Below are 251,981 nucleotides of genomic sequence, written 5' to 3'. Positions count from 1 at the left end.
CATGCGGTTAAAAGTCTCTTGTTAAGAAGTAGTCTTAATTTAATTGTTCTTCCGACGACGAACTAAGAAGACACCATTGTTTAACTAGTCACCCTCTAAAAATAATTATTGGCAAAGCCGTAACGGCTTAAGTATTTATTAAGACGACTGGTAAATTACATGTTTTGATTGGTAAATTAAAAAGATACTTCTGTTGCCTTATATAGTGCTAATGTAATCAATGGAACCTTGCAATTTTGTCTTCGATCTATAGCAATTTATCTTTATGAAATTATTATTATTTTGATTTATATATGATAAAATTTCACTGTACTTTGTAATCTAGATCTTGTATTGTACATACTTGTCTTAGTAATCTGTCTGAATTCTTTTTTTGGTTGTGCAGGAAGCAATCTCTTAATATATGAGCATGCCTTTTATACTAAATTATCATTCGTTTTTCTCTGTAGCATATATTAAAATGTTAAATAAATAGGTACCTATTATATAATGAAACATAATAAATAAATTTTGGTGCGGTTGCGGCATATTAATATTATTTTTTTAAGCTCACTTGTCCAAGCCCGTTTGGGTAGGTACCACAAATTCATCACTTATCCTGTAGTGTCCTGGTTTAAAGGATGAATGAGCCAAAATTAACAGACACAAAGTACATAACATTATATTTCATTAGTGATGTAAGGAATGGTTATTATATCTTACAGCGTCAATTTCTATAGGCGGTGGTGATTACTTACCATCAGGTGGACCATCTGTCTGTCCTACCTACCTATATAAATAAATATATACACATTTATTTTGCCTACAACGTACCATTAACTTTTCTTATTGTAAAGCAATTTGGTAAAATTTTAATACACTGGCATTTTATTATTATTATTAGTTGAATTATGAATTATTTATTTGGTGTCATTAAAGATTTTACTTACATTTAATAAGCGTTTTATGCAAATACATAAATATGTACAGGTCATTTTAGGAGGTGAGAAGACAAAAAGGCGATAAGTAGAGTATTTCAGTGGCGGAAGGCGATGAGTTGAGTTTATATGGTAAAATTGTTTTTGGATGTCAATATAGTATATATCTTTTTTTAAATAAATAACTGCTTGATTAAAAATTTTATATTAAATTATAATAATAAAATATTAAATATAATGTTAAAAAACTATTTAAATTAAATTAAATTTTAAAATTGTTATTGATAAATATTATTATCTAAAAAAAATGTAATTATTTTTTATTATTGTTTTGTATTTTAAAATTTGTAAAGTTAAAAAATATGTTTTACTAACACTATATGGGCTAGTCCTGAAATAAAAAGTTTTATTTTTATTATTATATATATAATATGTGTTCATTTTGTTATATATATATATAACAAAATGAACCACATATTGGAAAGTAAACTGGAAGCGGTATGAATCCATTTATTAAGACTTGAAGAGAATAAAATTTTACACAATTTCTGTTTTAACTTTTGTTTTAAGTAAAGATGACTTGTTAACAAAATCGTCAAATTAGTTTTTTTTGGTCAATTTCGAAAGAATAAATAACATAATATAATTTTTACTACTTTTCTACACCAAAATAAGATTATATGGCGAAATGTATTCCAAACTGAAATGGCTATTATTATTAACAATATGATATTCAGCATGAACTTTTCAGTTATTGTTCGATGGGTTATGTGTAAATGTTTTCAAAAGCAGGTATACCGGCGGGTATGCCTGCCAGTATGCCTACACGTCGGTATACTTGCTGTATATAAAGTTTTGATTATGAAGAGAGCAATTTTTTTCTGCTCTACATAAGACGACGATATGTAAAGCGCGCGATGTCGCGCTGTTGCCTATTATTAGCATTGAGTTATTTGCAGCGAACGCACGTATGTGAGAGACGCACGGCGCTCCCTGGTAACGACCTGGTAAACTTCTGACTGTATTCGTTTGTAATATATTTTGTTAGGTTAGGATAGTAGCTTACTTAAAAAAAAGCTGTACATATCACGGATTAAAAAAATAACGTAACAATATATGTAATATAATATATACGTTATATATATATATATAATATATATATTATATAATATATAATATATATATAACGTAACAATATATGTAATATACATATATTGTGTTTTTCGATACTATATATTTAACTAGTTAATGCCCGCGGTTTCGCCCGTGCCTAAGTTTAGATAAAGGATAAATGGTATGAAAGTATGAAAGTCTGTGATTTTAAAGTAAGAAGCATAAAATGTTTTTCTTTTTTTTTATCAGTGGACCATGTATGAAATAAATTTTTTTTCAACGCATTTAAGACACTATAAAATATATTAAGTGAAACTATATGGATTCACAGTAACTTCACTGATGATTATTAAAAGAACAACCATCAATCTGAAATAAAAAAAAAAGCGCAAGCGAAGCCGCGGGCAACAGCTAGTTTATGATACATACGTTTTATTAATTAAATTTTAGTTATTGTGACTGTTATAATTTGTTCATTAGAATGCATGTACTTATTGTATATCATACGGTGTAAAGCGTTCTTTTCATTTACCTTTAGGTTGCCCGCAAGAGAAGTCTTAGCAATAAGACCGCCATTGTATATTTTCCTGTTAATTATTTTTTAAATTTTTTTTTATAGAATAGGAAGGCGGACGAGCATATGGGCCACCAAATGGTAAGTGGTCACCAACGCCCATAGACATTGGCATTGTAAGAAATGTTAATCATCGCTTACATCACCAATGCGCCACCAACCTTGAGAACTAAGATTTTATGTCCCTTGTGCCTGTAATTACACTGCTCACTCACCCTTCAAACTGGAACACAACAATACCAAGTACTGCTGTTTTGCGGTGGAATATCTGATGAGTGGGTGGTACATACCTAGACGAGCTTGCACAAAGCTCTATCATCAGTAAAATTATATAGGTTACAGTTAAAATTAAATATTAAATAAAAAGAAACTTATTTTTTATAAAACTAATAGGACTGTATGAATTGTGGAATTAAAATTAATTCAATTGAGTCAAAGGGTCGTAGATGTGCACAAAAGTATTATAAAAGTATGAGTTAAAAAAAAAGTATGAGTAAAAGTATTATAAAAGTTGAAAGACATTATTTTATATGGTAATATTATTATGCTGGAATCACGGGAGAGACATAGTTGTAAAGCAGGTAAAACCACGGGGAAAGGTATCAAGTACATATACAAATATGTACATAAAAATGTTAATTAAGCCCTTAATAATTGTATCACTTGGTATTAACTTCACGCGAAACTTGTTGATAATTTATACAAACAAAAAAATATCTCGTTGGTCAATACTATCAAATTAGAAGTAAATTATTTATCAAGGCTGTAGAACCTTCTGATATTAAGCAACAATTTCTGTTAAGAACTTTGAAGGTGTTCCCTCATTACGAAACGTAATGATTGGAAATTTTTAAGAATGTAAAAAAAAATACAACTCGAAGTGAGTTTGTAATTATAAATGTTTTATGAATGAACTGAAAGTAATCTTAGATTGGAGATTGTCAGAAATAATGATAAGGTTTGGTGTGTAGAACGAATGCGTTCTCACGTGCGAGCTTGCCTGCCTTGGACGGCCTTGCCGATTTACTTTTGCTTGCTGCAATGCGTTCGCTTGTTTAATGCGCGTTCCTCGACAAATAAAGGTTACTTGCATCGAATTCTTTGTTTATTACATACATAAACCTAACTGTCTAAACAGGTTATAAGTCCGACTCTACCTCGTTGATCTAGTGGCTGTATGTCTGAAGATCACGCTCTGTAAAATATATTTTTGTCGATAAATTCATAGTAATAACCAAAAGTTTCGGAGTTAGCAGCGATAACATTACCGTGCTTCAAAAAGCACGTAATGCCGTTGGTCCTGATTTCAAGAGAGAGTACACAAGTTTTTGTCCACAGTTTTGAGCACAATAATATCTCTTAAGCACCTCTTTACCATATTGGTCAGGAGGACATAATCATTATAATAAGAATATAATATACGTAAAGTCGACATTAATAGCCAAAGAAATATAAGCTCTATTGTTCATAAGATCCTATGTAAAGATACAAATTGTAGCAATTATTATAGATCAGCTGACGATTAGGATTGCTGTTTTTGGCCCTTAAGTATATTTGTCTAGTTGTTTATTATTGTTGTTTGAACTAATTATATTTGTTTCAAAGGAACCGAAGTATTGCGATTAATCTTTCTTTTACTTTTATAGTTTTAAATTGATTCGAGTTAATTTAATTATTTTCATCGAAGAATATTATGAAAATTTTTATTTAATGTATCATACTCGTATAAACCGTCGTTTCTTAATATGGGTTCCGAGGAACTGTATAATTCCATGGAAGGACAATATCGTTTGGCCAATTAGGGCGTTACTTTTAATAATGACAAAATTTATTTATTCATGATTAATTATCAAATGAAATGCGAAATATTATAAAACTTCCCGGATGCATAAAATTCACGATTATCTTTGTTTTATTTATTATGTCTATATACTTAATCGATTTTATTTTTGTTTCATAATGCAGAACACTTTTATTAATTATCGTTTCTTTTAGGGATCCATACAATTGTTTAAGGAGAGCGGTTTAAATGAAAACTAAGAGAAGCAAAAAAAAAAAAAAAACATTATTGAAAAGTATTTTACCCGAAATACCTTAGCTTATTTTTCTATAAAATCATAAAGAAAAAAAAATGCATTCTTTTTCATTGAACGTTATGCATCTGTTGGTAGCATTGGACACTGAGTGTTGCGAGTTGCGACCCCGTTTCTTACTTTATAACGTTTTTTAATCTCATTTCGTATGAACACAGCGCCGCCTGTCATTGTCTAATAAATACCAACATAATCATTCACCGTCCTTGCAGTTGTTTTGATCTTATTAATTAAGTTACTTGAAAGTTTCAATGGCCTTGCGATTGGAGCCAGTTTCTATGTCTTGTAAATTATATGATGAATATAATTGTATTGTTCGTATAATGGTTAATATTTAAATTATAGCGATGGGCAATATCGGGACAAGGGACGAGACTCCTGAGTCTGACTTCTACTAACAAATTGTCAAATTATCGCAATCGAATCGAACCGTGATATTTGCCATTTATCCAATTTCTTATTCTTTAATTTAACTATCGACTATTGGCATAAACGTTGACAATTAAGTTTGGTTTTGATGTAACGTAACTAAGATTCGGTTCCGATTGGAATAAATATAGAATAGTCAAAGTTGGATCGAAATTGAATATGAAAAAGATGAAATTGTAGAATTCGGCTCCTGTTAAGGAAAAAACATTACACACATGTACACAAACAGAAAGCGAACATTCCAATGAACAATTCTATCATAGTTAACTTTATAAGTTATTTTATTTAGTTAGTTATAAAAAATAAAACTGACGTTATACTATGCTAAGCTCTTGTGATAAATAATTTTATTGTCAATAATAAAATTACAAGATATTTATCAATTATTGTTAAACCCTTTTATTAAGCTTTGAAGTGCGTTACTTGTTAGTAATAACAAAATAACTTTGGAAAAATAAAATGTAGGTCATAAGAAAGGAGACATAAAATACAATATGTATATATACGATATAATATATAATAGGATGTGTATATAATATGTATTGTATATTTCTCTATTTATACAATAAAAATAATATATTAGCGTAAATTATATAACGTATAATTATTTTTATAACAACTGAAAGGATCACTTAACAATTTTTTGTCTTATAAACCAAAAAGGTACCTTCGTTTCTTCGTAATATATTTCTATTAATTTAATACATTCACATTGCTGAGGGTCCTTGCATGAATAAGGTCCAACGTATTCATTGTCAGTGGAGAATTGAAATTGCCTTTATATAAGCGCTTTAAGTACTGTAGAAACATACTTTTGCTTACATAGCTTGTTGGAACGACCAAATCCAAAATGTGCTAACTGACGGTAAATACCAGAACAAAATTATCACAACCTACTCATATTAGCATGCCTCACTTTGCCATGTGCCAGCATATTAACTTATTTCATTTGTTAGATGTCTTAATTTTGTATTGCAAGACAATTGATAAGAAATATTATTCGAAATTTGAAATTAATAATTATCGATTAAAATGAGAATAACATTTTAGGTATTGCAATTGCATGTTTCGAATATTTTCTCCTACTCTTTTTTGTCTCTTATCAATAAAAAATTCCTCAATAAGTATAACAAAATAAAAATAAAATAAAATTAGTTGTCAGAGGAGAACATTGTATCAAACTGTTTTGTCTTTAAATATTTAGCTATGGATAATCTTAAGTATTGACAATTTTTTTTTAATATTATCTGAAAAGTGAGGACGTCCGTGTGTGTGTGATTTAGATTAATATCGCTGGCGTGTATGCGCCAGAGATATAAATCACATCCAATGGGATAAAAATCCACTCACCAGAAGCACTGCCACCTAAAAACCGTTGGATGATGAAAGAGAGAAAAACCAAATAATCTATTATTTGCCTGACCTTCGATTTGAACCTAGGACATCAAGATCTGAAGCTTTATAAGCTAGCTACTTAACCAATAAGATCCAAAAAGTACTGAATAATTTGTAGTATATTGTATGCGGTGAGGCTCAGATTAAAATAATTGTAATTGCGGTTTTTTGAGTTGTAATTGAGAATTAAGGTAATCTTATCTGTTTAATTAGATATTAAACATGAGTTCTATATATGTATTATATATTATTTAAACAAATTATATACGTAGCTGATTGTGTACATGGCGGTATGGCGTAGTCTTAGTACCTACAGATTACCAACGATTCTATCGGCAAACATGAGCATATTGTAGTGCTGTGATTTGAAGTGACTGTACTAATGTAATTACACCTATCCTCCATGACATATTAATACCTTGGTTATGTAATGTCCTTCTAATATTTGTTTTCCTGGACTCCCTACGTAGGTTTATCTCAAAGACAAGACTGCAGGCGTGCGGGTAGAAACGTAGATGCTTTCTATATTCTTTCACACGACCAGCGAGAATAAAAACGCGGAAGCCATTAATTCTATATGCTATTTGAGGACTGATTCAACTCTGATAGTTACACATATTTATCGAAATTTAATTTACAGAATACCTTTATATTTTTTTAACTTGGATCTGCAGTCGTAAAGCTAGCCTCTTGTACATAGATAATATCTTGTAAATATTAATTACAACTAACAGCTTCACTCGAGTTGCGAGTTTGTGAAAAAAATAAATGTTGTTAATAAGTCATGGTATTATTATACAAGTATTTTTAAATAACTTAGGTTAAACTCCCCCATTAATAGATTAGACAGTATAACTCATTATACAATAAATCAGATGTCGATATATTTTCAAATAAGCTTGTAAAATTTAAGACTATAGAAATTTAAGACTTCTGACCCTGATGTTGAACTATTTAAGGTGTTCGTTGTTGGCTCATGACAACTAATCTCTGTTTTATTTGTCTTTATTTTGTTATTATATAATTTATAGAAGTATTGTGTACTTCCAAATTGCGTTAATTTTATTTTTATTTTATTGTCATTTTTGCATGTCGTGGTTAGACCTATTAGTTTGTATACTTTTAATTTGTTATTATTGCTGTATGTTATGTTGGTGATCTTAAATAAATAAATACTACCACTTAAAATATCAAAGACCGTTCTAATGTGTCCATATTTTTATATATTTTATACAAACCAACATATAGTAATTTAAATGTAGAATTTGAAAGTAAACTTAAATCTATCATGTCATATCTCTTTATGTGTGGATTGAAACTTTACCTAATTGACTAAATAAGGCATAGCGGAGAGGGTTGCCTCTTTATAGTTTTTTTTTTGATAATTGCAACATAGGTAATATATAGATCAAGTACTTTGTTTTTTTTTTTTATTTTATTTTCGCTGTTTATTATTATTTTACGCTTTATATATAATTAAGACGTTTTTCATGACGTAAGACTTTAACCAATTAAAAAAATACTCATTCAAGCGCAAGCATAACATAACATCTTAGTTCCCAAGGTTGGTGGCGCATTGGCTATGTAAGCGATGGTTGAAATTTCTTACAACGCCATTGTCTAAGGGCGTTTGGTGACCACTTACCATCAGGTTGCTCATATGCTCGTCCGCCTTCCTATTCTATAAAAAAAAGCAATATCCCTCTGTATTTACCAATATCGCTGTCACTTTCGTCCATAGAATTTGGTAATTTGAAAAGTATAATATTAATTCTTACATCGTCATTGCAATGGGATTTAATTATGTCCCTTGTGCCTATAATTACATTGAGTCCCTCACCCTTCAAATTTAATATTACTATTTAGCGGTAGAATATCTGATGAGGTGGTGGTGGCTGGCACAAATAACTACCCTGAAACCGAAATACAAGAATAGAAAATATTTTTGTACGTTAAAATAAGTGATGAATGAGTTTCTCTAAATTTTAAGATGGCATTCATTATCAGTAGAAAATATTAAATTTTATATTAAACGTTATTAATTATTAAGTATATATAACCTAAATATAATTTGGTATGTAATATAGTATAGGCGGCAACCTTACAGACAGACTTTCTAATATTTTGTACACTGAATGGTGTCAGGTCGACGCCCTTCACCCATTTAGCGAGTGTAACGTTACACATGACTGACGCAATATGTGTAGTCTAAGTACAGATCAACGTCTAGGTTTTGTCTTAGTTGGTGAATTTAGTTAGGACGCATTTTGATTATATTTTGTAAATTTTTGCTTGATGGACTTAAAAGAGTTATAATCGTAACATAATTATGATAATGTAACGTAGTAAAATCTTACTTAGAAGTGTTATTTTTAATGAGTTTAATAAATTTTTATATTTTTTTTTATTAGACTAAATGCTTAATTTTCCATGTAAGATATTCGCAAGCTTCCACGTCAAGCAAGTATTGACGGTTTATTAACATACTGTTTTTTATTTGTATTTTTTTTTTAAATTGTCAGGATAATATTTTGTAACAGCTTCAAATAAAATTAAACAATTCTTTATTCGAGTAGAATTTAAGGGCACTTTTGAATCGTCATGTTACACTATTGAATTAATTGTACAGCTCGATTATAAAATAGTGTTACCATTAACTAATCAAAGTTGCCAGTTAAAAAAGAAAATTTAAGATTATGTTTATTTATCTTTTAAAGCTTGCTTTTAGTTGTTGCTTATGAAATATAGTTCATCGGTCAACACAATATCTATTAATTGCTGCATTGAACCCATTTTCATTAAACTTTGCATAGTCATTCGAGAAATGATTACTTCATGACGTATACTACTATTGTAAATAATAAAGTAGATCTGTCTGTCTGTTTTATACATAATTATACATATAAAGAACCGATCGTAATGAAATTTGACATAGCCAAGAATCTGGATAAGAGGTACAATAGTGTACAAAATCAGGGATTCACGGTATACTGTACAAAATTTTCTCGCGTATTTGATTTTTTAAATTATCTTTTAAAATATGCAACGAAAAATCAAACTGTAAAAATGAATTTTATCGAAATAAAATTTCCTTGGTAATAAAGCAATTTATTTTTAAATGGATTGACGTGTTGTATATGAAAAAAACCGTCTAATATTGCGACACGGTTGCGGTTCCATAACTATGTCGTATTATCTCTTTAATCATTGGTTCAAATTAAATGCACTAAAGAGAAAAGTCTTTTGTTTTAAATACTTGAGACGATAGGTTTACTTATTTTGATAATAATTCATAATTGTTAATAATATGAGCAATGAACATGACCTAACGATTTAAATTATTTTTCTAATATAAAAAAATACTTTTTGTGACTTAAATACAAAAGTTAGACATATGCTGTCGCTAACTTTTTTGTAGGCATTGTCAAGCTCTACAACGTTTCTCTAGAACTCAATCATATATCTCTCATCGTTAAGGCAGCGATCGTAAGAAACGTTTTCGTTCGACCGTTTTTTCTCCGACTTAATTTTCAAATCACTACCAAGAAAACGTCTTTTAATTTTCGGGTTAATATATAGCCTATGTCACTCATAAATGATGTGGCTTTCTATTGGTAAAAGAATTTTCAAAATCGGTTCAGTAGATCCAGAGATTACCCCCTACAACCTCACAAACCTCTTATACCTCTTTATAATATTGGTATAGATTAGTTTAATTTGTTTTAATTAATTCCATTTTTTCAGAGGAATGGAGAAATATTTGTCTATATGCTATTGAAGAGGAAAATAAATTTCAAGGGAGAGGAGACTTTATATGCAATGTTACAACGCATTATTATTAACATCAATGATTTATCGGACGAGAGCGCCGATGACGATGACTACGTATGTCTTTAGTTGAAGAAATTAATTATTAATATTAACTTTAATGGTATAATATTAAGTAGCTATTTATAAAAAATAGAAAAGTGTTTGTTTGTTTATTTATCTGCTGAACGTTCACTACTTCAAACGCAAAGACATCTTGAAGCTTGTATGGCCGTATCTGTATGTACGTAGTAAAAGTACTTAATTAATCAAGAAAAACCGATTGAAAGGTTTCCTTCTAATTCAGACAGAATCTCTAGTTACGAATTTCATTTTATTTTGTGTGTCGTATTTCATCTTACAGTTCTCAAGGTACGCTCATGTTTCAGATAATACTTTATCTGTCACAATCTTTTCCATGTAGCAACGTGAAAATACGAGTAACCAAGCTCTATTCTGTCTACTTCATAAGAGCTGAAGTCAATGCCAGTTGTACATTTGTAATCATTTCGATGTATTTTAAACTAAATATTAAATTCGAACTAGTAGTTTTTTATTTACTAGTTCTTACACAAATAGAATAGTTTTTTTGCAATATTAGATTAGATGAAGATTAGCGATAGAAATAAATTATAATCTTTATATGTAAAATAATAACTGATTGACTGACTGATTTATGCACAGCCCAAAGTACAAGGGCTAGCGCCATGAAAATTAGCACTACGTTAGGTTAGCACTACGGAGGGATTTTTGAAAATTTAACTCCTAAGGCAGTTATAAAAGGTGTGAAACTTTATATGAAGATCGTTTATTTTTGAAGAAGAAGCTGTGAAGAAGATAATTGGTCGGTCTAATGAGCAGATTCTGAATTATTTGAGCGAAGCCCCGGGTAAAGTGCAGTATAAAGCGTTAAGCCCTTTTTTGTTTCGTTTCCTGATGCATATTAATCAAATCTACTATATCTAATACATTGCGTAAAAACAGTTTACAATACCGACTGCGTTATTTATACAGTTGTCGAATACAATGGTTAATAGTAGAGACGGTGTCATATATAAAGAAGTAACTGTAAACTATAATATCCTGGGACATTATTCACACACAGCCATCTGTTCCCAAACTAAGCAGAGCTTGTACTATGGAAACCAGACAACTGATATACTACATATACTACTTCTGTTTTGTAAATACATACTTATATAGATAATTAAACCCACTCGGAACAAACAGACATATACATGCACACAAATGTCTGTCCTGGGTGGGAATCGAACCCACAACCTTTCGGCGTGAAAGGCAAGTATCTATCAACAACGCCAACCGGCCCATCAATTATTTTACATTTTCAATTTGGATCAATCGTTTTGGACATGTTATGTTATGTATATTTTTTTAATAAACGCATGAAATAATAAATTTTCATAAAGATGCATTTGCTGAATTTGATATTTATTCTTGTTATTTATATTGCGATGTAATTATAAATCCTAAATTTAGCCTGAGCGAATCAGAAATAGTTACTTGTTCAATGTAAATAAGCTTATAAATACGTGTCAAGTTTTATTACTTTCTGAGTAAACAATATTGAAATGAAGAGTGAAGAGAACGGAAACCGCGCGTGGGCGTATATTTATAACTTTTTCAATTTACGACCAAGGATACCGATACCGATGACCTTATATACCTTAAAGAACTGACTTTTCTTAAACCTACTTAGACCTAGATCACTTCAGCAAAACTGACGTTTAAGAAAAGGGTTATTGATATAATTAATTATCATCAATTAAAAATTATTAGTATGTACAGTAAGTATAGTGACAGCCTGTTAATGTCCCACTGCTGGGCTAAGGCCTCCTCTCCCTTTTGAGGAGAAGGTTTGGAGCTTATTCCACCACGCTGCTCCAATGCGGGTACATGTGGCATAATTTCAATGAAATTCGACACAGGCAGGTTTCCTCACGATGTTTTCCTTCACCGTCAAGCACGAGATAAATTATAAACACAAATTAAGCACATGAAAACTCAATGGTGCTTGCCCGGGTTTGACCCACGATCATCGGTTAAGATTCACGCGTTCTAACCACTAGGCCATCTCGACGGCGGCAGTAGTATGATTCTGCAAGAACTCACTTCATTATACACCCGTGAAATGTTGACAACCAACTATGTTGATATACAATGTTGATGCGGATATTCTTTAAATGTTATAAAAATTATGGCAATAATTATGTCACATATCACTCTCCGACATTTAACGACCAATTCCTGCGGTGAGTTTCGAATTTGTTCTTACAGAGTTCTTAAGTTCAGATTAAAGTAAGTAACAGCCTGTGAATGTCCCACTGCTTGGCTAAGGCTTCCTCCCTTTTTTTCAGGAGAAGATTTGGAGCTTATACCACCATGCTCCAATGCGGGTTGATGGAATACACATGTGGCAGAACTTCAGTATATAGTAGTGTTAGACACATGCAAGTTTCCTCACGATGATTTCCTTCACTTAACGGTGGCACGAGATGAATTATAAACACAAAAATGGATCAGATTAAAATATAAAATAAATTAAATTAATATTTAAATCAAGATCTTCATAATGACCACTTCGTCTTGTTCTTCATAACTGAATTCATATTTGTATGTATATGACAAAGATATTTCACATTAATTTAATTCAATTAGACATGATGGATTCTGGACACGATAAAAGTTTTGACCTACATTTTAAGCTAATTCCTTATATAATTATAACCTTTCATCTTTAAAATAATTAAAAATATAACTTGTAATAATAATAATTTACAAAAAAAAAAATTATTACAACTTTTAAACATATTGTTAGTAGCTTGCTATATTGCCTACAAAACAACAGAATTTAGAATTTTCTTGTGGGTAGGGATTTGTGCAAGCCCGTCTGGTTAGGCAACATACAACGATACTTATTATTGTTGTGTTCCGGTCGGAGGATCAGTGAGCCAGTGAAATTTCAGGACATAACATCTTATTTCACAAGTTGGTGGCATATCACCAATGTAAGGATTGATTAATATTTTTTACACTACCAATATAAATGAGCAAATCAAAAGATAGAAATTTCATTTTGCTATATAAATAATGATAAAACTATTTTATACCCTATATTTGAAAAAAATATAAATATTATATTCATGCGTTAAATTTTAATCTAGAGAAGGTTTCGTTCAATAAATATTCTAGTAAACGATGACCTAAGTGTGTGATTCTATAATAATTACATCCACGGGTCTCAAGAGATCAAGTTTCAGTCAATGCACTTTTATTTTGTTATTGCATATACGTTAACATCGCAAGCACGATACGTTACTGTATACGTACGCTCTTATGTATAACGCAATAAGACTCAAAATGTTATAATTTTTAAGAAATGTTTATCATAGCCGCGTGTTATTTTATTAGTGTAAATAATCTATTGATTATTTCCTGTCAAAAGGTCGATTCGAGTGTTGTATGAAATAATGCGTTTATTTATGTTGTTATAATATCGCTTATTATTCTCTCTAAACGAGAAACACTATCAGAATATCTGTTTCAAAGAGATTAAGCGATATTTATTAGAATCGAGAACGGATTTACCGTGGCACTGCTCGTGATATTGTTTTAACTTTAAATATGAAGATAAATTAATTATTTATTACTATATAAATTGATATTCATTTCCTAAAATTAGCCGCAGATGATGTTTTCCCTAAAATTGCTTTTTAGAAAAATAAACAATTTTTTATACAATCAGTATGTATCTAACTAAAAAATTCAAAATGTTATGGTCCATATGCTTGTAATTACACATTCCATGAAAGCCTATTTTAAAAGGAATAAGTGGTTGTTTTCATATAAATACCAATATTAATATTTACTTTTCAAGTCATTTTTTTTTTTTTTATAGTATAGGAAGGCGGACGAGCATATGGGCCACCTGATGGTAAGTGGTCACCAACGCTCTTAGACATTAGCATTGTAAGAAATGTCAACCATCGCTTACATATCCAATGCGCCACCAACCTTGGGAACTAAGATTTTATGTCCCTTGTGCCTGTAATTACACTGGCTCACTCACCCTTCAAACCGGAACACAACAATACCAAGTATTGCTGTTTTGCGGTAGAATATCTGATGAGTGGGTGGTACCTACCCAGACGAGCTTGCGCAAAGCCCTACCACCAGTTAGTCAGTATAAATATCAGGCTATTAATAAGTACGATTATAATATAAAGGATCAAGATTGAGCGAGTTTTACAAATCTACATTTATTTTTTTAATGATTATAAATATCACGTCAAAGAGATCGTGAGTAGTGATAAATGTCGCATGAAATTCTACACCATGTGTAATACACTATCTCCCGCTGGACCTGCTGGAATAACCTCTAACCCTTGTCCTTGAGAAGCGAGGAGGTATTTAGCCAGCGGTATATATACTCGTAAGATTTTTGGTAACTACATAAAATTCATAAGAGAATTTGATACATTTATCTATATTAAGACAAATGTATTAAGTCACTTCCGTAACCGTAACAGCCTGTGAATGTCCCACTGCTGGGCTAAAGGCCTCCTCTCCTCTTTTTTGAGGAGAAGGTTTGGAGCTTATTCCACCACGCTGCTCCAATGCGGGTTGGTAGAATTCACATGTGGCAGAATTTCAGTGAAATTAGACACATGCAGGTTTCCTCACGATGTTTTCCTTCACCGTAAAGCACGAGATGAATTATAATCACAAATTAAGCACATGAAAATTGAATTGCACATTGAAATGTTATAATTATTATAGTCAATGTCGCATCATACTTTCTGTCATTTCTTTTTCACACGACCGTTTTCTGCGGTGAGTTTCTAGTTTATTCTTGAGTACCTACTGATTGGAATTAGGGCTACCTACTGATTGGAATTGAGTTTCACAAACATAACTTTAATAATCATTTCAATGCATATTATAAATAAAGATTTATTACATAATATAATAAATAAATCGTATATTTATAAATGCATTACAAACCTTTTCATTTTATTAAGATTAAGTTTATAATTCTGAAGTTACTTTGAAAGCGAACATTGATCCTGAACTAAAAAAAATATGTATTATTAATATATGTATTTCGTTGTCCACTTTTAAATAATACATACGATCATTGTAAGGCCTGGACTACAATGGAAAGAATATCAAAAATAATAATATCATATATATAAACAGGTAAAAGCAAAAGAGGTCAGTGTTCTCTGTTTATCGAGATATATTTTTTTTATTTCGCATTGAGATTTACGTACTATTAATAAAAAATTTAGTGTAACGGTGGTGATGTGTCGCCTCTTACACGCGTAAGATTGCCATCCAATCTGTTCCCCAAGGTAAGCCTAGCTCATCATATAAACAACCGTGAGGCCCTGAATGGACCCGGGTGATGATCGGCAAAGGGGTGATTCTGAGTGGTCACCGCCGCCACATAGATATTAGTGCTGTAAGAAATAATAACTATTTCTTACATGGACAATGCTCCACTAACCTTAAGAAGTTTTGCACCCTGCACTTATTGCTGCAATTATATATGTATAACACAACAATTCTTTCTAATAATATAACTGCGAAAGTAATTTTGTTAATTTCTTTATTTGTACGCCTTCACGTCTTTTACAAACACACATGTGGCAGAATTTAAATGAAATTAGACACATGCAGGTTTCTCACGAAGTTTTCCTTCAATGACAAGCACGAGTTGAATTATAAACACATACTAAGCACATGAAAATTCAGTGGTGCTTGCTTGGGTTTGAACCCACGATCATCGGTTAAGATTCACGCGTTCTAACCACTAGGCCATCTCGGCTATATATAAATGAAATGATTAATACAATTTTAAATTACATATAACAACTAAATATCTATAAAATAAGTTTATATAAGAAAAAATAAACGTAAAACCACAATCAATGTTCTTATTAAAACACTTATTTAATGGCATGGAAACAAGGAATGATATCAGAGGGTAATTAAATGATAATTTAATGTTTTTTTTTATTTCTTTTCTTTAGTAGATAATGATAAATATTAATATTTGTGAAGTAAACTGAAATTGCTGCTATTGAGACTCACGCGACCGTATATATTATTCAAAAGGAAATTGCAAGGAAAAGTCAGTTGAGCAAATAGTTTTTAAGCATTAAATGTTCTAGCATTCTTTATTTACATGTATTTTTCTATGTTGCCTTGTAGTCTCCGCAGACGTGTTGTATCTTCCTATCGGCTTATAAGTTTAGTACTATTATGGATCGCCATTCTAAGGTCATAGCGAAGAATCTCTTTTTTAGTCGCCGTAGTTGTATTTATGTGTGTTAGGACTGTTCTTAATACGTAACCGACCAATAAAATATCAAAATTAATAGAATAAATAATTTGTATTACTACGACTGTGTTTTATTGTCTTTTTAAAGAGTGACTTAGCCAGCTACAAGGAAGTCTTATTTGTCATAGTTTGTAGCTTATTAGTAACATATGATTAACATTTCTTACATCACTAATGTAATAGACATTAGACAAGGTCACTTTGGAAGAGAAGGAACATATAAAACCTAACACATGCCCCCCCCCCCCTACCCGCACGCGGACGGAAATATTTCATTTATAAATTTAATTATTTTAAGCAGTTATAATTTTATGTAAATTTTAAAAATACAATAACTGAAACACCTGTATAAATTAATTTTATCCATCCGTATACAATATAGTATAAGCAATAATGTTGTTTAAAGAGAATTTTACCGGAGATGTTTTTGTCTGTTAAATAGCTAGGCAGACTGGCAAATGGGCTAGCTAAGTGATCTCCACTGTCAATTTTATTGGGACTGTAAGGAATATTCACCCTTGCACTGTCAATTTCGAATGAGGATTTCTCCAAGAAAAAACGAAGTAACCGACCTGGGTACACAAAACCTATTGATGTTTTTGACATTCAATATATTTACTAATAACATCTTACTTTGTGGTTTAGCTTACGGCTCGGTCATTTTATTCAATTTAAATATTTCCACAAGAGGAAAATTACTGATTCGTCTGTTTTCAAACACACGTGTTGGTTTTGTTGTGGTTTTGGTTACATAAGTTGATATAATTTACCTTAAGTTTCTAACAAAAATCTTACAATGTTGTTAAATAGTAGGTGACTTTTAGAGAGACGCAAGCACCAGCATTGAAAATTTTTGTTTATTATTAAACCAGCAGCCTACCCTGACTTACTTGTAATATAGACACAAAGTTACCCATTCTACATCCCTCCTTAAAGTTGAAAATTCCAAAAATACTTCCTTAGCGGATGCTATGATGATTACAAACTAAATCTATGTTCAAAATTTCAGTTTGTCAGTCAGGACGAGCGGTTCTATAAGTATAGATGAGCCAGAAATACTAGCAACAACAGATTAAATTAATCTGTAGCATCAACTAAGTGGGTAGAAGTCAATCTTTACTGCTATATCATCATTTCGCTATAATCTTCTGTCTTCAGACTTCGTGGAATGACGTATAGACCGCTTCATATCATTATCAATTGTCTGATCCATATAATATATCCTAAATTTTGAATATTTATGTATGTAATTATTTTGATATAATGGTATTACTTAGACACTGGAAATGTTCCAAAAATACTAAAATGTTAAAATGAAATGTCCAGTCCAGTCCAAGCTTTAACTTATGTGTGCGTAGTGTCGCAATCGTTGCATGATTGTATTTAGAGCGACCGTTAGATTAAATGTATATTAAACGCCTTCGCCATAGGCAGGACCTGACGTCAGTGACATTTCAACTCGGGCTCCTTATAACGCAATACATGCTCATTCCTTTAAATGTCAAGCTATTCGTTCATTTGTAAATTTTGATTGAATATAAACTGTTATTTATATTATAGTTAATTTCTAAAGTGACGTAACGTAATAATAAAGTCTTAGAGACACGTGTATACGACAGACCTCTGTCACGGGTTAAAACCAGGTCATCATGCTGGGTTTTCAAATGAAATCATTTGGTTTTTAATCTACGATATCACAATCGTGTCATTCATGTATGTGATTTTAAAGAAATCTTCTACACACGAGTCTAACAATTCAAAGTGAAGTTACCTGATTTTAATAAAGGATTATATTCATCATAACAAGTATAGACGTCACCGAATTTTACATACATATATAATTATGTTATTTAACATTAAAATAAATGTTATTGTTCAGAATGGAGTTTAATAAAATTTGATTCATTATTCAAAACATAATACATTACAGTTTGTATTCAAATCCGAACCTGGGGTCAAACGTTTAACAAATACCCAAAAAAATGTTAATTTACATAGTGAAACTTTTGTTAATACTATTATTAGATTGTAGGTATATCACGCAAGCTGAAACTTGGCTGAACTCGATCAAACCTGAACTACAAATACACGAACCGAATTGATACTTCGGTCTTCTCACAAATTGTTTCAATCTTCCAAAATTTCAAAAATCGAACTTTTCGGAGGCATAAGGACCCACGCCCGACAGCACGAGGGTTATGGATATTCTGATTTAGTTCGGGCTCTTAAGAGTTCTTGATGATAATTTATTGCTTGTGATTTTAAATCTAACTATGATATGCAATTGACTAATTCAATACCTACATTGAATACGATATATTTTAAAAATAAACAAAATCTCTCATGATTTGTAATGCTTTGTCTTTGTACACAATAATATAATTTTATATAGATAATTAGTATTATCTTAATGTTTTGTAAGTATGAATATTTACAGTGTTTTATCTTAGGAGTACCACAAGAGTCCCATTTAGGTCACCTTTTTTATCACGGCGCTTTTTATAAGTAATTTGTTATTATAAAAATAAAAAAGTCCATACCGTTCGTATTAATCATGACATTTCGAAATAAAGTTTTTGTTTAAATATTATATAAAATATGATGATAAAATCTTGTTAAATTTTCATATTATGTTGTGAATAAATACAAGTCTTGTGGAGAGACATGACGTATAATAAAGCTGAGTATAGGGGTGACTATCTCTATCTGAATTTTCGTGTGTTTTAAGATGATTAAGGGATTTTTGTGGCTAACGTATATTTGTTTGGAATGTAGAAGGGATATGAAATGATACACAAAAGTCACTGTTTATCACTTTTTTATAATTTATTTTCACAACATTTTTTTTATTTAGTTTTCTGTAAAATTTACAATAGCTTAAAACTCTTCACAAATATATAGTAATCATTATGTAACCCAACAACAGCGTTGTCACGCTTCTCGTTACACGAAACAGGCAACTTGGAAGAGAAAAATAATAACTACAAATGTAAATATATTTGATAAAACTAATTAATAAGCTTATACAACGTAAGGCTTTATGTACTAGCGTCCCCTTAACTAGAGAGTCCGTTTGTCGCGAGATCGCTTTTAACATATGAGCGAGGATCGCAACATGGCGCTGTGGCACGTGTACTGCCAGCAACAAAAATCAACTTTTTTTTTCCATTGGTATTTTAATTAAAACATCATTATTCGTAAATTGAAATGATTTTTGCCGCTGATCGTACACTAAATATATCATGAGCCAAATAAAAAAATTTATTAATATTCTTAAAAATAAAAAATTTGAAATCTAAAATTTAAGCCATTTCGTGTTTTTCAATATAATATTCGACTCACGTATAATATACCAAAAATTACGTGAAATCAACAAGTTGTGTGATATTAAATAGATAAGTAGCCGATATGTTTTAACGTCTTTACGCAAATGCTCTTTCAATAAACATTTTTTTGTTCTTTACACTATAAAAGACTTTTTGTTCTGTAAACGTGATCGGTATTCATTTACGTAATATCGACGTCACTAGTTACATAGGTTTGACGTATGCTATGAGAATGTAGAATGAAATTCATTTTAATCTTGTTATTATTTCTTTAATAGGCATTGTTGAAATAATACCTTAATACTTTTGAAATAAGTTTTATAGCTTCAAGTGACAAAGGAAAAATAGTTTATCTAAATATGAACTGACAAATTTGAATATGAATTATCTGATTGTTCGAGTTTACAAATGTACATAAATAAATTAGAATTATCGTTATTTAATATCCCATTATTGTTGAATTCAAGTAATTTATAACAACGCTTATAATGTAAGACGCTTGTGTGATTATTTCTGTTTAAGCTCCAGTTCTTATCAAATAACAAAAGAATTTCATAATTCATAAACTTTTCATGCATTACATTTAAACATTATTTTTCAAAGAATACTAACGCTTAGCTAAATAATTACCAGTTCCTGTTTCTGAAACGTTGATCAAAGACTTAAATCTGAAAGCTCATTGGTCGATTATAGCGTCATCGAATGCCATCAACCAATGATCGTGCCGTAAATAATTTGACCTTGATCGGCGTTTCAGAAACTTGAGGTTGGTTTATGTTCCTGATACCGATGAATTAAATTTATTTTAAACGACTAAATAAGAACAAATTATACATAATTTTCGTCGTTTAAAAATAACTTTCGAGATGAACACACAAGCGTCAACGACCAATTCATAGAAATTATTAAAATATATTACTTTAAGGCTAGCTGAAAACTGTTGGTAACTACGGAAAAATAAAAACCTATTCTATATTGCAATGTCTCTCAATGAAATACATAAACATTAGACCGTCAGTGGAAACTATAAATCACAAAACGTTTACTGGTAAACATAACATGAATATGACCTCCGCATACAATCGGTTATATTTCGAAGTAATTAATGTTATTTTAAATTAACATACAAAATTATTAACCGACAAATTAATTTCTAGGTTTTATATTTCGTTATGTAAGTACAATTTTAAGATTTATAATTACACAAATGTATACTAAGGAAGCTTCATCGTTCATATAAGGAGGTAGTTAATAGTTAATGCCAATAACTGATCTTCTTTATAATCACAGGTTAACGAATTTAATTTCACAAGTTATATAGATGAAATCAAATGGTAGCCCGCTGCGGTAAAAAACGCGTAGTTTTATAAGATCTGCGGTTTGATTTAGATGCTGTGCGGATTAAAACAGCTTAACACAACTGAGTATTCCTTGTGAAATTAAACCTTCGTAAGTAGACAATAAAAATGATTTTAAAAACATGTCGAATTACAACTTGACGCCTGTCTCGATACGTATAACGAGCGACAATAAACATACGATCACTCTGAATAATGGAATATAGATTAATTTTCATATAATATTATGTACTTCATTTATATATAAGTACAACTTTCGAAAATATAAGTGAGTTTCATATAAAAAATGGATTTGATGACGTCCATACTTTTCTAGTGATGAAAATAATATTTGTATTTTTTTTCAGTAAATCGATTCTTAAGTTTTGTTTACCATAAGTATGGATAGATTTTGTTTTTATATGGTAAATGGATTGATATACAAATGCGACTTCGATGAAAAACATTTTTCGACAATAATTTCGAAGGCTAATAAAAATGAGATCTTAAATTTTGGTTCGTTAGTGAGCAAGTCTGAAATTCGTTCATTCATATTATTGTTCCGAAGTTATAAGACGATAAAACTACAAGCAGATTGTACTTGATTATTCCGGATACGTACAGCTTACACGAAAAACGTTTGTTTTAACATACACTTTGTTATATAATATAATACGCATTGGCAACTATATACGACATGGAACGGACACTTTCATTCGTATAACTATATATAATTAAAATACAATAATATAATATATCTCTATTGAATTAAACTATATAATAATGTTTATGTAATATTTATATAATGATCGACAACATTACATAAATTCTAAAACAATTAAATCACATTTTCTTCATACAATCTACTATTGTATTGAGACGCAATCAAAAAATTATTCTATGTACTCTGTTAGCTAAACTCTACTACATGTAAATGTTCTTAAAATATTTATATGGTGTATTAATATTAAGAGTGGACTTTAATATTGTACACACCTTAGTTATATATTTTTTTTGTTTTTTTTTTTTAATATTTTTTTTTTATATATTGTTTTAAATTATCTTACTTTGTTACTTCGTACGCCAAGCCGTATACAATACTAGAGCAATCATGAAACAGTATACATACAATTTTTCTGATTAATAAATTTAATAGTAAAATAGGTATATTTTAGTTATATCGTACCGAGGAACGGAACCTTCTGACCTATGTAGCGATTTCGTCGCTCGAAGCGGGTGCGAATACGAGTACGTAACACCGCGTCCGATTATAATTTACTTTCAAGATTTCTACAACATCATATCTTATGATTTTTTCCTAAAGTCCATTTCATAGGACCGAATTTATTTAGGTCTTAGTCTAAATTACTTTCTTTAATGCGCTCTTCTCTTGATTCTTTATCTTTTTCAGTCTATTTCCGCGGTTCTGTTTGAGAGAGACATGCCACTACAATGGAAACATCTTTACATACGAAGCTTAAAAATGAGTAACTAATCTTTTAAAAGGCAGACCACCGACTTGGCTTTACATCCTAACGTCGCGTACACCGTCGCGTGAAAATAATTTTCGTACTGCTAACATATTAATGTATCAACACGAAAGGAGTACGACTAGAAATTACCTCACGTATTGACTCTACATCGAGCGCTGATAATATGTATGTAGTTAGGTTTTGTAGCTCGATACTTTATGATTGGCAAACACGAATGTTGTCATTGTCCAGGAAATAAGACACGTGACATCACTAGAGGCGAACGATTACAAAACGACCATGCCTGTTTGCCGCATCACGAATTGACGAAAATTGATCAAAGTAGAGTGAGCAACATCAAATTGACGCAGAGCGAGTCGTCTCCACCGCTCGAGAGCGCTCCGACCACGCTCGCTTCTCACTAAATAATACCTCGGTCGCCCAGATCGAAAGGATACGAAGCGCTAAATCTCACATTATATACAATCGTACGCGCATACATAGCGTCGAATCATATATATACATATACCTTTATATTATATACATTTGGCACTAAATTCATCGTGGTTCGACTGCGAAGGAGAGGTCAGGCGGGCGCGGGGTCGGCGGTCACGCCGGGCACAGCGCGGGCCGGTAGCACTCGCAGCACGCGGCGCTGGCGCACGCGGCGCACGCGGCGCAGGCGGCGCACGCGGCGCACACGCACACGTAGTAGCCGGCCGGCGGCAGCGCGGCCATGGCGGGCAGCAGCAGCGGCGCGCGCGCGCACAGCTCGCGGCACGCCATTGCCTCGATCAGCGCCAGCGTCTGCCGCCGCTCGTGGCCCATCAGGCAGACGGTCGACTCCCGCACCACGCTGTGCAGCAACGTCAGGTACCTGTTGCGGGCAAATAATTTGTTTAAAACGTGTTCTTTTGGCTGGTTGTCTTTTGTATGGTAAACTCTATATTGACTATGTATTATTAATAGTATTATTGATTTTTTTTCAGGTTGATTGACATTACATTAAATTATTTATATTTTACCTGTGCTTTAGCGCCTCCTCATCTCGACCCACGAAGTGGTTCCGTAAGTAAGCCTCCAACTTCGCACGTTGCTGTCCGAGTTCCGGAAAGTCTATAAAGAATCTTGAGCACATATAGCGTTCAAGGGTTTTGATCTTGTCCGGTCGAGCCGGCCGGTATCCTTTGGCCAAAAGTGCACAGTACTTTAAGAGACCACCTCCGCGTATCTCTTCGGGTTGCCGCGTGGCGATCAACTTCTCTGATAAATGCATGAGTGCCTCACTGAAGTCGCCAAATACAGATTCACCGACGACGGTCGGATAGAAGTTTTCTCCAATAGGAAGCTGAGCGCATTCATGGAATGCGAGTAGAGAATCCAAAGCAATTTGGAACGAATCGACTGAGAATTCAAACTGTCGACGCATTGTATCAACAAACTTCAGTTCTACTGATTTGTGACCGCGCGAATTACCCAGTGAAATTAGTGACCAACGGTCACCGTCTGAGTTGACTCGGACCATTTTGGAAACGTAGGCTTCTTTTAACCCAGCCGGAGCGACGCGTCGACGAGGGTTCGTGGCCGGGAGAAGAGTCGAAAGATGTCCAAGAACTGCGGCCTTGACACGATCACAGTGACGTGCCGTCGGCAGCTCCGCAGTGAAAATGAGGTCGATATCGGAATAAGGTTGCGGGCGATCGGCTAGAACGTGACTAGCGGCGCCACCATTAAGACGCACGTCCCGGACAGCGACACCTGCCCCGCCTTCAGTCTGAGCGGCTTCGAGACGAGCCCTTACGCCCGCCACCAGCTCGCGCAGTCGGATGTGCAGAGTGGGGAAGTTGCCTCGGCCGTGTATAGAGACCACTTCGTCCATAACATCGTTAAGCCTTCGTACTTGTTCATAACTGAGCACAGCGTGGCGCTCACCGCCGCCGCAGCCTTCTTCTGAAGAGGTATAACTCGACTCGCTCTGTAACAAAAAAAATATAATATTATAAGTCGGCAATTAGTGTATGTATAGCAGTGAACATTTACGAATATTTAAAATTTTAATATTCGTTGTTGCGGTTTTAACTAAGTGTATAATAACTGGTACTGGTAAATTTGTGAGTCCAAAAAAGGTATCACTTCAATTTATTCTCACGTTCTTTAAGTGTTCTTCTACTAGAAAAAAAATATTAATAGAATTGTGACGTCATTGAGTTGTAAACAAAATGATAATTATTATCAGTGTCTTTTAATAAAACGGTACTGTTTCACATTCCAAATAAATATGTACTCATATTTTACTACATGAATTCTAACATACATCTGTTTTTTATGTTTTTTGCATTTTTTTATAGATCGTCATAAAATATTATTAAAATAATGAGTGCTCTCTTTTGTGTTATCTGTGATTACTTACCAACCTTGCTCGATATTACGGATAGTGCTCAATAAATTCATTATGCAACCTTGTAAATAATAAATTAATTAAATAAGTAAGATAGATATTTTAAAATCACGTTCGTTAAATAAATAATACTCTGCACACCTCTTTCGTGTTTTACACGATGATTTAAAAGCAGTCAAATAATAATTGATGATTGCTTCTCAAATTGCTTTGAGGAAAATATTCAAAACACTATTTTTTTTTAATCAACCATTGGCCTGTAACGGGCCGTTGTTTTTAGCGGGTATAAATTTCCTGTTTCCTTCTTATCGTTTAAAATCAGTCGTTTGGAGGTCGATTTCGAGCTTTGATTATGCAATCCAAGAATAAGTTTAATGGGTGAATTTCTTTTCAATGTCAGAATATGTAATATTGTAAACCTTGGCCTCTAATTTAATCGAGTTATTTACATTTTAAAATATTTGCAGCATAATCTTGATAATCTGATTATTATACTTTTAGATTTGTAGTTATTAGTCTCTTCTGATAATAGACAATGGCACTGTTTAAAGTAAGAACTATAATTCACTTTACCAATGCTTTCGACCATGGAATTTAAAAATTACATGGGTTTGAATGGTGAGCGAGCCAGTGTAATTACAGGCACAAGGGGCATAACATCTTATTCCCCAAGGTTGGTGGTGCATTAGCGATGTAGGCGATGGTTAACATTTCTTACAATGCCAATGTCTATGGACGTTGTGACCACTGACCATCATGTGGCCCATGTGCTCGTCAACCTACCTATACTATAAAAAAAAACCTTATGTCTGGCATTAAGTGTAATTACAGAGATAAGTAAAGAACATTCAAATGTCGAATATTATAGTTTGTACTTAAATAGTTTATGCATCTTATAACCTTTAAATATTAGAAAATTATAATATATTAGGTAGTGTTCTGAATATAATCATATTTATTACGGCAAAGGGTCATATTTGTAAAGTCGTCTTTACATTAATCAGGACCTATTTGACTAAATAAGTGCAAAGGTTCACAAGGTTGTGCGCATCTGCTGCAAGGAGGTTGCATGAATCATTCGTGAAACTAAAACTACTCACTTCAAAACATTTGTTGCCGTTTGAGTCAAAATAATTTGAATAAAAGATAGCAGCCACATTTCAATTTAAATTTAGAATTTCTAAGTGGAATAGTGTTAAGTAAAAGGGTTGGTTTTTTGAGATGGAACAATAAGAGCCGCGAGTATTATTGTTTCAGTCAAAACCGTCTTGGGAGAATGGTACATTTTTAGGGCAAACTATATTATGATGATGGACAGTGCTTTTCTTGATTCAGGCCAAGTAATTATAAAGTATAAAAAATCTCTTTTATTGTTTGTTGTAAAATCTATTCTCAGAAATGATAATCAAAGAGAAGTGAACAATGTAGGTCACTCGAGTGGCCTTTGATAAAAATGACATTCAAGACAAAATGTACTATATGCCAGTTTTTTTAATTATATGCAAAGTTAGACTTGATATTCTGACTGTAATATTGAACGCTCATTAGTCGAGCAATTGCCGTTCAGATTATCTTCAAGCTAAGTTACATTCTGTTTGGGTAATACTTGATAATATTGAAGTAATAATGTATGTATATGTATAACATCTTATATCCTCAGTTTAACTATTATATCGATATGTAGACACGAATTGAATCGCAGGTATGGCTTGTCATGTATAAAAATCATGTTCTAAAAATAGTTTCATTTATCACGCACATTGAATTGGGTAAAGGAGCGTTAGCACTGTTAGCGTTTATATATGTCACACACGAGTCACTCTTGTACGTAAAATATGGTATATTCAGTTCTACATCTACCACTAGTGTTCTAGTTGATTTATCATTATTAAAAAGATTAAAAATATCAATTTATGTTAATGTATTTTTAGTTTAAGTGGAGGCATAGATTTTTTAAATTTTTTTTATTGCATAGGTAGGCTGACGAGAATATGGGCCACCTGATGGTAAGTGGTCACCAACGCTCATAGACATTGGCATCGTAAGAAATATTAACCATCTATTACATCGCCAATGCGCCATCAACCTTGGGAATTAAGATGTTATATCCCTTGTGCCTGTAATTACACTGGCTCGCTCATCCTTCAAACCGGAACCCAACCATACCAAGTACTGCTGTTTTGCGGTAGAATATCTGATGAATAGATGGCATTTACCCAGACGAGCTTGCACAAAGCCCTACCACTTGTAAAAATGAAATGTCAAAGCTATGTTATGTTAACGTTTCAAAATTCAATGAAAGACAATATGCACGCGTTGATAGGCCAGCTCATGTTAATGCAGCATAACTAAAAATTGGCGCACTAAAATTTTTGAAATATTTTCATTTTCTTTAGCTACGTAACAATAAGTATGTAAAAATGTCGTAATTTCAGTTATTTTTCTTGATACTAATGACTATTTTCTAGTGTCATGACGTAAATATAATGCAAGTGGAGATTTAGAGACTGACGTCTAAGAATGGACAAGCGAAATGAAGCCGGACGACTGATAAGTACGTGTAGAAATACCAAGAGATTTATTAACATACATATATATACAAGCTGAATGATGTTATGGACATGTCTTATATACATAGGTATGTTGTTATTACGATGGAACTAACTAATTAACCTGTTTGCACATCTTAGTCCTATCATATCTTAACCCACGAAATACACATCATTCATAAGAATATGGTAAAAGCGGGACACTGACGAGAATTATGCACTTAATTATGTACGGCTAACATTAAACTTCTGGAATATGTAGCGTGTACTAGTAAGTGGTGTACTTAGATTTAGTTTGGCAACTAAATGAACCAAATGTTTCGTTGGTCAAGAAGCTTGAAGAAACTAGATTTCGAGTTCCACTTTCAAACCCTGGGATGGGTCGTGAAAAGCTTTTTCAGCGGCAGTTCCGATTTCAACAGTTGGAACTGCTACATATCCGTGCCTCGGAAAGCATATAAAGCGTTGATTCTGCCATGTCTATATCCGGTCGTATAGCAGTCTCATGGGACTATAAGATTGAGGCAATAATGTGCAATTTTCTATACGAAAACTTTTGTGAACAAATAATTCGTTTCAGTCGTTTTTTTTATAGAATAGGTACAATACAATACAAAGTACTGCTTTTTTGCGGTAGAATACCTGATGAGTGGGTGGTACCTACCCAGACGAGCTTGCACAAAGCACTACCAACTATTTACGTATTTACTCTTTATTTATTTTAAATTGTAAAGCAAAATTAATGATGATTTTTTTGTCACTGAGGAGTAAGGCAGTTAGCTTGTATGTTATACATATCGCTTAGTTATATAACTGGTGGTAGGGCTTTGTGAAATACGACATAAGAACGACAACATAACGACGGATCATCATTAATTTGGAAAATGGGCATTAATTACGTAAATAATTTACATTTTCAATACCACACATAACAATTATCAATCATTTAAAGCGATTCATCACAATTATCTTATTAGTAAATAAGGCCACTTTATACGGGATCTATTTTGCCAAACGAAGTTTATTTGTTTATTATCTCCATTGAACATTAAATTAAATAGTCTGAATTATATTTTTTTATTTTCGCCGGAATTCAGTGACATAACGATTTATTTATTTAAAGTTTTAGCACCTAGCGGTATCAGTTATCGCTTATATTGACACCGTAACTTTACCGATCATGAACTTCGTGTTTTGCGTGCGAACAGTAAAGTGCGAGCGCGGAACAACAATGTGATATATTTCCAAACAATGCTTACACCAGCTCGCAGGTTAATGCCCTGTGTAGTAACATTTAATGAAAGCGAACGTTGATATATTATAACGTGAAATATATCGATATTAAAAATAATTCAATTCTTATAATTCAATTTTGAATTAACAACACCATAACCTTTTTTAATATTAAAAAAAAATTATGTTATAGATAGGCGGTCGGGCAAATGGGTTACATGATGGTATGTGATCACTACCGTCCATAGAAATTGACGATGTAAGAAATATTAACTATTCCAGACATTACCAATGCGCCACTTTTGGTTGAGTTTATTTTTATTTAAGCAAACTTAATTTCCACGCAGCATTTATCATATACGAAATATTTCGTCATTTATTTGAAATGAATTCTTTGCATGAAATAATCATTTAAATTCTTTCAAGTGTAAGTATATGTTATAAATATATAATAATGATAAAAAACACAGAAACTTGAAAACTCTTATGGTATTTGTAAGTTTAGTTAGTAAACTAACTAAAACGCTTGCGTTAGGAAGTTAGGTAAACTTACTTGCCTAGTTCAGACCTTCTCGGTTTTGCAAGTCTGGAGGAGGTTGCAACATATGAGGGTAGGCAGAAGTTTATATATACGTTATAATTATGTATGTAGTATAAAACAAATATAATATCCACGTGACGAGACCATCGCGTAGTTGTTCGTTTTTTTTTATTATTTTCTTTTTTGTATCTCCTCAGAGGTGTTGTCCAACCGTCTCTTTATTATATCTTGTCTATATATTGATTTCAAGCCGAGATGGCCTAGTGGTAAGAACGCGTGAATCTTAACCGATCGTGGGTTCAAGCCCGGGCAAGCACCACTGAATTTTCATGTGCTTAATTTGTGTTTATAATTCATCTCGTGCTTAACGGTGAAGGAAAACATCGTGAGGAAACCTGCATGTGTCTAATTTCATTGAAATTCTGCCACATGTGTATTCTACCAACCTGCATTGGAGCAGCGTGGTGGAATAAGCTCCAAACCTTCTCCTCAAAAGGGAGACGAGGCCTTAGCCCAGCAGTGGGACATTAACAGGCTGTTACTGTTTTATATTGATTTTAATTTGTTTTATTTCCATGCAGCATCATAATTTAGATGTTAGAATTTAAGTATGGATTTGTTACTTTAAAAAGTGTAAATATCTTTATTCAGTATAGAAACTTTGATTTATAAGCGTCAAGAAGTCTAGCAGAAGAACCGAAATATTTCTTACTTTGTGAACATTCTACATTGATAATGATAATATCCTACTTACCGATTAAGCTTCAGAGGTCGTTATCAACGGATACTATCAAATGTACGAGAATTTGCGCAAATAGCTGCATTATCTATTTCCTAACCCTCACAGTCCAATGGGACCGCAACCTAATACGATCTAAGAAGCAGTGCTTTTCTGTACTCTACAGGAACTCTTTTCATTATTCACCCGTGAAATGTTGATAACCGACTTATAGTGATGTACTATTTTGATTCGTGTATTCCTTGAAATTTTATAATTAATATGGTGAATGTCGCATATAACTCTCTGACGTTTCACAACCATTTTCTGCGGTAACATTCAGGTTTGTTTTTACGCTCTACTGGCGTAGAATTAATTACTAAGTTATTTCGAGAATCGCGATACAATTTGTAGCCGCTTATTTCTAACTGCAAACTGATTTTCAGTATGCGTTTGACAATAAAATCCGCTAACTTTTATTTGTCGGAACAAATATTCCGAAAAAGTTAGCTACACCACTACACGATCGAGGCAGTACAGACCTCATATTTAAAATAAATATAATAAAACATTTGGTATGAATCAAAATGGCAACGATGAAGAGTCACCTCTGTGTCATAGAGATTAGATATACAATGAATGTTTGTAATAATAATAATAAAATATAGTCTTAATTAGGTTTCCAGATTATTTATGTATTTTCCTTAAAACATGTCTATTGCTTAATGTAAATGACGTTCTTCTGGCCAGAAATCTGCCACGTTATTATTCTAAGACTAGCCATCTGCGCAGGAGGCATCAAACTGTGCAAGGGAGCGAGCAAGCATAGGTGCGCACTTTATTGCCTCAGTCACATAGCCCGCCATCAGACACGAACGGAGAGGAACTGGGGAAGATAGACAGCTTGAAGAGCTTGGCCAGACACGAGGGTGTAACAGAGCTAACATTTCGTTAACATTTCATCGAGGTACCTCGTGCCTACTTTTAAATTTAGAAAATAAAACGTACGTCATAACATTTATATTCGCCGGGATGGCAAATGACTCTACTCCATCTGATGGTAAGTGGTAGTAGAGTCCAAACGCGACGACGGCCAGTACAGTCAGGAAGAATGTTCTGTACTAGCCGTATACGGGCCTTGCCGACCCGCAAGATGCCTCTTCACGCCTCGTTTGAAGGAACCCGGGTTGTAAGAGGAATGGAACACGTGAGCTGGTAAGGAATTCCATTTTTTGGTAGTGCGACAAAGAAAGGAGTTACCAAATTTCTTTGTGCGGGATGGAATTGATGTCACAGTTAGGCGGTGACATCGAGAACCAGCTCTTAGACTTAAGAAGGAAGGGGGAAGCAGGAATTAGAGAGAATAATTCCTCAGAGCACTCGCCGTGATACAGTCGATAGAAAGCGCTCAGTGCTGCTATCTCACGACGCAATTGTAAAGGTTCAAGGGTGTTTGTGACCTTTACGTTGCCAATAATTCGTACTGCAATTCGCTGCAACCGGTCCAAGGCCTCCAGTAGGTACTTAGCGGAGCCATCCCAAAGGTGCGAGCAATATTCAACGCAAGACCGTACCTATGTTTTGTATAACAGGCACAGTTGTTGTAGCGTGAAAAAACGCCGCACCTTGTTCAGAACTCCGAGTTTCCGTGAAGCTGTTTTTATAATAGCCACGATGTAATCCCTTGGACTAAGGTCGCAGCGAACGTCCATCCCCAGCATGGCGATTTTGCTTTGTATCATCAGCGGTGTGCCACAGAGGGAAGGATGAGGGTATAATGGTGACTTTTTCGATGACTATGAGAGCGCATACCTGTGTTTTCTTGGCATTAAACTCAACAAGATTATCAGAACCCTATTTGGCGATGAGCTATAACGTCCTATCGAGTTCAATGACAAGATTCTCCCGCCTCTCCTCAGTTTCCGCCCGCCCAGCCACTGCGCGTCCGTGGTATCCACCATGCACTGTACTATCATCTGCATAGCAATGTATGTTCCCAAGAGAAAGCATATCATTGATATCCAAAAGAAAGAGTATGGGAGATAGCACAGATCCCTGCGCTAATTAAGGCTGAGACAATAACATAACATCAGCGATTTACATATACAAGCTAACTGACTTACTCCTGAGTGACAAAAAATCCTCATTACTTTTGCTTTATAATTTAAAATAAATAAAGAGCAAATACGTAAATAGTTGGTAGGGCTTTGTGCAAGCTCGTCTGGGTAGGTACCACCCACTCATCAGATATTCTACCGCAAAACAGCAGTACCTGGTATTGTTATGTTAAGGTTGGTAAGCGATGGTTAATATTTCTTAGAATGCCAATGTCTAAGGGCGTTGGTGGCCCATATGCTCATTCGCCTTACTATTCTATGAAAAAAAAAAAAACATATGCTTATTTTATAGATATGAAAGAAAGTGTTCACTGCGCAATTCGTTGATAAGATATACTTTATTATTGAGATTATAAAACTAATACATGATAATGGAAATAATAAAATATTTACTTTTGAAAGTATAAAAATAATAATAATATTAAGAGGTTCGAAATTTCGATTCAAAGGGGAAATGCTGCTAGCATTCTACGCGGTCACGATTTGATGATTCTTATATTTTATTTGTGTATATTTAAGTCAGCGAAACGAAAACACATGGAAAATTAATCCGTATATTTTCAACGTGCTATTATCAATACAAACAATTGATATCTATATATGTTAAGTATCATACAGGTTGTAAACAACACGCGTTAACAATAGATACCACCATCAAGCGTTTAAAGCGCTGTCACGATTTTGATTATTGTCAAAACAAGATCTCTTGGCCTTATAAGATCGAACCATTGTCTAAATAATGTAGATACAGATGATGTAAAGTTGTTCTTATTCAAATACAATATATATTATATTTTTTTCGTTTAGGTATTTTAACCATTTATAAAGCCTAAAGTTAAAAGGTTTTAAACTTAAATATTTAAGGAAATGTACAAAACTTATAATACCTATTTTAAATGTCAAAATATCTTTCCCTACATAAAAATGATTTCATTTATCTTTTTAATAGTTCTTATCGATATAGTTAAATAATAACTGAAGTTTCTATACAAATGTCCAACGAAAACCGATAAAAAATATTATCAACAACCATAAAAGTCAATTACCGACGTTGATTTTTTTTCTACATAATTCAATTACCAACTCGATACGTACCTACTGCGTACATATGTACAATTTGTCGCGAAATCAATAGAACGAACGGAAAACCTTCAATAGCTTAGATTGCATTTGTTGAATATTTATGTTAAACGATGTTTTTACTAGACGGAGTGTCGTGTGATCATTTCACGCTTTACGCACCCGAATATCACCTATTACTTATTATATTCGTATTGTAAATTCCGATTTCGACAAAATGGCGGCATCTGTCAAAATTCGCGCTGACCTTGACGATCGCGTGATCGTGCTCTCGCGCTAAAAACAAAAGATAAGAAACAAAAGTATCAATATTATGTAACTTTATGCTTCTCGGATATCCGTAATCGAGGCCGATACGCGAATGCTTTACCGAGTTAATTTAAAACAATAATTTAATTTGGAACGATGCTTTCGATTTCGACAGACTCAATTTGCGTTCAAATGTTACTGACGCCGTCTGGAATGCAGACGATAAAGGTCATCGTTACAAGTCATTCAAGAATCCGATTTAAAAAAAACAAACGATAGAAGTGATTCGAAATTTAAAATAAACATAATTGTGTTAACAAAGGAACAATCCAATCGGTATGTCATAAAATCGAAGTCGGTAAGTTACGGCTTACGTTTCTTTACACGTTATTCACAACCCACATCTAGACGAACGTACTTTCGATTTCGTGAGGCCGATAATTAGCATGGCCTCGGCGTACGTGCGCTGCGTAACACGGAACGGAACTAGCTCGAGTCGCGGGATTCGTCGCCGTCGCGTACGAACGCAGTCGCGGGAAGGAATCCATTTTCACTTTCTTTTAAATTATTTGAACAACGTTCTAAATTCGAATAGTAGACTGATTAATATTGCAAAGGAATGTACTTGCAACATTGTAGTTTTAAAACAGTAAGCGCTGATGTACATACATAAACAAAAAATATATATTTAATAGCATTAAAAATTGCGTTACATCAAATTTTGTTCGTTTCAAAATTAGAAACAATGTACTTAATTTCATTAAATTAATATACTGAAAAGTGCTTCATTACGTATAGTTAAGTAAATTTAATTGATTGCTGTAGTTATAAAGCATTGCCGTAAATCTTCTATCTGCGTAAATTGCAATTTTGTTATAAATTTATTATTCTTATTCGGCTCATAAATATAATTAGAAATTACAGAGTCAAAAGTAATGTAAGTCCGTTTGAATAATAATAGTTTGATTAAGTTATTTATAATATATGCCTAATTAAGCTGAGAGAAAGCACCTATTATTTACATTCTAAAATAAAACGTAAATTCAAACAAAACTGATGTGTTAAATGAAAAAAAAATACATTATCATATAAATTACAATGCGATTTCATCTTAATTAATTAATTATTTCCACGCGTGTACGTGTCAGTAACCTATGACTTTTAGTATATAATACATTTGACCGTAAACTATAGTTCATACAACACAATAACACTGGTCATTTATAAAAGAATATATAAAAAAAAAACAATAATATAAATGTTATATTATTCAAATGATTCAACGTTCTTTTCGGATATTACATCATATAATTTCCATACAAGTTTTTATAATCATCGCTGACGAGTTCGTCACGCGAATATAGCGTATATTATGATTGACTTTACGTTCATATTTAAGTAACATCAAGAATTAAATTGAATTAGCGAATCTGATTAACATATAGTAATAATAGCAGCGAAGCTTTGTAAATAAAAATGACCGTTGTCCTGTTAGAAATTAGGTTCTAAATCATTTATTTGATAGCAAAGAAAGACACAAATAAAGAGTGAGTAGCTGAAGTTATATTTGGTGACGATCACAAGGACACGTGAAGGACAGTAATATTTTACGTTACTTTTAAAAAACAGACTAACAAACCGTTTTAGAATATTATATTTGGTTCATAAAATATATGATATGCGATAACATTCATAAAAATAAAAAAGAGGTTTTATTTTTATTAATTGTTTTATCGATTATTAATTTAAAAAAAAAATCATTTGAATTTAAACGAGTTTTAAACTTAAAGGACGTTTAGTAATCAAAGGTAAATCGCTATTATGTGGATCAAGTTCATGCAATTTGAATATTAGATACATTGATAATGTTGCAACGGAATGCCCTTACTGTATCAAGGGCTTTATCGAGGAAAATCGACGAATCGCGCGGGACGCATACTAACTCCGTCCTACAGTTCCCCGTGAGGCAACAGCTGTTTTACGTAAATCTTATTGACATTTCAAGTATGAACGTAGCTCGATGATTATGATTTTTATAAGTAAATTTACTACAACAACAAGACGACATTTATCGTCTATAAGGCTAAATAACATTAGTATGTCCCAGTTTAAAGGGTGAGTAAGCCAGTGTAATTATAGACACAAGACAAAACTCCTTAGTTAATCACCTCTCATTAAAATAAAAAATATTTAAAACGCTTCTTATGTAAGCACAACGCCATCTATGTTAAGATATTTTGTTGTTTACGCATTAATCACAGCAATACCCAAATACAATGAACGATACAGTTTTTAATAGGGAAGCTATTAAAGAGATTGTATTAATTATGAAATATGGTCAAGGCGAAGTTGTATTTTAATATGCGGAAAACATTATTAACATACTCAATCAGTAATAAAAAATTAATAGCAGCTAGGTACTTACGTTTAAATGTATTTACTAAAAAAGACAACTAAATTGAAACAATGGTTCGACATTTAATTAATAAATATAGAAAAGTAAATACTATTGTTAAGTAATTACTTTAAAATACAATCCTTTATATTTATCCATAAAGCCTGCAACATACAGGAAACAATGAACAAACATAAGAATTTGTAATCTTTCGATAATATTTTAATTACTACAGTTATTGTTTCGTTAAAAGCACGACTTATTTAAAAATTTTATATTAGGTAATATAGTTGTATTAATTTAAAGCTTTACTTATATAAAATGATATTATTTACAGTCGTTAAGGCGAAACGTGTAACATGTAACACACGCGACATTGAGTTACAAAACGACCCACATACCAAGCTCATCCTGTATATTAGAAAATGCTACACTTGCCGTCAAGGATGCCGCGATCACGACTCGACTTTAGAATTAATAATTTTCGTTACAACCTCAAATTCTTTAGACAGCTGCAAGTAGAGGTCAACTTTGTTGCTATTTTTTTGCCGCTCTTTGTTCAATTATAAACTAGTTGTAATATTTATTATTGCGTTGCAAGGCCGATGTAATTTTCGTTATAATAATCTGCGTATTTTATTGCGCAAAGTTTTTTTAATCTCAAACTAAATGATATAGTTTATAATACGTTTAATATACATTAAAATGAAAAAAAAAAACAGAGTAGATTATTAATTGGTTGAATGGAAAGTTTACGTGATTATCCTTTAACGATACATTTTCGATTTTCTTGTAGATGTGTCAGGAGTATATATATATTATAAATTATATACATTGTTAAGATATATCTATAGTCTCGTTATAGAAAACGTTGAATTTATGCATGCGTTTGAGTAAATTAAACCAAATTAATACAAAGAATCCTTTGTCGATCGGAGCATGCGCGGTGCGCGTGCGTCTAGCTGAGTCCGGCGAAAACATTGCGTGAGCGACTCGATTGGCATTTAGTCGTCGAGGAATTCGCACTACTCTGCGAATTCTAATACAATGCCTAAATTGGTGTTAAAATCTCGATTTACTCTGAAATTGAATCACATGTACAATTATATATATGTGATGTTTTTCAATTGTTTCAGTTTTTTTTAACTTGTTTAAAAGGCAAAGATATCTTAAACTTTGTTTATTTTTAAACGGTAAAGAATGAAACAGAATAAAAGATAACTTCTAATAAATATTATGTATAAATAACAACTTTGTAAGTAGAGAAATTATGTATTTAATTAATAAAATCATATAAATGAAAAGTAGGTGCCAACCCTACCATTCCAGCATACAGGATGCCCTAATTATCATTGAATCGAAATCATATAACAAATGTCATGATCATTACGAAACTCGCGCAATAAAAGAAGCATATCTACATATTATATATTTCTCGTTCTATTATTCAAATTTTATTATTCTATTGATAGTTTTATTGTTTACGTTCAATAATAAAAATTAGCTTTTTAATTTATAATATTTTGATTAAATTGGCTTATATATTAATGTATGAGGCCTTTTTAAAGCTATAGTGTATTCTTTGTGAATAATATGTCGATATAAAGCCGTGAATAACACAATACTTATTTATGATCGCAATTTCAATTAAATAGTTAATTACTATTTAATTGAATTTATACTATATTAAAAAGTTCTAGAATTTACTTATTCCGAACCATTTACACAGCGATTATCTAGGTGATAACAGCAATTAGATCAGACATTGTATGGACGTAGTTGAAAAAAAAAACTATTTGTCTTATAAATATTCTAAAAATAATTATATTTATTTCATAGTTTATTTCGTGATGCAACTTAAAACAATAAAAAAATTTAAGCAATTATTTAAATTTTTGTTGCAACAAGAAAAAGAATAAAATAAGCAATAAATTCAAAGCGAGGCATGATTATTTGCAAAAAACGGCAACTACATCAATAAATATTTCAATAAATAACGTAAAAAAATAAATTAAATATAACGTAACGGCTAAATAAAATGTAAAAAATACTCTTAATAAATTAGTAAATCACATTTATTAAATAAAAAAAATAATTGATAGCAACACTGATAGCATGCATCGTTGCGGTATTTGCGGGTTCTCACGTACCAATTCTTGTCTATAGCAATCGTATCACAAACAACTGATAAGGGTAACGCTTCCGTCGCCGAGCGGTTGAAAATTTCACCGTGTGAATAGAAATTGTTCCGAATACAAATTGAATGACAATCGTCATTGTAATCAATTAATAGGTCCACCCATATCGACTTTGGTGCCGATTTTTATATCTGCAGCAGATTTACTGCGAGATAATTGTACAGTACAGTAACAGCCTGTTAATGTCCCACTGCTGGGCTAAGGCCTCCTCTTATTTTTGAGGAGAAGGTTTGGAGCTTATTCCACCACGCTGCTCCAATGCGGGTTGGTAGAATACAAATGGTGCAGAATTTCAATGAAATTAGACATATGCAGGTTTCCTCACGATGTTTTCCTTCACCGTCAAGCACGAGATGAATTATAAACACAAATTAAGCACATGAAAATTCAGTGGTGCTTGCTCGGGTTTGAACCCACGATCATCGGTTAAGATTCACGCGTTCTAACCACTAGGCCATCTCGGCTCGGAGATAATTGTACCTGATCATTTATTATTTTTAATATATTACTTATTTTATTAACCCATATCTGCCCAATGGGCTGTTTTCGACTCAATGAAAAAAAAAAACATTCGAGAACTAAGAAACTTGTGTCAATTATTAAAATCGTTGTTAAATAAATTCTGATTACCATACTCATATTTACCATTTTACGATTTGACTCACTAATTGTCATCTACCTTCATAAAAATATATAATAGAAATGTATATCACTATTTTTTTACATTTATATTTTCGTTATATCGTTAAACGTTGATCAGGAACATATGAAAGAAGTTAAAAGTTGAATAAATTTTGTAATATCATTTTTTAATAAGAACAACAATTCCTGTAACACGACTTTACATTATATATTAGGTAAAAAACATATCGTGGCAAACATACATAAACCGTTATAAATCGCTAATCAATTGTATTCGAATTGTGAAGGAAACATTTTTTTTATTTAATCGAATTAATGCGCGTTAATTGAAATAAAAAAAAAACGATCAATCAATTCAAAGAAACAAGCAATATTAAATACAATGGCTATCACTAGAGTATTACGAATACCGTTTTAAAATCAGTAAAATTAAAAAGAAATAGTTATTTAGACATTAGCGTCGCGTTAGCGAACGAAATATTTCATTAATAAGATAAATATTCATGAATGCTTTATGTAAAGAGTAGAAATCAATTCCATTCCGAAATCATCATAGATATTACATATAACATCGCGATCCGAACAGCGTATCGTAAAAGCGCATATTTTCAATTTACGCGAGATCCCGTGACGAGTCATCGGTCTACCCACGCACGCTAAATAAAGCGAGAATTTTTCTTTAGCACGACACCGCCGCTGGACCCAAGCCATACCCTGACATCACATGATTTACCTTCATATCGTCGAGCATATCACAGGCAGAGATGAGGGACGCGGTGTCCGGAGTCACTTTTATAACGCCCATCGTGGCTGATATCACTTCGGGAGTTAACACACGGAGGACCGAATGGACCGTTTACGTGCGATGGTAACGTCCCGTACGATAGTTCAACAGTTAGTTATTTTACTCTAAGAGTTACGCGGGGTCTGTTTTAGGAACACAGTGCGCGAGACGTACTCACGCAGTGACCGAGCCGCGTGGACTAAAGCGAACGCCGGCTTCAATGCGACTTGCGGCTCACGAGTGAAAGGGTCGTGACGTCACTAGCGATAACGCGTTTCCCCCACAACTTGTTGCTATAATTTCTGTCTCATTCTTTCTAATATCAATCGACATATTTCTATTTCTCTCGAGACTTGACAGTTCGTTTAGTTCTACGTATTTGTCGACTCTAGTACTCGGCGTGTAGTTATCATTTTACAAATACATTTAACACGATTTTAAAATGAGAATAAAACTAAAACTGAAGGTCAATAAAAACGAATAGTAAAAAAATTTTGATTTCTATATAATACTACGTGTAAGCTTAGGTCTACGGGCACGTAGCCCTATAGGATATTACGTAGGCAGTGACGTAGCCGTTGCTACGCAACAGGATGCTAATAGGCTATAAATTAGACGGTTCTTTCGTTACTATGTAGTTAAAATGTACTAAAGTTAGCTTATTGGATAGAATAAAATGATTATCATATCAAATATATGAAATATTCTAATCTATGAAGCTAGATAAAGCTAGACTACTTTATATTATGGGGATTTCCCTTACAAAAAGTAAAATTGAATATAAGAAAAACATTTTATTTTAAATATAATATAATATGGTTGGTTACAAGAAAAGTTTTTATTTATTACTCTTAAATCATACCCAGCCTACAATTAACACAAAACTTTACATCGTATTTTTGTATATTGTGTATATGCTTGAAAGTGCAAAATGAAAGGACTTGGATCGGATCCTTTTATTGCACTGAGTGACCTCCGGGTATTCTGATTGTTGTAAGTGTAACCGGTTCTAAGTGATCCGGTTTTGATAAAACTCCTGACACAGTATAAGCTGTGATTATAACCAGATCGTGCGACATTAAAAATAATTAAAAGTGCAACTATAAAAATGTATTTCTGGCTTTCGGAAACCTTGGCCAAGCTATCGAGCTATCAAACCAAAGTATCAAAAAATTTCCTATAAAATATTTATTAAGATAGATACCGAATGATTGTTCAAACCAGACGAAGTCGGGGCGGACGGTAGTGATATAAAATAAATAATACCTACTAAGTAAGTGAAAAGCACAATTGTAATTATTATATCAAGGCACTGTGCAAACGTTAAAGACCTGTTTCACACTTGTAATGATAATTTCAGTTCATTACAGTTATGTACATTGAAAATGGTCTTTATATGTACTTTTGAATATTAATACCATTGTTTTATAATAAAAGATGAATTTTATGTGTTATTTATTTCTTTTATTTTGTATTTCAATCATACAATAATTAAAAAAGAACATTTTTTATTGCAAATCCATGATATTGAATGCAACGTTGACTACGATAAAATAATAGCCATACATTCAGATCTCAAACCAAAAAAACAATACTCCAACATATTAAACCCAGACTCATTGCTGTATCTGGGACTTGCTTATCGTTTGCAGATCTGTTTGCCTATTGGCAACGGTCTCCTCAAACCTTTTCCATTCTGACCTTTCTTGTGCCACTCTGTTCCACGTAACTCCTGCTACCTGTCTAATATCCTCATCCCATCTTTTTAGTGGTCTACCTTTCTTCCTTTTACCTTCTCTGGGGTACCATCTTGTAACTTTTCTTGTCCATTTATCGTGACCTCTTACCATATGTCCTGCCCATCTCCATTTAAGTCTTCTGATTTTCAGTCTGACATCTATAGTTTTTGTTTTATTTCTGATAACACAGTTTTACAGTCTATCGGATTTCTTAACGTTCAGAATACTCCTTTCCATTGCATACTGGCATGTTGCAAGTTTGTTTGTCAATCCCTGGGTTGAGGCCAAAGTTGGCAACCATACATAAGAACAGGTAGTATGCAGGTGTTAAATAGATTGTTTTTTAGTTTTATATGAAGTTTTTTGTCTTTCATAGTCTCTCTCAAGCTCCAATATCTCCTCCATCCGTTTGTGATTCTCCTCTCAATTTCTTGGCGCATAGAATCTTTTTGAGTAATTATCTGTCCCAGATAGATTTACTCATCGGTATACTCTAAGCGTTTTTGTTTCCATTTGTCACTACTCTAGTTTTATCCGGATTTAGTTTTAACTACTATAGTGTAGACTACGAAAGTGTAGCTATATAATTACTGATTGTAAGAGTAATAAGACTTCTTTTTTTATAGTATAGGTAGGCGGACGAGCATATGGGCCACCTGATGGTAAGTGGTCATTAACATCCATAGACATTGACATTGTAAGAAATGTTAACCATCGTTCACATCGCCAATGCGCCACCAACCTTGGGAACTAAGATACTATGTCCCTTGTGCATGGAATTACACTGGCTCACTCACCCTTCAAACCGGAACACAACAATATCAAGTATTGCGGTTTTGCGGTAGAATATCTGATAAGTGGGTGGTACCTACCCAGACGAGCTTGCACAAAGCCCTACCACCAGTTAAAACTTCAAACGTTGCTATATGTAACGTTTGAGTAAAGCATTTCTAACGCAAAAAGTTATTCTTCAACTGAGTTGTTAACTCTTATTAATTTATTTATATATAATTATTTATTCATTATTATTGAGAGTAGGATAGATAAGTCAACTAATAGCAGATTTGTGATGGTCACTGGCTCATTGGCATTGAAAGCGGCTTCATTGCCAAGGCACTGCCAAACCAAACAGTTAGGTATGTCTCCCTTATCTATTATTACGTTAGATTACTACTACACTACAGAGCGTTACTTGGCACATAAATATCTGGTTAGTAAAATAATCTTTAGCAAATATCAAAATTTTAACGTTATGAATTCGACTTTAGGCTTTTATAAATAAATGTTGGACCTTCTTATCGAAATTATTTAATTCTTTGCTGAAGGCACTAACTCTTGCATAGATTATATTAATAAGTATAGTAATAAGTGTGTATTTTAGTTATTAAATAAACGGTGACTAATGTCCTTAACCTTTATGCGCGTGCGACGGTTATTTTAGACTTACACAACACGACCATCACAGTGTAGTGTTTAGAACTGAGGGTCGAGCGTACAAATCCTGGACATTTTTATATTTTTATTTAATGGAATGTAAAGAGTAATTTATATTTTAGTATTGAGATAAAAAATAGTATTATATAAACCGTTATTATACCGTTGTTTTATATAAATCATTTTTTTTCCTCAGTGTTATAAAGAATATTTAACGACTTCAAATAATGGGATCAGGGCTAGAGAACGATGATTGTTAAAAACCTTCAGTTAATATTAGGTAATCAGGGTAGATTCCACCTGTCAAACTGCAATACTTCGTGTTATGTTCCGGTTTGAAAGTGAGCCAGTGTAATTTAAGACAAAAGAGACATAACATCTTTTGTGTTGTATTGATGATGTTAGGAACGGTAAATATTTCTTATGTTCAACTGCCCTAAGTGATCCATTTGACTAATTGTCTTCTTATTTTAAATTAAAATACAATATTTATATATTTTTTTAATTAAGATAATTAGTGTATTTTGTCATTCATCATTTATGCGAATCAATAAAGTTTCATGGCAGTGATGACAAATCTACTCGTGATTTAACAAAAAATAAATGTTTAAAAGTCAAATTTGTTTACGTGCGTATGTTATTTAAGTAATTATTTTTGTAAAGCGGTTGACGATATGATTGATGCGTACAAATTTTAAGTAATTGTTATGCTAAACATATATTTTATACTTTGAATTGTAACGTTAATTTCAATACATATTCATAATTATGCTAGAAAGAATATTCGAGGAAATGATACAATCAACTAGGATGTTGATTTGAGCAATCATTCATTTTATTTATCGTATGGTGATCATCTCTTCCTGACTGATTTTGGCCACGATTTTCATTCTTAAGAAATTACACAAATGCGCAGATATTAATTATTTTATAGTAATCAAGTCAATGCATGTGTCTAATTTCATCGAAATTCTGCCACATGTGTATTCCACCAACCCGCATTGGAGCAGCGTGGCGGAATTAGCTCCAAACCTTCTCCTCTAAAAGGGAGAGGAGGCCTTAGCCCAGCAGTGGGACATTTACAGGCTGTTACTGTTACTGTATAGGAACGTTAGGAATTCCTCAAAAACTATTAAATGATTTAAAAAAAAACGGTCGTAAGACTGTTTTTTTTTATCGTTTGAGGTTTATTTCATATTGAAAAATTTAAGCATATTAATTCAACCCTGCACGTTACTATTGAAGGGAAGAGATCCCTTTTGGGATAAGTCCGCTTTTGAACACGATTAATTTAAAATAGCATTAAGTATCTTTTCTATTTAATTTTTCCGTGTACATATATGTATATATACATGTACGTACATACACTACAGTGTAAAAAAGCCGAAATGGTCTAGTGGTAAGAACGCGTGAATCTGAACCGATGATCAAGGTTTTAAACTCGGGCAAGCACCACTGAATTTGTATGTGCTATTATTCGTCTCGTGCTTAATGGTGAAGGAAAACATGTGACCTGCATGTGTCGAATTTCACTGAAATTCTTCCACATGTGTATTTCACCAACCCGCATTGGAGCAGTGTGGTGGAATGAGCTCCAAACTTTCTCCTCAAAAGGGAGATGAGGCCTTAGCCCAGCAATGGGACATTCACAGGCTGTTACTATGTGTACAGTCAGAAGAAATATAAACAATTAATTCGTTTTATTGTTTCTTTGTTCTCGTTTGTCATTTTTAAATGAATAATGAATAATGTTTTAAAAGAAGAACAAAATGAATTATGAATGTTCAGTTAATAACTTTTTGTCAGTTAACAATCCCGCTAGATTTATTATTATAAAGTAATTATGCTTAAAATATTATCCGGTGACTTATATAAGAATAATTTACATAAAGGATTTACTGTATACAAAATTATATTTCAAAAAGCCTCGTAAAAATAACTAAAAATTAAATTTCATGATCAGCGTTTGATAATTTATTTAGCTATTTGAAATCACTACCAATTTTTTTGTTTTTGTTTGTCCATGAATTTGTCTTCTGCAATTGCTTTTTTTTTTTAATTTATATATTACCGGTTATTGTTTAGAAAAAATGGTTTGTTAATTTTGCGAAATGTCCGAAGTAAATGGACCAGCTTTCCAGCTTTGTACCAGGACTGTGTTTCGACTTGAGCTATTCCAAGACTCCTTTTGGATATCAAATAGCATTTAACATAAAATTGTTTCATTAATAATAATAGTTCATTATTTGATTATTTTTGTACTCTGTGGCAATAAAGGTATTTCTTTGTTTCTTTCGAAGATGATACTGTGCTAATATATATGTCTTTTAAAGTCCATAAAACAAATACTTTCAGGTAGCATAATTGCTAAGGCATGTAACTGTAAAACACGGAAGTATGGATATAATCTAATATACAAAATATATAAAAAAATATGCATATTATTATTTTATATAAGTTATAAATAAATTTTAACCAGCTTCCTGTTTTTTATTGCATTCCGAGAGTTTTGTTGATCTTTTTCAACATGCTAACATATTTTAACTACACATTCGTTTTTAATAATAATTATATATTTTTAAATTACAATGTCTATTATCTTCATCAATACTTGGACGTAACAGAATATTATTTATAATATCATTGTATATAAGTAAATAAATTATTAGTAGAACTAGTTAGTGTCGGCATATATATACATATATTTTTAATTAAATAAAAAAAAACCGTTTTTTTAATAATTTTTAAATCTTTGGTGTACAAAAAGACGGTATAAAATAAATTTCAGATACATGGCTTACATATATGAATTTACATAATATATTTCAATACTCAATTATTATTATTATTACAAAAGATAACTATGTAAATTTGATTAATGACTTTTTATTTTAAATCAAATTTAAAACAGTCCCTCCCGACCCCCACCCGACGCCAAGCTGCCCATAACGCAGGCCGCATTTCCACGCTGTGAAATTTAATTTAATAGTTAAGTACCACAAGAAACTTTAATGATTCACCAACGATGTGAGATAATATCCTTTTTATGAAATTTATCCTTATATTAAATTATTTTTAACTATGCGTTAAACGAATGGGATGACAGTTATACCTGGTTTACTGACGCATGTAGGTAACGTTGGCTCTGTCTCCTGTCAAAAAATGCGTGTCAGCCGCATTGGAAAATGCGAAAGCGGGTACGCGGCGAAAATATTCGTCGCTAATTTCATATTGTATGAGCCTTACGAAATCGAATATAATATAATAATTACCTGGCTTATTGCCATTACTGGTAACAGAAAGTACTACAGTTTTCGCGTTGTCGCTGGCAGCAAAGCAATCAACACCCTATAAGATGGTCAATTTTTACTTTTATTTATCTTAAGTTTAATAATTAATTAACTCGACGTTGATGATGGCATGATTATTTTTTTATTAAAATAAGTAGATATACTGGATAATATAAAAACTCTATAGATAATAAATGGTTGTCACCGCTCCTAGAAAATAACACTATAACAAATTTTAAGCATCCCTTTCATCCACCATTGGGAACTAAGATGGTATGAGACTGTAACTACCTTACTCACATTTCAAACCAGAAAATAATAATACCAAGTATTGCTGTTTAGTGGTGTAATATGATATGAGTCGATGGTACTCAGATGGGCTTGAACAAAGCCAACTAGTGACTATGTTAATATAGTTTTTAATTTAACGTTTAAAAGGGTGTGTTGTCGGATATGACCTACGATAAGGCCGTGGCCCGTGTCGAAAACGAAAGTAGAATCGGATTGAAAAGTGGGTCACTGTTGAGTCAAGGTGAATTATGTTGTTGTGAATAGATTTAGTGTTATTTGTTATTTTCTTTGATTGATTTTACAGATGTAGCGTGACGTTAATGATTGACCGCGGTGAAGTTTATTGAAATAAAATTTGATGTTTTTATTTGCGTTATTAAAATGTTTTAATGAATATAAATTAAAAATAAAACAAAACAATTACTCTTTATGTAAGTAAGCTCTTACGAGTACAGGCACTTTTGAATGTCATCTTAGAAGATAATTTAATTCTAAGCTCCTACCGCTTTAGAAATGAGTTATTCCAGTAGAAAAATTTAAGAATTTTCTCACTAATAAAACATGGGTAAAACATAGGGCTTTGTCCAGACCTACTAGAATGAGAACGAGTTGGTCGTTAGTTATCTGTTGCATTTGGAAGGATAATGAGCTAGTGTAATTACAGGCACTGAAGACGTTATAGCTTCTCAAATCCCAAGGTTGGCGACGCATTGATGGTGAAAGGAATTGTATACATTTTATACAGTACCAATGTCAATTGGCGCTGGTGACCAATTACCATGGTTATTTGATGTTTGGTCTGCCTATTTTATAAACAGTCTAAATAAAGTGCTTGAAAAATGTATATATTGATTTTGGTTATTTTATCGTGTAACAAGTATGTATGAAAATTAATTAATTATAATAAACATCACAGTTCATTTTATTTCATCATGCTTTTTATATTTCACAAGAAACGCGTACATTTCAATATAGATAACGCATTGCTTTGTATTCAAGTTCCTTCTTACGACAGACGGACTTTATCGTTATAAATTGCTATGCATGCTTTTATGGGAAAATGCTTATAAATATGCTTGGCAACAGTTGATAAACGACTCATAATAAAATTACATTTGTATATTAAAAAATGGTATAAATTTTTTTAATCATTTCATAATTCTGACAGCCTTATCGAATTTATTTTATGCAGTGTACTAATTTTGTTTCATTTTTAATCAACCAAAACCTTGACTGAAAATTAAATCTTAATTATTATACATATCTTAACTGTTGTGTTGTTCAACATCGCATGTTTTATTATCTATGATCCTTGTCAATTTCGTTTGACATTACAAGTTTGAAAAGGTATTATTTATTGATATTAAATGTTATTAACATATATTTATATGGATAATACCTTTAATATTATAACTTTAATTGAGTGAATATATCAATTTTGTATTAAAACAGCGAAGTATAATGGTAATAATGTGAGTTTTTTAAATCATAGTCCTATTATAACCTCAGAAGAAGGGACTAACGCTAGATACCATCATCGCCTCCTGCAAATTAAGTGATCACATTAATGGCTTATATATTTATATCGACCAAATTGTTGTGTCCTTTCCAAAATTACGAAGAAATTTCAATCAGAAGAAACCCGTGTTCGTGTATTTCTGATGTCTATTTTCCGAGCTTTGACGCTAATAAGGAAATAGATGTGAAAAAATAGAAACATCACATACTCAAGAGGAATGTCACGATCGACTAAAAAGTTGTCAGAGCTTTATAAAAATTGATAAAGATGACGGTCTAATAATAAATAACTGATTTAAATTAGAATATACAGCTAAGCTTTATATAGCTAGCTAATGGGGAATCATTCTTACCCAATGTTTATGATGTTATTGATGACCACGTAATATCAGGTGGCCCGTTTGCAACTCTAGACTAACCATGCTAATATTATAAATGTCTTTTATGATTTCAGGACTAAACCACTGAACGAATTTTCCTTAAATTTGGTATGTAGCAAAATTGAAACGCCCAGACCCCACGCAGGTGAAGCTGCGGAAAAAATATTCAGAAATAAATAAATAATTGTATCATATATATGATCATGTCAGGTCAATAAGTTTTTTAAAGGATATAACTTGGGTTACCATCCATTGGGTTGTAAGAATGAAAATAGGGTGCCACTGTGTTTGAACATATTTGTGCATTTTAATATTTCTCACGCAATTTGGATTGTTGAAATTATTCGTCGTGGTTGCTATCCGGTCAGGACACCAAAATTAGATCGCGCTAATCTAGGACACTACCTTTACAATTTAAAAATATTACTATATACACAAAGAGCAATACAGTAAGAATAAACGTCAAACAAATTGTCAAACTGTGAGTTAGTGCATATTATCAAGTGTGGCAACAGGTATTTTATAATACAAACATAACGCGAGCAAAACCACTAACACAGCGTTTAATATAATCTAAAGCCAGTTTTCGGCCTTTGAATATCCGGGAACAAAGCACTATCAAGCTCTATCAAAGTACAAACCAAGGAGAAAACACTCGTAAACTACAAATAAATTAGCACTACTATTCAAAAAATGACAGAGTATTTTCAATCTTTTGAAAACAACGTAAGGATGAAATTCCTTTGTACGTACGAGTTATTTAGTCTAGTGTGATTGTTATAGGATGTTGATACAGAATTATAACATTTATTGTTTTGTTTTTAAGGACGAATTTCTTATAATGTTGTAACACGTCCTTGATAGGGCCTAGCCGTTCAATTCGAGTCCAACGCGGATACGCTTGGAGCCCGATTAAGGAAAGCTATGATTAATTATTTTTTCTTAACTGCTTTAATAAAGCAGAAATATTTTCGAAATATCTTAACGACTTTTTTGCCAATTAATAAATTAATATGTTGCATGAAAATGAACGAATGGAATGAATGAAAGAGTTTGATCTCACATACATATATAAGAAAACGTTTAATTAAAAAATTGAACCAGTTCATTGTTGTAACATATTAGTAATATACATTAAGCGTTCACTTCAATCAGTTTTTATCAATTTAAATGTATATTTATATAATTATTTATTGATAATAATCAAACATTATCGAAATTCACACAATATCGATTAAAAAATAAAAATACACTTTTCGCACAAATCAAAACAACGATTAGATCTATAAAATATTTTTATTTTAAATATATTGCTTAAAAAGTGTTTCATATAATATAAGTAGTGAAACTCGTGAAATGTTGAAAATTCTGCGTAATAACTATTACAGTTAATGATGCGTCCAAAGACATAGGTTTTAGTATATCATTTTGAGTATGCGTCAACTGTTTGGAATCCACAATATGCAAAATATGTCAACTTAATTGAAAATATACAAAACAAATTTATCAGGAGGTTGCGATACAAATTTACTTTTCCTGACTCTGTTTTTATGCCACTTGAAGAACGTAGAGAACAAAGAGACCAAATGTTTCTTTACAAAATATTAAATAATTTAATTGATTCTCCATATCTGCTCAGTGAGATTTTATTTAAGTGTCCTCGTTTTAACGCTCGCTCTCAGGATACTTTTTCAATACCCATTTATAAAACTAATTATTTCAAAAATTCTTTTATTCTAAGATCTTGTAATAGTCATAATAGAAAATACAACCACATTGATCTGTTTAAAAATAGTTTAAGTAAATTTTATAATCTTGTGAAAAATACTTATTAGTAATTAACCATAACCATATTTACGTTAAAATTTTACTTTGTCATAAATAGTTATATTTTATGTAACATCAAAATTAGTCCACTTCCCTGTTAAAACAGTAGTGGAAACTTAACTGGCATAAGTGTTAAAATATGATTATTATATTAAGTTGTAATATACGATATGCTGTATGTTTCCCTAATAAATAAATAAAAAAATAAATAAATATTTGTCTTTTATATAAGAAATATATAACCTAAATTTTAGAAAACGTAAGTATCTCATTTTTTACATGAAATTTGAATTTGAAGTTTTTCTTGCATCTGTTTATTCATAGTTTTCATTGCGAGTTTGCTTATCATTCTTCGAAAATTTTTCTAAGAATATTATAGATTGCAGGAAAAATTATTGCTGCATATTTTTTCTACAACTAGTATCACCAATTTGTTTTTTTTTTTTTTACAAAATTGCTTCTCATAAGAGCGGCCATTAGCTTTGTTTTCTTCTATTATAATCGGTTATGAAGATGCTATTATTAAAAATGCATTAAAGTTATTTGCTATATAAATATTTTTATATTCATACAAAACAACGGCAAGAAAGGATAAACTGTCTAATTTCTAACGAAATGTAATTAGTACAAGTTTTCAATTACAGTTGTCACATAGAAACTATCGTTTTTTTTTTTAAATTATCGTAAAGCAATGAAAACCTGCACACATTTTATTGTGTTATATATATAGAAAAGGAGGTTGCTTATAGTCAAACTCCTTTCAGAAATATCATTTGTGCTGACAATTAAGCTAAGTTAATTCGAATAAAGAAAGTTACGATAATACATACATTAGAATGAAGATCGCACGATATTCCTTTATTTAACAGTAATCTTCGTTGGCGAAGACGGTGTGTATTATTTATGTAACCTTCGACGGTAACTCAATAGCCGTTTTGCCAACAGCTGGATAACTTTATCCGGCACTTGCATTAAAAAATTGTCAAAGCGATTTTAAATTTCGTTGTCGTTCGAATTAAGCGTCTGTTAATTGGGCATATGGACATTGGTCCATGACATTGATCGTTTAAAAATAAGCGATTGTCGATGTCATTTCCCAAATAAAATCATCAATCGCTAAAGATTTATGTTTGGGCCAGCAATATTATCTATATCGAAACGTCATTTTGACTGTAAGTAGTAAGTAGACTGTAAGACAGTAGAATTTGCTTGCATCTTTGACATTTGACAAAAAAAAAAAACAGTTTAAGAGAAGAGTACAGGTTGAACTAAATTCCTATTATTAAATTGGACACCTCTGTTCGAAGTTATACCTTGAATATTAGCCAGTGTATCGTGTTTCAAGGTCTGTAACGAACTAGGCCAAACCCGAAACTGGCTTTAGTATTGAGTTACATGAAAAATAAAACTTCATTTTAGATCTTTAATTTTGCAAATAATGTGGTTTTATTTATTTTTTAATTTTAAAGGTTGTGTTTAGTTTACAAATAGCAAACATATTCTGTCGCTAAACAGCAATACTTATTATTGTTGCGTTCTGATTTGAAGGGTAAGTGAGCCAGTGTAACTACAACCACAAGGGACATAATATCTTAGTTAGATTGGTGGCGCATTGTCAATGAAAAGAAGGGTTACTATTTCTTACATCACTGTCTGGGCAGCGGTAACCATTAGGTGGCCCGTTTGCCCGTCTGCCTACCAAACGATAGATTTTTGATACCTCTCTCATAATCATAAGCATCTTTATCCACGGGTAAATTCCAGTCACTGAACACTAGTAAGGCTACTTCCTCAATTATATTACGATAGACCGATTTCTGTTGTACGTAATATAAGAAATACGTCCAATGTGTGAAGATACTTCCTTTATTTTTTTATTCTCGTGATGATGATTTTCATCATAATAAAGTTAAAATAAATTTTCGGTTAATTACGCAGAATATAGAGCATATAATGTTACTAAATCGTGGAATGACTTCATTTTTATCTAGGTTATTTTTATTTCAAAATCTTATCTTGGCTTTTTTAAATATGTAAATAAAATTCAAATTTTGATCGGCAACAAAAACCAATGTTGGCAGTAGTTTGACTATAAAGCAACCTCCTACACTACAATATTGAAGGCTTTTTATCTGCATCAATGTTAAAAAATTTGTATCAAGTTGTCTTGATTGCATTTATGGTCTAAATATAAGGCCGCATCTATGGTTCAAGCATCAAGTCGGGCCGATAAAAAAATATTGAGTGTTTCTGTCAAAACATTCTCAATTTTAGCCCGTAGTCTGGAAGTTTGAAATCTTTCCGGTCGTGTCGGATTGCCGTCCCATCAGGTTTTATGAGAGGGGATAAAGTGGATCTATGTTTTCGCTACACTATAATATGTCCTGCGTAGCTCCTTTGAGATTGCCACCGTGACCGAAATTGATAAGGAGGACATCATTATCTAGTCGTCTTAAAAAATATACGCGTAAAAAATCTAACAATTGCCTCTTTTTGTCTTTAATTAAAAGGTACTAGTTCTTACCATGGGGAACAATTATATAAAGAATGAATTGGCTCTAAAACAATTAATGTGTGTTCTGTGCCTTTGCCGTTTATGTGATTTATTTTAGAAGGTTCTTCTACAAGTACAAATCATTGGTTAATATTCATTTTAAAGTTTTCCTGTAAGAATAAGCGCTTACATATCAATTATCTAATGCTATTTTTTTGCAATAAGTGAAATGTATTTTGCTTTTTATATTTTTGTCCTTGATAAATTGAATTGAAAGCCGATAGACATTAAAGACACATAATATATTATGCACATATTTGTGTTGCTTAAAAACACTTAGACTATAAGCAGAAATGTGAACAGCATTTTTTTCTATTTCTACAAATTGCTTAATATTTTATTACTAAAGTTGGTGTTCAGAATATATTATTAATTTGTAATCCGATTTCACTTAAGTGATTTATCGAGAAATTCTCAACGTCACTGACTGTGACGTGAATTAGACGAGGATACTCCGTGATCATGGAAACCGAAATCTTCCCAAAAGATATTAAAAATTCCTATTAAATACATTGAAACATTACATACATATTAAATAAATAAATAAATAAATAAATAAATAAATAAATACATACACAACGCAAGTGGATTATATAATAAAAATAATTATTTAATGTATTTTAATTTCTTCGTGTAATTACAATCCCTATAGTCATAATGGGTGTGTCATGTAAGTATGAACGACCTCTTTATACGAGTATTAAGCAAAAGTATGCAATCGCGATTTAAAAAAAAAAACAGCTGATATCGGTTAGCAAATATGAGACATAATAAGTAATTAACGGAGAAAGCCAGCAACAGTTTCTAATATTATAGGACTAGATTATACATAATTTCGTTTGATTTTATCATGTACATTAAGTTTTATATCATTTATTTAGATATTAGGGTATTTTAATGATTAATGAATTCATTTATCGATAAGATAAATACTTTCGAAGGTATTGGGGAAAGTCGTAAAAAGATTATGATATTCAAATTATTAAATTAAATAATTGCGTGTAAATTATCGTCGAAAAATAAAATAAATATCTATTTAAATAAATAATAACTAGTAAGATTTTTAAGGGCGTAATGAGTTTATTAAGTGCTTCAACAAGACATAGTTGATTCGTTTATCCGTCCAGAGTGATGGATTTGCTTTTGTGTATGTGTATAGTTATTAGTTCGAAATTTGATATGTATATATTATATTTGATCAAATATTAATGTAAATAATTGGCAGGTATTATCCTTGTCTTCACAACTAAAGTTAACGTCAATCAATATGGACGTGTTTTATTCCATGACATGTTTTTTTATGTATTAAGGTGGACTTATTCCAAAAAAATCTTAATAGACAGCCTGTAAATGTCCCAAGGCTAAGCAAAAGCCTCCTTTCTTGAGGAGAAGGTTGTTGTTTGACATTTGGACAGAATTTTAATGAAATTCAATACATGCAGATTTCCTCAAAATGTTTTACTTCACATTACATATAGCGGTTTTAACCCACAAGCTATAGCTAAGATTCTCATGTTCCACTATATGCCACCTCGGCTCTAACAAATATATACAAATAGTAATACGTAGTATATATAGCTCAGATCAACGACCTATGATTTCTGTTACAATGACTACTTTTTAATCCGGTTAAATGCCAACACTCACATCGTCCGGCCATGACTTCTATACATGTTAGATAAACAAAACAATTTGATAACACGTAATACCGATAAGATGCTGATAACAGGTTGATAGCAAAACGGTAAACAAATGTGTTTCGTTACATCAAGGTCGTTGGAATATTTTCTATTCGTGTTATATTTTGAAATAAATTCCTCCTTTTAATTATTTGATTTAGCAACGTTTGCAATTTGAATTTCATTTCACATTTAGCAATTCAATTAAAATTTACATCGCCAAAAATATTGTATAATAATTGAAAATTTCACTCGAAAAATCGCAATCAGCATTCCGATAATAATAAAAATCATTAACAATTCGATAAACATCGACTAATAAGTAATCACTATTTGTTATTTTTATTTAATCATTTAAATGTTTATAAATATAACTGCGTGGTTTCCGACAGAATATGATGTACCAGTTAACACCATCAAAATATAGGGGTCATCAGGTGTTAGATATAAACAGTAGCCATGTCCTTCCTGGTGATAGCTTCATGCAAATTTTGACTTTGACTAAATGAGCATGTTCAATGTTACCTTGGACTATTGTCGTACTCATCCAGAACAAACTTTACAATTAATAGGAGGAATTAATAAGAAGATTAGTAATAAAAATTGAAATAAATGTGACAAAGAAAGGGAATAATCATAAAATATGTAATGTAAATGTAACAGCCTGTTAATATCCCACTGCTGGGCTAAGGCCTCCTCTCCCTTTTGAGGAGAAGGTTTGGAGCTTATTCCACCACGCTGCTCCAATGCGGGTTGGTAGAATTCACATGTGGCAGAATTTCAATGAAATTAGACACATGCAGGTTTCCTCACGATGTTTTCCTTCACCGTTAAGCACGAGATGAATTATAAACACAAATTAAGCACATGAAAATTCAGTGGTGCTTGCCCGGGTTTGAACCCACGATCATCGGTTAAGATTCACGCGTTCTCACCACTAGGCCATCTCGGCTCATCATAAAATATAATAGGTATTAACTAATTAGGGCTTAAAATATTAGGTATAAAACTATTATAAATTGGACAATGTGACTGACGCATTACATTGAGGTATAAAAAGGTCGCGGTTAGCGACAGAAATCTAAGCATGTGTGTCACGTAATTTAAGATATAAATGGTTAGTTAAAAACACTGCTAATGCAATTTCACTTGATTTTCCGTGCTTAAATTTGAAAAATAAAATGTGTATTTTTTTTTAAATTAACGTTAATCTTTCATAGGTTGTGTGAAAAGGTGTGTTTTCGAATGTTTTGGCTTTATCTTATGGATAATAATAAATAATATATTCAGAATTAATTCTTATCTAAAATTTATATATAAACATAAACAAAAATAAATAAATACTCAGTTTGAGTACTCATTTATTTTGAATGATATTTTTATTGAACATCCTTGTGTCTCTTACGTTATTTATTGAGGAATGTTCAATAATGACACGATTCGGGAAGACAATGGTACGTGTCGGATATCACGATTGCTTGAAAATACGAAAATGTATCATTGCAAACTAAGTAGGCCTAAAAATTTATAAGAAAAACTTTAACAAAGATATTGGCTTTGTAAGAAATATTAACCATCGCCAATGCACCACCAACCTTGGGAATTAAGATGTAATGTCCCTTGAGCCTGTAATTACACTGGCTCACTTCAAACCGGAACAAATTAATACCTAGTACTGTTGTTTTACTGTTGAATATCTGATGAGTAGGTGGTACCTACTCAGACGAGCTCGCACGAAGCCCTACCACCAGCCACATGACTGACGTAGTGACTATCAATTTTAATAATTAATTGATTAAGCTTACAGTGTATAACAAAAGATGAACACGGTTTCATATTCAACATTAAAAAAATTGTTGTCATCATCGTCATATTTCGCGTGTACTTATACTTAACTACGTGCATTTATTTTGTCAAAATATGGAATAATGTTGCCATATCGCATGGATAATTTAGCAGAATTTTACGGCCGGTCGCCTGACGTCAGCCGTTGGACACACTTTCCGGCTGGTTGGTAGTAAAATATCAAGCAGTCAGTTAATTCCCAAGTACTAAGCCAAAAGTTCTGATAACTACACTGGCTGGCTTTTATATGCCATAAACGCAAATAATCGGCGTAATATTATAATAGATAAGCATATGAGCTTATGGGCCACCGATGGTAAGTGTTCACCAACGCCCATAGACATTGGCATTGTAAGAAATGTTAACCATCGCTTACATCGCCAATGCGTCACCAATCTTGGGACCTTTAATTAGAGTATTCATAATACATATATCAAAAAGACTAATATACAAAAAAAAATTATTGTTTTTAGCCAGAAACCTTCGCAGGCGTAAGCTGGACATTTTGACAAAGTTTCATAACAATCTGATGAATGATTTAAGAACGCATAGAGGACAAACCTTATAGATATAAGATATATTTTGATTATCTTTTACTTATTATATCTGAGCCTTAATGCATGATTATGTCAAGTGATAACAAATGCAATATAAGCAAGACACCAGCATTATCAGATAATATTGTTTTACAAACAACTGTCTATTGACCATCATTATTTTAATGCATACGTCATATTAAAATTACGGAATGTTGATTGAGTAGATTTTTAATTGAAAATGTTGAGGTTATTGTGCATTTATGAATCTCACAACGGCCAAGGTTTTCATTTACTGTTACGATATTATGACTGTAATTTGGAGAGTCGAATCAAATACAAATATGAAATAGGATATAATATGCATTTTTAAATTATTTTTCTATTCATAGTTTAATTTATACCTCAGGTACTTAAGATTAACGGCCCTGTAAATGTCACATTGCTGGACTAAGGATTTTTGAGTGGTATGTTCGGTTTTTCCAATACGGTACTCATAAGCAGGTTTGGCAGGTCTCACGATGTTTCCCATCAGGGATGAGCACGTAATAAATTATAAACACAAACAAATGATATGAAACTTAATGGTGCTTGCTCGGGTATTTATAATCGTGCATTTCATTATTTTTGTGATGGTTTAAGAGGCGCCTAGTAAAGAGCTAAACGGTTACAGCTGGGAGAAATGCCAGACACGAGGATGAGTTAGTTATAAATGATGAACTGACTCAGAATACAATAGTGGGTTATTAAATACAGTTCTTAAGTGAAGGTAAAAATATTTAACAAAATGATATTTCTGTTATCAGTGTAATTCTGTAAGAAATAACTGCATTGCTTACCCTCGAAATGGTGACAACCGACTAATGTTGATATACTATTTTGATGCGTGTATTCTTGAAATGTTATGATTATAATAGTCAATGTCGCCTATTACTTTCTGCTATTTGACGACAGTTTTCTGCTGTGAACTTCGAGTTTGTTGTTATATATATATAAAATATATATAATAAAATATTATACAATAAACAAATATTACAATGTGACTAATTATATCGTTAACTGTTGCTATTAAAAGCGAAAAGCTTCAAGGTTTCAAGCGAGGTTCAACTTTTATGTAAATAATAAAACAAAATATTCGAAGGGAAATTGTCTTGACGAAACCAGAACCGGCATATCGACGATGCGAATAATTGTTTATAATTACGTTAATTTAAATATGTAGACTAACAATAACGTAATTGCAATTTTAATATTTTTTACTGAAATCAACACAAATACGCATTTGAAAAGGGTGATGGAATAAACTCTAAACTTTCTCGTGTGCAGTGCCCAGTAGTGGGACACACAATAAAAATTCTGCATAAAAGCTACAATATAATTTGATGTTAATAGAACTAATATGATGAAAAGAAATTAGTTAGTCTAAGCACTTTTACGTTTCAAAATTATATCCAAATAAGGAGTTATTTTTCTTACATCTCCAATGTATATGAGCATTGGTGACCACTTAACCTTCAAGTGGCATATTTTTTCGACCGCTTTCCAATATTATAGAAAAATAAATATAAGGAGACTAATAAGCTATGTCGAATAAACAAGTAGTAGAGTACAAGGGTCATAAAAACCACTTGTCGGCAAGACCAGGGGGAGCAGGAACGGAACACTTGTCTATTTGTGGGTTGACCAGCTATAAAGATAGACTATTCATAATGCAATTACATGTTAGATTAAATTGCTTTATAATTGATATAATTTGTCTTCAAGAATAATAACGAAGGTGGCTTTGTGGAAAAACATTGGCTAGTCTTTAATGAATATTGCAGGTTCAAACAGGGCACACGAATTCACTGAGGGTTCGATGATGAAGAAAAATATCGTGTGCAAGCCAACCATCAAGCCCAATTGTAGCAGCGTAGTGGATTAAGATTACTGTAGTTTTATTCTATGCTATTACTTCTATCTTTTGGAACTCAAAACATATTCAATATTATAAATTTAAAAAGTGCAACCACACTTCACATACTGTCGCAAGCTCAGTCGGGGATATTGGTGAAAAGGGCACAAATGCGACTACTAATACGATTCTGGATTTAACCCATAATAGATATGACCCGATTATTATCACTGGGTGAATACCATCAGACTGACTAAGGAACCTAGAATCCCACGAAGACATATAGCACCCCTTAAGAAAGTCAATTATCACATTCATGCCATCTGGACTCTACGTCTAATGCAAACCAAAAATTATATTGCACATAAATTCATCATTTTTAAAGATAAAACTTAAATTGTGTCGGTCTAGTAATAAACAAGTAGGCGCATTAAAATAACATTAAAACTATTTAATGATAAGATAAGACGACGTGTCTGTGGAGATACAGATTAAATAAAAAAAATTGTAACATTTTTAATAACGACGTATTATTGAACTTAGAATTAAATTCTGACGGATTTATTTTTAAATAAGATTCAATAAATACGATAACGTGTTCGTTTTCTGATTTGTGTTTAGATGTCAATATATATCTCAGTATAACGATCAACGGAGAGAGTTAATTTAAATATTATTACTGAACAATATATGATATTGATTATAATTTAATATATTGAATTAATAAAAGAATATTTCACATAAGGTATTTGAAATAAATTGCTTTCGCCCATACCTAACAGTTACCCTCCTGGGAGTCGCGAATCCGAGCTTGGGAAACGATGTTGAATTAAATGTATATGAAATCTTTCGATTAATTTGGTATATTATTTTAGATTAAATTTTTTTTTTCAGCCTTTTTTTAGATTAGATTACAATTATTGAATTGTCTGCATTCAACTAAAATAGTATTGCTATATGGAATATGAGTAGAGCCATAATCTAGTGGCTACAAAACGTGGATCTCAAACGATGATCGCAGATTCAAATCCGGCCAATTGCCAATGAACTTTCATGTGCTTTATTTGTATTTTTAATATTTGCTCACTGACTATGGAGAACAACGTGGAACCTGTTCGTTTCTAGTGTAACTCCACAAGTGTTACCATCAACTCACACCTGAGCAGCATAGTAAAAGCTCTAAACCTTATTTTTAAGATAGAGTAGCCATTTGCTTACAGTTTACTTTATATGAAAATTATATTCTAAATTCACAAGTAATTAATAATCATTGTGTTGGTCAATTTGAATGTATGAGGAACTTTATCGAAATCGAAGTTGGCGTAATCAAATAAAAACCTAATTAACAATGATTTTAATAATCATATAAGTAAGTTGAATAATTTTTTTTTAATATAACACGATTTGAATATTTGCATAAAAACAACAAATTAATATTCAAAATGGACTCAATTAAAAATACTTTATACAGTCCTTTGTGGGTAATTGTATGCGATCGGAAATTTTGTAATTTGAAATATTAATTGAATGCATAGCAAATAATTGTTTCTGTGAAACAACAGTTAGACATACTCGAACTCCCAAATGAATCGTCGGCCTACAAGATTGTGTTTTGGGGTTAAATATGGTTTAAAAAGTGTTTAGGATCAAAACACAAAACTGCGCGGTAAGATGCGAATTCGAAATGGTAAGAGATACGCGCAAAGCGCTATAAAGCGTCTAACTGTCGTGATTTGTAAACATAACATCGCAAGTTTTCGTATTTTTGTGTTTCATATATAAGGACTCACTGATAATAAAAAGAGTCATTAAAAAAATAAATAAACATTATCGAACAAAATTATTAATCGAATTGAAACCAAAAAAAAATGTTAATTTTTACTACACAGCACTTAATGTCACACCCGTTTGTTTAACAGTAAATATTTCTCAAGTTATATTTCTAAGTAACTTAAGTGGTTAAAAGTAACATGAATTATTTGAATTTTAATTCCTATTCAAAATCTAAAAAAAGAAATAATAAAAAATGAATTGAGCGATTATTTATTTTATTAAACAGATAAAGTGCAATTTGTACTATTAAAATTGTATTACATTCTCCTCCACGCGAGGTCACACTTGTTACTAGGTATTACTTGATATCGTAGAAAAAAAAACACGCTTAATTGGTTGACAATTGACTTTGGCTATTAAACTTTGAACTTCGTAGTATCTTTTCTATATGTATAAAAACATTTGTCAATGGTCGTTTGTGTGTACTTTAAAAATCCTGCCTGTTGATATAATTTCATATTTATATATACGAACCTCTGCGAGTAGCATTCACTCTTACGAACGTTTTATAAAATAAATGAATTTTATTAAAATTCAAAAACAAATAGCCTTTGTTTTGATTAAATCCAAAAAAAAAAACTTCATCACCGACTTCAAACAATTATTAGTTTTATAGTGAACTTAATGCAGTTCTTTTTTGTAATTTTTAATATAACAAATAACTCTTACAAGGCAGACCATATATTATCATTAAGCGTAAATAATGCGATGGTTTACGGGCCGCCAAGCAACATAAAAATCGTGGGTTCGATTTTGACCCATTGGGCTATTATCGTCCCCAATTCTAACACAAGCTGTCTTAATTGGAGGGATGTAGTATATATATTTGTAATTCCTTAAAAACGGGCAGTACAACACCAATAATGATATTACATATCGTTAATAATTATTTGAAATATATTAAACGTACAGGATATTTTACACTAATATAATTTGTAAATAATTAAAAAATATGCACCACATTATATTTTTGTTAACTAAAAATAAATTTAAGAGCGTAAATTGACCGTCAATGTACTCTTATCAATATCGTTAATTTTACTCGTTCGTGTAATCAATGCAATGTATAATAATATGGTTATTCTGTAAGAACAAACTCAAAACTCACCGCAGAAAACGGTCGTGAAATGTCAGGGAGTGATATGCAACATTGACCATAATAATTATAACATTTCAAGAATACAAGCATCAAAATAGTATATCATCATAAGTCGGTTGTCAACATTTAAGGAGCGAATGAAGTAAATTCTTACAGAATTCATTTGTTTGTATGTATTCGATCGAATTGTTTGACTACGTGACATTAAAGTCTTAGGAATACAATTTATGTAAAATAAGGTTCCAATCAAAACGTAAAATAAATCATAAGTTATGTGTTATTAATTAGCCAATTAAACTTTGATAATTAATAAATTAAATATTTAATTTGTTAACAAGTGCAGTTTAAAAATAACAATTTAGTATAACAGTAATCGTTTTATTGCTATCAGAATCAAACCTGAGAATTTCATCTCATCGTTAGATGAGACTAAAAAGGCTATTTGGACTAAAATAAATTAAAAAGGAGTTTATTATTTATATAAATACATGTACAAATATTATGCATTGTTTTAGCAATAACATCAATTTTTATCACAAACATAAAAAATATTGTTTAACAATTTAGCTTTATTAAGATAAATATATGTTAACATAAATTTCATTAATCTTGAAATGTCCTTCGGAATTACAAATGTTACAGTAACAGTAACAGCCTGTTAATGTCCCACTGCTGGGCTAAGGCCTCCTCTCCCTTTTGAGAAGAAGTTTTGGAGCTTATTCCACCACGCTGCTCCAATGCGGATTGGTAGAATACACATGTGCCAGAATTTTAATGAAATTAGACATATGCAGGTTTCCTCACGATGTTTTCCTTCACCGTTAAGCACGAGATGAATTATAAACACAAATTAAGCACATAAACATTCAGTGGTGCTTGCCCGGGTTTGAACCTACGATCATCGGTTAAGATTCACGCGTTCTCACCACTAGGCCATCTTGGCTTTTTCAATTGTTACAATTGATTTTTATTTATTTTATTTAAGTCAAGATTTTTAAATAAGATATGATTGTATAGACTTCTAAGCTATCTTCAATTGCTTGTGATATCAGGCAACGGAGTCGTACCACAGAGTATGTAGTACCAACACTTTGGTCTCATAACAACCGACTATTTACTAACATAAGATCTAGCCATGCTAATTAGATCTATTAAGCGTATCACCCACTAGTAAGGTGGTGGGGACCACCAGCAGAATGACTAGCAGGAGTGTTATAAATGCGATAGTACCTCTGCCTGTCTGTTACGCTTTACTGCTAAGCCGCTGAAGCGATTCTGATGAAATTTGGTATTAAGCAAGTTTGAACCTCGAGGTAGGACATACACTACTTTTGATACCTAACAGTTGACACCTCCCTCCCCCCTTTCCCCAGCTGAAAGCGATAACTAGTAACAAATGTTTCTTTATTATATAATGCAAACGGGAAGGAGACTCACTTGATGGAAAGTGACTATCACCACCCATGGTCACCCGCAACACCGGAGGGTTTGCGATACGTTGCGAGCCTTTAAGGAACACTCTCGCTCAGAATTTAAATTTAATAACTTCGATAAGAATACCTCTAGTTAAGTTTTTACTTAAAGGCCATCTAATAGTCAGATATCTGAGACGAGTGGTCACTTTCTTACTAGCATCGCGAAATATAATCCACTACTTATACCTTCAATGTTCCGCCAACCATATAATCTAAGATGTTATCACTCTCTAATTTGTAATTACACCGGCTCACCACTCAAACCGGAACACAGGGATACGAATTATTATATTTTTTTTTTTCATTATTAGATATTATTTATTTATTTATTTAACACTTTTTGCACAACATATACATAAAATGAGAGAAGTAGGAAACAATCAAAGAATAAGAAAATAAAAAATGGTGCGCAAAGGCGGTCTCATCGCTTATAGCGATCTCTAACAGACAACCTTTAGATATTAATTATTTTATGGAAAAAATCCTAATGACGTATAATCTGATCTGAAAATAATCTTATGCCAAGTTAAATAAAAATCGTTTAATAATTAAATCAGGACATAAAAAATATACTCATACGAATATTATCTGTATGCAAAATAAGATATTTTTATGTATCACCTTTTTTTATTACTAGTTGCCAATGTCGATTAAATTTAATATCTTTTACAGCGTTTTTTTTTTGTAAATATTCTATTTTTGGGTTCCTTATAAAGTAAGTAAAGTAACAGCCTCTGAATGTCCAACTGCTGGGCTCAGGCCTCATCTCCTTTTATGAAGAGAAGGTTTGGAGCTTATTCCACAACGCTGATCCAATGCGGGTTGGTGGAATACACATGTGGCAGAATCACAGTGAAATTAGACACACGCAGGTTACCTCAAGATGTTTTCCTTTACCGTCAAGAACGAGATGAATTATCAACACAAATTAAGCATCTCGTCTCATCTCATCTCGGCTTCCACTAGGCCATCCCTCATGAAAACCAAGAACATAAGATGCACCTCAAGGCTTTTTTATTTGAGTGGTTACGGCTCTGTAAGTACAAACTTCGTATCTCACTCGTGAAATGTTGCAAGCCGACTTACGGTGATACGCTATATTTATGTATCCTTTAAATGTCATAATTAATATAATAATAGTCGCGATTCTCTTCCTGACATTAACATTTCACGATCATGATTTGATTCTTACAAAATAATTCTACGGATATCGTAATATATATTTAAGTATGTTTAAATCGATATTGGAAAACTTAAATCACATTTGACAAAATGAAAAAAAAAAAACTTTTCAAATGCGATAATGGAATGACCGATAGAATTATTTTTTTAACACATACGTAAAAAATACTAAGGGACCCTCAAAAAGACAGCCTTATTCAGACTTGGCTGTTTTGCTTATTCAAAACCTTTAAAAGCTGCTTAAATAAATGGTGTTTAAAAATGTGCAACTTTATCTGTCAGTGCATAATTGTTTGCGCCATAAAAATGTCTTTTGTCGACTTTAAGATTGACATTTAAAAAGAATTTATAAAGATCACTCAAAACCGACTATAAGTACTTATCATATATTATATATATAATATATTTATATATATTATATATATATATATATAATTAAGACGTAAGGCGAAATGATTTGTTTGTCCTTGATAAGTGAAAAATATAACTTAACTGTCACGCACGTTATTCACAAATTGCCAATTAAAAGTAAAAAGTAACAGCCTATTTTCCACTGCTGGAAAAGTCTTGTCCTCAAGAGGAGATGGAGAATCAAAGTTTGAATTCACATGTGATAAATTTTCATGTAAGGCTTATAGGTTTTCTCACAATATTTTTTTTAACGAGACGAAAAACACAGATTGAGTACATGAAAATTCTATAGTGCTTACATAGGTGTGAACCCTTACATAATCCTCGGTTATTTACTACTAGAGTACCTCGGTTGGAATAAATAAAATAAAACGTAATATATTTCCCCGTGGTCGTATCCTGTGGGCATAGCTCGTCTTACATTATAATCGATTGTCCCAGCTCAAGGATACAATCACCGTCCATGTATCCCCACTTCCTGTGACAACGTTATCCAACACTCACTCCCCAATACAGGTTTCATTGTATCCACAAGGATATATCAGTGTGGAGCGTACAACGTGATACGAAAGAACGACTTTCAAACAAAGAACGGACGACAATGAGTAACCGATACTTTTTTTTTTGCTTTTGCAAATTCTGTCTTTAATTTCGCGAAATTTTCCACGAACATTAAAAACTTAAACGTATAAACTCGCAAAGCATTACTCAAACTCAACTCAAAATTAAAATCTTTTATTAAATACTTATTTCATTTATATACGGGGTTCAGGGTATTACGTTTAAAAAACCATAAAAACCCTTTCTTGGAGTCACGGCTCATACCTAATTTCAACAAAATTAGTTACTGTCGCATTTATAATATTATAATACTTATTGAATGTAAAATTGTGAACTAATAAAAATGTTCAAAAATATGTTTTTAGGAATAATGTAATGATCAATTGTATTGAAATTGAAGGTAACGTAAAGCTTGTACTATAAAAAGACAAATGAAAAACAATAATGATCCACGGGGTTAGTTCGAACCTGCGTCTTTCGCATGGCTATGGCGAGGCACTAGCTAGGCGTTATAGCGTCAACGATAAAAAGGGTATATAATATTTATCTATACCTTTAAAGCTCAATGACCCAATACACGATCAATCAGTGTTAAGTATTTAGTCAGATTGAGTGTAATTTCAAACCAGTCGTTTACTTAAACTGTCACGATGAATATTCAATTATGAAAGCGAGTGTGTTCGACAACCATCTAACGTCAGTGTGAAAAATTAAAATGTCAATAAATATAATATATTTATTATATTAAATAAACAAACTATTTCCTGCTCTATTTATTACTTGACTGCGCAATTAAGGAGGATAATGTATGGATTCAATCTGCAAGCTTGAATATAAACGTCTTAAGACGTTTAAGCTGAACCTTTACGATGTCCGATTATGATTTCAAAGGAAAAAAAATATTAACTGGTGGTAGAGCTTTGTGCAAGCTCGTCTGGGTAGGTACCACCCGTCATCAGTATATTGTTGTGTTCCGGTTTGAAGGGTGACTGAGCCAGTGTAATTACAGGCACAAGGGACATAACATCTTAGTTCCCAAGGTTGGTGGTGCATTGGTGATGTAAGCGATGGTTAACATTTCTTACATGCCAATATCTATGGGCGTTGGTGACCACTTACCATCAGGTGGCCCATATGCTCGTCCGCCTTCCTAATATATAAAAAAAAAAAAATGTACCAGGCAACGGTATCTTTATCTGATTATAAAAAGATTTGGAGTCACACATCACAAGTTGATTAATACACGTTTTTCAGAATTTTATTTAACACATTTAGGTTTCCTCACGATGTTTTCTTTCGTTGAGCATGATAAGAATTATAAATATAAATAACTATCATTAAAATTCACAAGTTCTATCTACTGAGCCATCCTTTGTCTTATATTTTGATATAACTATTAAAATATTTAGACTTTAATAATACAATAAAACAATTCAAACAGCAATTATCTTAAATTAATGACGGTCATTCAGTTTATATGATAACAACAATGTAATTTCTATGTTTTTATTTTATTGTTTAAAAATAAAGATAACTTACCGTAAAACAAAACTTAATCTGTAAAGAGACAAGAATAACCTCTCACATTTAACGGCCCCTACTACACGGAGCAACTTCGGGGCTTTGGAAACAAACATAATCCGAACATAAACACACATGCACAAAGATCTGACCAATATCGTTAAACGTATTAATTTCAAATAAGCATATTAAATGTGTATGCATTTTTCATTCTATTTTATATTCAACTACGAAACCTGGCAGAAGGTTTCATGCCTCTGTATACACCTATTGTGATGTTGTTTGGTTGAACTATATAGATGTATCATCTAGCAATTTAGATTCTAGCTGTATGAAAAAATACATGTATGTATTTTATGGTGATCAGTCGAAACAGTGTCGAAGTCGATTAATCTCAAGTCATTATTATTATATAAAATTATACCTAAAATTTTATATAAAAATGTATATTAACATTAGTATTTAAGTATATTAAGTATGTAGGGTTTTTCAATAGTGATGCTCGAATGATTTGATATTTCATATTTCATATTTGATATTTCATATATGACATTTGATATTTCAGTGACAGCTTTCAAATTTGACAAGTCTCTTTAGTCTTGACATTTCACTATGGAACATGGGATGTGTGTTTATGTTTCAACAACGCGATAAAATCCTTAAAATATATTATCAAAATCTCAAATTCTGGGAGTTGCATCCAAGTTATTCTTATTTAAGTACACATTTAGATTAGATAACAAGGTGGTTGATGAAGCAGTGCCTGAACGCAAAGAAACGTAAAACTGTTGGAGAATCGTTCGAAATAAACATTTGACGAGCCGGTTGGCGTGGTTGGTGGATACTTTCCTTTCACGCCGAAGGTTGTGGGTTCGATTCCCACCCTGGATAGATATTTGTGTGCATGAACATGTCGGTTTGTCCTGAGTCTGAGTGTAATTATCTGTATAAGTGTATATTAACAAAAGTAAAATGTTATATGTAGTATATCAGTTCTCTGGTTTCTATAGTACAAGCTCTATACAAGCTTAATTTGGGATCTGATGGCCGTGTGTCTTCCAGGATATTATTAATAAATATACATATGTATGTTTCAGCATATCCATTAACATGTTGGACACGACCCAAAGAGCAATATTTATACTTGTAGAACAATATCAGATGTTTCAAAAAAGTATGATAAATCAATAGACATGCTAAAATATTAGGTTTTCGAATAGTGTATAATGGCATGTGTTACTATTCGGAACCGATAGATGGCGGTAATAAAATTTCCTGCATCACGTTGTCTAGATTCGCTACTAAATATATATAATTTGATAGTGGTTTCGTTAAAATGATCAGACAAAATAAATTATGTGTGAATAGTGGAAAGCTTTTCCTTAGTTTCATTTACCGTTTGATCCCCCGATATTAGTTCGGCGTAAACAAACAGTCACTAATGAAATTGAAATCAACAAAAGGACTATGACAAATTAAATATACGCGGGATATGCCCCAAGCACTGTGATGTCCTCTGGCCGGTAGTTTGAGATTATCGCGTTCACACAGAGAGACAGACGTGGCGTGGGGACTTTGTTTTATTATATGTAGTGATATTTAAAAAAATGTTGCTTATATAAGATTAGATAAAGATTGAACTATTGAGTTGCATATTATACTTTAGTCGGATAACTATAGCACAATATTAATCAATATGTTGATTGTGATAAAATTTATGATTATAAAAAATACCATACGTTTTCCATAAATTTTAAGCATATATTACCGATTGGTTTGTGCAAATATTTCTTTGTCCATTTACCTGAAACAAAAGGAAAAAATATATAAGTATTACAATTTAAAATATTTTCATATTTGAATTCAGCTTTTAAAATAATATAATACTACTTAATGAATAAATGTCTCGAAAAGGAAAAGGCCAGGAAACGGAGGTTGGGAATCATCTCAAACGAAAGGAGAGTCAGTAAACAGAAAACAACCGTTCTTTTGATGGAGAAGTTTGTTAGCGTGTTATAAATTGAATGTAAAAACTTATTATGATGACAAAAAATTAAAAATGGTGTGAGTGCCAAGGTACTCGCGATAATTTATGTGTAAGCATGTGAGCTCATGTACCGATTTTGCGCACAGATTAACAAATCAAATAAAAATTACAATATCAAATCTTACGCTACCGTCATCTGACGCTCGAAACTCTACGCTGAGATCGTCTGACGCTCAGACTCTTAGTTAGCCCCTAACGCATACCGAGCGCTAAGATTGCTATCAAACATACAACTAAAAATTGCCAAAAAACGGACTATAATGTAGTAAAAAATATAACCAGTCTCATCCGGGATGGAAGGATTCCAATCATAGCTTTTACATCAAAATTTGTTCAGGTCCAGTTATGGTGGAATTAAAAAACTCACATACATACATGTGTAAAAACACGCTGTATATAAAACATAAATGTATATCTTATAAGTTGAGTATCCAAAATTTGAACTTTAACCTTTATATTATGAACCTCCTTTCCTTTTAAATCTAGTCTCTGCTGTAGTATATGAAAATATGTATATTTTGCTATAAACTGAAGTAACAATTCAAGTAGCTCTACTGCAGACATGAATCCCGTCACACATGAAGAAAATACTATTACGTATTATCTTAAGATAAAATATTTCTCACAATTTATTTATAATTTATTGTACACCACAACTAAATATTACAAATAAATGCTTAGAAATTATTATTATTGTGTAGTACAAAGTGCGGTTTTATTGATAATATCATGTTTTCTACAGTTTTTTATTTTATTTTTATTCGGACTACCAGAAAATTATATACAATAACACATTCGATCGTGATTTACATAATGTTAACGCATTAATAGTGCTTCATTTACGGGCAATCACTTCATGCTTAACTAAATTAACAGCATGTTATGTTTACTTTTGATAGGGCTTTGTGCAAGCTCGTCTGGGTAGGTAAATAGCAGTACTTGATATTGTTGTGATCCGGTTTGAAATGCGAGTGAGCTAGTGTAATTACAGGCATAACGGACATAAAATCTTAGTTCCCAAGGTTGGTGGCGCATTGGCTATGTAACCGATGGTTGACAATGTCAAAATGTCAATGTCTAAGGGCGTTGGTGACCACTTACCATCAGGTGGTCCATACGCTCGTCCGCTATCCTATTCTATAAAAAAATGTAAATGTAGTGGTACATTAGCGGTGGAGCTGGGCTAAGGCCTCTCCTTTTTTCCACCACGCTACTCCAATGCGGGTTAGTGGATGCACGTGACAGATTTTCATCCTCGACATGAAAGTGCCTCACGATGTTTTCATGTTTCAATTATAAACATAAATTAAGCACATGAAAATTCAGTGGTGCTTGCTCGGTTTTGAACTCGAAATCATCGGTTACGATTTTCGTCTTCTAGCCATCACGTTTCAAGATACTTAGTAATATTAATTTGTTTTGATTATATTAGGCTACTTTTATTACTCTTACGATCCGTAACAGCCTGTGAATGTCCCACTGCTGGGCTAAAGGCCTCCTCTTCCTATTTAAGGAGAAAGTTTGGAGCTTATTCCACCACGCTGCTCCAGTGCGGGTTGGTGATACACACATGTGACCGAATTTCAGTGAAATTACACATGCAAGTTTCCTCACGATGTTTTCCTTCACCGTAAAGCACGAGATGAATTATAACCACAAATTAAGCACATGAGAATATGTTACGATATAAACAAAATATTTTCATCGTCTGTACCGCGCTTGACGTAGACAAATAAGTACGCGTAAGCCGTATTTAATACACCAAGACATTGCCACAAGTATCTAGTAGTTTATTTATTTATTTAGGTACAAAAATTATGGACATACAGAAAAATTAGCAAACTAAACAATTTTAATCAAAGTAACACTCGTAGAGTGTACACGGCGTGCTTATGAAAATAATATAGATACGGTCAGTTGCTTATAATAATTAATTAAATTCAATAAATTAATATATTAAATTATAATCGTCCCGTGTCGCTCTTCGTTAAGACGGAAAGGGTACCGCTGTTTTTTTAGTGGGTATTCCGATGTTCGGGGCGCACTCGGCGCCTTGGATATCGGTGAGCCCCACATCCCCCCGCCCACTGTTCCCGTGGGGGAAACGCGTAACGCGCTTTTCCAGCGTTAAAAAATAAATAAAAAAAAGACCAAACCTTTTCTGTCGTTAAAAAAATAAACTATAGCGCGATTCAAAATACAACTAACGCCATCTAGTAACGAAAAGAAATATTCAAATAACAGTCAATACACTGCGATTTCATCTTGAACAATTATAAATGTAAAGTTGTTGTGTTGACTTTAATAGATAGATAGATAGATAGGGTAGAGGCAAAATCACTAAAAGATCCGGTAAGAAAAAGGTTTTTCTCTTTTGAGCATACTTACATTACTTGTGCTACTAAATACATTGAATTGAAAATAATGAAATAAATTTGCCGATATATATTTTAACAAACATATTTTTATCTGAAATTTCAATTTAAAAATTTCATAAATTTATCTGCATTATTACGAAAACCACAGAATATTTCATTCATCTATATTAAACACGTCTATATCGAACACACGCTTATATCGTAACATAGATATTGTATAGGCGGGGGGGTTATCGCGCTGACGTAACAGGGTGGCATCGACCTTTGGTATTTCGGGGCGGTTGTATAAATGGCGGGGTCAAGGTCGAGGCCAAAGGTCATTGCAAATGCGCATTGTGACCTACCTAGTGCAGCGTATATTGATTTTCATTTTACAATGAATTAAAGGTTAATGACATTTTAGTATCACTAATTTCAAACATTTGAATATTATGTAATTTTACAAATCAATTATGATCGGTAATATTAAAAACTACAGTAAACAGTAAACAGCCTTTAATTGTCCCACTGCTGGACTAAGGCCTCCTCTCCCTTTTATGAGGAGAAGGTTTTGGACCTTATTCCACCACGCTGCTCCAATGCGGATTAGTGGAATACACATGTGGTAGAATTTCAGTAAAATTAGACACATGCAGGTTTCATTTCACACGCTGTTTTCCTTCACCGTAAAGCACGAGATGAATTACAATCACAAATTAAGCACATGAAAATTCAGTGGTGCTTGCCCTTGCTTAAACCCACGATCATCGGTTAAGATTCACGCGCTCTTACCACTGGGCAATCTCGGCTTTTTTAAAACTACTACAATTAAAATGTTGATGTTAGTTCAATACTCCAGGCCACCTGCGTTATTTTTCTTTACTTTTGCAATTAAAGACAATTATATTATTGTGTGATATTTATATATGACGTATGATTTCCTCTTTCTGACAGCGCGTGATGTGTTAATAATTGTTTTAATATTCATAATAATCATATTATTATATATGTAACGTTTGATTTGTATGTCTTTACGTTGCAATTTTTTTTAAATTACATCCTGTTACTTATATTGACGTCAAACAGGCGATCGGCCGTAAAACTTCATTTGATAAATCTTTTCGTGTACAAAAGGCATTATAATCCTTATTATGAGGAAGCGAGATAGCTTATAATTTTCGGATTTCTTGTTTCACCGAAAAATTGTAAATATAATTACAGGCACAAGGGACATAACATCTTAGTTCCCAAGGTTGGTGGCGCATTGTTAACATTTGTTTTTTTGTTAACATTTCTTACAATGCCAATGTCTATGGGCGTTGGTGACCATACCATCAGGTAGCCCATATGCTCGTCCGCCTTCCTACTCTATAAATATATATTGTACATTACAAATAATCTCATAGAGAAGACTGTGCATATATGTACACTAAAATGTACATATGTTAAAAAAGTAATCATTTCAACTTTATTTGTAGTTAAAAAATTTAACGAGTTATTTAGTCGGATTACAAGGGAATTTCTATCAATATATATATTTTTAATTATATTTCATATCTTGCTAGTGTTGTCATCCACTAGTGAACTGATATACTCAAGGGCAATGATTAAAATTACACTTATGATACATTTCAATATTACATTATTAAAGTAAAAAAATGATAATCCGAGCGCAAACGCAGCGAGTCGCTCGTATATAACAAACAACGTAGAAATTATAAATTCATAACGATTATAAATAGTAAATTATTTATATGATAATTATAACGACAATAGTTTTAAAATAACTTTAAACAAAGAACATAGTTTTATGCATAGTATAAAAATGTTTTTTTCATTTCATCACTTCATTATTAGATTTAATTTTACATCTTCGAATATCCAATAGAGTCCAGTAATTGGTGGTTGAAACTACTAAATTTTCATTTGCTTAATCTGTGTTTTTAATTCATTTCGTGCTCGGCACTGATCGGGATCACACGTGTGATCCACCCCACACCCACAAACATTAAGGCAGCGTGGTGATATAGCTAAATTTCCTTTTCCTCAAATTTAATTTTTATTTGTTATTATTCTATGTATTTTTGATTTAATTATTTGTAATGACTTGATTGGTATATGATGTTCTTTTAATGTGATAAATACTTTTGTATATGTCATAACTGTTTGTCTTCCTAAGATTAAATAAATAAATGATTAAAGGAGACTGAGAAGGAGGACTTAGCCCAGCATTTACAGGCTGTCACATCTTTTTAAATATATAACATTAATATTGTAATGTAAAGAGTGATGCAGATTTTTTTAAAGACGACCATGAGGTCGTTCAACAGTATCGAGGATTATCTCGTCTCGTTTCGTATCTGGTGTAATTTGTGAAGTTTTAAATTGCCAGTTTCCACAGAGATTTTCATCTAAATTTCAAATATACTGGAACGATTATATTGTAAAGTGAGTAGTAAAAGGTTGTAATGGCAGAGGAGTAGTGTTGCGGTGAGATGAGGAGAGGAGAACAGCGGTGTTATGTCGGTTGTCAAATTGTATTTAAATCTTAGTAGCGAAATGACAGTTTTATATTATACTACGCATAAATTGAGGTAATTTATTAATTCATAGACAGAAACAACAAAGACATGTATTAGAATATGTATACAAAATGTATTAAAAATATATTTTAAAGATTATTAAAGTTACACTTTTAACAAGATTCAATTCATCCATTCATGTCCTACTGCTGGGCCTCCTCTCACTTTTTTTTGGGGAGAAGCTTTGGAGCATATTCTACCACGCTGCTCCAATGCGGATTGGTGAAATACACATGTGCCAGAATTTCAGTGAAATTAGACACATGCAGGTTTCCTCACGATGTTTTACTTCACCGTCAAGCACGAGATGAATTTTAACCACAAGTTAAGCACATGAAAATTCAGTGGTCTTGCTTGCCCAGGTTTGAACCCACGATCATCGGTTAAGACTCACGCGTTCTTACCACTGGGTCATCTCGGCTGTTAATTATATTGAACATGTTAAGATGATTTATGTTAAGATTCAATTATATTGAACATATTCAAAATGCAGATTATCAGATCTTACGTTATCATGGAGATGTGTGTGTGTTTTCATGAATATTCAAGAATATAAATGAAATGTTGTAATTCGTGAAAACAAGTTCTAGATGATACAAAGCTATTTTTGGTAACAAAGGACGGAGTAGGTCGTATTCAATTAACGGCCGAATCCTTAACGAGTAACCCTGTTTGAAATACGGCCGGCGACGGAACGCCAGATGGGTATATATCTTTATTAAGAATTTACATAAATGCTATACTTACTGGCTTTTGTTATTAATGTTCACGTAGACAATCACGTAGGTAAATCTTTGCATTTCATAGTTTTTTCTTTATTTATATACTAGTCAATTTCTATGTTCGCAACTTTAACGATTCTTTAGTAAGGCACTAATTGCAGAAAAATTGTATCGATTTCAGTTGACAAATTAAAAGTCAACTGAAAATACAATTTTACTATATGATAGGACTTTGTGCGAGCTCGTCTGGGTAGGTACCACCCACTCACCAGATATTCTACCGCCAAACAGCAGTACTTGCTATTGTTGTGTTCCGGTTTGAAGGGTGAGTGAGCCAGTGTAACTACAGGCACAAGTATTGCTGCTTCGCGTTAGAGGATGAGGTGAGTGGGTAGTAAAAAATAAGAAATATTTTTGTAAAAAGAAACAAATAAGATTCATAAATTTAACCAATACAATAAACGCTACGAGAATTGTAATTTTTTAGTTACGTGTGTTTTACAAAAAGTTCTACCTTAAACCCACACTTGATTGTCAGTGTCATCCTATCTGTTCTAATTTTCTTTACTTAAATTTAATCCTTCGAATTACTGTAAAGTGTTCCAACAATTTGCATGAATTATTCAAAAAATAAACTTTTACTTTATTCAATAAAACTTACAAGCAGTTTAGATTATCTTTAATTTAAAATTAATACCGGTTGGAATGGAGATTCTATCAAAACGAGCGACCAGGAACTTAGTAGGTACTATTTTCTGTCAATTTAATTACATAGAAATGTTAATTAATTGCATTGATAGATGATTCCAATTGTATATATTACGAAATTTTTATTACGAAAAATATTGTATAATATAAAGTTTTATTACATAAAAATGTTAAAATATGGATTTTTAATTACTTAATGTTAATTTTCCATATTCTTGACTTAAAAGAAGAATTTAGTTGTTTTTTTTTACTTTAAGCGTTTTGGTCTAACGGATTAATATTCATGAAACATGTCGGATTTCGTTTACGAGAAAATGAATAATAACCGTCTTACTAGTATTTCTGTTTAACGAATTGTTCGTTAACGGATGAACGGACGAAGAGGTTCAGATATTGTCATTACAACAAATATAAACAATATTTCCTATTCTAAGTTCTAATGTATATAAGGAGGTTCCATTGGATGACACGTGCCCGGAAAATATGTCCGTTTGTATAGTTATAAATGCCTCGACTGCTTAGTTGGTCTAGTGGCTTGATATAAGGCCGCAGACCCGGAGGTCCTGGGTTCAATTCCCAAGTCGGGCCAATAAAAAGTTATTGGGTTTTTCTGTCGGAAAATTCTCAGTAGCACCAGGAGTCTGGAAGGTAGAAGTGTGTACACTCCCGTGCCTCGGAAAGTACGTAAAGCCATTGGTCCTGCGCCTGAACTCTTTCCGGTCGTGTCGGATTGCCGTCCCATCGGATTATGAGAGTTTATTTATTTATTTATTTATTTAGTGTACAGGAAACAAACAGTGAAATAATTACAATAAAATAAAAAATATAAAACAATTCATAAACCAAAACAGTTTCCATTTATAAATTAATCATAAGTAATTACAAAACAAGACATTTTTTATATTTAATAGGTGCATGAAATTATATAATTCATTTATATAATTTAATTTAATATAAATTTAATTTTTAAATCAAGAAAACATAATTTAATAATAAATAATCAATTTATAATTAATTAATTAAAAATGCATGAGTAAATTAAGGCTCTTGAGAGTATAATATTTCTTTTACTTGCAGTTTGAATTTTTTAAGGGAGAGATGAAATATATCACATTCAATAAATGTTTTATTGTACTGTTTAGATGATCTATTAATAAATGCATTTGCTGCATATTTAGTCTTTGTCAATGGAAAATCAAAAATAGATTTATTGCGACTACCAGGGCGAGGACACTTGATATTTATTTTAGAAAGGAGATAAGGGGAATCAAATATGTTGTGGATCAATTTATATAAAAACACCATATCACGTTCAAGTCGTCTCTGTTCAGTTGTCGGTATCTTTTCTATTTGATTCAAATTATTTATAGACGAAAATTTTAAATATTTTAAAAACTTTTCCTGAATATTTTCGATGAATTCTATATATTTACTATACCGTGGATTCCAGACAGTGCAAGCGTATTCTAGAATAGGTCTCACAAATGATTTATATAAAAGAGCAAAAGTTGAAACACGCTTAAACTCTCTGGAAATCCTCAGCACAAATCCTAGCATACGAAACGCTTTAGAAGTTATGGAATTTATGTGTTCATCGAAAAGAAGTTTAGAATCGAGTGTTATTCCAAGATCTTTGACCACTGATACACGTTTTATATCATCTTCCTTAAATCGGTAGTTGTAAATGATCACTTTTCTTTTTCTGGTATATGTTATACAATTACATTTCTTTATATTCAAAAACAGCGAATTGGTAGTACAATAATCGCTAAGTAAGTACAAATCTTTTTGCAGACTAATACAATCATCAACACTCTTAATAATTTTATAAGTTTTTGTATCATCAGCATATAATAGAAATTTAGAAGATGCAAATACCGAAACAACATCATTTATATATATATTAAAAAACAGTGGTCCAAGATGTGAGCCTTGAGGGACTCCAGATGGAACGGGTAGAAAAGATGAGCAATATCCTTTCACAGTAACGGCTTGACTTCTATTCAATAAATATGACTTGATCCATCTAAGGAGGTCACCATGTACACCGATGAACTCCATTTTTGCTATTAAGATAGAATGAGAGATTTTGTCAAACGCTTTGGAGTAATCGGTGTACACAACGTCCACCTGATATCCTTTGTCCATTGCAGTCAAAACATAGTCAGTGAATTCACACAAATTAGTTTCAGTTGATTTCTTGTTAATAAATCCATGCTGCTGGTCAATAATTATGGGACGTATGCTTGGAAAGATTTTGTCATAAATTATACGTTCAAAAAGTTTTGGAATTGAACTTAATTTCGAAATTAACTTAATTTCGAATTGAACTTAATTTCGAGTTAGGGAATAGAGAGTGCATCTGTGTTTGCGCACACACTTGTGCACTATAATATCTCCTGCGTAGTTGGCTAATCTCTCTTGAGATTGGCCGCCGTGGCCGAAATCGGTCTGGAGGACATTATTATTAGTTATAAATATGAAGGACAAATACATACAAAAAATTATCAAAAGCGGTCTTGGAGGATTTCAATGGCAAACACACTGACAGAAGAATGATATATATAAAAATTCAATATAATTCTCTTTATTATATATTGGTATTTATAGTACTAGTTTTTATATAAAAATAACGAAATCATGTAAATATCAGATCAGGTTCTTATTAAAAACTTTTAGATAGTACGATTACGAGATTAATTAAAAGTAAAGATTGTTTTCGAATGTAGATTTTACTTATAAGAACTCAGCAAGAGAACTTTATACAAATAAGTACATGTTTGGTATTAATACGCCTAATGGGTTATAATATCTTAGGTTTAAACTATATAAATGTTTCATTATTTTATTATATATATATAAGCCGCTAGAAAATATATCGATTTGCCTGAATCCAACTTACCAACTATAAAAAAAAGTTATATGCCTAAAGGATTATATTAATATAAATAATGAATGATTAAATAGTAAGGAACATTAACGATATCTATTAAGCAAGCAGTACCGAATAAAGTTATTCGATTCTCCCATTAAATATTAATTTAAAATTTTTAAGTAATCACGACAAATTTAAACAACTCAAGATTGAACCTGCGCTATACATAACTACATGGCCCGTACATAGCTTAGGCACGCTTAGGTATCTTAAAACATCAAACATTAGATTATTATTTGATAAAATAAAATAAACACATTTTTCATAACGAGTAAAATACAGCAAATCCGTTTCCTTTAATCGCTTAAAGCTGCTGGAACAGATTATGAAAAATTTTATAAAAGTTAGATTTTCCAAAGCTCGATGCTCAACAAGAATAGTTAAAGCGCAAACAATGTGTAAACATAACGTATATAAAAATGTAAGCGTAGCACTGCGTCACTCATTCAACCCCTATACAGAGCAGTGGGCGATCCCCCTTCCCCATATACCTGTCTCACTCTACACTCAGCTATCCCACTCAACGCCTACGCTTCCATTGACGCCCACACCCTCATTCAGGTATTTATTTATCTATATAAATGGTCTACATGTTTTTATTATGTCTGGATTTATCAATATTTTAAGTTTTTGAACAATAACAAATAAATATTATCTCTTAAATATATTTGAGGTATCTAGGCGTAAAAGCCTAAATAAAAAAGAGCCTAAGTACCAAATATATCAGGCAAAATCCATCGTTAATACATGTATCATTAGATGTGAAAATTGTGTCGCAATATATATAATAAGAGGGTAAAATGTATAAGGACTTAAGTATAGCTGTAATTTTGTTAACGAGCACTCATTTAGTAGGGCAGCAATTAGACAAGCATTTAAAAAACATACTTTTTTTAAGTACTTTTGATCGTCCTTTCACAAGATCTTAAATGTCAAGCTGTACGGAATGTACCGAGATATACGGACTCTACCGAGGAGTATCTACAAGAAACTTAATATTTATATAATAATCAATTTTTATTATAAGAGGGGTTGTTATATAATAATCCGCTAATTACCTACTGGAGGCCTTGGACCGGTTGCAGCGACGTGCAGTACGCATCATTGGCGACGTAAAGGTCATAAACACCCTTGAACCTTTACAATTGCGTCGCGAGATAGCAGCACTGAGCGCTTTCTATCGACTGTATCACGGCGAGTGCTCTGAGGAATTATTCTCTCTAATTCCTGCTTCCCCCTTTCTTCTCAAGTCCACGCAAGCTGGTTTTCGATGTCACCGCCTAACTGTGACATCAATTCCATCGCGCACAAAGAAATTTGGCAACTCCTTTCTTTGTCGCACTACCAAAAAATGGAATTCCTTACCAGCTCACGTGTTCCCCTCCTCTTACAACCCGGGTTCCTTCAAACGAGGCGTGAAGAGGCATCTTGCGGGCCGGCAAGGCGGAGACGGCTAGTACAGAACATTCTTCCCGACTGTACTGGCCGTCGTCGCGTTTGGACTCTACTACCACTTACCATCAGGTGGAGTAGAGTCATTTGCCATCCCGGAGATATAAAAAAAAAAACAATTCTATATTTATTAATGTTCTTGTTATATATGCTACCACCAAGCAGCATTTTTTTTAATCCGTCCACTGTTGGACGAAAGTCTCACATAGAAAGCCAACCATCCTCTTCAAGGGTGCCATTATAAGTAAAGACATAAGAGACATAACATCTGAGTTCCCAACGTTGGTGGCATATTGGCGATGTAAGGGATGTTTTTTTTCCTTCTTTGATATATATAGCCCAAGGAACCTGCGACATATACATCCCAAGCCCACTCGTAAACCATTGCTCTATTGACGCTTTACCAGTATCCGTTAATAATAATATGTTAGCACTTAATAATGCCGAAATTTCCGTTCTATATTTTAATCAAAGTAGCTAAGAATAACACAAAGAAAAATGTATTGCAGTCCTTTCCTATGAAACAATATTTGAAAGTCGAATAGTAAATTACATTTACTGAAATACTAAAGAATATAAATACGATCATATTTTATGTTCGTAAAAACCCTGAATCATGATAAAATTCTTTCTAAGGTCAGATCAAAGAGGTTTTATGTTCTAAAGAGATGTTTTTCTGCGTCAAAGTAATAGTTATCAGTATTAAAGTCCCCGGTGTATTCTTGAAGAGTTTTAGTGTTGATTTTTTAGCTGATTTGACGCTGTAAGAAATGGTTTACACTTTTTATAATAGTAAATGGGCAGATGTGACCACTTAAGATATTCTCTGTACCTGCCTTTTTTATAATATAGGACATTGGCGATGTGAGAAATATTAAACTTAGCCAATCCGCCACCAACCTTGGGAACAAAGATATTATGTTCGTTATAAGAAAGAAAAAATGTCACCTGCATATACTTACAAGAACCTAAATAGCATCAAGGTAAAATAATATCGAATGAAATGTTCATCAGATGTCAATTATCAGATATTTTTCATGAAAAATTGCAACAACAAAGACTCTGATTTACATAATTAAGAACTATGGCTACCACTTCATAAGTATGTTCATTTGGTACGACTGGTTTTTAATATGAAGGTATTATATATTTTAGCTCTACATTTGCCACGGCAAAGCTAAGGTCAAAAACGAGTACAATGCGACAAAATTAACATATAAAGTGAATAAAATCATCTTTTCCATATATATAACATTTTCAGCGACCTAACCTAACCAAGCGTGAAGCCTAACGATAATTGTCAAAGTAAATAGATTCTTATCCCTTTCAGATAGAGTACACTATCAAATGAATGAGAGTAATCACAGTACCACGGATCTACGTTCTACGCAGCAGTCTAACGGAATGACGTCACACGACCCGCCCTCTGACGTCATGTAACTGCGTCATTAGTCAAAATAAAATGTATATAAAGTATATTATACAAGTTGTGAAATCATGTGGTATATTTTAACGAATCGTTAATTTACTATATAAAAAAAAAACTTCGCGTTACGATTCGCCGATCGATTAATTAACAAATCAAAGTAAAATTCTTAATCGATCCGATTTAAAAATTTGATGTCTCCAAGTGAAAATTATTTCCATTTATAACCGTAACAAAAAAAGCCGAGATGGCCCAGTGGTAAGAACGAGTGAATCTTAACCGATGATCGTAGGCTCAAACCCGGGCAAGCACCACTGAATATTCATGTACTTAATTTGTGTTTATAATTCATCTCGTGCTTGACGGTGAAGGAAAACGTCGTGAGGAAACCTGCATGTGTCTAATTTCACTGAAATTCTACCACATGGGTATTCCACCAACCCGCATTGGAGCAGCGTGGTGGAAAAAGCTCCAAACCTTCTCCTCAAAATGGAGAGGAGGCCTTAGCCCAGCAGTGGGACATTAACAGGCTGGTACTGTTACTGTTATAACCGTAACAGATTGAAAAGTATCCGACCCGCAAGCTAATCACGTTGAAAGGCTGTACCGTGAAACACAAAGCCTCTACACGAACAAATGAAACGTGGGTGTATCATTACAATGTACATCTGCGCTCTCCGTATCGGTTATCGCTTTACTCTGCTCATTTCTTGTATTTTTAGATGCGGAATAATGAAAATGTTCAATCTATCGTTAGTAAATAGTAATAATGCTCAGGGCATACTGTCTATCATAGAGACTTGAATTTTGGATGTGATGTTCATTACGTAATATTGAGGCGCATTAATGAAATAATTGTGCAAAATTTTAATTGATAAAAGGCACTGCACCTATATTGGTCAACTTCATTCAATTGGTTCATTAATTGCCATATATTTTAGCATTTCAAGACAAATAAATTTAATTGACGGGTCGGTTGGCGTAGTTGGTAGATACTTGCCTTTCACGCCACAACGAAGGTTGTGGGTTCGATTCCCACCCAGGACAGACATTTGTGTGCATGAACATGTTTGTTTGTCTTGAGTCTGAATGTAATTATCTAAATAAGTATGTATTTACAAAAGAAAAGTAGTATATGTAGTATATCAGTTGCCCGGTTTCCATAGGACAAGCTCTGCTTAGTTTGGGATCAGATGGCCGTGTGTGAATGAAGTCCCAGGATATTATATATATTATATAATTATTAATTTGCCTTAACTGGCCCGTTAGCAGTAACCCTACTTTCCGCTCCGGGATTGCAGGTTCGATTACCGAAAGTCTGGCTGTATCATGTATAAAAGTATGTTGTATGTATTTATTAAAAATAATATTATATACATACATAAAAATATATATTTATATCAGTCGGCTGTTATATATTATATTAATTTACTTTTATTTTACTTAATTTACTGGTGGAAGGGCTTTGTACAACCTCGTCTGGGTAGGTACCATCCACTCATCAGATATTCTACCGCAAAACAGCAGTACTTGGTATTGTTGTATTCCGGTTTGAAGGGTGAGTGAGCCAGTGTAATTACAGCCACAAGGAACATAAAATCTTAGTTGCCAAGGTTGGTGGCGGATTTGATATGTAAGTGATGGTTGACATTTATTACAATGCCAATGTCGAAGGGCGTTGGTGACCACTTACCATCAGGTGGTCCATATGCTCGTCCGCCTTCCTATTCTATAAAAAAAAATCCCTACCTAAGGAAGCGATGACCATGTGTAAAATATATACAGCGATATATATATATATATATATATATATATCGCTGTCGGATTAACTGAAGATTGAGGCTTCAAAACCCTTACAAGCGACACTAAGTTTTCATTTGCATGTGTAATTCATATCATGCTCGTTTGTGAAGGAAACTTACACCAACTAAACATGTAGACTGGATTCCCAGTAGTGAGGCATTTACTGGCTATTATTTTTCAGATTAGATAACACGTGTCGCGCTTCCATTTTTTATAACGTTTAAAATGAAAGCTTCGGAATTATAAAGAACTCAATTCAATTAGTTCATCTCAGCATTGCCAATGCGCCAATGTGCCATCAACCTTTAGAACTAAAATGTTTTGTCCCTTGTGCCTGTAGATACACTGGCACGCTAACCGCATCTTCGCGATAGGGTACATGATACACACCCAGACATTTGCACAAAGCCCTACCAAGTATCCATATAAAGGAAACCACCTTACTCATTTTTGATCATACTCGAGTTAAAAATATAGTTCTAATATTAAAATATTGTATACTTATAAAATATGTATTTTATAGAATCTAAATATAAAGTACATATACATACGTCTAGCCTCTACTTAGATTTCGCATTATTTCAATTTATTAGTAATAAATGTCTTTATTCTCCCACGATTAGATAAGACATGACATGAAAACAAAATCGTCTAATTACAAACTCAGTAGTATTTGAACAGATTATGTAGAAAACTAAATTAAATAGATTTACGATAAATTGTAATTTAATTTTTAACAAACTATTGTATCTGCCTGAAAAGAGTATACCTGTAGAGCCTATTACCGGTTGTTCTCGGTGGAACCTCCATTCCAAACCAGTGGTAGTTTATATTAAATATATATAGGTTTAAAAATTTGCCTATATCCAAGATTAGGGTTCAAGCATGCTTCATACAAAATTTAATGAAGTGGTTTAGCCACTTTCACATTTATAATATTATAGTATGGATTTTATTTTATAAAATCCCCTTATAAAAGCTTACTTGAATAAAGTTTTGATTTTCCTTAATTAAATACCAAGGGCACTTCAAGAGTATTGAATAACGACCACCGGAGAGGTAGGCTGTGAACATGACAGCTGAGTCAGTTAACGCGAGTATAGGGACAAAGGACTTAGAATCCTTGACTAGTCCTCGCTAATTTATTAGTTATATAAGAAATGCTAAATAATTCTATATCAATGTTTTTGAAAAATAATATTCGCTCAACCCAAAAACTAATTTTATAATTTTTCTTTTATCAAAGAAAACGTATGTTGGTTTATTTCGGCGTGGGCAGGTTCATTGTTGTTTAACAATGAAAGTAACCTGAGATTTTTTAGCGTAACATTAATATTTTTTACATTATGCATACTTCTACAGAAATAATTTAAAGTATTTTATGTTACGTATTCGTTCATTCATGAAACTAACTCATTCGGTTTATGAATCGAATGAATCGATCAATCAATCAATTCTATGCTCATTTCATGAACAATATGTTGTTTGTGAAATGAATGATTGTCAAACATATTCATAATTCGGTCGGCTAAATCCAAATGTCAAACGTGAAATAGAGCATATCTTTGGCTGTTGCATCATTTGAAAGGTAAATTATATTTGAGTATGAATGTGTGTGTTTTTATTTGAAAGAAAATATAGTAGTCATTAATGAAATGTTATATATCATGTTAGTAGCTCTTTAATTTAGTAGCATTTGATCTAAGAACCCAATAAAATATCCCTCAATGAAAATCATATCAGTTTTATCAGTTTCAACCATTGCCTTAGGGGTTGTAATTTCAACAATCCTTCCTTAATGATAATACCCTGTGTAAAAGGAATCTGTATGCAAATTTTAATGATGCTAGTTCCAGTAGTTTGGGCTCTGCCTTGATTAATCAGTCAGTCAGCCAGTTATTATATATAGATGAACACTAGTGTTAATGAAAATCTCTTGACCTCTCTTGAAATGATTAGATTTGAATCAATCTTGTGTTTAAAGTTATATCTATTTGAATTATATATACAGTAACAGCCTGTTATTGTCCCACAGCTGGGCTAGGGCCTGCTCTCCCTTTTTTTGAGGATTGGTAGAATGCGGGTGGGTAGAATACACCTGTGGCATAATTTCAATGAAATTAGACACATGAAGTTTTCCTCACGATGTTTTCCTTCACCGTCAAGCACGAGATGAATTATAAACACAAATTAAGCACATGAAAATTCAGTGGTGCTTGCCCGGGTTTGAACCCACGATCAACGGTTAAGATTCACGAGTTCTAACCACTAGGCCATCTCGGCTTTTTTATTTATGTTTTTATTTTTTAAGATACACTGATAAAATAAATAAATGACTAGAGTCCGTTTCGGTAAATTAAAAACACTTCTTTAACCGTTAGCCAAGGAATTACTCTTTCAAATAAGGAAACTTTACTATTTACATCGTAGGATGTTGTGGATTAGTGATGTTATTTAGAATAATTGTTTTTTAATCGATAAAAACAGTTACTATATTTAATATTATATAATATATTGCGGTTTCAAATCAGAGCATTCAACACTGAGTTCATGTTAGCCGGTGGAGAAAACCTCGTAAGAAAACCTGCATGTTGGTTGAAGTTCTTATAAATGTGTATCAAACGCGGGTTGTAGTGGCGTGGTGTAAGCTAGGAGACTAGTTAGTTGTTACTGTACTTTACTTTATATAATTAAAAAAGTCGTGTTAAAAAAAACAAGAGTTAAGGGTTTGACAATTTAGATTTAAATTGTACCCTTTTTCATTTTGAACAAATATCTTTTTAAAGAATTGTAAAAGTTGCAAGCAGAGGAATCGGCAACAATTTTTTTTAGATAAAACGTTGATAACATTTAAATAGAATTTTATTTACTTTAGTAAATGGTTATATGTACATTTCAGTTTGTTAATACGTTCGTTAAATTTATTATTATTATTTCTAATTTGGAGAAGTTACGAAAAGTAGTCGAATCTATCGATAAAACTTTTATCCACATAGCTCCTCCCTAGTGGTGGTGTGAGGTTCTATTTCGGGAATTCGCTTAAGCAACCCCAATCTCTATTCAGCCATAAAGTCCGTTGTTACTGTAACGAACTAAAACATTTGTTTCGAAAACCACGGTTACTTTTTCAGTCGACGGAAAAATGTTTCGTATATTATTTCGTATTATAATTAAATGTAGATTAAAGGCAGATTGAATTGAAATAAGATAATGTTGACTTTTCTCGTGGTTTCACTTGCGTTAAATTTGGATGATATAGAAATATCATATATATATATATATAAATAAATTTTATAAAATAGGAAATCCACCAGATACCCGTATAGGTGCCACGTGATGGCAACCGGGCACTATCGCCCATAGACATTAGCGCTTTAAGAAATATTAACGATTCCTTAGAGCGCCACCAACCTCGAGAATTAAGATGTAATATCTCTTGTACTTCTAGTTACACTCACTCACCCTTCAAACCGGAACACAACAATACTAAGTGTTGTTCTTTGACAATAATATCTGATGAATGGGTGATACACAACGGGCTTGCACAAAACCCTACTATCTAGTAGTATATATATAAATGTGCATCTCATTAATAGTGCGTATAAATCAAGCATCATTTCAGTTTTTCCGCCCTTGTCTTAGACCCCTCTCACGACGCAATCTCATTTCCATGCTTCATATATTACATTTGACGGCGCAACGGAATTTGTCTCGAAAAAAATATACGTTTTAATCAATTTTTATTAATTTGTGATTCCTAAATGTAGCAGAGTTGTCATTCTGACGTAACGTCAAAGGCTGGAGAGGCGGCCAGCTTGAGGGAGGGAGGCCATTCGATGGTCGAAAGAGAAGGAGTGCGCACGCATCCACGCATTTGACGGACGTCATAGTTAAAAATCAGGAATTATTTCATTAATCTTTTGTAGTGTAAAGTTGATTATTGTAACATAGTAATTGTGAAGTGCTAATATTTTATTATAACACTCTCTCCTCGCCCGATAAATCACGCCATCTTGTACAATTAATTACACATACCGCAATATGGAAGAGCAAGTTGAGAGCGAAGTATCTTTATCAGAAGTGGGCTATTTATTTGTTGCTTTTATATTTACTTTACATGTAATCTCATTTCAATCTACAAGCTGTATTGTATTTAAGTTTTTTTTGTGTTGCGCAAATTTTAGGAATTATTCTGAAGAATATATCTGATTCAATAGTTCTTTTAAATATAATATGATAATTAATACAAAGCACGGCTAATTTGTTTCAATACCTCAACAGCGCAGCATCGACTAGTTTAAGAAAGAAATAGTACATATTTGAAGTGTAGGTGAATTCAAAAGGAAATGTGGTTTTTGCGAGCAAAAAATTTAATGAGCGCCTAAATATTATTTGTTATAAAATAAAAAAAAACTCCCTTAATTTAGCCCTAGATTATGTGTAAATTAAATTAAATACCCATTTTGTCTATTAACCTATATCATTACGTGTATTAATTTAAAAAATGTAAACATTTATTGAATATTTCGTGAATTTTTTCGAATTCGAAAGAGGGAATTTTATTTCTTTATGTTTCTGATCAAGCGCGACCCTCGTAAAAATATGTAGTTGTATATACATTATTTTATATTTAACTTTAAGCTGGATATACCCATGTGAAAACAATAAAATCTAACTCTTAACTAAGAAAAAAAACTGGGTTTCCTAATCCACAGAGTCATAAATCCTTTCTGCTGATAACGTATTAAATACTTAAAAATACATAACCTTTTTGCACAAAAATACATCAAGATATATTCAAATACCGAAATACTAACTAGGACACATCGTAATTGCACAAGAAATCCGCTCGAATTTGATGCAGAAAGCATAAAAGCCTAACCAAAACATAAAAGAGATTTATCAACAGAGTCATTTAACATATTTCAAAGCACTCGGTTTCGATAACAAAACCATCCATAGTACATCACTAGACTGCATTCACCTTACGGTATCTATTTTCGTCCGCGCGTGGGTTTTATCTTCATTGACGCGTATTTTAATATACCATGAATGGTCCATTAAATGAAAATAATCGAGATTTTTGTTTCTATATAAGATTAATTCTTTACGATTAAATGAAAAAAATATATACATCGGACAAAAATAATTATGTACAAATGAAGTTGAAATATATTAATATAAATTTAAATACGGTTTATTTATAAGCATCGTTTAGCTGGTGCTTAGTTGAAAATCAAAATCAAAATGTTTTATTCAACATTGAAGCATTACACTATCAATAGATAGTCAAACCAGAAACTACAACTGGTTCGGAAAAGAAACACCCAGCCCTGAGAAGAACCGGCGAAAGAATTTTTTTAGCGATTTTTTTTTACATGTATCATGTTTCATTTACAAAAAAAAAGAGAAATATCGTCTCATTTCCAAGGTGTAAAATCATCCAATAAATAAATAAATTAATTAATTGTATAATTGTATAAACCTTGTGTGCTACAAGCGTTCCTTTACAATTTTTTTTAAAACTTAGCAACTGAGGCATTTTGAATGCTTTCTGGAATCCTGTTGTAGAACCGTATACATTGCCCGACAATAGAGTTACTGACTCTATGGAATCGAGTAACAGGAGTAATTAAGTTGTCTCTGTTCCTTATGTCAATGTTATGAGAATAAAATTTTCTCACAAAATCATTGAATCGAATAAAACAAAACATTGCGTTCTTTCTTTCTGTCATCTTGAGTTGACATTCGAAAGAAGGAGACGTTGCTTAACTTGTAGGCTTCTGCTACTATTATAACTAACAAAGTAGTAATAAGTAGGAGTAAGTAAGCAGTATGTACACTCCCGTGCCTCGGAAAGAGCATAACGCTGTTTATCCTGCTTGAACTCTTACCGGTCGTGTCGTATTTTCCGTTCCGATTATGAGAGTGCATCTATGTGTACGCACATACTTGTGCACTATAATATGTCATGCGCAGTTGGCTAGTCTTGAGATTTGACCAACGTTGGCGAAATCGATCAGGAGAACATCCTCATTTGCGTGTATTAAATAAAATATAATTAGTGATCTTTTTACTTATTTATTAAATTAGTTTTAATAATAATTGAGCACACTCAATCAATTTGGTGCTATAAAGGAATCATTTCTTAAACACATAAGTAAAGCTGTTGATGTTTATAAGTTTTTATTATATATATAGGTTGTGATAAATTTTTACAATTAAGTTTGTATAAGTTGTAAAAAATAATATATAAAAAAGGAATTTAATATCCTAAGGTTTATCCAGATTAAACGAAAGAATAAGAAAGTAGGTTGTTGCCGAACAAAATATTGCGTGGGTTTTCAAACCCATTCACGCCTACGTTAAGTTAAGCTGAATACAGAAAAAATAAGGGTAATATTTTTTATTATATCATTTTTATCTTCATTATTGTTTTTTATTGGCTTATCATTTCCTCGTCATTGATAAGTTATTTTGTTCCTTGTTATTTTATTCGTCGATTTTTATTAAACTTATGCCAGTTTCAAATTCGTTCGGGTAAAAGATAACTAAATTCCGAGATATTTTTTACAAGTCGAATCATACAGAATAATAAGTCAAGATTAAAAAAAATATATTGAATTAAAATATTTAGATGCCAGAATGCTGAAAATGTGATGCTTGAACGACGTTTTTATAATGAGAAAAGACTGGATGTCATTAGTCAGATAACTAACTGTAGTCACTCAAGTGACATTATGAGTACAAAATAAGAAATTTCATTAATGTGACTACTACATTAATCCTGTACGGGTGTGTTACAAGCTATCATTCATAGCATAATTCTATAGTGTGATTTCCAAGTACCTTGAAAACGAACAAATATAAGAAATTTTTTACTCATATGGAAAAATTCCAATTCATGAATCTACTAAATCGTTTCCCCATATAAAATATTTGGTAAACGAAAACGTGACAGTTTACGTTTAAAATGTTTGTTTTAAAATATGAGAAAATTATTAACGGAGATTAGTTAACTACATAACAGATGCAGTGCAAGCACTTGCGGAGCAAGAGCTATTTCCTACAGGAACTGGAAATGTAATGGTTTTTCCGCTAAAGCGACTTGATTTGCGGATGTCGTGGTACTCAGGACACGGGATTAATTTAACTCATTCTGATACTTAATTGATTGGATAAATGTATTAATCCTTTTTTTTATTCATGGGTAACAGTCTGTGAATGTCCTATTACTGGGTTAAGGCCTCTTCTTCCTTTTTGAGGACAAGGTTTGGAGCTTATTCCACAACGCTGCTCTAATACATGTTGGTGGAATACACATTTGGCAGAATTTCAGTGAAATTAGTTTCCACTTAGACTCCAACTAAACTCCACTTAAAGTCAAATTCAAGGCCAATGTTTCAATTAAAACCATTTAACATCCTTTTATAGCTAAGCTCCTTTTATATTAATTACATTATTTACTAGGTATAATTACAGCATACTATTAAGACACTGAAATGTAATGGAGTGGAGGAAATCCCGTGCAGTCAACTCGTTTTTTTTATATAGTATAGGTAAACGGACGCACAGGGCCACCTGATGATAAATGGTCACTAATGCCCATAGACATTGCATTGTAAATGTTAACAATCGCTTACATCAAAAATGCTCCACCAACCTTGGGAACTAAGAAGTTATGTTCCTTGTGCCTGTAATTACACTGGCTCACGCCCTTCAAACCCGGAACACAACAATACCAAGTATTGCTATTTTCCGGTAGAATATCTGATGCGTGAGTGGTACCTACCTAGACGAGCTTGAACAAAGCCCTGCCACCAGTACAAAGCCCTACCATCAGTAAAGCCCTAAACGTCGGGAAAAATAATAAAAAGGTATAATCATTTATATAAAACGTACAATTTTATTTTCCAAATATGAATAATATCCCTTTAAAATAAAGAAGCAAAAGTCTTCTACTTTCCTATCTTTTAGACGTGTCAAATATTACTAAACTTACCAATCAATATTACAAATGGGATATGCCAATTCGCTGATCAGACTATTTAAAGGTAAATAGGGCAATTAAACTTACTAGACTTTGAATAGATTCCGAGGAGTAGTCGTGAAACTACTTCATAGTTCAGTATATAATAATTCAGGTCTGAATAACTTATGTACAAATAACTGGTGACGCGTAATTTTGTCCAATTTCTACACACCCTTTATTAATGAAAATTGGGATAATATAATAAAATTATAATGTGTTATTAGCGACATTTTCTTCGATATTATCAACGATATTAAAACAACAAGATTTAATAAACTTGTATTTTTTTTTTCTTTCGTTCATTCAAAGCTATGTAAATATATTTAAATTATAATTTGAAAGTTTCTTGAGTTTCGCTTCGAGTCCCATTAATTACTTAAAAGTTGGTGACTGAATCTATTTTTGGATTAACAATAAAATATTTTAAATACATTTTCATAATATAGTATTTGAAAAAACAACTTCGTAAATGGTGTATTTACGATGGTATGCTGCGAATGGAAAAACAAAAGCTTAGATGGCCAATTTCGTACGAAATTACAGTGATCCTCATGAATATGACAGACATTCTCAATAGAAACAAGCTAGTTGCGCAATCAAAAATGTATTTTACAAGGAATAGTCACTCTGTTCGTTGAAACGGTACTCCAAGATGAACGGAGAGTTCAGGCGAAAGACTACATACTTAGCGTGCTTTCCGAGGCTTTGGAATGTAATACCAACTTCAACTGCTATTGAAATAGTTTTGGTTTGACTAGTATAACAAGATCGTTCTTAAATAATAGTTACGAGAAAGCATTGTGAACGTTGCAACTTCATACGTCGGATGAATTTCTGTCACTGTGTAATTTTCAACACGACATGGAGCAGTGTGGTGGAATAAACTGCCAACCTCGATCTTAAGAGCTCTTCTTGTCGTTGTATTCTAATATCTGTATGTACGAACAATAAACAATCTTTAAAGATAATTTTAAAGTTGTGTATTTTTTTATGAAAATAATTACATACCAGTTTTAAGAATATTACGGTGATTAAAATTGGCAATTAACTTAGTAAAATAAATTAGTAAATTCGATAATAAAGAAATATGTTTGCCGTCCACCAATTTTGAATAAGAAAAATTGCGTGGGTATATTATTCTGGCTCGATACGGGGAAAGATCGCTTGGCGCGATTCTATAAACTTTTTAAAGAAATATATCTTTCAGTCGAAATTCTACCGACGTCAAATATTTATTAATAATCTCGTTCATTTCTATGGTCTCAGGGAAGATCTCTCCTAAGATATAAATATTATCTCTTGTACATTTGTTTTTCTTAATCCTGTGTTTTTTAATATAGTAATATTTAAAAATAAACGTTTTATTCATGGGTTGAATTATCTAACGTACAATGTTTTATTGATAAATTAGTGAAGTAATAACCAACTCCTACTAACGTTGGGAACTAATATGTTATGTCTCTTGTATCTGTAATTGTGCTGGGTCACTCATCATTCAATCCGGAAATAACAAGTGTTGCTGTTTGGAGGTAGAATATGTGATCATTGGGAGGTAACCAGACTTGAACAAGTCCTACAACGAAGAACAAGTTGTGTATAGAAAATGGAGTATTTTCTATGATTTCATGTATTTTTGTGATACAGTAATAAATAAGTCATATCTTATGTAAGCCATAATTGTAACCAAAAAAGGTTTATATTAAAAAATGGATTTAAATAAATGTAAACATAAGGACTTTTTTGTTGAAGCTTTTCCAGATTAATTGAGATGGTTCTTGATTTTCCTTTCATTTCCTTAAAAGGTTTATTTATAGCAAGCAAGTTAAAAAGTCTGGGATATAAACCAGGAATTTGGAGTATTACCTTCACCTTCTTCTCACTTTAATTCAGTTGTATGTCTCACTGATAGTCAAATTATCCCATCCTTTTAAGAAGATTTGCTTAATAACATTATTCATATAATTTACCAAGAATTCATCATACGGATAGGATAGAATGCAATGCAATTTGTAAGACCTAAAGCTACAATGACAATTCACCGCCCAAGACTCGTATATCCACTTAGCACAGCGTGTCATCCTAATGCTTTTGAATTCTGTTAATAGAAGAAGAACACTTGTTAAGTAGTGGAGAATTAAATATAATTATTCAAGGATTTATTTATAAACGTTATTTAGCTAGTGATTGGTTAAACAATCCTTTGTCTCCTGTTATTTCGAATGTCAAATCAATAATGTCAGAAAGAGCGAAATCAGTATTTAACTAAACAGGCGCTAAGCGACGTTTGTAATAAAACCTTTAGTATATATGTTTATTATATATAACTAATGGCTTTTAATACAGAGGACAGAACTGACTACTTATCAAAAACTGTTTTATCTGAGTTTGATATAAATCTAAAACAAAAAATAATATAAATATTTTAGAATATTTAAATAGCTTGATTTTTATAACATAAATGATCCAAGGGATGTCAGGACGGATTATCAATTTTGAATAAAAGAAAAAAAAAATTCTAATTAATTAATATTGTTTTGGTTATTTTTAAATATGGACGACGAAATAGACAATATGGCGGACGAGGAACGATTGTAATTCTCAAAGAGATTAAGCAATTAGCATAAACGTCAAAATTTTCTATGATTGCTGTACAATTTATTTTTAAGACTTATAAATTATAAAAATGGATATTGATGTATCTGTTTGAGATAAAGCTGAGATGAGACTCAGACACTGCTTGAACGAACCTTCAAAAAAAGCACCTGCGTATGTGGGATGAATTTCTGGCACGTATCCACCAACTTGCATTGGAGCACCATATTGAGTCGAACCAAAAGAGAGGAGGCAATTACTCAATACTTAATTATAGGCTATTACTTAATATAAATAGACCTGGAGATAATGTCAGAAAATTAAAAGTAATTTGTTACAAGTATGAAATTTAGGGCTCGAATTACGTAATTAACGAAACGTAAGTAATGGTCTTAGCGCAGGTAGTCGGGGCGTTATCGCAAGATAATTAATCGAATCGAATTTGTCGTTTAAATTACGGATTCTAAACGATTTGTTACACGAAGATTTTTTTGTATTATTCGGTAATTGAAAATATACATAACACTTTGTGGCTTTACGTACTTTTCGAGGCACGGGATTGTACACACTACCAACTTGCACACTCCGGGCTGCTATTGAGAATTTTCGACAGAAAAACCCAATAAGTTTTTATTGGGATTTGAACCCAGGATCTCCGGGTCTACGACCTTACATCTAGCCACTAGACCAACGAGGCAGTTTTCACTTAAAAATATTTATTGTCTCGCACGTGTGTGGATATGGAGGAGTCACCAAACGAGTTGGATGGTTGAGTAGTTAAAACAAAGCAAAAAAAAAAACAAACAAATTTACTTTCTCATTTAAAATATTAAGGTTTTATTTTTTTAATATTATATAATATGTTATGTTAATAAAACCAGAAAATACTTTAAGTGAAGATTAATATGTTCCTTATTAGATTTTTTCAAACTATTATTATATTTTTCTAAGAATAAATAATATTTATGTGAACAGAGAACCATTGTTTGGATTTTTTATTATTAACGAATTTGTATTGTTTTATAATTGACTTTAAAAACAACGATTAACATAATTGTGTTTCCGTCTGATTGACATGCCAACTTGATTGATTGTAGAAATACATTTTCTCGGCATACTAAGATTTTAATTACGGTGCGAGAAAAAATACATCTTATCTATACTAATATTATATATGTGATAGTAACTATGTATGTCTGTAAAGCTTTTAAGGCCGTTGAACCTATTTTGATAAAATTTGGTATGAAGTAAGTTTGAGCCCTAAGAACGGACGTAGCCATATTTTACCGCCCTCTCCCCGTTATACGCGGGCGAAGCTGCGGTCGAATGCTAGTTATTAATATAAGCGCGGTTGCGAAAGCAATATGCAGTATGATGTCTGTTTGTCAATATGTAACGTAATTATAAAACCTATCAGATAAGGTTTGATGTGTAAGATAGCTAAGATACGATGAGTTTGATATGCAAGGATAAAACACTATTAAAAAAAACTACAAAACGCTTTAATATCAAATAACGACCGCAATTAACCTAAAATGGAATGTAAAAAAATATATTTATTGATGTGGAACATTTATTTGCGCTCAATGTCGGGTAAGACTGTATAGTATGCTGCTTCGGCAAACGGCATGACGTTTTCTTATGCTGTCATTCTGTTGATCTCTACTTTCTTGTATTATTTTGTTTCTGATTTATTTTTTTATTTCTAAATTCTTGCAATAGTAGTTTCTTGCAGAAGTAGAAGTGAAATAAAGATAAAATAATTATAAATAAATTACAACTATCCTCATTTTCTATAACGTTTTCATTTCGTTCATTATCACACGATATGAATTACACTGACGCAAGAAAACGCGCTATACCTTATATCAGACCTCTAAACACCTTAGCATGTTTACTATTATCGAAAGCACAAGTGTGAATGTATGATAAATGTTAAAAATGTAAACGAATTTTTTTTTTATTATATCAAAATTGCAACCGAATGTTCAAACAATTTAATCCAACTGATTGCGCTGAAAATAATTTCAGATTTTTGTTTTGACTATAAATACTGGTAATACCGAATTTTCTTTTTCGGACTACAATAATTAAGTAAAATCTTGTTAGTAAATAGGTGTTTTGACTGGAATCGATGGCATAAATTATTTTAATTGTATTTTATCTATTTGAAAGCTGATATTGTTATAGATGTTAATTTTGTTTTAATGGTTAAATAATTCATCTACGTCCACTAAGCTAAGATTGTATTTTGATTGTAAGATTGAAGATTGTAAGATTGTAATGAAATCATACAGTTTTCAATTTTATTTCTATATCACCTTTATAGAAATCTCTCTACCTTGTTGGTCTAATGGTTAGTCTACAAGACCGCAAACCTCAAAGTTCTGAGTTCAAATCTTGGGTCGGGTCCAGTAAAACTCAATAACTTTTTGTTATTGAGTTTTTATGTCAAGATAGTGTCAATAGCAATCTGAAGTCAGATAGCAGTCCGACAAGCAGTTGGTTCTGCGATGGAACTCTATCCTATACCAGTATATATCCTTTATACAAGGTAGTGTCCGACTGGTGACGGGACAGCAAATTGGATCATAAGTGAGGGAATAGAGAGAAAAGTTGTGTTTGCGCAAAATTGTGTACTATAATACGAAGATCCTGATAAATTGGCTTCTATTTCTAAAGAATGACGGACTTGGCCTAAATGAGTCAGGAGTATCATCGTAAAAATTATTACTATATATAGAAATATTACACAGTCCGTGCAGTGACGGAGATGTCCGTGCAGTGACGGAGAAAGAATACATTTCACTGCCCCTCTCTTTCCCATGGGTGTCGTAAGAGGCGACTAAGGGATATCTGAGCGACCATCTGCTCATCAGGTGGTAGGATGCTAACATCCGCCTGGCTTGTTACCACCGTACGCATGGTGAAAAACTCTCGAAGTGGCTTGCAGCCGCGTTTCGAGGTCAGCCAGCGTACAGCCAGAGCCCGAGCGAGTATTGCCGCGATGGGTGTTGGTCCGATTGGAGACGGCTGTTGAACCAATGCCGGGGGAAACTGTATTGACCTGCCGGACAGGGAGACCCGAAGAAACGGCTGTTCCGCTGGCCGCCCGTGGCATAGTACAGGGGCCCAAGCGTGCCTAACCAGCTCGTGAGGCTGCCCCACCAGGCCACGCATAATCTCGGGGTGGACCGTCGTGCCGGTTGGTGACCGGTAGGTGGGGTCCCGGCGGCCACTTCCGGGGGGGTTCGGGGGCCCTTCCGTCCGGCGGGTCAGTGTATTTTTCCTTTTGGCAACCACTTGGGGAAACACGCCTCCACACTTTGCCCATCCCTATCGTGGCAATACATCGCTCGTTTCACGTCTCTTTTCCATTTCTTTTTTCCCAAATGGCGCAACAAAAAAGAAATAACGGTCGTACAGCGGTGCACACCCCCACCATACCCTCGCTGTTTGAGGTCGAGTTCTCTAACATCCGAGGACTCCACACTAACCTCAACGCTGTCCACCACCATCTCGAGACAGCACGGCCAGCAATGTTGTTTCTAACGGAGACACAAATACTCCGTCCTGCCGATACCAGCTACCTTAATTATCCCGGCTACACGCTTGAAGAATCCTTCCGGAGTATGCTTGTTCGTCAGGACGGATGTTTGCTGTCACCGACTGCGCTGCTTGGAGGACCCCTCCTTCTCCATGTTGGTGGTACGTGTGGACCTGGTTCGTCAGAGCCGAGTCAACGTGTGCCTCTACAGATCCCACAATGGTGACTTGGAGTCAAGCCGATTATTTGACCATCTTAGTCGGGTGGCAGATGCTGCGCAAGAGCAATTTCCTAACGCGGAATTGGTGTTTTTGGGGGATTTTAATGCTCACCACGAATCCTGGTTGAAATCCCTCAAAACTGACCATGCTGGAAGGACTGCTCATGCTTTTGCTCTCACACATGACTTGACCCAACTGGTTGATCAGCCCACCAGGATCCCAGACATTGATGGGCAAGCACCTTCTCTACTGGACCTTCTGCTGACTTCTCACCCGGTGGAATATCAGGTTGTGGTTCAGGCTCCTCTTGGCTCTTCGGATCACAGCCTTATTTCTACCAGAGTGCCACAGGCCAAGCTGCCGCCACTAGCGGTATGCAAACGTCGCGTTTGGCACTATAAGTCGGCGGATACCATCGCTTACATATCCAATGCGCCACTAACCTTGGGAACTAAGATGTTATGTCTCTTGTGCCTGTAATTACACTGGCTCACTCACCCTTCAAACCGGAACACAACAATACCAAGTACTGCTGTTTTGCGGTAGAATATCTGATGAGTGGGTGGTACCTACCCAGACGAGCTTGCACAAAGCCCTACTACCAGTAGAATTGTTTATAATAAAAATAAATCTGTAACGAACTAATTCCTATAAAGTTGAGAATACTAAAAATTTAACTGATAAACTGGGTAGCTTTAATTGTTATTGTTTCATGATAATCTACAATTTGGAAAAATATATTTTAAGAGTTACCGCACGTATCGTCGCCCTGTGTTTGAGTGGGGAGGGGGGGGGGACGTTCATTGCCCTATATTCTTTTCTGTACTCCTGACATCGTGTACGCAAAATTTCATGATGATCGGTTTTGTAGTAAAAATGTGAAAGCATAACAAACAAATAAACAAACAAACTCACTTTCAGATTAATAATATTAGTAAGGATTCCTTTATGTTATTATTTTGTAAATACCTTGAATATTATATTTTAAAATAGATGTGTGCGTGTATTTGTTATTATATTATACGTATTTTTTATTTACACTAAAAGGGTTAGTATACATAAGGGTAAAAAATGGGCAAATATATAATTATTCATGAATAAATAATATTTTTAATTTAATTTCGTACCTGTGAGTGTAATAGGAAGTTGATAGGTGTGAACAAAATCGTGCTCAGAGTAACTTTTGTAGTTTTCAGCTAGTATGACATTTTTCACAAGCCACTGACTAGACTTTACAAAGGATGATTGCGATCTGACCCCTATTGACTTTTGCGGTCGAACGAATATTAGATAACTATAATTCTCACACAATGAAAACGTATTAAAAATAAAACTTTATGTATACAATAAAGTAACAAATATACGTCCCACAGCTGGGCTAAAGCTTCCATACTGCTCTAATGTGGGTTGGTGGATAACGTGCACGATACGTGCCAGATTTTCATTAGCAAAATGCAGGTTTTTTCAAGGCCGAGCACGAGATGAATTATAAACACAAAATAAGCACATGAAAATTCAGTGGTATTTGTCAATGCTAATTGCAACACAAATAATAATGTCCTCCAGACCGATTTTGGCTACGGCGGCCAATCTCAAGAGATATTAGTCAACTACGCAGGAGATATTATAGTACACAAGTGTGTGCGCAAACACAGGTGCACTCTCTATTCCATAACTCTCATAATCCAATGGGACGGCAACCCAAAATGACAGGAAAAAGTTAAGGCGCAGGACCAACGGCTTTATGAGCTTTCCGAGGCACGGGAGTGAACACACTTCCAACTTCCAGACTCCGGGCTGCTACTGAGAATTTTCTGACAGAAAAACCCAATAACTTTTTATTAGCCCGATCTTGGAATTGAACCCAGGAGACCTCCGGGTCTACAGCCTTACATCAAGCCACTAGACCAACGAGCCAGTCACATAAATATAATATATATATGAATATTAAAGGAATAGCATGTGAATCTCCCACTGCTAGGCTAAAGAAATGATTTCCGTTAACCTAAAAACAATCTTTCAATATTAAATATTTAAAAAAAAATATTCCATTTTTAATACCGATTACATGTAACGAACGTTTTTATAACTCGGAAAGAATATACATGTAGAAATGTTATATTTATTGTTTAATGTGATTTTAAACTTACTATGTTTTTATTGCAATAATATTCACCAAGTTATATTTATAATACCTACTCGTTCTTAACCTCAGAACAAAGAAATTTCTAAAAATGCCAAGTCTAATATAGATATTAATTATTCATTTTATTCAAGATCACATTTTAAAGACATAAGGGCTGTTAAAAAATACACATTAAACTGTTTTTTAAATATTACATTTCAGTTATAAATTATTTATATTAACAAAACAAAATAAATATACTGGTTTATTAATTGTATAAAAGACGAATTTAAATTATATTTAAATGACGATAAGATTTTTAACTGTCATCCGTACATGAAACAAAACTTAAGCCTCCAAGCTGAGCTTGAACAACCTGTAAAAATCCGTTCCTTTGTTTAGGAGATTAGCCTGTACATACAGAGATACAATAAACAATTTATTTAAATTTAGAAAAAGTATACAGTTCACTGCAGATTTAAGTTAAATCTGTTCGACGCCATTTCCAAGTCACACTACCCACATGTCATGTCCGCGACTGGACATCAACGCAAATGTCATACCGCTTTGTTGGCAACCCGGATACTAACACAGTGTCCAAACAAAGAAAATTAATCCTTATTATAATCCGATAGAGTGCATTTCGGATCAGAGACGTAGCGGTCGTTAAGATATTTCAATCTGGAAACTTACGGACATCAATGAATGTCAAGGGTAAAATCCTACGCTATAGTAATTTGTTTGTCACTTTTTGTATGTATGTATGTTTAAATACGTATTGCGTATCGATTGAATATATTTGATTAATACGTAATTGACGACAGACATCAAATTCGAAACTAGGAATTTAGGTTAAGAACGTGATTACATTTTAAGCCGTCTGTCTCTTCAATAATGGTTATCAGCTTTATTTATAAACGTTGTTTAGCGACTGTTTAATTAAACACGGATTTCTCTCTTTCTAAGTTGGCAGTGCTGACGCCGTCTCACTGATGCTTCTCGGAAAGCACGTAAAGCTTGATGGTTCTGAGCCTGAACTCCTATGAAAGTGAGGGAATAGAGATTGCACTTGTGTTTCCTACGCGGATGACCGATGATGAGGAAAAAATCATCATCATAATCAAGATAATATTAAATAAGATATTAATCTTCACCTAATAGCAATAATTTTGTTATTAATTGAACCCAACCATAATGAGCTGTAATTATGACTTATGTAATAAATCACAATGACAAATCGTGCGAGCATCGCTTCCATGATTTATTTCAACTGTCAACTACTTGCAGGAAATCTATATATATATAAAATATTTAATAAATCTGTAGCAGATCTGTACAGATTAAGTTTAGTAAGAGAAAAATATGATTACAAGAAATTTTCGTGTCAAGCAAACATTTTCTTTTGGAGTGCTGAATAATTGATGCTACTCTCTTCAAAGAAAACAACTTGGAACTCTGTTACGGGGGTATAGGACTAGCAAAGTTATCTTGTAAATGTCCTCCCACTTGGTTAATGTATCCTCTATTCTTTAAAAGGAGATCTGCAGTTTATTCCACCACGCTGCTCCAATGGGTTTAGTTGTCACACATTTGGAAGAATCTTATCCAGCACAAGTTTCCTCATGATGTTCTTAACCGTCAAGAGAGAGCAATGGAAGGCGCTAAGAAAGATTGTGGGATTTTGATGTAAATTGAGAGCACGTCCACTTTATCTAAACAACCTTAAATCAACATTCAAAGTGTAATTATCATTTTTAACACGCCCAGAAAAGTAATGGTTAAGTTCATACAGACTAGACTAATGTGTTGCACCAAAAACGCTCTGATATATGACTTTTTGCGGACCACGTTGGCTTGTGCTAGTAATAATATACCAGTAATCTAGCTCAAATCGCACTTATGTAGTCCTAAATAAGCATAATTAAAGGCTAAATCTCGTTCTTGTTGTGACATTTTGCATTCAAGGTGTGGCGGGTCTCATTTAGAAAATTCACATATGCGTAGGTCTAAATAATAATGGAGTTGCATTCATTTACTTCGCTGCCATTAGCTTTAATAATCTAGGCTCTTAAAGGATAGGCTAATGGGTATATGTAATAACATGTAGTAATTTCAATGTGTGGGAGATATAGAGCAACGATCGGTGTTTCGTAAAAGTTTATAACAAAAACATAAAAAGATCTGGAACGGATTTCAAACACGGTGACTAATATCGAGGGTAAGCTGATTACGTGGGATATATTAAAGTGCACAAACAGGCACAGGTGCAGTTTCATTGAAAGAAAAACCTAGTTACTTATATTGTCCCCGAGATTTGAATCTAGGACCTCGAGCATCTGGACTTGCAACTATATAATCTAGCTAGACCTAAGAGGTAATCGAAAACGTATTGGTTTATTAAAAAAAGAGAGCAACAGAAACAAAAAAGTATAACATGATATTTGTTTAATTCAACACACGCAACAATCATTGGTAAATAATAAATAATTGTTATAATTCATAATATGCAATGAATAAACGTTTTAACCAATCAGAATTGAGTATTTCAGCAAATAACTAGCCAAATAATTGGAACAATTCGTAATAATAATATTGTATTTATGCATGTTCAAACTTAAACTCATTACCTATTTGGCTGGGTACAGTCGAGTAAAAAATTGGAGCCCTTTCAATTCCACCACGGCCGTCAGCTCACACGCACCTTATCAGTGGCGTTATATATTATCAGGACCGGTTTATGAAGTGGTCCAAGTATTGCGATAAGCGAGAATATAAGTATTTTGCTATTTACACTAAAACCTTTATTTACGTTAACTCCTTGCTTGCCACGCCTGAAAGGCAATTTTGTATTAACTAAGCGGAGTTTTATTGTTTTAAATTGGAAAGGCACTTTACAATATCAATGGTATGGTTTGTTATCGTGACTTCATAAATATGTTTTTTATTTGTTTTGGTTATATTCATTGATAATTTTAGTTTAGTCCAATCTAGTCATGCCCTGTCTTCTTGCATCTCATGCCCTTTAACCTTTCTCGTCTTGAAATATGATATTCATCCGTGGAAATCAAAATATATACTAATATATAAATCTGAAGTTTGTTTTTTGTTTGTATTGCGCTAATCTCTGGAACTAATCGGATTTGATGAATTGTTTATGCATTTGATAGACCAATTCTTTATCGTACGTAAAACATTTAGAAAAATATTTATTTTACTTAGTGATGACGTTTTGTGCAAGTCTGGCTAAGTACCGCCCATATCATGGTTGTAAGCGCAAGCGATCCCGTGACGTACCTCGAAAAGGCGGTGTAGGTATCGCTGGTTTTTTAGTGGGTATTCCATAGGCGAGTCCCACATACCCCCTACTTCAATAATAATAATAATATAATAATAATATCCTGGGACATTTTTCACACACGGCCATCTGATCCCAAATTAAGCTTGTACAAAGCTTGTGCTATGGAAACCAGACAACTGATATACTACATATACTACTTTTCTTTTGTAAATACATACTTATATAGATAATTACACCCAGACTCAGGACAAACAGACATGTTCATGCACACAATAATTATTATTATTGTGTTCCAGTTTGAAGGTTGATTGAGCCAGTGTAACTTCAGAAACAAGGAATATGACATATTCGTTTAGGTTGGTGATGCATTGGCGATGTAAGAATGGTTAATATTTCTTACAGAACCAATGTAAGTAGTAAGCTCAGTAGGCCCCTTTGCTAGTCTGTCTTCCTATTTTCAATAAAAAAAACCCGAGTGAAGTCGCCTAGTAGCTAGGAGTACATGACTGTTAATGGTTGTGATATGTATACATATGTATAAAATGGATATATTCTTTAAATTGAAAAATTACGCAGATTAACCAATCAAAGAATATCAAGGTGATCGTATTTCTCCATAATTTATCATTTCCTTCGACACAGCAGCAACAAAGTTGCTCTAATAGAATGTTAAATAATGCAACAATTAATACTTGAAGTAAAATATTTATTCTCACGTCATTTGTTATTAATAATATGATTCTGATTGGTTACTTCTGTGGAACTGCAAATAGGGTTATGGGGAAGTTACCCACTCATGATTAAATGCTCCGAATAAAAATACCAAGTATTGTTGTGTTGCGGTTGGAATGAGTTGGCCGAAATATTAGCAATAAAATATAGGTATTCCATGGAATCTTAAAGATGATTCTTTTTGATTACCAAAAAAACGTTAATATTTAGGAAAAATCTTATGAATAATGTTTCCAAATGCATATCTTATCGGGTAGGTTAGAATAATAAAATTGTTTAAGGCGATTCTGAAAATTATATACTTAATTCTGATTGTGTACTTTATTATGAAATATTATTCTTTTATTTATTTTTGATCTACAACAAAGGACAGGACTTACGAGTACATTTAATTACGCAATCATGTTTTAAAATCTATGTATTGTAATAAAAAGAGACAAAATCTAGCACATTAAATAATCATTATACAGAAGATTACAGTATCATTTCTCTAAGATGTCTTCAAATAAACTCTTCTTCCGCTTAATGAATTATCAATAGAAATAACATCTCTTTCAGATTTAATACAAAACATCTATACGCAATTATGCTTCAATGTACGACAAATTTAAAAACACATTTCCGTAATCCGTAACAGCCTGTGAATGTCCCACTGCTGGGCTAAAGGCCTCCTCTCCTCTTTTTGAGGAGAAGGTTTGGAGCTTATTCCACCACGCTGCTCCAATGCGGGTCGGTAGAATTCACATGTGGCAGAATTTCAGTGAAATTAGACACATGCAGGTTTCCTCACGATGTTTTCCTTCACCGTAAAGCACGAGATGAATTATAATCACAAATTAAGCACATGAAAATTCAGTGGTGCTTGCCCGGGTTTGAACCCAGGATCATCGGTTAAGATTCACGCGTTCTTACCACTGGGCCATCTCGGCTTTTTTTAAAAACACATTTACTTTATCGAAAAGAAAATGTAGCTTCTAACATTGAATTTTCTGCTAGTGGTGAAAGGGTTTGTAATAGAAAGATCTAGACGACGATTCAATACGTCATGAGTAGTTAAAGGAACGGAAGAACATTTGCAATACTTAGATACGATTTTTTTTAATTTATTTAAAATTGGAATTGACGATATCATAGTGATTGGTTATTACCGCTTATTTACATTGCCTGCTTCGCTATATCGATATAGAGGAATGATCTGAATTGCTGTGTTCTTTTAGGAATAGTTATCGTGAAGTCGAATAATCTTGCCCATATTTTTGTTGTTGTAATACAATAAGTTACAAATTTATTATCTCATACTGCCAAACGTGCAAATTGCTATAATCGGGTGTAATTGAGAACGCCAGTGCAATTGAAAAAAAAATCAGACATCGGATACTAAACGTAGTTTAGATATAACAACTAACCTCTTTTATTCCTTTTCAGTTTTTGTTTATTAAAAAAAACAGTATTTGACGTTTAAAAGCTATAATTTTGAAACGCTTTCGATTGCAAATATCAATTTAAAAGTCTATTATAATTTGAATATATATTTGATTAATTATTACACTTTTGATTCCTAATTATATTATACAAAGTAGCATAATAATAAATAACTATACACTATCTGAAATTTTCACTAATAAATACAGTTTAAGTGTTAAAAATCTTTATCGGTAATTACAATTTCCAAACATATACTAACAGTACATTTTCTTTCTATAAATCTGTCATTAATTTTCTATATAAAGATTTTAAAACAGTTCAATTCCCTGTTTTATGGCTTGGCGCCAAGTGAGCACATTATTTGGCCAATAGCAAGTAGGACTATACATATAATGAAAGATATATTGAGCAATACGAAAAGCTATATAATATCTTTGCAATATTGAGCAATAACGTTTATGTTAATACTCTGTAAATGCTGTTTTTTTATAGCATTGGTAGACAGACATGCATATGGGCCACCTGCTGGTAAGTGGTCACCAACGCCCGTAGACATTGGCATTGTAAGAAATGTTAACCATCTTACACCGCCGATGCGCCACCAACCTTGGGAACTAAGATGTTATGCCCCTTGTGCCTGTAATAACACTGGCTCACTCATCCTTCAAATCGGAACACAACAATACCAAATACTGCTATTTATGCCTTTTCTTTTTCACCAGGCTGTTTCAATGCTACCCGCAGGTTGATAAAATTACACATGTACACACAGGATGTTTTACTGAACTGTCGCACGAGATGAATTATAAGCATCGTGCTTTTCCGAGTTCGAACCAAGTATTCAAAGTTGCACAAAGCAATTGTTAATAAATGTAAACTAATATTATAAATGCGAAACTAACTCTGTCTGTCTGTTATGGTTTTAGTTCTACACCACCAAACCGAAGTTGATGAAATTTGGTATAAAGTTTAAGCCCCAAGGACGACATAATTGTTTCATACCAAACACATAAAATATATATAATATTTCATAAAACGTGTACACACGTTCCCGCAACACGTACCTAGTTGTAAATAAATAATATGCAACAACAACAAAACAACAACTATATCAGCCAGTTAATGTCCCACTGCTGGGCTAAGGCCTCCTCTCCCTTTTGAGGAGAAGGTTTGAAGCTTATTCCACCACGCTGCTTCAATGCGGGTTGGTAGAATACACATGTGGCAGAATTTCAATGAAATTAGAGACATGCAGGTTTCTTCACGATGTTTTCCTTCACCGTCAAGTACAAATTAAGCATATGAAAATTCAGTGGTGCTTGCCCGGGTTTGGGTTCGTGGGTACGATCATCGGTTAAGATTCACGCGTTCTAACCACTAGGCCATCTCGACTCAAATTATATGCGTATTATAATCATTTTAAGTATAAACTGTTAACTGTTTCTTTTCAGATTTCTCCTTGGAAGATATTTTGTAAACCGGTGATAGGTTCGTTGTAAGTTTACGTAACACAAGTGCATAAGAATCCACTCCAATAAAATATATATAAAATAAATATATTTCGATTTTGTCGAACACATCCAACAGAAGATTTTAAAATTTGTGCCTTATATTAATGTGATTTTCTTAAAAATTTACACTATTTATACCATTACTACATACATGTATTTATTTAGATAGATATAATACAAATATACTGAGTGGGTTTCTTCGCGTGACGTCATTCGAAATTAAAAATCTTATCTTAACAAGGATATGGTGAAATGTAATGCTATTGTTTCAACAAGTAATGTTGTGAATGGTAATGATGTAATAATTCAAAAGTATAAACACTTATATACACTGAAATAAACACTTGTTTTCAAGTAACGGTACTGTTTTGAAGTTATTTGATGTTTATGAGGTAATAAGTGACAAGCCGAGTATAAAAGTAAAAAAGTAAAGTAACAACTTGGTGGTAGGGCTTTGTGCAAGCTCGTCTGGGTAGGTACCACCCACTCATCAGATATTTTACCGCAAAGCAGCAATACTTAATATTGTTGTGTTCCGGTTTGAAGGGTGAGTGAGCCAGTGTAATTACAGACACAAGGGACATAACATCTTAGTTCCCAAGGTTGGTGGCGCATTGGTGTAAGCGATGGTCAACATTCCTTACAATGCCTATGTCTATGGGCGTTGGTGACCACTTACCATCAGGTGGCCCATATGCTCGTCCGCCTTCATATTCTATAAAAAATAAATAAACAACCTGTAAATGTCCCACTGCTGGGCTAAGGCTTCCTCCGCCTTTTGAAGAGAAGGTTTGGAGCTTATTTCACCACGCTGCTCCAATGCGGGTTGGTGGAATACACATGTCGCAGAATTTCAGTTAAATCAGACACATGCCGGTTTCCTCACGATGTTTTCCTTTACTGTCAAGCGCGAGGTGAATTATAAACTCAAATTGAGCACATGAAAATTCAGTGGTGGTCATCGATTAAGACTCACATGTTCTATCCACTAGGCCATCTCGGCTTGCCGAGTATATTTTGTTTTAATATAATTCCAAATAAATGACTACCTATTGTAGCATTTTTCAAAGGTATATTAATATTAATTAAAATTATACATATTAGTTTTTTTTAAATATGACGGACGGGCTTATGGGCAACCTGATTATAAGTGGTCACCACCGTTCATAGACAACGCCATAAAAAAATATTAACTATCCCTTACATCGCCGAAGTGCCAACAACCTGTTATTGTGAACTAAGATGTTACGTCCCCTGTAGTTACACTGGCTTACTCACACTTCAAACCACCACACTAATAATTAGTCAGGTGAGGAGTCACCGAGTTGATGACCTAATGCGTTTGCTGAAATGATCATTCACCTTAGATACGCACACACATAAAGAGGAAAACAAAATATGGAAATTATAGCTATAATTGCATTTAGTTAACATTTCTGTCTATATTTTTGGGTTTTATCTTGTGTTGATCGACAATTTGATATATACGACATATCGATTTTCTTTAGTAGAATAACAGCATATAAATGTCCCACTACTGGGCTAAAGCATCTGTTTTGGGAAGAAGAGATTTAGTGGATACACATGGCAGATTTTCATCCATCACATGTAGGTTCATGATGTTTATCTCCGAGATCAAGATGAATTTTAAACACAAATAATCTCTCAATAAATCTCAGTGGTTCGTTGAACTCGGAATCATCGGATAAAAATTTAAGATTCATGTTTTCTAAAATTATTTTAACATGTCCAATGTTCTTGGTTACCAATTCGTTTAGCATGAATTGCTGCGTGTCTGTTAAAGCGGAATAAGAAACATTTGATTTCCAGGAAAAGTACGTCACGAGAAAGGAAAAATAAATTTTGCACCTTCGTCAATATGTAAAGTTGAACCAAATGATAATAATTGTTTTTTAACAATATTATGAATAATTTTATTACTTATGAGTATTATATTTAAGAGTTAGTAGGAAATGAAACAGTTTGATGTTCTTAAACTTAGCAAAATTTCTTTGATTTTCTAATGTTTTGTTTCGATTTGAAGGGAGAATGAGCCAGTGTAATTTCAAGCACAAGAGACAACAACTGATATATCGTGGTTTGTAGCCGTTGTAAGAAGTGGTTTATACACCTATACCACCAGCAGTGTCAGGGTAACAAGGATACCACTGAAGGAAAGTGATTTTGTGAGCTTGTACATTTTGAAGCTTGATTATTTCCGGTTGTTTATTCGTAATTCACAATTATTTCATATTACAATACAATATGAAGGGCTATCGATAACTAAAAGCATTTAACTATTTGTTAATAAGTATATTAATTTAATGATATATGGGGCATTATTCACACACGGCCATCTGATTCCAAATCAAGCAGAGCTTGTACTATGGAAACCAGACGACTGATATACTACATATACTACTTTTCTTTTGTAAATACATATATAAGTATATAGATAATTAGTAATAGAGATGTTTCAAAAATGGTGAGAATCATTTCTAAGTAATTTAGAAATACCCCAGCTTTATATTGTATAATGCAGGAATAAATACGAGTATTTAATTGGATATATTCTTGACAAATGTAATTTGATAGCAGAAAACAGTAGCTGTTTTAGTTTCTTGCTATTTTACTCTGTGCAACTCACATTGCAACCTAGCTGTACTAAATATTAAACTTAATCTTGTTGTTCGACAATTTCACAGAAGTTTATTTTGTTTTGATAGTAAATTAGTATAAATTAAAGTAAAAAGTAAAGTTAATTAAAATATATGTCGTTTTTTTTCGCCCCTTTAATGAACACAAAAAACATATTAACACTTCGTGTTAGAAAATTATATGTTTTTATAAATCAATTTTTTTCGATAAGTGCAAAGTTTGTAGTTACTATAGCATAACACCTACTGCATACTTGCACAGCGAGTCTAGGCGTGGCAAGGCCAGCCACCGACCGCTCTACGTTGCATTATGCAACTTTTGACACAATGTGCGCTTGCGCAGACACGCATTTGATAAACTTTGATAACTCATGCCATTTTTATCGTTTTTTTTTAAATATTTGTATTTTTTAATGTATTAAATTTTCAATATTTTGCAAATTCTTTTTTTGTATCTGAATGTGTTTTTTTTATAAAAACACCTTATTGTGTGTGTACATATAAATTGTATCCTTCAAAATTATTTTATCAATTCGGTTATTCGTACATTATTTAATATATATATAATTCTATGATTATACATATATTATTTTATTACTAATATTTATATCTATTCAATAGCCTAAAGTTATTATTAAACTTACAAAATACAATATCTTCCGATTCACACACATACACAATTATAAATATATTATGAAATATAAAATTAATGATTAAATCAAACAAATATAATATTTATGAAACTGTTTAATGTTTATGAAACACAAAAGGTCAGACACTCGAATGACATTTCGTTGACTTCTGACATCCTTTCGACAGTTTCAATACAATTTTCGGAAGAAATCATAATACGTTTTCGTACATCGTCCAAATAGTTACATATTAATAGACTTTCGTTTTATTTCTGTGACAGAATAGGTCAACGGTTTAAAGGTGACGGTCGCAGGTTTCATCATCACTCATAGATAAATTTAACTATGTTGGAGTTGAAAGTGTAGAAATAAATAATTGTATTTAACACAGGCATTGTTCTAAGCCAAGATGCCCTAGTGGTTAGAACGAGTGAATCTTAACCGATGATTGCGGGCTCAAATCTAGCCAAGCACCAATGGATTTTCTTGTGCTTAATTTGTGTTTATTCATCTCGTTCGTGCGATCTCGGCGATGAATGAAATCATTGTTAAAAAAATAATCTGCAACATGAATTACACCAACATACATTGGAGCTTTTGTGAACAACGGGACATATACACAAAAATGCTAGTGTAACTTTGTAGCCACATAAGAGAGTTTAAAATAAAAAAAGATGAAATCAACAATATAATATACCTTTTAATAGGCAAATTCGAATTTTGAATTTTACTTCCGTGGGGATGTAAGTTTAAAAAAAACCTGTACGCATTACACATGTACCACCAGTTTTAGTTATTTCAGGGTACTGACAGACGTATCTTTACTGTGTAATGACGATGAGTCATAAGGCGATAGCCACAAATAAAATGAAAAAAGTATTAAATATTAAAAAAAAAACTACTAAATTTAATTACTTAGTTTCTGAATACACTTTTATATTTGGAACATTAAGTTTATTCCGTTCGCATTTTTTAAATCTGTATAATATTCACGTTTCTGATTTATACGTTTAATGAAATTGAATAAATTATGAAAAATAAGTTTTAATTAAAACTTTTTTTTTTCAATAAAGAAGTATATCATTTTATAACCGGCTGGCAGCCTTCCACAAAAATTGGGATGAAGTAGAATCATATGAACTTACCAGTGACAATTAATTTACTTTCGCCATACTATAATTAAATTACCTGTAACAAATACATCGTATTATTTAAAAACATATACCGAATTATTTATTTATACATATTACACTCGCTGTAAAGAATATACTAAGCAATTGTTGTAATGGTACTTTCGAGTCATATATATGTTCAAAATATACATTTCTGGCCTTACTTATTTAGTGGGTGATTAGTTAAACAATACATTGTCTTTTTCTTTCGAATGACACATCAATAATGACAGAAAGAGAGAAATCAGTGTTTAACTAAACAGTTGCTAAGCAACGTCTTCCGGCTGATATGATGAAGCAACGTTTATAAGTAAAGTTGTTGTAGTTAGTTTATTTGCTGTTCATCAAATCGATTTTTTAATTTAATCATAAGATGAATATATATAATATACCGCTTTCAAGTTAGACTATTAACGTGACAAGTGTGAATTTAACAATAAAACAATTAAAAAAAAGAAAATAAAACAATTTAAAAAGTAAATATTAAAAAAAAATCACATAAAAAAACGAATATTGTAAATATAATTTAACGTTAAATTTGTGAAATGTGATGCAACAACTTGGTCTACCGCGTAGCTTGATGTTAAGTACAAAACCTCAAAGTTATTTTTCAGCGGCAGTCAGTTGTCAGAAGTAAAAGGGACAGATTCAATTTATTAACTTATTATATAGTACATGCATTCTATTGAAGTAATGAATAATACATATGTACATACTTTTTTTTTATAAAAAAAGATAGGCATTGGCATGTGGATCACCTGATGGTAAATGGTCACTACCCATAGACGTTGGCATTGTAAGAAATATTTACTACCCCTTCCATAGTCAATGCGCCACCAAGATTGAGAATCATGATGTTAAGCCCTTGTGCCTGTAGTTACACTGGCTCTCACAATTCAAACTGGAACTGAACAACCGCCAAGCAGCAATACTTAGTTATTAGCGGGTGCTACATACCCCGACGATTGTCCAGCAAAGCAGAGCATAATTTTATGAGTTATGTAAGTAACAGCCTGTAAATATCCCGCTGTTGGGCTAAGGCCTCGTCTCCCCTTTTGAGGAGAAGGTTTTGAAGCTTATTCCACCACGCTGCTCCAATGCGGGTTGGTAGAATACACATGTGGCAGAATTTCAGTGAAATTAGATAAATGTAGGTGCTTGCCCGGGTTTGAACCCATGATCATCGGTTAAGATTCATGCGTTCTAATCACTAGGTCATCTCGGCTATCTAAGCTGTGTGTTAACAGTTTTCTCGGAAGATTCCAATAGAATTATTTCTATTGTAATTATATTTATTTAATTAATAAAATATAATAGCTTTGAAAAGAAATACAGAAGAATATAAAATGCAATTTATCGAAGGAAATTACTATAAACGTAAGTTATTAATGGGATTATAGTTATCAGGATCGACATAGCGTAATAATAATAAGGATTGAATCAATTCCAAGTGTTAAAACCTTTTTTGTTAACTAAGGAAAGATGTGTTTATTCCATGATGATGGAAACTTTGCCATCTCGAAAGATGTCTAGTATTCCTCGACATGATAAATTTCATTTAAACTTTGATCTATGTATCAAAACTAATATAAATTGTATTGTCACGAGAAATATGTGTGCAATATTATCCTCTCAGTCGGTTGGATGATTGAATTTTAAAGTTCCAAATTGCAAATGTGCTATTGGATATGCACTGAAAGGTTTATCAAAATTCCATCCAAAAATGCGAGAATTTTAATCACGGTTCATTTAGAAATCTTTAAAAAAATCAGATATACACTCACTATATTTCTATAAAACATTACTGTGAAGCGATGAGTGAGTCAATGTGATTACAAATGAGATTTGACGAAATAAATACAATTATTGTCACAGAGTTGATAATGTAGAGAAGTCACATTCGCTTTATATATTTTCCTATGTCCATCAATAATTCAATCGAAAAATAAATATAAATAAGTCAAAAAATGGACAGATATTTCTTTACTGGTGGTAGAGCTTTGTGCAAGCAGTACTTGGTATTGTTGTGTTGCGGTTTGAAGGGTGAGTGAGCCAGCTTAATTACATGTACAAGGACATCAAATCTTAGGTCCCAAGGTTGGTGGGCATTGGCAATGTAAGCGATGGTCAACATTTCTTACATCTTACATATGCTCGTCCGCCTTGCTATTCTATTTAAAAAAAATATATGTACAAAAAGTTCCAATTAAATCAAATCCAATATCTCCAAAGCTACTAAACCAATACGAAATATGAAACAAGCAATTTATGTATCCATTGGGAGGTGTCTGACATACATGCAATATAACACCGTGGAGATTTATATCTGAGCCAAATGATTTATGCCAAGCCCTCTGATTTGCGTATTGCGATTTGATTGTAGATTTTCGACGTTGTGTGCGTTTTATATACACATATACAACATTGACAAATTAATATTATGTAATATTTTATTAGACATACAGCTACGTGATTTAAATGGCTGATAAGAGAGACTACTGTGTTTCAAGCTGGTTCTTCTAGGTAGAATGTATGTTCTGAAACGTTGTTAGTTTTTTTTATTATGTATATAATATTATATTATAAGAATGAAACTTATTAATCTCCACAGTTGTAATTATATACCTTACATGAAAATAGTAAAAATGATTATTAGAGTTCCGTGCCTTCCATAAAAACCATCAAACTTCAAACATGATTAAGTTAAAATTATGTTAATTTTTTACTATTAAATTTTTTTAAAGTATGATATAAGGACTAATTTTACTTTATATACTTATTGAGTAACAGTCTCCTTAAAAGATTCAGATAAATTGGCTGTCGAAAATAGGCTGCAGCGGGTCGATCGCGTTCTTGTCACGAAGACGTGCAATTCAGTGATAAGAAGGTAAAAGGCCGTATTGCAAAACTAATTTTACAATCCATTGAACAATTCCAGTATATTTATAGACGGCATTCTATCACAAGGCATAATAGAGGTTTATTTTTAGAATGTTTTTTTTTTTTTATCGCTACATTTATTTTAGCACGCAAAGTACATCTATTATACGGCATACGGAATAAATGAATGACGCAGATTGTTTTTTCCGCGATCCAAGTTCTGAGAAACCCAAAAATTGTGAAGTAATGAAAATATCCGAAACGTTAAGGGCAATGTACATTTTTCAGTTACGTTATAAATGAAATTATTTTAGGATTCTTAGAATGTGCCAATTCAAAACTTAGTTGTTCTTTTTTAAACGTTATCTGACACCGTTTACGTTTGCACTGACCTTTTCTAAATTTTTGATAGAAAAAACCCAACCTTTTTTTTAACCTTTTTTTGTTCATCCCCTGGATGAACCCAGGACCTCGGCATATGCGACCTTATAACTATCCCTTTTCCACTTCTTATCCTTCTACCTTCAAATTTATATACACTTTCCTCAAATTTTCAATAATGATCAGGTCACCCCTGTGCTCACACGAGTAAATTGTCTTTCAGGATATGTTTAAGATAAAAAAATATAAGACGAGATAAAGATTTTCTTTACGAAAAGCGGATGTCACACACAGAAAGATATAAGTATAAAATAGGATTCACACGTGTAATAAAATTGCATAACTTAATTCTCTTTATAAGAACAAAAAAAAAACTCCCGGAAAGACAAATTGATGCCTAATGCGTATGTAATTACACATAATTAATATAATTAATTGTATACAATGTTGGGAATTGTAGAAATAATTGCAATAAATTTATTTAAAATCAATTAAACTCAATTTCAATTTTTTATAGTGAACATATTTTATAGGATTCTGAACGTATCAATCAATCAACAGTCAATCGTTGTCCACTGCTGAACATAGGCCTCTCCTAGGGTGCGCCAAAGCTCCCTGTCCTCCGCCTTCCGCATCCAGTTGGTGCCCGCCACCTTCTTAAGGTCGTCGGTCCACCTGGCTGGAGGGCGCCCTACGCTGCGCTTGCCGATTCACGGTCTCCACTCTAGGACTCGTCTGCTCCAAAGGCCATCGGTCCTACGACATACGTGACCAGCCCACTGCCACTTCGGCCTGCTAATTTTGCAAGCTATGTCGGTGACTCCGGTTCTTTTCCGGATAATCTCATTTCTGATCTTATCCTTCAAAGATACTCCGAGCATAGCTCGCTCCATAGCACGCTGAGCGACTTTGAATTTGTGGACTAGTCCCGCAGTTAGTGTCCACGTTTCGGCACCGTATGTCATGGCAGGTAAGACGCATTGGTTGAAGACTTTCGTCTTCAAACATTGCGGTATAGACGACTTGAGGACTTGACGAAGGTTGCCAAATGCTGCCCATCCCAAGCGAATTCTTCGATCGGCTTCCTTCTCGAAGTTGTTCCTACCGACTTGTATTATCTGTCCTAGGTAGGTATATTCACTAACAACTTCGAGAGGTTTCCCCTCGACGTATATCGGTCCCGGCACGACATGCCTATTGAACATGACCTTGGTCTTGTCCAAGTTTATACCGAGACCGACACACCGGGAAGACTCGCCTAGGCTACGCAGCATTTCGGTGTATTGTTCCAGCGACTCTGCTATGATGACGATATCGTCGGCAAATCGAAGGTGTGAGATGTACTCGCCGTTTACATTGACTCCATACCCAGTCCAATCCAGCGTCTTGAAAACGTCTTCCAACACGTTGGTGAACAGTTTCGGGGATATTACATCCCCCTGTCTCACCCCTCTGCGCAGTTGGATCGCCTTCGTCTTACAGTCCTGGATGTGGACAGTCATTGTAGCGGCGTTGTACAGACATCTCAGTACCTCGATATATCTCCAATCGATATGACATCTCTGCAATGAGTCGAGCACTGCCCAGGTTTCGATGGAGTCGAAGGCTTTCTCGTAGTCCACAAATGCCATATACAGCGGCTGATTGTACTCTTCGGTCTTCTGCACAATCTGCTGAACAGTATGGATGTGGTCCACGGTGCTGTAGCCTGATCGAAAACCGGCTTGCTCTGGGGGCTGGAACTCGTCAAGTCGTCTGGCGAGACGGTTCGTGACGACTCTTGAGAACAGCTTATACACGTGACTCAGGAGGGAGATTGGTCTGTAGTTTTTCAAGAGGGTTTTATCATCTTTCTTGAAAAACAGTACCACCTCACTCCCGCTCCACGTTTCCGGGGTCTTGCCATGTTGTATGACGGAATTAAAGAGGCTTGCTAGCTCTTTCAGGACCGGAGTCCCTGCCTTAAGAAGTTTTTGTCAGACGCGGCCTCCCAAACTTGCGAGCGAACACTTTCGATCCCTGATTTTGCTCAATCGCAGCCTTGATGGCACGGGTATTGGAGCGTCGGAGATCGCGTCGCGTCAGCGTTTTCATTGTTCGGTTTAAGGCCTTATCTGACAAAAAACGATGGTAGTTCTCGTCGTTTTCTCATGAGCTCGAGTGTCTCAGCAGAGAGTTTTGGTGCGTTGTCTCTTCTCTGTGGCGGAAAACACTTGCGGGATGTGTTTTGCAGTATTTTGATCAGCGTGTCGGTTTTCTCATCAATGCTGCTTACGGTTTCCAACGCGGTAAATTGATTTTGAAGTTCCATTTGGAACTTTTCGGAGCCTTGAGCAGCTTGGAGCATGGTAGGTCGGAGAGTAGACCTCATCATTCTCGATCTTTCGGCTTTGAAGTCGATATTTAGAGTGCCTCGAACCAAGCGGTGATGACTTCCGGTATTAAATCTGTTGATTACTGAAACATCTCTAAATATGTGCCTTTTATTCGAAATGATAAAGTCTATCTCGTTCCTTGTCACGTTATCGGGGCTTCGCCAGGTCCACCTCCTCTGAGGCTTCTTTTGAAAGAAAGAATTCATCAAAAAGAGCCCCTGCGCTTCGAGAAAGTTTACCAGCATTTGTCCCCTGTGATTTCTGCAGCCCAAGCCGTAAGGTCCGACTTTCGATTCACCGCTTGTACTCCCACTTTAGCATTAAAGTCTCCCATAACAACATTGTAGTGGGCCCTCGAGGTGTCGTTGAGGGCCTTTGCGATGTCATCGTACATCGCTTCGACCACATCATCAGAGTATGTCGAAGTTGGCGCATATACCTGTACGACCTTCAGGGAGTACCTGTCGGAAAGTTTTAGGACAAGGTACGCTACGCGGTTCGACACACTACTGATTTCCACAATGCTGCTAATGAGATCCTTTTTGACTAGAAAACCGACACCACCATGGGAGAGGTTATCACCTTCGCGGAAGTAGAGTAAGTTACCGGACTCTAGAGTTATCGTGTCCTCCCCCTGTCTTCGGACTTCAGATAACCCCAGTATATGCCAGTTTATATGACTTAACTCTTCTTCTAATTCGGCGAGGTGATGGTCCAGCCTCATCGAGCGTCCATTGTACGTTGCCATGTGCAGTCGTTTTATACGGTAGCCTGCCGTGAACCGGTGATTCTTAGCACCCCCTGCCCTGCCGATACCGCGACCGCTACCTTGGTTGGGCCTAGCGGGCTTGCCGGTAACTGGGGGCCTTTTTTTGGGCGCATCTGCCATTAAGGAGGGTTTGCCCATACTCTCTGAAAGTATGATGTTATTTATTTGTTTAAATTTCAATGTAGAAAGAATCCTACATAATACGCTCGAGTTAACTTTCTGAAGATCGTGGAAACCTGAACTTCTGTTTGAATTGTCTTGGATGGAATTCTGCCACATATATACCAACTCAACTCAAGAGGTAAACTTCTTTGCCCAGCAGTGGGACACTTATACTTCAACACTTGACAGACATTAGCTTACAATGATAAAACATAGTTCAAAATGCAATTGAAAATATTTGCATTTATTTTTATTCTACTAAAAACCAACGGAATACGTACATCGTCCCAGACTAATGAATTATTCAGATATGCTTAAAATAATGTTCTGTACTTTATGAGCCACCTACAGTCAGATTCAACAGAATTTTTAAATTATATAAACGAAATCGAACAGTAAATGAAAATAATAATAATAATATAATTAATGTTTACAGTACAAAAACGAAAAAATGTATTTAGAAATTTCCGTAAAATTTAAAAATAAATTTAATAATTTGTATAATATATGATGTGTAGGCGATACGCCATATTACTAATATTATAAATGCAGAAGTGAGATCGTTTATCAGTTCAGTAGGCCCTATTAGTAGAAATATTCAGTGTTTTACCACAAAACAGCGGTACCTAGTATTGTTGACTACCAGTTTGAAGAATGAGTAAGCTAGTATAACTAAATTTGTTCTCAAGGTGTCACCACGCATTGGCAATGTGATGGAGGGTTTCCTCACTGATTACCTATTATATAGAAAATGGTTCAGCTCCGATGACAGTGGTTTCTTAAGATAAGCATGGTCTGATTCTCCAATCAACTCATGCTTATTATAGAATTGTCTCCAGACGAAGAAAATACCCAACGGTCAACGTACAGATAATCAAAATCTTCTTTAAAAATGTGTTTTTTTTTTGTAATCTTTTTTAATATATACTTTAGTTTTTAATGGCAAGTAATTCACGAGGTATTAACTTAAAAAGTGGCAGTTATTATGAAATCACAGACAGACTCTTAAATTTTATGTATTTATACAGATCAATTGAAATTAATAAATTTATAGAATACAGTAAAAAAATATAAACCGTCTATTAACCACGCAAATATATTTAAAAGCTATTTATGAATTTCTATAAATAAATTAATTGGCGATTTAATCATAGCTCAATAAAACAATTATAGAAATTATTTCTGCGATAATGATTTATACATTATTAATTTATTTATCGTGGCATTTTCAACTAATTTACAACTTTATCCTTACTTAGTATATTTTCGATAATCCGCTTGCATCGTTGAGATGGAAAATTGACAACAAATCTCCATATATTAAACGTGCTAAAAATTTGTAGTCAATTTTCCTTCAGAGAAATAACAATGTTTCAATATTTACCTTCAATATAGCTCACAGATTAATTTTTGACATAACTTATGAAATATATTATTTTAAATACTTTTTAATTTATAATAAATGTAAATTTATTATAAATTTTAGGTATATGACGTAACAGTGCGATACTCATATAAATAATTAAGCACAGATAATTTTATACGGAGAAACTTAGGAAGATTTCTTAACATAATCATTATGACCTAACGTTCCAATTTAACTGTGTTTTAAATAAACTTGCAAGCATCTTGCACATAATACATTTGAATTTGTAAATATTTAAACATGAACAAATATAGAATACATTTGCAATAATAACTTAATTCCAAATACCGTGTTAATAGCGTCCGGATTGCTAAACGGTATCATGCTTATATCCTGTATAAAATATTCGTGTTTATTGCTGTTAAAAACACTGATTACGTTTCATTTAGTTTAGTACATTGATCAATTGTTGAATTCAAATTTACCGTTATTTACTTAAGTTATTTATATAAGTGATAAGATAAATTTTTATCTCTCTTTTTGTCATAATTGATTTGATATTTGAAAGACGAAGACACAGCATTATTTTATTAATCCCATCAACATAACATTTATAGTTAATGCTTTTTAATATTTATTTCTCAAAAAGTGGTTTTACGCAGGCTTTAGCAGGGATACCTTTTTGAATTTAATATATATTGATATTTTATGGCTACATTATTTTATATAATAATCATTAAGAATATTTATTCATTATGTTTACTCTTTATTAATTATTTTAATTATACACGTTTAATCTGTAATGCAAATTACGTAATTTTTGTCCTGTATGAAAATCAAAATATGATAATGAAAATGATCATCCTCCTCACTTTGAGTTAAAATCAAAAACTTAGTTAGTCTCCTAGCAACCCCGTTTAACCTCCAGGCGACAATTCAATGAACAATCGTAATTTTCACTGTAAACACGGGTTCCGTTTACACATTAGAGAGTATCAACGTTGAATTCTCAGAGTTGGCGTTCAGCAAGCGAAACATAGTTGAAAATAATTTTAATAAATAAGCAACATTGCACATATTGTAATAAAATCAAAAATAAATTAACTGGACGAATGGTCAACGGGAATATCAAAGCGGAAGGTGTACAATAAGTAGCGCGCAGATAAGCGTCTGCGCGAGCATACCTACGTGCTACTTTGTGCGAGGTAGCCTTTATTAATATAGTACACGTTCGCGCGCTTTCTCGACTATAAGCGCGTGGGCTAAAGATGTTTACCAAAATTTACTATGCCGACTCAACTGAATTTTCTCATATTTTTTTGTAAGTAAATATAAAAGCTCAATTTTCTTTATTATCTATCATACAGATAATAAAAAGTAAGAATTCATATTTGTAACCATTACAAAATTACAAACGTTTATCTATTTGTTCTTATATTAAACAATTGTAATTTGTTATTTGGAACGAGAGATATAAAATTTAAGATGCTTAGAGATGTTTAATGTATCTCACTGTACCACGTCTACGGTTGAAGGTTACATAGATTATATTGCTTTCTTAGCACTAATAAATACAATATTACTCCACATAATATTACTCGTACTGTTCAGTTATTATAAAACAAAACCTTTTACTTCACAATAAAATATGCCTGTTGGAAATAGGCTTTAATCTTCGTGAACTAAGCTACTGGCAAACATCTTTTTCTTATAATATAGGTAGGCGGATTGACGAATGGGCCAACTAAGTATATAAAAGTAAGTATAAGTTGTATAAGTCACAACCGAATTTAATATTCTAAAGTTAAAGTTGGTGAATTGCAGCTACTTATATAACGCGCTGCATAATTGATTTAAGTATATTTACGTATATTGGTTAAGTAGGTTTTTTTACTTAGGCATTACAAAGAAAGAAGTCTCATTGTTCATTAGTAAAGATAGATTTCTCCGTTGAGCTACAACTGCATAAACGCGAAATGAATCGTGTACAAGACATAATTAACCTAATTAATGTTGTGTTGCGAATTAGCACAAAGGCAGCCCCTTACATTGTGTATTGATAATTTGATAATACAATCAATAACGAACAAAGGGACGTTGATATTAATTCATTACTTGTTACGTGGCGTTCGTGGATCTATTATTATATTAATTACGTTACAAAGTTTAATTGTCATAATCAAAGACCAGCGTACCTAAAATATATTCATCATCATCATCCGCAGCCATACTTCACCCGCTGCTTGGTATATGCAATCTATATTACGCTAAGAATATTGTAACAATTTTATTAAATAATTCAAAATGAAAAATATATATAAATAACTTGTTTCGCCCCCGTTTTTTTCGGAGAGGTGTTTTTTTGTTCTTTCAATAATTTCAGTAAAAAAAAAAAGAAACTTCCTTGTTGTTCAAGCTTGCTTCATCAACGAAGGATGTAGCATACGCGCTACGCATATGAAAGGAGAAGAGAGCGGCGCTGGAGATGTTGCATGACGACATAAGAGAGCATCATGCCATTTAGCGTCAAGGCATAGAACTCCGTTTTGCCCCAAGGCGCGCCAATAGATATTTACCATATAAAAAAGAAAAAAAAACTGCTCTTGCTAATTAACAAGCTTGGCTTGGCTCATTAACAAGCTATTATTTATTTCGTTTAATTTATTCTATCGCTGGGTTTTAATATAATGATTGGAAACTGAAATTGTATAATGTATTCGAGCACCGGTTACAATCGGACGATTGGCCCATAGTTGCTAGTATGTTTTAAGTGGTGCGTAAAGTATACGGATTCAATTCAGTGTTTTTATTATTGTATTTTATGAATATTTAACGCGTATGGCCTAATACACAACGAGATATGATAATTATGATAACATCTGAATCATTAGTGTAACCTGATGGTAAATAGTCTCCACAGTCCCTTGTACTGTAATTACAATGAATCACTCACCCTTCAAATCGGAACACAACAATACTAAGTGTTGCTGTTTAGCGGTAGAATATGCGGTTGTCCAGACCAGCGAGAACAAAGAGTTTTTTTTTTTTTATAATCTTACTAATAATAATTATTAATTAATACAAGCCGAAGGTTGGAAAGAAACGTGACAGCCAATTTCTTAATTTAAAACTCTAAGTAGCCTCACAAATGCGTGTTATATTTTCTTCATAAACAAATTAAGTTTTGAAAATAATCTGGCGAAGGAAAAATTAAATTGACTTTTCCGAATTTCCTTAAAAAGCGAAATCGAAGTTATTTCAACGAATCCTTAGAGGTACGTAATTTTTTAATATCTCGACGAAATGAAATCATATTTTTGTAAAAATAATCAAGTAAAAATATATTTATCTCGCCCGTCCCATAGCTAGTGAAATGTAAATGGTTCTTATCCGTATTTAAAACCTTCAACCTTCGCTTAAAATACACGTGTCCTAGTCTTTAAATACATATTAATTGTTAATTTTTAACAAATGGCTTTTATAGAGAATGTTCTCTTAATATTTTCCTAACACGGAAACGCTAGGTAATTTAAATAAATCTCTATTAATTTGCATATATTACGCAACGTTTTGCCGACCTCTATAACCCTTAGACCGTAGAAATTAAATCTCAGCTCGCACAAATATTTATTCATTTACATTCTTTTGATATCTAAAAATGGGATGAAAAAGATTTTCTTGTTTTTGTTTGAAATCTAATTTATGAAATTATTATTTTTATTACATTTAACTGAATATAATTTATGCTGTAGTAAAAACTCTTTTCCGGTCTTATTAAATTTTTTTTGACTAACAACACTATATATGGCTATAGTAATTTTGACTAATGGCAATATTATAATGTGTGGAATACACATGTGGCATAACATACTGTATCTGAAAATACGTGTTTCTTTCTAAATAACCAACATACAAGTAAAAAAAAATGGTGGTATGAAAACAAATTAATGGACAAACATCTACGCAACTTGTCAACACGAGTTGTTGACAGTTCTGTATGTAACATAATGACTACGTGTATATATAAATGAAACTTTCTAAGTTAAGTAAGTTTCAAAAGGTAGAAATTCACAACTATTTTAGCGGTAACATATCTTAAGGTTACGTTCGTTTAAGACTGAAATACGATCACACCTAAAATTTGAACACCACAGTTCATGTTCCCAGTAAAGTTATCCTTAGTTAAGCTAGAACACATTTGACGAGAAAACCATGAAAGTAAACCTTTGATATAAGTAAAGTAATATTAGGTATTTTTTCAAAAATGTAATACATAACGTTTTGTATAAAATATTTATAATAAACCGTAGCCCGATTTCATCAAATGTCCTTTATTCAAAATACGTGCTTATTAATTAATAAATTAATAAGCTTGATACTGATATACTTCGTTATATTTAACCATTTCGGGGAAAAACCGCTTAAAATATAGCAATTTAAAAGTACAGCACAGTATCTAGATATTAAAAAATCATTATTTTATTTTATTTCAATTCAATGTAACACGTACTTCGAAATAAATTGTCGTTTAATGCAGAAAGTTGACTGTGCTCTAGAAAAACTTACAAATACGTGTGAAAAGAAAACTTTTAAAATTACAATCATAATAATAGCAAGTTCATACTAGTCACTAGTCTGTTTTAGTTTTATCAGCTACGAAATGGGAAGCGATTTGAACCGTCTGAAGATACTTTTAATAAAATGTATTCAATGAAGATAATTTTAAAACTTTGACTTAAGTTTTTTGTTGAAAACGATTCCATTTTAAAACTAAGATTACATATTTAAATAAATCCGACTGAAATTGGTGCACACATAGTTATAAAGTAAGTTATATATGGCTCTAAACTATTCCGAGCACGCATATCCAAATCCTTAGAACCATTAGTGCTGGAAGGCACAGAGTATGCAGATCACGTCTCCGAAGCAATAAACAGGCGTTGATCTCATTACGTCTTTCTCGCCTGATGTTGGCTCTTATTAGAAATTAAATATCAAAATACAAGACGAGGCTTGATGTATTATGAATAACAATTAATTGAACGTTCTAAATTCAAATCTTTGGCACTTGAAATTGGTCTTGCTGATATGTGATTTGTAGAAGAAAAACTAACAATAACGCCCAGTAATGTTCATTGAATGAGTGGTTAGTTGTGATAAGAAAATGTAGTAACCGCGAAAAGCTTTTTATCGATATTAATATAAAACGAAACAGACACACAGACAGCCAGACAGCATTCAATTATTTATAAATATAATTATTTATCCTATTATCCCAAATTAGAAATATATGTGTAAATAAAATAAAATTTAATATTTATACCTATGTTTTGATAAGATACAGCCCTAATAAATATAATTTAGTATCAAATATTTTATTTTAACTTTGAACTGGATAAATCCAGACAACAAGGAGCTTAGTATTTATATGTTTTTATCAACTGTGACTGTAAATGTCCCTCCACCGAGCCAACGTTAACATGCAGATTTGAAGCTCATTTGATTACGTTGCGTCATCGCTATTCGGTTAGCTAGTAAATGTAAAATTTTAACCAATGCAGATTTATCAAATGTTTCAAATCAAATCAAAATATTCTTTATTCAAGGCGTATATAGTTACTTTCGAATCGTCATGCTATGGTATTGAATTAAATGTAAAGCTAACATAGGTACGGAATATTTTGATAGGTGTCGAAGCCTCGTTGTTCTAGTGGCTTGATGTAAGGCCGCAGACCCGGAGGAGCTGGGTTCAATTCCCAGGTCGGGCCAATAAAAAAGTATTTGAGTTTTTCTGTCAGAAAATTCTCAGTAGCAGCCCGGAGTCTGGAAGTTGGAAGTGTGTTCACTCCCGTGTCTCGGAAAGCATGTAAAGCCGTTGGTCCTGCGCTTAAACTCTTTCCGGACGTGTCGGATTGCCGTCGCATCGAATTATGAGTTAGAGAATAGAGAGTGCACCTGTCTTTGCGCATACACTTGTGTACTATAATATCTCCTGCGTAGTTGGCTAATCTCTCTTGAAATTGGCCGCCGTGGCCGAAATCAGTCAGGGGACATTATTAGGTATCGAAGAACCAGCGAAAAACTCAGTTACTCTTTTCCATATTTTAGTTATAGCGTCGATTAAATACAATTTTCCTTTGCGATCACATTTTGAATGGTTAACACAAAGCATGTCAAAGCGGTGTATGCCGAGATTTTAGCCGAGCTTCGTATAAAATTAAATTCATTAAGTAAATAACTTATAATTGTAGAGTATATATACCGTAACCGTAACAACCCGTGAATGTCCCACTGCTGAGCTAAAGGCCTCCTCTCCCTTTTTTGAGGAGAAGGTTTGGAGCTGATTCCACCACGCTGCTCCAGTGCGTGTTGGTGGAATACAAATGTGGCAATATTTCAAAGAAATTAGACACATGAAGGTTTCCTCACGATGTTTTCCTTCACCGTACAGCACGAGATGAATTATAATCACAAATTAAGCACATGAAAATTCAGTGGTGCTTGCTCAGGTTTGAACCCACGATCATCGGTTAAGATTCACGCGTTCTATACCACTGGTCCATCTCGGTTGTTAATAATCAATGTCATTTCCTATTTTGTTTTCCAAGACTCGTTGATTTCTAAAAAAAATGTTTCATGGAAACCCAGCTTAGGTTGAGCTGCGGTAGTTCGTGCCGAAGTTAATGAGCTGTTAAATTTTAGTAGTTTTTAGTCCAGTATATATATTAAACCTTATTTAACCACAAATCAACTAGCGAATAATATATTAACGAATTTCAAATACTGCGACAGAAGATTTATGGAAAGGTTTAATTTGGTAATGTAAAATTCGAAGTGTGAATTTTGCAGATTTAATACATTAAGATTTTTAATTCGATACATTTTGGTGGTATAAAAATTAAATACCCTTAATTCATAATAACGTTTTATCGCCTATAACAAGCAAAAGAATTATATGTATTAAAAAAAATCTTTACCCATATTGAGACTCATGATAATTATATTAAATTCTTTGACTAATGTTATTGTCGCGTCATTCGTCGTTACAGTTGCATGACTCAGTGTAATCAGCTTGAAGCCTACCACTAACTCGATTAGGTTGCAAAGCATGTTACCCTTGTGTTTCTTACTTAACCCATTAGCAAACGTTGGTACCAATTCGCCAACATCAACATTTTAGACACAACCAATGTTACCAATATTTTAGAACACAGCGCTTTCACAGTGTTCATTCTGTTGTCATTAAATGTACCAAAACTATGGATCCCGTCATCGTCGTCCTCCGGAAACATGCCCATTAATTTAAATTAGCATTAATCGATAGATACCGTAAATGACTGTTGCTGGTGGTAGGGCTTTGTGCAAGCTCGTCTGGATAGGTACCACCCACTCATCAGATATTCTACCGCAAAACAGCAGTACCTGATATTTTTGTGTTTCGGTTTGAAGGGTGAGTGAACCTGTGTAATTACAGGCACAAGGGACATAACATCTTAGTTCCCAAGGTTGGTGGTGCATTGGCGATGTAAGCGATGGTTAACATTTCTTACAATGGCAATGTCTATGGGCGTTGTTGACCACTTACCATCAGGTGGCCCATATGCTCGTCCGCCTACCTATACTATAAAGAAAAAAAAGAATGTAAAAACCTTTAAATTAATTTTGAATAATTACGTTTGAATTATATAAACGTAAGGGAAGTTAGATAATTGAATTATATATATTAATTATAATTAACTATGAGTTTATTTTAATAATACCAAAATAAATCATCTATTTATTTTAACATGTACTCTAAAATGCAATATTATTTCAACAAGAATAAAATAAATAAGATTCAAAATTTATTGGGTTGATCTATATCTTGATATATTATATAAATGGCACTGTATGGCCCCCTATGTGTAAAAATATATTCACTATTTAAATTTCAAGAAATTACTAAACAGAGGAATAAATTTCTCGCTACTATTTATTAGCCAAGCTGTTGGGAAATGCAGCCGCATGTCGCGACTAAAACCAAACATGCAATTATCTACTACTATATAATATTAAACCGACTTCGTCTATGTATATGTATAAGTATATGTATAAATATAATAATATTATAAATTTGAAAGTAACTCTGTTTGTCTTTTACGTTTTCACGACTTGAACTTCAAATGCCCGGAAACCGCCAGAAAAATATCACTAATCCTCTAATATTAAATTTGAGACTCAAAAAAATGAAATATATAGCTAACATTTATAATCTGTATAAACGTTTACACTTTTAAAAAGAAATCACGCAGAGCAAACAAAATAGCACCACGAACAAACAAAAAATTTACCGGGAATTACATTATGTTTAAATTTGTATACATTTGAATATCGATACCGCCTTCGAATGTTTTGCATAAATTTATCAAATTGCGTATTTTATCCAATTGAAATCAAATTACGAAGTCAACACCTTACAAGAGAAAGGACGATGGCGTATATGGAATCGATTGCAAATATGACTTTTGTATACTAAGCCAGAGATACAAAAGAAACACACATTAAAAGTTACTTTATTCTGTGACAAAATCTATTCATATTGCTTATCACCAACCAGATATCACCTTTATTAAGATTCGAAATCTTAATAAAGGTGATATCTGGTTGAATTAGGTCGGGTAAGATATAGACACATGGAAACGCATTGTCAATGAAGTTGGCAAGAATTAAGATTCCTATTTGCCCTTCTGCCCAAAAATACTAGCAATGCCCGTTTTTAAGGAATTACTAATATTTCGATTTCCCTCCAATTAAGATTACAGCTCGTATTAGGATTGGAGTCGACGGAGAGAATAGCCTAAGGGGTCAAGACCGAACCTTCGACTTTTACATCACTAGGCGACCCTTAAACAGTTCCGCTATTGGCGCTTATCCGCAAAATAATCGGTATCCCTTCAGTTTTTCTATCACTTCCTCTTATAAATTTATTCAGTATTAACACATTACCCAAATATCGATTTCAAAACTTTCATCTCACCTGAATGCATTTACTTCGATACATCCATGACAATAGGTCTATAATTCGCAAGAAAGTGACCTATATATGGAAATCAGTCTAATATTATAAATGTCAAACGAGAAACGAACGGATTCACAGAGAAATGTCATAATTTTCATATTGCATATGAATACTGCAATAATGATTTCCAATTTTTAATTCTAAATCTTAGATTGTAACTGCATGGTAATTAATATACTTTGATACAAATTAGAGATAAGAAACACCAAAGGAACGGACAACACGTCTATGGAAATGCAAATATAAAATAAATAAAAGAGAGAGCAATTTCAAATCAATTGGACCTTTGAAACCTAGTAAGACCCTTTTTAAGTAGAAAATCAGCTGATGAACATCAAACAACTGAACAGATCTTTATGATTTATTTTTTAAAACTATTACGATCACACCAGTTTTCAAGCAGAAAGAACCACACCAAAATTGATCCATTCGTTTAGTAGCTACGAAGGCTACGTATATACAGATACATAAGTTAAATTTATAACAACCCCCTTTTGTATCTCTATTAGAAAATATTTTTAAACTAATCTATATTAAGACAACCTATTTTCAAGCATATATTACTTTTACAAACCAATCCGCCCAATCAACCAAATAATTGCACTGGAGACGTCAGTTAAACAGAGAGTTGCATCCAAATCGTGCCAGTAATTGCAAGTGAGGAGATAAATCAGCGGCATCGTGCGCATACCATGCGCTTGCGCAAGTGACGAGCCTTGAAACAGCGGGCACGGTTTGAAAGTATCTTATAATGTTACAAGTATACTGTTTGTGGATATGTACGTACTCCATATTTCTTAATAAGGCTTAAGAATGCGTTATTGTGATAGACATCGGAAACGTGTGTCATAATCATATTATATATTTACAATAAGGTACAGAAACACCCCATAAATGTCCGGGCTGCTACTGAGAATATTTCAACAGAAAAACACAATAACTGATCCCCGATCTGGGTTTTAAATCTAGGGGTCAACGGCCTTATATATAGTCATTGGACCAACAAAGCAGGCAGTTTTGTAATTCAATACAATAAATCAAATAAATCAAAACGACAGTTATGGACTTTGTAGAAATATATATTTTAATTTAAAACCAAGGTCGAAGGAACAAAAAGTTAAACATTTTCTAATTGAGAAATACTAGACAATGACAGGAATGTATAGACGAGAATCTAAATAAGTTTTAGCAATCCATTGTCATCGTCACGGTAAAGTTTTGGTAACGAATTTATTCATAGTACACTTAACCCTCCCTGTGTTGTTAATGAGAGACGTTTTATTTGAGCGAAAAGGTGCGCTATAACGAGCTGATATAAATAAATAATGATATTAAAATATAACCTACATTCTAATAACAAAAGTTCCGATATATTTTGCACTTCTTGATTAATATATATTTCGACTGTTTGAAATATTCAGGTCAATTAGTAATTGCGATTTTAATTCGGCTGAGAAATGTAATGAACAAGATGACATAAGAAAATAATTTAGAAAAAGAAAAAATAATAACATTTTCCTAAACGTAATAGAAAGTCTTTACACATTTATGATATAAAAATGACATTCTTATAAGTAAAGCGTTATACATATTTATTTTAACTGAACAACTATAATTCCTCATAAGTTATATGCACTTTAATTTTACTTCCTAAGTTTCGATACCGAATTCGCCGACACACAAAACACCATTCGAGGACCTTGATCAATTGTCATTTAAATTTTATGTCAAAATTGTTTATTTGACTGTGTAATTATAAAAAAACATTTTATATGTTTTTATGATTATAAAAAGCATTTTATTAAAACAATGCATTTAATACATCTTAAGTGCTCTGCTTTAAGTGTATTAAGTGCTTTATAAAAAAAGCGATCTTTTATTGCAAAATCATAAGGCCGTTCCAACGATGAGGCATTTATATCCAACCTTGCGATATTTTTCTAATGCTAAATATTAACCCATTTCATAAATAAACAACCAATTGTTTGATATGAATCAAGAAAATAGTTGCTATCAACTAACAAACGCCCACACGCTTTATGTTAACCACCAGTGGGACTTAAATGGTCATACGCTCACAGCGACGTCAACTTGTTCTTTTTAACTCGATATCTTTTAATGCTACGTTCCTAAGAATAGTAGTTCCTATTTAGAACGCGTGAATCTTAACCGATGATCTTGCGTTCAAACCCGGGCAAACAGCACTGAATCTTTATGTGCTTAATTTGTGTTTATAATTCATCTCGTGCTTGACGGTGAAGGAAAACATCGTGAGGAAACCTGCATGTGTCAAATTTCATTGAAATTCTACCACATGTTTATTCCACTAACCTGAATTGGAGCATCGTGGTGGAATAAGCTCCAAAACTTTTTCTCAAAAAAAGGAGAGGAGGCCTTAGCCCAGCAGTAGGACATTCACAGGTTGTTACCGTATGTTCCTAAGTAAGATTATGTAATATGAACTATAATTATACTGTAACTAGCCACTCGTCCCGGCTTTACACGGATAATAAGCGTCTACGTAAACCTTTATATCGTAATAAATATAACTCGATTGGTTTACGAGGCGCACGCAAAATTCCCAGCCGGCATGATTATTTTCCGTCATCTTCAACAACCATCGTCATATATCAGCCGATTTACACAAAACCGTAATGAATTTTGTATGTGAACGTAAAACGGTTGGGATGAGATAAAATTTTTCCAATCGAATTTAAAAAAAAGATTGATTTTATTAAATTCCAACACGGAATCTATCTGAGTAGTCTATTTGAATAAAACTGTCATTTTGTTTCATTAACATTAAAAATAAAAATTGCAACGACAAAATATTATGTCAAGAAGATCTTAAATAGTATAATATGTATTTATTGGAACCAGCTGTGTACATTTCCTTATTAATTAAAGCCTTCCATTAGCGATATAGACGGTATGGTAGACACCCAGACAGTTTGGAATGCTACTAGAAAAATATTTAAATACATACCGATGAATATTCTCACTACTTATGTATGCGCCGGGATTTACGTACCGTTTCCAATATATAATTATATTATGTATAAGGTAATTTTACTTTCATATATAATCTTAATTAATAATTGATTTACAAAAACGGTATACATTATGTTTAATCTATAGCAGTACGTCGACACGTCCATTCCAGAAGATTCCACATATTCCATAATTCTACAATAAGTGGGTTCGATTTTACTGCCCTTCTAAATATCGTTTCTATTTACAAGTAATTATTAAATTCAACAAAATGTTGAGATTTCACTTTGATTTTCCTTTCGCCTGTTCGCCTTCTTTATATCAATGTTCGATATAGAACTCTTCGCAGGGCATTTTGCTTGGCCCAGTGCTAATCTAGTTGGACGATTGTACGATATTGACAAAGTCACGGGGACTTTGTCAATATCGTCGGCCAATCTTGCCGCTGTCCAACGCTCCGCTTCACTTATCTTAGTTTTCAACCAATATTATTGCAGTGTTGCGTAAATGTCGCTGACTCTCTTAAGACATGAAAGAATCAAATTCAATTCCAACATTTCAGCGACAATACTTAATTATTGCTTAACTGTATGTTTATATGAATGGACGAGAACAAATGTAATATAATCTTAATTTATATATAATTAAATTAACTTCCGGAATTTTATTCTAGCACGACTTTATTTATAAAATTTAGATAACTAAATATTAAAGACCTTAATACTTTACGGTAATAAACATTTATACTAAAGATTATTTTGACTTTATTGATGTAAATATTTATAAAAGGAAATAAAACGTACTTCAAAGAGACTCTTTTAGATACAGAAAATATTTAAATAACAATCATTTTATACGTTGCCAAAACATTTTTTCTCCCGCGTGTTAAATTAAAAATTATTAAAAAGTGTTTGTACGCTAATTTTGGCGTAACAGTAACAGCCTGTTAATGTCCCACTGTTGGGATAAGGCCTCCTCTCCCTTTTGAGGAGAAGGTTTGGAGCTTATTCCACCACGCTGCACCAATGCGGGTTGATAGAATACACATGTGGCAGGATTTCAATGAAATTAGACACATGCAGGTTTCCTCACGATGTTTTCCTTCACCGTCAAGTACGAGATGAATTTTAAATACAAATTAAGCACATGAAAATTCAGTGGTGCTTGCCCGGGCTTGAACCCACGATTATTGGTTAAGATTCACGCGTTCGAACCACTAGGCCATCTCGGCTTTTTGGCGTCATTTTTTTAATTTTTTTTTTACAGTTTTAAATTTGTAATGTTAGTAAGTTTATATATAGCGTATAAGGGATGACGTCATTTAAAGTAAATAACTACTTAATCCTCTAGCTTTCTACCCTTTCTCACAATCATATTTATATAGTACCATACTTGAATTATACACATTATAAATAGTTACATTACACGTATAACCTATGCTTACAAATGAATATAAACGGAAAAATTTCCTTTGCACTGAAGGATTAAGACATGGCAACCCTTATCTTATTATGTCATATAAAATCTGAAATCAGGTCAAACCCCGACGCGAAGTAGCACGTGACTGTTTGATTTCCCCTGGCTACTCGGATGTAATGGATACGAAATTTACTTAAACACATATTATATGACACGCTGTTTAAGAATAATGATATTTCCTAACTCCAAAATTTTGTACTGTGTTTAAATATTATAACATTAAAATGATTAAATGCTTTTTATAACAAACAATAAAAGTTAAATAAAAAAATATGTTACATAATCTAAACGCAGGCACTTTGAAAGCATAGTCGGTTAGTAAAAAAGTCAGTTTTATTACGATACTTAAAAAGTGCATTTTCCTGGTCTGCCCTTTTTTTTCCGCATTCGTTTTTTAATATTTAAATTTATTTATATATTAAATTAAATTTCTACTATTCTATTATTAATATGTATAGATTATACAACAGATTGATAGGTGAGGTAAATGTTAGAGCTTGTTAATTGTATTATATATATGTATTGCTGGGCTATGCCTTCATTTACCATTCACGGAAGAATGCGCAAGCGATCCCGTGGCGCTCCTCGTTAAGAAGGAAAGAGTAACGCTGGTTTCTTAGTGGATATTCCGCTAAGGCGTAATCGGCGCCTGGGACACCGGCGAGCCCCACATACCACCCCCACACTGTTCCCGTGGGGGAAACGCGTTATGCGTTTTTTCAGCGTTAAAAAAAGGATATTTAATTTCACCAGCACGAAATGAATTATGTACTCTTGATTTTCTGTTAAGAGTCTCGTATTCAGTTTACTTGGTTTCGTGCAAGCCTATTTAGGTGGGTTAAACCCATGCATCATATATGTAATACACACTAAGCAGTAATGCTTAGTGTTGTTGTGTTCCGGTTTGAAGGGTAAGTAAGCCAGTGTTACTACAGGCACAAGGGTCATAACATTTTAATTTCTAAGGTTGCTAACGCATTGGCGATGTAAGGGATGTACAATAAAAAAAATCTATGGGTGGTGGTGACCACATAAAATCAAGTGACCCTCTTACCAGTCAATCTACCTAGTACAATAATAAAAATGTTATTATATATATCGGCTTGCCCATCTCGGATAAGTATGTAAAATATAAATAATGTGAAGTGATTTGCACTACCACTACAATAATTCATACGGCTGGCAACACTTAATTGCCAGCCGTGAGATTGTTTTCATCATTTGAAATCTTGAACCTCTTAAATCAAATTGAGAAATTTTAATTGGTATACATGTAATAGTTAATAACAATTCATCATGAATGTACGCATGTGTTATCTGAAATATAATAGTGGATAAAACACAATACGCGCTATTGAATTTTAGATCTTATGTAGTTACGATAGAGTTCTTAATATATTGTTTTTTTATACTTACGTTAATCGATGGTAATTAGTATCAATGAAGACTCACTCACCTGTAACAAAAATACATGAGTATAATTTAAAAATATAAATGCGTGGAAATTTAAGAGAATTTACTTAAGGCGATTACAGTGCGATACGTCTTATCCCAAACCATAAATTAGTATATATATATAAAAACATGCAAGGCATGCAAGTGATACGTAACTTTAGTGTCAGAAACGTTCAATTTTAAAACATAACATAACGAAAACGTAAAATTCAATATCACACTCCTTTTATATCCCACAGCTGGGCAAAGATGTCATCCCCTCTTTCATACAAGGCTTTGGAACTTATCCACCACTACGGTGCCCCAGTGTTTTTTATTAGCACATGACGAATTATATGGACAAACAATCATATGAAAATTCATTCAAGGTATTTGACTAAAAGAAAAAAAAAAGTGTTTAATCAATAATATAAAAGGTTTTGCCATCAACAGCGGTTGACGTCTGTCAATAAGGCTTAAACAGATCCTGTCCGTGGACAGACTCTCACGTCTGTATTTGTAAATAAAATCATTGGTATGTAAATTATTGGAAAATATTAGGACAGCATTTTATGATATCAACTATAAAAACAACACAACAATAAATACTGACCGTATTTATTGCTAGTTTTAGCGGATTTAACTTCAATTATAATGAATTCGTTCTAAGATTCATAATAGACTCAAAGCAATTTTACTTCGTTGCAAGTCATGCGTGACAGTTGACCATAGTGGTCAATGTATTTCGTTTGAGCAAAAAGAGTAACTACTCAAATATTCACTGGAACTTTCCGGTTAATTTTTTAGAATTTTAATTCTGAAATGGTGGTAACTTTACAATTAATTAAATCATGCAAAACGACGATTCTAAAGTGCTAAAAAATATATATATATATATATATATATATATATATATAAATGCTTAATTAAAAGAATAATATCTTGATTTTGTGTGACGTGATGTATATTAATAACGGCTGAAAATTAATTGCAATTCGCTGCATGAAGTGTAATACAAAACTATAACAGGAAGTTTTCAATATTATGTGAAATTTAAAAGTACTTATAAGAGCCTACTTAAGTAAAAAATATTTTGATGTTGACTTTTCTTTGTAGCAATTAAAAAAAACCGAGATAGACTATGTGGATAAAACGCCTGAATTTTTAACCGATGATCGTGGGTTCAAGCCCGGGAAAGCACTATTGAATTTTTATGTGCTTAGTGTTTTATAATTCATCTCGCTTAGCCCAGCAGTGGGACATTAACAGGCTATTATTTTACAATGATAGTTTTATATAGTAGAATAAAAAGGGAACCCTTGCCACTGACATTTGTAATCATATGAAAAAAAACATACTGGGTGTCAATTTCGTTTAAATGAAAACGAGCCGAGCATTAGATTAGGTAAGATATATTTTAAACAAACGAAGATGTTATCTTTAAGTAAAATAGTATTAGTTTTCGGTTCACGTGCGCCCGGATTGTAATAAAATAACATAGGGGTACAAACAACACGGACGTTAGTGTATTTTTCAATGCGAATAATTCCTTAAGTTTCAAAGGTAAAAAATGTATTAGTAATTGACAATACGTTTTGCGTATTGTCAATTTACTATAAAATAATAGAAGAAAAAAAAGTTTAATTAAGTGCTGTTAATTTTTTAAGAAAATCTGCTGTTCTATTTTTAAACTGTGACTGTGACAAAAATGTAAAAAAGGATTTATTGAGTACAATATTAGCTAATAATCACAAATCTGTTTATTGTTAACGAATATAAATATTCGATTTTTAAATACCTTTTCAAATGATAATCCCAATGTGACGATTGTTAGAATATAATACGGTAAACTGTACTCATGTTACTGAGCCAAATATGTACGTTTTTTTTTTTATTTATAAGGCTTTGATGGTCTGATTGTCAGTTATAAATACTGGCTGATACTAAAAAGAAATGCATCTACATCGTTTCCCTAATTATTATGTATTAGTCATGTATAGATGCTGTAGTTGTATGCCTTGGCTGGGCGGGTTCGTTGACCGGATATGCGGGCGGTAATTTAGCGGCACTGGCGCTATAAGCCAGCTAGACATGTGCGTCTTACAATGTATTGTCGATATGTAATGAAACTAGTGTGCGGAGAAAACATTTTTTATTTACTATTTTAATTTTATTATTTGGCAACTTTTTCTTGTCTTAATAAAAAAACTTAACCCAATTGAGTTCAGTGAAGTAACATATTTCAATACTAACTACTATATTTATTATATATGTATGTATATCTGATCAGTATAGTATATAGTAATATTCATAAATAATATTATAATTCATTCATCGATATCGACATACCGACAACACTAACTTGCAATTGATGGAAAAACATCCCAGTGGGTCGCTAAATAATTGCGATGCGATGAACCGATGACGGCGTTAAGGAAAACGTTTGTCCGTAAACGTAGAACTAAGCAAGGTAGTTACACTGAAATTGCCGCTATATATTATAACAATAGCAAGAATTGTCCGCTGTTTATTTTAAAATTCGAATAAATTTTTCATTTGAGATAAAATAAACCCTTAATAATGATTACCGTTTTTTTCGTTAATTTAAGTCAATTGTTTAAGGTTTCGATGGATTTATTTTCGATTTCGTTCTTTTAAATTTTATTATAAACTTTTCACGAAATTTTTATAAGAACAAAATATTTATTTTTCTGCTACAAAAAACAAAATACGTTGTATAACAATTATTTATCTTTCCAGACTCTAATTCAATTTTGTCAAAATTGGTGTTTTCATCAGATTTCTTATAATATTAAATGAGCAATTCTCGTATACCTTATTGTGTATCTCGGAAACGGTTCTAACGAATTGGCTGACATTTTTTATTTGGTTAAGGATTTTCCAATACTCAGTTGGTTTCTGAATAATGTTTCCGGTGGGATATCCAATCGTGCTTGCGTTTGTTATGACTAATGATTAGAATCCAGTGAAGTTTGATGACCCAGGTATTCTATCAATTATCTGCGATAATAACAAAAACATTTTTTTTTATTTTTCCTCCTGAAAAAATCATCTGAATACAACGGAAATAATATCTGTGTGTAAGTGAAATTGTGTTTGCATGTGTGTATCAAAGAAAGGGAATCGTTTAACAATATACCTAAATAAGGTATACCCACCGAATAACTTTGATTTATCATTTCGTCAAGCATACAAATGTCAGTGCCAGAAGTAAGAAGTGAGACCATTTTTTATTAGCATTACGAAACATAACGAAGATAATAAATGAAATACAAGGTATAATCAGGTATAAAACTTCAATGACTGCGAATTGACGGTACAAAATATCTTGCGAAAATAATAAGAAGCGGTATATTGCTTCGTATTTGAAATTTGAAAAGAGAACTGAATTTACCGTTTACACGTAAACTTTTACAATTAGATAGATGATTTCTCTTATTTGCTTAACTTTTTATTCTACAATAATCTATAACCAATCAAAAACAAATTAACTTATAATTTCATCTAATGGATGACAGAAATTGATTAATAAATAATAGAACTATTATTATTTAGATTTGATTTTAATTGAATGTCGTTATGATAGGATCGATCCAATAAAAAAAATATTCAGTTTTTGTGTTTGGTCGTCGGCACACAAATAGAAATTCTCGCTTCATTCCGAATTCGTTTCCGGATTGCCGTTCCATCGGATTATGATACTGAGGGCCACAGATATTGCACCTTTACTTGCAGATGACTAGCCTTCGATGAAATGGCCACTGAAAAAAATAACTACGATAATTTGCGAAAACCAAAGTCGTGTATAGGAAGTAATCATACTTAGACATGTAATCATTATTATGATTATTCATAACGTAATCAGCGCACGTTGTAAAAATATGGATCACTAAAATACTGTTACTAATAATATTCTTGAATATCTCTCTCTTCTTCTTCTAGCTCTTTAACAAGAGCCAATACGGACCTATATATATTAAATTTAATTCTTTTATATTTTTGATCAAATACAACTCTTGTAAATATGATGTAGTTATACATACGATATTTTACTATACATCATACATACATACATCGTCAACCCTTCGTCGTTCACTGCTGGACATGGGCCTCTCCAATGGCACAGCACTGAGCTCGATCCTCAGCTCCTCTCTCTCAGCTGATCTCCATCCGCTGCCAGCCATCTAGCCGGAGGCCATCCTACGCTACGTTTGCTAAGGCGTGGAGTGGAGACCACGCCTTGGAAAACGCCTGAGCAATTTTACTATACCAATGCAAGATTCGCTTTGAATAATAAAAATATTTTTGGTAATAGTTTAACCGAATGAGACACAAAAGGTTTGTCTTATCCTCAGGAAACATATCATAAGACAGCATATCGCATTTCCATGTGTCAACACCCAACGACATTCTTGAATCTGTAAAGGACCTCGTATCCTTGTTCGTAATCCTTATCAAAGATTATTTGAGCAATATCCTGTCACGTAATCTTAAAGGTTTCAATTAAAAAAATACTAATGCTTAATGCCTTTACAATAATAATATGATAAATGAAAAAGATTCAATATCACATCTTCAGTCTATTTAATAACTAGAAATAGCATAAAAAATATAAAAAATCTGAAGTTTTGAAACTTTTTCGTATGATATTATTAAGACAGCTCTTACCGTACATAATACGACTGAGCAACGTAGTTCCACCTAATTACGTCGTATAAAAACATCAGTCGCTTTTAGATACTGCAAATTGTAGGTGTTTTACAGACTTGTTGTCTAGGAAACATTTAAATTCTAGTAAAGAACTATTATAAAAAAGATAATAAGAATCACGAGGAAAAAGTAGCCACGTATGTTTAGATTGAAATTTTCATGCCAGCCGTTAGTACACAATCTCCATCATCACTCACTACGAGATCTTAAACTATCCGCCCGATTGACTTAAAATTTGTCACAGTTACACCTTCCACGCCGTAGACGCTCACTAAGAACGGATTTTACGCAAATCCTATCTAAAATATATTTTTCTTCTTATCTACCCGTGCGAATTATCCGGGACAATTATCTAGTATCAGATATTTTTATCCGAGACATGCAGTTTTCATGACGTTTATCATGAAAATGTAAATTATACCGCACAAATTAAGCACCCATAAAAATTCACTAGTGCTTGTCCGTAGGTATGGTCGCGTATCGTGGTGGAATCCATTTTTTTTTGACTTTGTTGACAGGCTTACTCAATATGAGCTTGTTAGAGAACACACACAACACACACCGGAACTGCCGGCGAGGTCAAGGTCTCGTAGTCTTTAAAACCAGTCGTCACCTAGACTTACCCTTAGTACGCGTTTATTCTGAATCCTTAAGTGGGCTCCCTACATCTGTCTAGATTATATTACTCGTCTCCGCGTCTGCTGACACTGTTAAGTCCATTAAAGTCATCAGTGATACTAATTAAAAAAACGGTGTTCTAACACCATCTCGGTTCAGGTACAAATCAATTTCACGGCAAATTTATTTCTGAATTATAAATATGTGTCTAAGTAAATTAAAAAATGTAACTAATATGATTTCACAAGTCTTATAAGAAATGTAATTTTCCTTTAATAAAACTATAACATCACATTCGAGGCCCGCATATCCCTGAGGTACGCGACGAAATTATATATACTTTCAATATCTTGGAACAACGGAAACTACCTACACATACATTACATAAACTGCGTTGACTTTAAGCGAACGTTTATTTATATTTTAAATTTATTAATTATACAATACATATTCGAATATTAAAAGTCATTGATTAACACTACGTATCTTATGGTATTTGATAAATATTAAGGAATAATTTCAAGTATAAGCCTGTTCTTAGAAAGCAGTGAACATGGGAATCTGAAACAATGTTTCCTGGTCCAAGCTCAAGGAAGTGCCGCTTAATTTATATGTGCTCCTTTGTTTATGATTTATCTCGTGCTTAGCTGTGAAGAAAACGTGAAGAAATCTGTATGACTCGGATAAATATCTGCCACAAATGTATCCACCAATCTGCATTGGATCAGCGTGGAATGAGCTCCAGAACTTCTCCTCGAAGGGAGACATACTTTTAGCCCAACAGTTGGACATTTACAGGCTGATATTTTACATTTTTTTATTTTTTACAGGCAAAGAAAAATAAAGTGACACTCGAAGGTTTTATATTATTTAAATAGTAAAGATATCTGAAATTGCACGTCAACGAACTAATTACGACTTCAGGATCATAAAATTTATCTTGCCCCCAAATACGTGTTTACTTAGAAGATAAGAGCTTGACTTGAGTTATCGTTTAATTTTATGAGTTTTTTTTTATTATGAATACTATTGAATATGCGGAATTTTTGTAAAATAATTGTTTTTTTTTCACACAGACATAAATACACAAATGTATATTTTTAAATTTATAGTCACCTACTTGAGAACAGAAGTTACGTAATGTGTAAAAGTTAATTCGCCATTCCATCTCAAGTACTGTGTTTTGGTAGTTAGGGATTGTTAATAATTTTAATAGGTGGATATTTTAAAGTCAATTGTAAGCATGCTGTTACGAAATTTTCTTTTCATTTTGTTTTTTATAGTATAGGTAGGCGGATGAGCATATGGGGCACCTGATGGTAAGTGGTCGCCAACGCCCATAGACATTGGCATTGTAAGAAATGTTAACCATCGCTTACATCGCCAAAGCGCCACCAACCTTGGTAACTAAGATGTTAAGTCCCTCGTGCCTGTGATTACATTGGCTCACTCACCCTTTAAACCGGAACACGACAATATCAAGTACTGATGTTTTGCGGTAGAATATCAGTGATTTTTTTTTGATTATACAACATATAGATAAATATAATTAGCTTGTCTATATAATTACTAAATAATATTAAAATAACGACATAAACTTTGTATACCATAACCATAAATAGTAAAGAAATGATATAAATATCGAATTATGTTTGCAAAAAAATTCTCACCACTCTTCAAATGACCCTTTTTATAGAGTTGAAGATTTCAAAGCTTATTCAAACACACGCTGCACTTAAACTAAGTGCAATGTAGAAAAAAATATAGAAAAACTGTCGCGGGACAGAGTGGAGTAAATTAATGTTTTATCTGCCCCGTTTGTCTAGTGGCTAAATAAAAGGTCGCAGATCCCAAGGTCCTGTTTAAGCCCCAGATTGGACCAGTAAAAAGTCATTTGGTTTTTCTGTCAAAGAATCTTAGTAGCAGCTCAGAGTCTGGAAGTTGTAAATTAGTATACTCCCTTGCCTCGAAAAGCACAGAATTGGTCAAGCTCCTGAACATATCGGATTATGAGAGTGAGGGAATAGAGAGTGCATCTGTATTTGCACACATATGTACATTATGGCCTGCGCAGTAATCTTATTTCTCTTGAGATTGACTGAAATCGGTCAGGAAGCAACATCTTATGTTTTATCGTAATTAAATAAAAACCATCTTTTCTACGGACCATTTTCTACAACTGCGTGGATATCTTTCATGGTACCGCAGTACAGGCATTATATAATGAAATACTTAAATAGACATAATTGTCGCGTAGCTCATTAATTATTATTATTGCTAAATAATTTATTTCAATTTCAATAATGAAAACAAATAAATAATATCCTTAATTATTTGTTATGTTTTAAATATTACAATTTCTATAACTCTTATACAGAAATTTCTTTGGTATTTTGGTATTTTGTAATGAATGATTAATGATAATACTTATATATTTTAAATATGTTTATATTATATGCAATGTGATAACATATTATAAATAGAACACTTTTTTAATGTATTATTTATATTTTCATTGTATCAACTGTTGGCTGTCTTAAATAAATAAATAAAAACCTTCATCTTCACAGTTAAATAAGCGTAAATAGTAAACTAAGTTTGCACAATATCGAGTGATTGTCTTCACACATTCACTGTTTCGAAAGTGACGTTTGTATCGAGTCGAGGACGGCGTTAATTTCATTTCATAATTTATCGACGTCGCTCGTTTTGTCTGGACTTTGCAGGATTTACACTCTAACTTTTGACGAACGAGCAAAGTGAACCGAGCAAGTGAAGCTATTCAGAATAAATATGTCAGATGGGCCGTATCGTTACCATCATGGAACAACATGCAGGCAGATATTTGGGTAACCTCATTAGTCTTTAAAGGTTGAAAACTTAGTGTCTGCCTGCCCGCCGTTCCTCCATTAGACTGTTTGTTGATTGTTGATAGTGGCACGACAGATTGGTGTTCGAGATACAAGTCAAGTTCAATGGAATGAGTTTTTTTGTCGTTGTTTAATCTTCCACGTCTTAACTACTTAATTGATCTTGAAATTACAAAACACGTTGTCAGGAGTATAGAAACGGACATAGAATACCAAACACCTTCTCCAATGGTGGGCGACCGCTGTCAAAAATTAATATTGATAAAATGAAATAACCTGGCATAAATATTGTTGATTTAAATCTTGATATTATATGACTTTGATGTAATAATCATGATATCACTTATCTTACTAAACAACAGATTAATATTATTATCAATGAGCTGCCTATTTATAAGATGCTGCATATTAATAGATTTTTAAAATTAGAATTAGTTCCTTTTTAAATATTTTAAATTAATAATGACAATCTCGTTGACTCTCAATAATATACCCGCATATACTTTCAATATGATAGATATCATACAAGATTGTTAGATATTTTCCACTTCATATTCAGCCCTACCCACACGACAATTATACTGATACATAATTTACTGTTCTAGAAATTACGAGTAACTTTACGCTACATGTAGGTCGAACGCAAATTATTTTAACTTGCCTTTACTGGCTGCTATTCTCGTGAATTATAAAAAAAATATTAAAATATCGAAATTTATAACAAACTGCGTATTATCTGTGTCTGGTGTAATTTTTTATTATTTTTATTGAATTTATATCGGTTAGCCTGTCCATAACGGGGACATCTCTATTTTGGATCACCATTTTAGGTTATAGTCCAGAATCTCAATGCCATTTGTTTCCTCTTCACCAATTTTTTTATATAAAACTACTGACATCGAATGCCAAATAATGCATATAGCCAATATGTATTTTAACAAAAATTATAAGCCAAACCAACGAGGCAATTCAAAACGAATATATACATATAATATAAACATAATAAAGTGGTCAAAAAGTCTTTAGCATCACCTAAATATGTAAAAATTGGTATATTTCTCGGTAACTTGGTAGTAGGGCTTTGTGCAAGTCCGTCTGAGTGGTTACCACAGTTTCATCATATATTCTACCACAAAACAGCTATACTTAGTATTGTTGCGTTCCGGTTTGAAGGGTGAGTGAGTCAGTGTACCTCAGTGAAGGATTATAAAATTTTAGTTATCAAGATTAGTGGCGTTGACAATGTAATGATTAATATTTCTTACAGTGCGAATGTCTAAGGTTAGTTATAACCATTCACTACCAGGTGACCCATTTGCCAGCCTGTCTACCTAAACTAAATAAAAGAATAAATATTTAGTATAAAACGACTGAAGTGAACAAAAGAGTGTCAAATAAATTAGAGTCATTATTTACTAAAATACTTATTACTCGATTGCGAAGGTAACAGTGTTAAACCTTTACAATGTAACATGACTGTTTCTACATAACGGTAGTGAAAAAGTTATGGTTATGTATGTAATTATCTAGAAAGACGAGATAATATACATGTGTACTATATACAAATATATATGTGTACTTTTGGATTTTTTCTTCCTATTACAAATAAGGATTTTCAATTTATCGCCAAATGCGTGAACGGAAATAAGTGAACTCTAAAAACCCCTAAATATCCCACAGTTGTATATAGACCTCCTCTCCTTTATTTAAAAGGTTTGGAGTCCGTTTCATTTAGTTTGAGCCTGAAAAAGCAGACTATTCGTGATTAGAAAATGCGAAGCTCATTTCACTACGCTTCAATGTGGTTTGGTGGATAAGCAAAACATTGTGAACTAAATATAACACGCTAGTTTCCTCCTGCGGCTTTCCCCGCGTGCAAAAAGAAATGGAGGAGCAGGTTATACTCTATTTCCTCTACACCCCTCACAACGTGTAAGCAAAAGTTTCTGATTTTCGGTTGAGTAGTTAAGACGAGTAAACGTAATTAGTATCACTTTCGTATATAATATTAGTTAGCACTAAAAACGTGTTTTATTTCGCCTGGAAGGTATATTACTCAATGCGAACCAAATCTCAGAAAAAGTTATTAAAATTCATGTTACGAATGTCCCTAAACTCGTTCAAATTTGTTATATATAAGTCAAAAGAAAATTATTCTAAACGTCGCCCATTCGCCGTTGGTCTTAGGACTCGTAAGTTCTCCAATATTATTGTGACAAGGGTATTATTAAATGAGATTTATTAACTTGTCAACGACCGCGATTTTCGTAATATTATACACAAATTCTATTTCATAAATCAAATGAATGTTATATATTACAATAACTATTAATTTATTACATATAATATGTTTATATGTTTATAAATTTATTTAAATCAGTATCAAGGGATTTATAATTTATTGTTCCTCTCGTTTTAAACAATAAAATAACATTCAATATTCACCTATTAATAAATAGATAACGTTTTCGTCCGCGGCTTCGCTCTGTTAAAGGGTAGGGGGTGTTTAGATAGGTATAAACGTAGCATATTTCCTTACTTATGGTTCAAGGTTGCTTCATACTAAATTTCATCAAAATCGGATCAGCCGTGAATCGTCACAGATAAACAGAAAGGGTTACTTTCTTATTTATAATATTAAAAAGTAAATAAGTATAGCAAAATATAGTATATAATATATTCATTGCTATTTTTGTGAAATGATCTTTCGATAAATTTAATTTATTCTATAAGAAATCGAAAAGCAACTCGATCATATACTTTATGACGTCATTAAACATTACCAGGAATCAGATATTGAAGTCGCACTTCCGCCCCTATATTAAGGCAATATAATGGTAAGGAATTACAGATCAAGACATATGCTAGTTGAAAAATATACATACATTCAATTTCTGCCTATATAAACAAGTAAATATATACTCTAACCAAGTAATTACTAATAAAAAAAATAAGAAAAGAATTTATATTTTTTATCTGAGAATGTAATTACTTTAAGTAATTTAAAGTAATTACACTCATCTTAAGTTAGCTAACTAATGTGGTTCAAACTCGTACGTGTAGGCGTCTCTCTACCTTGATTTACTATTAGTCTATAATTAATTGTATTACGTATATGGATTTCAATTTAATTTTTATTAATAGTATTAATAATTGTGTTTTACATCTATTCCTTTTAAAAAAAATATATGACAGGACCACAGATTAAGAAATCTAAAGGTAAAAAATGATATGTATATTAAATATCAAAAGAAAACCCGTTAATAATATTATAAATGCGAACGTGAGTTAGTTTATATGTTTGTTTGTTACACCTTTTCGTCTTAACTGCTCAAATGATCATCATGAAATTTTGCATACACGATGTAAGGGGTACAGAAAATCACATAGGGTAAATAACACCTCGCCTCCCCTTTATATGTGGGTTATATACTATACTCAACACAACTTTTACACTATCAATGTTATTTATTATAGCTTTATATTTTTATATTAATTCTTTCCTTTTATCATAAAAAAAGAGATAATAAATTGTTATTTTTAATTTCTTAATTTTAATCTTTTTAGTTGGCATCGCCATTCTAATAAGATATCAATTATATAAATAAATACATCATTAACATTCAATATCCCTTTACCACGTTATACAATCACTCGCTACTAAAGCCAAAATATAAATCCGAAGTTAGTTTCATATATAATACACATTTTATATTAGGAGAATGAATATATTATAAAGACAGACATACATAGTGGAGGTACACTAGAGAACAGTTAAATCATTGTTATTTGTATGGGCGTTCAAAAACTCTTAATAAAACATTTTATTAAATCTTGTTAAGTGTTGCAAGTAATGTATTCACTTGTATCATTAAGAATATCAAAATTATTATTAATTCAAATAAATAAATATATTCATTTATATACTTCGGGCAAGCACCACTGAATTTTCATGTGCTTAATTTGTGATTATAATTCATCTCGTGCTTCACGGTGAAGGAAAACATCGTGAGGAAACCTGCATGTGTCTAATTCCACTGAAATTCTGCCACATGTGTATTCCACCAACCCGCATTGGAACAGCGTGGTGGAATAAGCTGCAAACCTTCGCCTCAAAATGAGGCTGTTTCGGTTTCGGTATATACTTTGGAATTATCATGTACCTTAAAATAGATGTAAATGAATACTTAATAAGTAAAATATTAGCTTCAGTAGTTAATCTTTTTCATCGTGTTACTTGGTGGTAAGGCTTTGTAGGTAGGTACCACCCACTCATCTTATATTTTACCGCCAAACAGCAATACTTCGTATTGTTGTGGTCAGGCTAAAACGGTAAGCCAGTGTAACTAGGCAAAAGGGACATAATATCTCAGTTGCCAAGGTTGGACTATTTGCGATCTAAGGGACAGTTAAATTTTATTACATTGCCTCAGTTTCTGGGCGGTAGTGACCACTTACCATTAGATTGACCAGTTACCAGTCTGCCGACTTATTTACAATAAAAAAATCAACAATAATTTATTCTTAATAGCAACGAGCACAATCACTTTGTCTTGCATCTTTTTCTTAAGCACAAAGAAAATCTTAGCTACGGCTAATACTTACAAATTATATTCGGTGAAAAGCGAGTGTTATCAAGCATTCGTCTCGAACTTTCTGGTAGAAAAGTTTTAATTGCCCAGGGAGTCCCGACACACGAATAAACTGATTTTCTTTTGTTTTTGTAGCAATTAGCAATCGGGTACATTGTTTTATATATGTGTATGTGTGTGTACATTACTAGTTTTTTATATTAAAACTGTTTTCTGTCCATTATTTCTCTGTTACACATTTTCAACTTGCCGTTATAGTTTAAGCGTTAACTCCATTACAGCTGATTGGATTTTCCAATCAATTTTGAGATATAATTTCACATTTAGCGTTAGTGCTACAATCATGCTATTAAATCTATATTCTACACTATAGCTGAGAATTGTTTTAAAATATAACGATCCAAAACATTTACAAAGCTCTTGTATTTAATTAAATGTAAAACTACCGCCGGTTTAGAATATTCATTCTACCAATTGTAACTGGTAAAACTCAGTAATTATACTTTTTTCAAATAATATACACAATTAACTATAAGTAGCGTTCATTAACTATTAATGTTTTTTTATCATAAAGTTTAAATGTATTAAAAGGGAATGAATACATTCAGTAAAATATGAAAGGGCAATATTTTATTATGTAAGTATCATGTAAAAGGAAACGATAAAGCGCTTTTTAAAGCCATGTTCAGTGAACAAGGAGACTATAAGAACTTCAGACACGAGTCAACGAAAGACGATTTGTAATTGCTCGGGGAGTCTCGAAACACGGCAACCACTTCGGAAATTTAGTTTGTCGACGTCGTGTGTTACAAGTTTAGAAATTAAAAATAATAATATTTATATAGGTCCTTCGACGATTTTTTATGGTATTGTGAAAAAAATATTTCACTAGTAACAAAATTACCTTTTGTTGTTTTACTTTTTCTTTTCCTTCCGTATTTTGTTTTGGTATATTTGTCAGGATTAGTGTTTTTGTTTTATAAAATATTTCATAACAATAATAATAATAATTAAAGATAAGTATCAATTCTGTTTTATCAAAATACGTTCGAGTGAAAGTGTTTTAATCAATAAGCCGATAAAAAATATTTATCAATCAATTATAAAACACAATATGTAAAAATATAAGTTCAAGGTAATAAAAAATCATGTATTATTCATATACAATCTTTTTAAACGTCCATTAAGGACAAGTTTTCGAACGGAACATAAAATGTCAAAGATACTATTAATATCAATTAGCGCCGCGTGAAATGGCTCCCCGTAATGGAATTTATTAACGTCTTTTATTATCGCTATTATAGTTATTAACTCTTAGTCCAACGATGAAGCTGACTTAGTGACCGAGTATAGTTTAAGTATAAATCACAAATTATATTTTTGTTCCGTTTCCAGTAATAGTGCAAAAACTTTCATCAAAAATATTACACCCCGTCTTATTGCCTCTACTGCTGACAAGAGGGCTGGTTCATTTTTCGCACAGAGAATCGGAATTGCGATTCAAATAGGAAATGCTGCTAGCATTCTTGCCACCGTTCCACGTGGTCACGTTTTGTACACAAACTATTTTTAAATTTTTATTTGTTTTTATTTTAGGCTTTACTTGGCATTTCTATGCATTATGTAATAAAAAAAATCACATTTAAATAATCAATACCTGTACAGTTCAATGGATAGATCTTGATCCAAGGTCGTGAGTTAGATTCCGAACAAGCCCGAGTGACATTATCGATAGCAAATAATAGACATAAGAATGAACAACTGCGATCAGTTCCCTAAATGTCAGTGATGAATTGGATATATAAACTAATGTTAAAATTTAACGGTGTCACTTATACACGTTCTTTAGCGGGTGATTAGTTAAACAATGCTGTCTTCTTCTTTCGAATGTCAAACTAATAATGACAGAAAGAGCGAAATAGCTGTTTAACTAACCAGCTGCTAAGGACCGTTTATAAGTAAAGCCCTTAAAGATTATATAATTAAAGTTAGTAAATAGCCCGTTTATGTCCCACTGGTGGGAAGAGGCCTGTTCTCCTCTAAATGGAATAGTTTTGATTTAACCACGCTTCCTCCATACGGGATATTCTATACTCATATGTGAAGGAAACCTGTTTGGTCCTAATTTTACTGAAATTCTGCCACATGTGTATCCAATGCTTGTTGCATTAGAGCAGCGTGGAATGCGCTCCAAACTTTAGTCACAAAAGGGAGATGAATTTTTTATGGGAATTAATTTTTGCCTGCAAATGTTCTGAAGGTGTAAAATTAAGTGGCAGCTATAATTAGTTGACGCGTAAACATTGTTCCGCTTAACGCTCAATTTTTGTTGCCAATTATATAAAATAATTGGCATAGTAAGTCGTTATTTATTTCGACACATAAAAGGCCTTTTTTTAAATGAATTTAAAGGAAAAGTAATTGTTTTCAGACCTATTAATTAAATGTCATAACATCGCTTTTGTTTGTTTGACAGAAAACCAACCCTGGATGAATAAAAAAGTGACCGTCAAGTCAGATATGAAAAATCAAAATTGACGCTCATTGAAAAAAAATATATAAAAAATAAAAATCAATAAATAAATATGGAATAAGATAAATAAATTTTTCTTATCATTTAGTAATATGTAGCAAAGAAGAATATAGTACGCACGCACGCAAAAGAGAGTGACATCAGAGAAGGGCAGCATTGCATTAGAGGGCGTCATGCCGTTTACCGTCACGGTATACGAGTCAATTTTACCCCTAAAGCGCGCCAATAGATGTTCCACCTCATAAAACATTCATATTTGACAAGAGAATAGGATTTTTTTATAGAATAGGAAGGCAGACGAGCATATGGGCCACCTGATGGTAAGTGGTCACCAACGCCCATAGACATAGGCATTGTAAGGAATGTTGACCATCGCTTACACCAATGCGCCACCAACCTTGGGAACTAAGATGTTATGTGTGCAACGTTATGTGTGCAAACTTGTGCCTGTAATTACACTGGCTCACTCACCCTTCAAACCGGAATACAACAATACCAAGTACTGCTGTTTTGCGGTAGAATATCTGATGAGTGGGTGGTACCTACCCAGACCAGCTTTTACAAATCTCTACCACCAGTAAAACGATGATAGAATTAGGATTGTAGCATCAATATAATATCGCAATAATAAAATCTCTTGACCGGCTAAGAACATGATTAGATTTTTTGTTTGTAAAATAGAAATGAGTGATACGATAATCATTTTGAAATTTCTGTTACAAGTTGAACACGAAAGAGTCAAAGTAATATGGTTTGTATGCAGTCTTCGGAACTTCCTGATGAGTTTTAACTATAATTACACCGCTTGGCTCACCCTTCACAGTCATAGTCGCTTAGAAACAAAATTAACAACTTTGATGTCGTACTTTTATTAGGAATATTGATGTTACAGTTATGACTTTAGATATATGTTATAAATCTAGGGGAAGTAACTACTACGACTAGAATTACTTATATTAGATAAATAAAGAATAGATGCTTTTCTTCCTGGTAAGGTTTTGTGATAACCCGTCTGGGTACCAACCACTAATCACATATTCTATCACCAAACAGTAATATTTAGTATTGTTGTGTTGCGGGTTTTAAGGTAAGTGAGCCAGTTTAATAATAATAATGTCCTCCAGAACGATTTCACCGGCGGCCAATCTCAAGAGAGATTAGCCAACTGCGCAGGAGATATTATAGTGCAAGTGTATGCGCAAACACAGGTGCACTCTCTATTCCCTAACTCTCATAATCTGATAAGACGGCAATTCGACACGACCGGAAAGAGTCAGGCGCAGGACCAACGACTTTACGTGCTTTCCGAGGCACGGAAGTGTACACACGTCCAACTTCCAGACTCCGGGTTCCTACTGAGAATTTTTTGACAAAAAAACTTTTTATTGGCCCGACCTGGAAATTGAACCTAGGACCTCCGACTCTGCAGCCTTACATATAGCCACTAAACCAACGAGGCAGTCACACAAGGGACATAATACCTTAGCTCCCAACGTTGGATATAAGGAATGGTTACATAAAAAAAATCCGAGTAGTAGCCCGTATGCAAATTTTCATGCTGCTAGTAGTAGTTTAGACTATGCGTTGATATGTCAGTCAGTCAGTAAGTTATTTCTTTATTATATAGATAACATTCCTCAATAAATAGGCTATCTTAGGCAAATTATTTTTTCGTAATTGAACAAGTAGTTCCTGAGATTAACGCGTTCAAACAAACAAACAAACTAACTCTGCGGCTTTAGTATATTAGTAATAGATAAGCCGCTTTAATCTATTTCAATATTAACAAGGATTTCCAGCTAACACTTTACCGGGCTTATACCGAGTTTCATTAAAATAAATGAAGCGGTTTCCGCCCGAGAGATTCACAAGCAGAAAGAAAATATGACTTTTGCATTTTCCTCTCCAAGTTGACCATGTATGTACTAATGTAATCAATAAATACTAATGTGAAAGTGACTTTGTTTGTTACGCTTTTAGATCTTTACTACACAAGATCATAAAATTTTGAACACACGTGTGGGGTACAGAAAATGACATATGGTACCCCTTACTCACATCGATGGAAAATAGTTATATATAGTTAGTTTTACTTTTTACAATATATATATATATATATATATATATATATATATATATATATGGACAGAAATGCAAAACGTAAAACTGTGTTAATGGGTGCATTCAAATAGCTTGTGTTCAAGTTTGTTATCAGTTTAATTAAGTCACTAATGAATTTAAGAACATTACCGATTGTACTTATAAACGGAGTTGGAAAAAATTTCTCTCTTTCTTTCATCATTCCTTTGACATTTGAAAGAAGAAGACACAGTGTAAATAAAATGTAGAATGAAATAATTAAAACCACAAATCTTACGTAATAGACATGTATAGTGCATATAAGTTAATTTGGTCCACCGCAAAATGTATACAAAATGACTATTTGGAACTACGCCAGATTGAATGAAGCAACAGATTGTATTACAGGAAGTGAACTCCTATAGTAATCTTCCTGTAATATAATGTGTCAAAATAGCCTGGTCGATGATAAATATAAATTGATTTCGATATTCCTCATGATTTATTGTTTTTTTTTAGTTAGTTGCAATAATAAACAATTATATGACGATGGAGGAAATCCCTCTTGAAAAAATATAGCTGCGCAGGAGATATTACAGTGTAAGAGTTCGTAGATATAGATGCACTTTATTCTCACACTCATATAGTCTACAGGGACGGAAATTCGACAGGACTGGTGCGAGATCAGGCGCAACGGACTGTTTTTCGAGGTGCTCCACTGATTTCTGATGATTGTGTTCCACTGACAATTTCCAAACACCTATTAAGAATGGCCGAGATAGCCCAGTGGTAAGGCCAATATAGCATAGTGGTAAGAACGCGTGAATCTTAACCAATGATCGTGGCTTCAAGCCCGGGCAAGCACCACTGAATTTTTATGTGCTTAATTTGTGATTATAATTCATATACGGTGAAGGAAATATGGTGAGGAAACCTGCATGTGTATTCCACCAAACCGCATTGGAGCAGCGTGGTGGAATAAGCTCCATACCTTCTACTCAAAAAGGTAGAGGAGGCCTTAGCCCAGCAGTGGGACATTCACAGGCTATTACTGTTACTAAGAATGACTTAACATAACTAGTTAACTTTAATCATCCTGAAATGGGACTCAAAGGCCTTATCATCTGCATCCATTTCAACAAATAAAATATTTGAATTACAACAATATTATAACTAAATATAGGTACGTATGTACGGTTTATGTACGTACAATAAAACACATATCAACATAAAATTCGGCCATCAATTTTAAAATGTTTCCCGACAGCGTAATATTCACGAATAGGCCATTATTAAGTTATTATTACACACGTAACAAATCATCTATGACGTTTATCACGCTACGAAATCCGGTAATATTAAAATATTTACTGACACGAAAACAGACTCATAGGGGTGTCATCTATTTATTTGTATATTAATCATACATCATATCTATTTTATATAATATGAAAATCATAATTTCCATAGTATTACTCATAATAACTATGAAAAACAATGTTTCTGTAGCAGTGGTAGTTTTATAGATATATATTTAAAAACACGTTTTCAAAGTTCATTTTGTTTTCGTATTCAATATCACAGCGATCACTTTATAATTCGAAACATTCTATTTTTTATAAAGATACCTTGATTGGCTTAGAAGAAACTATTCTAGATAAACACGATTAATAAGAATCCACAGAAATAAGAACTTTCTTGATTGATTGACCAAATTGACAAGCTTTGCAACAAAACTATATATTATTATTGAAATAATACCAGCTCCTTTTCATAGGCATCTTAGTTTCGTTGGTTATTAGAGGTAGTACTTACCGTCACGTAATAAATTTTGCTGTCAACTTTTATATTAACAATAAAAAAAAATAAAGCTACAGCAATATAATCCTATATATTTATATTTTGATTACCACACATTTATGTATAGTAAAAGTTAAATAAAACGCGTCAATTTCTGTCGTAACATATTATTTAGCCTAGTTACATTCTCAGCCCTAGGTCGACTTAATCGAGGCCTGTAATCAAGCGAGCGCCGTCGTGGCGCCGACGGATGCCTGTTGAGTCTCACCCCATCCATGTACTTGCATAGTCCGTTCAAGTTATTTATCTCGAAGGCTTACTAAGCAATTGTAGATTAAATCGAGTAAATTTGGCATAACTTTCTAACAATTAGAATATTAATAAGTATTCATTTCTGAGATTGGAATGTTATCGACATGTGACGTCGATATGGTTATCAGTATTCATATGTTGTGTACTCACTGAAATAATAATAATATCCTGGGACATTTTTCACACACGGCCATGATCTGATGTGATCCCAAATTAAGCTTGTACAAAGCTTGTGCTATAGAAACCAGACAACTGATATACTACATATACTACTTTTCTTTTGTACTTACATACATACTTATATAGATAATTACACCCAGACTCAGGACAAACAGACATGTTCATGCACACAAATGTTTGTCCTGGGTAGGAATCGAACCCACAACCTTCGCCGTGAAAGACAAGTATCTACCAACCACGCCAACCAGTTCGTCAAAGTAATCATAATAAGCAATTTCTACAAGTTGTTTGCAACTCTTGAAACGTCACCAACAATTACACAATGTTAACAAACAAGATATTTGTCATGCGTGTTAACAACACAAATGATACCATTTTTCTACACGCAGCTTTATATAATGTATACACGTATGACGGAGGTAGAACTTAAGGCACCACTTGATTTCATCGGTACCGTCCCCCAATTATTTATTATGTGACTTGCCCTATTTGTTATGTCCAGTAAGTGACATGTTTTAACTGGTGTGAGATATTTCAATGAAAGTAAAGTAACTCCTGAACGAAATGCTCGTATTTCAAAAAAAAAAAATACTCCAACTAGAGTTGATAGGAACAAAGTTAAAATACATAAAATATCATAACAAACAGTCGTTTCAAAATTAATGTCAAAGCCGAAAAAGATTAACAGCAAATAGTTAATTTTTCGCCCAGAGAATCGAAATTGCGATTCAACGGGGAAATGCTATTTGCATTCTAATCATCAACCCACGCGCTCATGTTTTTTACAGTAGCTATTTTTAACGTTGATTTGAATATCCTTATTTAAGAACTCGAGTTAAATAATTCATATTGTAGCAGCCTGTTAATGTACCCTTGCTGAGCTAACGTCTTCTCTATTTTATGAAGAGAATGTTTTGATCTTATTCCACCGCGCTCGAATTCAGCTTGACTGATTTTCATGCAACACAGGTTTCCTCAGGATTATCTCCTTCAATGTCAAATAAGAGATGAATTATAAACACAAATTAAAAACAATGCAAATTCGGTGTTACTGGCCAAGATCCCGCAATTATATTAAAATATATTTATTCTAACCATTGGGTAATATCGAATCTTTCAATAATACTTATGCAAAACAAATGTAAGTATATTTTATGTCTTATTATAATAATAAAAATTATAAATATGTAACATAAGCCCCGTTGTAGTTACACATTATCTCCACACAATCAGGATTGTCGGAGGCCGTACGTAGGGTGTACATTATTTTTACTTAATTTCATACAATTGTGTCACGCGTGGGCGACAAGTGAAATTGATGGTTTTATCAGAAGCGTGACGTCAGCCGACCACTTGACTCCGATTACGTCACAGGCATAATCCAAAACTAACATGACGACTTTATAACCAACGCCTATACAATAACAAATGATACAAACAAAAACGACGAGTACCGATAGAGACACACACACACACACATTAAACATATAACAATCCCCCCCCCCTATTTTTTTCGTTGAGGTTTAAAAACAAAATAGTAACGATATATATTCAAAAGAGTCTCGGAGCCAATTATATTAAAACGGATGCCTTAACATATTTTTAAGAACACTTTTCTATCAGTGAACAATCGATAGTATACTTAAATTTTAACCAAATTGTATAAATAATATAATTTATTATTTATACAATTTATTATTTATACATATTTTATGGTGTATTTATGTTAATTTAGTTATGAATAATTTTGTTATTAAATTCAGTCGTTTCTAATATTAAAAGCCGTGAAAATGAAAATGAACAGCTAATATAAGGCATCTAGGGAGACTGAGCATTGCTCGACTCCGAATTTGAGCCAAATATAACATCAACTTATATACAATAATTTCTCATTTAATACTATAAGATTATAATAACAATGTTTAAAAATAAGCGTCTACAAATACTTTTTAAAATAATTTCATTGTTTGTTAAAAATGGAAAAATCCAGAAGTTCTAAAGGATATTCTAAACAAAACGTTTGTTTTGTTTAGAATGGACCAGTATGGGCATTACTTCTTCTTAATAGAAGAGCACACTGACTATTTATTGATACAAAAGTTCGGACAGTCTGAGTTTTTATTGATCTTTTTACGATTGAAGCCTTCGTAAAATACTAGCTTATTACCTTAGGTGGTAAAGACAATATTTTTTTAATTAAGAATATCCAATATAATGTGATGGATTTCCTAAATAACTGGTTTGTAATTTTTTTAAATTCATGCTACGCATAAATATGTGTCAACTGTATAAAGTCGATGAGTACTCTCGAAATTTCGTATTCATCTGCAGTACATTGTTATTCAAATTCCTTTATTCAATACAGAAGCATTAAACTTTACTTGTTGGTAGGGCTTTGTGCAAGCGTGGATAGGTACCACCCACTCATAACAGATATTCTACCACAAAATAGCAGTACTTGGTATTTTTGTGTTCCGGTTTGAAAGATAATTGGGCCAGCGTAACTTCATTAACAAGGGACATAACATCTTAATTCCCAAGGGTGTTGGCAAATTAGCGATGTTAATATTGGTTAATGGTTACTTACATCACCCATGTCTAGAGGCCGTGGTGACCACTTACCATCAGGTAACCATCTGCCAGTCTACCATTTATTTATTAAAGTATTTCATTTAGATTCAGAAAAAAACTCCGACATCAGAAGAACCGGCGAAAGAAACAGCGAGAATACTTTGTGTCAAACTTTGCAGTTGTTTACAATTTTCAATATAATAAAGAAGTATGGGGTGAACCTTCATTCCCACAGTGTGCTATTGTCTTTAACAACTTACCTTATTCAATTTGTTCTTTAATAATATTATTTAAGTATTATTATTTTTTTGACATTTTAGTCTTCATTCTTTTATATTATAGAAGCCAATCGGAAAACTGCATATAACAATAGTTGTCAATATAAATCATCAAAAATCGTGCGCAATTCCGAAAAAATATTTGAACAAGTGTGCAAAATCAGACGCAAAAATTAGATAAACCTACTATACTGTTGTTATTGTTTGCACGACCAGGTAATGCCTAGAATAGAATGCCGTTTCTCATTCTATATATATAAACAGATGTCATCATATACCGATTTGGCGGGTGAGTAATTCAGTGTAAATGTAAAAATATAAGCGTCAATAAATCTCGTTCTGTAGACAATTGTTGACGGCGCACAGACGATTTAATGAATGAATATTTCTCTAATTAATATCTATGTGTTAAGACGACCACAAAATATCGGTGGCCAATATGCTCGTTAGCTTTTCTAAATTTAAAAAATACTATATTTTTTTATGTTTACAGCACTAAGTTCGTGATCAAGGTACAATGGTAATTCGGTATCTTGGTTGTTTAAGTAAAGCTTTACAAAAGTTGTATCAAGGCTTATAATTCCAATGTTCATAGCTTGAAAGCTTGTCATAAGTATGACAAGCTTTCAAGCTTATATATACTGGTGGTAGAGCTTTGTGCAAGCTCGTCTGGGTAGGTACCACCCACTCATCAGATATTGTACCGCAAAACAGCAGTACTTATTATTGTTGTGTTCCGGTTTGAAGGGTGAGTGAGCCAGTGTAATTACAGGCACAAGGGACTAAAATCTTAGTTCCCAAGGTTGGTGGCGCATTGGCTATGTCAGCGATGGTTGACATTTCTTACAATGCCAATGTCTAAGGGCGTTTGGTGATCACTTACCATCAGGTGGCCCATATGCTCGTCCGTCTTCCTATTATATAAAAAAAAAAAATGACGAGCTTTAGGAATGTATATCTTTTGGTATGCCTACAAAATATACATGACATAAACTTTCAATTAAACTAACACTTTTTACGCAACAACTTAAATATTAAACATTAAATTATTTACTAACTGCGCCCGCGGTTTCACCCGTATAACTTAAAACCATAGATAGAATTATAATATTTCAGTAAATACAACATTTTTAGTTAGTTTTTTAGTTTTATTTAACAGACAACCAGACAAAAATTCTGACAATCATTGTTTTGATTCTATTGCGTTCTTAAAGGCCCCTGGTAATAGTTTTACTCACATATCTTCCATGTACAGACAGCGATCAGTTACAGATTTATTATATGTATAGGATAGATTTATTTAATAAAATATACATTTTCTTTTTATGTTCTACTGTATAAAGAACGATGTAACAAAAAGTCTATTTTATTGAACCGTACATCGAAGATCATTGTCAACACATATACAATTAAACTACTACAATTAACTATGAAAGAAAAAGTTGCAACGCAGCAGAAAAATAATGTTAAAAATATGTTTTTTGCTTCATAAAATAGCGATAAGTGAATTATCGCGGTGACTACTCGTGAATAATATATGGAAAGTACTTTATGGTAATATAGAACATTGGAATAAACTCTAGATTCTTCATGTTTTTCTGGTATCATACATGTTTCAGTATCATCCACGTTCTAAAGATGGCGCGTGAGTTGTTTTGCACAACTGTTTACAACTAAATTTAATGACCCTTGTCACTGTCCTAATGTAGCTTGTTAGTTATTAAAATTGTTTTTTTTAATTTAGTATTCAGTGTGAGGGCCGAAAAACTAATTTCATATATGTCTTAACGCTCGCAGTCTGCGCGCAAGTTCATTACTTACCATTTAACTATTCGAGTCGTAAATTTGAATGAATAATCATTAACGTATGTATGTTGATTATAATTTGACACGCAGACATTGATATAGATTTATTGCTTTATTAGGTAACTTGTAACGATATTTTATCATTAGGAATAAATGGTTAAATTATTTCATATTAGTGTTTGTTAGTTGCTTGAATTTTATGGCTGTGTGTGTGTGTGTGGCTCTTGATATCTATTTTTATGTTGCCAAGGTTGCCTTGGGAACTAAGATGTTATGTCCCATGTGACTGTGTTTTACTGGTTCACTCACCCTTCAAACCGGAACGCAATATTACCAAGTACTGCTATTTTGCTGTAGAATATCTGATGGGTGGTAACTACCCAGACGAGCTTGCCTAAAACCCTACCACCAGTACAAGTGTCGGATATATTGTACCACCCGCATTGGAGCGTTTGGGAATTAGTTCCAAGCTAAGAGTAATCGAGTGTAAAAGGAGTCTTAGCCCAGAAGAGTGCAATTTACAGGATGTTCAATTTAGCTCAAAATTATAGTCGTCCAAATGAATAAAGTAACCAGAAATACATTTTGCATTTCGTTTGTAGATGAGAGTAAATTGTCGGTCCGGACACTTTTGTGAAACTATTCCGAAATATAAAAGCTTTAAATTAAAACCTTTGTACGAGAAGTATATGTAATAAAATCTTCAAAAAACTTCACGACAAAATATATACACGTACATAATATATGAAACAATTGATGTAATAGTATTCAAGTATGGCTTAACGTATAATGGATTTTATCTATCTCGTAGTTTTAATAATTAGTTTGTACCGGTGCAGATCCGAGTTAGTAAAACTGTTTAAAATAATCTGTTTATACATTTTTAGTAGTGTCCCCCCTAATGACATTGTTATGCTTCGTGCCAATGCCTGTTGGAGGACATAAATGTAGCAGATTTTCAGCCAAAACATGGAGGATTCGTCAAAATATTTTTCTACATCGCCGAGCACGAGATGAATTATAAACACAAATAATTATGCAAACACTCGCAAACATAAAAAATCAGTGTTGCCAATATTATAATATTTGATTTAGATTCGCAAGTTCTAACCACTGGTCTATCTTCCCTTAGTCGGCGAGCGAACTATTTAATTACAGGCACAAGAAAGTTCCTTTCAGCCATTGTTATATAACAAGCTTATAACGGTTGTTACAGGCAATCCAGTGCAGAACTGCGACATTAAAGCGAGCAGTGATGTAACGAATCTATATTGGATTCGAAAGCTACGGCAAACATTTATTTTTCTAAAATAATAATTTAATAATAAAATCCTCTTCTGAGGAACCTGACTGAAGCATTGCTTACTTTTCTTACAAGATACCACCTCTTAAACATTATCCTCATGAATAAAGAATATAATAAATTATCCCAAGCTTTTGTGGTCAGCCTTTTCGCCTTCACTTGTCAAAATTTACAATACAAAAGAATATCTCCTTCGGATTTATATAGTTTTTTCACGTGTTTTGTTTGTACACGTGTGTGATATTCTTGAAAAGCAATGAATAGTAATGCCGGTACTCGAGAAATAAATATGATGTAACGACATAAATTTGGTAAGCTGAAAACACCTATCGTTTTTATATGTCGCCATACAACTTTAGGTGAAAAAAAAAATGAGTCTTACCATCATAAAATGCGATATTTCAATCAATATACAAGCTTTATACTTACTTGTGGATGGTCGAAGTAAAAAATTACACTGGTTCAGAAGAGAAAATAACCTGACTTAAGATTAATCGGCAAAAGAAATTCACCGGTAATTTCTTACAATTTTAGAAGTAATGTGGAAATAGCTTTTGAAAAGATTATCATCGTCATAATTAATATAATGAATCTTCTTTGGTATTGAGAGTAGAATTTCTAATTTTGAATTTTGACCCTCAAATTCGACCTTGAAATTACCTATATAATGTTTTGTTCTGGCACAAAAAGTTTACATTTCTGTGAACACTGCTGAGCTGTACTCGTTTTCAAATACAATATCAATTTTTAATTTATGGTTGTGACCTGGTTAAGTCGCAAACTAAAAGACGAGTCTAATGTCAAGGTAATATTTTAAGCAAATATTAACAAATATAAGATATATTACACGTACAAGCCGAGTTGGCCCAGTGGTAAGAACGCGTGAAACTTAACTGATGAACGTGGGTTCAAACCCGGGCAAGCACCACTGAATTTTCATGCGCTTCATTTGTTATTATAATTCATCTGGTGGTAGGGCTTTGTGCAAGCTCGTCTGGGTAGGTACCACCCACTCATCAGATATTCTACCGCAAAACAGCCATACTTGATATTGTTGTGTTCCGGTTTGAAGGGTGAGTGAGCCAGTGTAATTACAGGCACAAGGGACATAAAATCTTAGTTCCCAAGGTTGGTGGCGCATTGGATATGTAAGCGATGGTTGACATTTCTTACAATGCCAATGTCTAAGAGCGTTGGTGACCACTTACCATCAGGTGGCCCATATGCTCGTCCGCCTTCCTAATCTATAAAAAAAAAAAATCTCGTGCTTGACGGTGAAGGCAAACATTGTGAGGAAACCTGCATGTGCCGAATTTCACTGAAATTCTGTGACATGTGTATTCCACCAACCCGCATTGGAGCAGCGTTTACTGCTGGTAGGGCTTTGTGCAAGCCCGTCTGGGTAGGTACCACCCACTAATCGGATATTCTACCGCAAAACAGCAATACTTGATATTGTTGTGTTCCGGTTTGAAGGGTGAGTGAGCCAGTGTAATTACATGCACAAGGGTCATAAAATCTTAGTTCCCAAGGTTGGTGACGCATTGGCTATAAGCGATGGTTGACATTTCTTACAATGTCTAAGGGCGTTTGGTGACCACTTACCATCAGGTGGCCCATATGCTCGTCCACCTTCCTATTCTATAAAAAAAAAGCGTGGTGGAATAAGCTCCAAACCTTCTCCCCAAAAAAGGGAGAGGAGGCCTTAGCCCAGCAGTGGGACATTCACAGGCTGTTACCTGAGATTTTCCCGGTAACGTGTAACGCGGCTAATCTCGTCACTCAAAGCTGCTAGTGGAAATTATAAACAGCACAATTTAGGAATAAAACTCTCAACCAGTAGTTGATATTAGCAATGCAAGTAGATAACTTAGTAAGTAATTGAATAAGTAATTAATGAATAAACCAAATTGCCGTTAACCCATCATATCCAGAGCTCCCTAAGTTCTGCCTAATTATAATACAACGTGTATTATAATTAGGCAGAAGTTCCAGAGTCATTAGTGAAATGGTTTAAACTTGAGACTCTCACATATTTCGATATGGGCTCCTAGATAACAATTGTAGATAAGAACATAAGATTTTACTACACATACTATATTGCATGTATAGCTAAGTATGATGTTAACGTTCTAGCCTTGAAATTTACTTGTTAAATCAGTTTACAACTTGATTAATTTTCCTGCATATTTATTACTCAACGTATTACTTTATATCTATTGAAATGATTAAAACATTAATATATATGGTTAGTTATTATATAACAATTTAATTGAATAGCTTTGAAGTTATTGAATTTTTAAGTGAAATTTTTGAATATTTTTTTCAAATTTGGAACATTCGTTCTAGTGAGGATTGGAACTCTGTTGTGTACCTTAACCAATCGCAAATTGAAAGCCACTGACTGGATTAAAAAAAAAGCCTGCTGATAGTTGTTTTGTACGTTCCATATGAAATATAAAAAATAAGAAGAATTTAAATTCAGTTGTTTATTTTGCGTATAACTTATACGATTTAAGGTCGATTAAAGGTCTATTTTCTTGTTGAACGAAAAAAAAAATTCAAAATATATTATTAAATGCGTTACAACAAAATTTAGAACAGTCTGGATGGAATTTGTTTTTTAATTTAATATTTCATGCAAATAAAACAACAATATAATTCATTCATTCACTTATTGTATGTATTGTAATAATTATATTTCAAAGGAGTCATTTTATATAAAATCAGTTATGTTGAAATACGTGACCATTCTTATATCCTTACTGGTGGTAGGGCTTTGTGCAAGCTCGTCTGGGTAGGTACCACCCACTCATCAGATATTCTACCGCAAAACAGCAATACTTGATATTGTTGTGTTCCGGTTTGAAGGGTGAGTGAGCCAGTGTAATTACAGGCACAAGGGACATAAAATCTTAGTTCCCAAGGTTGGTGGCGCATTGGCTATAAGCGATGGTTGACATTTCTTACAATGCCAATGTCTAAGGGCGTTTGGTGACCACTTACCATCAGGTGGCCCATATGCTCGTCCTCCTTCCTATTCTATAAAAAAAAAAAAAAATATCCACTCGCATGATAAAATTTAATTTGTGACATTTCATATTTAATTCGCCGACAAAAAGTTGAAAAATTAATAAATATTTTTAATGAAAATATTTATCAAGCCGCTTCAATTAAAAAAATAATCCGTCATTCGTTTGAAAGAGCAATTCAATAAAGGTTATTTTTATTTATGGTTCGAGCGTAATTGTTATTCTATATAAAGAAACGAACATATAATATAATGGCTAATACAATAAATTTTTATTTATTTATCTGTTTGCGTATTCAAAATTTAAAAACGTTTTTTTTTTATTTCAATTGAATATTTAAATCGGACTAATTTTATAAACGAATAAGTTTTCTTATTTTTTTCTAGAAGCAAAGTAACTAATCCGATTCACATAAAACTTTCACATTATGATAGCTTTTAGAATGGACGTATGCTTTATAATATGATTAGTTCAGATGCTATCTGGCGAACGTTGGTAAAACTATAATAGATACATAGATACATACATATAATAGATACATATAATAATTAAAAATTATTAATATTAAAAAAACAAACAAAAAATAAAAAAAATAATGATTATCGGTTGAGTAGTTATACGTTTTAGAGTAGTTAGTTATATTAAAACTCCTAGTGTTCGGCCGGTGGTCAAAATTCGTTAAAAAAAATCTATTCTTTATATAAATTCTTCTAAATAGAGAAGAAAAAAGTACTATACTGTTTTATCGACCTATCTATATATAGATATGTTACTAGCCTATTCACCTTCCGCCTTATCCACGTATTCTTTCATTTCGTATCCATTGCATATTTTTCATAAATAATGCGACTGTTATACCTCTTTCACACGTGATCGTATCGAGATGAAATATATAACATCCGTCCAAATCGATTTCGTCCTGGATTACAGCGACACCTAAACCACCCAGGGACTCACGAAATCACACACAATTTCACCAAAATCAGTCCAGCCGCTTAGAGGGAACTTAGAGACAAACCAGTTTTAAAATAGGACATAATATTACAAACGTTTATCAAAATCTATCAGTTGTTACATTATGCGTGATTTTATTAAAAAAATTTGAACAAACATTATTATAATTAATAGTTTTATGATACGCAATTAAACAGGAGTATTAGTTGATTAATACCCACGTTTCGTTTATTTCCGTAAAATGCTACCATTTGTTCGTGCTATAAAATTAATGTGTCAATAATATAGCATTATGTCTAATTTATCACATAAAGGCTTAGAATGTCAAGGGCGACAACTATTTTACATACTAATCAATTTTGTATCGAAGTCAAGATTTCTTTGTTAAATCTAGTTCGAATAGTTTTATTGATTCAACATCATGCGTAGCAACGTGAAAGTTGCAGGTTTCATCCTGGCCCCTTACATCGCCCCCCCCCCCCCCATTCATAAGACAATATTTAAGCAAAATTGGAGAGGACCGAAATATGATAGGAATATCAGAAAAACTGAGATTACCTGCTAGTATTATTTTGTCAGTGTTAAGAACGCGTGAATCTTAACCGATGATCGTGGGTTCAAACCCGGGCAAGCACCACTGAATTTCATGTGCTTAATTTGTGATTATAATTCATCTCGTGCTTTACGGTGAAGGAAAACATCGTGAGGAAACCTGCATGTGTCTAATTTCACTGAAATTCTGACACATATGTATTCCACCAACCCGCATTGGAGCAGCGTGGTGGAATAAGCTCCAAACCTTCTCCTCAAAAAGAGGAGAGGAGGTCTTTAGCCCAGCAGTGGGACATTCACAGGCTGTTACGTTACGGATTATTTTGTACCTTCTCCTCAAAAAAGAGAGAGGAGGCCTTAGCCTAGCAGTGGGACATTCACAGGCTGTTACCAATATATGTTACTTTATAAAATAAATGAAACGAATAAAAAACTACTAATTATATTTTACTCATCAGTAACCGTCTAACAGTGAGCCAGTGTAACTCCAGGCACAAGACACGTAATATCATAGAACCTGTGATGAACTGGCGCATTCATGGTGTAAGGATTGGCTTACATTGCTTGCTATGCCAATGTATATGGGGTAAAGAGACATACTATTAATGGGATACTTATCCCATTTTTCATTTTATGGCGGGCCTGGAGGGTAAGTTTGACAGCTAACGTGGAAATCTCTTATGCAATCCTGCCCCACTCCGCCGTCGCTCTGTGTTCATGATGCGTATATAATATACTTCTTTGTTATATGTTTATAATATATTAACGAAAATTTTCTGTTTTATTTATTTAACGTTCGGGTAAATGTCAATTTACAAAATTTTCTAGTATTAATAAATTATATGTTCAATCATGAATTGAAATGAATGAATTTTTTAAAAGTATAAAAATGTGAAAATCATGAGCGATCTCATTTTAGTAAAACCTATATCATCTAAGGCGGACATTAGAGACGTTTGGAACCTCAGAATACAAATTTATTGCGTCGTTAAGGTTAAAATCTGTTGTATTTGAGACATAAATAACTATTGAATGTTATATTATAATAACACACAATTTGACATTTGGCCCAAACATTGTCCAAGGTTTCTATCCAAATATTCAATGTCAAATACGTGCGTTACGCGTTCAGGAAGTTAATTAACGATGATGGTATTAAACATGGTAAGAAAACTAAAGTCCGACCGCTGAGTGCGTTCCGACGTCTGTCATTTGGTCCCGACTACACATATATAGTATAGGTAGACGAACGGGTATTAAACATCGCTTACATCGCCAATGCGGAACTAAGATTTTATGTCCCTTGTGCCTGTAATTACACTGGCTCACTCACCCTTCAAACCGGAACACAACAATATCAAGTATTGCTGTTTTGCGGTAGAATATCTGATGAGTGGGTGGTACCTACCCAGACGAGCTTGCACAAAGCCCTACCACCAGTGGTAAAGATAGAACAAAGAACTATCAAGAAGATTCTGGACTTCAACCTAATAATAGCAATCATGGACATATACATACCATTCAGACCAACCTAAGATTGCTAATTCCCTCCAATACTAAGACACGAGGAATAAAACTGGCATACAAGTATTTTTTTTTAGCCTTTTGCCGTCCACTGCTGGACGAAAGCCTCCCCCATAGAACGCCAACCATCCCGATCTTGGGCAGTCCGCATCCATCCCGAACCTGCCACCTTTTTTAAATCGTCGGCCCATCTTGTCACAGGGCGTCCTACACTACGTTTGCCTAAGCGTGGTCCTAAGAAAATTTACTGTTCAGAAATTTTGATTGTGATAAATAAAAACATACATCAAAATTACTAAACTTGATGAAATACAAGATACACAAAAAACTCGGATTACATATCTGTGGAAATAAGAATTCAATAAAAAAAAAAAGACTGAATTACCCGAGTGATAAATTCACCCGAGTGAAGAGGGATTAGTAACCATAGTATTATATACGAGTATATGTACAATCCATTTTGCGTATCGTCGTAGGCCGGACGGGGTCGGCGCCACCCTAATTTAACCCTGTCAAGATCGTCGACTACACCCAGTAATTACGTCTTGAATGATTATTATTTATTGTTACTAACGGCTCTCTAATATCATTATAAAAATAGGCAAACTCTTCGTTTGGTTGCTAATAACGAGAAATCGATATGTTATCGTCAAAAAATAATGAATGAATTAATTAATTTCACGCTCTAGACGTACACTAGTAAAATTTTCTTGTGTAACACGATATATACATATTTCTACTTATAAAGAAATATTTGTCCTAACTATCAACGCCCAGCCAACTGAGTCTAGAAAGTTGAAATTTAGTTGATAGTTTTATTTTATAACGTAAGCATCCGATATGAATTTATTTTTGTATCAAGATCTCGAGGTCCAGGAACAACTTGCACTTTATCGCAATCGAATCGGAACGTAACCATTGAGATGTAACGGTTTTTCAATTCTATTACAACGATCCAATTGCGATTCGGTCGAATTTGAATCGAAATAGAATCGGGAACGTATCGCAACCGTTATATGTCAATAAAAAGCTATCGAGTTTTTCTGTATAGAAGTTCTAAGTAGAAAGCCAGTTTTGAAGTTGGTAGTTGGCACTATTTACACTCTTTTACCTCGGTAAGCACTTAAAGTTGTTGGAACCTTGGAACTCTCTTTAGTCATGTCGGATTGCTTCGAATGAATAAATAACATCCCTATATATTACATACACAATAAACTTAATTGTTATATAATTTCATTTCTATGTGTTACATATGTATTATTTACACTTTTTATCTTAAATAAGAAATTCCTTATTCGAGTCACGGGTGCAGACAAATGATCCTGAAAAGTTCCGTTGGAGTTTAATTCACTTGCTACGTTTAAATTTCAAGGGACACGAAAGAATGGCTGCAATTATTTAATTTGGTAATGTTTAAGCAGTTATATAGTAATAATAGTCACTTTGCCATAATTTTGGTGGATTGGTTAGGTTAAATGGCTATGAAAGTCCTCGATTCAAATACTGAGTCAAGTTAATAGTAAGGTTTTCATGAATTTTTTACGGTCGTGTTAGAAATTCCGAAATGAATGGCCGAGATGGCCCTGTGGTAAGAACGCGTGAATCTTAACCGATGATCGTTGGTTCAAACCCGGGCAAGCACCACTGAATTTTCATGTGCTTTACCATATGTGATTCACATATGGTACCCAGGACCGGGAGTTTCTCTTAGGGAAATTGAGGGAAACTCATATGAAGGGTTCATATGAGTTTTAAATGTATTGATAGGCAAAGTTAAAAAGATCTGCGTATCTAATCTTAAATAGGAAGCGGATAGCTAACCCATGCAGAATGTGCTGACTAAGCGAAACTTGGTGTCTATTGAATTATATGACTCAGAACGTTTATGAAAACCTTCAGACAACATGCACTTCGTTAATTATTATTTACCATGTATCAGCTTCGATATTGCCATTTATCAAAAGGATTTGATTTTTAAATTAAACTTACCGTAATTACTTGACTTTTAAATGATTGCTTACCTGTGAACAGAACAATTTATCAATAATAATAATATCCTGGGGCATTTTTCACACAAGGCCATCTGATCCCAAATTAAACTTGTACAAAGCTTGTGCTATGGAAACCAGATAACTGATATACTACATATACTACTTTTTTTTTTGTAAATACATACTTATATAGATAATTACACCAAGACTCAGGACAATAAGACATGTTTGCCTGGGGGGGAATCGAACCCACAAACTTCAGCGTGAATGGCAAGCATCTACCAACCATGCTAAACGGCTCGTCAAAAATAGTTTATATGTTTCTTTAAATAATATTAAAATTTATTCTATAATATTAAAACAAATCGCTTAATTTAATGATTGTCGGCTCAGGAAAGGTCGTTGTTTCAGATCACAGATTATATATTAAAATATATAATATTATTATTATATATCATTTTAATATTATAGAATAAATTTCTACCAAGAAATAGCAATACTTAGTATTGTTGACTTCCGTTTTGAAAGAGAAGAGTGAACCGGTGTAACTACAGGCACAAAGAACATAACATCTTAGTTCCCAGAATTAGCGGCGCATTGGCGATATAAGGGATGCTTAATACTTCTTACAGTACCAATGTCTATGGGCAGTGATGCAGTCTGCCTATCTATATAAAAATAAATAAATTAATGTCAATTTACTAGTAACACGTCAACATAATAAAAACAAAACCAAAAAATTAATTCTTTCATGTGCAACTATTTACCAATACATACATTTTAACTTATTCCGTGCTAGAAATTCGTAACCAAAATATTACTTAACTTGTGGTGACTGACATAGTATACAGTTATGCGGTTAACCAAAATAAAACAACGGAAATTGATACGTAAAATTACGAATGCTACGTATAGGTAAGACGCTGCAATGGGTATCAGTCAGTTTTAGATCTACAAGGATGCAAGTAAATAGATAAATCCCTAATATATATCAAGCTTCATCGTATACCGCTTATACGCTTATGATGACTAAAAAACTTTGTATAAAAACCAACTGTACTTAACGGAAAACGACGCACGATTTCGCTTCAATGCTGAGCACGAGATAAATTATAAACACAAATAAATAAAATTATAACCCAGTTGTACTTGGCTGAATCTGAACCCACCAACTTCTATGAAGATTTACTTGCTTAAACACTGAGCCATTAGCCTGGATGTCTAGTGTTTAGCTTTAAAAACACTTTATAATAACAAAGTGTCGACTTGTTTACGAGTAAAATAGTTTCGACAGAATTAAATCCTAAACGTATTAGGCATTCATGATTTAACCTGGTTGCTCAGCGACCTGGTTGCGACCTGAATTTCAGACAGCTCCAATCTTAAGTCCTATTTGAACTAATTAATTAAATAAGTAAATAGCACATGGCTTTATCAATCTATATAAATAAATAAATTTGAAGTGTCTATCTGTAATCTCCAAATAAAACTATTTTTAATATGGTTATTTGTAAATTACCAACGAACCAAAACGACAACGAAATTGATATGTCATATATTATTAGAAGTATTTCAAGTTTCCGTTTAGTATTTATTTCATTAAAATCAGTTGAGTCTATAAAAATGTATAACTTTCAAAATTTTCCAGGAAGATCAAGTGTTTTTCCGGTGTGTATTTGTAAAGTCACAATAATTAACAGGGTAAAAGCGGAGCATATCTAATTAATAAAATATTAGCAATACCAGAATCTAGTCAACAATTTATAAGGATATCATTTTTCTTACAAAAATACAAAAATTTACTTAATTTATAAAAGATTAAGTTTAGGTATATAACGCAAACTAAGGAGTTTTATAAATAAAAAATTAAGACGCTCTCGAATTTATGATTAGACACACCAGACAACTAATTTCAAACCAAATATAACAGTTTCAATGAATTATTAATATTTAAAACGTACAAACAGTAAAAAAGTCGTTAGAAATATTATTATGAAACATTAAGTAGATGAACTGTCTTTGAAATAATTGCCAGTGTATTCTTCAATTAATTGAAAACGTAAAGGGGTCTCAAATATGGTAACATCGTATAGTATCTTGATTCATAATATAATAAATTGTGTAACTACAGGCACAAGGATCAAATCATCTTAGTTACCAGGGTTGGTGGCACATTGGCGATGTAAAGAACGGTTATACATCACAAATGTCTATGGGCATTGGTGACCATTTACCAACAGATAGCCCATTTGCCAGTCCGCCTACCTCTTTCATAATAAAGATCTTGGATTTCGTTAAAAATTTTTTTTTTTCAGCCTTTTGCCGTCCACTGCTGGACGAAAGCCTCCCCCATAGAACGCCAACCATCCCGATCTTGGGCAGTGCGCATCCATCCCGAACCTTTTTTAAATCGTCGGCCCATCTTGTCACAGGGCGTCCTACACTACGTTACAAACGTAGTGTAAAAAATATTTATTTTTATATATTTTATGTCATCGAAAAGCTACAAGATTTCCATCTATCTATATTTTCAGAGTTCACTTAGCAAAATGTATTGAATGACCATTGGCCATTCGTACCACGAGCCTAAGATCCATTTAGCTAAGAGAACCAGAATGGGCCTTACCCTCATAATCATGTTGTTAAGCCTTAAATACCTACAAAAGTAAATGTTCAAACCACTTAGAATACAATATTATGATAGCAGGTCAATGACATCATCATGAGATCAATCATATTATAACATGTTATCGTAAATAATCTAAACCTATATACATTTTATTTTAACTATTTATTATATACCAACAGCAACACCAAAAGCACAGCCAATTAATGGTCCTGCTAAACATTGGCTTCCAGTCATCTCTTAAGCCATATTTATAACTAAAATTGTATGTTTCCAAACAAAAAATATAATATCATATGTAGTTTTTGATAGAGCTACAAAAATTTTATATTATATTCTTCTTAATTTATACTAAAACTCATAAAGCCGGAACAGTTTCTTAGGAATCTGATTTAAAAGAAATCGTGTTGCTTTAGATATCATATTTATTATGGAATGTATATGTTTTGAAAAACCGAATTGACCCAGTAGTGTGGGCAAGCGCCAAAAATTAATATGCTTAATTAGTGTTTATAATTCATCTTTTACATATTTTTTACATATTATGTATATAAAAATAAATAAAAACATGTTTTCATTTCTATTCTGCGTGAAGGGTCATAATCACAAACGCCTTACCTAAGTACTACGTCGAAGGCAATATCTAATACGTATTATATTTTCCATTGAAAAGCGTACTGGATAACAAGACCACGTGACCGAGCTGTCTAAACCAGTCCCGCATTAATGTAACATTATAAAATACTTTCTTTGATCATGTACAACACTAAAACAGAAATTTCCAATCATATTACTAACTCCAGACAGCATTTATCGCTATCTCAATAGAACGTCGGAAACTTATTTCCGTGCAACGATTGAGTACCAAGACTGCTTAACAGTAATTACTCTTTCAATTTTTCATTCATACTGAAGGTGCCTCATGGTCAAAAGGTTAAAATAATGAATCAAAATGAATCGTGTTACCAAATAGATGTAATTGAACACAAAATTGAAATCTATGTTGTTGCCACACAGACGGCATTAAAAAAGACAAGTACACAGAGCTCGCAATATGTTTAGGGCGTGGCTTAGCTTTGATGATTCTGTGCCGTGGTATATTCAAATTTCGAAATTCGTAAAATTAATGCCATACTATTTCTTCAAAAGAGAACTGAGGCTCTGTCAATTAGCATCAAATACATTGCGCAAGGCAAATTTATACAGATTAATTAGAAAATAAAAATATTTTCAAGTGTAGTGTTATTTAGCTCTGTATAGCGGTTACATAGTTACACAATTACTCGTCTTCTTCTTTCAAATATCATATTGCTGATCAACGAAAGAGAGAAAGTTGTGTGCCGTAGTAAAATATGTACTAAATTAAAATGGGAACATGTCATTTGTTGTATGAATCAATTTTACTTGTACACATCCACATGTATTGTGAAGAATGAAAAGCATCGAATATCAGGCTGCTCGGTCGTAAGCAAGCACAATGCAGGCGCCGGCGCCGAAACGCACTATTTCATAGAGACCAGTTCTGATATTGCTAAGCGCTGGTGTGACTCCTGACTAATTTCCCTTTAACCTTATATCTGCATGTGTTATATTGTCTGGCTGAAAAATGATTGCTGTATCTATAGAAAAAACACGTATTAAGTTTACTACAGGATATTCCAATTCAATACCTTTGGTCCAGGTAAATAAACAACTTTGAACTTGAATCGATATGACATTACAGTTTATCCTAGTAAAGGGGAAAATACTCATTTGATTGATGAATAAATGATTCAGTTACAAATACATGTTGTCAATAATAATAATTATTTTTGATTATTGGTATGGCCAGATAGCAAGGCCGGGACGGTGACGGGGCTTGAGCAACTAAAATGTATTAGTTAATTCGGAATACGTGATAAAAGGCCGTCACGTTCAGCGGGCCACGTCCCGTCAACTGCGTGACTACCAATATAAACATTTATAGAACACAACGCGCCGCCGTCATGCCAGCGTCGCGTCGCCGCCCCGCCCCGTCGGCGGTCTATATACATAGATGTGAAAAAAAACCTTCGATGTCTTTGCATAAGCTTATGATATAAGAAAACAGCGACGACTGTCTCAGTCACACTCTTGTACATAGTGAGAGTATTGTCCCACCGCGAAGGCCTATTCATGGAGAAGAGTTTGAAGCATCTTTGTTGAAATCATTCAAGATGCTTAATTTGTATTGATAATTCCGAAACTAAATTAATTAATCGACATAAATTAAACACATGAAAATTCCGTGGTAGGTAGGTACTTACACATATTGATACCCGCTACCTTTCGGGCTTTAATATATAATAATATTTAATAATTACGATACACGAGAAATTTAAATAAGCGTTTTAATAAAATTGAAACTTTTTTAACCTTGATTTCAATAGTTCTGGTTGTGATATTAGGTTTTTTATTTTTTTATTTGCCGGCGCCTATTTTTTGTATCATAAGTACATAACCACTTACGTTATAAAGAAAATGAATATTGAATTTTATTTATTAACATATTAGCATATCAGAGTACTATAAGTTTTTTTTTCTTTTATTAATATTAACCGAGATGGCCTAGTTGTTAGAAAAAGTGAATCTTAGCCGATGATTGCGGGTTCAAACCCCACTAAATTAGCTTGCTTGATTAGTACTTATAATATACCTGATGTTCGGTGTTCTGTCCGATGATATTCTGCCATGTGTCTACCAAACTTCTTTGGAACGGCTTACTTTACTTATGGTTATGACATTAATTCTATTAAAGTAAAAATCACAAAAGTATGTATTATGACTTTCTGTTTTTATTTAAAATTATATTATTTATAAAATAATAATAATATCCTGGGACATTTTTCACACACGGCCATCTGATCCCAAATTAAGCTTATACAAAGCTTGTGATATGGAAACCAGACAACTGATATACTACATATACTAGTTTTCTTTTGTAAATACATACTTATATAGATAATTACACCCAGACTCAGGACAAACAGACATGTTCATGCACACAAATGTCTGTCCTGGGTGGGAATCGAACCCACAACCTTCGGCGTGAAAGGCAAATATCTACCAACTACGCCAACCAGTTCGTCAAAATAAGTATATCAGTAGGCTGTTACCACAGGCACACCTTAGGAACAGACGACAACAACGCTTTTTAGGAGTAATTATGATGATAGTACGCAACATTTATACAATTTTAATAACAGTTCTATAAGCCGAGATGGCCTAGTGGTCTGAACGCGTGAATCTTAACCGATGATCGTGTGTTCAAACCCGGGCAAGCACCGCTGAATTTTCATGTGCTTAATTTGTGATTATAATTCATCTCGTGCTTGACGGTGAAGAAAAACATCGTGAGGAAACCTGCATGTGTCTAATTTCACTGAAATTCTGCCACATGTGTATTCCACCAACCCGCATTGGAGCAGCGTGGTGGAATAAGCTCCAAACCTTCTCCTCAAAAAGAGGTACGGAGGCCTTTAGCCCAGCAGTGGGACATTCACAGGCTGTTACGGAATAACAGTTCTAAATAAATGTGATACGGGCAAGATTGTGATATCATATGTAAACATGGCCTCGTTATAGTTTTATTATATATATATATGTCAATTACATTAAATGTAACCTTCTGAACATGCATGTAAAAAAAACATTGTGTCACAGGGAATTCCTAACAGCATATGATCAATTGTTTGTCATTCACGGTACACTAAGTGCAAGCCATTCACGACTAAATATGACTCGTTACTTTATTGTTACATTACATTACTCACAAACTACAAAAAAAATACGCTTAATGCATTAAATAAATGTGTAAATAACTTATAAATTGACGGGCCGGTTGGCGTGGTTGGTAGTGGTTGCCTTTCACGCTGAAGGTCGTGGATTCGATTCCCACCTGACATAACATGTCTGTTTGTCCTGAGTCTGGGTGTAATTATCCATATAAGTATGTATTTACAAAAAAAAAGTATATGTAATACATCAGTTGTCTGGTTTCCATAGTACAAGCTCTGCTTAGTTTGGGATCAGATGGCCGTATGTGAATAATGTCCGAGGACATTATAATTATTATTATTATAGTGCCACGCCATCTTGCACCAACGCACTGTGCATGCCGCCTTTGCGGAATGAACTCGCCTCGAGGAGATGGGTAAGGAACGGATACACCAAAAGTAGTTAACCCTAAAAGGTCGAGAATCCACGGCGACGCAAACGAACCAGCCTGGTGCGGGACGGCTCGTGTAACCTCAGCTTGTAGGAAGCTTTATCACTTACCCTACTTATTTTGTGTACTATTTAATATATATATTATCTTGAAAGTATTAATAATAGTAGATAATGATATAAGATAATACTCGTAAATATTTGAAAAAATATCAAACACAAGGCAATATAAAAACTTATTGATATATTGTAAAATGAAAATGCATATATCTTAAAAGATGCAATAAAGTTATCTAAACTATAATATTATGGAGCTATAAATAACGAAAGAATTTTTCATTTTAACTTATACGGATGCTTTTGCTTCTGATCTCAAATAAAAATGCCCGACAGAATTTACTGTATCACAGCAATCATATCGTTTTTTATATTCATTTCTCGTTGACTTCTTCTGACTCCCGAATTCCCGCAAATTTAGTAGATCACCACGACTCTTACCTTTTTTTAATCATCTTAAGAAACTACATAGGCAATGGTTCAAATTTAAAATACATTTTTATAAAAACAAAATAAGATATTTTTAGAATTTGTTGTTATTCTGTTAGTAAAACTTACAAATATAATTTTAAAAAATGAGAGATTCGTATTAGTTGCATATTTTTTATTCGCCCTGTCAATTCAGCACACGCAGTATACGTTGTGTGCGGTATATCACTTCGAATTTCTCGACAAAGTATTCGACAATTTTTTCACTTCTAGGGCTTATAAATTAAAAGTACATGCATTTCTCTACTTGAGAACGCCTTTTTTATATTTGCCGGGAGGGCAAATGACTCTACTCTACCTGATGGTAAATAGTAGTAGTGTCCCAACGCGTCGACGACAGTACAGTCGGGAAGAATGTTTTGCATTAGCCGCCCCTGTCTAGCCGGCCCGCAAGATGCGTCTTCACGCCTCGTTTGAAAGAACCCGGGTTGTTATAAGAGGAGCTGATAAAGAATTCCATTTTTTGGAAGTGCGACAAAGAAAGGAGTTGCCAAATTTCTATTTGTGCGATGGAATTGATGTCACAGTTAGGCTTTCACAGTTAATCAGTAAATGATTTATGACATTACAATATTTATCAAACTTTTCAATTGTTTTTGCTTCAAACATGCTTAGGGCAGTCAATTTAATAATAAAATAATTTCATTCATGACTAAATCTTGTGAAAAATATTTAAACCGACAAAAATTTTGTACAATTGAAAAAATATATAAATATTCACATGATTATTTTTCGTAGAAAAACGCGTGCGTGTGATCAACAAAAAGTTATTTCTCGCAATAAATATATTTTTTACGTAATACATTGTTATGAATTATCTGTCAATCATAACATTGTAGGAGAGAACAAAAATAACACGAAAATATTACGTTAAGCAAACATATACATATTTTTAACATGTTGTACTTTTCCTAATTCAAAACATTTCGTAACGAGACATAAATCAATACGTCGAAGTAAACGAAGCAAGAGTTATATGGAAAATCTCATCCAATTATAAACTTTATACACATCGGAATAAGAACTATGTGTCGACGAGTTTGTCATCGATCATTTCAACTTGTAATGGACTTGTGATTGACTAACGAGGGTAAAATTACTTTAACATTGTCTTTACCTTCGCCCTTCGGCTTTGATATGATTGCTAATGATATTTTATACTTATATCTATCTATGCATATATTAAAAAGTAATGTCATGTTCGAACACAATCCTAAACCCGAACACGTCAATATACTGCTTAGAATATATTTATTGCGCGAAATAATCTTTTGTCACTACCACGAATGCATTTATCTGAGCAAAATAATTTTATCAAAATATAAAATGATATTCAATGAACTGATAAGTATATTTTATCTATCCATAACCCTTTGCTCGTATTTCTCGTATGGATCAGCAGCACAGGTAATTCTTAAACAATATTGCTTATTAACAGTCACTGTCAAATAAATTATAATTGTTACTGTCATTATAGTTGTTATAATAGAAGTTCGAGAACCCGAAAACAGATGTCATCTTAAGTAAATCATCATAAAGTCAATGTAACTTGCGATAATGGCAAAAGTTTGACCTAAAGCCAAACTAAGAAGGGAAAAAGGTGATGACACTTTTGCACATTCATTATGCATAATTATAAGATAGTAGTAAGTAATGCAATCAATATATTTGTTATTAAAATTAACTTTATTTTATAACTTTGTATGTACTTTTAGTATATAAATAAATATTTTTAATGTTTATGTATGAAGTGTGATTTATATAAAGCCGTGTTTCGTTACATCGTTTACATAACACGATTAAATAAAAATATGTACACACTGACAAGGGATTAAAGAAACAGTCATACATGCCCTCGTCCAAGGCCTCTTATAAACTTATTATACACACCCCTCACCTCGCAAGAGTTACGGGACAATTAAATGTATACGTAATAAATACTCGACAAAACGCAATAACTGAATTGCGCAGTTCCGTTTGCGCAGTCATATTACAAATTGTCCTAACACTGTAATTTGATCATAAAATCTATCCTTGTTGGATATTTTTGGATTGGATTGGATTAAAACCGCACGAAAGAAAATATACATTCAAAATCATTAGTACGAAAAGTTTGGTTTGCGCGAACTAATTTTTAACCATCTTTAGGCAACCGCTTAAGTGCGCAAAACAATTTATAGCATCAAACGAAGAGTGAACTATGTTGATACCTTATTATTTAAACTCCTTACTTTATCAGTATAAAATGAAACGTGACGATAAAAACTAGTCGAATAATATAAACAAAATTGCAACAGATTTCCATTATGTATGTTGAAAATCGTTTTACAATAACAAATTGTTATTTAACACAACGATAAGATAATCCAGATTTGCATAATGAAATGTACTCAGTGGCGTAAGCTGCTGCATCATTGTATTATGTAATACACCTGTCCTACCGCAAAAACAACTCACTACTCATTGCCAGTTAGCGAGACCTCTCCTCTAATGCAATTTAATTAAAGATTGTTTTGCAATTACAATAAAACCAGGCTCCGATTAAGTTGGTTACAGTTTAGTGCAAATGTTAAATTGCGGGAAATATGTTGAAATTGGTATCTTAATGAAAGGTAATAGGGTCGTCAGAAATGTATTAGGACTTATGTATGGGATGCAAATCAGTAAATTGTTGATGCGTTAATACGGGATTAGAATGGATATCGCAAGTTTAACTGGTTTTATGTACGATGAAAATGTTTCACCGAGAAATATACAACAATTAACGGCCTTACTTTAAACATGGTTTAGAGGGTGATTGATTAAATTATAAATAAAAATAAATAAAAAGTAAGGAAAATTATGTGTCTTCTTCTTTTGAATGTAAAATCAATAATGACAGAAAGAGTGAAATCAATGTTTAACTTAACAACTTCTAAGCATTTAACAATGTAAAACTACAGATACAAGAGGTATAATTTTATAGTTACCATGTTTGGTGGAGCATTAGCGATCTAACGAATTGTTAATATTTCATACAGTGCAACGTCTATTAGGGGGGTTGTGACCACTTACCATCAGGCTCACTTGCCTGACCGTGCCTCCATATCAATCATACTTGTTTTTATAAATATTTTAACTAACTTCTTTTATGTTAACATCATCTTAATACCGGAAGTGAATCAAATAATTTACTTAATGGTTGTTGTATTAATGTAAAAGATTAAGTGAAAAGGTGTGTAATGATAAATGGATTTTTAATAACAAGTTATCAATAATTTCTTCCTATAAATATTTAACTTTTTTTAATAAAAAAATAATAAATTACTATTTCAATCCCCGGAAGTTTTATTATATTAGGCCGGAAAATCAATTTGCCGTTATTTCTTGTATATATCGTAAGAGTTTCTTATCACTGAATTATTTAAAGGAATAATAATGTGTCAGAATTCTGAAGCCTTATTTGGCGCGTCGATTAATATACTGCAAAATGCTATTAATTTTAATGTTTCTCATTTCCTGAATTCTAAACGTTCACTTAAACACTAACGCGTGTTTAGTGTTTATTGTGGGCGTGAATTCACTAATTATATGCGATATTGAGTATTTAATATATGTATTATTGCCAGAAGAATTTATTGTTATTTTTTTAAATTAAAACGTTTAAGACACATTAATAAGCTCTTGTATCCGCGTCTTTGTCAAAAGGCTTTGTCGAAAGTTATTTTTTTTTTTTCATTTTTATTTAAAAGTAAAAATATTAACCCTTTTATCTTTAACGAGCTCTTCCTTGAGGTCACAAGGCCTTCGTCGTTGTTGTTAGATTAAATGATTAGGTTTGTTGACGTTTTCTCGGAAATACGACCATTTCCCGCTTCACAAATATGACCCTGAGAATTTTTCATAAAAATGACACTTAAAATTACATTTAAAGTGACATATTGTAATGGCCTCTGCTCTCAATCCTTTTTTTTAATATTTGTCGATCCTGATTCAAGGAATCATACTTATTTATAGTAATAATAAAGTGACGAGTTTAGTTATTTAGTTTTTTACTTTCAAACAAAAACAACTTATGTAATCGATATGGAAGATATATTTTAATATGCCGTAGCTGGAGAAAAAAAGTTTTCATTAGACATTCATCATTAAGTTAGTTATAATGACGAACAAAAAGTGTTAATTAGAGTTGAAAATGTTTTAAGCGGTTGAGTTATGATGAGAAATACAACAACGATATGATATGAATCACGTTATAATATACGAGAAGAGACGCGATAAATGAACGAAAAGGTTGGAAACGTTTTTTGTCTCTTTCTACATGAGAAAAAGACAAAAAAACATCATGTATAACATGATCATAAGCAAAGCGTGAGACGAAAGTTTATTATAATATCAAGAATACAAAATTTAAAGAATTTAAAAGCAGAATAATTTGATTCTCTGTTAAAAATCGCATTTGGTCAACAGAGCAAGTTTTTCCTGACGTCCATTTTATTTGTATTCAAAATTTATCATAATTCATCATGATATCGCTTTTACAATGTCACGTGTTGATACATATACTTAAGTCCACGTGTACTTAAAAGCATCGGGGCGTAGTAGACTATCTCCAAATGGACACTGCGGGGAATATATCAGTAGGAACAGGAAAAAATTGACAGACCGCACCCCCTTTATTCACGCAGTAAAAACTTTCAGAAGGGTACCCGGCCGGCCCTCTTGGGAGGGAACAGGATTATATGGGTGGTTCTCACCCACTAAAACCACTGCGATGGCCGTCCTCGGCAAGGATCGGAGAGACTGCGGGACCATGTCGATATAATGCATCCGCGGCCCCTCCCGTGATGTGCTCCGCTCGTGGCTCGGCAGAGCTCTCCTCGAGGCCGATGAAATTCGAGCCCACTCCAGACCATACCTTATTTTATCTTAGCTACGTGTTAAATCTATGGGCGGGGAATACTTCATGTAGTCGTCAGGCCTTTTATGACTGTGGTTATATAATTTTCTGTTAACAAGGCATTCTTTAAAATCATTAATTATTTATTTTCGTACCTATTAATTACATATACATTATTACATTTTTAAGCTGTGTGAATAACTAGAACATACCTAAAAAATATTACACTATCATAAAACTACTTGACTACACTGTGACATAGTAAAAATGTCATTCTTATCATATCCACTTCCGGTATGATGTTTTCTCGGAAGCTACTGACAGATGGCGCCACGATCGATACGAGCAACAGGTCACCACTTCAATGGAAAGCAAACTAATAAAAACTAACAACAATCTTGTCTGGTTGCAATAAAGCTCAATTTAGCTTGAATTGATATAGAAATTTATATAAAGCTTATTTTACACCCTATGTCTTTTGCAATAGAGTTTAGAGTCGTCTTGAATAATAAAAATACAAGTAGATGACTCAAAGCGAACTTGTGATATTTTTGTAATATTTTTCGTTTCATTCGCTATAAGTTATCATTTCTTAGTTCAGTAACCTGTTTAAGGTTACTGAATATTATGCATATTATGTTTATTTTTCCTGTAACACTAGACTTACTAAAACTTACTGGAGTATGAGAGTTGTCGTTTGAAAATATTGAAAGAATAAATATGAATATCATCATCGATCGCGGGTATTTTTCCCAATTATTTGGAGGCCTTGTAGTGATTTTATCTTCCATTCATGTCAATCTGTTGTCGTATATTTATTACTTATTCTTGACTACTTCTTGCACAATTTGTGTTTACAATTACAATTAATCCAAATTTTGGTTTTACTATTCGTACAATTCGTACAAATAGCCGTGGAGTACCGGCTTAGAATAGTACTCCCCCAATCTCATCCCGTGGGTGTCGTAAGAGGCGACTGAGGGACGGGGAAAAGGGGGGATGGGCAGCAGCGTCCCCCCTCCCATAAACATCTTACCCCCTACTGCGCTCGCCAACACGCCTGCCCAGCGCGGCGAGTATGGGCAAACCACCTCCCTAAATGGCAGATGCGCCCAAAAAAAGGCCCCCAGTTACCGGCAAGCCCGCTAGGCCCGACCAAGGTAGCGGTCGCGGTATCGGCAGGGCAGGGGGTGCTAAGAATCACCGGTTCACGGCAGGCTACCGTATAAAACGACTGAAAATGGCAACGTATAATGGACGCTCGATGAGGCTGGACCATCACCTCGCCGAATTAGAAGTAGAGTTAAGTCATATAAACTGGCATATACTGGGGTTATCTGAAGTCCGAAGACAGGGGGAGGACACGATAACTCTAGAGTCCGGTAACTTACTCTACTTCCGCGAAGGTGATAACCTCTCCCAGGGTGGTGTCGGTTTTCTAGTCAAAAAGGATCTCATTAGCAGCATTGTGGAAATCAGTAGTGTGTCGAACCGGGTAGCGTACCTTGTCCTAAAACTTTCCGACAGGTACTCCCTGAAGGTTGTACAGGTATATGCGCCAACTTCGACATACTCTGATGATGTGGTCGAAGCGATGTACGAGGACATCGCAAAGGCCCTCAACGACACCTCGAGGGCCCACTACAATGTTGTTATGGGAGACTTTAATGCTAAAGTGGGAGTACAAGATAGCGGTGAATCGAAAGTCGGACCTTACGGCTTGGGCTGCAGAAATCACAGGGGGCAAATGCTGGTAAACTTCCTCGAAGCGCAGGGGCTTTTTTTGATGAATTCTTTCTTTCAAAAGAAGCCTCAGAGGAGGTGGACCTGGCGAAGCCCCGATAACGTGACAAGGAACGAGATAGACTTTATCATCTCGAATAAAAGGCACATATTTAGAGATGTTTCAGTGATCAACAGGTTTAATACCGGAAGTGATCACCGCTTGGTTCGAGGCACTCTAAATATCAACTTAAAAGCCGAAAGATCGAGAATGATGAGGTCTACTCTCCGACCTACCATGCTCCAAGCTGCTCAAGGCTCCGAAAAGTTCCAAATGGAACTTCAAAATCAATTCACCGCGTTGGAAACCATAAGCATCATTGATGAGAGAACCGACACGCTGGTCAAAATACTGCAAAACACATCCCGCAAGTGTTTTCCGCCACAGAGAAGAGACAACGCACCAAAACTCTCTGCTGAGACACTCGAGCTCATGAGAAAACGACGAGAACTACCATCGTTTTTGTCAGATAAGGCCTTAAACCGAACAATAAAAACGCTGACGCGACGCGATCTCCGACGCTCCAATACCCGTGCCATCAAGGCTGCGATTGAGCAAAATCGGGGATCGAAAGTGTTCGCTCGCAAGTTTGGGAGGCCGCGTCTGACAAAACTTAAAACTGAAAATGGTGGGGTCGTTACCTCTAGGCCTGAGATTATCGGAGAAGTAGAGAGGTTTTATGGGCAGTTGTTCTCTTCAAGATCGGATAAACCCATGGGAATCAGTATTGATGACCAGCGCGCCCCTCTTATGCGCCATTACTCCGAGGAGCTCCCGGTCGTTGACCAAGGAGAGATTAGGGCGGCTCTAGAACAGCTTAAAAACAACAAATCTCCGGGAGATGACGGAATCACAACAGAGTTGCTTAAGGCAGGCGGGACTCCGGTCCTGAAAGAGCTAGCAAGCCTCTTTAATTCCGTCATCCAACATGGCAAGACCCCGGAAACGTGGAGCGGGAGTGAGGTGGTACTGTTTTTCAAGAAAGGTGATAAAACCCTCTTGAAAAACTACAGACCAATCTCCCTCCTGAGTCACGTGTATAAGCTGTTCTCAAGAGTCGTCACGAACCGTCTCGCCAGACGACTTGACGAGTTCCAGCCCCCAGAGCAAGCCGGCTTTCGATCAGGCTACAGCACCGTGGACCACATCCATACTGTTCGGCAGATTGTGCAGAAGACCGAAGAGTACAATCAGCCGCTGTGTATGGCATTTGTGGACTACGAGAAAGCCTTCGACTCCATCGAAACCTGGGCAGTGCTCGACTCATTGCAGAGATGTCATATCGATTGGAGATATATCGAGGTACTGAGATGTCTGTACAACGCCGCTACAATGACTGTCCACATCCAGGACTGTAAGACGAAGGCGATCCAATTGCGCAGAGGGGTGAGACAGGGGGATGTAATATCCCCGAAACTGTTCACCAACGCGTTGGAAGACGTTTTCAAAACGCTGGATTGGACTAGGTATGGAGTCAATGTAAACGGCGAGTACATCTCACACCTTCGATTTGCCGACGATATCGTCATCATAGCAGAGTCGCTGGAACAACTCACCGAAATGCTGCGTAGCCTAGGCGAGTCTTCCCGGTGTGTCGGTCTCGGCATGAACTTGGACAAGACCAAGGTCATGTTCAATAGTCATGTCGTGCCGGGACCGATATACGTCGAGGGCAAACCTCTCGAAGTTGTTAGTGAATATACCTACCTAGGACAGATTATACAAATCGGTAGGAACAACTTCGAGAAGGAAGCCGATCGAAGAATTCGCTTGGGATGGGCAGCATTTGGCAACCTTCGTCAAGTCCTCAAGTCGTCTATACCGCAATGTTTGAAGACGAAAGTCTTCAACCAATGCGTCTTACCTGCCATGACATACGGTGCCGAAACGTGGACACTAACTGCGGGACTAGTCCACAAATTCAAAGTCGCTCAGCGTGCTATGGAGCGAGCTATGCTCGGAGTATCTTTGAAGGATAAGATCAGAAATGAGATTATCCGGAAAAGAACCGGAGTCACCGACATAGCTTGCAAAATTAGCAGGCTGAAGTGGCAGTGGGCTGGTCACGTATGTCGTAGGACCGATGGCCGTTGGAGCAGACGAGTCCTAGAGTGGAGACCGCGAATCGGCAAGCGCAGCGTAGGGCGCCCTCCAGCCAGGTGGACCGACGACCTTAAGAAGGTGGCGGGCACCAACTGGATGCGGAAGGCGGAGGACAGGGAGCTTTGGCGCACCTTGGGAGAGGCCTATGTTCAGCAGTGGACAACGATTGGCTGTTGATTGATTCGTACAATGCTTTTAAATCTAGTAACAGTAACAACCTGTGAATGTCCCACAGCTGGGCTAAGGCTTCCTCTCCTTTTTGGAGGAGAAGGTGTAGAGCTTATTACACCACGCTGCTCCAATGCGGATTGGCGGAATACACATGTGGCAGAATTTCAGTGAAATTAGACACATGCAGGTTTCCTCACGTTGTTTTCCTTCACCGTCAAGCACGAGATGAATTATATATATAATTATAATCACAAACTAAGCACATGAAAATTCAGTGGTGCTTGCCCAGATTTGAACCCACGATCATTGGTTAAGATTCACGCGCTCTTACCACTGCGCTATCTAGGCTTGATTGAATAAGCAATGCGGTTTAAATCTAAAAGGAACCAATATGGCTCAGTAATTTGAACAAGTGAATCTTAGCCGGCAATTGCGGGTATGAACAAGCAACTATTTCATAGATATTGCTGTGTATGTGTCTTTGGTTATGCAGTTTCAGTTCCTGTTATATTCATCATATTTAGTTGAAACTTTGTACGGTCGATGTTGAAACTTACGTGAAGGTCACAAGCATAATACCATCGACGTACAATAGACTAAGCGTGAGTCATACCGGATAATTGTTGACAAAAAATATATCATATTTCTATTTAATGTTAGCAAAACATATCTCATACGATCGGCGTTGGTGCAAACATTTTAAAAGGGTTGAATGCGATTTTTTGTCAGCGCTTCTTAATTCCCCACCATATTCTTATATTTTTGTCTGAAATCTTTACTTTAAGTTTTACTATACCAGTGCTGCTATTGGTAAATTTTCTGGACATTATGAAATAATAACGTCTTTATTTTTTTATTTTTTAATAATTATAGCATTTTCCATAAGATAAAAACCAGAACAGAGTGACGTTATCTCGACCCATTAATGTCGTATAACATAAAAAGTATCTTATTATGTTCATTTATCAATAGAACACACTGAGTGCTCCAAGCATATTAATGACAAACAATTCACCCGAAATCAAGAGCATTTTGACAGAAGGTTGACGTCAGGTTTATATGGTGGTAGGCCTTTGTGCAAGCCTGGCTAATAGGTACTACCCTCTCATCACATATTGTATCGCCAACTGCAATACTCAGTATTTATGTGTCAAGTCTATTTAGCAGCTTGCCTCACGATATTATAAAAAATAGCGTGCAATAATAATCTGCCAACGCCTATGAAATAAACACACTGCGCTGACCCTTAATAAACAAGATAAGGTCAAATAGATGAAGACTTGTATAAGCCACTGATGTTCATACCTACAACTAACAATCGATATAAACTGTTAGTCTTATAAACGTTTTTTAGCTGGTGATTAGTGAAACATCGCTATATTCTTCTTTCAAATGTCAAATACATAATGAGAGAAAGAGTATAACTAATAAAATTTGCTACACATACGCAAGCAACGTTCAATTTTTTTATTTTAAATTATTTATAATATCTAAATGAAAATCATGTGATAATTATATAATTTGATAATATAACCTTGAAACAACAGAAAGACGATACGAACAAAACAACTTGATATCATAAAAAATAAAATTCAGTATTAAATTTTAAGTAAATAAGATTAACCATATATTTTAACGTAAACATACAATGTAAACGCATTTAAGTCAAGTCATCATAAATAAAATAATTATAAGAAAAATATTCCCAACAACAGAACATAATCTCGAAGTGTAAATTACAATGTTTGGTTGATAATAAATATAATCAGAATCACTTTACAGTTCTTATGAATACCGTATTTACCTTGTAAATTTTCAGGTTTAAGGAAATCTTATTCATAGAATTTAAAAGCAGAAGTTAGGTAGGTCAAAGTATTAAATCTTTGATCGACATCTCTTTTGATTTATTTTTCAAAATGTTCTCTCTGAATACACACCGACCTTATAATATTGTATCGTGGATGATTGATAAATTGTAGACGCGATTTTCCGCTTTTATAACACCGGCTCACTTAGTTTGTAAAATATCTGATGAGTAGATGATATGTAGAAATATGACGGAAACGTCACGTCGTAATAGCCGCTAAGAGAAGATCATAGTGTTGAAACATATAAAAAAAAACAAAGTAATGATCAGTTAACAGTGTAGTTCCGTCGTAACGGATGACAATATGAACAACCTTGGCGCTATGCTCTTGACCACGGTAATGGACGCGACGCCATTTTTAATGAAATAAAAAAATAAATGTTTACTTTGACAGTACTTGTGTGACGAAAATAATATTATAATTAACAGATAAAAATAGTAAAAATTATTCTGGAATTATTTTTTATTGATTGCATTTTAGAGATAAGTAAGTGTATAAATTGAAAATATATCTATATTCAATATTAATGCTATAATACACGTGAACGATTTTAGCCACGACGACCGACTCAAGAGCGAATAGCTCACTGCACAGGAAATATATGCACAGTGACAAACCCATTCTCTATTCGTTTACTATCATAATCCTGGATTATTCAACACGAGTAGAGAGAGTTAAAATGCAGAACAAATGGCTTTAAGAGCTTTTCCCAGCAACGGAAGTGCCACTGCCAACTTCCTTACTTCGGGATGTTACTGAAAATTTTTTGATAGAAAAACCCAATAACATAACGTCCAACTCAACGAATGTTTTTGCTGCTTCCTTCTTATTCCGATTTTACTGTAGACATAACATATACGTGTTGTTATCAACACATTTAACATATTAAAGATAACCTAAGATACTTATGGAATGTATGGAAGCAAGTTGCAAAATTCGTCAATAAAATGCTTAGCCTGTCGTAATTCGTATTACTTTATTACTCACGGTAATCCCAAGTGATGACAACGGATTCTATATGCTTATTACTTGTTAACAAGTTGCATTTAATTACTACTTTCAGTGTTTTAATGTTTACGGTCATTTGGTAAAACATTGTTTTGTAATTTGCAACACAAAGCTTTCGAAATATCCAAAGTTCTCTCAAGTTCATTCAAAAATATTTGAGAGAATGGACACAAATATCGTATGGAGTGTGGTGAGTGCGCAGCAACAGGAAATGTTTATTAGGGTTGTTTGGCGATTTTGTAAAATAAAAGCTTTGTTTATATGGTAGTGACTATTTCATTATAAGTTGAGGAAGCGACAGGTCCAAACACCAAAACGAGACTAATACAAAAATATGTTAAATAATTATTTGATGCTTAATTTTTTTTTCCGAAAAAAGTTAAGTCGTCGTTAAACAAAAATTGGCACATAAAAGACGCTTAATTTATATACAGCATCATTTTAAGCTGGATTATGATGATGACGGTGTCTCTTTGACCGATTTAGACTAATCAATTGAGATTATCTACTGCCAAGGAGATATTATAGTGCACAAGTAATTGCAAATATATCTGCACTCTATTCACTTACAAGCATAAAAGAGCTCGGGGATTGACAGGAAAACCAAAGTGAAGTCATAAAGTACATGGAATGATTCAGTTAGACGTATATAAATAAACTTTTTATAGACTGCCAATAGTTTTAAGCCCAGAATTTCAGGATCCGAATCTTATAAACCTAACCATTAAACCAATGAGGCAATTGTTTAAAACGTAGACTGAAGCTAATGGGCCATTTTATATAAAATTCGTATAGCTATTTTATGACCTCACAGATGTATATAATCTATGAAGTTCAAATATCTTGCGAGTATCGCCCACATTCATCGTTATGTGTATTTATACCGAACTCCAAATGTCAAGTTTCATAATTTAGAATCTAATTCGTTACATAATATAAAATCAACTTTCACGTTTAGCTTGCTTCCGATAGTATTTGTTTTGTTAACTAAACTATACATTTTCATTTTTTGACATAAAACTCGAGTTTTTATTTTGTTCAAGTATTATTTTCATAGCAGGCCCAGCGGTAAGACCACGTGACGGCCCAGAGGCCAGACACGTGAATCTCAACTGAAGATTACGCGCTCAAATCCGAACAATGAATGATCCAATTAATTTTCATGTGCCTTATAAGTGTTCAATTCATCTCGCACTCAGAAATGAAGGAAAATATCGTGAGGCAAATTGCGTGTATTGGATGATAAGCTATTATTCTTAGAAATTAAAATATTTCTATAATGTAATCAAAATGTAACTGCACTATTAACCGCATATTATAATATATTTAATGGATTTTTTTAATAAATATAAACAATGGTACATGTACCTACTAAAATATAATGCAATATATAAATATTAAAACATATACTTTAATGAATGATCTGTGTATTGTATAGGTTAAGATATGATGAGGCTAACATGTCCAAATGGACAAAAGTCTCAAAAAAATGAAGATAAAAAAAAATTTAAACATGTTTATTTAGTGGTAAGACTTTGTGTAAGTCTGATACCACCGGCGTTCTAACAACAAACAACAATAATTTGATGAGTGAATCAGAGTAATTATATGAACAAGGGAAATAACATATTAGTTGGTCTGGTTTGGTGGTCTACAAAGGCATAAATAATTCTTAAACTGCTAACGTGTATTATGAGAAGTGTTAGTTTGTTTGACAAAAAAAAATCTGACGATCTCATAGAATAGGACAAATTTTGTTATATTTTTAAATATAGAACTTACATTTAAAAACAGAAGTAGATCGTATCTTAAAAATCATTCAGTCTAGTCAAGACACATCTATGCATCCTTGTCAATTGTTAGATTACATCACATCCGGCTGTAATCATCTGATCATTGAACAATGGTGGTTAGATTAAAACGACTGACCAATTATAGCAAATGAGAAGCTAATAAATAGTAACAGGAAAATAGAAAGTAAGGTTTCAACGCTTCGATGAAAGCCCATTTCAAAATTTATATTTTTGCTTATGAAATTAATTATATATGTAAATTTTACCCCTTTTTTATATAGAATAAGAAGGCGGACGAGCATATGTGCCACCTGATGGTAAGTGGTCACCAACGCCCATAGACATTGACATTGTAAGAAATGTTAACCATCGCTTACATCACCAATGCGCCACCAACCTTAGGAACTAAGATGTTATGTCCCTTGTGCCTGTAATTACACTGGCTCACTCACCCTTCAAATCGGAACACAACAATATCAAATACTGCTGTTTTGCGGTAGAATATCTGATGAGTGGGTGTTACCTACCCAGACGAGCTTGCACAAAGCTCTACCACCAGTACCAGTACCTTGATATATATCTAGAAAATGGCATATTCGTTAAGAATTATTTACAACATTGTCAAAGGGAAACAAGAAATAATCATATAACGTTTCAATAAGGATAGCTTAACACAAAATGTATAATTATATTGCAATGTCACGTGTAAGCGTCGATACAATTTCTTGTTGTTGTAGTGAAAAAATTCGACATAAAATAATTTAGGGGTTGAAATATGACAACAAAAAGGTTTAATTTCGACCTTTTTGAAACAGCAAAAACATTTTGTCTAATACGATATTAGATTATCAAAAGAAAATGTAATTATTGTTCGTGACTAAGCGAAATCCTTCAAACTTAACTATTTAACTAAAATAAATAAATAAATATCCTGGGACATTATTCATACACGACCATCTGATCCCAAACTAAGCAGAGCTTGTATTATGGAAACCAGACAACTGATATACTACATATACTTCTTTTCTTTTGTAAATACACACTTATATAGATAATTACACCCAGACTCAGGATAAACAGACGTTCATGCACACAAATGTCTGTCCTGGGTGGAAATCGAACCCACAACCTTCGACGTGAAAGGCAAGTATCTACCAACCACGTCAACCGGCCCGACAAAACACACAGCTATTCAATTAGCAAAACGTTAAAGAGCGCATTGAATCACTCGCTGTTCCCGCGACTTCGCCCGCGTGCAATTCCGTTTGTGACTATACATGTACATAAGCACACGCGATTAAAGCAGCTCGGTAGCGCTTTATCTTTTACGAATACCATTATTATTTATTATATTACTTCTGGATAAAGTAGCTCATGGTGAAAAAAATAATAAAAATCGCTTAAAATATTTCAAAGTTTGTCGTTTACAAACAAACAAATACGACATAAAAGAGAGCCTCTGTGAATCGTTTTATTTTGAAAATATAAATATATACAAACGTAACATGCAAACTTTCTCCAAGTCGCATCCAAAGAACTATAAAACATAAATACTAACCTAACCTAAAAATGATCATGTTTTAACCTTATAGAAATTTCTTACTATATATAAAAAAAACTATCAATCTAATTATCCACGCACATAGCCCTTTTTGTTTTTATATTCATTTTTCTTATACAGATTACAGATACACTTTTTTTCTTATATAGATTTTTTTTTAAGTGTAAATTAGGACTGACCGTACACTTCATTTTTCACTGAGGGCAAATGTGACGTCATGGGCAGATTATATATATTGTAATGTAATGTAATAAAAAAATATATAATGTAATTTATTTAATATTAATGATACTTACAAGATTTTTAAATTGATAATTACACAAAAACAAAGCGAAACGCTTCAAAACATTTTCGAATCAACAGTGAGTGTCATTGCCAAACACGTGATCTAATGTCCGTTTGCGAAATTCATGGAAAACCTTAGAAACTACTTAAATACCTTTTTTTATTCATTATAAGTAGAAGGACTAGCCTACATGGTTAGACTAAATGGGTCACCTGATAGTAAGTGGTCACCATCACCCATCACCATATTGGGCCTGTAAGAAATATTAACCATTCCATACATAGCCAAAGTGCTGGTTGCACTTTGGGAACTAACATATTATGTCCCTTGAGGATAATACTGGCTCACTCACACATGAAACTGGAACACAATAATACAATGAAGCTTTTTTTAGCGGTAGTATAAGCGGTGAGTGAGTGGTACATATCAAGACGGGCTTGCACAAAGCCCTACCACCAAATCTAACATATAAAAATATTATAGTACACAATTTTGTGCGCAAACACAGGCGCACTCTCTATTCCCTAACTCTCATAATCCGATTGGACGGCAATCCGAGACGACCGGAAAGAGTTCAGGCGCAGGACCAACGGCTTTACGTGCTTTCCGAGGCACGGGAGTGTATACACTTCCAACTTCCAGGCTCCGGGCTGCTACTGAGAATTTTCTGACAGAAAAACCCAATAACTTTCTATTCTGACAAACGACCTGGGAATTGAACCCAGGACCTCCGGGTGTGTAGCCTTATATCAATCCACTAGACCAACGAGGCAGTCGTACATATTGTTTTTATATAATACTAAGCGTGTTTTCACGCTTTGATAACATTGAGGGAGCTGGGCATGTATGGGTGGATTCGACATTAAAAGTAATAATTTCTGCAAATTAATCTGATTGCCATTTCGCTATCAATCAATAAAACATAAAAATCATTGATAAAAAATAAATAACTTTGAATTTCAATATCGTATTGATTTTCCGAAATGAATAACGTTTCCACAAAAAACAATCAGAATTATTAATTTCATAGTCATGTTTCTTTGTTATTATAATTGTTTTTTGGAAGCTAGTTTTCGCCAACAACTTTTTCTGTGTTAGAGATAGTGCAGATGTCAGTTACAAAAATAGCCCCTTATATAATATTCCCTTCCTTGGCGTTCAAAGTGGCTTCATACCAAATGTCATCAAAAATAGTTTAGTAGTTTAGCCGTGTAAACAAATTAGACAGAGTTACTTTCGCATACATAACCCATTTTAAGATAAAATCAATTGTCGATTAATTATTATTTTATTATTATATTATTATTAACTGTTTATATAAGAGATACTAAACACACACATATGTATTAATAGAATGAATTTAACAAATAACGACAATTACGATTTATCACAGTTTTAATAAACGATCTGGTTTAACAGCAATCTATTTTATATTATCCCTATTCGTGCCCAATGAACACAAGATTATTTCGTCAATGTCATAAAGTGAAAACACACTAACGACATTGCTCTTGGAAAAAACAGAAATATAAAAATCTTATAACGAACCTGCCATAACATAGCAAACAATCCCAAGGCCGTTATTGAGACACGTACCTTTTAAAAATAGTAGGATTATACATGCTGTTTTATATATTACTCGTAGTTCAATGGTTATCAAAGTTGTTTTTTCATACATTGCGCAGTAGCTTTTTAACCTCCGAACGAAATTAAATAGACTTTTACTAAAGCTCCAATTCGATTATTTCGATTTTTCCAAAATAAAAATGTTGCGCATTCATATACATTATTTATTTGGCAAATTTCTATGAAAATTCGAGAAAATCGTTTTGTTGCGAATATACTGTCGAAAGCTATTCTTTGAAACAAGATAAATTAAAGTAATTATAAATTGTACTTTCTAGTTTTGTATAGAAAAAGTTGAACATAAAATAGAAGTAAACCTTAAAAAGTTATGCTCAAGGTACATTTCTCGATTTAGGAGACAATATCTAGTAAGTGAACTAATTAAACAGAGACCATTAGGCTGTACTCAGAGACGAATTGTGATTTTCGCGTCTTCTAGTTCGTTAAATACGCAAACATACTAGGCAACATTCAAATTATTTGAAATCACCCAATCCCACCGAGCGCTTTCCATTACTTAATTATATTACACATATGTAAATCTTAAGATATAATTAAATATTTGGATGAACTGGTGACGCAGTGGCGAAGAGAACGGTTTTAATGATCACTTAATATAAAACGTAGTTGCTAGATAAGTAGAGCTTATTGCGCTGTAACAGTTTGTAAAGACGTACAAGTGCAGTTAGTTACTAAACATGTTTTATTTAGTATAATTTTGATACATTACCTTCTATTAAATTAAATAAATTTAGCTATAAAGAAAGTTTGACAAGCATTCGAATACAATGATAGTTTGGCTATCATCCAGATCTTTTTTTAATAATGGCTGGCGGATATCGTAATCCCGTGACAATGGCCATTCTAATACTTTTACGCTGTTTTCATCTCTATACCTTAACTTTAAAGTATATTATTGTTTGTAAAAGATTCGAGAATGCGGTCATTCGTGACCTACGACAAACTAATTCAAATAACATGACAGTGTCCAGAGAGCTCTGTTTTTGTGATTGATAGATATTTTAATGAGCAACATGTTATTAGGATGTTGTGTTTTAGCTAAAAGCCCGCTATACCCAATGGTTAAAACACATGAAACTTAACCGAAGATTGAGGATTCAATCCCGGGCAATAAGCTTTGCATTTTCATGTGTTTAATTTGTATTTTAGATCCATGTAAAAGGAAGACATCGTGAGAGAACTTAGTATGTATCAAATAAAATTCTAACGCAGGTATATCCGAAGTAGAACAACAAAAGTAGACCTCTTTAAAGGAGAGATCTCTGCTCAAAATTGGGGAATTTTTATTTTTTAATTGTTTATATATATGTTTTATATATTTCATACTTTGTCTCGTTAAATTTCAATTCGATATTATGTATGGTAATGATAAAAGTAATTGTTGTAAAAGCGAAAAAGTCTTTACTTAACGTTAGTTCCACTTACTGCTAATAAGATATCACATTCCGAGTCGTTGCTAGCTTTACAGCGAATAACATTTTCTCAAAGGACTTCCAGTTAAAGATTAAGCAGTGCCTTTTAAGCTTAATTGAACAAAGAATATTTTAAATTCGAATCGCATCATATATTATATAATTTATAGAAAATACTGCTCGTAATATAGTATTTAATCTATATATATTGTTCAAATTCTATTTTTATCTTATTCTTATTTTATGTATTGACAAAAATGTATTTAAAATTCTTATCTTTTTATCACAATATGATTGTTACTTTTTTAATACGTGACTATGTTTTTTTCCAACGTTGCCTATATTTTAAATAATTTTAGAACACCTGTAAACAAGTGGACAATTGCCTAAATACTGATGTTGATTTTTGATTTATTGTATAGCATTTGTTGGAATTAAATAATAATAACTAACAAAATAAAATAACAAATAAATAAATATACATACATAAATAGGCAAAGACAAAACAGTCCAGTAACTTTTCCTCCTCTCTTTCTCAACCGATATATATATTTTTATAGCAAGCAAGGTCTTTATTGTTTACGAAAAAATTAAACGTTTCCTCGAATTGTTGATAATTATTGTGTTCGAATTTTAAACATTATGCGAACACTGAACCATAGACATTGGCGATGTAGAAAATATTAACCATTTCTTACATCAACCAACCTTGGGAATAAAGATGTTATGTCCCTTGTGCCTGTAATTACACTGGTTCAAGCCGAGATGGCCTAGTGGTTAGAACGCGTGAATCTTAACTGATGATCGTGGGTTCAAACCCGGGCAAGCACCACTGAATTTTCATGTGCTTAATTTGTGTTTATAATCTCGTGCTTGATGGTGAAGGAAAACATCGTGAGGATACCTGCATGTGTCTAATTTCATTGAAATTATGCCACATGTGTATTCTACCAACCCGCATTGGAGCAGCGTGGTGGAATATGCTCCAAACCTTCTCCTCAAAAGGGAGAGGAGGCCTTAGCCCAGCAGTGGGACATTAACAGGCTGTTACTGTACTGTTACTGTACTGTACTCGCCCGTCAAACCGGAACGCAAAGATACTAAGTCTTACTGTTTACCGGTGGAATATCTGATGAGCTGGTGTTACCTACCTAGACGGGCTTGCACAAAGCCCTACCACCTAGAAAGCAGTTGGCTAACCTCACTTGAGAATGGCCGCTGTGGCCGAAATCGGTCATAATCATCATTTACTATCGTTAAATCTAATTTAATGACGCAATTTATTACATTTAGAAAGGTTTAAACGTTTAATAAATTTACTGTTACTGTTATTCAAGATGATTGATTTTCACCTTGACCCAAAATGTAGCCAGTGACGATCATTTTTGAACATACTTAAATATCATTACATCACTCAAACAATTTTGAACTTTGTAGGGTGACCCTTTTTATCATATTTTAAAAGTTAAGTACGTTTCTATAATAAAGTTACGTTAGTACATTATCGTTCTCTATTACCCAAAAATAACTGAACTGTATAGTCAATACATAAGCTATTTATTAATACCTTGCCTATACGCGAATTTATCAATTAATAAAATAGAAGGAAATGTAAAAAATATTCTTAAAAAAGCCATAATATAGTACGATGAAAAAAGCCGCGATGACCTAGTAGTTAAAACGCGTAAATCTTAACCAATGATCGTAGATTCAAACCCGGGCAAGCACCACTGAATTTTCATGTGCTTAATTTGTGTTTATAATTCATCTCGTGCTTTACGGTGAAGGAAAACATAGTAAGGAAAGCTGCGTGTATCTAATTTCAATCAAATTCTGCCACATGTGTATTCCACCAACCCACATTGCAGAGCAGAGCAGCCTGGTGGAATAAGCTCCAAACCTTCTCAAAAAAAGGACAGGCTGTTACATACTACTATAGTACAAGATTGTATATATGATAAAATTTAGTTGTTAATTTTCATACATGATGTATATGTACAAAAAAAGTAACTGATTTTCTCGCTAGTCCTCTTCGGTAAAAACTCAATTCAACTTGTCATCCAGTACTAGCAACAATATAAATTCAGCATGTCCAAGATTCAAACCCGCAATCATCAGGTAAGTTTTACGTTGTCTATTCACTGGCCTTAACCGCTTACACCTTTTGATTCTGACGATTTGAAAGTGTTGCCTCTGCGAAAATTTATTAAAACACATAGACAAATAATTAAACCTGCTGATCGGTATCATAAAATTCTTGTTAGTAATAACTGGTCACCCTACTCTCAATATGTCGACATACTAGATAGCTTTTAAGCCAATCCGTTAATTAGTTTTGCAAACCCTTCATAAACTATTCAATTTATTACCTGAAAATATCTAGATTTCTTAATGTTTATTAAGAAATGAATATCAGCAGCTGTTAAATTCGTACATAATTATTATTTACGAGAATATAACTCGGCGAAAGGATAAATGATTGTATGTAGTCCTTTTTATTGAATAATTTATTTCTAGTCTTGTACATGCTGACTAATATTATAGATGCAAAATTCAGTTTGTTCATTTGTTTGTTACGCATTCATGTTTTAACTACTAAGCCGTTCATGATTAAATTTTTCAAACACGTTATCAGGGATTATAAAAAAAGAATACTTATCACTAACAATAAATTCAAATATTACTTTTAAAAAATAATTGTAAATTATCACCTAAAATATGTGTCTGGCAAGCACGAACAAAAAACGTATATTGTGTTACGTTATCAAAAGTATATTGCGTGAGGGAGCATAATTTTACAACAACCTATCTAATAATATTAAAGAATACAAAAAAAAAAAACAAATTGAAAACATTATAGCTGGAAAATGTTTTTTTTTTTTTATATATTGGCAAGGCAAATGACTTTACTTAAACGTTACCCCGTTACGTTTAGCCCGGGACTGCGTGTGCGGTCACGGTAGCATGCGCAAGCGCTCCTCGTCAAGACGGGAAGGGTTCCGCTGGTCTTTTAATGGGTATTCCGATGTTCGGGATTCACACACGGCTCCTTGGACACCGTCGAGACCCACATACCCCCATATGTTTCCGTGGGGGCAACGCGTAATGCTTTTTACCAGCGCTAAAAAACAAATGGCGCTGCGTGTGCGCAGTAGGGAAGATCAGCTGTTAGGCTGTATGTATTTTTCTGTATTTCTGTGAACGTGTGTGCAAAATTTCATAATGATCGGTTGAGTAGTGAAAACGTGAAATTGTAACAAACAAACTCACTTTCACATTACAATATTAGTCAGGGTTGTTCGATGCGTATTATATATTTAAAAACCACACAATTTAAAAATACTTGTCTTAGTTAACTGGAACAAGGAAAATATGGCTAGCAATCTAAAGAATTATTATGAATCGTGAACGATGCTCAATTAGCGTCACATTGTAGGACAAAGGCCACCACTTCAGTAGGAAAAATTGCAAAGCAATCTACCACCCACTACGCGGCCAATTCCTAGCGAATTGTACATAACAATATATATACAAAGTCTAGTATATTGTTGAATTTTAAATACGGGTAATTTCAGGTAGTAGTTTTTGAGTTTGTCTATTCAAAAAAATATAGTTTTTATATGTTTAATCCCGTGCACGCTGCTGAAGATCCCATGAATTTCTCCCAATTGTATCCACCGACCCGTATTGTTAGACTGACGTGGTGGAGTAAACGCCAAACCTATTCATAAGAAATTAATTTCTTTATCTATTAGCAGAAATTTTACAAATATATATGCTCAATTTAACTGTATAACCTTACAAGAGAGCCAAGATGGTTTAGTGGCTAGAAAATATCAATCTTAACCGAAACGGTAAGCAAACCTGAGTTTTCAGGTGCTTAATACCTAAATTAGTTTTGAATATTCGTTTAAATATATACCAAATATAGAATACATTTTCATCTGTCAACAAGGTAGGTAGTTCATACTTTATGCTTCTAAGTTACTCGTGAAAATCAGATTAAATTTAAGGTTTATCAATGCAAAATCGAAACTGCTAATTTAAATAATGAAGTATTTCATAACGAACATCGCATATGTAAATAAGAAACAAGAGCAATAATAGTCGATACGTGTTATTTATTATTATTAAATAATATGATTTTGCATAACAACATAATGAGTCTTACGTTCTTACTCGTATAAACGTTCTTATGCGGATGTTTAGTTAAAAACTGATTTATCTCTTTCTGTCATCATTGATTTGACATTGGGAAGAAAAAGACACAGCATTGTTCGATCACCCACTAAACAACATTTGTATATGAAGCCGTGAACCAAAAAACAATAAAAATCTACATTATAAGAAGGTAAAGTTTGTATGTTTGGATGTTTATGGTAATCTTCGAAACTAAGTACACATCCGATTTAAGAATATATTCATAAGTCAACGAAAAAAGGATAGAGCGAATGCGTTCAGAATATTTTTTTTTAAATGATATATAGGAAAGCAAACTTGAGAACTATGATATTATGACCCATGTTTTTTGACACTGGCTCACTTACCCTGCAAACCGGAACACTATAATACTAAGTATTGGAGTATACGTAAAATAATATAAAGTTCTTCTCACGTCTGAGGTGTTTATTTCCGAGCCAGTGGTAGATTTATGACAATCAATAAGTGCAACGCTTCTTTATTGAATAAAGACGACTTTCATTGCTGTATTGGCGGTATAATATATGTTAGACCCAGACGATAACACCACATAGGATTAAAATCCTTATTTTAGTTATTTCTTTATATATAGCTTATGTTATAATTAAAATCCGCGATCAAAAGGACATCCGTCACCCCACATCGAGTAAGCAACATCACGACTGCTATATACTGCTATATAATGCAAAAATCGTGATCTAAGCCAAGAGACTGCACACGTTCGTTTTATTAGCGCTCATTATTTTAATAATAATTGGCAAAACCTATGTCACTTACTAATAAATAGTTGCTATTAAACGATAATGACCTTTAATGATATAAAAATAAGAGCAGGATTACACTGACATTGAACTTTCGTGATAAACGACAATTTGAATGGATTTACTTTATTCAAACGAGCTGTATTTATTTTTATTTTTTTTATTGTGCAATTATTTCGTTTATGTCATAATTGCATTTTTGTAGTTACAATGCTTAATCGACGTGACCGGATGAGCGCTGAAGTATTGGCAAAAACCTTAGTTTATTTTATCAAATAAAAATGTTTTTATGATATATTTTTTATTTTTTTAATACTGTCTTCTACTGGATTGAAGCGTCAATAAATAGAAGTATATGACAACCCCCGACAACGTGTAATTTACGTGTAAATTACAATTGGTCTAACCCTACAGCTTGTCACAATAATATCAACAATATTCACGTACACTTTAAATCTGTATAAAGTAGAATTTGAAATGGATAGTTTAGTGATCACATTTCCAATATTAAAAAGGTCGTTGAACCCGTCCTCCACTTGTCCTGTAATCGTTAAACAGGTCCATGGAACGGGATTTTGTTATCTAGTTTAGTACGCGTTCAACTTGGTACTAATATACCAGGAACGGTCATATTACATTATTTAAATAACTAACTAAAACCAATAAAAAAGTTTTCCTATATCTAAAAAAGTTTGCCAGTACAAAATAAATGTACACTATAAAATAGGATTTTTGATGGCAACATCTTCGAATATTTTTTTATTATACATATATTTATATAGAATTTAATAAGAAACGATATAATTAAACTGAAGTGTTGCATATTAAAATTTTGGTGCTTGTAACATTTTTTTATAAATTTACCGCCAAATTAAAGCTTAATTTTATTTTTTACTTTTTATGTAATGTTAAGTCTCTACTTTTAACAAACCTTGTTTTACACTATCTAAACGTGACATAATTTTTTTTCTTAAAAATATTTTTTTTAGTAAGAATAATAGAATCGAATCGAATGGTGCGAACGCATCTTAGAATTTTGTTTAACACATGCAGGATTAAAATTGTAAAACCAAATTCAATTAATTTAATTAAAACCCTCCTAAACAGGACAGGTCTTGTTGCAAGACTGCTAGATAACAGGGCAAAAAGTTAACTTGGATGAGACCGATTGGCAAGCGCAAGCGAGCAAGACCGCACACACTGGGAGGACGAGATCATGGGAGAGATCATTCGTGTAGCTAGATCACGTTAGAGGACGAAAAGGTAGAGAAAGTTGGCATTCCCTGGAGAAGGCCTTCAACTGAGAGGGTTTCAAACAAAAATAGTTTAAGCTTTTAAATGATCTTTTTAATTATTTGCAATGTAAAAGATTGGGTAATATAATGCTTTTTTTTTAATAATTAATTAAAGACCTCCTGAGGAAATTTTGGACTATTAAAAGAACTAGTGTTCACATATTTGCGCACAAGTTGTCCTTTCTATTATCTTCTAGTCCTAATTCTTTTTTTTTTTTTTTTATAGAATAGGAAGGCGGACGAGCATATGGGCCACCTGATGGTAAGTGGTCACCAACGCTCTTAGACATTGGCATTGTAAGAAATTTCAACCATCGCTTACATATCCAATGCGCCACCAACCTTGGGAACTAAGGTTTTATGTCCCTTGTGCCTGTAATTACACTGGCTCACTCACCCTTCAAACCGGAACACAACAATATCAAGTATTGCTGTTTTGCGGTAGAATATCTGATGAGTGGGTGGTTCCTACCCAGACGAGCTTGCACAAAGCCCTACCACCAGTAAAATTCATAATTCGGTGGAATTATGAGTGATTATAGAACACGACAATACCAGATAGAGATCCAGTACAACTGATATTCCTCTTTTCAGAGGCACGAGAAAGCATACAAGCTGCGTCCAGACTTTGACTAAAAACTTTTTGTACAACAAAGTGCAGAATTAAAAACAAATTAAGTATTCAAAGAATGATTTCAATCTTAGTTTACTTATAAAATAAAATTATGCTGTTTTTTTATTTATATACACGTGTACTCATATTAATATTCAGAATTTATAAAACGTACATTTAAGGAAAAAAATTTTTAATATAGATACTTCTAATGCGGGATGAAAACCGCGGAGTAAATAATTCATTATAAAACGTTTCCAAGAAAGATCGTGTACATGTACTCAGAAGTATTTTATAGGTATAGAAGATAGGTTGTTTATACGGGTAACTAGTGTTCGCGCGCGGCTTCGCCCGTTTATAAGGAGGAATAGCAGGTATTAGGTAAAAAAGTACCCTTTGATATTTGGTTTTAAAGCTTGCCTAATAACAAATTTCATAAAAATCCGTTTAGTTTAGGTATAAAAGATTAACAAAGAGATAAGAGTTACTTTCGCATTTATAATATAAGACTAGATTAACAAGCACTTAGTAACAAAGTGTCAGCTATCTTTTGTTACAACGAAGGTTGTATATATTTATGTATAAACTAGCTTCCGCCCGCAGCTACGCCCGCATTTTAGCCGAGGGACAGGTGTTATGTAGCCAATGTGTTACATCAGGGTATAAACTATCTCTATTACAAATTTCATTCAAATCTATTTAGTACTTTTTTGCGTGAAATACTAACAAAGATTCATCCATCCTTTCAACCTAATATTTTGAATTTTTTTTTATTAAGGTAAACGATAACTTATTAAATTAATGACAATGTTTTCACTATTTAATATAAACTTAAAACACATAAAAAATATGTTATGATAATTGATTTTAAAATCTTTGCAATCAAGAATCATTTAAGTAAGACACTTGATACGCAATGGTTACATATCCAAATGTCGGCTAATTTGATTACACTGCACACGTGTAACCCAATACGTAAGAATAGACTGCGTCAGAGTACAACACACGCTGGCTTCCCTAAAATCCGCTGACCATTTGAAGCGTTAAAGCATGCTAGACAAAAATTTAAATTACTACTCGTTCTGTATTTAAATATTTTAATTATTTACAATCAATCCTCTATCCAAAGATTGCCAGAAAGAGACGGTAGATTTACAGATACAGACAGTAACCTCATTCAACTTTAATAAATCCCTATATGTATGCAATAACGAACATTTTGTAAAAATCTTAATAAAAAAAAGATCCAAGGTAATAGCTACCTTGTTAATATGCAGATTCCCCTTAGCTATTTTGGTCTTCCAATGTAATATCGGGCGTAATGATTGACTGATAATTGTTCAAATTGATTACGTGATTATAAGCGGTCGTTAAGGTCTATATTTAATTTCGCAATTAGTAATATACTTTGGTATTAATTACGCAAACTCATCTTTCAAACTAGCAACACGGTTCCATGCCGTTGGCAACATTACTTTTGGCAGTAGAATAATTGGTTAGTGGTGGTGGTTGGTTAACAATAAAATAATCGTAATTAAAGCAAGACTTTACGAGATTTTTTTAAATTTTATTCTCAATGTTTTAAAGCCAATAGAGAGAACCGTTACTTGCCGAGAAAACTTCAACATCAACTTGTTGCATACAAGGAAAGTTTAAGATTAAGGACAATTAAAAATTAACCCTACTTCATAGAAATGAGCCAGACTTATAAGAAAAAGAAACAGTAGTTCAACTATTAACGTTCAAAAATGTAGGTTATTTTTTTTCTTCTAAAGTATATTTTGTTAATGATTTGAGCTGGTTCAATGTTTCCGTAATCCGTAACAGGCTGTGAATGTCCCACTGCTGGCCTAAAGGCCTCCTCTCCCTTTTTGAGGAGAAGGCTTGGAGCGTATTCCACCACGCTGCTTCAGTGCGGGTTGGTGGAATACACATGTGACAGAATTTCAGTGAAATTATACACATGCCGGTTTCCTAACGATATTTTCTTTCACCGTAAAGTGTAAATTATAAACACAAATTAAGCAAATGAAAATTCAGTAGTGCTTGCCCAGGTTTGTACCCATAATCGTCGGTTAAAATTTACGCGTTCTTACCACTGGGCCATCTCGGCTTAATACTGGGCCATGTCGGCTTAATTCAATGATTCGAGGGATTTAATTTAAATAATTTAACGTCTACTCCTTTCAATTCACAAGCAAGTCTACATACGTCAGGTCAATCGGATTAGCTATCAGAGGGCATTCAGTGCGTTCCCTCCAACCTGTAATATATTTATTAGCGCTTAACTTCGAAACATTCTTAATATTAAACTTACAATAATAAGACTTTACAATTTTTTTTTTCATCAATTAATCACATAGCTGAAGAGATTCGCAAAATATTCTAGGCTTAACAAACATCGGCGTGCCCTTGAGCGTATCCGCCTACGCAGGTATCGATTTTACACGCACATAGAATCAACGACAATAAGGCTTCACGTGTGCATTACAACAATACGTAACAACATTTCACTTTTAAACGAAAACAAACTCTACATACAACAGAATAAATAATAGTATTCACACACAAACGTGATTTATATGCGACTTTTTAGGTTGAGAAAAAAGACTGGCCGAGTATCAGTAATTAAGTCAAAGTATACGCGTTCAACTCGACTTGACCTAGAAATGATTTGTTTTCTTTTGTCGAGTGTCACTCTGAAGTCATCTAATTATACATGATCATATCCCTCATTTTATTTTATTTCAAGCTATTTTATCATTTTCATCATTGATCCAATTTCAGAACGCCGTATCGTAACGATCTCATTCATAAACGTTCTTTAGCGGGTGATCAGTTAAACAGTGTTGCGTCTTCTTCTTTCGAATGTAATATCAATAATAACAGAAAGAGAGAAATCAGTGTTTAACTAAACGGGCGCTAAGCAACTAGTTTACAAGTAAGGCCGTAATTGTTATAACGTTTAATGTAAATTTATATTTCAGGACATTTATTTATATACACATGGAAATTGAAAAATAATTAGAACCAGCCAGGATGCATGAAATGTTCTACGGCAAAACAGCAACACTTAGTTTTGTTGTGTTCCAGTTTGAACATGAGTAACGATAGGCACAAGAGATAAAACATTTTAGTTTCCAAGGTTCTCAAGCCATTTTAAAAATAAAAGATTCCTGTTATTAGTAGTAAAAAAATTATAGGCTGTTACATACATTATTTTATTAAATTTTATATTGTATTATTCTTAGAGATACCGGACCTGTGCATTTGAAAAGGGAATAGACAATTAAAAGAGATAGTCATTTAATGAATATAAGTAACATATATAAAAATTTAAATAAATAGTATAAAAATATAGATTTTTGTATCGTTGAAAGTAAAGAAACGATACGCCATTAATTTTACTGAAACCAAATTTTATTCCTTAAGTCAAATAGAAATATTATTTTGTACTATTAAACTAATTATTAATTATTTAGACATGTGTCATCTACGAGTAATTATCGTACTCGAAAACATCGCACTCTTGTTCACGATATCACACAAAATGATTTATACAAAATATATGTAATGAACAAAATACATCCACACTATAAATTTCGAACTTCAACATTTAAACAGTTTAGTTAAAAACTTACAAAATGTCTCAGTTTCATCATTAATCGTAATTGCAACAAACATTACATTACAGACTTCCAAACAAGAATGAGTCGAGAAAATATATTTGAAATTTATAATGAAACCATTCGCTCAATTATTGGTATTAAACGAATTGCAAAAGAGAAAAGGTCAAATAACGTTACAAAAATACAATCTCTAAGTGATGCAGTGTTGAATAATCATTGAACATCGCAACCGACATTGCCCAATAACGAAGTGAATTTAATATGTTAATTATGTATTGTAACTTAAATTTTTATCCGTTAAAACGTTTGTTTTCTTCTTTATTCGAACATTTGATTTTATTTCACGCATCGAGTTTCTCTTTTAAGTTAATTATTTTATTAAAATACTTAGCTCGCTGTTTAATCTTATGGTCTTACTCTTTTTACGCGTTCTTTTTTTTTTTTTTTTTATATTCGCCGGCCGGGCAAATGACTACTCCACCTGATGGTAAGTGGTAGTAGAGTCCAAACGAGACGACGGCCAGTACAGACGGGAAAAACATTCTGCACTAGCCGCCTTCGCCTTGCCGGCCCGCAAGATGCCTCTTCACGCCTCGTTTGAAGGAACCCGGGTTGTAAGAGGTGGGGACCACGTGAGCTGGTAAGGAATTCCATTTTTTGGAAGTGCGACAAAGAAAGGAGTTGCCAAATTTCTTTGTTCGCGATGGAATTGATGTCACAGTTAGGCGGTGACATCGAGAACCAGCTCGCGTGGACTTAAGAAGGAAGGGGGAAGCAGGTTCAATATATTCTTCTCATGTTTAAAAGGATAGAGAATAGATTCACGAAATACGATACAATATACATTATAATGACTAGGGCCTATATGCCTTTTTTCTCTTTTTTGACAATGTATGTTTATCAATAAGAATTAATAATAATGAAAGGGATTCTAGGTAACCCAATTATAATAAAACTCCAGTTACTCCAAAAAAATTTAACAAATACATATGATAGAACTTGAAAAATGAATTTTCATGTACTTAAATTGTGTTCTTTTCATTTCGTGTTTGACTACGGAAAAAATCTAGTAAACCTGCACGTGTCGGATGAAATTTTGCTACATGTGTATCCGACCCATATCATTAGAACAGCTTAGTGAAATAAGCTCCAAATCGTCTCCTCAAGTGGTGAGAAAACATCAGTTTAGTAGTGGAACATTTACTTTTGGGTAAAGCTATACAAGAGACAATGTTTACCTTTATTAGTGTTCTCTTTGAAATTGGCTAAAGCTAACACCACTGATTAAGGATCAGTGATTTTAATTACTTATTTTTATACTTTATTCCTTTTACCTTTAACTTTTTTACTAAGATTAAGAATTAACTATTAGCTACCCGTTCCATAATTTTATATGTACTTATATGATTAACGTGTATTTCTCATATTAAGTGAATTGTATTCTTTTTTGAGAAATAAATGTCTTAAAGGAGTAATTGTTAAGTCTTATGATACCATTAGTCTTCAACAAAGTTATAAAGAATAATCTGTACATAAAAAAACGATAATCGTCATTTCCGCCAACAGAAACATCTTATATTATTATATAACATTACATAAATTTATCCATAAAAGCACTACATCATTCCAATTAAATGGCAGACGAGATAATGTTGCTCGACGGTATACCGGTCAATTCGAGAACAAAAGTGTTGGTCATTTGGTCGATATTGCGAGCAAACGTCGATAGAATTCATGATAGCGAAGAGAAAGGCAGGCCAACATACGCTGGCTTATAAATCGTTTTGTAACAAAGTTCTCGTTTGCGTAATATTCGTTCTAATAACTTTCAAAGTAACTTCGTCTTAAGAAAAGCAAATCCTGAATCGTCAAGGGTTATTCAAAAACAGTTTCAATAATAGCGACAGATTATATAAGAAACGAATTTAAGCAAAAGATTGAATAGGGTTAAGGAAATTATAAATCTTTTATATATTAAATACTTATAGAAGTACTAGAAATAAAATAGATAACAAAATATGTCAATAAACAACTAAACTAAAGTATAAAAGTCATACTTATCTCAAGAAGAAATTTCTTCCAGCACTTCTAAGAAGAAAAAAATAACTTATAACAGATTAGCTGACCCGTACTACCGACCCGACTCTGTACCGGTAAAATTATTATAAATATATTTTTTTTCTATATCGGGCAAAATTCCTTAATGTTGAAATCCATTCACAACGGATACTTACGATAGAAAATAAAATTATATTCGGATTTTTAGTTTTTTAAAACTCACAATCAGTAGTTTTGGCTGTGCTCTGATAGTCAGACAGGATAAAACATTTTAAAAATATACAAATAAGACCAACATATATACGAAATCTAAGTCCTTCTATTCTAAAAGTCAATTTCCTTTCAAATTTCGTTTCTCAACCCATATGGATGATAATTTTACTGTTAAAATATCAGATCAGCGCTAATATAATTTAATATTTAACATATAATATGAATTTATTATGATTATACAAGTATATACTCATAATATTATTAATAAATACCACTTTGTTGCAAACATCTTCTTTCATTATTATGCAACATTCACAATTTTACTTTTCTTAAATTGCATCATCGGTGAATGCTGCGATGACATAAAATTATATTGGTAAAAATAAATAATTATTTCTTGTAATACTTATTTATAATCTATAATTTAACAACCAACACCACAAAAACAAAACGGAACCATTTAAAACCTCCTACAGCCACAGGGTCATTGAGACCCTGGCCCTTCGGCCCAAAATTAAAAGACACAGCAAGATAACTTGCCGGTGTGGAACAGCTCGGGTAAAGGGGGCAGGCCCGTAACCAGACTGTCTTTAGGGCCAGCCAGGAAGAACCCTCTCTCTTTTGAGTGGCTTTCGAATTTCCTTCAAATTATAAAAAAGACAGATACACACATGGTCATATGAACTTAGCTTAGCGTCTTAATATAAGTGTTATGTTTACTAAATTTTCGTTAGAATTATATTAATTTTATATGTTAATTACAATCTCAACTTGTCAAAAGTTCAACGATCACTTACCTGAACAACAGCGTCCAAGGCCATCCTCTCGATATCCACGTGATAGAAATTAAGCTGAGGCACATGTCGCCGCCTTGGGCGAATGTCATCATAGTACGCGACCACGTCATTTATCGACACCACCGGGCAGTCATCCACCGTGCTACATCCACTGCTCACCCCATCGACACCACTATCTGAATCCCCTTCGCCACCGAAACCCTCTTTGGAATCTCGTCTATCACCGTAACTTTTCTCCGAACCCTCCTGATAGCCGGACTCGTTCGTGTCATCCGGTGTAACGATTTCCGGTATTTTAGACATGTCGTACTCGTAGCCGACTTCGTAGTCGATATTCATTTCATCAATGTCGGCCATGACGTACGATTAAAAACACACTTTTGTCTTAAAATCTCCACTACATGTTCCGCTTCACCAGTTCACTGCTTGAGCCCTGTGAACAACATTTCAAATTATTTTATTAGTTTTTTTTAGTAAAATTATCTTAAAGTTTTAACGTCTATGTCGTATAACTAATAATCAAAATGTTTAGTCCAGTGGTTAGAACAATAACACGTGTAAACATGTTAGGTATTATATATTATTATTATAGCCTATGTCCATCAAAATCGGTTCAGTGGTTTAACCATGAAAATTTACCATAGATAGCCAGAGTTACTGACGCATTTATAATAATGTAGATGTTTATCAGACATCCGGCCACAAAATAGATGATACCCGTAGCCTGCAGCATGACTTTCGATCTCTTCCAAACGCAAATGACACAGTGACCTCGTCCACGCTAGACGCGTACTGAGGTTTGGGACAGGTTTTTCACCAATAAACAAGCATTTCTTATAAATTGGAGGTATTTTATAACGACCGGTTTTAATGGAGCAGGTGTAAGCCTGTCGCTATTAGAATGTCGGCCTATGCTTACTAAATATGGCTTCATTGGACTATGAGAAATATAAATAGAAAATGGACAAGCGACGCTCACGTTCGCATGTGGTTTATAAGATTTACATATGAATCTAAATTATCTGTAAAAATTATATTGTGAACGTTTGGAACGATTAATCACATAATTGATAAAAAACTTAATGGATTACAAATAATCGGTACAGCGGAAAGGAAGTTGATTTATCAATTTAATTTAAAATTTTAATTTAAACATATCTGCCAAATAATCGATTGCATTTATGGCTCTATTAATTAATGCAAGTATTACACAATCGATTAAATAATTTATTTTGAGGAAATATAACAAAGATATATCTTTATATATTCCGGTTGTATTTTTGTATTTGTAATTCTTGTGATCGTAAGGGTCTTGACCAATATTGAAGAATTTTTTTTGTGCTTATGTTGCCACATATATTTATTTTTCTCACAGTACAAAAAAAAATAATAATAATTAAATTTTAAGTCTCCCATCACGTGTCATTTTTAAATTATTTAAATTTTATTTTATTTTTATTCTTGACTTATTCATCTCTAACTGGTAACGAAATATTATTATTTTTTTATATTAATTTCCCCCATCGACCGTAATTAGAGTTGTGCCAAATAAATAAATAAATAAAAATGTTAACGCCTGCGAAATAAGAACGGGCATCTGGTTTTATTTCAGTTATAGTTTCTACTAGAATTACAAGCCTTTGTCTTTGAAAGTCTAAGTATCAAACAGTAGTTAGTTCTTTTAACAACTGATTTAAATTGAAACTGAACTGTTTGAATTATCAAAATGCTTACAATTTAAAGATATATCTTATTTCAAGATAATAAATAAGAGTAAGAAAATACTGTCTGTATAAAACTTTGTATGTCTGTCTTACGCTTACTCGGCTAAGTAACTGAACCGATTTGGGTGAAAATTGGTATGAAGAAAGCTTGCAACAAAAGAAAAACATCGGCTATTGTCGTATACCTCACATCTACACCCCTCCTAAAAGTAAAGGCTTGTAAAATAAGATATTTCGTAAAGATTTAGAATAAATTCAATAAATCTGTACAAAACTCAAATAAAATATTTTTTAAAACTATCGTCGTTGCAACGTGTTGAAATACCATGATAGTTTTCAAAAAGTATTTAATATTCATGAACTTTTGCCATATTTCATATATTTCACAGTTTAATGGACTGGCTTTCTATATCTTCGATTCAGAATTCCATATTGTGTAACAGAATAAAATAAAACAATAAAATGTTATCTGTGAAACGTTTTCTTAGTACAAGAAAGATTTGAACTGTGATAAAAACACAATCAAGTTTAAAAAAATATCGAATAAAAATTAAATAATATTAACAGTAATCATCTTTAAAATATAAAATTGATTGAAGCTACGTTATTATTTTTTAAGAAAGCAAGCATTTTTATCCGCCTTTAAAAATACTTTAGTCATACAACACACAGCAGTGTCTTCTTCTTTCAAATGTCAAATCAATAATGACAGAAAGAGAGAAATAAGTGTTTAACTAAACAGTCGCTTAGCAACGTTTATAAGTGAATCTGTTAGTATTTTCAAGTTTTAAATACGATCCACGTCTACTCGGCTAAATTATTTTTTGTTAAATTTTTTTCATTTCGCTTCGTTCGTTTTCGGTCTCAATATACATATTACAACAATGAGTGAAATGATAAATGATTGAATGAAGTACGGTTATTACTCGTGTTATCCATTCGCAAACACAACCATCTCGCTCCGATCTCTCACGTTTGACCCGTCAGCGGGTTATATGACGTGATAGAAAATTACCTGTAATAATCGATAACGACATCTAAGATGAAGCCGAACGTAAGCAACGCGGAAATTACTTGTACATAGAAAATGTTTATAGTTTTATCTTAGTATTATGTAGCTAAAGGGTTAGGTTGGTCTTTTCAGGTTTATCCTGAATCTGAATATGAGAATGAGAGAATTGTGTTGACAGCTGTGCCAGTGTTGCCAGGCGTTAAAATTTTTTCAATAACAACCAAGAAAATATACCTCCAAAAAAGTAATACAAATTAATAAATATATATTTTATTATAATAAATCAACTTCAAACATAATTGTATTCTATTATCAGTGGCATCTCTATGTAAATCATCTCCGTTTTAAGCTTGGTTATCATATGTGACATTACATTGAAATGTAAATCATCGATTGCTTAAATCGATTTTGTGCAATGGATAAAAATAAACTATACTATTTTTCGAATATATATGTAAAATATCTTCTTACGCAGTTTTCTAGTCTTTAATGCTCGCCCTGAACAAAATTTGTTCAGGAAAATATTATTATTATTAGTTTAAGGCTTTATTTGTACTCAAGTACGCCGCGTTGGCAGCAGCTAATATAATCTTGTAATATAGTAGAAAGTGCTACTCTTACTCGTAAGAGACAAGTACTCCTACGAGTAACTAAAATTTATTTTGAGCTTGATTTATTTTTTATTTTTTATAATTAAAATATTTGTTTCAAATATATTATTTTAAAAAGACAGTTTTTTTTTATATTAGCCGGGAGGGCAAATGACTCTACTCCACCTGATGGTAAGTGGTAGTAGAGTCCAAACGCGACGACGGCCAGTACAGACGGGAAAAACGTTCTGCACTAGCCGCCTTCGCCTTGCCGGCCCGCAAGATGCCTCTTCACGCCTCGTTTGAAGGAACCCGGGTTGTAAGAGGAGGGGAACACGTGAGCTGGTAAGGAATTCCATTTTTTGGAAGTGCGACAAAGAAAGGATTTGCAAAATTTCTTTGTTCGCGATGGAATTGATGTCACAGTTAGGCGGTGACTTTTTTTACATCTTGAAAACTATAGTCCGGAGTTAAAAGAGTGCAAGTCAAATATACAATATGTATATTTATTAATAATAATTAATATATTATTTATGTATATATACGTATATATATATATGTAAATATATTTTCGAAACAGACTGTTGAGATGTTTTTTTGATGATTTTTTAATGGTATGACATGTCCTTACAGTTATTTAATCAAAACATCGAAAACATTATTTTATTTCTTTACGACACTAGAAATGAACAAAGACAATTTAAATAAATAAGTAGACATTTTTTACAATGGAAATCTCAGAAAATTTTCATCTTATCCCAAGAACATATTTAATAAATGTTTTAGATAATCGTAATTAGAGTTACTTTTAAAGAGGATGTAATTTGATGTATTTTTATTAATTTATTATTGTTAACATTATTTTATTTTAATTAAATGCTTTTCTCTTCAGATTTTATATTAGGTTAGATTAGTTAATTAATATATTTAATTAAATTCATATCATTGTATTCAAATTGCTCTAATTCTGTATTATTTGTAAGTGGAAACTTAATTGGTATCTGTATTATCTTTTTCAATCATATATTTGTGTATTATGTTACTGTTTGTTTCCCAAATAAAATTAAATAAATAAATAAAATAAATAAATTTACTAGTGGTAGGGCTTTGAGCAAGCTCGTCTGGGTAGGTACCACCTACTCAACTAATGGGTCTAAGGGTAAAAGTTGCCATACTAATAGGTAACCACGTCATGCAAAAATGACACTAAACATCTTAAATAATAATGAAAGAAAAGATATATAGAATAAAAACTAATTTAACACAATTTGGAAGTACAAAATTAAATATAAATGTATTAATATTGCGATACTATCAAACTATATAATAACAAAATAAAGACAAATAAAATAAAAAACCAAACTATTTGTTCTATTTAACAAACTTTAAAGAACATTTTGTAGATAAACCTTTTACATTATTTATACAGGGTTAAACAAACACTAATAACCTCATTATAAAAAGTCGTAGAACAAAAATTGTTGCTTTTGATTTTGTTAAGATGGTTGTATGCGGTTATTAATGTTTTACAAATAACCCTGATGTTCAGAATACCATCTATGACTATTTACTTGACTGACTATTTATGCAAAGTTCTTTAGTAAATAGATAAATGTAATTTGAAGAAAATAAATAATTATAATTAGAAAACTAGTACAATCATTCGCCTGCGGATAGCTAGTTAATTATAAATTAAGTTAACAGCCAGTGAATGTCCCACTGCTGGGTTATGGCCTCCTCTCCCTTTTGGAGAAGGTATGGCTATAGCTTATTCCACCACGCTGCTCCAATGCGGGTTGGTGGAATACGCATGTGGCAGAATTTCAGTGAAATTAGATTAATGCACATCCTTACATGCACGAGATGAATTATAATTTAAAATTAAGCACACGAAAATTCAGTTGTGCTTGCCAAAGTTCAAATTCACGCGTTCTCACCACTGGCCCATTTCGGCTTTTTTAATTTTAAATTAAAAAATAAATCATGAACATTAATGGAATCGATTTTCGATGCTTCAATTTGATTAAGTCTGTAACAGACATCTTCAATCGCTTTAGATGTAATATCGTTGATCGGCTAAAATCAACTCGCGTGCACCGCTATAACTGAGTGAATTCATTATCCTGAGCAATATATGAATGACATTCAAAATCACTACAGTGTGTAAATTGAAGCAAGACGTGAGATGAATGAATACGTTAACATTACAAGTTTTCATTTACATGCCTCAGTGATCGCATCGGAGCTTGTCTGCTGTGATCATTTATCTCTTTCGTTTATATTCATATTTAATATCATATTTTGCTCCTGTCTCTTTCTATTTGTAACAAAAAATTTGATTACATTAAGGTTAAATGGAATTTCCATTTTTCCTGGTATATTCTATAAAATATAATATGTCTAGAACTAGCGCAATCCGTCGCAGTCTGGCCCGAGGATAGTTAAATAATTATATTACATTTTGAGCAGCAGTACTTTTCTGTAAGGACTCGCTTATATTTTACTCGTGAATTATTTAAATGTACGGTCATAAGCGATTTTTATACGTATAATTATTAAATTTTATATTTATTGTAGTTAATACACGTCACTGATATTTCACGATCAGAATAGCGCAACGAGTCACGTTTCTTTAATCCCAAATGCAAATATTACCATCGTAAAAATTTTCTTTTTGACGCAAATATCATTAACATAACAAAACAAAGGTTTTCCTTCAAATACTTTATTGTTTTTTACTGTGCTTTAATAGTTAATCACTAAGGATATCTCTTTATATATATAAATGTAAGGATTAGGTTATGTATGTTTGAAATTTTCTAGGTAAAATGCTCTTCAAGAAAAAGCCCCGTGTTCACAGTAATGAAATATTCCAGCTAATCTTTTTACTTTAAAAATAATATATTATTTCAATATCATTCTATCTGATGATAGATTAAAACATATTTTTCCATAAAGATTTTATTACAGTAACTTAAGCCTTTTATTTAAAAAATTATAACGCTTATAATCAACATATACATTGAGCTGAATCACATCTTTCTAGAAACATAATCAAAAAGGTAAATAAAATAAAGGCGTCACGCTTTCGTATAACTATTAATCTTCATCTCCTTCGGCCACACATAAAAAAAAAAAACATATATTCTTCTTCCAGTTATAGCAACAGGTCCTAGTGACCCAATTTTTACGACAAGCAACAAGTGCCACCCCTAAAGTTTACTTGTCCTTTTCTATTGCTATGTCAGTGATAAGGACGGATATATTAGATCAAACGTTAACATAAATAAAGAGTAATGAACAAGCGCGTTCATTTTTATGACATCTTGTATAATTTAAACATTGTAATTTTCCTATACATATAAAATAGATGATCAGAGACTGAATGTCTGATTATAAGTAATGGATGTTGGTATGTCCGTTTGACTTAACACGGTTTGACCGATCACCATAAAAGTTAGAATATATATGTATTTTTTATGGAAAAGGTTTTTATAATATACACATTGAAAACTGCCAGCATCGTTGGTCTAGTGGATAGATATAAAGACTCACATACCAAGCTCCTTGGTTCAAAACCTGGTTCTGTCCATTAAAAAGTTATTAAGTATTTCTGCCTAGAAATTTTACTTTGACGTTGACGTTGATCCTGCACTTGAACTCTCTCCGTTCTTGCCGGCCGCCTTGGCCGAAATCGATCAGGACAATATCGTTGAAACTTGCCACTAGATGGCACTGCATCGCATCATTTTTTTACCGTTCAAACGATCACTGTACTTATTAATGTATTTGAGAACGGAGAGTATTTTAGTGCAAGTCAAGTCAGTTTAATTTTAGTGCAAGTCGCATCAGATAATAGTCTCCTTTGAGAATTGCCGCTGTAGCCGAAGTCGGTCACGAGGATCTAGATTTACGACGATATAATCCTAATTTATAATTATAATTTAATAATATAATTATAATAGACAACATCAACATATAATCATTATTATAATAAGCTTATTGTATATACGTGTATTTAAATATATATGTACGTGTATTTTATATTTAGTGTATATTATATATACGTGTATTTTAACTTTATCGTCAGAAGCTTTGACTTCACCGACGAATTTATAATGTGTTTAGGTATGTCAACAAAGTCGAAAGAAAAATATTGGTTCCGGCTTCTTTTTAAGCACGCTAGCCCTACTAGTTGTATTTTATCAGACATCTTGAAATCATATAATAATATTTTTATATCCAAAACATATTTAATCCGAAAATATTTTAATTTTTTTTTTCTTTTTTATAGAATAGAAAGGCGAGACGAGCATATGGGCCACTTGATGGGAAGTGGTCACCAAACGCCCTTAGATATTGGCATTGTAAGAAATGTCAACCATCGCTTATACAGCCAATGCGCCACCAACCTTGGGAACTAAGATTTTATGTCCCTTGTGCCTGTAATTACACTGGCTCACTCACCCTTCAAACCGGAACACAACAATAACAAGTACTGATGTTTTGCGGTAGAATATCTGATGAGTGGGTGGTACCTAGACGAGCTTGCACAAAGCTCTACCACCAGTAAATAACCTATAATTTACCTATAATTTTACCTAGCTTTCTAACTATATACATATTTTAACAAACAAATATCTTGAAAAATAATTCAACAATGAATTTTTTTTTTTAGTATACATAAATCATTGTAGTAATCTATCTAGCCATCCGTCGTGTTTAAAATGCTATCAAATAATTATTTGATGTCTATGGTTACTGCTCTGCTCTTTAATTCCATAACATGAAGATGTAACCTTCCTTATTAAATGAGTTATCTGACGCAAAAGATTTAGATTTAGCAATTTCGACTGGTGAGTGCATTAAAACAGACAAACTGGCCCGCTTTATAGTACTAGACTGTATGGACTGTATGGAAGAACGAAATCGAGGCGAGATGTTGCGATATTATTCAGAAAAAAAAAATTATATGTCACACATGTCCAACCGCAACATCCGAATACCGAATACTACTACTGCTGCTAATATTAGACCTTGAAATAAAAAAAAAGCTTTTTCCGCATTCTTATTTTTCTACCCGTTAAGATTCAAATAGTCATCTCGCAACTTATGCAATCTATATAGTATTAAGTAAAAGAACGTAATTTCGAAACCAAGTGTATCGTAAATTTGCAAATACAATTTGAACTTTAGGGCACTGTAATACAGCGTATTGTTTAATGATTTTCAAATTACATGTAATATTTGGCATTTCGCCACGTCTATAGACGACATGAGGAGAATGCTGTTCTGCTTATCTTCTGATTCGTAGCAGCTTGGAATATAATATCAATTTGTAAGTTGTAATACGTCATCAGATACATCGAAAATGCTGTTGCAATCAAAGATATTGAACTAAAATTACAACAGTTCAACATTTTTAAAGTTGTCGTCACATTCACAAAAACTAACGATACATGTAGAATACGAATTTGCAAATAATACAAAAAGATATAGCCTAGTGGTTAGAACGTGTGAATCTTAACAGATGATCGTGGGTTTAAATCCGGGCAAGAACCACTGAATTTTCATATGCTTAATTTGTGTTTATAATTCATCTCGTGCTTGACCGTGAAGAGAAACATCGTGAGGAAACCTGCATGTGTCTAATTTCACTGAAATTCTGCCATATGTGTATTCCACCAACCCGCACTGGAGCAGCGCGGTGGAAATAAGCTCCAAACCTTCTCTTTAAAAAATGAGAAGAGGCCTTAGCCCAGCAGTGGGACATTCGACATACGTACAAAAAGATAATGAAAGTATAATATATATTTAATTGCTAATTTTACTCATTTTTGACGTTGCGTAAATGTTACGTAGCTTAAGAATTTAAAAGCTCAACCTATGTACGTGCGGAGTAGCTGAGTGATCACTTGCAAGTAAAACCATAACGTACACAAGTAACCAAAAACAAGTATGTTTTAGTCTTACAAGTCTTACATACCAATTCGTGTGTTCATTTCGTAAACCCAAAACGGTAATCATTGTGTAATAACGGCAAAAAAGATTTGAACTTCGAAGTTTTTGCTTTATTTATTTCCATAACCTTAAATTTTTCTACTTTAACACGTATGTCGTCATTTTTGTTAATAGACTTTGGAAATATCAAATGCTTATTATCATATGGAAGGAATATCCCTTTCATAGCCCATACAATGCTTACCATAAAATCATTAACTAAAATAATGACAAAAATTTATTTCTATAAATTTGGGATATACTTGAATAATTCTAAGCTGTTCTAGGCAGGAAACTAACCAGTACTATGAAGCTAACGTCTTCGTAACAACTTGACTCCGCAAACCGGCCCGTGCAAGGAAAACGTTCCGCGTATCCGGATACATGATATTGAAGCATTCCATCCAGAGGACACTCACCCTTCATCCGTCAGGTACCATGTTCTACACTGCAGAAATGCATAAAAAATGGTGAGAGAGGAGATAAAGTTACTTGATATTCTTTGAGAATTCCGTTCGCTACAAGAATTTTATTTACTTTTTTAAGTAAACGTGTTTTAGTTATCATTTATTATCTCATACGCAAAAAGTTCTTATAATCTTGAAGCAATTAAAGTCTATTTTTATCAATTTGTAACTTAAAAACTATTCCTAGTTTTCGGAGCAAATTGTTTTGTATTGTCATTAAATAAAATTTTAAAAACAAAAATATGTTATTTGATAAATTACATAAAATACTAACCATCTACCTGATTTCACGCAGATTAATAAAGAATACTTGTAAATAACAGTTATTAATGTGCTGTCTAGAAAATAATATTGTTTACACCAATAGCAAACTTTTTAATAGAATATAGAATCATTCTGAATTTCATAAACAGAAAAATTACAATAAAAGTACTATAAAATATTACACACAACTTATTTACCCGCCACTTTACCAATATAATACTTGGCACATACTACGTATCTCGAATTACATAATAATGAACTTGAACCAGCTGACGATGAACCCTCAAGGCCACCTGTTGCAGCTGGCAGCGAGCCAGCTCAGATTCAACTCATTCATTCACCCCGCATTCTCACGCAATATATATATGTTGACTAAAAAATAATTATGAATACGGAAATGATTGTTGAAAGCGATGGCGCCATTTTTCTTGTTTTTTTTTACTTCAGTCATTAAATATTTATTAAAGATTTAGAATACATTTGAATAATATTCAAATGTAATTACTGACCAAATCGTAAGACTAGCTCACTGACCCTCTAAACAGGAACACAACATTACTAACTATTATACCCAGATAGGCTTTATACATTTATTCCTACTTAAAGTTTTAACGTCCCAACTTATTTCATAAAAATGGACTCGGATATGAATTTTTAAACCTCTTCAATTTTTTCTCTCGTGCATATAGTAGTAGGTTATTTTTTCTGATATTTTTTCAACATATACAAAAAATAGCCAAAAATAAAAAATATCTAAAATCTTCAATTTTCGGACATTGTTAAGCACTCAATGGCATTTTCATGCCCAGTTAATTTAGACTTTATCTGAATTTTCTAGAACATCTATAATTCATAAGACATCAATTTGCATATTACGTAAGAAATTCTTACCCTTGAGTTAAAGCTTCCATACTTAGATAATCTGATAGAAGAGAAAACAACCCCAAATAGCATTAAGTGAATATTAAACGAGAGCTTTGTTTGCATAAGATATTATCTGGGGAAAGACGATCTAATGTATAACATGAAGTTAAATATCACACAATGAGTCGAAACGGGCAAGATTTTATTGCTCCCAGCTAAAGACTCAACCTTTTTTCCAGAAAGAACGTCTTTTACACCATGAAACGTACACGCCATTAGATGTTTCACAACAAAAATAATTATAAATATAATCGAAGAATCAAACAATATGAAGATTATTGTTTTCTCGTTGAGTGACTTAGCAAAATTGGCAATATGCCTGAGATAAATTGGCACACATCTTCTTAATCTAATATGTCACAAGTTGAACTAATCCAATTATCAATCCTTACCTAGTTTGCTTGCCTCTTTGGTTATAACGGCCTTACTAACAAATGTTATAAAGCGCTATAAAGCAGGGTATATGGGTAGTAACACACTGATTTGTCTTTTTCAATCATCAATAATTTGACAATCGAAAGAGCAGAGAAAAGAGAAATAAACTGAATCTGTTCAAGGTGGAAACACACCAACAGACAATGGTAATAACTGATTAATTCTTACCTAGTTTGCTTGCTTTGCTGGGTAAAGGTCAGGTTACAGGTCTTAACTACTGCTGCTTTATATGTATTTAACTAAATATGATTCCTACTTAATTTTAACGTTTGGTTTTTTTGCTTTACCTGAAAATGCTGTTCAAAGAGTGATATGTCAAACCATGCTGTCTTCTTCTTTCGAATGTGAAATTAATAATGACAGAAAAAGAAAAATCAAACCAAAATTAATGTATATTATAAGCAGGGCCGATGATATATATAAAAATCTTTATGATAAAAACTTTATGAAATATTTTATACAGGATTTTAAAATTTTATACCAAAGTTTTAAAGATTAATATATTTTGCATTATAAAACGCCATTATATTTGCAACCGGTCGGAGACAATACAAAATTATCCTGGATTATCTCAGCTTTATATTACATCGATCCCGCGCTCGCGATATTAAGTAATCCCACTTAAACTTGTGGATGCTTACACGCTTTCTTATTTGGGAAATAATAAAAAAACAAATGCATTTTCTAATTATATTACGTGAATATAAAATCATTGTGTCAATTGATCTCCAAAACATTAAGCTAAAACAAGTAATTTCTTACCTAAGAAAATTTATTGACATATTTTAAAAAGGACCATTTTAACCATTTAAACTGTCACAATTGGAAGATAAATAAGATGTATATATTAAAGAAACATAAGATTTTCAATGCTATGCTGGTTAAGGCATATAAAGTTCTAAGGATTAATGGTATAGACTATAGACGAAGAGAAATTATTTTACCACCTCTCGGCAGATTGTATTTAGTCAATATAATAATAATAATGTCCTCCAGACCGATTTCGGCCACGGTGGCCAATCTCAAGAGAGATTAGCCAATTACGCAGGAGATATTATAGTGAACAAAAGTGTGCGAAAGCACATCTCTATTCCCTGACTCTCATAATCCAATGGGATGGCAATCTGACACGACCGGAAAGAGTTCAGGCGCAGAACCAACGGCTTTCCGTGCTTTTCAGGCCCGAGAGTGTACAGGCTTCTAACTTCCAACTTCCGGGCTGCTACTGAGAATTTTCTGACAGAAAAACCCAATAACTTTTTATTGGCCAGACCTGGGAAACGAACCCAGGACCTCTGGGTCTGCGGCCTTACATCAAGCCACTAGAACAACGAGGCAGTCATTTATGCAATATATATTTAGGAAATATACAATTTTTGCCAATAAAGTTTTTTTAATAAATAAAAGATATACGAATGCATATTTTTTATTTGAACTTCATATATTCATCAAAGGCGGTAAAAAAAGATACAAAATAATAGCACGTGTACATTTACCGTGCGTTACGGTACAATGATGCCCGCCATATTTAATCAGCGGCCATTTTAAAACACAATAATCGCTGTCATGGACGAAAGTATAACACTCCGCATCAAGTGCAAAGCGATAACATTGTGTAGTAAGCCAGTGATGGCTTTGATTAAACCACCATGCATTAGCTGATTAAATGTGGATAAAATATATTATAATAAACGATATTTATTTTGTTTGATTACCCCCGACAACAATTCGAGGTTTTTATATGGTGAACAAATTTAGCGATACAAAATACATGTAACTTAAATGGTGATGTCTTATTCTGTTCTCCGAATAAAACAAATGTAAATTAACAAAAAAATGTGTATGAAATTTATAACTTGTAATAATAAATAGTGATTCTGTTACCGCACAAAAATAGATACGGAAAAAAATAATTTATCTGATCCCTGATTCATTTCCCGTTTGAGAGCGAACGCTGAAGCTTATCTTAGTACAAGCTGATTAAAGGAGTTTTATTCCTAAAAAATACTATGTATAGATTTTAACATACAAATTAATAAATACGTCATTTGCTATAGCAAAAATAACGATTTTTTTATAGAACAATTATGAATATTATTATGTTGTCTTAAAAAATATTTTTTTTATTCGAAATAGCACGTTATTGGACGAAACCTAATTGGCGGACGGAAAAGATTTATTACTGCCATTTTCCGTTTACTATATACTTCCGTTTTGCCCAGATCGACAATAATGACAATGACTGTCAAAAAATCAATCGCCTTCTGTGTACATATACTTTACTTTGTGATTACTTTTTACGCTTGTCATTTTGATTGTTAAATTTACTGTTTCAACTTGCCGATGACTTTTGCCTTTACGGTTTGCTCTTACGGATTAGAAAACGTTGCAATAATCCTACTACTATTATAAACGTGAAAGTTTGTATGTGTGGATGGATGTTTGTTACTCTTTCACGCAAAAACTACTGAATGGATTTCAATTAAACTTTCCAATAATATAGCTTATACATCAGAATAACACATAGGCTACAATTTATAAAGATATTGTGTGAGCTGTCCAAAATATGACATTAAATGTCAAGTAACTAGGAAAAAACCTACCTTCCTGCGAGCTATTCTGGCGTGCGCTGCCATAAACGTTAGTTACACATAATTATGTAATGTATGATAGACATCATTTAGTTTAAATGCGCGATACTACGGGTGCGGTGTAGCGAGCGGTACGGCGCGGTTCGCCTCCGGCGGCGGTGGCGGGCGGTGCGACGCACTTGTGTGGGGGAAGAAGGCGCTCATCGCTGAGTGCGCGACCCGAACGCGGGCAGAAGCGTGAGGGCAGACATCTTTGACTGTTGTCTCCGTTTTGCGAATTTTCATGGTTATAGCGATTTTTTAAAAACGGATTGTACTTCAAGTAATATAGGCCCAAGATTAGGTATTGGCAGTTTTTTTTTTGGTTAGGAGTTACACTTAAATAAGATACTTCATTTTTATTTAAATTAATAGATATAGGTTACTTACCTGTTCATTATACCGAATTCCTTCTTTTTTTTTGTAAATTACAGAGGTTGTAGGTAGGTTAGTAATTGGTCCTTTTTTGGTTGATTTATAATATTGTAAATAACGTGATGTATATTTTAACTGGAGAAGCCAAGGGAGACAATGTTCTTATACCGCGCATCCCAATCATACCCAATAACTTGCCATTCAATTTTAAACGCCTGCAGTTCCCGTTAAAAGTCGCATTTTCAATGACGATCAACAAATCGCAGGAGCAAACCTTAAAGGTAGCAGGCATACATTTAGGCACGCTATGTTTTTCTCTCGGTCAGCTCTATGTGGCTTGCTCACGTGTTTCCAAAGCAAAAAATCTGCATGTTTATGCTGAAGGAAAAAAAATCGTTAAATATAGTTTATAAGAGCATACTGCAGTAGCTAGATAACTATAGGCCTATGATCAGGGTTCTGCAGTGCCTAATTACCGTATATTTATTATATTGCCAATTTTCTTATGTTAAAATATTGTCAAGCAGTTATATTTTTCAAATGCGACTCAAAAAATATTTATGTCATAATGTTAGTTCTTCTCTACGCCACGCTAATATAAGCTACTCCAAATACTAATCCTGCGTAGACGAAGTCGCGGGCACCAGCTAGTTATGTATATAAAATTGAACCCGTCCATGACACCATTGTAATGAAACACGACATAACAATATATTTAAAACAATATAAAACAATCTAACTCAGTACTATTTCAAAATAAACCTAAACTCAAAGGTTATTACTCTCTTTAGATTTATCAATATTAAGAAATTGCAACATTTAAGGCATTCATATTACGTTTTTAGTTATCATTAATATGATAATTGTTATTAATCGACTTTTCGGGTAGGGCAAAGCTCTATGGAGTTTCGGGCACTGTCCTTAATTACTACAAAACTATTAACATTTAATAAAATTAAAATTGACTCTGTGTCACAGTAAGTAGCTATATAAATCTCCTAATACTTTTATTTCAAATATACTAAAGACCGCCTATGGACACTAAAATTTCATATTCCATTCCCGCGCGTCCCTTGCACTCTCTTATAGATTATCTTATTTCTATCAACAACGATCGTATCGTATTTCAATGTTATTTTCTTTGCCTATACTTCATGAATTATGTCGAAGAATGTTTTTGAATAATGAAAAGAAAAAAGCCGAGATGGCCCAGTGGTAAGAACGCGTGAATCTTAACCGATGAACGTGGGTTCAAACCCGGGCAAGCACCTCTGAATTTTCATGTGCTTAATTTCTGTTTATAATTCATCTCGTGCTTTTCGGTGAAGGAAAATATCGTGAGGAAACCTGCATGTGTCTAATTTCATCGAAATTCTGCCACATGTGTATTCCACCCAACCCGCATTGGAGCAGCGTGGTGGAATAAGCTCCAAACCCTCTCTCCAAAAAGGGAAAGGAGGCCTTAGCCCAGCAGTGGGACATTAACAGGCTGTTACTGGAATGTTTTTTTAATAGATTATGCACGATGAAAAAAACACATAGGTTTGATGTACCAGTGACATGCGTCTGGTGATTTGACCTTTCACGAAAATAAAATGCAGTAACTGTCAAAACCAATGCGTGTCCACCAACCTTTAATGCAGCGTGGTGGAACAGCCAATATAGTGGACTCTTAAATATAAATTTTCATGAAAAATTTTTTAGAATATAACTATTTTAATAAACAAAAATTAAAAATTTATTATCTGTTAAAACTTTCTTTTGCAAATTACTGCAAAATTATTTGTAAAGCAATATAACAAGTTTTTAGTTTTGTATAACATTTTAGTGTTAATTTATTCTTTTACTCTAAAGGATGAACAAGATGACATAATTTACTGGTGGTAGGACCACTCACTCATCAGATATTCTACCGCAAAACAGCAGTACTTGATATTGTTGTGTGCCGGTTTGAAAGGTGAGTGAGCCAGTGTAATAGCAGGCACAAGGGACATAATAAAATCTTAGTTCCCAAGGTCGGTTACTATGTAAGCGATGGTTGACATTTCTTACAATGCCAATGTCTAAGGGCGTTAGTGACCACTTACCATCAGGTGGCCCATATGCTCGTCTAATATAATATAAAAAAACGCACTCTTCTTACTAAATTTCTATTTTATTTGACAATGAAATACTTCTCTGTTTACAAAGCTATGTGCAAGCCAGCTTACCTATAACCTTACAACCATCGAAGTTCATTAATAATAATTAAAGTTTTAAAAATTCATTTTTTTTCATCATTTTCATTTCATTCATTCCTCGTCCTACCGACTCTTCTGGTGAGTGGTTCATTGTTCACTCAGAGAATCGAGATTGCGAATAAAAGGAGAAATTCTGATACTTAAACGCTTACTTAAGTTCTCAATGTAATTATTTCTTATCTAAATAAAAACTTTAAATTCAATCTTCTTAAGTGTAACTATCACAATCTCATTATATATATCTATACATATAATAATCTGTACGTGTGTATGTAACCGAGTTCCTTCTAAAAAGCTGAAGAGAATCTGTTGTTTTTTGTATAGATTTGAATAGGTTTCTTGATGGTGTGTATTGGACGCGGTAAGGTGGTAGGGTGGCGTTGCGATTGGGTTACATCAGTTAGCAGACTTAAAACCTCCGCATCAGCCTTATAAGCCCCTAGATTAACGAGCAGCTAAATTAACATATTAATTATTATGCTTTCATATAAGATTAAATTAACACAAAAAAATTGTAGGTGAAGAAATAATATAAAAAACTTGTAATTTTAACGCGTACGTACGTACTAATAAACTTTTAGTTAAAGATTGATTTCGCTCTTTCTGTCATTATTAATTTGACATTCGAGAGAAGGAGACACATTGTTGAACTTATCTAGCAACGTTTATAAGTAAGGTCGAAAATGCATGAACATATGAAATACGGATAATACAACATATAAGTATGTTTATGCAAAATATATAATCGCATATAATCTACTTACAATTGTCAGTTCTCGTTGAAAAGAAAAACACAATATAATTTTGTTCAAGACATCAATCTAGAGAGAGCACTACCATCAGTAACGATTACGGCATTAGCAAGCAATGTCTTTACATAATCTCATAGTTATTAACAATAGCCTATGATTTAAAAACCGTCTGTCGGATGAAATGCGAAATAACGCCTAGTAATGTACTATAATGACATAATACTATATTACATTAAGAGCTATAGCACAACAGCTAGTAAATGTTAAAGTTTTAGAGCTTAATCCAACACCCTGTTGGAATGCAGGTTAGTGGACACACAGTAATGAATTCATGATATTTTCCTAAGCAATATATATGATATACATAAGTCATGAAAAGTCAGTTTTGCTAAGCTAGAGATGATGAGTATGTACGTGCTTAAATTTGTTCTTATTGTCGAAGTTATAATTCCAATGATCCAGCAAATGGGCTATCTTATTAAATGAAAGAGTAAATTGGTCATTTCATTGTAACTCCCGGTTCTTACATGTGCGTGTAAGTTTATATGTCACATACTTGCTTCGAATGCTGGCACAGCAAGGCATGAAAATGTATTATGAAATTAACAACGAAAACACATAAAGGCTTAGTACATAACCGACGGATTTTGCTGGTACTTAAATCATAAACGCCTATTAACTTTAAGAGCTGTAGTGCTATTCTGTAAGAACTCGCTTCATTACTCACCCGTGAAACGTTGACAGCCGACTTATGGTGATATACTACTTTGATGTTACAATTATTATGATCATATCGCATATCACTTTTACGACCGATTACTGCAGTGAGTTTCGAGTTAGCTCTTACAGAATAGCCGTACCGTGCCGTGGTTGATTTTTATATTTTTTTTAGAAACACGAGCAGTCATACCCATATATTTGTTGGAGTTTTTTATATGTATCATTCTTAGAATTTATTTAAAACTATTCTTATGTTCAAGATAACACAGAAAAAAGTAGTGCATGAAAGCCTTTTATAGTAGTAATTCCAATGCCGGTAACATTCAATCGGTTTTGAAAATGATAAATGGACAAACCAAATCATATTTAGCTGTAAATTTACTTGCATTTTTACATGTATTATTAAATAACAGACTTCGTTGGCGACGACGTTCGATCTAGATTATACATTTTTATATACTTAGTAAGTATATAAAATATACTATATTATATATATAATAAACCTATACATATAGGTTTATTATTAGAACACCGGCTGTATATAGAGATTATAATTTATCGATGATTTTTTTTCTCAATTGTTCAAAATTCGACTATGATCGTTATTAAAAATTTGAAAAAAAAAATATAAAAATATTTTATTACCGGTGGAGCGTAGAGATAAAAGGTCAATTGTGGTCGGACGTTTTAAAAAAAATTATAACTAATCATTTATTCAACACAATTTCAGACGCCACACAGATAGAAATGGCACAATTTAACAAAGCAATACTAATAGTCCTCCGGACCGATTTCGGCCACGGCGACCAATTTAAAAAAAATTAGCCAACTGCGCTGGACATATTATAGTATACAAGTGTGCGCGCAATTACAGGTGCACCCTCTATTCCCTACCTCTCATAATCCGATGTGACGGCAATCCGACACGACCGGAAAGAGTTTAGGCGCAGGACCAACGGCTTTACGTGTTTTTCAAGGCACGAGTGTGTACGCGCTTCTCACTTCCAACAAAAAAACTCAATAACTTTTTATTGGCCCGACCTGGGATTTGAACCCAGGACCTCCGGATCTGCGGCCTTACATCTAGCCACTAGATCAACGAGGTAGTCGACACAAAAACAATATTAATAATTTAAAAAGGCTTAATCATAGGGGAGGATGAAATCTTTACACATCACGAGCACAGGAAACACCAATAACAGTACTTAAATACTACGTCCTTACAATTATAATTATACACCGACTCCAATCAACCTGCGATTCAATACTACTAATGTTCAATATAGTTTTATCAAAACATTTTTTTTTAGTTATCGTGTTATATTATGTAAAATTGACGCATGTATAAAAACCGTAACGCGTTGCGAATGCACACGTGTCTGATCGTAATATATATTTTTTTATTTACTGGATTTATTTTAAATTGAATGAAAATAAAATTTGAGATGGGTGTTTAAGGATTTGAAATAGTCCAATAAAACGGTTAGACCTTAAGATAGAAGTATAGTATAAAACTTTTAATCAAAGAATGAATGGTAAAATAATAAACCGTGTAAGGTAAACATAAACAAACATTTTCGAAAAACGTAAAGAGTCGACAATCATGTATACTTATGAAATCTGACTGACTTTCAACGTACAGACAAAACTCACTCAATCTAGAAAGCTGAAATTTGAAACATATGTTTATTTAATAAAGTAAGCATCCGCTTTAAAAGCATTTTTCAAACTGGTAAATGAGAGAGAGGTGACTTTGTATGAAATCTACCCGTACAAAGTCGCGACTAGCAGCTAATGAGAGATAAAATCATAAGAGTATCATAATTAATTATATCTTCAGTATTATTATTTGACAGTGGATAACCAGATATTGTACGACACTCCGACTTCATCGAAGAGGCCAAAGACCAACGTCATTACGTGCTTTCCGAGGCAAGGCAATTTAGTTGTGTCCGATTATTTCAGTTCATTCTGCAAGACGAGATAACACTTTATGTAGTTAAATAATATGTCTTCAACATTTGTACATTTATTAATAATGTACATATGTTTATGAGATATTTAAATATCAACCGGTGGTATTTATTAAAGATTTTAAATCTGAATAAGGTTTCAATTTGATACTTTATAGACGCTTTATACTAAAACTCCTTAAATATATAGTTTATTCAGACTAAGCCGTGATCGTATGTTTGTATACGAGTAACACGTTTATAATAGTATGAAATATTAAATGTTTTTAATTTTATGTTTGTATACGAGCTACGTTGAGTCTTAATAAATAGTATCAAAATAAACGAAACAAATAAAAATACATATAAGTATGTACATAAATATTGTGCATATGTAAATAGATACTTACGTACTTAATCGTATGGATTAGTATAGAGAATGATAAAGGGAGAACTTAAGCATATTCTTGAAATACATGCTAGTGCAAACAGAGAAAGACATTCAGTTCCAAAATTCTGCATTAACAATAAAGGAATATGGATAGAAAGATTTTTTTAAATTCAGTTATACACATAAACGATAACAGAATCTCACGCAATATAAACAATATCCCAAATTATAGACAAACAATTAAAAATAAGTAAAACGATAAGTCTTCAAATTGAGAGTATATTTATCTATTCTTCTTATATTATCTAGAAATTGTATTTATAATTACTAATTCATAAAAACAGTACCTATCTCAACACAAACAAGCTTGTTTACATTCTTAGAATACCCGTTCAAACGTTTGTAAATGAAATGTAAAGATAATTCAATGATCGTTAAAAATGCCAAGGCTGTTAGGCGGTATTTAGTGTTATAATTATAATAATTTACCCATGTACACACGATAATGCCTTAACTATTATTATTCTATTACTAATACTTACTACTACTAACTATTAATATTCTAATTTACTCCACGGTGTGATACGGCCGTTATAAATCATAAACAATTTATAAACAAAAAATGAATTTAATAATCTTCAATCAAAAAAAATTTCCATTACACGAATTCTGTTAAAATAATTTCATGAAATGGTTTAAAATTTTAACTTTTCACGTTCGCCGACCTATTTAGTTTCATCTCCAAGCTTCAGATTCGTTTCGTTCATTTTAATTTTGCAATATCAAAATCTATCCTTATACTATTCGTTCTAGAGTAATGTTGGAGCACCTATTTAAAAACATATATGAAATGAAAGACCTAATTCTCAAAGTTTTTCCTAACGATGGTGCATTATTTATTTCCACCTCGCATCAAAGAACCTTACAATACATCCCTTTGCCTAACGATCTGTAAATGTAACTACATTTGTACTTATTAGTGTAAAAGGTCCAAATAGATCATTTACAGCTAACATTTTAACACATAGCGATAAATCAAATACAGCAGACAAGGAAAGCCACTTCCAAACCAAGTAAAACGCACTAAAAACAACACGCCAAACATTTTTCGACCTTATATGTTTCAGATAGAGATCATTTCGGTTAGCAATTTAAAAAAAACTAGCATAAATTTAGTTGAAAAAATGTCCAAATTGAGACCGTATATATAATTTCATAGATAATGTTTTAGACTGGCTTGAAATTCGATCACTAGTTCAGACTAGACAACCTTGGAACACTCACTTTTATAACTAAGGGCTTTTAAACAGGAACGCTGTTGCGTTAATACGCTTACATTTTTTTCTCTAATGTTCAAGCTGATAAAAATTCCCCATATCAGTTGTTAGTTCGCTTATAAGGATAAATTATTTGTTTTTGCATACTGTTTCAAACGATAATTAGGAATATAATAATATTATCGAAACAAAGGCAAGGTTATGCCAATTTAAACGTTATGTAAAATATTTTGAGATAATGACACTAAGGGAAAATATGTAAACTTGAAAACTATATCATACTTTGTGAATGACGCTATGAATACGTCATTGTTAATTTTTGATAAGATTCGTAAAATATGTTGGACATTGTTGGATTAAACATTATTCCAGAAGCTGATTTGGAAACTGAGATGTTCTAGATAAGTAAAAACATCTCAAAAATATGAGCCTTACAATCCAGCCGTTAGAACATATGGATTTAAACCGCACAAGTAATTAGAAATCAGCACCACTGGATAGAATTGGTGTTACACATATAACATTATGATATATAACATCCAGAGCAGTTAAGGTTAAAATTTCGGAAGGAAACTTGGGAGTATCAAATTTCCACATATGTTTTCAACTACTATTAGAACAGCTCTAAAGTGCAAACCTTCCTGAGAGGAGAGACGTCGGGCCCGAAGTGGGACATTAAAAGCTGTTACTTAAAGAATAGTATTTAGGCCTAATATTAAATGACAAACTTTTATGAAATGACATGCTACTTTACTGTGATCTTTTTTGATGAAATACAAAAAACGCCAGAGTTTATCTATGTTATAATGGTGGCTGACTTGTATAATTAAATAATCGTTTCACTTTTTTATCGTATTTATATATTTTTTTCTATGCATTGCGAGAAAAATAAGCGCAAAAATTTATATTACTTTTATGAAATTTAATAAATTATGGCTAATTCTATGTCACCTTGTTTTTAATATTGTAGTCACGTGTGGAATTCTCGCTGAACGTTATTAATTGTAATTAATTGAACATTACATACTTTAGTCTGTGAAGTCGTTAAAATTATTGTAATATTTGAAGTCTCTATAATTCAAGGACTTACTAGCGACGTGAAAGAGAGCTTTGATCCTGAAACCTGTAACTATTATGAATTATTCAATTAGTTGAAACTTCGTCAAATCATCGTCTACCATCAAACAGTAATACTTAATATTGTTGTGTTCCGGTTTGAAGGGTGAGGAATGTAACTACAAGCACAAGGGACATAGTGGCGCATTGACGAAGTAAGCAATGGTTAATATTACTTACACAGCCAATGGGCGAAGTAACCGCTTAACACGAAGTGGCCGTTTTGCTCGTAGATATAATAGTTTAACTTTAGACAAATATTTAAATTACATAATGCATGCTTCTATAATTTATGAATAGAATGTTCTTTATGTGAAATAAATCTTAAAGTTGAACGTTTCTGGTAAAGTTTCATTCAAGTACAATGGGTAGCGTGGGATTAATTTCGGATAATTGTTTCGAAAGAAATTTAAAGTAACATTGCATTGCATGCCGTATTAATGCTTGACAAATTTAATCTAGCTGGTGTTATTAAATATTTGAAAATCTCGTTCAATTGTTAACGTTCTCCTCGAAGATACTACTAGGGGGCCTATCTTATAAAATATACCTCGAGGTTTATACTTTATAACGATTCGTATAACGTTCTTCCTAAATTATTAAATCAAATTATATGTTCGACAATTTTTATTTTGTTACGATTTTTTTATGACTATGACAAGATTCGTTTTGAAGTAAAAGCAACTATGGTCACAACGGAATATGTACTCGTTGAGAAAAATAAAATATGAAGAGTTAATGTAAATAACCAAATCATAATATATCACAATGATATTACGAGCGATTTACTCGAAATAGCGTCAATTACATTGATCTGGGAAAACAAAGAAAAAAAAATAATTTAAAAAACTATAAATATTTCAGTTTGTCCGTATTCCCATGGTGTTAATTAAGAAAACAATGTGGTTTTCTATCATTAAAACACGCATTACACATTATTTGTACAAACACATATGTTACGTAAAGTTCGTTTGAATATCTAAAAAACTATCTTCGTCTTTCCATTTAAAGCAGAAAATAGTTTAATATACAAAAATTCAAAAGACGAATAAGCTATATATTTAAAAATAAAAAGTAAATCTTTTGAAATTGGATTACGTTCTTAAAAAAAATTAAGATGCGTTACAGGCTCTCGTCGAGACAGCCTAGAATACTAATTCTTTCTGCTCTGCTTATTCTGGAATTTAGATATACAAACCGGCTATTGAGTAAATGTTTGAGAAATATGTTCTATTTAATAACAGGCTTTAGTATTGTAATAAAAATGTGTTTTACACAAATTATTATTAAACAAAGGGCAAACGATATCTAAAAGACCCATTAAGGTATCTGGCAGTATATTTTCTAACGATAAGAATAAGACTTGATAGTAGGAAGGCTATTATTCGGAAATAAGCATGTACACAGACAGACTCACAAAAAAATGGACTTTCGTATTCTTTCGTTCTTATCGCCCATCTCGTTTTTAACTAATTTCAAAAAAGGATGAGGTTCTCAATTCGTCTATTATTATTTACTTATTTATATATATGTTCTGGCATTTGCTTATCCAGCGATTTTAATTCTTCTTGCATTGCTTCAGTATATTCTAAGTGGCCGTTAAAATTTCATAGGACATTGGACTCCGAAGATATAGCAGGGCAACTCCTCAAAATGAAATAGGAAATGTGTGATGATTAAGATATTGTTAGGTTTGTGACAATACTAAAACGAGTAAGTAGGTCGAATGGCCAATCGATCCGATCTGTCCAGATAATTAACACTTCAATATCAGCTACGCAGTTATCAGTTACGCAGCAAGTCCTTGAAAGAGTTCACCTTACAGAACCTTAATTTATTTATATAACAAATGAAAATCAACTTATGATGTTAATTTCGTTCTTCGTTTATTGTTCTGAATCCATCACATCATTAGAAACGATGTCTTACATTGGTAACAATGACCAGCAAATAGTACCTGTAATTAATCTTATCAGGTAACAATACAGCAATATACTTCTAAATAAAACGAGCTTAAAATTAGCTATCATAAAACAAGCTTCTGAGTCCAGTTATTATCATTATCAATTATTTTAATAAATGCAAAAAACTGGTTCCAGTAAAATAAAAAGGGCTCTTGCCAACAATGACGTCCCTGTTCTTATTGAGCCCTTTGGAATTAGTCGTGTCGGCAACGGACCTAATGACTTTAGAATATACGATTTGGGCCAAGGCAGATAATCTCAAGAGAGATTAGTGAACTGCGCAGTAGTTAACATATGTATTATAGTGCACAAGTGTGTATGCAAACACAGATGCACTCTATTTCTTCACTCTGACATCATCATCTGGCAATCGACGGCGAACGGACAGTAAAGATTTCAGGCGTAGGGCGAAGCGTAGAACTGCTTTACGTGCTTTCCGAGGCACGGGAGCATACACAATTTCAACTTCCAAACTGCTACTTGGAATTTAACGGCAAAAAAAATCCATTAACAACTAATCAGCCCCGCCTGGGGCTTGTATGCAAGACCTCGGTTTCTGCGGCTTGCTAACGAGGCAGAAAAAATTAGAATATATACAAAAGAACATGAAATGGTACATCATGAAACAGTCCAGGAACAAAGTTCTATGCCTATCGGTGAATGCACAGAAGTATTATTAATATATATTTATATCTCCGTCCTGTCATAGTATTGAAATATTTTAAAATAAATTTCCATGTAATAAAATCTCACTGCTTGCAAGTCTATCTCGTACACATTCCATACAGGTTTGAAAGCACTGACAATAAGACCATTGTAGAGTCGCCGGCATTACGTCACGCACAGTGAAAGTAAAACATATCGGTCTAAGCCTCTTGTCCCTTTGTAACAGGTTGAATGTGTTTTAAATATTTTAAGAGATTGTACAAAAATACTGTAAAAGCTTTACGTTGATATCACACAGCTTCAATGTTACTAACATAGAAATCAAGTGATTTGTTTATTAATTTATAAACAGTATACATAGATTGTAATTAGCTAACATTTGTTGTTTAAAAAATTAAAAACGAATGAAAATTTAATCTCGATATAGCATGACGAAATTCGACTGACGTGAAGGCAGTTTTACTGCAGAACCTGTCATGTCAACTCTCATATCTTGGCATGGAAGCTCCTCTTTTACAGTTCAAAATATATTCATAATAACTCAATAGTTCTTGCCAAGATTTGAATCTACGACCTTCGGTTAAGATTCACGTGTTCAACCCACTGAGCCATCACGACTGTAAACAAACAATAACATTATAATATACTTTTTAGAATGTTCTGCTTTCAATTATAACACTATTTAAATGAGTAAAGTATTTTTAAAACAAAATTCATCATCATGGAATAACTTTTACAATTAAACGTAAAAACTGTCCGCCATTGTTATCAGATTAAGTCGATAGGTACGGATTACTTGATATAGCGTTCAGGACATATTGCAAAAAAAAGTTGTAGGCGGCGATACGTTATCTCGACCGCAGGACACAAAACCATTATGAAAGTGACATAACAACGAATCAAAAACATTCAAACGGTTTTGTTTCTTGAAATATTGTCTGTATAATATAAGGTTAATATAATAATTATTATTATATTATGTTATTTATATGACGTTTGTCGTTAACTTACTAAAATAATTACATTTATGAAAATTAAATTAATAAATGAAATTTAAACATAAATATATATACTGTCATATTATTTCCCTTCCTTAATTTTATACTTTAAAATTTTATATATTTTGTAGTTTTTAGTAGGGGTCATAGTTTTATTATATCATTTTATATACGGCTATACAATCTGTATAACAAGCTGATATTATTTTATATATGGGTATATTGTGCACAAGTGTGTGCGCAAACACAAGTTCACGTTATTCTCTCACTCTCATAATCCAATGGGACGGCAATTAGACAGAATCGAGAATTCAGGATCGGGAATGATGGATTTACGATTTAAAAGCTGCATATATATGTAGCTTTTAAAACTCGAAATATATTCAATGTGTTTAATAATATTTCTCCGCCCTCATTAATACGATGTATGTCGATTAGTACAAAGTAGGTTCGAGACGGATTACTCACTAAACACGTTTGTGTTCCCACCGCAAAGTTAGACTTTTCCATGTTATGAGTAGTGTTTTTGCAAATAAGCCATTTTAGGTTAAAGTGTCATCTCTGCCCTTATAAGAAATTAATTATTGTAACTATGTGATGCGTTAGGCATTGCGATACCGACTATGGGTTCTATGTTGACATACAACTTTACTCTATACACAGTAAAATACACTGACATAATTATACAAGCACTTGTTTATCATTGGAAAACTAACGATAATATCATAAATAAGTATACTATGTAATAACTTACTTTAATGACCTTGTATACTATATAACAAATTAAACAGAATTCAAATATGTTATCCATACGAATACATATACATAATCCATATATATCTATATATATAAAAATGGTAACTAAGCAGAGATGGACTAGCGGCAAACCCGGGCAAGCGCCTCTGAATTTTCACATGCTTAATTTGTGTTTATAATTCATCTCGTGCTTAACGGTGAAAGAAAACATCGTGAGGAAACCTGCATGTACTAGGCACATTCATTAAAATTATACTACATGTGTATTCTACCAACCCGCATTGGAGCATCGTGGTGGAATAAGCGTCAAACCTCCTCAAAAGGGAGAGGAGGCCTTAGCCCAGCAGTGGGACATATTAACAGGCTATTACTGTTATAAATGGTAATGTCCTGACTGACAATGAACACACAAACTATACATAGAAGCTCGACCCTAGGATTGAACGAAAAAAGCTGTAACTTTAGGCGTGTTACCACCGAGGGCCAAAATGTCAATTAAAAATATCTTCACATTTTTTTAAACCTACAATGGTCACGCTATTGTAGGCCAAGTCAGTCTGTAGAGCGTATTTCAAGAAAAGGTGATAAGCACACGTGCTGAAGACATGCGTGATTGCATATGTCAATTCTCTAATTATATCGCTAATGTAAAGGCCACACAGACAATCTCGCTCTACCCCGGTAAAGGTTAACCAGTAGACCCAGTTTTGCCTCGATATTTAAATAATAATAAAACATCAAATATTCTATATTCAAATAGTTTCTTATAAGCAATTTTTCAATAGGATTAAATTGAATTTAAAGTAACACCAACGATATAAAGTTATTCTTATAGAAAGTCTTAGCAATGTATATTTATGAATTATAAATATAAATTAAATAATATACAAAATTAATGTCTATAATTTAATAAAAGTCTGCTGTCTAAAATGTTATTACAAAACAAAATTATTTATTATAGCAGAATATCTAATAATATTATATAACTATATAATGTTTTAAATGAGTCTAAAAATTCGGGTTACAACAAAAATATGTAAATTTTATCGATTATAAAATCTAAATATTATTATAAAATTTCTGCATAATACAAACGAACAAGTATAAACACGTTGAACATCATTACGTCACTATTACACTGTAAAAACGTTATATTATTTATAAATTTAAATATATTGACAGTTCTCATTAGTTATTCACGTATAATAATTATTTAATAGACATAGAATTATTAATGAGTAGCGATTTATGTTATGTTATTAGTCTATACTAATATTATAAATGCGAGAGCAACTCTGTCTGTTATGCTTTCACGGCTAAACCACTGCACCGATTTTGAAGAAATTTATTATGAAGCAAGCTTGAATCCTAAGGATGGAGACGAGTAACGAACTGCTGTGAGTTTCAAGTTTGTTCTTAGAGAATTACTTAATCACGTCCTCTAATTTTTCACTATGGTACAAACGTTGCAAAACACACACACACATAAACGAAACATTTTTTTACTGCAATATCAAACACCATAAACAATTAAAACGTAATATTTATATAAGCATTTTATATTTATTATGAAAAATCTGGTTAAGTGACACAAATGACAGCGCAATCATTTTTATTATAATCGTGAAACATGGAAAAGAAAACCTTGTCATTCCAAGCAGTGCAGCTATAAATGACTGTCATCTACTAGAACTAAATAATTGAAACAAAAATAATTGAACAAAGCTAATTCTCAACTGGCAATTCGGTTAATCACATAAAAATGTACAAAAGAAAACCATTGAAAACCAGAAAAGATAAATTGAACGCAACCTAGTTGTGGTGTGAGAAAGTAGGAAAATAAAAGAACGTTTATCTTTTAATTTGTACTGAGCACTAACATAATTAGTCACACCAATATCTTTATTGATAACAATAAAGCTCGTCAATAACAAAGAAGAAAAACTACTGAACAGTTCTGTAAGAGCAAACTCGAAGCTCACCGCAGAAAAAGGTCGGCGCTTTAACGCAAAGGACTCCGAGGATTTATAGGAAGTGCGCTATACCTTTTTTTATATATATGTAACGCTAGAAAAACGCATTACGAGTTTCCCCCACGGGAACAGTGGGGGGGTATGTGGGGCTCGCCGGTCGCTTCGGTCGGATCGCTTTCGCATGCTACCGTGATGCGCGCTATACCTGCCTTAGCTCGCTTCATAATTCAGAATGGCTAAATACCAATTTCCTTAGCTCTTTCTTCAAAAGTTTATTCATACAACCTTTCATTCCCTTTATCACTTAAATTTTCAAAAATTCTTCTTTAGTGCTAGCCAACTGCGTAAAAGGAACCCGTATGCAAATTTTCATGGTACTAGTCCAGTAGCTTGTGCCTGACCATAGATACGTGAGTCAGTCAGTCAATTATTATTTATAATAAAAATATAAATGGATAACATTTAGACTTTGAGACTATTTAAATTTTGATAGGTACAGATTTAATCTTTGTCGACTCATTTATCTATTGCTATTAGTGGCAGTAGAATAATTAAGATACTTGAAGAATTCTAAGCTATGTACAGTCATTTTTATTCATATATATCATTTATATTCTTTTTTAAGTCCTCCTCTCCTTTTTGAGGAGAAGATTTGGAGCTTATTCCACCACGCTGCTTCAATGCGGGTTGGTGAAATACACATGTGGCTGAAATTTAGTGAAATAAGACACATACAGGTTTCCTCATGATGTTTTCCTACACCGTCAAGCACGAGATGAGTTATAAATACTAATTAAGCACTTGAAAATTCAGTGGTGCTTCCCCGAGTTTGAGCCCAGCGTTCTAACCACTGGGCCATCCTGGCTTTATAAATTTTATATATTAAGATAATAAACATCACAGCGTACAGCTAAAACGATAACAATTTTACTGTACAACAAAAGTAAACTACTAAGGTTTTTGTCACTTCGGAATGTCAGTATGACTCGGATATATTTTCGACTTATATTTAAGTGTTATTTATTATATAGTACATTTCAATTGGAAACATGATTTAAAAAAGATTGAACATTAAACACAGAACTATTAAACCTTCAATGAATTACTATAAAAGATAATTGGAATTATAGAATGTAAACAGAATACATTATATGTATATAAATTAGAGCAATTTGCATTTGCATCCATCAACCCGTATTGAAGCAGCGTGGTGAAATAAGTACTAAATCTAGATATTATATAAAATTCACTTACGATTGACAATATATCGGGCACTTATACTGACACTAGTGAACTCATGACGTATTTAATAATAACCTGCGACATATAGATTTCACGTATAAACATTGTTATGCAAGTGTTTAATTAAACAATGCTGTCTTCTTCTTTCGAATGTCAAATCAATAATGACAGAAAGAGAGAAAACAGTATTTAAAAAAACAGCCGCCAAGCAATGTTTATAAGTAAGGGCGTAAAAGTAAAATAAAATATATATTCGAGTATAAAGTCTGACGCGTAATTTTTAGATAGGAAATCGAATGAATGTTAGAAAACGATAAAAAGATTTAATTACATTAATATGAATTGTATAATATGTGCGTACACACATAGATATATACTTCAAATGTAATAATAAGAATAATGTCCTCCAGACCGATTTCGGCCACGGCGGCCAATCTCAAGAGAGATTAGCCAACTACGCAGGAGACATTATAGTGCACAAGTGTGTGCGCAGACACAGGTGCACTCTCTATTCCCTAACTCTCATAATCCGATGGGACGGCAATCCGACACGACCGGAAAGAGTACAGGCGCAGGACCAACGGCTTTATGTACTTTCCGAGGCACGGGAGTGTACACACTTCCAACTTCCAGACTCCGGGCTGCTACTGAGAATTTTCTGACAGAAAAACCTAATAACTTTTTATTGGCCCGACCTGGGAATTGAGCCCAGGATCTCCGGGTCTGCGGCCTTATATCAAGCTACTAGACCAACGAGGCAGTCAAATTTCAAATGTACATATATACCGATCAATAAGTCAATCTTCTTTTTTTTTCTTAACTATCAAAAAACATAATGAAGAAAAAAAAATCGTAATTCCAATAAGATCATTTAATTATAAATGATCAATAAATATATAATTATATTTTGTTTTCAAATGTAAATTCTTAAGTTCATATAAGATGCAATAAAGATACAAAGTTTAATAAAACGTCGAAAGATGTATGAATATAATTATGTTGAAATTTAATATTTAAATTTACAAAATGTAATAATACGCGAATATTTAAGCCATTAAAGGTCGAAGCTGATCGCCGTTACCGAATACTTTGACAAAAGCCTTAAACGAACAACAAACAGCCTTAACGGATTCTCAATCACATTAATAATTCTCACCGTTAACCTCTTTTAAATGATTGAATATAAAAATTTGGGTGGGAAAAAAAAAAGTTGGGATTTGGCTGGCATTCGAAAGAAGAAGACACAGCATTGTTTAACTAGTAACCCGATAAGTAACGTTTATAAATAAGGTCGATAATTGTTACGAAGGCATTCTTTGCTTTACTTAATATTTACTGATAAGTTTTATGTCTTTTAGATTGCATGTAAATAGTAAGTATTTATTTATTTTTAATGTTATAGGTGAACCAGCAAATGGACCACCTGGTAGAAAGTGGTAACCACGGCTCATAGATATTGGCGCTTTAAGAAATATTAAGCATTTCTTCAAACATCAATGGGCTACTAACCTTGAAAATTAAGATGTTATGTCCCTTGTGCCCATAGTTCACTGGCTCACTCACCCTTCCAACCAGAACACAACAATACTACGTATTCCTGGTAGTTATCTGATGACTCAGTGTTACCTACCCAGACGGGCTTGCACAAAGCCTTACCACGTAGGAATATTTAAATATATTTAAATACTATGTTAAATCATCATTTACAAATCTATCATATTCACAAAAATTTAAGTAAGAAATCACTTCGTAACTCACTCTTGGAATACTACTTTTCAGCATATGTATTTTCTTGGAGTCCAAGCTAAGTTTCATCAAAACCAGTTCAGTGGTTTAGCCGTGAAAGCGTAACAGACAGAGTTACTTTCGCGTTTATAATATTAGTATAGACATTCAACAGCAAATTTCTCGATTGTATTCTGCCCAGCACAGAACAGCCCCACTGTTAGCGACTAAGCCGAAGCTGTGGCTACAACCAGAATTCATTTTCTTTCACAATTTTTTGTCATATTTAATTATTAAACATTTCATTGACAACATAGTTTCTGATCGTTTCTTCTCGGTAGAATCTACATTCCAAACCGGTGGTATAGTTACATTTAATTTAATCTTGTAAGACTCAAAACGTGATTCAAAAAGGTTTGTGCCATGAGAACATGTATATATATACATTAATTTTAATAATTCAAGTATTCATTTTTACTTATGGAAATAGAATGTTCGAGAAAGGTCATATACCATTTATTGAAAAGGTTCAATTCGTTCATCTCTTCACATTTGAATCCTATAATCAAACAATCCAGACATTGTTGGTTTATACTCCAGCCCGAGTTACGTTTAAAATTCGCCTCTGCGTTGCTGAGTGTGGGCGTTTTTACGTCATAACTTGAATGAGCTGTCGTCAGCAAGTTTTTTACGCCACAAACGCCGCCCGGACGAATAATGTGCAAACTCATTTTTATTTCACTCTTTCCATAGTATTGATGCAAAAAGTAAGTGAAGTGGCGCTTAATGTAAATGTTGATTTTTGTTTTTTTTTTTACATTCAAACGAAGACATACAATCGGTTTGATAATCAATTGAGTTCCCTTTTAATATATTTATCAAATGATATCGTTGACAAATAGTCATATTCAAGAATTTATTGGAACCTTTTCTGTTCTGAGTACTTTATTTGACAAACCGTAATACTATATAATATAAGCGTACGTTAATAAAAAGGTCCTAAGGACACGACCTAAATCTTCAATATTCAAAATCCGAACAATATGTACATAGATTTACATAAATTTACATGATATTTATAAAATATATAGCATATATATATTCATTCTTCTGATGCATTTTCTTGACCATAATTTCATTTATTTGGTGTCAATGTATGTAAACGGCTTGACAATGGCAGATTTGGCAGATTTTTACGACTGGCTGACCTTGGTATGCTTTTTCAAATGGATTGGTTCCCCACCATCGTATGTGGTTCAATTGAACCCATCCTGTTCTACCCTGCCGAAGCATTCTACTAATTCAGGGATTTTTCAAATTAATATATGTATATCTTGAACCGAGTTTATCTAATAAAACTTTAAACTTTCAATATTATATGAGAATGTTTAATTTTACAATGCAAGTTATGTTTAAATAACATAGTGAGATGTACGTATGTTTAAATAGACAATTTTTAAATTTAAAATTGTTTAACCACCGAGCTAAAGGCAATGTTTTCATTGCTCTAAAGTCAATACTATTGAACGCGAACTTGGCGGTTGAATTTAAAATGCTATCAGATATATAATCTAATATCGATTTAATATAATAAGTAACCGCAATCTTAACTAATACAATTAATGTAAAACTGAGTATATTTATTTGTTTGTTATGTTTTCACGTCTTAATTAATTTATATATATATATTAATATTAATTGTGCATACACGTTGTAAGGGTTACACAAAAGGACAAATACACTCTTTGAGCAGCAGTACATACTCGGTGGTTTTATTTTAAAGCCTCACAGTACCAAATACCAATACTACCGGGTAACCCCAAACATTGGTACATCAAGGTACGTAACCTGCACCCCCCCCCCCCCCCTCATGCGGGCAAAGCCTATCATGGTAAATACATGATTATGTAATATCGTCATTATATCAAAATTGAATATCACGTTGTCGAAAGCCCATTCAACTAACAACTCTCTGAACGTTGATAATATATTCCGTGAGTGTTTAAATATAATGAGAGTAAAACAGAACTCAAGTTACAGGCGCTGCTTTACATTTTTACATTTACATTACAAAAAGAAAAAAAACCGATCAATTATATTTTCTTATAATCAAATACAAAATAACAACAAATATTATTATATTAATATGGATGGATGGATAATAAGGATGTTTTCCTACACCGTAAAGCACGAGATGAATTATAATCACAAATTAAACACATGAAAATTCAGTGGTGCTTGCCCGGGTTTGAACCCACGATCATTCACGCGTTCTTACCACTGAGCCATCTCGGCTTCTATCTAAAAATGATTGTACGTAGATTAATAAATAAAATTTATTCGTATTGTTATAACGCAGCGGATAACCGTTCGTCTTGACCAATTAAAAAAAAAACAACAACTTTCTCGTCAGTGCAATGGTAACAAAACGTGAGTGATCTAAGACGACGCAGAGTTGCATCAGTTGAGAGGGGATCACTGATCCAACTTGCGTTATATACTAGATGTCTTTCCACTGTCTTATGTACTAGATTATACCACTTCTAGTAAAAGGCAACATTTCTATTTTAAGACTTCATAATTTCCTAAAATTTAAGGTTTCTCTATGAGTTCCTAAATAATAGATCCGATTATTATAAAACATTGTTAAAATTACATGTCTGTACAGCTTGGCGGCAATAATAGGCTTTATCATTTAGTATACTAAATTTTATTAAAATCAACTCGACAATATATATATGGTAAATTTCAGCTCAATAGTTTCAGTGAACTGGTTTAAAATTTAGTAACACTCAACCTACACATATTTACAATTACATACAAAAAGTACAATTTATTCAAACCTTTTATTTCGTCTCTGTATTGTAAATAAAATGTTATTTTATTTTTCAAAAACATTTTACTAAGACACGATTACAAATTTATTGTACGTGTAATTTATGCCTTTACACAATCTGATTTCAATACAGTTATCGCTGTCATAAAGTTCAGAAAAGAATAAATAAAAAAATTTACACCAAAACTTTACACTAAAATTCGACTTAGTCTTGAACTCTTAATTTTTTTGAGTTAAAACAGTGTGCCATAAACAGCAATAAAAGTCCCATCGTTTACTGTTTCCCATGACACGGGCCTTTGACCTCTTTAGGTACAATATTTCCACTTTTATTCAAATTAAGCCTTTAACAACTCAAAAAATGGACAGGTTTTAGAAAAACCATAGACAATGTTTAAATATGTAAACCGTTGCAGGATATTTCGTTCACAGGAAACGAAATTGTTTATATAATTTAAAACTATTATTTATTTAAGTGTTATTTACACTTTATTTAAATAATAATTTCAAACGCATAACGAGGTTAAAGTCTAATAAAGCCCTAATTACTATTATAATAACCGTATTTATCAGGTTTCGGTTTACATTTAAAAGATTTTCGGCGTTATCACGACTAATAATAAAATACAAGATAGCGGACAGTCACTTTGATATATTCGTTAATTAATTTACCGATCTGTATTTAGATAAATTATTATTGCAATTAAGTATTACTAACCTGTGCCTTTATAATAAATAATAATATAGTATAATTCTGCATTCAGTAAAATGATAGTTTTAAATAAAAGTTTTTATTTTCTAACTAGAACATATTTCAAATAAAACTTGTAAGTTTCTTCATGTCTTATCTTTTAACTGCATCAAGTGCACTTTTATAGACCAGTCGGATACTTGAAACTAGCTATTATATCATGTGTCGAGTTCGCTTTAATAAAAACTTGGAAAAATGAATGGAAGAAACGTAAATGTTTAATTTTTTGATTCGTCTATTGATAACTATCAACCACATTACAATGATCAGTAGTTGTCTTATTATGCTGATTTGTAAACTTAATGTGCTATACAAACTTATACAAAAATACACACACAGAGACAGATTAAAACCATCAAAATTAATTGCTAGTCTTTTTTTGTTATTGTATTAGGTCAAAGCTGTCACCATAGCTCATAGGCTTTGTCATTGTAACAAATATTTACCATCTCTTACATCGCCAATGCGCCAACCTTAGCAACTAAGATGTTAATTTCCTTGGGCCTGTAGTTACACTCACCCTTCAAACCGAAACACAACAATACTAAATATTACTGCTTGGCGGTAGAATATATGATATGGATTGTACCTACCCAGGCGGGTTTACACAAAGTAACCAAGTAAAAATCTTAATTCGAGTATATTATTGTGCCATTGAATAGATAACGTAATCCGAAGTTTACTTATGGGCTTTAAAAATTAAGTTTTTATCCGATGAAATATACGGGGTCTCATACTATATTGTCGAAAATTCGTGCTTAAATAAATTAGTATTTAACTTTTCATATGTAGTTAGTTTAGTCTTATAATTGAGTGTAGTGCGTTCTCACTGCATGATATAAGATTTATAACTGGCCAAAATTATCCATCTTTGCCAATCCTCTTTCTGGTGGACTGTTTCCTCTCCATACAGGTGACCGGGGCAGTTAAATGCTCGATGGTATAAATAGACAAGTTTTAACAAACTCTCAATGGACTCTTAGGATACCCACAGCATGAGATCAATTTCTATCACACAGACATTTGAATAAAATAATTAAGACAATGATAAGACAAAATAATAATATTTACAAATGCTTGTTATAAAATATAATAACTCACCCAAAGCGAATCATATGAAAACAAGTAAAATGACAAAGATAACAAGCGCGGTTACAAAACAAAAAAAAAAGGTTTTTTGTAAAAATTGCAACAATAAACAATGATTATCTCAAGAGAAAAACGACAATGACATAACCCCAGCATCCTTTAAACCTGATCGAGAATTGATGGATAAACAATAAAATTCAAAAAATCCAATGATTTCTAACGTACACGCAGCACAACTTGCTGCTAGCGAATTTAACCCATAAATCTTAAGCCACAAGGATTGATACAGCTTATAATGTAAACAGTCGTAACGATAAAACGCCTTAAATAAACCAATCCAAAACAACAGACAGAGCCATTATTTTGGTCAATGTGATTATAAAATGCATTACTGAATATCGGTTAAAGGATTTATTTTAAGTGTCAATGTCCGATAGTTTCTTTAGCTTAATAAATTAATGTAGACTTAAATAAAAGTGGTATTAAATTTTGATGAATAGTCTATATGCAAAATCAAAATAGTCTGTAAACAAGTAAGCTCTTTCATGCACTTTTTCTGTTATTACTGATTCTATATGTAAATTATGCCGAGAAAAACCGGCATGAAACTCAGTTATAAACCTTTTTTATCAATCATATAAATGTACCACTGTACACCAAATGTAACACATGTACGATTATATTTATCCTGCGTGAAATACAATGAATACTAACTTCAATCTCTTTTTATCATCTCTTTTCATCACAGTCTTGGACGTGCCTTTATTTAAAACTAATTATTTATTTCTATTTTCATTGAAAATGAAAAATTCATAGGTATTCTGCCACATATGTATTCCACCAACCCGCATTGTGGTGGAATAAGTTCCAAAACCTCCTCAAAATAGGAGAGGAGGCCTTAGCCCAACAGCGCAACATTCACAGGCTGTTACTTACTATATTGAATATGATCCGCAAGCTCGTAAGGTAATTGAGATAGCAAATTGAACAAGGGGCAGACATTCACTTGGCAGTAAACAAGCGAATTATAAGTTATAAGCAGAGTGTGAAGGGGCAACTTGAAAAGGTTACTCGGTACAGAAAACGAGTGCCCGACGCAAATATGTTAACAATCTATCGATATCCAAAAGGTCATACGGTAATCTTCTAACGAACATTTCAAACCAATTTTGCATAAATTTATTAAAAAATTTGTTCCTTGAAAGATTTTTTGCTATTTGTAAAGCGATTAGATCATTTAAAAAAAAGTCGATGGACGCAAGCCTAAAGCTGAATATGTCGATTTAATCAATAATATTTTGCCGCAAAATGAAGATAATGCAATTGATACGCACTTGTTATTAAAATATTTAATTAAATGCGCTTACGGATAACGTAATATTTGAGGACATCAAAAACGCTCTAAATTGGTCATCACAAAGCCGAAATTGCGCAGCTGATTTATTTATCCAAATAAAATGTGTATACGCTGTTTATGATATAAAATATAATAACTGTAGACAATATGTTCAGATAAAGTGAAAAAGCAAACATTAGAATTTGCTTATTTTAAAAGTGCTTTCATGTCAAGCTTCAGAAACAGTTTTTACCAAACATTATTCAAGTTTTTTTTTTTCTATTCGCCGGGAGAGCAAATGACTCTACTCCACCTGATGGTAAGTGGTAGTAGAGTCTAAACGCGACGACGGCCATTACAGACGGGAAAAACGTTCTGCACTAGCCGCCTTCGCCTTGCCGGTCCGCAAGATGCCTCTTCACGCCTCGTTTGAAGCAATCCGGGTTGTAAGAGGAGGGGAACACGTGAGCTGGTAAAGAATTCCATTTTTTGGAAGTGCGACAAAGAAAGGAGTTGCCAAATTTCTTTGTTCGCAATGGAATTGATGTCACAGTTAGGCGGTGACATCGAGAACCAGCTCGCGTGGACTTAAGAAGGAAGTATTTACCTGATTTGTGATATAAACTGTTTTCATTTTAATTTCAATTTCAAATTAATATTTGATGTTTTTTTTTAAAACATACGTAAGAATAAAAAAAATTATGTTTACATTAGCTTAATTATTTAAAATGGCATCGTATTTAACTATTACAATATTTAACATACACAAACTATGCCAACTCGTATCAATTTAGTTATTATAATTCGTTAATACGGTGTTAAAAAAGTGTATTATGAAATATGTACCATAATAGACGAATAAGATCATCCATTACCATCAAAGTCATTAGAACGCCGAAACTGAATCAACAAGTGCTCGAGGCACAGCCGTCGCGATCGCTCTCGTGTCGCCACATTTACCAACAAACAAAGCAACTAGTGGAATTCTAAGACGGAGGCAACGATCGTGAAAACTGGGCCGGACATGTGAGCCGCGGCCGTGACCACATTACAATCACTTTTCAATTAATAAAGAACTAGGCACCTGCAGAATGCAACTGTCACTCGGCACAGCGTACTCGGATGGCGTGCGTGTGACGTTCCGATCTCACTTAGCTGCACTTCTCACAGCGGTTTCGTTTGTTTACGTGTTTTGAGAGTAATAAACACAGGGCACAGGTGCACAGGTGCGCGTGTGGTCGCGTTGTGATCGCAAGTAGCGTTCGCTTCGCGCGGCAGTCGGCGCGGCACTGCCGTGGCTCGTGAATCGCTCAAGACGTACGATGCCGCTGACGCCGTAGCGCGCCGAGTGGACAATTCGCAACTTGCCTACGTAACGTAACTTAACTCCACAATATTTTATAGTTTCGTAACCGTATTACTCGATTACTGGGTACCACTCACGTCTAATCGATGTCACGATTCGGGTGCGGTCCTTGGGATAGCTTTATGATTTGAAAATCGAAAATGTATCTTAACGGTTTACGTGCATGTAAGCAGCTTGTTTTGTTGCAAAATGCCTTCCCCGAGCAGTTCGTGGTAATTTCAAAGCCGGCGAATTCGTGATCTGGAATACTAGAAAGGCGGTCATATGTATCAAGCTCCGTGATGCTCAGATATATAGCCATTATATTAGATTTTGTACCTAATAACTATTTTGAAAATAGAAAAACCGTGCACGTTCAAATGCATAAATTGTTTTTTGTTGTCATTGTACCTTGCGGTAACATAATACAGAACACGCGAGCAGGTATCTCAAATCTGCCTGCACTATAAATTCAACTTGCAGAATGCGAGATTTTTCGCCACACGTTTGCGTTAGGTTAAATGTACACGTATGTGGGTTTAACAAATTCAAATATTATTTTCTGCAACTGCTCATAAATTTTACTGTTTTTTTTTTTCTATATTCTAATAAATTTTAATATTCTTGAGGTCTAATGGTAATCTTTAACGGATATTATTTTTTAGATAAGTGGACGGTCATTATAAAATGTCATCAGAATATTATTTCAGATCACTGTTACATAAGTTTTAATTAAATATATTTATTCCAGTTTACAACACTACCTTCACTATTACCTATTATAAAAAAAATCTTAAATTTAACCGCTTTACAGTGTCTGCTAAAATAAAAATTATAGGTTAAAAATACTACTAATTATGTGGCTGTCGGTAGATTTAAAAAAAAACAATATAGTTCAAATTCGCGGTTTTTTTAGCCATTAAAGAGTTCCATTGTCCACCTCCTGGCTCTGTCATCAGATCAGCTTGTTGATATCAAAATATTTTTTCACCTGAATTACATAAACTTGACAAGTTTCAAATTTATAAAAATTAGAAACGGTTTAAAATCATATTGACTTTTTAACAAACATGAGACTTATATAGCATGCAATAATATAAAAAATACTAATTCATGCTAAGAGCCGAGATTTCTAAGACATGTGATGTCTTAATAGGGTAGCTTTCATAAGACACGACGAAGTGGTGCACCAGTGCCCCCTACGCTGACCTAACCTTTTGGCGCAACATGTTAAAATAAAACAATAGATGAACTCTCATCACTGTCGCTCAATAACAACAAGCAGAAAAAAGGTCCTCAGCAAATGCCATACTTTTGTATGAAATTAATGCAACGCCGCTCCGGGACCTTAATCCACCTAACTAGGTACACCACCAAGGTTCATCGTAAAACATAAACCTTTCAAATGAAATTCTTCCACATGTTTATCCACAAATCTGTATTGCAGCGTGATGGAATACAAACAACAACGATTTCCATACCTTCAAAAGATGAGAGGTCTATGCTCAAAAGTAGGACATTTACAGCGATACATTTTCTTATATTTTTACTTTTAATTCGTGCGATGCGAGAAATTATTAAGCAACGGACATGTCAATTGTAAGTACCTTACTTCTTAGGTATTTCGAAAAACCCTAAGAATATTACATGTATTATAAGAATATCGTAAATTATATCCAAGATTCTCAGAGACGATGAACAAACAAAGTTATTAGATGGTCTTCAATGTAGGGCGTCTGCAAGCGGCGGCACGTCATGAATATTCAATTTGGCGATAATTAAAAGTCGTCCTATATTTCTCTCGGTGTCAGCCCGAATTGGCGGACCTTGACGGACGCCGACGCACGGTCGATTGATCGAAGCACTGGTAATTAACGATTATCCAAAAAATAAACTTAAAGATATTAAAAAAAATAGATTAATTCATTAATATCAATATCTGTCTTCTCGTCTATAATATAAATGCCAAAATGTTTTTTGGATCAAATCTGAGTCTATTTCCTTTGGTTTGGTTTTGTATTTTTTAAGCAGAATAACATTATGATAATGTTCTCATGTGCGAATTCACTTGTACACCCTCAACTTTCTGAAAATTCTGCCAATTTACAGACTACAGTGAATTTATCGACAGAAAAATCGACTTTTAAACGCCCGACCCGGGTTTTGATCCTCGGATCTCAGGATCTGCGTCCTTATAAGGTAGCTAATAAACGAGAATAATATCAGAACAACATCATCATCAATATTATATATTAAGTTTATATTTTTAGTAAGAGTTTAAGGAGTAAACGAATGAAGAAGATTTTTTAAGAATCAATTTCTCAAAGAAACTCTTAGACCTTCTGAACAAAGCTATAAGCTGATACTTATTTATCATTACTTATACGGTCTCGATGCAATATTATAATCTTATTATATATTTTTTTTATTTATTCTATTCTATTCAAACGTATCAGTTTATAATACATTTACAACGAAAAAAGGCCATAAAATGAATACGAGATGACTCCATATAAAGCGAACGTTAATAAACTTATCTTGTAGATTGAAAAATAAAATCACTTAAAGATCCTACTTGAAAGGTAAAAAAGGTGTTAAAATAAAACAGTTTATCAGCTAACAGAAGGCAAAAAGGAAAGAGATAAGTTTCTAAATAACAATACCTAATACAGCTGATATATTACCGTTTACATTCGTTCAAACATAAAACATTATAACATATGGGCTGTTTTTATCTCGTAACCAACTATGATGCGTTCGACTACCCATAATTTTTCAAAATAATACTCTATACGGTAAAAATGTAGAATATTTTCATCCTTGATCTAATTATATTCACTTAGGAAAATAACTGTTTGTTTGAAAATGTTGATTTTATTTACTTATGTAATTTAATCGAAAAAATGTACTTATGAGTTTCTCGCCAGTTATTCTTCGTTGAATTTTTATTCTGGGCAAGTGGAACTTTAAATTAAATTAATGAAACGACAATTCAATATTGTTCACAAAAGAATATTCGAATAAATTATATTTTCATTTTATGTCTTTTTTAGATTCGAACTCGCCAGTAAAGCTTTGCATGTTATCGATCTCATTTCAGAGTAAAATCTGGACGGAAACTAATTACATATTTAGTTTAATAACCAACGCCCTTATAAACGTTGTTTAGAAAACATTGCTGTATTCATCTTTCGGATGTCAAATCAATGACAGAAAGAGCGAAATCAGTGTTTAATTAAACAACTACTAAGCAACATTAATAAGTAAGGCCGCAAGTATTAATTTAATAGTTATATTTTATTTTATGAAGTGAAGTCATAATATCATCTCGTCATTTATTTAACGTACGATGCGAGATGAAGTCGTCTTTGACCCAAAATGAGTAGATATATTTGGTTTCATATTACACCCAACGTTCGCTACTCATGAAATACGTATATTCGATGCCAATAAACAGTAAACAAGTGCTCGTCATAAGGCTTCTGCCACATCATTTAATTGTAAATATAATTGTGTATTACATATCTACGATAATTTGCATATGCTTAACGGTTTTTTTCTCGCGAACCAATAGCTGATTCGAATTAAATTTATTTTGATTTTGAAGCTTTATAAAAAATTCTAGATGAAAAAATTCACAAGCGCCTATAAACACTAAACCTGCAAGAAGTATAAGTCAATCCTCACACCGTCAACATGTTACCACTATAATTTCTACGATATTATGTTATATCCTATAACTAGCAATAAGTTTTAAGTTACCGGTGTTTTAAGTTACGTATAGGTTATGCGCAATTGACTAAATGGTACAATGCAGTTTTTTTATAAGACAGACCAAGTAAATATAGACACTTACGGGCTTTTTCTTTCGAATGTCAATAAAGAGAGGAAGAGTGAAATCAGTGTTTGACTAAACAGCCGCTAAGCAATATTTATAAGGTCATAAGTGACTTCTGCCTGTATTTACACAGTAACAGCCTGTTAATGTCCCACTGCTGTGCTAAGGCATCCTCTCCCTTTTGAGGAGAAGGTAGAATACATATGTGGCAGAATTTCAATGAAATCAGATACATGAAGGTTTCCTCACGATGTTTTCCTTCACAGTCAAGCACTAGATGAATTATAAACACAAATTAAGCACATGACAATTTAGTAGTGCTTACCCGGGTTTGAACCCACGACCATCGGTTAAGATTCACGCGTCCTAATCACTAGGCCATCTCGGCTTTCGGTCCCAAAATAAGTAATGAGTTAATGGTACTCACGCTATGCTATGCACAAAGCCTACCGTTGGTATAAAAATAAAGAGTATGGTGTAGCTTTGCTAAGTTATACTTATACAAACCGTAGGCTAAAGCGCGTCGCGCCGGGCGGCCATTTGCATAATATAAGCTTATCGTGTTGCTTTCAGAGACATGGTTTTTCAATAAAACACCATGACATCCGATACCTATTATTTTAAGAGGGTCTGTTACTATGATCTATTGTGTTATTAAATAGGAAGAATGTTTAATAGCTTTATTACAGTGTGATTTATGCAAAAATGTTATTTAATTTTAAACAAAAGTTGAAAGGTCAGGGACGAACATTCAACTACAAGTATAAAGTGTTATCAAATGGTATTTGGAAAAACTAGTTTTTAACTTATATTATTCAATTCATTTTCAATTGTTTATTGTTTACATGCATTGCATTAACATAATTTATATTTTTTAATTCGAATAATACATAATATCGGTACAAAAATATTTTAAGTAAAAAATAAAAAAAATATAAGTTTAAAGTTTCAGGTGGGATGATTTTATATATGAAACGATCACAGTAACAGCCTGTTAATGTCCCACTGCTGGGCTAAGGCCTCCTCTCCCTTTTGAGGAGAAGGTTTGGAGCTTATTCCACCACGCTGCTCCAATGCGGGTTGGTAGAATACACATGTGACAGAATTTCAATGAAAATAGACACATGCAGGTTTCCTCACGATGTTTTCCTTCACCGTTAAGTCAAAGTTGGTCAAAGTGAGATGATGATTTCACTTTGACCAAGTCAAACGATCACAATGAAAGTCAATACATTTATGTACGGCCTCGAATTTATGCCTAAGAACGTATTCTTTATTTGTATTACGCCTTGTAAGACACAGTCAAAATTAATACAATTTTACTCTAACCGCTTAGGAATGGGGGGGGGCTTGAAATGTCGAAGTGCCTAGGTGCCTGTTTATACATTTTTTTGTGGAGAAGGTGTTTATATGTATATCCATTTCTTTTATATGTTTATATCCATTTTTATATGTTTATATCCATTTCTTGTAACTCGCTACAAGATCGCACCATTGCGATTGGGCACTGAGAATATTTTAGTGCTAGTCGTATCCGATATAGTCGCAAACAAATTAAAATAGATGCAACGTTTGCTGAGCATCAGCTAGTAAAACTATAAATATGATAATATACCTAGGATACACTACAAACGAGCTATAATTTCCCTTTAAATGAGAACATTCAGAATCTTATCCATTACGCTATATTCTAGACGGTCATCAGGATACAGTCTAATAAATTCTCATTACATAACCGCAAGCCTCACCCGTTTAACTCTAA

The 251,981-nt window shown here is 33.0% G+C and overlaps 1 protein-coding gene across 2 annotated transcripts; it reads right to left on the bottom strand.

Annotated features, from left to right (window-relative positions):
- Nucleotides 1-19,493: 19,493 nt before the first annotated feature.
- Nucleotides 19,494-246,314, bottom strand: LOC126768930 (terminal nucleotidyltransferase 5C). 2 transcript variants are annotated; one of them, XM_050487397.1, is made up of 4 exons: nt 246,121-246,314; nt 206,832-207,264; nt 23,853-24,802; nt 19,494-23,704 (listed from the first exon to the last, which is right to left on the bottom strand). In XM_050487397.1, the coding sequence occupies exons 2-4, from the start codon at nt 207,186-207,188 to the stop codon at nt 23,437-23,439; spliced, it is 1,575 nt and encodes a 524-aa protein (XP_050343354.1). In that variant the 5' UTR covers nt 207,189-207,264; nt 246,121-246,314; the 3' UTR covers nt 19,494-23,436. The 2 variants fall into 2 exon arrangements, with proteins under 2 accessions (XP_050343354.1, XP_050343355.1); XM_050487398.1 differs by lacking the exons at nt 206,832-207,264; nt 246,121-246,314 and adding an exon at nt 39,681-39,941.
- Between the last annotated feature and the right edge of the window lie 5,667 nt (nt 246,315-251,981).

This window comes from Nymphalis io, chromosome 6 (assembly GCF_905147045.1).
Source record: "Nymphalis io chromosome 6, ilAglIoxx1.1, whole genome shotgun sequence".
Lineage (NCBI taxonomy): Eukaryota > Metazoa > Arthropoda > Insecta > Lepidoptera > Nymphalidae > Nymphalis > Nymphalis io.
This window is presented reverse-complemented; position numbering and strand designations above follow the sequence as displayed.

Bases quoted from the DNA above. Each gene is read 5' to 3' on its own strand.
- LOC126768930 (XM_050487397.1), bottom strand. From the start codon at position 207,188: ATGGCCGACATTGATGAAATGAATATCGACTACGAAGTCGGCTACGAG. The intron at 24,803-206,831 runs GTAAGTGATCGT...TTTTTGTTACAG, and splicing joins CCTTGGACGCTGTTGTTCAG to AGCGAGTCGAGTTATACCTC. The intron at 23,705-23,852 runs GTAAAATATAAA...TGCCCGCAACAG, and splicing joins GAGGAGGCGCTAAAGCACAG to GTACCTGACGTTGCTGCACA.